This window comes from Anomaloglossus baeobatrachus, chromosome 9 (assembly GCF_048569485.1).
Source record: "Anomaloglossus baeobatrachus isolate aAnoBae1 chromosome 9, aAnoBae1.hap1, whole genome shotgun sequence".
NCBI classification, from domain to species: Eukaryota; Metazoa; Chordata; class Amphibia; order Anura; family Aromobatidae; genus Anomaloglossus; species Anomaloglossus baeobatrachus.
The window spans coordinates 7578356-7866713 of NC_134361.1; the positions used below are offsets into that span (position 1 = coordinate 7578356).

A 288358-nucleotide genomic window follows, 5' to 3' on the forward strand; every position below is an offset into this window, starting at 1 on the left:
ACGAGAATAAGGGCGGCGTCACACGCTACGATATGTGTAACACACGGAATCCTGATATCAGACGTCAGCCGCAGTCACTGGGAGACGAGAATAAGGGCGGTGGCACACGCTACGATATGTGTAACACACGGAATCCTGATATCAGACGTCAGCCGCAGTCTCTGGGAGACGAGAATAAGGGCGGAGTCACACGCTACGATATGTGTAACACACGGAATCCTGATATCAGACGTCAGCCGCAGTCTCTGGGAGACGAGAATAAGGGCGGCGTCACACGCTACAATATGTGTAACACACGGAATCCTGATATCAGACGTCAGCCGCAGTCACTGGGAGACGAGAATAAGGGCGGCGTCACACGCTACAATATGTGTAACACACGGAATCCTGATATCAGACGTCAGCCGCAGTCACTGGGAGACGAGAATAAGGGCGGCGTCACACGCTACGATATGTGTAACACACGGAATCCTGATATCAGACGTCAGCCGCAGTCACTGGGAGACGAGAATAAGGGCGGAGTCACACGCTACGATATGTGTAACACACGGAATCCTGATATCAGACGTCAGCCGCAGTCACTGGGAGACGAGAATAAGGGCGGCGTCACACGCTACAATATGTGTAACACACGGAATCCTGATATCAGACGTCAGCCGCAGTCACTGGGAGACGAGAATAAGGGCGGTGGCACACGCTACGATATGTGTAACACACGGAATCCTGATATCAGACGTCAGCCGCAGTCTCTGGGAGACGAGAATAAGGGCGGCGTCACACGCTACGATATGTGTAACACACGGAATCCTGATATCAGACGTCAGCCGCAGTCACTGGGAGACGAGAATAAGGGCGGCGTCACACGCTACGATATGTGTAACACACGGAATCCTGATATCAGACGTCAGCCGCAGTCACTGGGAGACGAGAATAAGGGCGGCGTCACACGCTACAATATGTGTAACACACGGAATCCTGATATCAGACGTCAGCCGCAGTCACTGGGAGACGAGAATAAGGGCGGAGTCACACGCTACGATATGTGTAACACACGGAATCCGTGACCCCGACGACATATCGCCCGATACATCGCAGCGTGTGATGCCCGCCTAATCTGGAGAAGGTTCAACAGCCGCAAAAAATCACAGACGCCATAAAAAAATACGGACAGAGCAAAAAAAGGGCCGTATCTTCCGGACTGGGATTTCTGGCCGCCCTGATCTCCGTCTGACACGGGGTTGTTACACACGAGCTCAGGGTCACCCTCGCACCTTCTCAGCTAATATACTAAAAATGGGGAAAAGTGGACTTCTGCAGCTGGTTCTTGACCTTGCTGACAAGTCCCGGATCTTCTGGGTCGGGCTCCTCGGGGGCTCCTCGGTGATGGCACCAGATTGGCACAAGACGCAGGCGAGGCGTCAGTTCCTTATTTCACAGTCTTATAACATGTGTTACTTAAACAGAATCTTCATTTTATCCCAAACACTCGGAGCGTCGCTGGTACCTGTCGTGTTCTGTTTACTCTCTCCACACGGATCAGACGCGACGCCAGATGTTCTTTTTAAGAGAAACCTGAGATATTTACAGACATTTTACGGTCCCTTCATGTCAGTGCACATTATAAGCTGGTAAATACCTGAGAACGTGCGATCCACAGATCCCGGCCCGAGATCAAACACGTCTCAGGCTTATACACTCATCCCTAATGGATCCAGCAAGTGTCAAACGTGTAAAAATGTGCAAAAGAGTCATCAAGACCGAGAGAAAATCAGCGAGAGCTCGGGAGAAGCTGAGCCGCCGCATTATCCTCCCGCCACACTACAGTCATCTCAATCTCTACTTCCTTCCTCCCTCACTCTCTTCCTCCCGTCCTTCCTTCCCCCTTCTTCACTCTCTCCCTTCCATCCTTCCTGACTTACTTCTCTCCTTCCTTCCTTCTTTCCTTCCTCCCTCACTCTCTTCCTCCCGTCCTTCCCCCTTCTTCACTCTCTCCCTTCCATCCTTCCTGACTTACTTCTCTCCTTCCTTCCTTCTTTCCTTCCTCCCTCACTCTCTTCCTCCCGTCCTTCCCCCTTCTTCACTCTCTCCCTTCCATCCTTCCTGACTTACTTCTCTCCTTCCTTCCTTCTTTCCTTCCTCCCTGACTCTCTTCCTCCCGTCCTTCCCCCTTCTTCACTCTCTCCCTTCCATCCTTCCTGACTTACTTCTCTCCTTCCTTCCTTCTTTCCTTCCTCCCTCACTCTCTTCCTCCCGTCCTTCCCCCTTCTTCACTCTCTCCCTTCCATCCTTCCTGACTTACTTCTCTCCTTCCTTCCATCCTCCCCCACTCTATTGCTTCCGTCTTTCCTTCCTCCCTTCCTTTCAACCTCCCTCCTCTTTTCCTTCCTTCCTCCTTCCTTCCTTTCTTCCTCCCTCCCTCCCCCTCGCCCTTCCATCCTTCCTCCCTTATTTCTCTCCTTCCTTACTTCCCCTTCCTTCTTTCCATCCTCCCCCCTCTCTTCCTTCCTTTCTTCCTTCCTTCCTTCCTTTCTTCCTTCCTTTCTTCCTTCCTTTCTTCCTTCCTTCCTTTCTTCCTTCCTTCTTTTCTTCCTTCCTTTCTTCCTTCCTTCCTCCTCTCTTCCTTCCTTTCTTCCTTCCTTTCTTCCTTCCTTCCTCCTCTCTTCCTTCCTTTCTTCCTTCCTTTCTTCCTTCCTTCCTCCTCTCTTCCTTCCTTTCTTCCTTCCTTTCTTCCTTCCTTTCTTCCTTCCTTTCTTTCTTCCTTTCTTCCTTCCTTCCTCCTCTCTTCCTTCCTTTCTTCCTTTCTTCCTTCCTTTCTTCCTTCCTTTCTTTCTTCCTTGCTTCCTTCCTCCCTCCTCTCTTCCTTCCTTCCTTCCTTTCTTCCTTCCTTCCTCCTCTCTTCCTTCCTTTCTTCCTTCCTTTCTTTCTTCCTTTCTTCCTCCTCTCTTCCTTCCTTTCTTCCTCTCTTCCTTCCTTGCTTCCTTCCTTTCTTCCTTCCTTTCTTCCTTCCTCCTCTCTTCCTTCTTTTCTTCCTTTCTTCCTTCCTTTCTTCCTTCCTTTCTTCCTTCCTTCCTTCCTTTCTTCCTTCCTTTCTTCCTTCCTTTCTTTCTTCCTTTCTTCCTTCCTTCCTCCTCTCTTCCTTCCTTTCTTCCTCTCTTCCTTCCTTGCTTCCTTTCTTCCTTCCTTTCTTCCTTCCTTCCTTCCTTTCTTCCTTCCTTCCTCCTCTCTTCCTTCCTTTCTTCCTTCCTTTCTTCCTTCCTTTCTTCCTTCTCTCTTCCTTCCTTTCTTCCTTCCTTTCTTCCTTTCTTCCTCCTCTCTTCCTTCCTTTCTTCCTCTCTTCCTTCCTTGCTTCCTTCCTTTCTTCCTTCCTTTCTTCCTTCCTCCTCTCTTCCTTCTTTTCTTCCTTTCTTCCTTCCTTTCTTCCTTCCTTTCTTCCTTCCTTCCTCCTCTCTTCCTTCCTTTCTTCCTTCCTTTCTTTCTTCCTTTCTTCCTTCCTTCCTCCTCTCTTCCTTCCTTTCTTCCTCTCTTCCTTCCTTGCTTCCTTTCTTCCTTCCTTTCTTCCTTTCTTCCTTCCTTTCTTCCTTCCTTCCTCCTCTCTTCCTTCCTTTCTTCCTTCCTTTCTTCCTTCCTTGCTTCCTTCCTTCCTTCTCTCTTCCTTCCTTTCTTCCTTCCCTGCTCCCACCCCTTCTCTTGGAATTCTCCTCGCATCATTCCTCTTTTATTTATTCTTATTATTACATTTCTTCTTACTCAGTGACCCCACACGTTATCACCTCCTCGCAGCGAGCAGAGATCTAGAATGTTCTTAATTGTAGCACTTAATGTACAGCAGTTATTGGCTACATCCTGATTAGATCCTGTCCACACTTTGCACAATCTCTTCTTGTTGAAAACACCCCAGGGCAAAAACCTCCTGCTGTGACCCAAGAGATCGGCTGTGATCTGTACAACCCGAGATTGGCTGTGATCTGTGAGGCCCCAGAGATCGGTTGTGATCTGTACAACCCCAGAGATCGGCTGTGATCTGTACAACCCCAGAGATCGGCTGTGATCTGTGCAGCCCCAGAGATCGGCTGTGATCTGTGCAGCCCCAGAGATCGGCTGTGATCTGTGCAGCCCCAGAGATCGGCTGTGATCTGTGCAGCCCCAGAGATCGCTGTGATCTGTGCAGCCCCAGAGATCGGCTGTGATCTGTGCAGCCCCAGAGATCGGCTGTGATCTGTGCAGCTGCCCAAGAGATCGGCTGTGATCTGTGCAGCTGCCCCAGAGATCGGCTGTGATCTGTGCAGCCCCAGAGATCGGCTGTGATCTGTGCAGCCCCAGAGATCGGCTGTGATCTGTGCAGCTGCCCCAGAGATCGGCTGTGATCTGTGCAGCTGCCCCAGAGATCGGCTGTGATCTGTGCAGCTGCCCCAGAGATCGGCGGTGATCTGTGCAGCTGCCCCAGAGATCGGCGGTGATCTGTGAGGCCCGAGATCGGCTGTGATCTGTGCAGCCCCAGAGATCGGCTGTGATCTATGCAGCTGCCCCAGAGATCGGCTGTGATCTGTGCAGCTGCCCCAGAGATCGGCGGTGATCTGTGCAGCTGCCCCAGAGATCGGCGGTGATCTGTGAGGCCCGAGATCGGCTGTGATCTGTGCAGCTGCCCCAGAGATCGGCTGTGATCTATGCAGCTGCCCCAGAGATCGGCTGTGATCTGTGCAGCTGCCCCAGAGCTGGAGGGCCGCACCCGGAGCTATGGCCCCTCAGGGCTGAACTGGAGCGATCCGCTGTACAGCGTTGCAGGGGCGGAGGAGAACTGACCAGCTCCTGCCCAGACGGAAGACAACACCCGGCTGCTATTGGTACGGGACCTGCGATGATGTCATGCACATGTGACCCAAATGGGAGGAGACACAGTTTTGCTGCTCAGTAAGTGCAGCAGATGGAGGAGGAGAAGCTAAAGGATGTATGAGATGTGACAGGTAATGAGAGGACAGGGGGACATGGGGGGCGCAGACTGTGACAGAGGGGTGTTTGGGAGAGGTGTAAGGGGGTGCAGGGTGTGTGAGATGGGGGAAGATCTATATAATCCCTCTCACCCCTCTCTATATCACCCCTCTCTATATCACCCCTTTCACCCCTCTCTATATCACCCCTCCCACCCCTCTCTATATCACCCCTCCCACCCCTCTCTATATCACCCCTCCCACCCCTCTCTATATCACCCCTCCCACCCCTCTCTATATCACCCCTCTCTATATCACCCCTCTCTATATAATCCCTCTCACCCCTCTCTATATCACCCCTCTCTATATAGCTCCTCTCACCCCTCTCTATATCACCCCTCTCTATATAGCTCCTCTCACCCCTCTCTATATCACCCCTCTCTATATAGCTCCTCTCACCCCTCTCTATATCACCCCTCTCACCCTTCTCTATATCACCCTTCTCTATATCACTCCTCTCTATATCACCCCTATCTATATCACCCCTCTCTATATAATCCCTCTCACCCCTCTCTATATCACCCCTCTCTATATAGCTCCTTTCACCCCTCTCTATATCACCCCTTTCACCCCTCTCTATATCACCCTTCTCACCCCTCTCTATATCACCCGTCTCACCCCTCTCTATATCACCCCTCTCACCCCTCTCTATATCACCCCTCTCACCCCTCTCTATATCGCCCTTCTCACCCCTCTCTATATCACCCCTCCCACCCCTCTCTATATCACCCTTCTCACCCCTCTCTATATCACCCCTCCCACCCCTCTCTATATCACCCTTCTCACCCCTCTCTATATCACCCTTCTCACCCCTCTCTATATCACCCCTCTCACCCCTCTCTATATCACCCCTCCCACCCCTCTCTATATCACCCCTCTCACCCCTCTCTATATCACCCTTCTCACCCCTCTCTATATCACCCCTCCCACCCCTCTCTATATCACCCTTCTCACCCCTATCTATATCACCCCTCCCACCCCTCTCTATATCACCCTTCTCACCCCTCTCTATATCACCCCTCCCACCCCTCTCTAAATCACCCCTCACACCTCTCTAAATCACCCCTCTCTATATCACCCTTCTCACCCCTATCTATAGCACCCTTCTCACCCCTCTCTATATCACCCCTCTCACCCTTCTCTATATCACCCCTCTCACCCTTCTCTATATCACCCCTCCCACCCCTCTCTATATCACCCTTCTCTATATCACCCTTCTCTATATCACCCCTCTCTATATCACCCCTCTATATATCACCCTTCTCTATATCACCCCTCTCTATATCACTCCTCTCTCTATATCACCCTTCTCTATATCACCCCTCCCACCCCTCTCTATATCACCCTTCTCTATATCACCCTTCTCTATATCACCCCTCTCTATATCACCCCTCTATATATCACCCTTCTCTATATCACCCCTCTCTATATCACTCCTCTCTCTATATCACCCTTCTCTATATCACCCCTCTCTATATCACTCCTCTCTCTATATCACCCTTCTCTATATTACCCCTCCCACCCCTCTCTATATCACCCCTCTCACCCTTTTCTATATCACCCCTCTCTATATCACCCCTCTCTCTATATCACCCTTCTCTATATCACCCCTCTCACCCTTCTCTATATCACTCCACTCACCTCTCTATATCATACCTCTCACCCCTCTCTATATCACCCTTCTCTATATCACCCCTCTCTATATTACCCCTCTCTATATCACCTCTCTCACCCCTCTCTATATCACCCTTCTCTATATCACCCCTCTCACCCTTCTCTATATCACCCCTCTCACCCTCACCCTCAAAGTTATACTTAGCAATTAGAATGGAAAGAAGAGGTGGTATAATGGGGGGGGTATAATGGGAGGGTATAATGGGAGGGTATAATGGGGGGGTATAATGGGGGGGTATAATGGGGTGGTATAATGGGGGGGTATAATGGGGGGGTATAATGGGGGGTATAATGGGGTGCGCCCCCTGAGTGGCTGCAGCCGGACCCCCCTGGACAGACGCTTCCCCTTGTGTCTCGCACTGACCTGAGATCCAGATGTTGTGTATTATCAGACACCTGAAGCAGCGTCTTCCATCCATTGTGCGAGGAGCGAAGCCTGGAATTTCCATCAGAGGACGTCACCCGCCGCAGCCGAGCGGTCCCCCAGGTTCCCAAGACTCCGGAGCTGGAAGAGGAATCACACTCATGTGTCTATAGAGGAAAGTCACCGGTCACCCGGGAGTGTGAGATCCTCTCATCACTGGGTGTGAATACTTCTGCACCTATTCATCATCAATGTATCACACCGGGGACTGCGAGATCCTCCCATCACTGGGTGTGAATACTTCTGCATCTATTCATCATCAATGTATCACACCCGGGAGTGTGAGATCCTCCCATCACTGGGTGTGAATACTTCTGCACCTATTCATCATCAATGTATCACACCCAGGACTGCGAGATCCTCCCATCACTGGGTGTGAATACTGCTGCACCTATTCATCATCAATGTATCACACCCGGGACTGTGAGATCCTCCCATCACTGGGTGTGAATACTTCTGCATCTATTCATCATCAATGTATCACACCCGGGACTGCGAGATCCTCCCATCACTGGGTGTGAATACTGCTGCACCTATTCATCATCAATGTATCACACCCGGGACCGTGAGATCCTCCCATCACTGGGTGTGAATACTTCTGCATCTATTCATCATCAATGTATCACACCCAGGACTGTGAGATCCTCCCATCACTGGGTGTGAATACTTCTGCACCTATTCATCATCAATGTATCACACCCAGGACTGCGAGATCCTCCCATCACTGGGTGTGAATACTGCTGCACCTATTCATCATCAATGTATCACACCCGGGACCGTGAGATCCTCCCATCACTGGGTGTGAATACTTCTGCATCTATTCATCATCAATGTATCACACCCAGGACTGCAAGATCCTCCCATCACTGGGTGTGAATACTTCTGCACCTATTCATCATCAATGTATCACACCCAGGACTGCAAGATCCTCCCATCACTGGGTGTGAATACTTCTGCACCTATTCATCATCAATGTATCACACCCGGGACTGTGAGATCCTCCCATCACTGGGTGTGAATACTTCTGCATCTATTCATCATCAATGTATCACACCCAGGACAGTGAGATCCTCCCATCACTGGGTGTGAATACTTCTACATCTATTCATCATCAATGTATCACACCCGGCACCATGAGATCCTCCCATCACTGGGTGTGAATACTTCTGCACCTATTCATCATGAATGTATCACACTCTGCCCCTCTCTTGTCACACTCTGCCCCCTCTCTCACACTCTGCCCCTCTCTTTTCACACTCGCCCCCCTCTGTCACACTATGCCCCTCTCTTGTCACACTCTGCCCCTCTCTTGTCACACTCTGCTCCCCTCTCTCACACTATGCCCCTCTCTTTTCACACTCTGCTCCCCTCTCTCGTCACACTCTGCTCCCCTCTCTCATCACACTCTGCTCCCCTCTCTTGTCACACTATGCCCCCTCTCTCACACTCTGCCCCTCTCTTGTCACACTCTGCCCCCTCTCTCACACTCTGCCCCCTCTCTCACACTCTGCCCCCACTGTCACACTCTGCCCCCACTGTCACACTCTGCCCCCTCCCTCATACTCTGCCCCTCTCTTGTCACACTCTGCCCCTCTCTTGTCACACTCTGCCCCCCTCTGTCACACTCTGTCCCTCTCTTGTCACACTCTGCCCCCTCTGCCCCCCTCTCTCACACTCTGCCCCTCTCTAGTCACACTCTGCCCCTCTCTCACACCCTGCTCCCCTCTCTCACACTCTGCTCCCCTCTCTTGTCACACTCTGCCCCCTCTGTCACACTCTGCCCCCTCTCTTACACTCTGCCCCCCTCTTGTCACACTCTGCCCCCCTCTGTCACACTCTGCCCCCCTCTGTCACACTCTGCCCCCCTCTGTCACACTCTGCCCCCCTCTGTCACACTCTGCCCCCCTCTGTCACACTCTGCCCCCCTCTGTCACACTCTGCCCCCCCTCTCTCACACTCTGCCCCCCCCTCTCTCAGACTCTGCCCCCTTCTGTCACAATCAGCCCCCCTCTGTCACACTCAACCCCCCCTATCACACTCCATTGTCACACTCTGCCTGCCTCTTTCACACTCTGCCCCTCTCTTGTCACACTCTGCTCCCCTCTCTCACACTCTGCCATTCTCTTTTCACACTCTGCCCCCCTCTGTCACACTATGCCCCTCTCTTGTCACACTCTGCCCCTCTCTTGTCACACTCTGCTCCCCTCTCTCGTCACACTCTGCTCCCCTCTCTCGTCACACTCTGCTCCCCTCTCTTGTCACACTCTGCTCCCCTCTCTTGTCACACTCTGCTCCCCTCTCTCACACTATGCCCCCTCTCTCACACTATGCCCCCTCTCTCACACTATGCCCCCTCTCTCACACTCTACCCCCACTGTCACACTCTGCCCCCACTGTCACACTCTGCCCCCACTGTCACACTCTGCCCCCTCTCTCATACTCTGCCCCTCTCTTGTCACACTCTGCCCCCCTCTGTCACACTATGTCCCTCTCTTGTCACACCCTGCCCCCCTCTGTCACACTCTGCCCCTCTCTTGTCACACTCTGCCCCCTCTGCCCCCCTCTCTCACACTCTGCCCCTCTCTCACACTCTGCTCCCCTCTCTCACACTCTGCCCCTCTCTTGTCACACTCTGCCCCCTCTGTCACACTCTGCCCCCTCTCTTACACTCTGCCCCCCTCTGTCACACTCTGCCCCCCTCTGTCACACTCTGCCCCCCTCTGTCACACTCTGCCCCCTCTCTCACACTCTGCCCCCCCTCTGTCACACTCTTCCCCCCCTCTCTCACACTCTGCCCCCCCCTCTCTCAGACTCTGCCCCCTTCTGTCACAATCAGCCCCCCTCTGTCACACTCAACCCCCCCATCACACTCCATTGTCACACTCTGCCTGCCTCTTTCACACTCTGCCCCCTCTGCACACCCTGCCCCCCTCTGTCACACTCTGCCCCCTCTGTCATACTCTGACCCCCTCTCTCACACTCTGCCCCTCTCTCACACTCTGCCCCCACTGTCACACTCTGCCCTCACTGTCACACTCTGCCCCCTCTCTCACACTCTGCCCCTCTCTTGTCACACTCTGCCCCCTCTGTCACACTCTGCCCCCTCTCTTACACTCTGCCCCCCTCTGTCACACTCTGCCCCTCTTTTGTCACACTCTGTCCCCCTCTGTCACACTCTGCCCCCCTCTGTCACACTCTGCCCATCCTCTCTCACACTCTGCCCCCCCCTCTCTCACACTCTGCCCCCCTCTGTCACACTCAACCCCCCCTATCACACTCCATTGTCACACTCTGCCTGCCTCTTTCACACTCTGCCCCCTCTGTCACACCCTGCCCCCCTCTGTCACACTCTGCCCCCCTCTGTCACACTCTGCCCCTCTCTTGTCACACTCTGCCCCCCTCTGTCACACTCTGCCCCTCTCTTGTCACACTCTGCCCCCCTCTGTCACACTCTGCCCCTCTCTTGTCACACTCTTCCCCCCTCTGTCACACTCTGCCCCTCTCGTCACACTCTGCTCCCCTCTCTCGTCACACTCTGCTCCCCTCTCTTACACTCTGCCCCCACTGTCACACTCTGCCCCTCTCTCACACTCTGCCCCTCTCTTGTCACACTCTGCCCCCCTCTGTCACACTCTGCCCCTCTCTTGTCACACTCTTCCCCTCTCTTGTCACACTCTGCCCCTCTCTTGTCACACTCTGCCCCCCTCTGCCACACTCTGCCCCTCTCTTGTCACACTCTGCCCCTCTCTTGTCACACTCTGCCCCTCTCTTGTCACACTCTGTCCCTCTCTTGTCACACTCTGTCCCTCTCTTGTCACACTCTGTCCCTCTCTTGTCACACTCTGCCCCCTCTCTTGTCACACTCTGCCCCCTCTCTCACACTATGCCCCCTCTCTCACACTCTGCCCCCTCTCTCACACTCTGCCCCTCTCTTGTCACACTCTGCCCCCCTCTGTCACACTCTGCCCCTCTCTTGTCACACTCTGCCCCCATCTGTCACACTCTTCCCCCCTCTGTCACACTCTGCCCCCCTCTGTCACACTCTGCCCCCCTCTGTCACACTCTGCCCCCCTCTGTCACACTCTGCCCCCCTCTCTGTCACACTCTGCCCCCCCTCTGTCACACTCTGCCCCCCCTCTGTCACACTCTGCCCCCCCTCTGTCACACTCTGCCCCCCTCTGTCACACTCTGCCCCCCTCTCTCACACTCTGCCCCTCTCTTGTCACACTCTGCCCCCCTCTCTCACACTCTGCGCTCCCTCTGTCACACTCTGCTCCCCTCTGTCACACTCTGCCCCCCCTCTGTCACACTCTGCCCCCCCCTGTCACATTCTGCCCCCCCTCTGTTACACTCTGCCCCCTCTCTCACACTCTGCCCCCTCTTTCACACTCTGCCCCCTCTGTCACACTCTGCCCCCTCTGTCACACTCTGCCCCCTCTGTCACACTCTGCCCCTCTCTCACACTCTGCCCCCTCTTTCACACTCTGCCCCCTCTGTCACACTCTGCCCCTCTCTCACACTCTGCCCCTCTCTCACACTCTGCCCCCTCTGTCAAACTCTGCCCCCTCTGTCACACTCTGCCCCCTCTGTCACACTCTGCCCCTCTCTCACACTCTGCCCCTCTCTCACACTCTGCTCCCTCTGTCACACTCTGCCCTCCCTCTGTCACACTCTGCCCCCTCTGTCACACTCTGCCCCCTCTGTCACACTCTGCCCCCTCTCTGTCACATTCTGCCCCTCTCTTGTCACACTCTGCCCCCTCTGTCACATTCTGCCCCCTCTCTGTCACACTCTTCCCCCTCTCTCACACCCTGCCCCCCTCTGTCACACTCTGCCCTCCCTCTGTCACACTCTGCCCCCTCTGTCACACTCTGCCCCCCCTCTGTCACACTCTGCCCTCCCTCTGTCACACTCTGCCCCCTCTGTCACACTCTGCCCCCTCTGTCACACTCTGCCCTCCCTCTGTCACACTCTGCCCCCCCCCTCTGTCACACTCTGCCCCCCCCTCTGTCACACTCTGCCCTCCCTCTGTCACACTCTGCCTTCCCTCTGTCACACTCTGCCCTCCCTCTGTCACACTCTGCCCTCCCTTTGTCACACTCTGCCCCCCTGTCTCACACTCTGCCTCCCTCTGTCACACCCTGCCCCCTCTGTCACACCCTGCCCCCTCTGTCACACTCTGCCCCCCCCTCTGTCACACTCTGCCCTCCCTCTGTCACACTCTGCCTTCCCTCTGTCACACTCTGCCTTCCCTCTGTCACACTCTGCCCTCCCTCTGTCACACTCTGCCCCCCTGTCTCACACTCTGCCTCCCTCTGTCACACCCTGCCCCCTCTGTCACACCCTGCCCCCTCTGTCACACTCTGCCCTCCCTCTGTCACACTCTGCCCTCCCTCTGTCACACTCTGCCCTCCCTCTGTCACACTCTGCCCCCTCTGTCACACTCTGCCCCCCTGTCTCCCACTCTGCCCCCCTCTGTCACACCCTGCCCTCCCTCTGTCACACTCTGCCTTCCCTCTGTCACACTCTGCCCTCCCTCTGTCACACTCTGCCCCCCTCTCTCACACTCTGCCCCCTCTGTCACACTCTGCCCCCTCTGTCACACTCTGCCCCCTCTGTCACACTCTGCCCCTCTCTCACACTCTGCCCCTCTCTCACACTCTGCCCCCTCTGTCACACTCTGCCCTCCCTCTGTCACACTCTGCCCCCTCTGTCACACTCTGCCCCCTCTGTCACACTCTGCCCCCTCTCTGTCACATTCTGCCCCTCTCTTGTCACACTCTGCCCCCTCTGTCACATTCTGCCCCCTCTCTGTCACACTCTTCCCCCTCTCTCACACCCTGCCCCCCTCTGTCACACTCTGCCCTCCCTCTGTCACACTCTGCCCCCTCTGTCACACTCTGCCCCCCCTCTGTCACACTCTGCCCTCCCTCTGTCACACTCTGCCCCCTCTGTCACACTCTGCCCCCTCTGTCACACTCTGCCCTCCCTCTGTCACACTCTGCCCCCCCCTCTGTCACACTCTGCCCCCCCCTCTGTCACACTCTGCCCTCCCTCTGTCACACTCTGCCTTCCCTCTGTCACACTCTGCCCTCCCTCTGTCACACTCTGCCCTCCCTCTGTCACACTCTGCCCCCCTGTCTCACACTCTGCCTCCCTCTGTCACACCCTGCCCCCTCTGTCACACCCTGCCCCCTCTGTCACACTCTGCCCCCCCCTCTGTCACACTCTGCCCTCCCTCTGTCACACTCTGCCTTCCCTCTGTCACACTCTGCCTTCCCTCTGTCACACTCTGCCCTCCCTCTGTCACACTCTGCCCCCCTGTCTCACACTCTGCCTCCCTCTGTCACACCCTGCCCCCTCTGTCACACCCTGCCCCCTCTGTCACACTCTGCCCTCCCTCTGTCACACTCTGCCCTCCCTCTGTCACACTCTGCCCTCCCTCTGTCACACTCTGCCCCCTCTGTCACACTCTGCCCCCCTGTCTCCCACTCTGCCCCCCTCTGTCACACCCTGCCCTCCCTCTGTCACACTCTGCCTTCCCTCTGTCACACTCTGCCCTCCCTCTGTCACACTCTGCCCCCCTCTCTCACACTCTGCCCCTCTCATGTCACACCCTGCCCCCCTCTGTCACACCCTGCCCCCTCTGTCACACTCTGCCCCCCCTCTGTCACACTCTGCCCCTCTCTTGTCACACCCTGCCCCCCTCTGTCACACCCTGCCCCCTCTGTCACACTCTGCCCCCCCTCTGTCACACTCTGCCCCTCTCTTGTCACACCCTGCCCCCCTCTGTCACACTCTGCCCCCTCTGTCACACTCTGCCCCCTCTCTCACACTCTGCCCCCCTCTGTCAAATTCTGCCCCTCTCTTGTCACACTCTGCCCCCTCTCTGTCACACTCTGCCCCCCCTCTGTCACACTCTGCCCCCTCTGTCACACTCTGCCCCCTCTCTCACACTCTGCCCCCCTCTGTCAAATTCTGCCCCTCTCTTGTCACACTCTGCCCCCTCTCTGTCACACTCTGCCCCCTCTGTCACACTCTGCCCCCTCTCTGTCACACCCTGCCCCCCTCTGTCACACTCTGCCCCCCTCTGTCACACCCTGCCCCCCTCTGTCACATTCTGCCCCTCTCTTGTCACACTCTGCCCCCTCTGTCACACCCTTCCCCCTCTGTCACACTCTTCCCCCTCTCTCACACTCTGCCCCTCTCTTGTCACACCCTGCCCCCACTGTCACACTCTGCCCCCTCTGTCACATTCTGCCCCCTCTGTCACACTCTGCCCCCCCCCATGTCCTCCTCTTCCCTCTTTACCTGTCATGTGCCATCTTCTACAGCTTCTCTTTTATCTCCTGGCTCCTCCCACACAGGTCACATGGGCATGACATCATCGCAGGTGCTGCACAGCTAGCAGGTATTTTCTTCCGTCTGGGCCGGGAGCAGAATAGAGCTTTCTGCCTATGCAGAGCTCATGTATTAATTCCCCTCTCCCCCCTTGAAAAAAATCGCTGGATTTGCTAGTTCGCCCTGCACTGGGGAAGGGGGTTTTGAAACAAAACAAAAAACTGGTGTCTTAACATGGCCCTGGGTGGCAGAAAATGAATGAAACCACAAAAACATTGGCAAAGTCCGTGGATCACTAATGTGATGCCATCTTGGAAGACGCTGTGTGTCACTGACGTTCTTAATTATTTTTTTTTAATTTTTTAATTTGTTTTGAAAGTTAAATATGAAATCCCAAAAAGAGCGAGATCCCGACACAAAGTAATAAGGGAAATGAGCAAAACCATGAAGAAAGTGACTGTTGCTGTGAGTTTGGAGTTCTCTGCAGGGGTCAGACAAATCGGGTTATTATTTTTGTGGAATTTGTTCTGGGACTTTTATCGCTGCAGTCGCTGGAAAACAATGAATGGAAAATCTGAAGAACCAAAAGTATCTGGAGAATTCTGGGGGGAGTGACGAGGTCTAATAATGAATGGCAGGTGCTGACACATTGCACCGTAACCCCCAGAACTCCCGCGAAGTCTTCTCTGGGGTCTGTCCTGGAAGAGGCTCGGATTCTGCAGAAACTTCATAACCGGCAGTTACCAGGCTCCTGATGAAGGATTGTTCACTAATAATATCGTGCATTGTGAATCCTGACCCCACAACAAAAGCCAAAAACACCAATTACTGCATCATATACTATATATCTCTAATATAAATACAGACCCCATTAGTAACACCAGTCAGATGACGCCCCAAAACAGCCCCGCTCTACTGACAGTGATTAGCAAATTAAGTCACACAGTTTCCACCTTATACAGCACCATTAGGTCCGTTTTGTACATCCGTGTTTCATCAGCGTTTTTCCAGTATGGTTACAGGGAAAATGAAATTGCAAAGCTTCTCCTATACTTTGCAATGTTAACACATAGTGCACACAGATGTCACTTTGATGTCACACGGATGTCACATTGATGTAAAACTGATGTCACACAGACACTGATGTCATACTGATTTCACACGGACGGCACACAGGTGGTACGCTGCTGTTAACAATGAAGATTAAAAAAACTAAACATGATGATGTGGGTTCCCCCCTATTTTTCTTAACCAGAACAGGTAAATCAGACAGCTGGGGGCTGGTATTTTCAGGCTGGGAAGTTCCATGGTTATTTGTCCTATCCCAGGCTAAAAATATCAGCCCGCAGCTTCCCCAAAAGTGGCACATCCACTAGATGATCCAATTCTCATGCTTTGCCTGGCTCTGACCAATTGCCCTGGTGCGGTGGCAATCAGGGAAATACGTTTGGAATTGATGTTAGCTGTGTAATGCTAGCTGGCATCAAGCCCAGAGATTAGTAATGGAGATGCGTCTATCAGACAATGCCATTATTAACCCAGCAAGTGTAGAGTTAAAAACACAGACACTGGAGCAAATAGTTTATTTGAATAAAGACCCCTCATTCACGACTTTACTACTTCAAGAGAAATCTTCGAAGTTCCAACATACTCCAATGTTGTAATGTCCCACGATTCCCATCAAATCCTATGGAGCTTTGTTCTGAGAACTTCCTCAGAGTGAAGCTCCATAGGAATCCATGGACGTTGTGAGACATTGCTCGTTAGATTACGTCGGAACTTTGAGGATTTCTTTTCAATTAATAAATAGTATCATACTGTGTATAGGAGGCTGTGTGAGGGCTTATATTCAAAAAAGACACAGGGAAAAATAGTTCATGTCTTCACATATGTCTTTGTTTAAGTTTAATAGTTTATGTCTTTGTAGAAAGAGCCACAAACAAGAAACAACTGAAGTCACCACAGGAATGGCGGCAAAGCCTCCCACCGGAGGAGACCAGCAACGGAGACGTCCATGGCCAGAAGCCTCCCACCGGAGGAGACCAGCGATGGAGTCGTCCATGGCCAGAAGCCTCCCACCGGAGGAGACCAGCGATGGAGACGTCCATGGCCAGAAGCCTCCCACCGGAGGAGACCAGCGATGGAGACGTCCATGGCCAGAAGCCTCCCACCGGAGGAGACCAGCGATGGAGACGTCCATGGCCAGAAGCCTCCCACCGGAGGAGACCAGCGATGGAGACGTCCATGGCCAGAAGCCTCCCACCGGAGGAGACCAGCAACGGAGACGTCCATGGCCAGAAGCCTCCCACCGGAGGAGACCAGCAACGGAGACTTCCATGGCCAGAAGCTTCCCACCGGAGGAGACCAGCGATGGAGACGTCCATGGCCAGAAGCCTCCCACCGGAGGAGACCAGCGATGGAGACGTCCATGGCCAGAAGCCTCCCACCGGAGGAGACCAGCAACGGAGACGTCCATGGCCAGAAGCCTCCCACCGGAGGAGACCAGCGATGGAGACGTCCATGGCCAGAAGCCTCCCACCGGAGGAGACCAGCAACGGAGACGTCCATGGCCAGAAGCCTCCCACCGGAGGAGACCAGCGATGGAGACGTCCATGGCCAGAAGCCTCCCACCGGAGGAGACCAGCAACGGAGACGTCCATGGCCAGAAGCCTCCCACCGGAGGAGACCAGCGATGGAGACGTCCATGGCCAGAAGCCTCCCACCGGAGGAGACCAGCAACGGAGACGTCCATGGCCAGAAGCCTCCCACCGGAGGAGACCAGCGTGTGGTTGTAAGAGTGGTGGCCAATGGTTATTGCTTCCCTGTCCCTGAAAACACTAATCAAATCAATGTTGTGTAATGCGTATAACGTCTTGTGTCTTTTGTAAATATTGTATCATGTACAGTGTATTGTGTTATACTGTGATGTAGACTGTGATCAGCATTAGTTATATGATAGGTAATGTTGAGTAATATATAATGCACTGTATCATGTGTAATGATATAAGGTGCAGAATGATTGCAGGGACTGAAACAGTTAAGTGTTGAGACTAGCCCTCGCTGGGAGGAGTCAAGTGACAGGGAAAGGACGGTTCATTCTAGAAAGAGTCAGTGAAGGCCTAGTGAACAAACATGAGAGGCGCATAGTCGGTCAGTCGTGAAGGTCGCATGCAGTGGGTGGTTTGTGGCAAAAGAGCAAAGGAGACAGAAGGCAAAATAGCGTGAATTGTGGAGACACAGGGTGAGAACAGTGGTGTAACTACAGACCGATCTTTGGACGGAACGGCCCCAGATGATAAGAGCCGGAGGATGCAGACCCCTTAACTGTCAAGGTACCGAGTGACTTCTACTAGTGCAGTACTGTATTGGCCAGGCCCCTTAACCGTCAATGTACTGGGCTAAGCTCTACTGGTGACGTAGTCAACCAACCTGGTGGTGTCCCGCTAGACGTTCGGCTGTGCTGAGCTTTACTATGGCCATTATAGGACCTATGAATAACCTGGATGATGGACTACAGAATATGAAGGCGACTGTCATGGTGTACTGTAACGCTGGACTGGGTTGCCCCGGGACTCGCTGGTCCAGTTACATCAGACACAACCCAGAGGGAAGCTGAACGGTGTCTGTTCATTCAAAGTGAAAATGTAACGTATTGGAAGATTCTTCTTCTTCTTCTGCGCCTCCGATCTGGAGTGTAAAGTGGTGAACGACAAAGAACCGTCCTGTAAAGAATTGTGGCTAAAAGTGATCAATTGGCCTCCTTGTGCGAGTGAGCCCTCATCCGGTCCTGGCCAGTATGTGGCCTACACGGGCTACGAGTCCACACAGCCGGAATGCACACACCCAGGCAGGACCGCGGTATGTGACAGGGCGTCCGGAGTCAGTCCGTCACCCTCAACCACAGCCTCGCACCACTCCGCATAGTGACGTCCATGACCTCCAGACTTCAGTCGTTGCTGCAATGGATTCATTTTATTTATGGGAAAGATACTTTGTCCAATTATCTTTGAGCCCCTGAAACGAGGAGACTTTGTAGAAAAATGGCTGCAATTCCAAAATGTTTCACAGCCCCTTTACAAACAAATGTGATTCAACCCCTTTCATTAACCCTGAAAGTCTCCACTTCATTTGCATCTCAGTTATTTCATTTTAAATAAATAAAAAATAGTGGCTGCAGAGCTGAAATCACAAAGATTCGGTCCGTCCAAAGATTTCTGCACCTAACGGTACATTACTTAATTACTTATCCTGCACTGATCGTAAGTTACATCTTGAATAATTTTGTATTATTTTGATTTTTTTTATCTTCGTACCTTTATTATAGAAGTAAAAAATGCACGTTTTACTCTACTAGAAAAATAGGTTAGAAGTAAATTATAAAATATTCCTAATGTCTGTAATGCTTCTTCCATGTCCCCTAAGGTTTTTTAAGTTCTTTATCTTTTTGTTGTTATTTCCTTCAGAGCCGGTTTACTTTTCTCTCATGAGCAGCCAACAATCTTGATGGTTGCAGATCTCATCTGGGGCGCTGGGCGCGGTGGTTGCAGTCCTCATCTGGGGCGCTGGGCGCGGTGGTTGCAGTCCTCATCTGGGGCGCTGGGTGCGGTGGTTGCTGCTATCATCTGGGGCGCTGGGTGCGGTGGTTGCTGCTATCATCTGGGGCGCTGGGTGCGATGGTTGCAGTCCTCATCTGGGGCGCTGACCGCGGTGGTTGCAGATCTCATCTGGGGCGCTGGGCGCAGTGGTTGCAGTTCTCATCTGGAGCACTGGGCGTGGTGGTTGCAACTCTCATCTGGGGCGCTGGGCGCGGTGGTTGCAGATCTCATCTGGGGCGCTGGGCGCGGTGGTTGCAGTTCTCATCTGGGGCGCTGGGCGCGGTGGTTGCAGTTCTAATCTGGGGCGCTGGGCGCGGTGGTTGCAGTCCTCATCTGGGGCGCTGGGTGCGGTGGTTGCAGATCTCATCTGGGGCGCTGGGCGTGGTGGTTGCAGTCCTCATCTGGGGCGCTGGGTGCAGTGGTTGCTGCTACCATCTGGGGCGCTGGGTGCGGTGGTTGCTGGTATCATCTGGGGCGCTGGGTGCGATGGTTGCAGTCCTCATCTGGGGCGCTGACCGCGGTGGTTGCAGATCTCATCTGGGGCGCTGGGCACGGTAGTTGCAGCTCTCATCTGGAGCGCTGGGCGCGGTGGTTGCAGTTCTAATCTGGGGCGCTGGGCGGTGGTTGCAGATCTCATCTCGGGCGCTGGGAGCGGTGGTTGCAGATCTCATCTGGAGCGCTGGGCGCGGTGGTTGCAGTTCTCATCTGGGGCGCTGGGCGGTGGTTGCAGATCTCATCTCGGGCGCTGGGAGCGGTGGTTGCAGATCTCATCTGGTGCGCTGGGCGCGGTGGTTGCAGATCTCATCTGGGGCGCTGGGCTCGGTGGTTGCAGATCTCATCTGGGGCGCTGGGTGCGGTGGTTGCAGATCTCATCTGGGGCGCTGGGCGCGGTGGTTGCAGATCTCATCTCGGGCGCTGGGAGCGGTGGTTGCAGATCTCATCTGGGGCGCTGGGCGCGGTGGTTTCAGATCTCATCTGGGGCGCTGGGCGCGGTGGTTGCAGATCTCATCTGGGGCGCTGGGTGCGGTGGTTGCAGATCTCATCTGGGGCGCTGGGCGCGGTGGTTGCAGATCTCATCTGGGGCGCTGGGCGCGGTGGTTGCAGATCTCATCTGGGGCGCTGGGCGCGGTGGTTGCAGATCTCATCTGGGGCACTGGGCGCGGTGGTTGCAGTCCTCATCTGGGGCACTGGGTGCGGTGGTTGCAGTCCTCATCTGGGGCACTGGGCGCGGTGGTTGCAGTCCTCATCTGGGGCGCTGGGCGCGGTGGTTGCAGATCTCATCTGGGGCGCTGGGCGCGGTGGTTGCAGATCTCATCTGGGGCGCTGGGCGCGGTGGTTGCAGTGCCCTCTGGAAAGCGCTCTTGTTTGAACATTTCAGAAAACAATCTAAACAGTTTTTTTATTAATAAACAAATAGCCCATTATACTGTCAGGGTCATAGGAACTTCAGACACAAAATTGATGAAATTTCTGATTTTCGATTTTACGAATTGTCTTCTTTTTCTTCTCGGCGTCTCCGTGCAGAAACCTCTGATGATGGATGTATTATTTTGACATTTCACAGATAAGCAGCTTGGAGACATCGTCTGTCTATAGACTCCCAAGAGGAGCCGCAGCGAGTAAACATTTCATTAAATCGTTAAACACTTGAAATCATTTCCCATTTTGGCGTCCAGAGAGCAGCGGAGGCCGGGCCCTGCCGCATTGTGCCGGATCCGGAACAGGTTTCACACGGATTCTCCTGTTAGTTTTGGGTCATCATCATCATTCCTGAAGTCCCAGCAGAAAGAAACAAAAAAATTCTGAAAATTGATATCAGCGACTTAATATTTTATTTTTTATTCTGGAATTTTTGATATTTCACAACTGATTTGTTGAATGTAATATCGTAGACGCCCCAGATCTGTTCTCATCTAGTGCTGGGATGTGATATGTAGTTTTAGGAAGTATTGAAGTAGGTTTTGTGCCCAGGACGGGGGGCACCACGTTCCCGCTCAGTGCCCTTTATTTGGGCAAATCCTCACCCACTTTAAAGTATAGAAAAGTGGAAAACACCAACCCCGGCCGGATGTGTAGCAGCTCGATGGTATTTGCACCTTTGATAACTCCTCCCAAATGTCCATGTAATACATATGAGTCTCGCCTTAAAGGGATTGTTCATGTTGGATTTTGTTTTGTTTTTTTTTAAAAATCTGGTTATAATAGAAGAAAAAATAGAAGTTAAACTTGTCTCACCGGCCAATTCTTTCTGGGTCTTCTATTAGTCCCTTCCTCCCGGTAATTCTCGGCACAGAGACCTCAGCAGTGACCGGATTCAGCCATTGATTGGCTGCCCATTGTCCCGTGCGTCTGTTTTCAGACGTCCCAGAAGGAGGTAGAGACTGGTGGCGGTGGGGAGCGGCGGAGGATCAGCGGGGGATTGTGCCATTTTGACCATTAATAATACATTGCAGCCTCCGATAACTAGGGTGAAATAACGTCGACCTGTGCTGCTTGTAACAAACAGTAGAAAAGCAACAATTGTTTACATGAATTCTGAAATCGAAAATTGTTTGCATGTGTTTTACGATTATGTCCAAAAATGTGAATTGTATATTTGGTGCGTATCTGCCCCCCAGTATTTACATGTGTTATAAATTCATGCATTTTCCTCTGCTGAAGAAAATTACACCCCTAGAAAAAAAACCGTCTGGAATGGCAGATCATTAAGTGACTGAAATAACTGAAATACTATTCCCCTCCCGAGGAAGCGGAGCAGCAGCTCAGTCTCCATTTCACAATCGCAGCTCGCGCTTCCTCATTTATTCTGCAAAATTTATAGCAAAATATGAAGAGGGATGAGAATCTGGGGGAGAGCGGTCTGCAAAACGTAAGGACCGGGAGGAATAGCAGTCCTTATCATTAAATGAATTGTGTTACTATTATTTATTATTTTATTTTAAATGTATATTGTTCGTTGATTTTATTTATGCAACAATATTGTTTCAATGTGTCAACATTACAGGAGGTGGAGAACGTTTATTCTTTACTTTTATTTCATCGTATTTTTATATTTTTAATTATTTTTTTAAAGGGAGAAATATCAAAACCGAAAAAAAGGCATTTCAAGAAATGTGCGATTGTGGCGATATCTGTGTGCGTCCTCATCATCGTGTCTCTGCTGGGGCTGCTCTGCTTTGTGAAGGATTTCTGGAAGGAGATGCCGGAAAAGGTAAGAAATCATCCGAGGTGGGAGATTGCGCGGTATAGACGCTGCGGATTATTATTATTATTATTTATTGCGCGGTATAGGCGCTGCGGATTATTATTATTATTATTTATTGCGCGGTATAGGCGCTGCGGATTATTATTATTATTTACTGCGCGATATAGGTGCTGCGGATTATTATTATTATTATTGTGCAGTATAGGCGCTGCGGATTATTATTATTATTATTTATTGCGCGGTATTGGCGCTGCGGATTATTATTATTATTATTTATTGCGCGGTATTGGCGCTGCGGATTATTATTATTATTATTTATTGCGCGGTATTGGCGCTGCGGATTATTATTATTATTATTTATTGCGCGGTATTGGCGCTGCGGATTATTATTATTTATTGCGCGGTATTGGCGCTGCGGATTATTATTATTATTGCGCGGTATAGGTGCTGCGGATTATTATTATTATTATTGCGCGGTATAGGTGCTGCGGATTATTATTATTTATTGCGCGGTATAGGCGCTGTGGATTAATATTATTATTATTTATTGCGCGGTATAGGTGCTGCAGATTATTATTATTATTGCGCGGTATAGGCGCTGCGGATTATTATTATTATTGCGCGGTATAGGCGCTGCGGATTATTATTATTATTGCGCGGTATAGGTGCTGCGGATTATTATTATTTATTGCGCGGTATAGGCGCTGCGGATTATTATTATTATTGCGCGGTATAGGCGCTGCGGATTATTATTATAATTATTTATTGCGCGGTATAGGCGCTGCGGATTATTATTATTATTGCGCGGTATAGGCGCTGCGGATTATTATTATAATTATTTATTGCGCGGTATAGGCGCTGCAAATTATTATTATTATTTATATTATTATTATTTATTGCAGCGTATAGGCGCTGCGGATTATTATTATTATTATTTATTGCGCGGTATAGGCGCTGCAGATTATTATTATTATTTATTGAGCGGTATAGGCGCTGCGGATTATTATTGTTATTATTTATTGACGGTATAGGAGCTGCGTATTATTAATTATTATTATTATTATTTATATTAAAAAACAATAATACTTGTCAATATTTGGCAAAATTGCATCACACAAGGCTCACTGTCACCTGCATGTATTATATGGGGTCACTTGAAGTCTATGTTGAAGTCTTCACAGTTTTTTTTCCTTCTGATCACATTTGCTTTAGTGAATAACTTTTCTGGTTCCATCGAGAAACACAATATGGTGGCACATAGAAAGCCTACAGCTCTGTAATATGAAGCAAAATAGCAATTACTAGTGATTCGATAGATTTTCCAATAATAGCGCCTCTCCTGGTCGTAGGCTGTGTCTGGTATTGCAGATCAGCTTCATTTCAGGGAATGGGACTAAGCTGCAATACCACATGCAGCCTGAGGACAGAGGTGGCGCTGTTTTTGGCAGAAAAAAGATATTTTTCTATTTCTGTAAATTTTGTTACAACAGACTCAGACGTGTATCAGTGGAAATTCAAAATGAATTGTGATATTTTTATTTTGCATTAATCATTAGTTACAGAAGTCGATAATTCTGTTTTCTTAGAAGGGTTTTCAGTTTAACAGAGATATAACGCTAACAAACCCAATGTATGAGGGCCCCTATGTATGGATACTGGGTGTTATGTGGAAGTATGGGCTGTGGCCCCTCCGCTGTAGTCCGGTGTGACCTCTACCACCTCCACACCCTATGTACGAGGGCCCCTATGTATGAATACTGGGTGTGATGTGGATGTATGGGCTGTGGCCCCTCCGCTATAGTCCGGTGTGACCTCTACCACCTCCACACCCTATGTACGAGGGCCCCTATGTATGAATAATGGGTGTTATGTGGATGTATGGGCTGTGGCCCCTCCGCTGTAGTCCGGTGTGACCTCTACCACCTCCACACCCTATGTACGAGGGCCCCTATGTATGGATACTGGGTGTTATGTGGATGTATAGGCTGTGGCCCCTCCGCTATAGTCCGGTGTTACCTCTGTCACCTCCACACCCTATGTACGAGGACCACTATGCATGGATACTGGGTGTAATGTGGATGTATGGGCTGTGGCCCCTCCGCTGTAGTCCGGTGTGACCTCTGTCACCTCCACACCCTATGTACGAGGGCTCCTATGTATGAATACTGGGTGTTATGTGGATGTATGGGCTGTGGCCCCTCCGCTATAGTCCGGTGTGACCTCTACCACCTCCACACCCTATGTACGAGGGCCCCTATGTATGGATACTGGGTGTTATGTGGATGTATGGGCTGTGGCCCCTCCGCTATAGTCTGGTGTGACCTCTACCACCTCCACACCCTATGTACGAGGGCCCCTATGTATGGATACTGGGTGTTATGTGGATGTATGGGCTGTGGCCCCTCCGCTATAGTCCGGTGTGACCTCTACCACCTCCACACCCTATGTACGAGGGCCCCTATGTATGGATACTGGGTGTTATGTGGATGTATGGGCTGTGGCCCCTCCGCTATAGTCCGGTGTGACCTCTACCACCTCCACACCCTATGTACGAGGGCCCCTATGTATGAATACTGGGTGTTATGTGGATGTATGGGCTGTGGCCCCTCTGCTATAGTCCGGTGTGACCTCTGTCACCTCCACACCCTATGTACGAGGGCCCCTATGTATCAATCCTGGGTGTTATGTGGATGTAGGGGCTGTGGCCTCTCCGCTATAGTCCGGTGTGACCTCTGTCACCTCCACACCCTATGTACGAGGGCCCCTATGTATGAATACTGGGTGTTATGTGGATGTATGGGCTGTGGCCCCTCTGCTATAGTCCGGTGTGACATCTGTCACCTCCACACCCTATGTACGAGGGCCCCTATGTATGGATACTGGGTGTTATGTGGATGTAGGGGCTGTGGCCCCTCCGCTATAGTCCGGTGTGACCTCTACCACCTCCACACCCTATGTACGAGGGCCCCTATGTATGGATACTGGGTGTTATGTGGATGTATGGGCTGTGGCCCCTCCGCTATAGTCCGGTGTGACCTCTGTCACCTCCACACCCTATGTACGAGGGCCACTATGTATGGATACTGGGTATTATGTGGATGTATGGGCTGTGGCCCCTCCGCTATAGTCCGGTGTGACCTCTGTCACCTCCACACCCTATGTACGAGGGCCCCTATGTATGGATACTGGGTGTTATGTGGATGTAGGGGCTGTGGCCCCTCCGCTATAGTCTGGTGTGACTTCTACCACCTCCACACCCTATGTACGAGGGCCCCTATGTATGGATACTTGGTGTTATGTGGATGTATGGGCTGTGACCCCTCCGCTATAGTCCGGTGTGACCTCTACCACCTCCACACCCTATGTACGAGGGCCCCTATGTATGGATACTGGGTGTTATGTGGATGTAGGGGCTGTGGCCCCTCCGCTATAGTCCGGTGTGACCTCTGTCACCTCCACACCCTATGTACGAGGGCCCCTATGTATGGATACTGGGTGTTATGTGGATGTAGGGGCTGTGGCCCCTCCGCTATAGTCCGGTGTGACCTCTGTCACCTCCACATGCTATGTACGAGGGCCCCTATGTATGAATACTGGGTGTTATGTGGAGGTATGGGCTGTGGCCCCTCCGCTATAGTCCGGTGTTACCTCTGTCACCTCCACATGCTATGTACGAGGGCCCCTATGTATGAATACTGGGTGTTATGTGGATGTATGGGCTGTGGCCCCTCCGCTATAGTCCGGTGTGACCTCTGTCACCTCCACACCCTATGTACAAGGGCCCCTATGTATGGATACTGGGTGTTATGTGGATGTAGGGGCTGTGGCCCCTCCGCTATAGTCCGGTGTGCCCTCTGTCACCTCCACATGCTATGTACGAGGGCCACTATGTATGGATACTGGGTGTTATGTGGATGTATGGGCTGTGGCCCCTCCGCTATAGTCCGGTGTGACCTCTGTCACCTCCACACCCTATGTACGAGGGCCCCTATGTATGAATACTGGGTGTTATGTGGATGTATGGGCTGTGGCCCCTCCGCTATAGTCCGGTGTGACCTCTACCACCTCCACACCCTATGTACGAGAGCCCCTATGTATGGATACTGGGTGTTATGTGGATGTAGGGGCTGTGGCCCCTCCGCTGTAGTCCGGTGTGACCTCTGTCACCTCCACACCCTATGTACGAGGGCCCCTATGTATGGATACTGGGTGTTATGTGGATGTATGGGCTGTGGCCCCTCCGCTATAGTCCGGTGTGACCTCTACCACCTCCACACCCTATGTACGAGGGCCCCTATGTATGGATACTGGGTGTTATGTGGAAGTATGGGCTGTGGCCCCTCCGCTGTAGTCCGGTGTGACCTCTCTCTAATGTTCCAGTAAAATGATTCTATAAAGTTTTATGGCTGAAATATCTGCTCTTCTCCTCTTGGCCCCAGAGGCACTTCTCAAGCTGCCTCCAGTGTCATCAATGTCTTTACCAGACGTCTCCACTCAGTGCCAAGAGCTTGTGGAAAAACAAATGTGCAGTGCCACGTAAGGCAGCATCGTCTACCGGTCTCCACTGCATGGTCTACCTGTCCACACTGCATCGTGTACCTGTCCACACTGCATCGTCTACCTGTCCACACTGCATCGTCTACCTGTCCACACTGCATCGTCTACCTGACCACACTGCATCATCTACCTGTCCACACTGCATCGTCTACCTGTCCACACTGCATCGTCTACCTGTCCACACTGCATCGTCTACCTGACCACACTGCATCATCTACCTGTCCACACTGCATCGTCTACCTGTCCACACTGCATCGTCTACCTGACCACACTGCATCGTCTACCTGTCCACACTGCATCGTCTACCTGTCCACACTGCATCAACCTCTAGATTCAGTCATGAGAAATTAGCAACATTGTATACGGTTTTGGTGAATGATTAATACAGGATCATGTTTGTGCAATCACCCCCAGTGGTGTTATGAATGGAGCTCACCACAAGAGGGCGCGCTATCACCTGTGGATAAATGTATGCACTTGGCTCCTGAGCTCCCTCTAGTGGTGGCTGGCAGTGGTATGGTGCAGAATTCTGCAGCCAGAAATACAGCCCTAGATTTCAATCACTGAGCAACAATTGGACAAAGCTTTAATTTCACAACGTCTCAGGTTGGGATTTTTGTTAGGAATAGCCCCATTCTGCTACAGGAATGATTAATGTCTCCTGCGTGGATCCTGGGAGCCCCCAAATGTGAAGTTCTCCAGACGTCTACAGTTTGCTGATGAAAGATGAGAATAGATTTGCTGATTTAAGAGTAAAAATACTGAATTTGCCGCCAGTGAATAGAAACAATGGAGCCGGTGAAGATGGATCTGCAGCGAGTAGACGGACTTCTCTGGAGGATGCGGCTCCGAGAACATTCTCCAAATCCCCAACTAAGCAAGTCTGATACAATATTTCACGTCATACACAGTTTACACAGTTTACACATTTTACACATTTTATACATTTTACACATTTTATACATTTTATACATTTTACACACTTTTATTTCAGTTTTGCCTTTTTTCAGATCTTCTATCGGTTGCTAGAGACGAGATGTAACAATTAGTGACGGGATTCACTATGTACGATGTTGTGTCCTCTGAGGTGTCTCCGTGTTCTTAGGTAGCACCGAGGTCTGCGGGGCACTGGTGTCCTTATGGAGCTGTAACTCGTCTTACCAGCAATGAGTCTTCAGGAAAGACTGCAAAGTAACTGTTCTCCAGGAGGAAGGAAGAAATCTCTGTAGTGCTACATATATGTAGATACCAGGAAAGCCAAAATATGACCCTGTACGGGGCAGTTCATATTATTAAATTGCTTTAGATAGTAAGACAGCGTAAAAATAAGCAAAGTTATAATTGCCTTGTGTTTTTCTATCTGCTGTTATTCTCCTGCAATGAGAGCTTTTATCGTACATAGTGTACAGATGGATTCCATGGAGCTTGGACACTAGACACTGGCGAAGTGTGCGCAGTAGTTACAGACCAGGAGAGAGGTTAACTCATAATATCCCAGTTAGCTCTCTCCTGCCTATTACTTTCTATACAGCGGATATTTGCTCACCTCCCCCACTCTTAATCCTGACAGACTGCTGTTATAATTCTTGCAAAATTACCAGCCACCAGCATCAGATGCTTCATGAGCACGTCTCCTACTCACCGCTGTCCCTGAGGCATGTGCTTATTCCAATGTCGCTATCTCTATATGTAAATCCAGTGACATCTCAGGAGACTCGGAATAAACCACCATCAGCAGAACTTGTGCTGAGCTTTATAGCTCTACTAATACCATAGCTCTGATATTACTCAAGGAGGGAGCCACATAAACCAGAAGTGAGGAGACTGCAGAGATGTGAGCGGCTCCAGAGACAACTTCATCATTTCCTTTTATCTTATGTCTTTTTGTTGGATATAAGTGAAAGTTTCTTGTAAGAAGTGGAACTTTACCATTAAATTGTTACTAAACATCTTCTCTCTTCTGAAGAACAGAATGTTTTTCTAATCTGTTTACTTCTCATTTCTTCAGTTACAGCCATTTCTGCAGTCTATCAGCGGTGATGGAACGTGTCCACTGCTTAAACCTCTTTCCTACAACCTCTTTCCTCTGAAGCTCGCTACGCTGCACGCTTCCAGTCTGGCCTGCATTAGTGTCATAGCTCTCCGTCGAGGGATGCCTTTGTTTTGCAGCATTGCAAAGTGCACATATACGTCTCTTAAGTAGGAGTATATTGCCCCTCGGCCGGCAGGAAGCTGAGAGGCAGAGGAGCCATGTGCTCCTGGGGGGACAGGATCAGAAAACCTCTATAAAGAGCCTTTGTAGCACTGGCGTCACTGGAGAAATACTGACTTACTCACCGCCCCGAGCGGCTCGCGTCCTCCCCCGTATTTATACGGTCATCCACTTCCTCGTGTACTGCTGCCTCCTTCCCCTACATGCTGTACAGGGTTACCGGGAGTGCACCTAAGATGCGCGCACACACACTGGCCCTCCTCTTAAAGGGTCGATGCGCTATTTCCAGGAAATACCTCTCAGCTTATGTCTGAGAGGCACTATGTATTTAAGGCACCCTCCCATTAGGGGAGGTGCCTGCACAACACATTCAGTTAGTCAGTATACCAGTCTGCTAGCTAGTTTTCAGCTCACATTAACCATCTGTCTGTCTCCAGTACCTGCCTTCCCAAACCTGTATGCCCCTGCCATGCCCATCATTCCTGTCCATACCCACATGTCCAGCCGCCTCAATCACCCCACCTGTACCCATCTATACCTGAGTAAGGTACGTGTCCTGGGGGTCAGCTGCCACAGTCCCGGTCACTGTCCTGGGAGTGGTACCTGGCATTCGGCTTGCGGTGGTCCCCCCTGTGGTCCAGTGGTGCACGAATCCCGCTCTCTGCCCTTACACCAGTCGCGAGCGTTACAGCCTTGATGCAACCAAACCAGAGGCCGTCATCTGTGGACAGCTGTTTCGGAGCTGTTGCTCTTCGTGAGTGGAGAGCAGAGTATTTGCTTTCTTGGTGAGAGGCTATTAATGCAGATTTTGGGATGCACACGTCCTCCTTATGAAAATGCAGACTGTGATGGGAAAAAGTATGTCATGAGGAGGAAAACTATCTCCAGCTCCATCTTCAATAGGCCTGATGGTGATTTACAGAGCGGCTACCTGCAAATGGCGCTAAAAAATGTTTTTCTTCCATCTGCAGCGAAGTATGTTCTCACGTATCGGCTCATCCAACATCCAGGGAGCTCCTGGGGAGCAGATAATCCGGTCTTCAGGCCAAATTACAACCTCAACTCATAATAAGATCCACAATCATGGACTGATTTTACACTGCAGCTCGTATCGCCGTTCCCTTGTATATGGGGGTCCACCATTCTGCAGAGCCGGTGCCAGGTGGGTGCAGACACAGATATCGCCGTTCCCTTGTATATGGGGGTCCACCATTCTGCAGAGCCGGTGCCAGGTGGGTGCAGACACAGACATCGCTATTCCCTTGCATATGGGGGTCCACCATTCTGCAGAGCCGGTGCCAGGTGGGTGCAGACACAGACATCGCCATTCCCTTGTATATGGGGGTCCACCATTCTGCAGAGACGGTGCCAGGTGGGTGCAGACACAGACATCGCCGTTCCCTTGTATATGGGGGTCCACCATTCTGCAGAGCCGGTGCCAGGTGGATGCAGACACAGACATCGCCGTTCCCTTGTATATGGGAGTCCACCATTCTGCAGAGCCGGTGCCAGGTGGATGCAGACACAGACATCGCCGTTCCCTTGTATATGGGGGTCCACCATTCTGCAGAGCCGGTGCCAGGTGGGTGCAGACACAGATATCGCCGTTCCCTTGTATATGGGGGTCCACCATTCTGCAGAGCCGGTGCCAGGTGGGTGCAGACACAGACATCGCTATTCCCTTGCATATGGGGGTCCACCATTCTGCAGAGCCGGTGCCAGGTGGGTGCAGACACAGACATCGCCATTCCCTTGTATATGGGGGTCCACCATTCTGCAGAGACGGTGCCAGGTGGGTGCAGACACAGACATCGCCGTTCCCTTGTATATGGGGGTCCACCATTCTGCAGAGCCGGTGCCAGGTGGATGCAGACACAGACATCGCCGTTCCCTTGTATATGGGAGTCCACCATTCTGCAGAGCCGGTGCCAGGTGGATGCAGACACAGACATCGCCGTTCCCTTGTATATGGGGGTCCACCATTCTGCAGAGCCGGTGCCAGGTGGGTGCAGACACAGACATCGCCATTCCCTTGTATATGGGGGTCCACCATTCTGCAGAGCCGGTGCTAGGTGGGTGCAGACACAGACATCGCCGTTCCCTTGTATATGGGGGTCCACCATTCTGCAGAGCCGGTGCCAGGTGGATGCAGACACAGACATCGCCGTTCCCTTGTATATGGGGGTCCACCATTCTGCAGAGCCGGTGCCAGGTGGATGCAGACACAGACATCGCCGTTCCCTTGTATATGGGGGTCCACCATTCTGCAGAGCCGGTGCTAGGTGGGTGCAGACACAGATATCGCCGTTCCCTTGTATATGGGGGTCCACCATTCTGCAGAGCCAGTGCCAGGTGGGTGCAGACACAGATATCGCCGTTCCCTTGCATATGGGGGTCCACCATTCTGCAGAGCCGGTGCCAGGTGGGTGCAGACACAGATATCGCCGTTCCCTTGTATATGGGGGTCCACCATTCTGCAGAGCCGGTGCCAGGTGGGTGCAGACACAGGCACTGGCAATATTAACTCCAGCATTTGCAGGAAGACTTTAGGGCCTGAGAACATTTGTGGGTTCTTCTCGGTGCCAAGTATTTCTCCAAATGTTCAGCTCGCTCGCTCTCAGTCTCCGAATTCTGCATTTAATCTAAATATTTGGGGATTACGTTCTGGGGTTGGCAGAAATTGTGCTACAAGGATACCAAAGTGTCTAGACGGCTAAGAGGATAATGGTCCGCGTGCTGCTGTGGTTGGAGGACGGGCATTCTCTGGGTATAGGGTGGGCATAAGTGAAGGAATTTACCCCATAAACAGCACCAGGCTAGAGCATGAGACATTATCTGATATTAAAGATAAGGGTTATACTTAATAAAGTTAATAATATATAATAATTATATGTCTATGGCACTAAAGAACCAAGACTGGAATGAGAGGTAAAGTCAGAAGTCACAGAGTGAGGACGGCAAGAGATGGCGGTAGAATAGGGTCCTGGGCAGAGAGGTAGAGGAGGGAGCAGAAGGTGGAGGGCACAGAGAGCGGAGGGCACAATGGGTGGAGGACATACAGAGGATTGAGGAGGGCACAGAAGGTAGAGGGCTTGTGGCTAATTATGAGTGCATTGGTGGATATTCAGGATCGCCGAATCAGAACGGGGAAAAATATAATATAAGGTTTGGCAATCGAACTTGACGCCAAACAACGAAACCCATACAAGTCATAAGGGACAAGACGTTTAGTGCTGTAAAATGGCCATAGTAAGTGGTAGGGGGCTGCAAATGGATTTTGGCCCCACCAGCCTAAAAATACCAGCCCGCAGCCTCCCAGAATTACGCATCACATTAGATGTGAGAATCCTACACATTACCTGGCTCATCCCAATTGCCCTGGTGCCATTAATCCCTGGATTAGTAATGGGAGGCATCTATTAGACACCCCCATTACTAATCCTGTAAGTAAAAAAATTAAAACATAAACACCGAAAAAATTGTTTAGTTGAAATCAAATACACACACCCTCTTTCACCCCTTTGTTAACCCCCAAAACACCCTTGCACATCTTATGTAATCCATACGAAGTCTCACAACAATGCCAGCTCCGCTACATCCGGAGCCTGCAGAAATCGAAAACATGGCCGCTCTCCGCAGGCTCCGGGAAACACTGACAGGATCAGGGGTAACCCAGCTGTGAAGTCACTCAGTTCAGCGGAGGTGACATCCGAGCTCCCCCGAGTTCTCAGTGAAAGTGTTGCCAGACTGTTGGATCTGCAAGGGTTTTGGGGGGATAATAAAGGGGTGAAAGAGGGTGTGTGTATTTTATTTCAAATAAAGGATTTTTTCAGTGTTTGTGTTTAATTTCTTTTCACTTATAGGATTAGTAATAGTTGAATCACAGCTGTCATTAACCCCTTATATTATCCCGCTTGCCACCACTCCAGGACAATTTGAATCAGCCGGGTAAAGTGCCAGGAATGGCACATCTAATGTGATGTGCCAATTCTAGGCAGCTGTGGGCTGGTATATTTAGGCTGGTGGGCCCAATAATTATGGCTTTTCCTATCCTGATATCATCCCCAACATGTCTTCTTTACTGTGGCTGGATATAAAAAATGGGGGGCCCTTACGCCCCCCCCCTCTATTTTGATATCCAACCACGTTGGGGCTACATCAAATTATGCAATTTTTACATTATTTCTTTCTACTCACACTAAAATACAGCAAACTGACTTCAAGCAATGACAGACGCAGACATTGGGTGAGGGCATGTATAGCAGTTTGCAACCAATCACAGACCCTGGCACAAAGGGTGGGCGGTGGAAACGTTAATTTGTGGACCCAGAAGAGAGTCTGACTGCAGCGTGAAACACCAAGAAATACGGTATGTATAACTGTCCTGCTCTTACTATCATTCAACTTTTATTTGTAGCCAGGATCATTTTTTTACAGTGATTTCCGTGGCCAATCATAGCCATGCTAATAAGTGGCATGGCTGCGATGGGCCCCGGAAGTGCCCGCAGCCTCAAAGCTTGCTGATTGGCTGCTCTTCAACCTTTCAACAAGCTTTATTCAGGTGAGAACCTGACCAGGACCCGGATGTACAGTCAATACTCTGTGTTCGGGATTCAGCACTGGACACAAGTTGTTTGGTATGGACCCCAATCCTTACATTTCGGGGTCACTCATCCCGACTTGTGGCGGCTCTGGGAGCTGTCAGTGCAGCAATGAGCGATTATCTACATATATCCACCTATATTCATCTGCAATAACGTCTACTGTAATGCGCAGCATTTACCAGAAAATAATGATATGTTTCAGATAATTGCAGTTATTTTATCAGAACATCCAGAAAAGCGGATTCTGACGTTTAATACTTTTTGTACTTTAAAATAATTCATAAAGAAACTTTTAAAACAAAGAGAAATGTCTGTACGTCCTCACCGCGTCCAAACTCAGATAGCCTGAGCTTCCAAAAAGGAAGAGCGGCCAATAGTATCAAGAAATAGCAAAATCTGCTACCCGACCCACTGATCCACGCTACACCCGAACCACTGATCCACACTACACCCGACACTCTGATCCACGCTACACCCGACCCACTGATCCCCGCTACACCCGACACACTGATCCACGCTACACCCGACACACTGATCCACGCTACACCCGACACACTGATCCACGCTACACCCGACACACTGATCCACGCTACACCCGACCCACTGATCCACGCTACACCCGACCCCACTGATCCACGCTACACCCGACACACTGATCCACGCTACACCCGACACACTGATCCACGCTACACCCGACACACTGATCCACGCTACACCCGACACACTGATCCACGCTACACCCGACACACTGATCCACGCTACACCCGACACACTGATCCACGCTACACCCGACACACTGATCCACGCTACACCCGACACACTGATCCACGCTACACCCGACACACTGATCCACGCTACACCCGACCCACTGATCCACGCTACACCCGACCCACTGATCCACACTACACCCGACCCACTGATCCAAACTACACCCGATCCACACTACACCCGACCCACTGATCCACACTACACCCGACCCACTGATCCACACTACACCCGACCCACTGATCCAAACTACACCCGACCCACTGATCCACACTACACCCGACACTCTGATCCAAACTACAGCCGACCCACTGATCTACACTACACCCGACCCACTGATCCAAACTACACCCGACCCACTGATCCACACTACACCCGACCCACTGATCCACACTACACCCGACCCACTGATCCACACTACACCCGACCCACTGATCCACACTACACCCGACCCACTGATCCACACTACACCCGACCCACTGATCAACACTACACCCGACACACTGATCCACACTACACCCGACACACTGATCCACACTACACCCGACACACTGATCCACACTACACCCGACACACTGATTCACACTACACCCGACACACTGATCCACACTACGCTCCACACACTGATTCACACTACGCCCGACACACTGATCCACACTACGCCCGACACACTGATCCACACTACGCCCCACACACTGATCCACACTACGCCCCACACACTGATCCACACTACGCCCCACACACTGATCCACACTACGCCCCACACACTGATCCACACTACGCCCCACACACTGATTCACACTACACCCGACACACTGATCCACACTACGCTCCACACACTGATTCACACTACGCCCGACACACTGATTCACACTACGCCCGACACACTGATCCACACTACGCCCGACACACTGATCCACACTACGCCCCACACACTGATCCACACTACGCCCCACACACTGATCCACACTACGCCCCACACACTGATCCACACTACGCCCCACACACTGATCCACACTACACCCGACACACTGATCCACACTACACCCGACACACTGATCCACACTACACCCGACACACTGATCCACACTACACCCGACACACTGATCCACACTACACCCGACACACTGATCCACACTACACCCGACACACTGATCCACACTACACCCGACACACTGATTCACACTACACCCGACACACTGATTCACACTACACCCGACACACTGATCCACACTACACCCGACCCACTGATCCACACTACACCCGACCCACTGATCCACACTACACCCGACACACTGATCCACACTACACCCGACACACTGATCCACACTACACCCGACCCACTGATCCACACTACACCCGACCCACTGATCCACACTACACCCGACCCACTGATCCACACTACACCCAAAACACTGATCCACACTACACCCAAAACACTGATCCACACTACACCCAAAACACTGATCCACACTACACCCGACACACTGATCCACACTACACCCGACACGACATATTGATATACACTGCACCTGACAATCACAATGACTGACAATACACAGAATATATATATATATATATATATATATATATATATATATATATATATATATACACACTATGTAACGCACTGTATTTCCACTAAACTCTGCTGTATTCATAATCCTATTTTCAGTTTCATAAACTGCAGAGTAAATTGTTTTGGAAACTTTTTGACTCTCTGGAGGTTGTGATACATTGTATCCTTTGTATCTAGGTTTTGGGCCGCATTGTGCCCGTTCTGCAGGTGGAATCTATTATCTTGGATTGTTTTGACGTTCTTCTTGGCGATCTCCTGTCGCAGTTTTGTCTTCCCCGACCTCGCTGGACGCTGCGCTGCTTTTTCCATTATGGTCTGGCAGGTGCACACGCTCCATGAAAACAGCAACGTACGAGGCACCGAGGCCTGAAAAGAGAAATTATACATGGAAATTGTGGCTACAGCTCAGATTTATGCAGAGATATAATGTGCTACAAATTGAGAAGGAATGTGAACTGTGTCCTGGAGGAATGCGACGCCGCGTTGAGCGCGGTTTGCGGTTCGCTAATCTCTAGCTGCCCCCTCCTCGGGGTGGTGGGGATCAGGGTCTGTACACGATTATCTGTATCTTCACTTTATATATTTTTATCAATTATCTTCATGAGTTATATTCCATTAGCGGATGAAGCTGCTGGTGTGTAAGGCTCGGCGCATGCTATAAAGGCCTCTCCATAGAGCTCTACGTCCGTCCGAATCCATGAAAACCAGTATTGCAATGGGACCCTGAACGCAGCCCCATCAGTCTCTGGGGATGACGTCTGGACTCGGTCCTGGCAGAACCCCTCTTTTTCGGACAAAGTCAGATGCAGAACAGCGTCCACAGAGATTCCATCAGGTGTAATACGGTGAATGCCTCTGCGGATCCTCTCGGGGTTGGAATACTTTTGCTCCTGTTCACGCTCGGCTCCTCTGTTGTTATTTCTTTGCAGTCTTGGTCCCAGTCACTCAGCTGCAGCCTTTTTTACCATGTTATCTTGTATTAATATGTGGTGCATTCCTGGTCCTTCTCATACAGTTACTTGGCTCTTTTTTGGGGGATAAGTGGACCCGTGGATGTTCGGGTAGAACCAGACTTTAGCTACAAGCTCGGTTTGGGACCCGGACTTGACTCAATCTTGACCCCAGACCCCGAACCCTATGTAAGTCAATGGGAACCCAAACATTGGTGCTGTAAAACTGTCGTAGTAAGGGCCAGGGGGCTGGAAAAGGAAGCAAAATGGGAGTAAGAGAAGGACAATTGCTCTACAAATAAATGTGGATAAGGAATAAATAAAAAAAATAACTTGGGGTCCCTGCTATTTTAACCAGCGCAGGTAAAGCAGACAACTGGGGGTGATATTATCAGGCTGGGAAGGCATGCAATTATTTGGTCCTTCCCTGCTTAAAAATAGCAGCCCGCAGCCGCCCCAGAAGTGGTGCATTTATTAGATGATCCAATTCTGGCGCTTTCCTTGACTCTTCTCGATTGCCCGGAGCGGTGACAATTGGGGTAATTCTTTTGGAGTTGATGTCAGCTGCTGGCATCAAACCCAAGGGTTAGCAAAACGGGTTTCGGACGCATGCTGCCGGTGCCATTGATTATAAGAGAGCAGACGGAGTCACCGTGTGCTCTGTCGTGCACCATTTTCGGGTATATACGCTTTCTGCAGGCGGACACCTAGACGTAGTCTGCTATGGCGGCACTACTTTGGCACTTTATGGCAGTAATTATTACATGAGGAATTGTGCGGTATGTTAGTGTTGCAGTGTTGGATGTATGGTGCTGTCTTTAGGCAAATGTATGAAAGTGTCTCTGGCTCAGCATACTGTATGGCGCTTATAATTGCGCACTGTATGGCGTGTTTAATTGTATACCGTATGACACACACAGGACCGTGGCCTTATTATAGATGCCGCTCCTGAATGTTGGCTATAACACAAGCTGATTTACATCATTCCTGACATGAGTGATAATACAGCGGAGCGTCACCTCCGCCGGCGGCGTCCTCGCACACGCCCCCGGCTCCTGCAATCTATTCAGATTTCTTGTTTCACCAGTTAAGAAAATTAAATTTGATTTTTTTTCCATTATTCTTAAATTTACCTTCCCCTGTGAAAAGAGAATAATAGTAACAAGCGACCACTGTCCGGTAATTATCCCATCATTCTCGCTCAAGGTGCCCAATTTTACCATTGAAAGCCTCTTGTGGCTCCTGGTCTTTGTCCGGTAATTGCGTCTCACCCGCGCTGCTCTGATTGTGAGGATATAATGGCTTTTCTGCCAAGTGGATATCAGCGATCTGCATGGCCCGGGAGGTCAGCGGCAAGGTCACACATATGCCGAGGCCGGCCTCCAAAAGGGAGAAGGTGCGAATGGAAAGAGCCGAGAAATGCAGAGCGATTACCGGATAATTTCACTACGAGTCCGAGAAGAGGAATTAAATCACACACAAGTCTCCTCCGAGCGCCAACACCCGCGATCGCCACACGTCGCCAATCAGTGACAAGAAGCCGCTCTGGACTCATCTGTATTTACCAAGCATTGCAACAAAACGTTTGTTTTTCAATCCTTTAGATTTTGTTTTTATCCATTTTTTTTGCTTTTTTTATAAAAGGATAGAAAAATACAAATAAATGCACAGAAAAAATATTTATTTTTAAATATGTTTCGTTAAACTTGGGATTTTCTTACATATTTAAGTTTAGTTTTCTATCTGCTGCGATAATCTATAAACTAGTTCCACTTATAATCTATGTTAGCGCAGCTTTACTAGGACCGTCACACACCGCTCTCATACTAATATGGGGGCGCAGTATATGGGGGCGCAGTATATGGGGGCGCAGTAATATGGAGCACAGTATATAGAAGCACAGTATATGGGGGCGCAGTATTAAGAAGCGCAGTATATGGGGGCGCAGTATATGGGGGCGCAGTATACGTGGGCACAGTAATATGGAGCACAGTATATGGGGGCGCAGTATAAGGGGGCACAGTAATATGGAGCACAGTATATGGAGCACAGTATATGGAGCACAGTATATGGAGCACAGTATATGGAGCACAGTATATGGAGCACAGTAATATGGAGCACAGTAATATGGTGCACAGTATATGGGGGCACAGTAATATGGAGCACAGTATATGGTGCACAGTATATGGGGGCACAGTATATGGAGCACAGTATATGGAGCACAGTAATATGGAGCACAGTAATATGGAGCACAGTAATATGGTGCACAGTATATGGGGGCACAGTAATATGGAGCACAGTATATGGTGCACAGTATATGGGGGCACAGTAATATGGAGCACAGTATATGGAGCACAGTATATGGGGGCACAGTAATATGGAGCACAGTATATGGTGCACAGTATATGGTGCACAGTATATGGGAGCACAGTATATGGGAGCACAGTATATGGGAGCACAGTATATGGGAGTACAGTATATGGAGCACAGTATATGGAGCACAGTATATGGTGCACAGTAATATGGTGCACAGTAATATGGTGCACAGTATATGGAGCACAGTATATGGGGGCGCAGTATAAGGGGGCACAGTAATATGGAGCACAGTATATGGAGCACAGTATATGGAGCACAGTATATGGGGCACAGTATATGGAGCACAGTAATATGGAGCACAGTAATATGGAGCACAGTAATATGGAGCACAGTAATATGGAGCACAGTAATATGGAGCACAGTATATGGAGCACAGTATATGGAGCACAGTATATGGGGACACAGTATATGGGGACACAGTATATGGAGCACAGTATATGGAGCACAGTAATATGGTGCACAGTATATGGAGCACAGTATATGGGGACACAGTATATGGGGACACAGTATATGGAGCACAGTATATGGAGCACAGTATATGGGGGCACAGTATATGGAGCATAGTATATGGGGACACAGTAATATGGGGCACAGTATATGGAGCACAGTATATGGGGACACAGTAATATGGAGCGCAGTATATGGAGCACAGTATATGGGGGCACAGTATATGGAGCACAGTATATGGTGCACAGTATATGGAGCACAGTATATGGAGCACAGTATATGGGGGCACACTAATATGGTGCACAGTATATGGGGGCACAGTAATATGGAGCACAGTATATGGAGCACAGTATATGGGGGCACAGTATATGGAGCACAGTATATGGAGCACAGTATATGGGGGCACAGTAATATGGTGCACAGTAACATGGTGCACAGTATATGGTGCACAGTATATGGTGCACAGTATATGGAGCACAGTATATGGGGCACAGTATATGGGGCACAGAATATGGGGACACAGTAATATGGAGGCACAGTATATAGAAGCACAGTATATAGAAGCACAGTATATGGGGGCACAGTATATGGAGCACAGTATATGGAGCACAGTATATGGAGCACAGTATATGGGGGCACAGTATATGGAGCACAGTATATGGAGCACAGTATATGGGGGCACAGTAATATGGTGCACAGTATATGGAGCACAGTATATGGGGGCACAGTAATATGGGGGCACAGTAATATGGAGCACAGTATATGGAGCACAGTATATGGGGACACAGTAATATGGTGCACAGTATATGGGGCACAGTAATATGGTGCACAGTATATGGAGCACAGTATATGGAGCACAGTATATGGAGCACAGTATATGGAGCACAGTATATGGGGGCACAGTAATATGGTGCACAGTATATGGAGCACAGTATATGGGGCACAGTATATGGGGGCACAGTAATATGGTGCACAGTATATGGAGCACAGTATATGGGGGCACACTAATATGGTGCACAGTAATATGGAGCACAGTATATGGGGGCACAGTAATATGGAGCACAGTATATGGGGGCACAGTAATATGGAGCACAGTATATGGAGCACAGTATATGGGGGCACAGTAATATGGAGCACAGTAATATGGAGCACAGTATATGGGGACACAGTAATATGGAGCACAGTATATGGAGCACAGTATATGGGGGCACACTAATATGGAGCACAGTATATGGGGACACAGTAATATGGTGCACAGTATATGGAGCACAGTATATGGGGGCACACTAATATGGTGCACAGTAATATGGAGCACAGTATATGGGGGCACAGTAATATGGAGCACAGTATATGGAGCACAGTATATGGGGGCACAGTAATATGGTGCACAGTATATGGAGCACAGTATATGGGGCACAGTATATGGAGCACAGTATATGGGGGCACAGTAATATGGTGCACAGTATATGGAGCACAGTATATGGGGCACAGTATATGGGGGCACACTAATATGGTGCACAGTAATATGGAGCACAGTAATATGGAGCACAGTAATATGGAGCACAGTATATGGGGGCACAGTAATATGGTGCACAGTATATGGAGCACAGTATATGGGGGCACAGTAATATGGAGCACAGTATATGGAGCACAGTATATGGGGGCACAGTAATATGGTGCACAGTATATGGAGCACAGTATATGGGGGCACAGTAATATGGAGCACAGTATATGGAGCACAGTAATATGGTGCACAGTATATGGGGGCACAGTAATATGGAGCACAGTAATATGGAGCACAGTAATATGGTGCACAGTATATGGAGCACAGTATATGGGGGCACAGTAATATGGAGCACAGTATATGGAGCACAGTATATGGGGGCACAGTAATATGGTGCACAGTATATGGAGCACAGTATATGGGGGCACAGTAATATGGAGCACAGTATATGGAGCACAGTAATATGGTGCACAGTATATGGAGCACAGTATATGGGGGCACAGTAATATGGAGCACAGTATATGGGGGCACAGTAATATGGTGCACAGTATATGGAGCACAGTATATGGAGCACAGTATATGGAGCACAGTATATGGGGGCACAGTAATATGGAGCACAGTATATGGAGCACAGTATATGGGGGCACAGTAATATGGAGCACAGTATATGGGGGCACAGTAATATGGTGCACAGTATATGGAGCACAGTATATGGGGGCACAGTAATATGGAGCACAGTATATGGGGGCACAGTAATATGGTGCACAGTATATGGGGGCACAGTAATATGGAGCACAGTATATGGGGGCACAGTAATATGGAGCACAGTATATGGGGGCACAGTATATGGGGCACAGTAATATTGTGCAAAGTATATGGAGCACAGTATATGGAGCACAGTATATGGGGGTACAGTAATATGGAGCACAGTATATGGGGGCACAGTATATGGGGGCACAGTGTATGGGGGCACAGTAATATGGGGGCACAGTATATGGGGCACAGTATATGGGGGCACAGTAATATGGGGCACAGTATATGGGGGCACAGTAATATGGAGCACAGTAATATGGGGACACAGTATATGGAGCACAGTATATGGGGACACAGTATATGGAGCACAGTATATGGGGGCACAGTAATATGGGGGCACAGTATATGGGGGCACAGTAATATGGTGCACAGTAATATGGTGCACAGTAATATGGTGCACAGTAATATGGAGCACAGTATATGGGGGCACAGTAATATGGAGCACAGTATATGGGGGCACAGTATATGGGGGCACAGTAATATGGAGCACAGTAATATGGAGCACAGTATATGGAGCACAGTATATGGAGCACAGTATATGGAGCACAGTATATGGAGCACAGTATATGGAGCACAGTATATGGGGACACAGTAATATGGTGCACAGTATATGGAGCACAGTATATGGAGAACAGTATATGGGGGCACAGTATATGGGGGCACAGTAATATGGAGCACAGTAATATGGAGCACAGTATATGGGGGCACAGTAATATGGTGCACAGTATATGGAGAACAGTATATGGGGGCACAGTAATATGGTGCACAGTATATGGGGACACAGTAATATGGAGCACAGTATATGGGGGCACAGTAATATGGTGCACAGTATATGGGGGCACAGTATATGGGGGCACAGTATATGGGGGCACAGTATATGGGGGCACAGTATATGGGGGCACAGTATATGGGAGCACAGTATATGGAGCACAGTATATGGGAGCACAGTATATGGGAGCACAGTATATGGGAGCACAGTATATGGGAGTACAGTATATGGGGGCACAGTATATGGGAGCACAGTATATGGAGCACAGTATATGGGGGCACAGTATATGGGGGCACAGTATATGGGGCACAGTATATGGGGCACAGTATATGGGGGCACAGTATATGGGGACACAGTATATGGAGCACAGTATATGGGGGCACAGTATATGGGGACACAGTATATGGAGCACAGTATATGGAGCACAGTATATGGGAGCACAGTATATGGTGCACAGTATATGGTGCACAGTATATGGGGGCACAGTATATGGGGGCACAGTATATGGGGGCACAGTATATGGTGCACAGTATATGGAACACAGTATATGGGGGCACAGTATATGGAGCACAGTATATGGGGGCACAGTATATGGAGCACAGTATATGGGGGCACAGTATATGGGGGCACAGTATATGGGGGCACAGTATATGGGGGCACAGTATATGGGGGCACAGTATATGGGGGCACAGTATATGGGGGCACAGTATATGGGGACACAGTATATGGAGCACAGTATATGGGGACACAGTAATATGGAGCACAGTATATGGAGCACAGTAATATGGTGCTGTCACGCTCCCGGTGTCCCAGCAGCGGTCCTTACCTACTGAGCCAGTTTCACCATCCAGGCACCGCTCTGTACCCACTGATCCGGTCGCACCTGCATTGCACCGCTCCGTGCTCACTGATCCAGTCCCTCCATTGCACCACCGCTCTGTACTCACTGATCCAGCCTCGCCATCGCACCACCGCTCCTTGATCACTGGTCCAGTCCATGCATCCACCGGTCACGCCTGCCGCTCCCGCTCTTGCTCCCCTGATTCTGACTAATGTTCTGTGTAGGACCGGGCCGCGCCCGCTCACCTGGTCTTATAGGCCCAGCACTGCTGCAACAGGAAATGACCTGGGGCTGTGCTGGGTATATAAGACCGGCCTCTCCATGTGGGCGGGGCCTGATCAGCGCTTGTATTTCCTTGCTTCGGTGCTCAGGCCCACTTGTTCCTGTTTCCTGTATTACTGCCTTAAAGTCCGCTGTGACCCTAGTGACCTGGGCCTGTCTTTGCTCCTGATACCTGCACCTGTTCCTGTACTGTCCTATGGGACTCCATGACCCTGGTGACCCGGTTCTTCCCGTTCCTGCCACGCTAGTGCTCCAGCGGGGCCATTGTGTGCGGCTCCTCGTCTCTCCGGAGCGGGGCCATTGTGTGCGGCTCCTCGTCTCTCCGGAGCGGGGCCATTGTGTGCGGCTCCTCGTCTCTCCGGAGCGGGGCCATTGTGTGCGGCTCCTCGTCTCTCCGGAGCGGGGCCATTGTGTGCGGCTCCTCGTCTCTCCGGAGCGGGGCCATTGTGTGCGGCTCCTCGTCTCTCCGGAGCGGGGCCATTGTGTGCGGCTCCTCGTCTCTCCGGAGCGGGGCCAGTGTGTGCGGCTCCTCGTCTCTCCGGAGCGGGGCCATTGTGTGCGGCTCCTCGTCTCTCCGGAGCGGGGCCATTGTGTGCGGCTCCTCGTCTCTCCGGAGCGGGGCTATTGTGTGCGGCTCCTCGTCTCTCCGGAGCGGGGCCATTGTGTGCGGCTCCTCGTCTCTCCGGAGCGGGGCCATTGTGTGCGGCTCCTCGTCTCTCCGGAGCGGGGCCATTGTGTGCGGCTCCTCGTCTCTCCGGAGCGGGGCCATTGTGTGCGGCTCCTCGTCTCTCCGGAGCGGGGCCATTGTGTGCGGCTCCTCGTCTCTCCGGAGCGGGGCCATTGTGTGCGGCTCCTCGTCTCTCCGGAGCGGGGCCATTGTGTGCGGCTCCTCGTCTCTCCGGAGCGGGGCCAGTGTGTGCGGCTCCTCGTCTCTCCGGAGCGGGGCCATTGTGTGCGGCTCCTCGTCTCTCCGGAGCGGGGCCATTGTGTGCGGCTCCTCGTCTCTCCGGAGCGGGGCCAGTGTGTGCGGCTCCTCGTCTCTCCGGAGCGGGGCCAGTGTGTGCGGCTCCTCGTCTCTCCGGAGCGGGGCCAGTGTGTGCGGCTCCTCGTCTCTCCGGAGCGGGGCCAGTGTGTGCGGCTCCTCGTCTCTCCGGAGCGGGGCCATTGTGTGCGGCTCCTCGTCTCTCCGGAGCGGGGCCATTGTGTGCGGCTCCTCGTCTCTCCGGAGCGGGGCCATTGTGTGCGGCTCCTCGTCTCTCCGGAGCGGGGCCAGTGTGTGCGGCTCCTCGTCTCTCCGGAGCGGGGCCAGTGTGTGCGGCTCCTCGTCTCTCCGGAGCGGGGCCATTGTGTGCGGATCCTCGTCTCTCCGGAGCGGGGCCAGTGTGTGCGGCTCCTCGTCTCTCCGGAGCGGGGCCAGTGTGTGCGGCTCCTCGTCTCTCCGGAGCGGGGCCAGTGTGTGCGGCTCCTCGTCTCTCCGGAGCGGGGCCAGTGTGTGCGGCTCCTCGTCTCTCCGGAGCGGGGCCAGTGTGTGCGGATCCTCGTCACTCCGGAGCGGGGCCATTGTGTGCGGCTCCTCGTCTCTCCGCAGCGGGGCCATTGTGTGCGGCTCCTCGTCTCTCCGGAGCGGGGCCATTGTGTGCGGCTCCTCGTCTCTCCGGAGCGGGGCCAGTGTGTGCGGCTCCTCGTCTCTCCGGAGCGGGGCCATTGTGTGCGGCTCCTCGTCTCTCCGGAGCGGGGCCATTGTGTGCGGCTCCTCGTCTCTCCGGAGCGGGGCCAGTGTGTGCGGCTCCTCGTCTCTCCGGAGCGGGGCCAGTGTGTGCGGCTCCTCGTCTCTCCGGAGCGGGGCCAGTGTGTGCGGCTCCTCGTCTCTCCGGAGCGGGGCCAGTGTGTGCGGCTCCTCGTCTCTCCGGAGCGGGGCCAGTGTGTGCGGATCCTCGTCACTCCGGAGCGGGGCCATTGTGTGCGGCTCCTCGTCTCTCCGGAGCGGGGCCATCGTGTGCGGCTCCTCGTCTCTCCGGAGCGGGGCCATCGTGTGCGGCTCCTCGTCTCTCCGGAGCGGGGCCATCGTGTGCGGCTCCTCGTCTCTCCGGAGCGGGGCCATTGTGTGCGGCTCCTCGTCTCTCCGCAGCGGGGCCATTGTGTGCGGCTCCTCGTCTCTCCGGAGCGGGGCCATTGTGTGCGGCTCCTCGTCTCTCCAGAGCGGGGCCATTGTGTGCGGCTCCTCGTCTCTCCGGAGCGGGGCCATTGTGTGCGGCTCCTCGTCTCTCCGGAGCGGGGCCATTGTGTGCGGCTCCTCGTCTCTCCGGAGCGGATCCTGATAAGGAGATTGTCAGACAAGGAGATGCCTCTGATTTCTCCCCTTCAGCCGTCGCCCGGGGCTCAGAACAAGCTGTTTTTATTTGTCGAATTAATTCCTAATCTACTTCTAATTAAGGCATATTGCAAAATCAAAACCTGTTTAGAGCCTGTAATTACATTGGGAGGCGCGGGCCGGGGGGGACTGCAGACCCCCCAATCATCCTGAGTACACTGTGTGATGGATGAGCAATCAGGGGACAGATGTGCGGAGTCTGACGACTGTCAATCATCTGCTTAGGAGAGGAAGGCACCTGCCGCCGGGGGTTACACTGACAACGGCCGAAAACCGGAGCAACTGCATCATCACCGGAGAATGGAAACCCGGGGGGGGGCAGATCGAGACTCGGCAGAAGACCCCCAAATAATGAGAGAGAGAGAACCGAGCCCCTGTGTATAAGGACAGAGCTGAACTAGAGCGGGTGCAGAGAAGAGCGACCACGGGTATTAAGGGAATGGGGGGCTGCAGAAGACGGGTTATTAAATTGGGGGTTATTCAGCAAGGTAAAAGGAAGGCTGAGCGGCGAAATATAGGCAGGGATAGTACAGAGACCTGTATAATCTGGTCACACCTAGGCCTGCAGCCGTGAAAAGGGGGCACCCTCTAAGTATAGAGGAAAGAAGATTTAATCATAATCAGACACGCAGATTCTTTACTGTGAAAGCAGTGACACTATGGATTCTTTACTGTAAGAGCAGTGAGACTGTGGATTCTTTACTGTATGAGCAGTGATACTATGGATTCTTTACTGTAAGAGCAGTGAGACTATGGATTCTTTACTGTATGAGCAGTGAGACTATGGATTCTTTACAGTAGTGCACTGAGACTGTGGATTCTTTACTGTAAGAGCAGTGATACTATGGATTCTTTACAGTAGTGCACTGAGACTGTGGATTCTTTACTGTACGAGCAGTGAGACTGTGGATCCTTTACTGTACGAGCAGTGAGACTATGGATTCTTTACTGTACGAGCAGTGAGACTATGGATTCTTTACTGTACGAGCAGTGAGACTATGGATTCTTTACTGTACGAGCAGTGAGACTGTGGATTCTTTACTGTACGAGCAGTGATAAGGTTTGTCCATTCTGTGAGTGTTAGGGTTTAGTCATAAGTAGTAAGATAATGGTCTGCACTCAGACTATGATAATAATGGTGCAAGTGAAAATTGGGTGAGGGACCCTAAAGTCCTATGCCACACGAATTCACTGCACTCAATATTTGTGATGCAAAAAGTGATACATTTTTATTCAATAAAGAAGTGCGACTATGCAATCATCCGACGTTTCGACCTGCCTGGGTCTTAGTCAAGAGTCGCTAGGTAAAAAAATACAAAATATACAGTAAATATGAAGTAAATATACAATAATTACAAAGTACACTTTATACAAATATATAGACATAATTTACAAAAGATCAAATCAGCGAGTCACAGACAATGATGGGTGTAACGTGTAAGCTGAATAAGCTATTGGAGCAATAACATCAGAAGGCCATAGATAATGTTACTATGTATTTATAAAAATGTGTACACAAAGGATACAGGCCACGGGCAATGTAAAGGCGCGGTGCAACAAGGGATCACTGCATCCACCAATGGGGAGAAATAATAATAGACAGAAAGAACAAAGCAAAGAGGAGTGTAAGCAATGGTGACGTGCTGCGGCACAGTGACCTGCATAGTGCGTGTCTGGAGGGAGAGAGGAGGACTGTAAGCAATGGTGACGTGCTGCGGCACAGTGACCTGCATAGTGCGTGTCTGGAGGGGAGAGAGGAGGACTGTAAGCAATGGTGACGTGCTGCGGCACAGTGACCTGCATAGTGCGTGTCCGGAGGGGAGAGAGGAGGACTGTAAGCAATGGTGACGTGCTGCGGCACAGTGACCTGCATAGTGCGTGTCTGGAGGGAGAGAGGAGGACTGTAAGCAATGGTGTAGTGCTGCGGCACAGTGACCTGCATAGTGCGTGTCTGGAGGGGAGAGAGGAGGACTGTAAGCAATGGTGTAGTGCTGCGGCACAGTGACCTGCATAGTGCGTGTCTGGAGGGGAGAGAGGACTGTAAGCAATGGTGTAGTGCTGCGGCACAGTGACCTGCATAGTGCGTGTCTGGAGGGGAGAGAGGAGGACTGTAAGCAATGGTGTAGTGCTGCGGCACAGTGACCTGCATAGTGCGTGTCCGGAGGGGAGAGAGGAGCTGTGGCACTAATACACAGGGGAGGCGCCTAATAAGATACAACATGGTAAATAATAACGCATATATAGATTAAAGGAGGCCAAAGTTAAATCTAGAAATATATGACGTGGAATACATAATTACCTGGAGGATATTGCACAGGGATTGCCGGCGCGGCTGCTATTGGTATATGGTATTGTTGCAGACGGGGGCCGCTGCAGGGGCTACTCGGATCCGAGCTCGTTACTGTGGCTCGAGTGGTGGCCGGACCCGGGCTCATGCGGCCGTCCGTCCTCATAACCGTAGGAAGGGGGTATTTACAGGGGAATAGTTTGTCGGTGACGCCCCCCCATGGGTTGCGGTGAGGGTTGGTAGCACCGCCGCTGCCTGGTGATGGGGCGTCTGGGGCTGATGGAGCGGGGCAGCATAATGGTATCCCCTCCACGGGTAGGGGAGGTGTAGTCCCGGGGCCCAGGTGAACGACTGCGGAGAATGACATGTAGGGTTGGACCGGGGATGGATGGTGTACTCACAGTTCCAAAGAATTGCACACAAAGTCCAGTGGTGAACCAAATTGCCAGTAACCGGTAACCTCCGGCGGGTGTACTCGGGTCCCACACCCGGGTGTAGCAAGCAGGGGTCCTCCTGCACTCAGTGTTTGTGTCTTCAATGGGACAACTCTGATTGGAACGGGGAAGTCCACTCCCAGTAACTTTTATATTGGGAGCTGTGGCCCGCGAAATCTGACCCTTGGGATCTCTGTGGGTTCTGGCGGACACCCTATCCCCCACGTTGGCCTTCCGTTTCGCTCTCTGGGCTTACTGTGGAACAAGGCCTGAAACCTTGTCCCCAGCTGGTCAATTGACAAGGGGCTTGAAACCTTTCTCACCCTAGGGTCCAGGCACCCCAACTGTGCACGGCCTCCAGACCGGATTCCCACTGTCGGCACCGGCGGGCTACAACCCTGCCCCGATCCACTTAAGGACTCCTGCGACCGGATCTCCATCGCCTGTGGTCCTGCTTGCCGTCTGCCACCTAGTCAGTAGTCCAGGGGCCCCAACCCCTGACTCCGCTGTCACTCCACACTCCTCTCTCCTCAACGGTCACTACTGCTCTCCCAACTTCAACTGTCTCATTCCCTCCCAGAACACCTCAGGACCCCTAGGTGGGCGCTCCCATCCGCCTGGTCCCACCCACTGGTGTGTCCCTATTGTCATGGGGGGTGACTAGGCTTTACTGGCTGGTGTTATGTACCTGGGTGTGGGTTTTGTGTTGGTGTGCCAAGAAGGGTGGAGTCTTGTACCTGAGAGATGTGTACAACCTCTGTGACTACCTGGTCTTGCCGGGGCGCCACAGTGTCCTAAGGTACTGCCAAAGAGGGGGAGGTATATATCAGTGACTGAATACAGCAGCAGCCAATCAGATGCTGCGTCCATGTGGGTGTAGCAGATGAACAGCATGTGGTCAGGACGTCAGAGTTGCCGACGTGGCACCTCGTGCGGTCAGGTCACAGCGCACGCGTGAAAGACACCGTAGTAAATGGAGTGCCCGGTGCTGGCATGTGAGAGATTAATGTGAGGCGCGGTAAATAGCGTAAACGGCTAAGAAAAGAATGTAAAGTTGCGTAGAGTAATGAGAGTGGCGCATGCGCGGTAAGAGGAAAGAAAAGACAGAAATGAAGGGAATAGGTTAAAGTATAGGCTGTAAGTGTGAGGTAGCGAATGGGATATTGTGTGGAAAAACGGCGGCTCGTGTAATGTATGGATAAGTATGGAGCGCTGGAAGGAAAAAAATGTAAAAATCAAAGAAAAATGATAAAAACAACTTATTCAATTTACACGTTACCCCATCATTGTCTGTGACTCGCTGATTTGATCTTTTGTAAATTATGTATATATTTTGTATATATTTGTATAAAGTGTGCTTTGTAATTTTGTATATTTACTTCATATTTACTTTAAATTTTGTATTTTTTTGCCTAGCGACTCTTGACTAAGACCCAGGCGGGTGGAAATGTCGCATGATTGCATAGTCGCACTTCTTTAATAAAATGTATCACTTTTTGCATCACAAATATTGAGTGCAGTGAATTCGTTTGGCAGAGGGTTTAGTCAAAACACATAGAGGTGAGGGACTCCTGCTCTAGTGTATCTATATAGCACATGTTAAAAAAGCAGCAGAAGCAGGGAGGACATTGTATAGCAGCACTGAGCAGTGTACTGTGAATCCAGCTCTGGGGTGGGATAAACACTTACTAGAAAGCATCAATATGGAGGACATTATACAGCACCACTGAGCAGTGTATCTGTGAATCCAGCTCTGGGGTGGGATAAACACTTACTAGAAAGCATCAATATGGAGGACATTGTACAGCAGCACTGAGCAGTGTACTGTGAATCCAGCTCTGGGGTGGGATAAACACTTACTAGAAAGCATCAATATGGAGGGCATTATACAGCAGCACTGAGCAGTGTACTGTGAATCCAGCTCTGGGGTGGGATAAACACTTACTAGAAAGCATCAATATGGAGGACATTACACAGCAGCACTGAGCAGTGTACTGTGAATCCAGCTCTGGGGTGGGATAAACACTTACTAGAAAGCATCAATATGGAGGACATTACACAGCAGCACTGAGCAGTGTATCTGTGAATCCAGCTCTGGCGTGGGATAAACACTTACTAGAAAGCATCAATATGGAGGACATTGTATAGCAGCACTGAGCAGTGTATCTGTGAATCCAGCACTGGGGTGGGATAAACACTTACTAGAAAGCATCAATATGGAGGACATTACACAGCACCACTGAGCAGTGTAGAGGTGAATCCAGCTCTGGCGTGGGATAAACACTTACTAGAAAGCATCAATAGGGAGGGCATTACACAGCAGCACTGAGCAGTGTATCTGTGAATCCAGCTCTGGGGTGGGATAAACACTTACTAGAAAGCATCAATATGGAGGGCATTATACAGCACCACTGAGCAGTGTATCTGTGAATCCAGCTCTGGGGTGGGATAAACGCTTACTAGAAAGCATCAATATGGAGGACATTACACAGCACCACTGAGCAGTGTATTGTGAATCCAGCTCTGGGGTGGGATAAACACTTACTAGAAAGCATCAATATGGAGAGCATTACACAGCAGCACTGAGCAGTGTATCTGTGAATCCAGCTCTGGGGTGGGATAAACACTTACTAGAAAGCATCAATATGGAGAGCATTATACAGCAGCACTGAGCAGTGTATCTGTGAATCCAGCACTGGGGTGGGATAAACACTTACTAGAAAGCATCAATAGGGAGGGCATTACACAGCAGCACTGAGCAGTGTATCTGTGAATCCAGCTCTGGGGTGGGATAAACACTTACTAGAAAGCATCAATATGGAGAGCATTACACAGCAGCACTGAGCAGTGTATCTGTGAATCCAGCACTGGGGTGGGATAAACACTTACTAGAAAGCATCAATATGGAGGACATTATACAGCAGCACTGAGCAGTGTACTGTGAATCCCGCTCTGGGTTGGGAGTGATACAATGTATTTGTAAAGATAAAGTGTAACTTTCGGAGGAGGAATGATTTGTGCTGCGGTGGTTTTAGCTCGTGCAGTTTTCAGCTCCTGGAATTTTGGGGTTTGTCCAAGTTTTCCATTTCTGGATGCAGCTAAGAATGTTCCATTCTATGACGGAAAGAATATCTTGCACACAGGGCTGAGGATGTGACCTACAAAGTAAACTGTAAAGTTGTAGAATTTAACTCGTCAAAACATGTCTCTGCCCCCTCAGGTTGGGGTTCATTTCCATCAGGAATGAGGAATAAGGGGAGCAGTGGTACCCCCCCCCCCTGACACCCCCTTCACTGCAGCTGCAGGTGCCACATCACTGCAGGGGGCGCTCTGGGTACGGCTTTGATTGTTCACCTGATGATCCACTTTGGGATTTCACCCGTAATCCTGAATTATTTTTTCGTGATCAGTGCTGCGCACAACCAGAACGTTTGTAGACGCTTCATACATTTAATAAACGGCGCCTGCAGCTTTCAGTTTTTGTTTAATTTCTATCATAAATCATATTGTCGGATCAGATTGTAAAATACGAGGAAGGCAGCACCCGAACGTACGCAGCTTACGGGCGATCGGAATAATAATGGCCCAACTCAACGCTCGCCTCCTGAAGTGATCTCAAAATCAATGCGGACATAGAATTACTTAGTTAACCCCTTCAATTATGATATATAACACTGTGTCCTCCCACAGGTCAACACAAGACTCCTGAAATACTCTGTTCTGCTGGGGTAACCTGCATTCTTTACTATGCAAGCCTGTGATCTTATGTCAGCATAGCCCTCCTTAAATACTCTGTGGTGCTGGAGCATCCCGATCCTCATACTATATATCTCAGCCCCATGACCTCTCATACATTAACACAACCCTGCTGAAATACTCTGTGCTGCTGGAGCATCCCAATCATCATACTTTATATCTCAGCCCCATGACCTCTCATACATTAACACAACCCTCCTGAAATACTCTGTGCAGCTGAACCATCCAAATCATCATACTTTATATCTCAGCCCAATGATCTCTCATACATTAACACAACCTTCCTGAAATACTCTGTGCTGCTGGAGCATCCCGATCATCATACTTTATATCTCAGCCCAATGATCTCTCATACATTAACACAACCCTCCTGAAATACTCTGTGCAGTTGCAGTATCTTGCTATATTTTTTAAGTTTTTAGAAAATCAGATATCATTTCCTTTACACTTCACAAATAGTGATGGGAAAACCTGAACTGTAAAGTTTGGGGTCCATACAAGATACCACCGTGCACGGACCCCAAACACGGAGTTCTCAGGGAAGTTCGTGTTACTGTTCGGATTCGGCCACCCAGGCAATTAAAAAAATATAAAGTGAAAAGAGAGAAAATAGGGAATAAAGCAGGAGCGCTATACTTACCGAGTCTCCCGCGCAGCTGTAACTCTATTTCCAGGGCCGCCCATTAACCCTCATACATATTCACTGCTTTTTCCGCCCACTGGCAGTCCCGATGTCTTTGGTTCCAGTCAGACGTGCTCCAATTCTGTGTGACCATGTCTGTGATTGGTTGAAATCATACATGCTGTCTGTGTGCCAATGGAGTAAAAATAAATAAATTGGTGTAGGGTCCCCCCATATTGCGATACACAGCACAGATAAAGCATACGGCTACAGGCTGCAGCCCCCAGCTGTGCGCTGCATCAAAATAAGAGGGACCCAATTAGGCTTTTTCATTTATTTAAATAAATAATTTAAAAAAAAAAACAGCATGCAGTCCTCATCAAATTATGATAACCAGCCATGATAAATCTGACAGCTAGGGGCTGCTATTCACAGGTTGGGGAGGCCCATGGTTATTGGGCCCCCTCCCAGCCTAAAAATAACAGCCACCCAGAATTGTTGCATCCATTAGATGCATCCATACCGGCATTTTACCCCACACATCTCGATTTCCCTGGTGCGGTGGCAATTGGGGTAATATAAGGGGTTAATGACAGTTCACAGCTGTAACTAAGCCCTAGATTAGTAATGGGAGGTGTCAATGAGACCCCCTCATTACTGGTCAGTAAGTGAAAAGAGATAAACACAAACACCGAAAAAATCCATTATTTTAAATAAAATACAAAAAACCCACCCTCATTCTCTAGTTTTACACCATTATGACGCAGACAGCGTGTGATATTCCAACCAATCACAGACGCTGTCAGACACAGGGTGGGGACTCAGTCTGACTACAACCAATCACAGACACTGGGACTGCTAGTGGGCGGAGGAAGCAGTGCCCATGCATAAGGTTAATGAGCGGCCCCGGAAGTAGTGTTACACGCCTGCCATAAGCCCCTTAAACTTTTCTACCACCATTTTACAGCACAATGTTTAGGTAACCATAGACTTATATGGGGTTCAGCATCCGAGCAGATGTTCAAATCCGGTCCCAAACTGTATTTTTTAAAAAAAAATCCAGACGGACGCACCAAACATCTGCAGGACCGCCCATCTCTATTCACAAATACTTGCTACTTAGTGTTGATATCACATAAAATCCCAATAAAATATATTTAAGTTTGTGGGTGTAACATGACTTTTTCAAGGCACTGTATATATCATCAGTGAATTATCTGCAACATAAATATGCAAAAGAAAATAAAATGCATACCTTTAATGTATATCAACAGTGAATAGATCACACACATAAATATATACCAACTGCAAGATGGTGAGGCCTCCTCATTTTGTGACATTTCTGCACTCCTACTGCCGGTCTCCTACTGCCGGTCTCCAACTGCCGGTCTCCAACTGCCGGACTCCAACTGCCGGACTCCTTGTAATGCCTGCCTGGATCCACAGATTCAGATGGGCTGTAACGGGGAGACTAGAGGGAAGCCACTCACCAAGTAGGACCCCCAGAACCCTGAAACCCTTTAACCCCTATACAGGGATTTGGAATTACACAGGGCCCTGGAGATCACTACCTGTGGAAGGCTGCAGTCCGATGAGAGTAGTCGTCAGGCAGGGTCAAACCAGGAATAGCAGAACAGAGACAGAATCGGCAGGTAAGGACGTAATCAGAAAACTGAGCAGAGGTCAAATCCGGGTCGGGCAGTGAGGTACAAAAACAGCAGCCAGAAGGGTAGTCAAAAACACGCAGAAGTCAGCACACAGGAATCACCAAACAGAATAGGACGTAACAGGAGCCAGGAAAATCAGAACTATCTCTGGCAGTGGTCATGTGACAGGAGGGGGAATAAGAAGGGTGTGGTGTCTTCCTATGGGCTGTAGCTGAACGCTGGCAACTTCAGCTGGAAGACACATGCCACCCACAGTCAGCCAGCGGTACTGCAGATTCCAAGCTAACCCAGCCCAGTGGATGATCGGAGACTGCGCCCACCGGAGCCGCTGCCATCGACTTCTCTCCCATCACCAGCACCATCCACGGCAGGAACACGGCGTCGCCTGCTGATTGGAGCAGAAGTCGCTGGAGCAGACTCCGGCGGTGACGTAACACTCCTACTGCCGGACTTCCACTGAAAGACTCCTACTGCTGGACTCCTACTGCTGGACTCCTACTGCTGGACTCCTACTGCTGGACTCCTACTGTGGGACTCCTACTGCCGGACTCCTACTGCCGAACTCCTACTGCCGGACTGCTACTGCCGGACTCCTACTGCCGGACTGCTACTGCCGGACTGCTACTGCCGGACTCCTACTGCTGGACTCCTACTGCCGGACTCTGACTGCTGTACTCCTATTGCTGAACTCCTACTGCCAGACTCCTACTGCCGGACTCCTACTGCCAGACTCTTCCTGCCGGACTCTTCCTGCCGGACTCTTCCTTCCGGACTCTTCCTGCCGGACTCTTCCTGCCGGACTCCTACTGCCGGACTCCTACTGCCGGACTCCTACTGCCGGACTCCTACTGCAGGACTCCTACTGCAGGACTCCTACTGCAGGACTCCTACTGCAGGACTCCTACTGCCGGACTCCTACTGCCGGACTCCTACTGCCGGACTCCTACTGCAGGACTCCTACTGCAGGACTCCTACTGCCGGACTCCTACTGCCGGACTCTTACTGCCGGACTCTTACTGCCGGACTCCTACTGCCGGACTCCTACTGCCGGACTCCTACTGCCGGACTCCTACTGCAGGACTCCTACTGCAGGACTCCTACTGCAGGACTCCTACTGCAGGACTCCTACTGCCGGACTCCTACTGCCGGACTCCTACTGCCGGACTCCTACTGCAGGACTCCTACTGCCGGACTCCTACTGCCGGACTCCTACTGCCGGACTCTTACTGCCGGACTCTTACTGCCGGACTCCTACTGCCGGACTCCTACTGCCGGACTCCTACTGCCGGACTCCTACTGCAGGACTCCTACTGCAGGACTCCTACTGCAGGACTCCTACTGCAGGACTCCTACTGCAGGACTCCTACTGCCGGACTCCTACTGCCGGACTCCTACTGCAGGACTCCTACTGCAGGACTCCTACTGCAGGACTCCTACTGCCGGACTCTTACTGCCGGACTCTTACTGCCGGACTCCTACTGCCGGACTCCTACTGCCGGACTCCTACTGCAGGACTCCTACTGCAGGACTCCTACTGCAGGACTCCTACTGCAGGACTCCTACTGCAGGACTCCTACTGCCGGACTCCTACTGCCGGACTCCTACTGCCGGACTCTTACTGCAGGACTCCTACTGCCGGACTCCTACTGCCGGACTCCTACTGCCGGACTCTTACTGCCGGACTCTTACTGCCGGACTCTTACTGCCGGACTCCTACTGCCGCACTCCCACTGCCGCACTCCTACTGCCGGATTCCTACTGCCAGACTCCTACTGCAGGACTCCTACTGCAGGACTCCTACTGCAGGACTCCTACTGCCGGACCCCTAATGCCAGACTCCTACTGCCGGACTCCTACTGCTGGACTCCTACTGCAGGACTCCTACTGCAGGACTCCTACTGCCGGACTCCTACTGCCGGACTCCTACTGCCGGACTCCTACTGCCGGACTCCTACTGCCGGACTCTTACTGCCGGACTCTTACTGCCGGACTCTTACTGCCGGACTCCTACTGCCGGACTCCTACTGCCGGATTCCTACTGCTGGACTCCTACTGCCGGACTCCTACTGCCGGACTCCTACTGCAGGACTCCTACTGCAGGACTCCTACTGCAGGACTCCTACTGCCGGACTCTTACTGCCGGACTCTTACTGCCGGACTCTTACTGCCGGACTCTTACTGCCGGACTCTTACTGCCGGACTCCTACTGCCGGACTCCTACTGCAGGACTCCTACTGCTGGACTCCTACTGCAGGACTCCTACTGCAGGACTCCTACTGCAGGACTCCTACTGCAGGACTCCTACTGCAGGACTCCTACTGCAGGACTCCTACTGCCGGACCCCTAATGCCGGACTCCTACTGCCGGACTCCTACTGCCGGACTCCTACTGCAGGACTCCTACTGCCGGACTCCTACTGCCGGACTCCTACTGCCGGACTCCTACTGCCGGACTCTTACTGCCGGACTCTTACTGCCGGACTCTTACTGCCGGACTCTTACTGCCGGACTCCTACTGCCGGACTCCTACTGCAGGACTCCTACTGCCGGACTCCTACTGCCGGACTCCTACTGCCAGACTCCTACTGCCGGACTCCTACTGCCGGACTCCTACTGCCAGACTCCTACTGCCGGACTCCTACTGCCGGACTCCTACTGCCGGACTCCTACTGCCAGACTCCTACTGCCAGACTCCTACTGCCGGACTCTTACTGCCGGACTCCTACTGCCGGACTCCTACTGCCGGACTCCTACTGCTGGACTCCTACTGCCGCACTCCTACTGCCAGACTCCTACTGCCAGACTCCTACTGCCGGACTCCTACTGCCGGACTCCTACTGCCAGACTCCTACTGCCAGACTCCTACTGCCAGACTCTTACTGCCGGACTCCTACTGCCGGACTCCTACTGCCGGACTCCTACTGCCGGACTCCTACTGCCGCACTCCTACTGCCAGACTCCTACTGCCAGACTCCTACTGCCGGACTCTTACTGCCGGACTCCTACTGCCGGACTCCTACTGCCAGACTCCTACTGCTGGACTCCTACTGCCGGACTCCTTCTCTGATGATGCTCCTGCTTGTAGTTGTCTGAGGAGTATTCCCATGACTTGCCCTCCCATGCACCAGGTGGATACTCTGCATTTCTACCCCGCCATACACTTCCACGTCTACGTATTACAGCCCTATAGGTCCAGGACTGACCGCTATAGATGCAGTCGGCAGAGCTGTCAGCGCCATCGTCCTTTGTTGCAGTGAATAACATCAAAGTTTTTTTTTTCCTTTTCTTCTTTTTTATATCTCAATTCTGACTTTTTAAAGCAAATCTAAACAGCTGCACAATGCGGTTATTTAGTAGCGTTAGTAGCGCGGCCCCTCACGGCGTCCTGTGATCACAGATGATGGAACGCGCTGAGGTTTCGCCTGTTTTCAGGATGAATCCTCTTCTGTCATTACAGTATGTTCCTGGCAGCAGCCGCTCGCTGAACATCTGCTCACACCAATATATCACCGCCATTCTCACGCTCACCCCGGCCGATGCCGCCATCACTGAGATACTGTCCTATATCAAGGATGTGATACATCCACAAGAGGAAGTCAACTGTGTGAACAGGGGCCGGGGTGAGAACCACAGCGCCAAGTCTAAAGGCCCTGTCACACACAGAGATAAATCTGCGGCAGATCTGTGGTTGCAGTGAAATTGTGGACAATCAGTGGCAGGTTTGTGGCTGTGTACAAATGGAACAATATGTCCATGATTTCACTGTAACCACAGATCTGCCAAAGATTTATCTCTGTGTGTGACAGGGCCTTAAGGGTCACACACCGCAGGTGACAGTCTGATAAATACCGCAATATAAATATTCCAGAAGCAGAATCACAGTGCCATACACTGAGCACAAAGTGCCATACAGTGAGCGGATAAAGCCATATAGTGAGTACATAGAGCCATACACTGAGCAGATCAGCCATATAGTGAGTACATAGTGCCATATAGCATAAATACATAGAGCCATACACTGAGCACATAGTGCCATATAGCATAAATACATAGAGCCATACACTGAGCACATAGTGCCATATAGTAAATACATAGTGCCATACACTGAACACATAGTGCCATATAGTAAATACATAGTGCCATACACTGAACACATAGTGCCATATAGTAAATGCATAGATGAGGTCTCCTCCAGGCAGGACCACGGATCTCGGCTTTCCAAACATTAACATGAAGTATTATATTGGAGTTTACCGCGGTCAGTATTGCATGGGTTCAGATTAGCAATGGTGACGGCTGCTGCTAATAAGGCTCAGGCCGAATCCTTATAGACAGTTGTATAATTACACTCTGATGGGCCAGAATGCAAAATTTTTGCCTGAGCCACCACCTGCATGTTGGTCAGATATATGTGCCTTTGTAGCATTGTAGACCCTATGAAGAAATATGTGTTCACCCGCCATGTAATAATGTCCTAGCTCTTTCTTGTAATTATCTCCCCCATTCTGGCCTCTTCCTGTAATAATGACCCCTCATCCTGGGCCCCTACCGGGTAAAATGGTACTATGCAGGTATGATATCCCCCATCTAGGTAAAATATCTCTCATCCAAATGTAATGTTCCCATCCAGGTATAATGTCCCCTATCCTGATATATATATCCCCCATCCTGGTATAATTTCCCCCATCCTGGTATAATGTCCCCATTGTGGTATATATGTCCCCCATCCTGGTACAATGTTCCACATCCTGGAATAATGTTCCCCAACCTGGTATATATGTACCACATTCGGGTATGTATGTCCCTCATCCTGGTATATATGTCCCCATCCTGGTATATATGCCCTCATCCTGGTATATATGTCCCCATCCTGGTATACAGTATATGCCCCCATCCTGATAAATATGTTCCCATGCTAGTATAATGTTCCCATCCTGGTATATATGTCCCCCACCCTGGTAAATATGTCCCCACCCTGGTAAATATGTCCCCACCCTGGCATACATGTTCCCATTCTGGTATATATCTACCACATCCTGGTATGATGTTCCCCATCCTGGTATATATATCCCCCATCCTGGTGTGTATTTCCCCATCCTGGTATAATGTTCCCCATCCTGGTATATATATCCCCCATCCTGGTGTGTATTTCCCCATCCTGGTATAATGTTCCCCATCCTGGAATAATATCCCCCATCTTGATAAATATGTCCCTATCCTGGTATAATGTTCCCATTCTGGTATATGTCCCCTTCCTGGTATGATGTTCCCTATCCTGGTGTATATATATATCCCCCATCCTGGTATAATGTCCCTACTCCCACAACGTGATGTGTCCTTCTCTATAGGCGGTGCAGAAGCTGGCATCTCATTTCTGCATCACGTCACAGCCATGCGCCATCCGTCACTGATTGGCCAATGTCTGCTGCTGGCCTCTGATTGGCCGATGATGGGTATTGCAGCATAGGGGGTCTGTGAGTAACTGCACTGCTATAAGTCCCCCATCCAGGGTAATTTGGCATTGGCTGGCCCCTTTACCCACAATCCCAATCGTTACGCTCCTGCTTATGGGCTATACTTTGCGCACAGCGCCTGCTTTCTTAGGTCATCTCCGGGCTGGCTATAAGCGCGCTCGCCGTGAATATCGCTTGTCTCTGATGAGCCGGTGGAGCAGCAGAAAACATTTGATTTGCAATATAAAAGTCCTCGCAGCTTTTATTACCGCGGCTGAAATTGCATTTCAAAATGGCTCCATAAAACAATATTGTCTTCCATTATTATTCCCGTCTTTCTCCCCTTTGTCTCCCCACAGGTCTATGATGTAGAATACAAATTCTTCATTGACGGGGAGAAGACGACGGTCCTGATGGAGATCGATCCACAGAAAAGGACGGAAACTTTCCGGACAGAGAACGGCACGGATAATGCGGTGGAGATTCACGACTTTAAACACGTGCGTTCTTCATTTTCTTACCATAGATTTTTTTTTACCTATAAAATACTAAAATAAATGCAGAAAAAAAAAGCAAAACTAGTGAAGCTCGAAAAATGTGCAGTCAATTCAACATGGCGTAAAAGCCGACTTCTGCGGACGCATGAATGATGCGCTCTGATTGAATGTCTCGTTCCAATTTCCTTGTTTTATTGATAATGAAGACATTTTACATTGATGAAGCGCAAAATCCCCAAACACCAAATATTTCACATCACCACGGACAGATCCGCAGAGACAGAGCCGCGGGTGAGAATCGACAGAGCCGCGGGTGAGAATCGACAGAGCCGCGGGTGAGAATGGACAGAGCCGCGGGTGAGAATGGACAGAGCCGCGGGCGAGAATCGACAGAGCCGCGGGTGAGAATGGACAGAGCCGCGGGTGAGAATGGACAGAGCCGCGGGTGAGAATGGACAGAGCCGCGGGTGAGAATGGACAGAGCCGCGGGTGAGAATGGACAGAGCCGCGGGTGAGAATGGACAGAGCCGCGGGTGAGAATGGACAGAGCCGCGGGCGAGAATGGACAGAGCCGCGGGTGAGAATCGCTGGGATGCGAGGTCTGATACTTTGTGGCAGGCGGATTGTAAACATCTAGAAAATAACTCTTTATTACTGCAAACTATTGCCAGAGGTTAACCCTTTGCATGTGGGCGTCCTTGCCATAGAGTAGATCCATTAGCTGAAGGGTCTGAGTTGTGAGGGGCACAGATAAAGGTTAAAGCGCTCCATACACAGGTAGCGCCCCCTACTGGCGGCACGAGACAGACTATAACCAGAAATCAGAGTCAGATAGAGGAAACACTGTCAACATCCATAGCACTGCAGGTTTGTTACAATGTGTCAGTGTTCCCAGCAGCTTAGATCTCTCTTCTGTCTTATTTATTTACCTAGAATGATACATTGTAACAAACTCAATATCTGTGCAACAAAGTTCCCGACTTTCCATTCCATTTAGTCCCGGCCTCCAGAATCTTCAGACATTTCAGGTCAGACCATATTTGTGCTCCATTCAGCGGCTCATTACCCTCTTCATTTTGTTTAATACCCAAATGTTACAGCCGGCGCTGACCCTCCGACGTAGTCTCCGCACCATCTGCTCACTACAAACATAGCCTGAAACCGGCTCCATAAACCCCGGCAGATCTTCATTTCCAAATTATAATAAGATCGTTAGACGTGTAAACCAGATAATAAGGGCATTACCTTTTATGATAGGACAGGAGGCACAATCACCTGTAACTGGCCAATTACAGAACAGTTTACATAAGATAGGAACATTCAATTTCTTCATCATATTCCTAACCTACTACTTCAGTGCCGTATTATAGCACTTATATTCTGATACATAGGGGCAGTATTATAGTAGTTATATTCTTGTACATAGGGGCAGTATTATAGTAGTTATATTCTTGTACATAGGGGGCAGTATTATAGTAGTTATATTCTTGTACATAGGGGGCAGTATTATAGTAGTTATATTCTTGTACATAGGAGCAGTATTATAGTAGTTATATTCTTGTATATAGGGGCCGTATTATAGTAGTTATATTCTTGTACATAGGGGGCAGTATTATAGTAGTTATATTCTTGTACATAGGGGCAGTATTATAGTAGTTATATTCTTGTACATAGGGGGCAGTATTATAGCAGTTATATTCTTGTACATAGGAGCAGTATTATAGCAGTTATATTCTTGTACATAGGGGCAGTATTAGTAGTTATATTCATGTACATAGGGGCAGTATTATAGCAGTTATATTCTGATACATAGGGGCAGTATTATAGTAGTTATATTCTTGTACATAGGAGCAGTATTATAGTAGTCATATTCTTGTATATAGGGGCCGTATTATAGTAGTTATATTCTTGTACATAGGGGGCAATATTATAGTAGTTATATTCTTGTACATAGGGGGCAGTATTATAGTAGTTATATTCTTGTACATAGGGGGCAGTATTATAGCAGTTATATTCTTGTACATAGGAGCAGTATTATAGTAGTTATATTCTTGTACATAGGGGCAGTATTATAGTAGTTATATTCTTGTACATAGGGGGCAGTATTATAGTAGTTATATTCTTGTATATAGGGGCCGTATTATAGTAGTTATTTTCTTGTACATAGGGGCCGTATTATAGTAGTTATATTCTTGTACATAGGGGCAGTATTATAGCAGTTATATTCTTGTATATAGGAGCAGTATTATAGTAGTTATTTTCTTGTACATAGGGGCAGTATTATAGTAGTAATATTCTTGTACATAGGAGCAGTATTATAGTAGTTATATTCTTGTACATAGAGGGCAGTATTATAGTAGTTATATTATTGTACATAGGGGCAGTATTATAGTAGTTATATTCTTGTACATAGGGGCAGTATTATAGTAGTTATATTCTTGTACATAGGGGCAGTATTATAGTAGTTATATTCTTGTACATAGGAGCAGTATTATAGTAGTTATATTCTTGTATATAGGGGCCGTATTATAGTAGTTATTTTCTTGTACATAGGGGCCGTATTATAGTAGTTATATTCTTGTACATAGGGGCAGTATTATAGCAGTTATATTCTTGTATATAGGAGCAGTATTATAGTAGTTATTTTCTTGTACATAGGGGCAGTATTATAGTAGTAATATTCTTGTACATAGGAGCAGTATTATAGTAGTTATATTCTTGTACATAGGGGCAGTATTATAGTAGTGATATTCTTGTACATAGGAGCAGTATTATAGTAATTATATTCTTGTATATAGGGGCAGTATTATAGTAGTTATATTCTTGTACATAGGAGCAGTATTATAGTAGTTATATTCTTGTACATAGAGGCAGTATTATAGTAGTTATATTCTTGTACATGGGGGCAGTATTATAGTAGTTATATTCTTGTACATAGGGGCAGTATTATAGTAGTTATATTCTTGTATATAGGGGCAGTATTATAGTAGTTATATTCTTGTGCATAGGGGGCAGTATTATAGTAGTTATATTCTTATACATAGGGGCAGTATTATAGTAGTTATATTCTTGTATATAGGGGGCAGTATTATAGTAGTTATATTCTTGTACATCGGGGCAGTATTATAGTAGTTATATTCTTGTGCATAGGGGGCAGTATTATAGTAGTTATATTCTTATACATAGGGGCAGTATTATAGTAGTTATATTCTTGTATATAGGGGCAGTATTATAGTAGTTATATTCTTGTGCATAGGGGCAGTATTATAGTAGTTATATTCTTGTATAAAGGGGCAGTATTATAGTAGTTATATTCTTGTACATAGGCACAGTATTATAGTAGTTACATTCTTGTACATAGGGGGCAGTATTATAGTAGTTATATTCTTGTACATAGGGGCAGTATTATAGTAGTTACATTCTTGTACATAGGGGCAGTATTATAGTAGTTATATTCTTGTACATAGGAGGCAGTATTATAGTAGTTATATTCTTGTACATAGGGGCAGTATTATAGTAGTTATATTCTTATACATAGGGGGCAGTATTATAGTAGTTATATTCTTGTACATAGGGGCAGTATTATAGTAGTTATATTCTTGTACATAGGGGCAGTATTATAGTATTTATATTCTTGTACATAGGGGCAGTATTATAGTAGTTATATTCTTGTACATAGGAGCAGTATTATAGTAGTTATATTCTTGTACATAGGGGCAGTATTATAGTAGTTATATTCTTGTACATAGGGGCAGTATTATAGTAGTTATATTCTTGTACATAGGGGCAGTATTATAGTAGTTATATTCTTGTACATAGGAGCAGTATTATAGTAGTTATATTCTTGTACATAGGAGCAGTATTATAGTAGTTATATTCTTGTACATAGGGGGCAGTATTATAGTAGTTATATTCTTGAACTTAGAGGGCAGTATTATAGTAGCTATATTCTTGTACATAGGGGGCAGTATTATAGTAGTTATATTCTTGTACATAGGAGCAGTATTATAGTAAATTTTATTGTACATAGGGGCAGTATTATAGTAAATTGTATTGTACATAGGGGCAGTATTATAGTAAATTTTATTGTTGTATATAGGGGCAGAATAGTAATTGTTATATTTTTTACATAGGACTTTTTTATAGAACATTTCATAATAGATTTTACATTACATTTAGTAATTTGTATTGAATTGCTGCATCACATTTTTATAAGATATGGTGCTTTGTACGAGACGTCTCACATTGTTCTGTCTTGGTCCTGACTCTCTCTCTCTCGTGTGGAGGAGACGTCTCACATTGTTCTGTCTTGGTCCTGACTCTCTCTCTCGTGTGGAGGAGACGTCATGCCTCGTCTAATTCATGATGGACTTTGGTGTTATTTATGCCAGAAATCCTACACCAATGCAGGACTGGAGTAAGATTTCTGGAGAGGTGCGCGCCGCTTGTCATACGCTCCCGATTCTCTTCACTAATCAGGAGCGTCTGACTCCATTATGCCCCATCACCTAGATGTGCAGGCAATGTGAGGGTCCGGCTGAGTCGGGGTCAGGGTCTCCTGATGTCCCCCCTGTGCTCAGGTGCACACACTGCCTTGCATTGCAGATATTAGTGATGGACCTGGATTTCCTCCTCGGTTGGTAAATTTCACTCCGTAACGTCTTGCTTTATTTCAGGGAATTACCGCCATATACTTTGCTGGACTTGAAAAATGTTTTATCAAAACTCAGAGCAAAGAAATCCCGGTGTTTGAAGAAGCGGAGCTGGAATTAGAGGTTTGTCTTCACGTTTCTTCCTTGTACTCGTTTCTTTTGTCCACAGGTGGATCCAGCGATGAGCGGCTCAGTATAAGTCTCGGCATTTGCTCGGTGGTGGGCTTCCTCGCCAATGAGGGGAGAACATGGACAACACCGAATATTCACGAGACCAGTGGGAACGTCACGCTGAGTGGGATCATTGGGAACTTTCTTGCTCCACATCCCATCATCTGTGTCCCAGCGTTTTATTTATTGGAGCAGACAGATGACATGAGAGGAATCTGCAGCGCCGGAGCCGCCTGTGCCTAGAAGTCATGGCCGGGCGGCGCTTTACCAACACTTTAGGCCCTTCCATTATGTTTTTTATACATTAGGGGCAGTTTCATAGGGAGACAATTTCCCTATGTGTAGGTGGTTTGAGTATGATGAGAATTCAGAGAACCTAGAGGCGTTCCACAAGAGAACAGAAGAACAAGTGATATAGTGCTGCCAGGCAACAGTATTAACCACTGAGCCATTGAGCAGGAATAGCCACTGAGCCACAATGCAGGAGTATTTACTGAGAATATGCTGACAGCTGCTAAGTCACCATGCTGGAATACTCACTGAGCCATTACAGCAGGGTAAGCACTGAGCCAATCTGCTGGTGGAAACAATGAGGCATTGTTTGGAAGTGAGCACTGTACTAAAGTAACCACATTGATATTGTGTACAGTAACCATTAAACCACAGTTCTGGGGAAACCTCCAAGTCACTGTGCTGGGGTAACTACAGCTACAGTCCTGTGACGACCACAGAGCCAAATTGCTATGACAACTAAGCCCATGTACGAGTGTAAACAGGTAGGAGTGTAAACAGGTAGGAGTGTAAACAGGTAGGAGTGTAAACAGGTAGGAGTGTAATCAGATAAAGTGTAAACAGGGACAAGGATGCACCAGCGCAGATAACGAGGAGACAGTGGTAATGGTAATGTAACAACAATACATTATTTGCTTCACACAAAGGAAAGATGCTTTCCGCACAGGATCAAGGAGTAATGAGAATAATGGCAAAGAAACAAAACATATAACAAGAAAATACAGTAATTTACACAAATAGCATATAAACGCAATGCAATATATACAGTATATCACAAAAGTGAGTACACCCCTTCCATTTTTCTTAATATTTTATGATATCTTTTCATATATATGCTGTAATAGTCCCTTTGTTGAGGTCATTAGTGAACCATTGTGCTGACCTGAACACTCCATTTTTCTGGAGTAGCCACTGGGCTCCTGTGCCGGGCCAGCCGCTCAGCCATTTTACACCAATATGCTGAGATCATCTTTGAGCCATTGTGAAAGGGAAAGCACTAAGCCTCTGTGCTGGGGTGTGAAGACTTGAGGTTTAGGTATATCCCTTAGTTCCCATTTCAGGGTATTGTTATAGAGTTATAGAATGATAGAGTTGGAAGGGACCTCAAGGGCCATTGGGTCCAACCCCCTGCAAGTGCAGGTTTTCCTAAATCATCCCAGCTATATGTTTCTCCAGCTTCCCCTTGAAGATGTTCATTGATGGAGAGCTCACTACCTCTCTTGGTCACCTGTCCCACTCTCTGACTGCCCTGACTGCCTCCCGTGGCTGCCTGTTCCACTCTCTGACTGCCCTCACTGCCTCCCATGGTAGCCTGTTCCACTCTCTGACTGCCCTCACTGCCTCACATGGCTTCCTGTTCCACTCTCTGACTGCCCTGACTGCCTCCCGTGGCTGCCTGTTCCACTCTCTGACTGCCCTCACTGCCTCCCATGGTAGCCTGTTCCACTCTCTGACTGCCCTCACTGCCTCACATGGCTTCCTGTTACACTCTCTGACTGCCCTCACTGCCTCCCGCGGTAACCTGCTTAACTCTATGGCTGCCCTCACTACCTCCTGTGGCCACCTGTTACACTCTCTTACTGTCGTCACTAAATCCCATGGCTGCCTGTTCCACTCTGTAACTGCCCTCACTGCCTCCTTTGGTAGCCTATTCCACTCTCTGACTGCCCTCACTGCCTTACGTGGCTGCCTGTTACACTCTCTGACTGCCCTCACTGCCTCCCGTGGCTTCCTGTTCCACTCTCTGACTGCCCTCACTGCCTCCCGTGGCTTCCTGTTCCACTCTCTGACTGCCCTGACTGCCTCCCGTGGTAGCCTGTTCCACTCTGACTGCCCTCACTGTCTCCCGTGGCTGCCTGCTACACTCTCTGACTGCCCTCACTGCCTCCCATGGTGGCCTGTTCCACTCTCTGACTGCCCTCACTGCCTCCCGCGGTAGCCTGCTTAACTCTTTGGCTGCCCTCACTGCCTCCTGTGGCCACCTGTTCCACTCTCTTACTGTCATCACTAAATCCCATGGCTGCCTGTTCCACTCTTTGGCTGCCCTCACTGCCTCCTGTGGCCGCCTGTGCCACTCTCTGATTGCCCTCACTGCCTCCCGCGGTAGCCTGCTTAACTCTTTGGCTGCCCTCACTGCCTCCTGTGGCCACCTGTTCCACTCTCTTACTGTCATCACTAAATCCCATGGCTGCCTGTTCCACTCTGTAACTGCCCTCACTGCCTCCTTTGGTAGCCTGTTCCACTCTCTGGCTGCCCTCACTGCCTCCTGTGGCCACCTGTTCCACTCTCTGACTGCCCTCACTGCCTCCTTTGGTAGCCTATTCCACTCTTTGGCTGCCCTCACTGCCTCCTGTGGCCGCCTGTTCCACTCTCTGATTGCCCTCACTAGTGTCTGATCTGAATCTCCTTCCTTTTAGTTTCTTCCCATTGCTTCTTGTACCTCCTTGGGCTAATGAGAATAGGGTGGTCCCTCTGCACTGTGACCTCTCAGATATTTGTAGACCGCTATTAAGTCTCCTCTCAGCCTTCTCTTTTGCAAACTAAACATCCCTAGTTCTTTTAGTCGGTCTTCATGTGACATGGTTTGCAGACCTTCTACCATCTTGGTTGCTCTTCTCTGGTCTTGCTTCAATATATCAATTTCTTTCTTTAAATGGGACCCAGAACTGTACCCAGTATTCCAGGTGGGGTGTGACCAGGGCAGAGTATAGGGGAATAATGACCTCTCTTGAGCTAGATTAAATGTTTGTCTTGATACATCTCTACATTTTATTACCCTTTTTAGCTGCACCTCGGCACTGTTGGGTCATGTTGAATCTGTGATCTACTATTATGCCCAAGTACTTTTCCCCTTGTGTCTTACAGGATTGGGGGGTGAGGGTGGGGCAATCCTGGCAGTCCTCTCATTGTTCACTAATTCAATTAGACTGTATTATTGTCATCCAAATGCAGAATAGGTAATGCAATCCATAATCAGCAGACATTCCACAAATTACCATACAAGAGGCACCAAACAGTCTGACATTAAACAATGGCTAAAATCTCATGATTTACTAAACAAAGGAACAATTCATATGGCATAATTAAAAATAATTCAACCCCACAAGTGACCAGATTGACAATGAGTCATCACATGGCGTACCCACCTAGCCGCTGTACTGGGGTACCAACTGAGCCACTGTGCTAGGGTACCTACTGAGCCACTGTGCTGGGGTACCTACTGAGCCATTGTGTTGGGGTACCTATTGAGCCACTGTGCTGGGGTACCTGCTGAGCCACTGTACTGGGGTACCTACTGAGCCACTGTGCTGGGGTGCCTGCTGAGCCACTGTGCTGGGGTGCCTACTGAGCCACTGTGCTGGGGTGCCTACTGAGCCACTGTGCTGGGGTACCTACTGAGCCACTGTGCTGGGGTGCCTACTGAGCCACTGTGCTGGGGTACCTACTGAGCCACTGTGCTGGTGTACCTGCTGAGCCACTGTGCTGGGGTGCCTACTGAGCCACTGTGCTGGGGTACCTGCTGAGCCACTGTGCTGGGGTACCTACTGAGCCACTGTGCTGGGGTACCTGCTGAGCCACTGTGCTGGTGTACCTGCTGAGCCACTGTGCTGGTGTACCTGCTGAGCCACTGTGCTGGTGTACCTGCTGAGCCACTGTGCTGGTGTACCTGCTGAGCCACTGTGCTGGTGTACCTGCTGAGCCACTGTGCTGGTGTACCTGCTGAGCCACTGTGCTGGGGCAACCACTGAGCCACTGTGCTGGGGTGCCCACTGAGCCACTGTGCTGGGGTGCCCACTGAGCCACTGTGCTGGGGTGCCCACTGAGCCACTGTGCTGGGGTACCTACTGAGCCACTGTGCTGGGGCAACCACTGAGCCACTGTTCTGGGGAAACCACTGAGCCACTGTTCTGGGGCAACCACTGAGCCACTGTTCTGGGGCAACCACTGAGCCACTGTTCTGGAGCAACCACTGAGCCACTGTGCTGAAATAAAAGTTTATTTAAAAACCAAAACTATTGCAGCAATTTCAATGCACTTTACACAGGGGTCTCCCGTTTACTGATGTGCCCCATCTCAATAATTAAAAGAAACTCCTTTGTTATACGGTGTTTTCCGTGAACAATAACAATAAATCAATTTCACAAACTTTCACCAACTAAAAATAAACAGAACTAAAGCCGGAGAACCATCCATCACTGGATGTCAGCGCGGTCCTCGCACATGTGGGGACAATTTCCTGCGCTGGATTTATGAGAAACTTTCCATTTCTTGATTATATTTTATTGTGAAACATTTTTGCTTCTGTACAAATTTCCCAGATGAATCCGTCCCAAAGTAAAGAGCTGCGTGGAGACGTCTGTGTTCTCTTCTCCGTAACAATGTAACACTTGAAGGACAAATCCAGTAAATGAGAAGACGCATTGTACAGAGACGCCGTCCGTGCGGTCACAATCCGTGCGGTCACAATCCGTGCGGTCACAATCCGTGCGGTCACAATCCGTGCGGTCACAATCCGTGCGGTCACAATCCGGACACTTCTTTCATTCTTGCCAAATTTTGGATTAATGAGCGCAAGGTTAAGCGACGCCCCCAATACAGGCCCCTCCTACTTCACAGACCACACCCCCTTTCTCTAATAGACTCAAGATTCTAGAGACCATAGATTTATATCATAAGGGTGGAGGGGCTTTGTCTCTGAGACCTATCAGCAAATGCTGTGATGTGGAGTGGGGTCCCCTGAGTGTGTGCGCAGGGGCTGAGCCTGATGAGGTAGGATCCCTCTGAAGAAACAGTCAGGTAACGCTTCAGAAAGAAAGAAAAAAAGGAAAGAAAGAGAAAAAGAAAGAGAAAACGAAAGAAAGAAAGAAATGAAAAAAGGAAGGAAAGAAAGAAATGAAAAAAGAAAAGAAGTGATGAAAGGAAAAATGGAGGGAAAAAGCAGGAAAGAAAGGGAGGAGGAATGGAAAAAAGAAAGGGAGGAAAATAGCACTGGAGGGAGGAATAAAGGAAAACAAAGGGAGAAAGGAAGGGAGGAAGGAAGAAAGGGAGGGAGGAAGCAAGGACTTATGGAAGGAAAAAGCGAAGGAGAAAAAGAAAGGAAATGAGGAAAGAAAGGGGAAGAAGGAAGAATGTGATGAAAGAAGGAAGGAAAAAACAAAGGGAGGAAGGAAGGGATGAAAGAAAGGAGGAAGAAAGAAAGGGAGGGAGGAAGGAAAGACGAAAGGGAGGGAGGAAGGGATAAAAGAAGGATGGATGGAAAAAAGGAAGGAAGGAAAAGGAATAAAAAATAAATTAGGATGGAATTAAATTCAGGAGAGAGGAGAGGAGGCGTGTACTGTACCTTGCTGTAAGATGGTTTTTAGCAGTTTCTTCTCGTTTTTAGCATTTCTCTCTCTGCTTAGGATGGGGACATCCCCACAATCTATGAACAGTCCCTGTTCTGGATCCCCTCTGAGAACCCTGTAGAGGACACAGATTTCCTGAAGAATTCCAGGATCCTGGAGCTTTGTCACAATAAGTCTGTGCACTGGATCTTTCCCGCTGCTCCAACAGGTAACAGAATGTGTCTTTTTTGGAACAATGTGATTGGTGGATTTACTAATGTGAGAAGACTTTCAAATTGGCAAAATATTGCTGAAAAGTGGCTTAATGGATGCCGGTGTGTGGCAAACTGAAATATGGAGTTTATCTGAAAAAAAGCTATTGACCGCAGACCGATCCGCGGTGTTATGGGATGTCTGGTGATTACCAATATGCTCCATTACGAGTCAATACCGCAGATCTGTCATTTACGGTTCTGACTCTTTTCGCCATCTCACTTTGCTCCCATATTTAGTTTGATCTCACACTTTGGAGTGAGGAGTGGGTGGTTTATTCCGCGATATTGGGGGCGGCCGCGCTGGACGCAATGGTTGTCACTCAGCTTTCTCATAGATAAATCTAGACCCAATTTCTAACAGATTTAAATTGTGTCGACAGGACGGGGTCAGGGCAGATTTTCAAGAACATCTCTATTTCCTGACATGAGATATATGGAAAGTGCGAGAAAGCTTTTCCCAACAAATACTATGAAGTCACAGAAGTTTCTATTATAATATCAATATAAAACATAAATGCCCAATTCATCAATTGCGTTTTATTCTTTAAACCCTTTTTAGTTTGTGATATTTGTTGACGTTTCTTGGGCTAAATTCGTCACAATGGTGAACGTGCTTCATGAATTTTGTGCAAAATGAGAAATGCTAGTGTTTGTCTTTTACCTTTTTGCTCCTTGTTATAGCAGAAAGCCGCATGTTCCAATAAAACATCGCACACAACAATAACATTATACTGTATAAAGAAATCGCTCCAGACACTAGACGACATTTGCTCCAAAATGTAGCAACTTTTTAAATGTCACAATTAATAAATTGGCTGCAAAAGTTTAGAAAATAAAAGCCATAACCACAATGGTAAATTGAGAAATAGATGAACAGATAAAATAGAATTAAAAAAAAAGACACAAATTAAAAGAGCAAATTGTATCAAATAAAAAAGAAGCTAAAACCATAAAAAAATAGACAAAAAACAGTCAGAAATATAATAATGAGTGGGGTCATTAAGTTATATAAAATCAGATGAATATTGAAAGTGTCTCCAGATTAAAGCTAAGCCCTGACCTGGAAGACGGAGATGGATTCTGGTCTCCATTGCTCTTGTTTTGACATAAACGCTGATTGTATCCATTACACGGACTGGATATAATGGCTGGAAACATTCATCAGAGCGGCGGCGTCACTTATTAATCGCAGACATGAAGCGACTCTCCACCGGATACTAATTGTAGATAATTATTACAATCCTCAAAGACGCCCGTTCTGCTGATGTAGGAAATCCACTTACATGTCCTTTATAGAACATACTATCTATTGTTTATTAGATCTGGTGACTAATTTCCTAATTATCACATCACAGGAGTCAGGGTGCGATGTAATTAGGCAAATGATTGGAGATGGAGGCCTCCATACAGGTGATGTTCATGGTGAGACACAGTGCAACCTACAGGTCAAATCCCCACAAATAGATGGGCCCCTTCCACACCGGGCCCCGCACAGCTGCCCGCTCCGGCATGTACAGCCTCCGCGGAGTCGTCACTTTGCCTGGCTGGTAGCTCGATGGTGCCGTAGTCTTAGGCGGGCTTTGCACACTACGACATTGCAGGTGCGATGTCGGTGGGGTCAAATTGAAAATGACGCACTTCCGGCATCGCATGCGACATCGCAGTGTGTAAAGCCTAGATGATACGATTAACGAGCGCAAAATCGTCGTTATCGTATCATCGGTGCAGCGTCGGCGTAATCCATGATTACGCTGACGCGACGGTCCGATGTTGTTCCTCGCTCCTGCGGCAGCACACATCGCTGTGTGTGAAGCCGCAGGAGAGAGGAACATCTCCTACCGGCCTCACTGCGGCTTCCGTAGGATATGCGGAAGGAAAGAGATGGGCAGGATGTTTACATACTGCTCATCTCCGCCCCTCCGCTCCGATTGGCCGCCTGCCGTGTGACGTCACAGTGACGCCGCACGACCCGCCCCCTTAACAAGGAGGCGGGCCGCCGGCCACAGGGACGTCGCACGGCAGGTGAGTGTGTGTGTGAAGCTGGCGTAGCGATAATTTTCGCTACGCCAGCTATCACCACATATCGCTGCTGCGACGGGGGCGGGCACTATCGCACTCGGCATCGCAGCATCGGGCTGCGATGTCGCAGTGTGCAAAGCCCGCCTTAGGCTACTTTCACACATCCGGTTTGAGCCGTGCGGCTCAATCCGGCTGTGAAACCTATGCAACGGATGCGGTGAAAACACCGCATCCTTTGCATAAGTTTTTACATGCGGCCAGTCCGTTTTTTTCCGGTTGCGGCACGCTACTGAGCATGCGCAGTGGAAAAAACCGCATGCGGCGGCCAGATGAGATTTTTTTTTCCGCATTGCGCCGCATCCGGCATCCATAGGCATGCATTGAAAATGCGCCGCAGAGGCCGGATGCGGCGCGATGCGTTTTTTTTTTGCCGGAGCAAAAAACGTTGCAGGGAACGTTCTATCCGGCCGCGGCATCGGCTAAATCTGCCGCATGCGGCAAAAACCGGACCGAACGCAAGCCCATGCGGCACAATACGGCACTAATGTAAGTCTATGCAAAAAAAAAACGCAACCGGCGGCAAAAAAAACGGTTGCGGTTCCTCTGCAGAGTGCCGTATTGTGCCGCATTGCAGAAACCGGAGGTGTGAAAGTAGCCTTGCCGGCTGTCACTGAGCTTTCACAGAGGCAGACGTGGGTGCAGAGCATTGTAGGAAATTGTGGGGATGATTTTTATCAATAATGTTTCATTCTCTGTAAATTGAGCTTTTATTTTACGTTAAAGCTCCTGAATTTGAAGATTTTGATGATGGAGAAGACGAGGATTCAGCAGCAGAACAAAGAGCACATCTACCTAAAGGGCAAAGAGAAGACAAGCAGAGCGGCAAGCGTCAGTCCAGATCTCTGACCGAAGAGGATCAACCCATCAATGACTATGTAAGTGCCATTACCGTAATGTGCGTAATCTACATAGTGATGTAACGGGGAGCAGAGGATGGATATACATCAGGTGTCCAACAAAGGCAGCTCCCAGGATCCCCACCAGATCCTCAAAGACAAAGCTTATATGGCCGGTCTCTTCCCGACCACTCCACACTCAAAATCTCATCACTTGGCTGAGCACTCCTGTGTTCTCTATAAATGATCCACTGCCAGACTCTTCTGTGCTCTCCTAACTCCTCTATCCTCCTCCTCCAGACTCCTCTGTCCTCCGCCCTCCAGACTCCTCTGTCCTCCTCCCCCCAGACTCCTCGGTCCTCCTCCCTCCAGACTCCTCTGTACTCCTCCTCCAGACTCCTCTTGTCCTCCGCCCTTCAGACTCCTCTGTCCTCCTCCCTCCAGACTCCTCGTGCTCTTCCTCCAGACTCCTCTGTCCTCCGCCCTCCAGACTCCTCTGTCCTCCTCCCTCCAGACTCCTCGGTCCTCCTCCCTCCAGACTCCTCTGTACTCCTCCTCCAGACTCCTCTGTCCTCCGCCCTTCAGACTCCTCTGCCCTCCGCCCTCCAGACTCCTCTGCCCTCCGCCCTCCAGACTCCTCTGCCCTCCTCCCTCCAGACTCCTCTGTCCTCCGCCCTCCAGACTCCTCGTGCTCCTCCCTCCAGACTCCTCTGTCCTCCTCCCTCCAGACTCCTCTGTCCTCCGCCCTTCAGACTCCTCTGTCCTCCTCCCTCCAGACTCCTCGTGCTCCTCCATCCAGACTCCTCTGTCCTCCTCCCTCCAGACTCCTCTGTCCTCCTCCCTCCAGACTCCTCGTGCTCCTCCTCCAGACTCCTCTGTCCTCCTCCCTCCAGACTCCTCGTGCTCCTCCTCCAGACTCCTCTGTCCTCCTCCCTCCAGACCCCTCTGTCCTCCTCCCTCCAGACCCCTCTGTCCTCCTCCCTCCAGACTCCTCTGTGCTCCTCCTCCAGACTCCTCTGTCCTCCGCCCTCCAGACTCCTCTGTCCTCCTCCCTCCAGACTCCTCTGTGCTCCTCATCCAGACTCCTCTGTCCTCCTTCCTCTGACTCCACTGCTCCCCTTATCCATACTCCTCTGTCCTCCTTCTTCCAGACTCCTCTGTCCTGATCCTCCTCCAGTCTCCTCTGTCGTCGTCCCTCTGACTCCACTGCTCCCCTTATCCAGACTCTTCTGTCCTCCTTCTTTGTCCCTCTTGTCGAGATTCCTCCTCTAGAACCCTCTGTCCTCCTCATCCAGACTCCCCTCTCATTCTCCTCCTCAACAGGCTTCTGTCCTCATCCAGATCCCTCTCTTATTCTCCTCCAGACTTCTCTGTCCACCACTCCAAATACCTCAATCCTCCCCCTTAAAGGGGTGGTTCACTACTTAGCTTTACTATCCACATCAATATAACATTCATAAACAAAGCTTCTCTCAAATACCTTGTGTAGGCAATTCAGTCTTTGAGCAGCGCTACTGCGGTCCGCTCATCCCCATCGAGTGTCCCCCGGGCTTTTTGACCTCTCATCAACTTCCAGTTGCACCGACATCACCGCAGCCGGCCCCAGTCTTTGTGAGTGATGGGGCTATGGGCGGAGTTTCCCCGCACACCACAGCCCAGCATTGCTCCTGCTTGCGATGCTCTGCCGCGAAGGAGAGAGAGCGCGAGACGCTGGGCTGTGACGAGTGGTGAAACTCCACCCACAGCCCATCACTCCCAAAGACTGGGGCCGGCCGCAGTGATGTCGGGTCAACTGGAAGTTGACGTGACATCACCGGATCTGAATGTTATATCGATGTGGCTAGTAAAGCTAAGTAGTGAACCAACCCTTTAAGACTCCTCTCTTCTAATACTGCAGACTCCTCTGTTCACTTTCTCCAGACTCTTCTGTCTTCCTCCTTCAGACTCCTCTATCCCTATTCTACTGTCAGCTCTGTCTCCTCCGGAGTCCTCTGTGTCCACCAGATTTCTGATTCCTCCTCCTTCAGACTCGTCTGTCCTTCTCCAGCAGATTCCCCTGTCCACTTCCTCAAGACTCCTCCATCCCCTTCAGAGTTTTCTGTGTCCACCAGATTCCTCTCTCCTCCAGCATTCAGACTCCTCTGTCCTCCTCCAGCAGATTCCTCTCTCCTCCAGCATTCAGACTCCTCTGTCCACCTCCAGCAGATTACTCTCTCCTCCAGCATTCAGACTCCTCTGTCCACCTCCAGCAGACTCCTCTCTCCTCCAGCATTCAGACTCCTCTGTCCACCTCCAGCAGATTCCTCTCTCCTCCAGCATTCAGACTCCTCTGTCCACCTCCAGCAGATTCCTCTCTCCTCCAGCATTCAGACTCCTCTGTCCACCTCTAGCAGATTCCTCTCTCCTCCAGCATTCAGACTCCTCTGTCCACCTCCAGCAGATTCCTCTCTCCTCCAGCATTCAGACTCCTCTGTCCACCTCCAGCAGATTCCTCTCTCCTCCAGCATTCAGACCCCTCTGTCCACCTCCAGCAGACTCCTCTCTCCTCCAGCATTCAGACTCCTCTGTCCTCCTCCAGCAGATTCCTCTCTCCTCCTTCTTCAGACTCCTCTGTCCTCCTCCAGCAGATTCCTCTCTCCTCCAGCATTCAGACTCCTCTGTCCACCTCCAGCAGATTCCTCTCTCCTCCAGCATTCAGACTCCTCTGTCCACCTCCAGCAGATTTCTCTCTCCTCCAGCATTCAGACTCCTCTGTCCACCTCCAGCAGATTCCTCTCTCCTCCTTCTTCAGACTCCTCTGTCCACCTCCAGCAGATTACTCTCTCCTCCAGCATTCAGACTCCTCTGTCCACCTCCAGCAGATTACTCTCTCCTCCAGCATTCAGACTCCTCTGTCCACCTCCAGCAGATTCCTCTCTCCTCCAGCATTCAGACTCCTCTGTCCACCTCCAGCAGATTCCTCTCTCCTCCAGCATTCAGACTCCTCTGTCATCCTCCAGCAGATTCCTCTCTCCTCCAGCATTCAGACTCCTCTGTCCACCTCCAGCAGATTCCTCTCTCCTCCAGCATTCAGACTCCTCTGTCATCCTCCAGCAGATTCCTCTCTCCTCCAGCATTCAGACTCCTCTGTCCACCTCCAGCAGATTCCTCTCTCCTCCAGCATTCAGACTCCTCTGTCCACCTCCAGCAGATTCCTCTCTCCTCCAGCATTCAGACTCCTCTGTCCACCTCCAGCAAATTCCTCTCTCCTCCAGCATTCAGACTCCTCTGTCCACCTCCAGCAAATTCCTCTCTCCTCCAGCATTCAGACTCCTCTGTCCACCTCCAGCAGATTCCTCTCTCCTCCAGCATTCAGACTCCTCTGTCCACCTCCATCAGATTCCTCTCTCCTCCAGCATTCAGACTCCTCTGTCCACCTCCAGCAAATTCCTCTCTCCTCCAGCATTCAGACTCCTCTGTCCACCTCCAGCAGATTCCTCTCTCCTCCTCCTTCAGACTCCTCTGTCCACCTCCAGCAGATTCCTCTCTCCTCCAGCATTCAGACTCCTCTGTCCTCCTCCAGCAGATTCCTCTCTCCTCCAGCATTTAGACTCCTCTGTCCTCCTCCAGCAGATTCCTCTCTCCTCCTACTTCAGACTCCTCTGTCCACCTCTAGCAGATTCCTCTCTCCTCCAGCATTCAGACTCCTCTGTCCTCCTCCAGCAGATTCCTCTCTCCTCCTCCTTCAGACTCCTCTGTCCACCTCCAGCAGATTCCTCTCTCCTCCAGCATTCAGACTCCTCTGTCCACCTCCAGCAGATTCCTCTCTCCTCCTTCTTCAGACTCCTCTGTCCACCTCCAGCAGATTCCTCTCTCCTCCAGCATTCAGACTCCTCTGTCCACCTCCAGCAGATTCCTCTCTCCTCCAGCATTCAGACTCCTCTGTCCACCTCCAGCAGATTCCTCTCTCCTCCAGCATTCAGACTCCTCTGTCCACCTCCAGCAGATTCCTCTCTCCTCCAGAATTCAGACTCCTCTGTCCACCTCCAGCAGATTCCTCTCTCCTCCAGCATTCAGACTCCTCTGTCCACCTCTAGCAGATTCCTCTCTCCTCCAGCATTCAGACTCCTCTATCCACCTCCAGCAGATTCCTCTCTCCTCCAGCATTCAGACTCCTCTATCCACCTCCAGCAGATTCCTCTCTCCTCCAGCATTCAGACTCCTCTGTCCACCTCCACCAGATTCCTCTCTCCTCCAGCATTCAGACTCCTCTGTCCACCTCCACCAGATTCCTCTCTCCTCCAGCATTCAGACTCCTCTGTCCACCTCCAGCACATTCCTCTCTCCTCCTCCTTCAGACTCCTCTGTCCACCTCCAGCAAATTCCTCTCTCCTCCAGCATTCAGACTCCTCCGTCCTCCTCCAGCAGATTCCTCTCTCCTCCAGCATTCAGACTCCTCTGTCCACCTCCAGCAGATTCCTCTCTCCTCCAGCATTCAGACTCCTCTGTCCACCTCCAGCAGATTCCTCTCTCCTCCAGCATTCAGACTCCTCTGTCCACCTCCAGCAGATTCCTCTCTCCTCCAGCATTCAGACTCCTCTGTCCTCCTCCAGCAGATTCCTCTCTCCTCCAGCATTCAGACTCCTCTGTCCACCTCCAGCAGATTCCTCTCTCCTCCAGCATTCAGACTCCTCTGTCCACCTCCAGCAGATTCCTCTCTCCTCCAGCATTCAGACTCCTCTGTCCACCTCCAGCAGATTCCTCTCTCCTCCAGCATTCAGACTCCTCTGTCCACCTCCAGCAGATTCCTCTCTCCTCCTTCTTCAGACTCCTCTGTCCACCTCCAGCAGATTCCTCTCTCCTCCAGCATTCAGACTCCTCTGTCCACCTCCAGCAGATTCCTCTCTCCTCCAGCATTCAGACTCCTCTGTCCACCTCCAGCAGATTCCTCTCTCCTCCAGCATTCAGACTCCTCTGTCCACCTCCAGCAGATTCCTCTCTCCTCCTTCTTCAGACTCCTCTGTCCACCTCCAGCAGATTCCTCTCTCCTCCAGCATTCAGACTCCTCTGTCCACCTCCAGCAGATTCCTCTCTCCTCCAGCATTCAGACCCCTCTGTCCACCTCCAGCAGATTGCTCTCTCCTCCAGCATTCAGACTCCTCTGTCCTCCTCCAGCAGATTCCTCTCTCCTCCTTCTTCAGACTCCTCTGTCCTCCTCCAGCAGATTCCTCTCTCCTCCAGCATTCAGACTCCTCTGTCCACCTCCAGCAGATTCCTCTCTCCTCCAGCATTCAGACTCCTCTGTCCACCTCCAGCAGATTCCTCTCTCCTCCAGCATTCAGACTCCTCTGTCCACCTCCAGCAGATTCCTCTCTCCTCCTTCTTCAGACTCCTCTGTCCACCTCCAGCAGATTACTCTCTCCTCCAGCATTCAGACTCCTCTGTCCACCTCCATCAGATTCCTCTCTCCTCCAGCATTCAGACTCCTCTGTCCACCTCCAGCAGATTCCTCTCTCCTCCAGCATTCAGACTCCTCTGTCCACCTCCAGCAGATTCCTCTCTCCTCCAGCATTCAGACTCCTCTGTCATCCTCCAGCAGATTCCTCTCTCCTCCAGCATTCAGACTCCTCTGTCCACCTCCAGCAAATTCCTCTCTCCTCCAGCATTCAGACTCCTCTGTCCACCTCCAGCAGATTCCTCTCTCCTCCAGCATTCAGACTCCTCTGTCATCCTCCAGCAGATTCCTCTCTCCTCCAGCATTCAGACTCCTCTGTCCACCTCCAGCAGATTCCTCTCTCCTCCAGCATTCAGACTCCTCTGTCCACCTCCAGCAGATTCCTCTCTCCTCCAGCATTCAGACTCCTCTGTCCACCTCCAGCAAATTCCTCTCTCCTCCAGCATTCAGACTCCTCTGTCCACCTCCAGCAAATTCCTCTCTCCTCCAGCATTCAGACTCCTCTGTCCACCTCCAGCAGATTCCTCTCTCCTCCAGCATTCAGACTCCTCTGTCCACCTCCATCAGATTCCTCTCTCCTCCAGCATTCAGACTCCTCTGTCCACCTCCAGCAGATTCCTCTCTCCTCCAGCATTCAGACTCCTCTGTCCACCTCCAGCAGATTCCTCTCTCCTCCTCCTTCAGACTCCTCTGTCCATCTCCAGCAGATTCCTCTCTCCTCCAGCATTCAGACTCCTCTGTCCTCCTCCAGCAGATTCCTCTCTCCTCCAGCATTTAGACTCCTCTGTCCTCCTCCAGCAGATTCCTCTCTCCTCCTACTTCAGACTCCTCTGTCCACCTCTAGCAGATTCCTCTCTCCTCCAGCATTCAGACTCCTCTGTCCTCCTCCAGCAGATTCCTCTCTCCTCCTCCTTCAGACTCCTCTGTCCACCTCCAGCAGATTCCTCTCTCCTCCAGCATTCAGACTCCTCTGTCCACCTCCAGCAGATTCCTCTCTCCTCCAGCATTCAGACTCCTCTGTCCACCTCCAGCAGATTCCTCTCTCCTCCAGCATTCAGACTCCTCTGTCCACCTCCAGCAGATTCCTCTCTCCTCCAGAATTCAGACTCCTCTGTCCACCTCCAGCAGATTCCTCTCTCCTCCAGCATTCAGACTCCTCTGTCCACCTCTAGCAGATTCCTCTCTCCTCCAGCATTCAGACTCCTCTATCCACCTCCAGCAGATTCCTCTCTCCTCCAGCATTCAGACTCCTCTGTCCACCTCCACCAGATTCCTCTCTCCTCCAGCATTCAGACCCCTCTGTCCACCTCCACCAGATTCCTCTCTCCTCCAGCATTCAGACTCCTCTGTCCACCTCCAGCACATTCCTCTCTCCTCCTCCTTCAGACTCCTCTGTCCACCTCCAGCAAATTCCTCTCTCCTCCAGCATTCAGACTCCTCTGTCCACCTCCACCAGATTCCTCTCTCCTCCAGCATTCAGACTCCTCTGTCCACCTCCAGCAGATTCCTCTCTCCTCCAGCATTCAGACCCCTCTGTCCACCTCCACCAGATTCCTCTCTCCTCCAGCATTCAGACTCCTCTGTCCACCTCCAGCACATTCCTCTCTCCTCCTCCTTCAGACTCCTCTGTCCACCTCCAGCAAATTCCTCTCTCCTCCAGCATTCAGACTCCTCCGTCCTCCTCCAGCAGATTCCTCTCTCCTCCAGCATTCAGACTCCTCTGTCCACCTCCAGCAGATTCCTCTCTCCTCCAGCATTCAGACTCCTCTGTCCACCTCCAGCAGATTCCTCTCTCCTCCAGCATTCAGACTCCTCTGTCCACCTCCAGCAGATTCCTCTCTCCTCCAGCATTCAGACTCCTCTGTCCTCCTCCAGCAGATTCCTCTCTCCTCCAGCATTCAGACTCCTCTGTCCACCTCCAGCAGATTCCTCTCTCCTCCAGCATTCAGACTCCTCTGTCCACCTCCAGTAGATTCCTCTCTCCTCCAGCATTCAGACTCCTCTGTCCTCCTCCAGCAGATTCCTCTCTCCTCCTCCTTCAGACTCCTCTGTCCTCCTCCAGCAGATTCCTCTCTCCTCTTTCTTCAGACTCCTCTGTCCTCCAGCAGATTCCTCTTTCGTCATTCTTCAGACTCCTCTGTCCACCTCCAGCAGATTCCTCTCTCCTCCAGCATTCAGACTCCTCTTTCTTCCTCTAGCAGATTCCTCTCTCCTCCTTCTTCAGACTCCTCTGTCCTCCATCAGACTCTTCTCTCCTTCTTCTTCAGACTTCTCTGGCCTTCCCCATCAGATTCCTCTTTCGTCCTTCTTCAGACTCCTCTGTCCTCCAGCAGATTCCTCTCTCGTTGTTCTTCAGACTCCTCTGTCCTCCTCCAGCAGATTCCTCTCTCCTCCAGCATTTAGACTCCTCTGTCCTCCTCCAGCAGATTCCTCTCTCCTCCTACTTCAGACTCCTCTGTCCTCCTCCAGCAGATTCCTCTCTCCTCTTTCTTCAGACTCCTCTGTCCTCCTCCAGCAGATTCTTCCCTCCTCCTTCTTCAGACTCCTCTGTCCTCCAGCAGATTCCTCTCTTCTCCTTCTTCAGACTCCTCTGTCCTCCTCCAGCAGATTCCTCTCTCCTCTTTCTTCAGACTCCTCTGTCCTCCAGCAGATTCCTCTTTCGTCATTCTTCAGACTCCTCTGTCCACCTCCAGCAGATTCCTCTCTCCTCCAGCATTCAGACTCCTCTGTCTTCCTCTAGCAGATTCCTCTCTCTTCCTTCTTCAGACTCCTCTGTCCTCCTCCAGCAGATTCCTCTCTCCTCTTTCTTCAGACTCCTCTGTCCTCCAGCAGATTCCTCTTTCGTTATTCTTCAGATTCCTCTGTCCTCCTCCAGCAGATTCCTCTCTCCTTTTTCTTCAGACTCCTTTGTCCTCCACCAGCAGATTCCTCTCTCCTCTTTCTTCAGACTCCTCTGTCCTCCACCAGCAGATTCCTCTCTCCTCTTTCTTCAGACTCCTCTGTCCTCCAGCAGATTCCTCTCTCCTCTTTCTTCAGACTCCTCTGTCCTCCACCAGCAGATTCCTCTCTCGTCGTTCTTCAGACTCCTCTGTCCTCCTCCAGCAGATTTCTTTCTCCTCTTTCTTCAGACTCCTCTGTCCTCCACCAGCAGATTCCTCTCTCCTCCACCAGCAGATTCCTCTCTCCTCCTTCTTCAGACTCCTCTGTCCTCCTCCAGCAGACTCCTCTGTCCTCCTCCAGCAGACTCCTCTGTCCTCCTCCAGCAGACTCCTCTGTCCTCCTTCTTTAGACTCCTCTGTCCTCCTTTAGCAGATTCCGCTCTCCTGTTTCTTTAGACTCCTCTGTCCTCCTCCAGCAGATTCCTCTCTCCTCCTTCTTCAGACTCCTCTGTCCACCTCCAGCAGATTCCTCTCTCCTCCAGCATTCAGACCCCTCTGTCCACCTCCAGCAGATTGCTCTCTCCTCCAGCATTCAGACTCCTCTGTCCTCCTCCAGCAGATTCCTCTCTCCTCCTTCTTCAGACTCCTCTGTCCTCCTCCAGCAGATTCCTCTCTCCTCCAGCATTCAGACTCCTCTGTCCACCTCCAGCAGATTCCTCTCTCCTCCAGCATTCAGACTCCTCTGTCCACCTCCAGCAGATTCCTCTCTCCTCCAGCATTCAGACTCCTCTGTCCACCTCCAGCAGATTCCTCTCTCCTCCTTCTTCAGACTCCTCTGTCCACCTCCAGCAGATTACTCTCTCCTCCAGCATTCAGACTCCTCTGTCCACCTCCATCAGATTCCTCTCTCCTCCAGCATTCAGACTCCTCTGTCCACCTCCAGCAGATTCCTCTCTCCTCCAGCATTCAGACTCCTCTGTCCACCTCCAGCAGATTCCTCTCTCCTCCAGCATTCAGACTCCTCTGTCATCCTCCAGCAGATTCCTCTCTCCTCCAGCATTCAGACTCCTCTGTCCACCTCCAGCAAATTCCTCTCTCCTCCAGCATTCAGACTCCTCTGTCCACCTCCAGCAGATTCCTCTCTCCTCCAGCATTCAGACTCCTCTGTCATCCTCCAGCAGATTCCTCTCTCCTCCAGCATTCAGACTCCTCTGTCCACCTCCAGCAGATTCCTCTCTCCTCCAGCATTCAGACTCCTCTGTCCACCTCCAGCAGATTCCTCTCTCCTCCAGCATTCAGACTCCTCTGTCCACCTCCAGCAAATTCCTCTCTCCTCCAGCATTCAGACTCCTCTGTCCACCTCCAGCAAATTCCTCTCTCCTCCAGCATTCAGACTCCTCTGTCCACCTCCAGCAGATTCCTCTCTCCTCCAGCATTCAGACTCCTCTGTCCACCTCCATCAGATTCCTCTCTCCTCCAGCATTCAGACTCCTCTGTCCACCTCCAGCAGATTCCTCTCTCCTCCAGCATTCAGACTCCTCTGTCCACCTCCAGCAGATTCCTCTCTCCTCCTCCTTCAGACTCCTCTGTCCATCTCCAGCAGATTCCTCTCTCCTCCAGCATTCAGACTCCTCTGTCCTCCTCCAGCAGATTCCTCTCTCCTCCAGCATTTAGACTCCTCTGTCCTCCTCCAGCAGATTCCTCTCTCCTCCTACTTCAGACTCCTCTGTCCACCTCTAGCAGATTCCTCTCTCCTCCAGCATTCAGACTCCTCTGTCCTCCTCCAGCAGATTCCTCTCTCCTCCTCCTTCAGACTCCTCTGTCCACCTCCAGCAGATTCCTCTCTCCTCCAGCATTCAGACTCCTCTGTCCACCTCCAGCAGATTCCTCTCTCCTCCAGCATTCAGACTCCTCTGTCCACCTCCAGCAGATTCCTCTCTCCTCCAGCATTCAGACTCCTCTGTCCACCTCCAGCAGATTCCTCTCTCCTCCAGAATTCAGACTCCTCTGTCCACCTCCAGCAGATTCCTCTCTCCTCCAGCATTCAGACTCCTCTGTCCACCTCTAGCAGATTCCTCTCTCCTCCAGCATTCAGACTCCTCTATCCACCTCCAGCAGATTCCTCTCTCCTCCAGCATTCAGACTCCTCTGTCCACCTCCACCAGATTCCTCTCTCCTCCAGCATTCAGACCCCTCTGTCCACCTCCACCAGATTCCTCTCTCCTCCAGCATTCAGACTCCTCTGTCCACCTCCAGCACATTCCTCTCTCCTCCTCCTTCAGACTCCTCTGTCCACCTCCAGCAAATTCCTCTCTCCTCCAGCATTCAGACTCCTCTGTCCACCTCCACCAGATTCCTCTCTCCTCCAGCATTCAGACTCCTCTGTCCACCTCCAGCAGATTCCTCTCTCCTCCAGCATTCAGACCCCTCTGTCCACCTCCACCAGATTCCTCTCTCCTCCAGCATTCAGACTCCTCTGTCCACCTCCAGCACATTCCTCTCTCCTCCTCCTTCAGACTCCTCTGTCCACCTCCAGCAAATTCCTCTCTCCTCCAGCATTCAGACTCCTCCGTCCTCCTCCAGCAGATTCCTCTCTCCTCCAGCATTCAGACTCCTCTGTCCACCTCCAGCAGATTCCTCTCTCCTCCAGCATTCAGACTCCTCTGTCCACCTCCAGCAGATTCCTCTCTCCTCCAGCATTCAGACTCCTCTGTCCACCTCCAGCAGATTCCTCTCTCCTCCAGCATTCAGACTCCTCTGTCCTCCTCCAGCAGATTCCTCTCTCCTCCAGCATTCAGACTCCTCTGTCCACCTCCAGCAGATTCCTCTCTCCTCCAGCATTCAGACTCCTCTGTCCACCTCCAGTAGATTCCTCTCTCCTCCAGCATTCAGACTCCTCTGTCCTCCTCCAGCAGATTCCTCTCTCCTCCTCCTTCAGACTCCTCTGTCCTCCTCCAGCAGATTCCTCTCTCCTCTTTCTTCAGACTCCTCTGTCCTCCAGCAGATTCCTCTTTCGTCATTCTTCAGACTCCTCTGTCCACCTCCAGCAGATTCCTCTCTCCTCCAGCATTCAGACTCCTCTTTCTTCCTCTAGCAGATTCCTCTCTCCTCCTTCTTCAGACTCCTCTGTCCTCCATCAGACTCTTCTCTCCTTCTTCTTCAGACTTCTCTGGCCTTCCCCATCAGATTCCTCTTTCGTCCTTCTTCAGACTCCTCTGTCCTCCAGCAGATTCCTCTCTCGTTGTTCTTCAGACTCCTCTGTCCTCCTCCAGCAGATTCCTCTCTCCTCCAGCATTTAGACTCCTCTGTCCTCCTCCAGCAGATTCCTCTCTCCTCCTACTTCAGACTCCTCTGTCCTCCTCCAGCAGATTCCTCTCTCCTCTTTCTTCAGACTCCTCTGTCCTCCTCCAGCAGATTCTTCCCTCCTCCTTCTTCAGACTCCTCTGTCCTCCAGCAGATTCCTCTCTTCTCCTTCTTCAGACTCCTCTGTCCTCCTCCAGCAGATTCCTCTCTCCTCTTTCTTCAGACTCCTCTGTCCTCCAGCAGATTCCTCTTTCGTCATTCTTCAGACTCCTCTGTCCACCTCCAGCAGATTCCTCTCTCCTCCAGCATTCAGACTCCTCTGTCTTCCTCTAGCAGATTCCTCTCTCTTCCTTCTTCAGACTCCTCTGTCCTCCTCCAGCAGATTCCTCTCTCCTCTTTCTTCAGACTCCTCTGTCCTCCAGCAGATTCCTCTTTCGTTATTCTTCAGATTCCTCTGTCCTCCTCCAGCAGATTCCTCTCTCCTTTTTCTTCAGACTCCTTTGTCCTCCACCAGCAGATTCCTCTCTCCTCTTTCTTCAGACTCCTCTGTCCTCCACCAGCAGATTCCTCTCTCCTCTTTCTTCAGACTCCTCTGTCCTCCAGCAGATTCCTCTCTCCTCTTTCTTCAGACTCCTCTGTCCTCCACCAGCAGATTCCTCTCTCGTCGTTCTTCAGACTCCTCTGTCCTCCTCCAGCAGATTTCTTTCTCCTCTTTCTTCAGACTCCTCTGTCCTCCACCAGCAGATTCCTCTCTCCTCCACCAGCAGATTCCTCTCTCCTCCTTCTTCAGACTCCTCTGTCCTCCTCCAGCAGACTCCTCTGTCCTCCTCCAGCAGACTCCTCTGTCCTCCTCCAGCAGACTCCTCTGTCCTCCTTCTTTAGACTCCTCTGTCCTCCTTTAGCAGATTCCGCTCTCCTGTTTCTTTAGACTCCTCTGTCCTCCTCCAGCAGATTCCTCTCTCCTCCTTCTTCAGACTCCTCTGTCCTCCTCTAGCAGATTCCTCTGTCCTCCTCCTCCAGTCGGCTGATTGTAATCTATTGTATATTGGGGCCTTTAGTAGATGTAACAGAATAGTGACCCTCCGATATCCAGGTAAAGAGTGAAGATTGCTTTATTAACCCCTGACTTCCATCCTCTCTTTTTCACGCTGGAAGCTCCCGGGTTAATAGAGAGATCTTCACTATTTTTCTTGGACACATGAATGTTGTGATTCTTACGGGGCAGAAAGCTCAACACAACTAAAATAGCAAATCCCTTCCACAAATTCCACACAAAATGTCAATTTTACTGACAACTGCAGAGGAAAGGAGAAGGAAAGGAAGTGAGATCACGGAGATCAGCGATTGGCTGCAGCGGTGAAGTATGTGATGTCACCGCTGCAGCCAAAACACCGAGACTTCAGCAATGGAGGGACGAGAGATGGATCCGGGGGGGCGAGTGCCTGTCGTGCTTGATATTTTAGGCATTTTGGAGCGTTTGGGGTCCACTTTCCTGAAAGTGGAAAATCCTTTTAACCCTGCACCTCCCTGCAGACAGTGTGATACATTACTGCGGTTCTGGGAATGTCAGGTATAGAATGTAAATGTCACTTATGTTGCGCTGCGTTTCGGGCCGGACCCTGCGCGGTTCTGTGCAGCTCCTCAGAGCCGCACACAGCTGTGAGCAGCAGACGTTCCTCTGAACATCAATGTAAATAATGAATGCCGTCTCCCCTAATAGTCTTATGGAGGAGATCTGACGCCTTTGGAGTCGGAACATCTAGGAAAAATGCTAACAGCACTGATTTACAACCTGGATAATTAGGGAACAGTAGCGGCCGGTAAATGGATTAAAAAGGGAGAATGTGAATAATGAACTGATGCATCCAGACTGTAACTGATCCGTGACAAAGGAAGCCGCCTTTAATGTGGCGATAAGTAACTGTCAGCGCCGCGCTTTCATCAGCCCTTCATGTCTTTACTTGATAAAACACAAGGTGTTAAAAGAGAAAGTTACAGATAAAAGAGAGCGCTGATAATAAAGTCCTGCGCTTCATTCTCCGCTCCGCGCCGCACATCAACAGCGCGACAGATGGGTCATCAATATTCATCTATATGTGACACCGCCGTCATATACCTCATCCTGGAAGACGTCTCAGATAGCGGAGTATACAAGTCATCCCACGTCTTAGGGACACGACCACCTCCATGTGGACTCGTAAGGTCACAGTGTAAAAATACGGATCATTAATGGCGCAAGGTAAAGGAAGCGGCTAAAATTCACCCAAAGACTTCATCACCAACATCACAATATTCACCGGCCCCAATATTCTATAATCTGCAAACCCATTCCCCCCGAATATGGCAGAAGACCACCAGGAATGGGACACGATGTATCCGTTTTTTTCTCCGAAATGCCCAGGTTATACCGGCTGTACATATATAATTATAGACAGGAAATACCCAGGTTATACCAGCTGTACATATATAATTATATACAGGAGATGTCCAGGTTATACCAGCTGTACATATATAATTATATACAGGAGATGTCCAGGTTATACCAGCTGTACATATATAATTATATACAGGAGATGTCCAGGTTATACCAGCTGTACATATATAATTATATACAGGAGATGTCCAGGTTATACCGGCTGTACATATATAATTATATACAGGAGATGCCCGGGTTATACCGGCTGTACATATATAATTATATACAGGAGATGCCCAGGTTATACCGGCTGTACATATATAATTATATACAGGAGATGCCCGGGTTATACCAGCTGTACATATATAATTATATACAGGAGATGTCCAGGTTATACCGGCTGTACATATATAATTATATACAGGAGATGCCCAGGTTATACCGGCTGTACATATATAATTATATACAGGAGATGTCCAGGTTATACCAGCTGTACATATATAATTATATACAGGAGATGCCCAGGTTATACTGGCTGTACATATATAATTATATACAGGAGATGCCCAGGTTATACCGGCTGTACATATATAATTATATACAGGAGATGCCCGGGTTATACCGGCTGTACATATATAATTATATACAGGAGATACCCAGGTTATACCAGCTGTACATATATAATTATATACAGGAGATGCCCGGGTTATACCGGCTGTACATATATAATTATATACAGGAGATACCCAGGTTATACCAGCTGTACATATATAATTATATACAGGAGATGTCCAGGTTCTACCAGCTGTACATATATAATTATATACAGGAGATGCCCAGGTTATACCAGCTGTACATATATAATTATATACAGGAGATGCCCAGGTTATACCAGCTGTACATATATAATTATATACAGGAGATGCCCGGGTTATACCGGCTGTACATATATAATTATATACAGGAGATGCCCAGGTTATACCGGCTGTACATATATAATTATATACAGGAGATGCCCAGGTTATACCGGCTGTACATATATAATTATATACAGGAGATGCCCGGGTTATACCGGCTGTACATATATAATTATATACAGGAGATGTCCAGGTTATACCGGCTGTACATATATAATTATATACAGGAGATGCCCAGGTTATACTGGCTGTACATATATAATTATATACAGGAGATGCCCAGGTTATACCGGCTGTACATATATAATTATATACAGGAGATGTCCAGGTTATACCGGCTGTACATATATAATTATATACAGGAGATGCCCAGGTTATATCGGTTGTACATATATAATTATATACAGGAGATGCCCAGGTTATATCGGTTGTACATATATAATTATATACAGGAGATGTCCAGGTTATACCAGCTGTACATATATAATTATATACAGGAGATGCCCGGGTTATACCAGCTGTACATATATAATTATATACAGGAGATGCCCAGGTTATACCGGCTGTACATATATAATTATATACAGGAGATGTCCAGGATATACCGGCTGTACATATATAATTATATACAGGAGATGCCCAGGTTATACCGGCTGTACATATATAATTATATACAGGAGATACCAGGGTTATACCAGCTGTACATATTTAATTATATACAGGAGATGCCCGGGTTATACCAGCTGTACATATATAATTATATACAGGAGATGCCCAGGTTATACCAGCTGTACATATTTAATTATATACAGGAGATGCCCAGGTTATACCAGCTGTACATATATAATTATATACAGGAGATGCCCAGGTTATACCAGCTGTACATATATAATTATATACAGGAAATACCCAGGTTATACCGGCTGTACATATATAATTATATACAGGAGATACCCGGGTTATACCGGCTGTACATATATAATTATATACAGGAGATGCCCGGGTTATACCGGCTGTACATATATAATTATATACAGGAGATGCCCGGGTTATACCGGCTGTACATATATAATTATATACAGGAGATGCCCGGGTTATACCGGCTGTACATATATAATTATATACAGGAGATGCCCGGGTTATACCGGCTGTACATATATAATTATATACAGGAGATGCCCAGGTTATACTAGCTGTACATATATAATTATATACAGGAAATACCCAGGTTATACCGGCTGTACATATATAATTATATACAGGAGATACCCGGGTTATACCGGCTGTACATATATAATTATATACAGGAGATACCCGGGTTATACCGGCTGTACATATATAATTATATACAGGAGATGCCCAGGTTATACCGGCTGTACATATAACCTGGGCACCTCCTGTATGTAATTATATATGTACAGCTGGTATAACCTGGGCATCTCCTGTATATAATTATATATGTACAGCCGATATAACCTGGGCACCTCCTGTATAGAATTATATATCGGCTGTACATATATAATTATGTACAGGAGATGCCCAGGTTATACCTGCTGTACATATATAATTATATACAGGAGATGCCCGGGTTATACCGGCTGTACATATATAATTATATACAGGAGATGCCCAGGTTATACCGGCTGTACATATATAATTATATACAGAAGATGCCCGGGTTATACCGGCTGTACATATACAATTATATACAGGAGATGCCCAGGTTATACCGGCTGTACATATATAATTATATACAGGAGATGCCCAGGTTATATGTACAGCCGGTATAACCTGGGCATCTCCTGTATATAATTATATATCGGCTGTACATATATAATTATATACAGGAGATGCCCAGGTTATTCCAGCTGTACATATATAATTATATACAGGAGATTCCCGGGTTATACCGGCTGTACATATATAATTATATACAGGAGATGCCCGGGTTATACCGGCTGTACATATATAATTATATACAGGAGATGCCCAGGTTATACCGGCTGTACATATATAATTATATACAGGAGATGCCCGGGTTATACCGGCTGTACATATATAATTATATACAGGAGATGCCCAGGTTATACCGGCTGTACATATATAATTATATACAGGAGATGCCCAGGTTATACCGGCTGTACATATATAATTATATACAGGAGATGCCCAGGTTATACTGGCTGTACATATATAATTATATACAGGAGATGCCCAGGTTATACCGGCTGTACATATATAATTATATACAGGAGATGCCCGGGTTATACCGGCTGTACATATATAATTATATACAGGAGATGCCCAGGTTATACCGGCTGTACATATATAATTATATACAGGAGATGCCCGGGTTATACCGGCTGTACATATATAATTATATACAGGAGATGCCCAGGTTATACCGGCTGTACATATATAATTATATACAGGAGATGCCCAGGTTATACCGGCTGTACATATATAAATTATATACAGGAGATGCCCCAGGTTATACTGGCTGTACATATATAATTATATACAGGAGATGCCCAGGTTATACCGGCTGTACGTATATAATTATATACAGGAGATGCCCAGGTTATAGCGGCTGTACATATATAATTATATACAGGAGATGCCCGGGTTACACCGGCTGTACATATATAATTATATACAGGAGATGCCCAGGTTATACCAGCTGCACATATATAATTATATACAGGAGATACCCAGGTTATACCGGCTGTACATATATAATTATATACAGGAGATGTCCAGGTTATACCGGCTGTACATATATACGGTAATTATATACAGGAGATGCCCGGGTTATATCATGCCCTTAGTATTTCCGCGTATTAGACACTTGTGTGATGATTACACGGCTTGCGGTGCTCTCGTTTTCCTCGGTGGCGGCTCAGTTGCTTTATGGATGTAACAGAGAGGACTTTGATGTTTTATTTTACATCTCAGCCTCCAGAAACACAACAAAGAGGATGAAACGCGCTTCGTTTGTTCATTTCACTTTGTCGTGTAAAGTGTTAATTTAATTAAAACACTGTTAGCTCACAACAAAGCCAACAAAGCCGTAGCCGCCACCACCGCCACCGCCGCAGCCACCGCCGCAGCCACCACCACCGCCGCAGCCATCGCCAACAAAGCCGCAGCCACCGCCAGCACCACAGCCACCGCCGCAGCCACCGCCAACAAAGCCGCAGCCACCGCCACCACCACAGCCACCGCCGCAGCCACCGCCACCACCGCAGCCACCGCCGCAGCCACTGCAGCCACCGCCACAGCCACCGCCACCACCACCACCGCAGCCACCGCCACCGCTAACAAAGCCGCAGCTACCGCCAGCACCACAGCCACCGCCACAGCCACCGCCAACAAAGCCGCAGCCACCGCCACCACCACAGCCACCGCCGCCACCACCGCAGCCACTGCAGCCACCGCCGCAGCCACCGCCACCACCGCCGCAGCCACCACCGCAGCCACCGCCGCAGCCACCGCAGCACTGAGGATGATTTCAGATAGTTTAGGGAGGAAAATAATACGATGTATGAGTGCAGTGAAGGCAGGTGAAGGACACGCCCACTGCACGGACGGGGGCACTTACTTTCTCACTCCTTGCTTTTCGGGGATAGTCAGATTTTATGTAAATGACCCTTAATGGTTGTTACAATTAGGCCGGGAGTTTCCATATATATTCAGTATTTGTAAGATCTTTGCTTGCTGTCGGTAAATAGAACAATTCATGTTCACATCCAGCCCTCTCCTAGTTCTGATTTGTTACAGTGTGTCAGTAGAGGACGGCCGTGCAGTGTACTCAGTATTGCGACACTAGAAAGCCTAGAACATCCTCTTTACAGGTCCTGCAGGGAAGAGTATTCGGGGGGGGGGGGGGGAGAGGGAGTTTTTTCTGCCAGGGGCCATTTGGTTATTTCTAACATATCATTCGGAGGCCCCTCAAAATTATCAACATGGAATTTATCCTGCGATATTTGGTCAAAAATGTAATGTACTCACTCCTAACCTGGCGGCTGGGGCGGCTTCTCTTTGGTGAGGGCTGATGTCAGGTGGCAATGGGGAAGTTGCTTTTCCACATTATGACTCTTCATAATTAAGTTTGGAAAGATTCTGCAGCAGAAGTCCTAAACCCAGATATAGATCACACTGCAGGTCCCCCCCCAGCGGGGAATTCAGCTCTGCTCACATCACATTTATACAACTCGAGCAGTGGAAGGTTTGCTGTATACATTACATGGGGCACACTGAGACTGCTGTACATACATCGCAAAGGATACACTAAGACTGCTGTATATACATCACAGAGGATACACTGAGACTGCTCTATACAAAACATAGGAAACACTGATACTGCTGTGTATACATGACCTAGGAGACACTGGGACTGCTGTATATATCACATAGGAGACACTGAGACTGCTGTGTATACATCACCTAGGATACACTAAGACTGCTGTATACATAACATAGGAGACATCAGGACTGCTGTATATACATCCCACATAAGACTCTGAGACTGCTCCGTACATCCCATAGGAGACACAGGCTGTTCCATACATCTCATAGAAGAGACTTAGACTGCTGTATATATATCCCATAGGAGACACTGAGACTGATGTATATACAGTATATAGAATATGCTGAGACTGATGTATACATCACATAGGAGACATAAACTGCTGTAAACATGACATAGGAGACACAAAGACTGTTGTATATGCAACACATAAGAGACACTGTCTGCTGTATACATCATATAGGAAAAACTGGGACTGCTGTATATACATCACATATGAGACACTCACAGTGCTGTATATACATCATATAAGAGACACGGACTGCTGTATATACATCACAGGAGATGCTTGAGGCATACACATTACAGGAAATGCTGAGGAATACACAGTAAATAACAGGAGACGCTGGAGCATATACAACGCTGGAGGGTCTGGGGGAATATACTGTACATCACAGGAGACGCTGGAGCATATACAATGCTGGAGGGTCTGGGGGGAATATACTGTACATCACAGGAAATGCTGGAGCATATACAACGCTGGAGCGGCTGGGGGAATATACATCACAGGAGACGCTGGAGCATATACAACGCTGGAGGGGCTGGGGGAATATACATCCCAGGAGACGCTGGAGCATATACAACGCTGGAGGGGCTGGGGGAATATACATCACAGGAGATGCTGGAGCATATACAACGCTGGAGAAGCTGGGGGAATATACATCACAGGAGACGCTGGAGCATATACAACGCTGGAGGGGCTGGGGGAATATACTGTACATCACAGGAGACGCTGGAGCATATACAACGCTGGAGGGGCTGGGGGAATATACTGTACATCACAGGAGACGCTGGAGCATATACAACGCTGGAGGGGCTGGGGGAATATACATCACAGGAGACGCTGGAGCATATACAACGCTGGAGGGGCTGGGGGAATATACTGTACATCACAGGAGACGCTGGAGCATATACAACGCTGGGGGGGGCTGGGGGAATATACTGTACATCACAGGAGATGCTGGAGCATATACAACGCTGGGGGGGCTGGGGGAATATACTGTACATCACAGGAGATGCTGGAGCATATACAACGCTGCAGGGGCTGGGGGAATATACATCACAGGAGACGCTGGAGCATATACAACGCTGGAGGGGCTGGGGGAATATACTGTACATCACAGGAGATGCTGGAGCATATACAACGCTGGAGGGGCTCGGGGAATATACTGTACATCACAGGAGATGCTGGAGCATATACAATGCTGGAGGGTCTGGGGGAATATACTGTACATCACAGGAGATGCTGGAGCATATACAACGCTGGAGGGGCTGGGGGAATATACTGTACATCACAGGAGACGCTGGAGCATATACAACGCTGGAGGGGCTGGGGGTAATATACTGTACATCACAGGAGACGCTGGAGCATATACAACGCTGGAGAGGCTGGGGGAATATACATCACAGGAGACGCTGGAGCATATACAACGCTGGAGGGGCTGGGGGAATATACATCACAGGAGACGCTGGAGCATATGATACAAATAATAATAATGGAGGAATGCAGACCTCCATATATACCGGCTCCAGTCACAATGCCGCTCTGGAGGGACACACAGTATTTCGGGTTTCTCTATTTTTCCTGACAGCTGATTTTAATCTAATAAACATCTACTGGGGCAGATCGGCCTGAAATTAACTTCTGAGCTCACAGCATCATTGCATTTTTCCAATAATTAATGTATTAACTCAGCCGCAGTGAGTTCATTCACTCCATCAGCGTCTTCAGCGGAGGAGCTTCTCTCCGGAAAGACGAGGCTTTAAAGGGGCAGAATCCGTCACATCAGCAGTTGTCACAATGTCACCAGCCGCGTCTGTAGCAGAGCTCAGTCCTATAGAGAAGGTCCAGATCCTTCATGGGTGTAAGATCTCTGCTGCTGGCAGTGAATGAACACAGTCAGGTTTAAATCCCGAATCTCAGAGCGTCCAGGCCTGAAGGTTCACAAGGCGGAGGGATCCTGGAATCCAGTGTAGACTGTGTGAAAGCCTCTCTCCTGCGTTACAGTGTGTCAGTGCAGATAAAGTGTCTGGAGTTCAAGCAGCTAATGGAACAGAAAACTATCTAGAAGTGATTCTCCAGGACTGACATATTAATGGCCTACACATAAAATATATCAGTGTGGGTCCGACTACAGGCAACCGCACAGATCAGCCGGTATCAGGTCCAGTACAATCAAATGTAAATGGTGCGAAGCTAGAAGAGCGCTGCTCCATACACCATGTAGTGGCCATGTTCAGTACTCCAGAGCTCACCTCCTATTCAAGTACATATAATCTGAGTTGCATTATTGCAAATTACCACTACACGTTGTATGGAGCTGTGAGGAGCTGCAGCACTGAGAACGGCCACTACACGGTGTATGGAGCAGTGAGGAGCTGCAGTACTGAGAACGGCCACTACACGGTGTATGGAGCTGTGAGGAGCTGCAGTACTGAGAATGGCCACTACACGGTGTATGGATCTGTGAGGAGCTGCAGTACTGAGAACGGCCACTACACGGTGTATGGAGCAGTGAGGAGCTGCAGTACTGAGAACGGCCACTACACGGTGTATGGAGCAGTGAGGAGCTGCAGTACTGAGAACGGCCACTACACGGTGTACAGAGCTGTGGGGAGCTGCAGTACTGAGAACGGCCACTACACGGTGTATGGAGCTGTGAGGAGCTGCAGTACTGAGAGCGGCCACTACACGGTGTATGGAGCTGTGAGGAGCTGCAGTACTGAGAACGGCCACTGCACGGTGTATGGAGCTGTGATGGGCTGCAGTACTGAGAATGGCCACTACATGGTGTATGGAGCTGTGAGGAGCTGCAGTACTGAGAGCGGCCACTACACGGTGTATGGAGCTGACTGCAGTACTGAGAATGGCCACTACATGGTGTATGGAGCTGTGATGGGCTGCAGTACTGAGAATGGCCACTACACGGTGTATGGAGCTGTGAGGAGCTGCAGTACTGAGAACGGCCACTACACGGTGTATGGAGCTGTGATGGGCTGCAGTACTGAGAATGGCCACTACATGGTGTATGGAGCTGTGAGGAGCTGCAGTACTGAGAGCGGCCACTACACGGTGTATGGAGCTGACTGCAGTACTGAGAATGGCCACTACATGGTGTATGGAGCTGTGAGGAGCTGCAGTACTGAGAGCGGCCACTACACGGTGTATGGAGCTGTGAGGAGCTGCAGTACTGAGAGCGGCCACTACACGGTGTATGGAGCTGTGAGGAGCTGCAGTACTGAGAGCGGCCACTACACGGTGTATGGAGCTGTGGGGAGCTGCAGTACTGAGAACGGCCACTACACGGTGTATGGAGCTGTGAGGAGCTGCAGTACTGAGAACTGCCACTACACGGTGTATGGAGCTGTGAGGAGCTGCAGTACTGAGAACGGCCACTACACGGTGTATGGAGCTGTGAGGAGCTGCAGTACTGAGAATGGCCACTACACGATGTACAGAGCTGTGAGGAGCTGCAGTACTGAGAATGGCCACTATATGGTGTATGGAGCTGTGAGGAGCTGCAGTACTGAGAACGGCCACTACACGGTGTATGGAGCTGTGAGGAGCTGCAGTACTGAGAACGGCCACTACACGGTGTATGGAGCTGTGAGAAGCTGCAGTACTGAGAGCGGCCACTACACGATGTACAGAGCTGTGAGGAGCTGCAGTACTGAGAACGGCCACTACACGGTGTATGGAGCTGTGAGGAGCTGCAGTACTGAGAACGGCCACTACACGGTGTATGGAGCTGTGAGGAGCTGCAGTACTGAGAACGGCCACTACACGGTGTATGGAGCTGTGAGGAGCTGCAGTACTGAGAATGGCCACTACACGGTGTATGGAGCTGTGAGGAGCTGCAGTACTGAGAACGGCCACTACACGGTGTATGGAGCTGTGAGGAGCTGCAGTACTGAGAACGGCCACTACACGGTGTATGGAGCTGTGAGGAGCTGCAGTACTGAGAATGGCCACTACACGGTGTATGGACCTGTGAGGAGCTGCAGTACTGAGAACGGCCACTACACGGTGTATGGAGCTGTGAGGAGCTGCAGTACTGAGAACAGCCACTACACGGTGTATGGAGCTGTGAGGAGCTGCAGTATGGAGAACGGCCACTACACGGTGTATGGAGCTGTGAGGAGCTGCTGTACTGAGAACGGCCACTACACGGTGTATAGAGCTGTGAGGAGCTGCAGTACTGAGAACGGCCACTACACGGTGTATGGAGCTGTGAGGAGCTGCAGTACTGAGAACGGCCACTACACGGTGTATGGAGCTGTGAGGAGCTGCAGTACTGAGAGCGGCCACTACACGGTGTATGGAGCTGTGAGGAGCTGCAGTACTGAGAACGGCCACTACACGGTGTATGGAGCTGTGAGGAGCTGCAGTACTGAGAACGGCCACTACACGGTGTATGGAGCTGTGAGGAGCTGCAGTACTGAGAACGGCCACTACACGGTGTATGGAGCTGTGAGGAGCTGCAGTACTGAGAACGGCCACTACACGGTGTATGGAGCTGTGAGGAGCTGCAGTACTGAGAACAGCCACTACACGGTGTATGGAGCTGTGAGGAGCTGCAGTACTGAGAACGGCCACTACACGGTGTATGGAGCTGTGAGGAGCTGCAGTACTGAGAACGGCCACTACACGGTGTATGGAGCTGTGAGGAGCTGCAGTACTGAGAACGGCCACTACACGGTGTATGGAGCTGTGAGGAGCTGCAGTACTGAGAACGGCCACTACATGGTGTATGGAGCTGTGAGGAGCTGCAGTACTGAGAACGGCCACTACACGGTGTATGGAGCTGTGAGGAGCTGCAGTACTGAGAACGGCCACTGCACGGTGTATGGAGCTGTGAGGAGCTGCAGTACTGAGAATGGCCACTACACGGTGTATGGAGCTGTGAGGAGCTGCAGTACTGAGAACGGCCACTACACGGTGTATGGAGCTGTGAGGAGCTGCAGTACTGAGAACGACCACTACATGGTGTATGGAGCTGTGAGGAGCTGCAGTACTGAGAATGGCCACTACACGGTGTATGGAGCTGTGAGGAGCTGCAGTACTGAGAACGGCCACTACACGGTGTATGGAGCTGTGAGGAGCTGCAGTACTGAGAATGGCCACTACACGGTGTATGGAGCTGTGAGGAGCTGCAGTACTGAGAACGGCCACTACACGGTGTATGAAGCTGTGAGGAGCTGCAGCACTGAGAATGGCCACTACACGGTGTATGGAGCTGTGAGGAGCTGCAGTACTGAGAACGGCCACTACACGGTGTATGGAGCTGTGAGGAACTGCAGTACTGAGAACGGCCACTACACGGTGTATGGAGCTGTGAGGAGCTGCATTACTGAGAACGGCCACTACACGGTGTATGGAGCTGTGAGGAGCTGCATTACTGAGAACGGCCACTTGTACACCCTCTGCTAATGCCCCTATATATTTGGAGTAGGAGACACAATCACACATAATAATTTTAGGTACAGCTCAGCAAACAGTATCACGTATGATAGGCTTAGATATATGGTTCAGCAGACAGTATCATATGTGATAGGCTTAGATACATGGTCCAGCAGACAGTATCACGTATAATAGGCTTAGATACACGGTCCAGCATACAGTATCACGTATAATAGGCTTAGATACACGGTCCAGCAGACAGTATCACGTATAATAGGCTTAGATACATGGTTCAGCAGACAGTATCATATGTGATAGGCTTAGATACATGGTCCAGCAGACAGTATCACGTATAATAGGCTTAGATACATGGTCCAGCAGACAGTATCACATATTATGAGCTTAGATACACGGTCCAGCATACAGTATCGGATACTTCTGTACAGATGGGGTGTTTGGGGAAGTTTATGGACACGTCTGGATGTAAGCGGAATGAGCCCCCGCGGTTGGCGGCACAGTGTGGGGCGCGCGGTGTTTTGGAGGAGACGTTGCAGTCGGGTTGTGTAAACCTCATTAAACATTGCAGGAGACACGTGTCATCGGCTGATTCTTATTTATGGGGCAGGAGCCGTGTGATACAGTTTCTGTTGCAGACTTTAGATGGCGGCACAAAGGCTGACGCTCCGGCGTGATCCGCTCGCGCGCCGCCGTCCCGCTGTCGAGTCTTCTGTTCTCGGCGCTCCCTCTCTGTGTTTCTAATGAGGCATTAATGGGCTGCCAATTACACATGCAAATGAGAAATTTTACTGAGACGATTGTAACTGTACCTGAAGGCATAAAACGCCACATTAACAACGTCCAATATCAATCATTTTTATTTAAATAATTGTCTTTCTGCCGTTCACAGCAATCACCGATCCACAAGAATTCAGCAAAAAACAATCCGATAAAGATGAAGCTTCGGATGGGAATGAATATTCCCAGACAATTCATTACGGGCTCGGATACATTACATATATTATCCTGGTTATGATAAATGGGCCGAGCCCCCGAGCAGCACAGATGGTATTTACTATATGGCCGGGAAGGTTAATGATCGCAGGACGAGCGAGAACCAAGACAATTCCCACAATGGCCCTGACCCACATTACAGTCCCATCCACACCAATAAGAAGCGCTGCTACCCCAGATCTCACTGCGGAGGCATCAACGGCATTAATTACCAACATTTCATAAGAAAAAAGACACTGCTACAAAAATATAAACCTGTATACAGAAATAAGTACTATAATACTGCCCCTATGTACAAGAATATAACTACTATAATACTGCCCCTATGTACAAGAATATAACTACTATAATACTGCCTCTATATACAAGAATATAACTACTATAATACTGCCCCTTATATCCAAGAATATAACTACTATAATACTGCCCCTATGTACAAGAATATAAATACTATAATACTGCCCCCTATATACAAGAATATAACTACTATAATACTGCCCCTATGTACAAGAATATAACTACTATAATACTGCCCCCTATGTACAAGAATATAACTACTATAATACTGCCCCTATGTACAAGATTATAACTACTATAATACTGCCCCTATGTACAAGAATATAACTACTATAATACTGCCCCCTATGTACAAGAAAATAACTACTATAATACTGCCCCTATGTACAAGAATATAACTACTATAATACTGCCCCCTATGTACAAGAATATAACTACTATAATACTGCCCCCTATATACAAGAATATAACTACTATAATACTGCCCCTATGTACAAGAATATAACTACTGTAATACTGCTCCTATGTACAAGAATATAACTACTATAATACTGCCCCTATGTACAAGAATATAACTACTATAATACTGCTCCTATATACAAGAATATAACTACTATAATACTGCCCCTATGTACAAGAATATAACTACTATAATACTGCCCCTATATACAAGAATATAACTACTATAATACTGCCCCCTATATACAAGAATATAACTACTATAATACTGCCCCCTATATACAAGAAAATAACTACTATAATACTGCCCCTATGTACAAGAATATAACTACTATAATACTGCCCCCTATGTACAAGAATATAACTACTATAATACTGCCCCCTATATACAAGAATATAACTACTATAATACTGCCCCTATGTACAAGAATATAACTACTGTAATACTGCTCCTATGTACAAGAATATAACTACTATAATACTGCCCCTATGTACAAGAATATAACTACTATAATACTGCTCCTATGTACAAGAATATAACTACTATAATACTGCCCCTATGTACAAGAATATAACTACTATAATACTGCCCCTATATACAAGAATATAAATACTATAATACTGCCCCTATGTACAAGAATATAACTACTATAATACTGTCCCTATGTACAAGAATATAACTACTATACTACTGCCCCTATGTACAAGACTATAACTACTATAATACTGCCCCTATGTACAAGAATATAACTACTATAATACTGTCCCCTATATACAAGAATATAACTACTATAATACTGCCCCTATGTACAAGAATATAACTACTGTAATACTGACCCCTATGTACAAGAATATAACTACTATAATACTGCTCCTATGTACAAGAATATAACTACTATAATACTGCCCCTATATACAAGAATATAAATACTATAATACTGCCCCTATGTACAAGAATATAACTACTATAATACTGCCCCTATATACAAGAATATAACTACTATAATACTGCCCCTATGTACAAGAATATAACTACTGTAATACTGACCCCTATGTACAAGAATATAACTACTATAATACTGCTCCTATGTACAAGAATATAACTACTATAATACTGCCCCTATATACAAGAATATAAATACTATAATACTGCCCCTATGTACAAGAATATAACTACTATAATACTGCCCCTATATACAAGAATATAACTACTATAATACTGCCCCTATGTACAAGAATATAACTACTGTAATACTGACCCCTATGTACAAGAATATAACTACTATAATACTGCTCCTATGTACAAGAATATAACTACTATAATACTGCCCCTATATACAAGAATATAAATACTATAATACTGCCCCTATGTACAAGAATATAACTACTATAATACTGCCCCTATATACAAGAATATAACTACTATAATACTGCCCCTATGTACAAGAATATAACTACTGTAATACTGACCCCTATGTACAAGAATATAACTACTATAATACTGCTCCTATGTACAAGAATATAACTACTATAATACTGCCCCTATATACAAGAATATAACTACTATAATTCTGCCCCCTATGTACAAGAATATAACTACTATAATACTGCCCCTATGTACAAGACTATAACTACTATAATACTGCCCCTATGTACAAGAATATAACTACTATAATACTGCCCCTATGTACAAGAATATAACTACTATAATACTGCCCCTATGTACAAGAATATAACTACTATAATACTGCCCCCAATGTACAAGAATATAACTACTATAATACTGCCCCTATGTACAAGAATATAACTACTATAATACTGCCCCCAATGTACAAGAATATAACTACTATAATACTGCCCGTATGTACAGGAATATAACTACTATAATACTGCTCCTATGTACAAGACTATAACTACTATAATACTGCCCCTATGTACAAGAATATAACTACTATAATACTGCCCCTATATACAAGAATGTAACTACTATAATACTGCCCCTATATACAAGAATATAACTACTATAATACTGCCCCCTATGTACAAGAATATAACTACTATAATACTGCCCGTATGTACAGGAATATAACTACTATAATACTGCCCCCTATGTACAAGAATATAACTACTATAATACTGCCCCTATGTACAAGAATATAACTACTATAATACTGCCCCCTATGTACAAGAATATAACTACTATAATACTGCCCCCTATGTACAGGAATATAACTACTATAATACTGCCCCCTATGTACAAGAATATAACTACTATAATACTGCCTCTATGTACAAGAATATAACTACTATAATACTGCCCCTATGTACAAGAATATAACTACTATAATACTGCTCCTATATACAAGAATATAACTACTATAATACTGCCCCTATATACAAGAATGTAACTACTATAATACTGCCCCTATATACAAGAATATAACTACTATAATACTGCCCCCTATGTACAAGAATATAACTACTATAATACTGCCCGTATGTACAGGAATATAACTACTATAATACTGCCCCCTATGTACAAGAATATAACTACTATAATACTGCCCCTATGTACAAGAATATAACTACTATAATACTGCCCCCTATGTACAAGAATATAACTACTATAATACTGCCCCCTATGTACAGGAATATAACTACTATAATACTGCCCCCTATGTACAAGAATATAACTACTATAATACTGCCTCTATGTACAAGAATATAACTACTATAATACTGCCCCTATGTACAAGAATATAACTACTATAATACTGCTCCTATATACAAGAATATAACTACTATAATACTGCCCCTATGTACAAGACTATAACTACTATAATACTGCTGCCAATGTCAGGGTCACATGAGCTGCTGATGTCGGGGGACACATGAGCTCCTGGTGTCCGGGGGGTACATGAGCTGCTGGTGTTGGGGGCACATGAGCTGCTGGTGTCGGGGGACACATGAGCTCCTGGTGTCCGGGGGGTACATGAGCTGCTGGTGTTGGGGGCACATGAGCTGCTGGTGTTGGGGGCACATGAGCTGCTGATGTCGGGGGCACATGAGCGGCTGATGTTGGGGGCACATGAGCTGCTGGTGTCGGGGGGCACATGAGCTGCTGGTGTCGAGGGCACATGAGCTGCCGGTGTCTGGGGGCACATGAGCTGCTGGTGTTGGGGGGCACATGAGCTGCTGGTGTCGAGGGCACATGAGCTGCTGGTGTCGGGGGCACATGAACTGCTGGTGTCGAGGGCACATGAGCTGCTGGTGTCGAGGGCACATGAGCTGCTGGTGTCGAGGGCACATGAGCTGCCGGTGTCTGGGGGCACATGAGCTGCTGGTGTCGGGGGCACATGAGCTGCTGGTGTCGGGGGCACATGAGCTGCTGGTGTCGGGGGCACATGAGCTGCTGGTGTTGGGGGGCCCATGAGCTGCTGGTGTTGGGGGCACATGAGCTGCTGGTGTCGGGGGCACATTTCACTGATGGGTTCATGAAGTCACAGATGTGCTGCTCTATAGTGACAGAGAAGATGCCGCCATCACTCCGGTCCTCAGTAGATGAGCTCTTTTACAGGACAATGATACAGAACTTACATCTGAGAAGAAGAACAGGTGACAGAGATTCAGGGGCCGAGCGTCTCCGGATCTGACAACCGAGCCCCTATGGCGAGTTCTGAGGAGACGAGTTGTCAGCGCTCTCCATCCAGCGTCCGGGCTCTACAAGAGCTCATTCTGGAGATGGAGGTTGTAATGTGTCACCGATTCGTCCATTCCAGGCCTAGAAGCCTCGGTGCCGTCCGCACACAGCATGGCGGATGCACACAGCATGGCGGTTGCACACAGCATGGCGGCTGCACGTCGCGGGCGGGGAGGACACCGCCGCTGCGCTCGCTAACGCTCGGGTCCGGCGCTGCTGCGGCTGCTGCTCGGTGGCTCGAGCGGTGGGCCGGATCCGGGGACTCGAGCGGCGCTCCTCGCCCGTGAGTGAAAGGGGTGGTTGGTTTGGGGGATTTAGTCCGTGACGCCACCCACGGGTTGTGGTGAAGCGGGGGCACCACCGCTGCTGGTGACGGGGATCCCGGGAGCGATGGTAGGGAGCAGCTTGTTTTCCCCCTCCATGGGTAGGGGTCGGTGGTCCCGGGGCCCGGTGGTATGACGGGGAGGCAGGGTTGGTGAGGTGCAGGGTTGCAGGGACAGCGCGGCGCGGTGCCGAATGGCACGGGTGTACTCACTCAGTAAGAGATGCACAAAGTCCTCGGTAAACCAAACGGCTGGATGGACGGGTCCCGCAGCCGGCTGCAGTGTCTCTCCCCGGACAGGTGATGGCGGCTGTCTTTCCCTGCACCTTTGTGTACTGTTTGACTACGATGGATCCCCAACGGTAGTCCGCTCCCCGGTGTATGGATGCCGGAGGAGCCCGTTTGCCCGCAGGCGCTGGTCCTTGGGTCTCTAGCCTTAGGCGGTAGCTGTATACCCTCACGGTGTGGGCGGTTGCCTTCTAACGGGTCTTTAGCTGTTAGGAAACCCCTGGGGTTCCGGTCACACTCGGATTTGACTGTTGACGGCGACTCCAAGCCTAGACGGGGTCCAATGGCCCTGCCTGTGTGTGCTGGCTTCACTTCGCTCCCTGGTCGGTACCGGTGGGCCAACGCCCGACCCCGGTCCTACGGTTCCTCGTTGATTCACCACTCCTGCAGACGGCCACTACCGTCTGCCAACCTTGTTGTCAGTGCCTGGGCCACACACCCAGACACTCTCCACTTCACTCCTCTCACTTCCACCTCCTGGACTAAAACTGCTCCTTTTCCCGCCTCCAGGCCTGTGAACTCCTCGGTGGGTGGGGCCAACCGCCTGGCTCCGCCCCCCTGGTGTGGCCATTAGACCCTGGAGGGAGGCAACAAGGGTTTTGTGTTTGGCTAATGTCACTGTCTAATGGGGGTGGGGGTGTGAGTGTTACCTGTGACGACCCGGCTAGTCCAGAGCGCCACACACACAATACGTATTTATTTTTCATCAACTAATTAGAGGAAAGCTGAAGATTTTAGCGGAAAGATCCTGAGATCAAGTTCAGTATAAAATGCGGCTTTATTCTTCAGGATAAGAAGTGACAAGACGACATGAACCTATCTCCTCTGGGGTCTCAGCTCCATCATTAGAGACCCTCAGACACTGGATACATTCAGTCATTGGAGACCCTCAGACGCTGGATACATTCAGTCATTAGAGACCCTCAGACGCTGGATACATTCAGTCATTAGAGACCCTCAGACGCTGGATACATTCAGTCATTAGAGACCCTCAGACGCTGGATACATTCAGCCATTAGAGACCCTCAGACGCTGGATACATTCAGTCATTAGAGACCCTCAGACGCTGGATACATTCAGTCATTAGAGACCCTCAGACGCTGGATACATTCAGTCATTAGAGACCCTCAGACGCTGGATACATTCAGTCATTAGAGACCCTCAGACGCTGGATACATTCAGTCATTAGAGACCCTCAGACGCTGGATACATTCAGTCATTAGAGACCCTCAGACGCTGGATATATTCAGTCATTAGAGACCCTCAGACGCTGGACACATTCAGTCATTAGAGACCCTCAGACGCTGGATACATTCAGTCATTAGAGACCCTCAGACGCTGGATACATTCAGCCATTAGAGACCCTCAGACGCTGGATACATTCAGTCATTAGAGACCCTCAGACGCTGGATATATTCAGTCATTAGAGACCCTCAGAGGCTGGATACATTCAGTCATTATGTCTCTATGACTGAATGTATCCAGCGTCTGAGGGTCTCTAATGACTGAATGTATAGAGAGGGGAGCCAGCACGATCTGAAAATGGCATGCATCATATAAAAAGTGCAAATTCACAGATTTATTCCAACTGTACTGTAATATAAATGAGATTTTTAGCAAATAATTGATCAATTCTTTGAGCCACCCCTGCCAACGTCACGGCAAATCTCAATAGGGGGGTCCTACTCTATATTCTGTATTTCATGTGCCATGCGGCCTCCTAGATAAAGTTAAAAGCAGAACCATAATGGAGCACACATACCTGTAACCTGTATATATAACCGCTTCTATGTTGCAAAAGAGGCAATTGTGGATAGAGGCCAGCCCAGGTCCCAGCATGTGGAGCAAGCTCTACACATACCAGGACTATATCAGAACTGACCCTCCCAGTGCCAGACAGCAACCATTGATAAAGGCGGACCAGATCCAAGAATGGTGCTTAATTAGCATTGCCTGTGGAAAGGGGTGAGGTAACTGAATCTGAACAGCTACCAACAGGAGGAATACATTGCAAACCAAAATCAGGCGTGCATGGTATGGTGATGGTCAGTCACCAGAAATTGGTTCTGCTTTTAACTTTATCTAGGAGGCCGCATGGCACATGAAATACAGAATATAGAGTAGGACCCCCCTATTGAGATTTGCCGTGACGTTGGCAGGGGTGGCTCAAAGAATTGATCAATTATTTGCTAAAAATCTCATTTATATTACAGTACAGTTGGAATAAATCTGTGAATTTGCACTTTTTATATGATGCATGCCATTTTCAGATCGTGCTGGCTCCCCTCTCTATACATTCAGTCATTACAGACCCCCAGACGCTGGATACATTCAGTCATTAGAGACCCTCAGACGCTGGACACATTCAGTCATTAGAGACCCTCAGACGCTGGATACATTCAGTCATTAGAGACCCTCAGACGCTGGATACATTCAGTCATTAGAGACCCTCAGACGCTGGATACATTCAGTCATAGAGACCCTCAGACGCTGGACACATTCGGCCATTAGAGACCCTCAGACGCTGGATACATTCAGTCATAGAGACCCTCAGACGCTGGACACATTCGGCCATTAGAGACCCTCAGACGCTGGATACATTCAGTCATTAGAGACCCTCAGACGCTGGATACATTCAGTCATTAGAGACCCTCAGACGCTGGATACATTCAGTCATTAGAGACCCTCAGACGCTGGATACATTCAGTCATTAGAGACGCTCAGACGCTGGATACATTCAGTCATTAGAGACCCTCAGACGCTGGATACATTCAGTCATTAGAGACCCTCAGACGCTGGATACATTCAGTCATTAGAGACCCTCAGACGCTGGACACATTCAGTCATTAGAGACCCTCAGACGCTGGATACATTCAGTCATTAGAGACCCTCAGACGCTGGATACATTCAGTCATTAGAGACCCTCAGACGCTGGATACATTCAGTCATAGAGACCCTCAGACGCTGGATACATTCAGTCATAGAGACCCTCAGACGCTGGATACATTCAGTCATTAGAGACCCTCAGACGCTGGATACATTCAGTCATTAGAGACCCTCAGACGCTGGATACATTCAGTCATTAGAGACCCTCAGACGCTGGACACATTCGGCCATTAGAGACCCTCAGACGCTGGATACATTCAGTCATAGAGACCCTCAGACGCTGGACACATTCGGCCATTAGAGACCCTCAGACGCTGGATACATTCAGTCATTAGAGACCCTCAGACGCTGGATACATTCAGTCATTAGAGACCCTCAGACGCTGGATACATTCAGCCATTAGAGACCCTCAGACGCTGGATACATTCAGTCATTAGAGACCCTCAGACGCTGGATACATTCAGTCATTAGAGACCCTCAGACGCTGGATACATTCAGTCATTAGAGACCCTCAGACGCTGGATACATTCAGTCATTAGAGACCCTCAGACGCTGGATACATTCAGTCATTAGAGACCCTCAGACGCTGGATACGTTCAGTCATTAGAGACCCTCAGACGCTGGATACATTCAGTCATTAGAGACCCTCAGACGCTGGATACATTCAGTCATTAGAGACCCTCAGACGCTGGATACATTCAGTCATTAGAGACCCTCAGACGCTGGACACATTCAGTCATTAGAGACCCTCAGACGCTGGATACATTCAGTCATTAGAGACCCTCAGATGCTGGATACATTCAGTCATTAGAGACCCTCAGATGCTGGATACATTCAGTCATTAGAGACCCTCAGACGCTGGATACATTCAGTCATTAGAGACCCTCAGACGCTGGATACATTCAGTCATTAGAGACCCTCAGACGCTGGATACATTCAGTCATAGAGACCCTCAGACGCTGGATACATTCAGTCATTAGAGACCCTCAGACGCTGGATACATTCAGTCATTAGAGACCCTCAGACACTGGATACATTCAGTCATAGAGACCCTCAGACGCTGGATACATTCAGTCATTAGAGACCCTCAGACACTGGATACATTCAGTCATAGAGACCCTCAGACGCTGGACACATTCAGTCATTAGAGACCCTCAGACGCTGGATACATTCAGTCATTAGAGACCCTCAGACGCTGGATACATTCAGTCATTAGAGACCCTCAGACGCTGGATACATTCAGTCATTAGAGACCCTCAGACGCTGGATACATTCAGTCATTAGAGACCCTCAGACGCTGGATACAATCAGTCATTAGAGACCCTCAGACGCTGGATACATTCAGTCATTAGAGACCCTCAGACGCTGGATACATTCAGTCATGAGAGACCCTCAGACGCTGGATACATTCAGTCATTAGAGACCCTCAGACGCTGGACACATTCGGCCATTACAGACCCTCAGACGCTGGATACATTCAGTCATTAGAGACCCTCAGACGCTGGATACATTCAGTCATTAGAGACCCTCAGACGCTGGATACATTCAGTCATTAGAGACCCTCAGACGCTGGATACATTCAGTCATTAGAGACCCTCAGACGCTGGATACATTCAGTCATGAGAGACCCTCAGACGCTGGATACAATCAGTCATTAGAGACCCTCAGACGCTGGATACATTCAGTCATTAGAGACCCTCAGACGCTGGATACATTCAGTCATGAGAGACCCTCAGACGCTGGATACATTCAGTCATTAGAGACCCTCAGACGCTGGACACATTCGGCCATTACAGACCCTCAGACGCTGGATACATTCAGTCATTAGAGACCCTCAGACGCTGGATACATTCAGTCATTAGAGACCCTCAGACGCTGGATACATTCAGTCATTAGAGACCCTCAGACGCTGGATACATTCAGCCATTAGAGACCCTCAGATGCTGGATACATTCAGTCATTAGAGACCCTCAGACGCTGGATACATTCAGTCATTAGAGACCCTCAGACGCTGGATACATTCAGTCATTAGAGACCCTCAGACGCTGGATACATTCAGTCATTAGAGACCTTCAGACGCTGGATACATTCAGTCATTAGAGACCCTCAGACGCTGGATACATTCAGCCATTAGAGACCCTCAGACGCTGGATACATTCAGTCATTAGAGACCCTCAGACGCTGGACACATTCAGTCATTAGAGACCCTCAGACGCTGGATACATTCAGTCATTAGAGACCCTCAGACGCTGGATACATTCAGTCATTAGGGACCCTCAGACGCTGGATACATTCAGTCATTAGAGACCCTCAGACGCTGGACACATTCAGTCATGAGAGACCCTCAGACGCTGGATACATTCAGTCATTAGAGACCCTCAGACGCTGGACACATTCGGCCATTAGAGACCCTCAGACGCTGGATACATTCAGTCATTAGAGACCCTCAGACGCTGGATACATTCAGTCATTAGAGACCCTCAGACGCTGGATACATTCAGTCATTAGAGACCCTCAGACGCTGGATACATTCAGTCATTAGAGACCCTCAGACGCTGGATACATTCAGTCATTAGAGACCTTCAGACGCTGGATACATTCAGTCATTAGAGACCCTCAGACGCTGGATACATTCAGCCATTAGAGACCCTCAGACGCTGGATACATTCAGTCATTAGAGACCCTCAGACGCTGGACACATTCAGTCATTAGAGACCCTCAGACGCTGGATACATTCAGTCATTAGAGACCCTCAGACGCTGGATACATTCAGTCATTAGGGACCCTCAGACGCTGGATACATTCAGTCATTAGAGACCCTCAGACGCTGGACACATTCAGTCATGAGAGACCCTCAGACGCTGGATACATTCAGTCATTAGAGACCCTCAGACGCTGGACACATTCGGCCATTAGAGACCCTCAGACGCTGGATACATTCAGTCATTAGAGACCCTCAGACGCTGGATACATTCAGTCATTAGAGACCCTCAGACGCTGGATACATTCAGTCATTAGAGACCCTCAGACGCTGGATACATTCAGCCATTAGAGACCCTCAGACGCTGGATACATTCAGCCATTAGAGACCCTCAGACGCTGGATACATTCAGTCATTAGAGACCCTCAGACGCTGGATACGTTCAGTCATAGAGACCCTCAGACGCTGGATACATTCAGTCATTAGAGACCCTCAGACGCTGGACACATTCAGTCATGAGAGACCCTCAGACGCTGGATACATTCAGTCATTAGAGACCCTCAGACGCTGGACACATTCGGCCATTAGAGACCCTCAGACGCTGGATACATTCAGTCATTAGAGACCCTCAGACGCTGGATACATTCAGTCATTAGAGACCCTCAGACGCTGGATACATTCAGTCATTAGAGACCCTCAGACGCTGGATACATTCAGCCATTAGAGACCCTCAGACGCTGGATACATTCAGTCATTAGAGACCCTCAGACGCTGGATACATTCAGCCATTAGAGACCCTCAGACGCTGGATACATTCAGTCATTAGAGACCCTCAGACGCTGGATACATTCAGTCATAGAGACCCTCAGACGCTTGATACATTCAGTCATTAGAGACCCTCAGACGCTGGATACATTCAGTCATTAGAGACCCTCAGACGCTGGATACATTCAGTCATTAGAGACCCTCAGACGCTGGATACATTCAGTCATAGAGACCCTCAGACGCTGGATACATTCAGTCATTAGAGACCCTCAGACACTGGATACATTCAGTCATAGAGACCCTCAGACGCTGGATACATTCAGTCATTAGAGACCCTCAGACGCTGGATACATTCAGTCATTAGAGACCCTCAGACGCTGGATACATTCAGTCATTAGAGACCCTCAGACGCTGGATACATTCAGTCATTAGAGACCCTCAGACGCTGGATACATTCAGTCATAGAGACCCTCAGACGCTGGATACATTCAGTCATTAGAGACCCTCAGACGCTGGATACATTCAGTCATTAGAGACCCTCAGACGCTGGATACATTCAGCCATTAGAGACCCTCAGACGCTGGATACATTCAGTCATTAGAGACCCTCAGACGCTGGATACATTCAATCATAGAGACCCTCAGAAGCTGGATACATTCAGTCATTAGAGACCCTCAGACGCTGGATACATTCAGTCATTAGAGACCCTCAGACGCTGGATACATTCAGTCATTAGAGACCCTCAGACGCTGGATACATTCAGTCATTAGAGACCCTCAGACGCTGGATACATTCAGTCATAGAGACCCTCAGAAGCTGGATACATTCAGTCATAGAGACCCTCAGACACTGGATACATTCAGTCATTAGAGACCCTCAGAAGCTGGATACATTCAGTCATTAGAGACCCTCAGACGCTGGATACATTCAGTCATTAGAGACCCTCAGACGCTGGATACATTCAGTCATTAGAGACCCTCAGACGCTGGATACATTCAGCCATTAGAGACCCTCAGACGCTGGATACATTCAGTCATTAGAGACCCTCAGACGCTGGATACATTCAGTCATTAGAGACCCTCAGACGCTGGATACATTCAGCCATTAGAGACCCTCAGACGCTGGATACATTCAGTCATTAGAGACCCTCAGACGCTGGATACATTCAATCATAGAGACCCTCAGAAGCTGGATACATTCAGTCATAGAGACCCTCAGACGCTGGATACATTCAGTCATTAGAGACCCCCAGAGGCTGGTTACATTCAGTCATTAGAGACCCTCAGACGCTGGATACATTCAGTCATTAGAGACCCTCAGACGCTGGATACATTCAGTCATTACAGACCCTCAGACGCTGGATACATTCAGTCATTAGAGACCCTCAGACGCTGGATACATTCAGTCATTAGAGACCCTCAGACGCTGGATACATTCAGTCATTAGAGACCCTCAGACGCTGGATACATTCAGTCATAGAGACCCTCAGACGCTGGATACATTCAGTCATTAGAGACCCTCAGACGCTGGATACATTCAGTCATTAGAGACCCTCAGACGCTGGATACATTCAGCCATTAGAGACCCTCAGACGCTGGATACATTCAGTCATTAGAGACCCTCAGATGCTGGATACATTCAATCATAGAGACCCTCAGAAGCTGGATACATTCAGTCATAGAGACCCTCAGACGCTGGATACATTCAGTCATTAGAGACCCTCAGAGGCTGGTTACATTCAGTCATTAGAGACCCTCAGACGCTGGATACATTCAGTCATTAGAGACCCTCAGACGCTGGATACATTCAGTCATTAGAGACCCTCAGAAGCTGGATACATTCAGTCATTAGAGACCCTCAGACGCTGGATACATTCAGTCATTAGAGACCCTCAGAGGCTGGATACATTCAGTCATTAGAGACCCTCAGACGCTGGATACATTCAGTCATTAGAGACCCTCAGACGCTGGATACATTCAGTCATTAGAGACCCTCAGACGCTGGATACATTCAGTCATTAGAGACCCTCAGACGCTGGATACGTTCAGTCATTAGAGACCCTCAGACGCTGGATACGTTCAGTCATTAGAGACCCTCAGACGCTGGATACATTCAGTCATTAGAGACCCTCAGACGCTGGATACGTTCAGTCATTAGAGACCCTCAGACGCTGGATACGTTCAGTCATTAGAGACCCTCAGACGCTGGATACATTCAGTCATTAGAGACCCTCAGACGCTGGATACATTCAGTCATTAGAGACCCTCAGACGCTGGATACATTCAGTCATTAGAGACCCTCAGACGCTGGATACATTCAGTCATTAGAGACCCTCAGACGCTGGATACATTCAGCCATTAGAGACCCTCAGACGCTGGATACATTCAGTCATTAGAGACCCTCAGACGCTGGATACATTCAGTCATTAGAGACCCTCAGACGCTGGATACATTCAGTCATTAGAGACCCTCAGACGCTGGATACATTCAGTCATTAGAGACCCTCAGACGCTGGATACATTCAGTCATTAGAGACCCTCAGACGCTGGATACATTCAATCATAGAGACCCTCAGAAGCTGGATACATTCAGTCATAGAGACCCTCAGACGCTGGATACATTCAGTCATTAGAGACCCTCAGAGGCTGGATACATTCAGTCATTAGAGACCCTCAGACGCTGGACACATTCAGTCATTAGAGACCCTCAGACGCTGGATACATTCAGTCATTAGAGACCCTCAGACGCTGGATACATTCAGTCATTAGAGACCCTCAGACGCTGGATACATTCAGTCATTAGAGACCCTCAGACGCTGGATACATTCAGTCATAGAGACCCTCAGACGCTGGATACATTCAGTCATAGAGACCCTCAGACGCTGGATACATTCAGTCATAGAGACCCTCAGACACTGGATACATTCAGTCATAGAGACCCTCAGACCCTGGATACATTCAGTCATAGAGACCCTCAGACCCTGGATACATTCAGTCATAGAGACCCTCAGACGCTGGATACATTCAGTCATAGAGACCCTCAGACGCTGGATACATTCAGTCATTAGAGACCCTCAGACGCTGGATACATTCAGTCATTAGAGACCCTCAGACGCTGGATACATTCAGTCATTAGAGACCCTCAGACGCTGGATACATTCAGTCATTAGAGACCCTCAGACACTGGATATATTCAGTCATTAGAGACCCTCAGACGCTGGATACATTCAGTCATTAGAGACCCTCAGACGCTGGATACATTCAGCCATTAGAGACCCTCAGACGCTGGATACATTCAGTCATTAGAGACCCTCAGACGCTGGATACATTCAGCCATTAGAGACCCTCAGACGCTGGATACATTCAGTCATTACAGACCCTCAGACGCTGGATATATTCAGTCATTAGAGACCCTCAGACGCTGGATACATTCAGTCATTAGAGACCCTCAGACGCTGGATACATTCAGTCATTAGAGACCCTCAGACGCTGGATACATTCAGTCATAGAGACCCTCAGACGCTGGATACATTCAGTCATTAGAGACCCTCAGACGCTGGATACATTCAGTCATTAGAGACCCTCAGACGCTGGACACATTCAGTCATTAGAGACCCTCAGACGCTGGATACATTCAGTCATTAGAGACCCTCAGACGCTGGACACATTCAGTCATTAGAGACCCTCAGACGCTGGATACATTCAGTCATTAGAGACCCTCAGACGCTGGATACATTCAGTCATTAGAGACCCTCAGACGCTGGATACATTCAGTCATTAGAGACCCTCAGACGCTGGATATATTCAGTCATTAGAGACCCTCAGACGCTGGATATATTCAGTCATTAGAGACCCTCAGACGCTGGATACATTCAGTCATTAGAGACCCTCAGACGCTGGATACATTCAGTCATTAGAGACCCTCAGACGCTGGATACATTCAGTCATTAGAGACCCTCAGACGCTGGATATATTCAGTCATTAGAGACCCTCAGACGCTGGATACATTCAGTCATTAGAGACCCTCAGACGCTGGATACATTCAGTCATTAGAGACCCTCAGACGCTGGATACATTCAGTCATTAGAGACCCTCAGACGCTGGATATATTCAGTCATTAGAGACCCTCAGACGCTGGATACATTCAGTCATTAGAGACCCTCAGACGCTGGATATATTCAGTCATAGAGACCCTCAGACGCTGGATACATTCAGTCATTAGAGACCCTCAGACGCTGGATACATTCAGTCATTAGAGACCCTCAGACGCTGGATACATTCAGTCATTAGAGACCCTCAGACGCTGGATACATTCAGTCATTAGAGACCCTCAGACGCTGGATATATTCAGTCATTAGAGACCCTCAGACGCTGGATACATTCAGTCATTAGAGACCCTCAGACGCTGGATACATTCAGTCATTAGAGACCCTCAGACGCTGGATACATTCAGTCATTAGAGACCCTCAGACGCTGGATACATTCAGTCATTAGAGACCCTCAGACGCTGGATACATTCAGTCATTAGAGACCCTCAGACGCTGGATACATTCAGTCATTAGAGACCCTCAGACGCTGGACACATTCAGTCATTAGAGACCCTCAGACGCTGGATACATTCAGTCATTAGAGACCCTCAGACGCTGGATACATTCAGTCATTATAGACCCTCAGACGCTGGATACATTCAGTCATTAGAGACCCTCAGACGCTGGATACATTCAGTCATTATAGACCCTCAGACGCTGGATACATTCAGTCATTAGAGACCCTCAGACGCTGGATACATTCAGTCATTATAGACCCTCAGACGCTGGATACATTCAGTCATTAGAGACCCTCAGACGCTGGATACATTCAGTCATTAGAGACCCTCAGACGCTGGATACATTCAGTCATTAGAGACCCTCAGACGCTGGATACATTCAGTCATTAGAGACCCTCAGACGCTGGATACATTCAGTCATTAGAGACCCTCAGACGCTGGATATATTGAGTCATTAGAGTCCCTCAGAGGCTGGATACATTCAGTCATTATGTCTCTATGACTGAATGTATCCAGCGTCTGAGGGTCTCTAATGACTGAATGTATAGAGAGGGGAGCCAGCACGATCTGAAAATGGCATGCATCATATAAAAAGTGTAAATTCACAGATTTATTCCAACTGTACTGTAATATAAATGAGATTTTTAGCAAATAATTGATCAATTCTTTGAGCCACCCCTGCCAACGTCACGGCAAATCTCAATAGGGGGGTCCTACTCTATATTCTGTATTTCATGTGCCATGCGGCCTCCTAGATAAAGTTAAAAGCAGAACCATAATGGAGCACACATACCTGTAACCTGTATATATAACCGCTTCTATGTTGCAAAAAAGGCAATTGTGGATAGAGGCCAGCCCAGGTCCCAGCATGTGGAGCAAGCTCTACACATACCAGGACTATATCAGAACTGACCCTCCCAGTGCCAGACAGCAACCATTGATAAAGGCGGACCAGATCCAAGAATGGTGCTTAATTAGCATTGCCTGTGGAAAGGGGTGAGGTAACTGAATCTGAACAGCTACCAACAGGAGGAATACATTGCAAACCAAAATCAGGCGTGCATGGTATGGTGATGGTCAGTCACCAGAAATTGGTTCTGCTTTTAACTTTATCTAGGAGGCCGCATGGCACATGAAATACAGAATATAGAGTAGGACCCCCCTATTGAGATTTGCCGTGACGTTGGCAGGGGTGGCTCAAAGAATTGATCAATTATTTGCTAAAAATCTCATTTATATTACAGTACAGTTGGAATAAATCTGTGAATTTGCACTTTTTATATGATGCATGCCATTTTCAGATCGTGCTGGCTCCCCTCTCTATACATTCAGTCATTACAGACCCCCAGACGCTGGATACATTCAGTCATTAGAGACCCTCAGACGCTGGACACATTCGGCCATTAGAGACCCTCAGACGCTGGATACATTCAGTCATTAGAGACCCTCAGACGCTGGATACATTCAGTCATTAGAGACCCTCAGACGCTGGATACATTCAGTCATTAGAGACCCTCAGACGCTGGATACATTCAGTCATTAGAGACCCTCAGACGCTGGATACATTCAGTCATAGAGACCCTCAGACGCTGGATACATTCAGTCATAGAGACCCTCAGACGCTGGATACATTCAGTCATAGAGACCCTCAGACGCTGGATACATTCAGTCATTAGAGACCCTCAGACGCTGGACACATTCGGCCATTAGAGACCCTCAGACGCTGGATACATTCAGTCATTAGAGACCCTCAGACGCTGGATACATTCAGTCATTAGAGACCCTCAGACGCTGGATACATTCAGTCATTAGAGACCCTCAGACGCTGGATACATTCAGTCATTAGAGACCCTCAGACGCTGGACACATTCAGTCATTAGAGACCCTCAGACGCTGGATATATTCAGTCATTAGAGACCCTCAGACGCTGGATACATTCAGTCATTAGAGACCCTCAGACGCTGGATATATTCAGTCATTAGAGACCCTCAGACGCTGGACACATTCAGTCATAGAGACCCTCAGACGCTGGATACATTCAGTCATTAGAGACCCTCAGACGCTGGATACATTCAGTCATTAGAGACCCTCAGACACTGGATACATTCAGTCATTAGAGACCCTCAGACGCTGGACACATTCAGTCATTAGAGACCCTCAGACGCTGGATACATTCAGTCATTAGAGACCCTCAGACGCTGGATACATTCAGTCATTAGAGACCCTCAGACGCTGGATACATTCAGTCATAGAGACCCTCAGACGCTGGATACATTCAGTCATTAGAGACCCTCAGACGCTGGATACATTCAGTCATAGAGACCCTCAGACGCTGGATACATTCAGTCATTAGAGACCCTCAGACGCTGGATACAGTCAGTCATTAGAGACCCTCAGACGCTGGATACATTCAGTCATTAGAGACCCTCAGACGCTGGATACATTGGGGGAATATTTGTTATATGGTGTTCATCGCATCGTTCTGCTCGTGGAGAAGCGACGTCTGCGTCTTCAGTATTTCACCACATTGTTACTCTGCTGAGTTCTGATACATTGATATGTTTTCCTCGCTCTGGAATCTCACGTTACTTTTTTATGCTCAGAAGCAGACAGGCCGCGTTTTCCGGCTCAGAGAAGGTTATTTCTCCTTTGCTTTGTATCCCACTCTGAGCTTCTTACTTGCAGAGTAAGGGGTACTTTGCACACTACGACATCGCTAGCCGATGCTTGCGATGCCGAGCGCGATAGTCCTCGCCCCCGTCGCAGCTGCGATATCTTGTGATAGCTGGCGTAGCAAACATTATCACTACGGCAGCTTCACACGCACTTACCTTCCCTGCGACGCCGCTCTGGCCGGCGACCCGCCTCCTTCCTAAGGGGGTGGGTCGTGCGACGTCACACGGCAGGCGGCCAATAGAAGCGGAGGGGCGGAGATGAGCGGGACGTAAACATCCCGCCCACCTCCGTCCTTCCACATAGCCGGTGTGAGCCGCGGTGACGCATGTAGGATATGTTCCTCGCTCCTGCGGCTTCATACATACGATGTGTGCTGCCGCAGGAATGAGGAACTACATCGTACCGTCAGTGCAGCGAAATTATGAAAATGTCGGACCCTACACCGATGATACGATTACGACGCTTTTGCACTTGTTAATCATATCAAAAAGGATTCACATACTCCGATGTCGACAGCGACGCCGGATGTGCGTCACTTTCGATTTGACCCCACCGACATCGCAGCTGCAATATCGTAGTGTGCAAAGTACCCCTAAGGCTATGTGCACACGTTGTGTATCTGCATGCATTTATTCTGCGTATTGCACTGCAGTGTAACTTCATGCGTCCTGCGTCCCCAGCACAATCTAAAAAAGTTTGTTTAAAAGAACTGAGAATCCTCAGTAGTTGATACCTTTTAATGGCTAACTGAAAAGATGGTGATAATAGCAGCTCCAGACTCCTCAGGTCTCTTCATCAGGCTCAATATAACACAAAATCTGAAGAGTCACATATTTATACACAACAGGACATAGAATAATGCAGTAACAAAAAACAAAAATCAAGTTATGTGAAGCAGAACTATCACTATGGCTGGGGGGCAAACTGTTGTGGCCATAAATATTGCAGCAGTTCATAGATAAGCAGTGTGAAAGTTTTATTGTCCTCTGATTGGGGTCTGGTCCGGGCTGTGACGCCCCCGGATGGTCAGAGGAGCACATTTCTTAATTGATGTAAAAAGACATGAATCCATGTGACACATTCATTCCTGCTCTGAATGTGTCACCGGTCATCATACGTTAGTACTCCCAGACTCTCCTGTCAATTTGGGTCTTGAAATTCCCTTTGAATACCAGCAATTTCATGTCCATGATGCTGGGGTCGGGGTTACAAAAATGTTTGGCCACAGGTAGATCCATCCTTTTTTCTCTAATTCTCATCCTTGTCCTGAGCTGTCGTCCGGTATTCTCTACATACAGACCCCCAGTTGGACATTTGGTACATATAATTAAGTACACCCCATTGGTTGTGGTGCAGCTGAAGGTGCCTGGGATCTTGTAGTCCTGATGTGATCTGGGGATCTATCTTGTCCATTGTCAGTATAAATGGACAGGTCTTACATGTTTTCTGGTTGTAGGGAATGTTCCTGTTGTTGGAGAGGACAGGGCGCTTCTGACAATGATGCTTCTTAGATTTGGGGGCTCCTAAAACACAGAAGTGGGGGGTCTGGAACAATAGATTTTAACCGGGCATCTTTTTGCAGTAATGGTTGTAGTTTCCGTGCAGCTCCTCTAAACACCTCCAGATGTGGATTGTAGGTGACTACAAGAGGGACCCGGGTGTTTTCTTCTTTAGTTTTATAATGTAGGAGATGGTTTCTTGATATTCTGGTGGCTCTTGTCATCTGGTTTTCAATTGTTCTTGGGCGGTAGCCTTGATTCAGAAAGGTCTTTCTGAGGCCCTCAAGGTGATTGTCTCTATCTGTAGTGTTGGAACATATCCGATTGCACCTGATGGCCTGGCTGTATACTGTAGAGTTTTTTATGTGTTTTGGATGGAAACTAATTAAATGCTTGCAAAGTTTTCCTGGAAAATACAGGAATTGATGCCGATTCTGTAGTGAAGCTTACAAAATTCATCCTCACCCATAATTACTTTGCATTTGACAGTAACATATATCTACAGGAGACTGGGACTGCAATGGGAAGCAAAATGGCACCACAATATGCAAATCTTTTCACAAGCTTGAGAGTGACTTTTTATCCTCTTGTCCTATCCGGCCTCTGGCTACTACCATTACATTGACGATATTTTAATCATCAGGACAGAGCCTGAGCAGCAGCTCAAGATCTTCCATGAACACCTTTAACCAGTTTCATCCCACCATCAGCCTAACACTCAACCACTCCTGCACGGAAATCAACTTCTTGGACACCATCATTAAACTACGGAACAATGAAATAGAGACATCCTTGTACAAGAAGCCAATTGACCGTCCAACATACCTGAAATGGGACAGTTTTCATCCAATACACATAAAAACACTATTGTATACAGTCCGGCCATCAGGTACAATCGGATATGTTCCAACACTACAGATAGACAATCACCTTGAGGGCCTCAGAAAGACCTTTCTGAATCAAGGCTACCACCCAAGAACAATTGAAAACCAGATCACAAGAGCCACCAGAATATCAAGAAACCATCTCCTACATTATAAAACCAAAGAAGAGAACACCCGGGTCCCTCTTGTAGTCACCTACAATCCACATCTGGAGGTGTTTAGAGGAGCTGCACGGAAACTACAACCATTACTGCAAAAAGATGCCCGGTTACAATCTATTTTTCCAGACCCCCCACTTCTGTGTTTTAGACAGCCCCCAAATCTAAGAAGCATCGTTGTCAGAAGCGCCCTGTCCTCTCCAACAACAGGAACATTTCCCTGCAACCAGAAAACATGTAAGACCTGTCCATTTATACTGACAACGGACAAGATAAAGATCCCCAGATCACATCAGGACTACAAGATCCCAGGTACCTTCAGCTGCACCACAACCAATGGATCTACCTGTGGCCAAACATTTTTGTAACCCTGATCACAGCATCATGGACATGAAATTGATGGTATTGAAAGGAAATTTCAAGTCACAGAGAGACAGGAGACTATGGGTGTACTAACTTATGATGACTGGTGACACATTCAGAGCAGGAATGAATGTGTCACATGGATTTATGTCTTTTTACATCAATTAAGAAATGTCTTCCTCAGAGCATCTGGGGGCGTCACAGCCCGGACCAGACCTCAATCAGAGGACAATAAAACTTTCACACTGCTTATCTATGAACTGCAGCAATATTTATGGCCACAAATGTTTGCCCCCCAGCCATAGTGATAGTTCTGCTTCACATAACTTGTCTTATTTACTGCACTATTCTACAGTGCCTACAAGTAGTATTCACCCCCCTGCAGATTTAGCAGGTTTACACATTCGGAATAACTTGGCATTGTGACATTTGGACTGTAGATCAGCCTGGAAGTGTGAAATGCAGCAAAAAAGAATGTTATTTCTTTTTTTATTTTTTTTTTTTTAAATTGTGAAAGGTTTATTCAGAGGGTCATTTATTATTCAACCCCTCAAACCACCAGAATTCTGTTTGGTTCCCCTAAAGTATTAAGAAGTATTTCAGGCACAAAGAACAATGAGCTTCACATGTTTGGATTAATTATCTCTTTTTCCAGCCTTTTCTGACTAATTAAGACCCTCCCCAAACTTGTGAACAGCACTCATACTTGGTCAACATGGGAAAGACAAAGGAGCATTCCAAGGCCATCAGAGACAAGATCGTGGAGGGTCACAAGGCTGGCAAGGGGTACAAAACCCTTTCCAAGGAGTTGGGCCTACCTGTCTCCACTGTTGGGAGCATCATCCGGAAGTGGAAGGCTTATGGAACTACTGTTAGCCTTCCACGGCCTGGACAGCCTTTGAAAGTTTCCACCCGTGCCGAGGCCAGGCCTGTCCGAAGAGTCAAGGCTAACCCAAGGACAACAAGGAAGGAGCTCCGGGAAGATCTCATGGCAGTGGGGACATTGGTTTCAGTCAATACCATGTCATGTACTCCACCACAATGGTCTCCGTTCCAGACGAGCCCGTAAGGTACCTTTACCTTCAAAGCGTCATGTCAAGGCTCGTCTACAGTTTGCTCATGATCACTTGGAGGACTCTGAGACAGACTGGTTCAAGGTTCTCTGGTCTGATGAGACCAAGATCGAGATCTTTGGTGCCAACCACACACGTGACGTTTGGAGACTGAATGGCACTGCATACGACCCCAAGAATACCATCCCAACAGTCAAGCATGGTAGTGGCAGCATCATGCTGTGGGGCTGTTTCTCCGCCAAGGGGCCTGGCCATCTGGTCCGCATCTATGGGAAGATGGATAGCACGGCCTACCTGGAGATTTTGGCCAAGAACCTCCGCTCCTCCATCAAGGATCTTAAGATGGGTCGTCATTTCATCTTCCAACAAGACAACGACCCAAACCACACAGCCAAGAAAACCAAGGCCTTGTTCAAGAGGGAAAAAATCAAGGTGTTGCAGTGGCCTAGTCAGTCTCCTGACCTTAACCCAATTGAAAACTTGTGGAAGGAGCTCAAGATTAAAGTCCACATCAGACACCCAAAGAACCTAGATAACTTGGAGAAGATCTGCATGGAGGAGTGGGCCAAGATAACTCCAGAGACCTGTGCCGGCCTGATCAGGTCTTATAAAAGACGATTATTAGCTGTAATTGCAAACAAGGGTTATTCCACAAAATATTAAACCTAGGGGTTGAATAATAATTGACCCACACTTTTATGTTGAAAATTTATTAAAATTTAACTGAGCAACATAACTTGTTGGTTTGTAAGATTTATGCATCTGTTAATAAATCCTGCTCTTGTTTGAAGTTTGCATCTTATCAAACCTGCTAAATATGCAGGGGGTTGAAGACTACTTGTAGGCACTGTATGTCCTGTTGTGTATAAATATGTGACTCTTCAGATTTTGTGTTATATTGAGCCTGAAGAAGAGACCTGAGTAGTCTTGGAAGCTTGCAATTAGTACCATCTTTTCAGTTAGCCATTAAAAGGTATCAACCACTGAGGACTTCAGTTCTTTTAAACAAACTTTTTTTATCTCACGGTACAAAGATATATTTTACCTGCAGCACAATCTATGAAGATTGTGCATAATCCATGCGCACGTTGCGTTCTAGAACGTAGCGATTTTCATGCTGCCAAATCGCTGTGTTCTAAAAAGCAACGTGTCACTTCTTTCGTGCGCTTTGGATGCAGCCCCCGCTCTGTCTATGGTGGGGGCTGCATCCAGAGCGCATGAAATCGGCTTCTCACTGCATTCATTACGCAGTGTTTCTGCAGCAATTTGAAGCGCACGTGTGCTGTTCAAATCGCTGCAGAAATTTCTGCAGGGACAGGACGCAATGTGGGCACAGAGCCTAATCCATCTCTTCTTCCTGCAGTTGGAGCCGGGATTTTCACCTTCTCTTATTGTAAGGCTATGTGCGCACGTTGCGTAATTCATGCAGTTACGCTGCGCTTTGTAGCGCAGCGTAACTGCATGCGTCCTGCGTCCCCTGCACAGTCTATGGAGATTGTGCAGGGGCCGTGCGCATGTGGCGTATTAGAGTGTAGCGATTCGGCTGCTGCCCGAAGCGCGCGTTCTAAGAAGTGACATGTCACTTCTTTCCTGCGCTTTGCCGGCAGCTCCTGCTCTGTCTATGGCAGGAGCTGCAGGCAGAGCGCATGGAATCGGCTTTTTTTTTTTTTTCTACGGACATTTCTGCAGCGATTTGAAGCGCACGTGTGCTCTTCAGATCGCTGCAGAAATTTCTGCAGGGCTAGTACGCAACGTGCGCACATAGCCTAACTCTATGTGCGAGACTTTGGTTACTTTGTGTAGATTTATTCTTTGCAGTAACAATTGTGATTTTCTCGTCTAGAGAGAAGCGGGTCTGGAGTTCCATCCGATGTGGGATCACCGCGGCTTCTGCTGCAATCACTGCCGGCGCGGCCAGAGATACTGCCGGCGAGTGTGCGAGCCCCTGCTGGGCTACTACCCCTACCCCTACTGCTACGGCTCAGGGCGCGTGATCTGCAGGGTGATCATGCCCTGTGATTGGTGGGTTGCCCGCATGCTGGGCAGGGTATAAATATACTGCGGACGTCCTATATTATATTATGCATTGGATGTGAAGTAAGAACTGTCCTCCAGAGGTCTTGTCATGTCCCAGAACTACAACTCCCATCAGCCACAGTGCTCAGCACTCTTTTTTTCAGTATATGTGCCTATTGTATTGTGCCCATTGTACAAAACGAATCCGTACAAAAATTATTTGATAGTGAGAAAAAAAGTTGTCATAGAGCCATGATGCAGAAGACACTATAGTGAACCGTCAGCAGTGGAGCACGCAGCCGTCCCTACGCGCAGCTTTACGTGCACGTCCCCTTTAAGGGTACCTATGGGGGCTGCGCTGAGGACACAAGACGCCGGGTTGATCTTTCTTATTCTTGTCCGTGTCACTTTGTAACTTGTCACCTAATATTCCTCTATTGTGTATTGCCAGTAACCACTTGATACATTTGATATTTTTCTTTTCTGATTTTTCCCGGGAGACATCACGCTGTTATTTTTGTATTGTCAATAAATCAATATTCCTCGTGGTGTTTTTCTAGAAGAGTCTCAGTGTCCGGAATCCTCGTCATGGTGCGGCCTGTAAATCACCGAGTCCTCACTGACATTAACTAGAAATGTGCTGCTGCCTCAATGTCACCGAGAAGAAACAGCAAGAACCCGAGAGAAATGCAGAGAAGGGATCACATCCAGCCGCTGATTACTGGAGGCTGAGGCTGAGGAGCTGCTGTAAGTCACAGCTTCCATAACTCTGCATAAATCACAGCTGCACCGAGACTCCTTATTGTAAGAGGCCGGGATCATCTACGTAAGAGGTTTCACCTCCCAACACAAGAGTGACGAGGAAAGAGTGCAGCTCTGGAGTATAATACAGGAGGTAACACAGGATCAGTAATGTATGTACACAGTGACTGCACCAGCAGAATAGTGAGTGCAGCTCTGGAGTATAATACAGGAGGTAACACAGGATCAGTAATGTATGTACACAGTGACTGCACCAGCAGAATAGTGAGTGCAGCTCTGGAGTATAATACAGGAGGTAACACAGGATCAGTAATGTATGTACACAGTGACTGCACCAGCAGAATAGTGAGTGCAGCTCTGGAGTATAATACAGGAGGTAACACAGGATCAGTAATGTATGTACACAGTGACTGCACCAGCAGAATAGTGAGTGCAGCTCTGGAGTATAATACAGGAGGTAACACAGGATCAGTAATGTATGTACACAGTGACTGCACCAGCAGAATAGTGAGTGCAGCTCTGGAGTATAATACAGGAGGTAACACAGGATCAGTAATGTATGTACACAGTGACTGCACCAGCAGAATAGTGAGTGCAGCTCTGGAGTATAATACAGGAGGTAACTCAGGATCAGTAATGTAATGTATGTACACAGTGACTGCACCAGCAGAATAGTGAGTGCAGCTCTGGAGTATAATACAGGAGGTAACTCAGGATCAGCAATGTATGTACACAGTGACTGCACCAGCAGAATAGTGAGTGCAGCTCTGCAGTATAATACAGGAGGTAACTCAGGATCAATAATGTATGTACACAGTGACTGCACCAGCAGAATAGTGAGTGCAGCTCTGGAGTATAATACAGGAGGTAACTCAGGATCAGCAATGTATGTACACAGTGACTGCACCAGCAGAATAGTGAGTGCAGCTCTGGAGTATAATACAGGAGGTAACTCAGGATCAATAATGTATGTACACAGTGACTGCACCAGCAGAATAGTGAGTGCAGCTCTGGAGTATAATACAGGAGGTAACTCAGGATCAATAATGTATGTACACAGTGACTGCACCAGCAGAATAGTGAGTGCAGCTCTGGAGTATAATACAGGAGGTAACTCAGGATCAGTAATGTATGTACACAGTCACTGCACCAGCAGAATAGTGAGTGCAGCTCTGGTGTATAATACAGGAGGTAACTCAGGATCAGTAATGTATGTACACAGTCACTGCACCAGCAGAATAGTGAGTGCAGCTCTGGAGAATAATTCAGGAGATAACTCAGGATCAGTAATGTATTTAAGCAGTGACTGCACCAGCAGAATAGTGAGTGCAGCTCTGGAGTATAATACAGGAGGTAACTCAGGATCAGTAATGTATGTACACAGTGACTGCACCAGCAGAATAGTGAGTGCAGCTCTGGAGTATAATACATGATGTAACTCAGGATTAGTGATGAGTGAACACTACCGTGCTCAGGTGCTCGGTACTCGTAATGTGCTGTTGGATGCTCGGATAGGGGCGACTCGAGTACCTGAGTATAATGGAAGTCAATGCATTTCTTTACCCCGATGCTGGATGGAGGGGCGTGCTGCTCCCGCTCGCTCATCACTAGTTAGGGCATCTGGTAATGCAATTGTCCTGTTGTAAAATAAAATTTTGAAGTGAAATAATTGCAGATTTTGCATTCAGGAATCTGAGAAAGTTGTGTGACAAGCGCACACATCCGAGACATCGCTGCTAGAACATGGACGATCCTGGAAGACAGAGGGAACCTGCTGGACTCCCAGATTGCACCCACAAACCTCCTGGACACCAGGGCTTCTGGAAGGTTTTCTTCGCCTGATGACAAGATGCCCCATAATGAGAATGAGCCCTGGCATCCAATTGTGCTTTCTATGCGGTGTGAAATGGAACTTTGTGGGTGTATGGCCTCAAAAAGGGGAATAGCTAACAGTGCACCCCAAACGTTGGTAATCACACCCCTATAAGAGCTGTCATGCTGCTCATAAGGGCTAGTGTCACCCAGCTTTTCCAGTCCCTCTTGCTGGATGAAGATGTGGCGCCCCTGAGGCTTCAGTCGCCACAGGGTACTGCACCTCACTTAAAGTGCGGTACTTATCCTGGATTCAGAGGAGTTCGGTACCGGTTCCACTACACACAAACTCATTCACACAAACAGGTTGCCCTCCCCACTGGGTACCAGGCTAGGGTCTGGTCTTAAGGTAGTCACCAAACATGGGGGGCGGCCACCCACTAGTGACAGGGAACCGGGGGAGGAGCAGCCACCAAGGGGAGTTAGGAACTGACACAAGAGTAAAGAGTTCTCCAGCACGAGAGGACAGGAGCAGACGGTTTTACCAGTGTCTCTGGTAAGATGCAGGAGTCTATACGGTCGCCGAGAGGAGAGCTTCATTGCTCCCTGGGGACCGGCGCAGCTCAGGGTGCAGAGCCCTAGGGTGTAACAGACTTCACGTTGTGTCACCAGAATCTACAGGACCGGGGGATTGTATGTCCCTCTGCCCAACACAGTTCCCAGAGCACAGTGCCACACAGGGTCCGGAGTCGTGATCAAAGTCAGGCCCCACAGCGGACCCGCAGCACCTGCTTATGGGACGGGAGCTAACACTACAAGAACCGGGGCCCCCCAGCAGCTTCAGGCCACGGGGATCAATCTTTAAAGGTGCAAATGTGACGCCCTGGGCAAGCCAGGGGTCACAGGTCACAACACCACCACACCCTACACCCCAGTTAGGAACATCTAAGCTAACCCAAAATCCTTGTTGCCTTCCTCCAGGGGCTGATGTTCACACCAGGGGGTGGGCCAGGCGGTTGGCTCCGCCCACCGAGGAGTACACAGCCCTGGAGGCGGGAGAACCAGGCAGAACAGTGAGGGAAGTGAAAGTAGAAGGAAGTGAAGTGCTAAAGGAGGACAGTAAGAGTGGCGACAGAAAGTGACAGTTAAGCAAGCCTGAAGTTGGTCTGGGTGTGTGCCACGGACAGTGACAGCAAGGTCAGCAGACGGCGGTGATAGTCTGCAGGGGGACTGCTCGGAGGTTGCTGGAAGGACCGCGGACGGGTGGTGACCCGGCGGTCTGGAGCAGTATACGAAGAACAGTCAGCACCAGGGCAGGGGCCTTTCGGATCCTGGCAAGGCTAGGAGTCGCCACAATTTGCCAAATCCGTCAGTGAAGGGGACGTCTGTCTCCAAACAACCAAGTCCCGATTAAAGGCAACAGTCCAACCGCAACGGAGAGACACCGCCACCGCCAGGGCACCAGTTTCTCAGGGCCAGCGCCTGCGGGCAAAGTAGGGCTCCTCCGGCCCATATCCAAGGCGGGGAGCGGGTTACCGGTGGGAACCCATCGCAACCATTATCATCATAGGTGCAGGACAGAGGGACCGTCACTGGGGAAAGCAAGTGCAGCCGTCTGTGGGAACCGTCCTTCCAGCCGTGTGTTTTACCGAGAACTGTGTCATCGTCTCAGGCTGAGTGAGTACCACAGTGCCGCAAGGCACAGCGCTGCCCCCACGTCCCTGCGCCCACCAAGCCCTGCACCACCCACCTCATCACTGGGCCCCGGGATCACCAACCCCTACCCACTGCGGGGCAACACAACAACTGGCTGCTCCATACCATCCTTCCCGGGACCCCCATACAGAGCAGCGGTGGTGTCAACAAATCACCACAACCGTGGGTGGCGTCACGAACAATAAACAATCCCCACACCCAAAAACCCCCTTTCACTCACGGGCGAGGAGCGCCGCTCGAGTCCCCGGGATCCGGCCCATCGCTCGAGCCACCGAGCAGCGGCAGCAGCAGGCCGCAGTGCCCGCCGGACCCGAGCAGTAGGGAGAGCGCGGCGTCCCCTCCTCCGCCCGTGACACAAGAAGGAAGGGCCCACTGACCACCGTACCGGTTCTGACTGCCAATGGATCCGGAATCGACTGGGTCTCTTCATGGCGGTGACCGGTACTCTGAGGGCAGCACTGGAACTGTGAGTAAAGAGAGACCTGGAAGCACAGCACCTGACTCAGCCTCTTATTGCCGGCGTCATCACACCGCGCTTCGGCGCCAACGTCCTCTACAGCTCCCATCTTCATCCTCCCCGGGGCCCGCTCCACCTGTGGAGAGCAGAACCATCCTTGCTGCGACACCATCCGCCCCGGAGGACAGCGACAGCAGCGGCGGCTAATCCCTGGCCGCGTACCGCAGGTGGCGTCACGAGACAATCATCCTCATCAACTACTACCCCCATTATCCCATCGATCAGCTTCCGTGAACACCACTGGTCACGAAACCGGGCAGGGCCACCCGTGACATCCCCCTTACCCCGGCGACGAGTATCCCCCAAGGCCCCGTGGGGTGCTTCACAGAGACTTCAGGAATATGGATTCTTCGGTTCCTGGACACCGGGGGCACAATATGGAGACTATTACAGCTGAATGGCCGCTTTACCGCGCTGAGACTCCTCCATTTCTCGGCTAGTGCAGCTTCTCCGTTCAGGAGTCAGGAAAAGCCATCTGACAACCTGTGCGGTCTGCTAGTAGGGGCACTGTGGTTGTCAGTGTCACTCGGGTTTCCGCAGACATCGTCTCCTACAGGGCCGAGCTGTGTAATAAGGAGGACGATCCCCGTGTCTCCACCAGACGCTGCCGCCTCCTCCCTCGCCTCTTACAGCCGGCGGTCACATCCAGGTAGGAAGAAGGATTTAATTATCGCAGAATGTGGCGTCTTCTTCGCTGCTCAAGTCATTAGCTTCTTTCCAGCCACATCGCAGCCGCCGGTCTCCATGTGATTGGACACGCTCAGCGGAGGCTCCTCGGGGCTTATCTTCACGAGCAGCGGCGCCTCCAGTAGCCTCGCACCGCTTTCCTCCTATGCACAGCGCCATCCGCTCCTAATCTAATGGTGTTTACCACATAAAAATTAATGGCATCTCTAAGCGCGTAGAGTAGTGGTCCATGATAATGGCGAAGGAGATGAAATGTTTTCTTGGCAGCGGCGCCCAATAAACGCCGCCACTTTATTTCAATTAGCTACTCGGGAATATAAAGACCTTCATGTGGAAGATGGAAATTTCATCCTCAGACGATTGACTTGTGTCTCCTCAGGCAGCGAGAGCAAATTCTGGTGAGACTACCACCCCCATCATGTACGTCCCATCCAAAACAAAGCCGCAATGGAAGAGGAAGGGTTAACAAGACGCAATGGAAGATGAAGAGTTAACAAGGCCGCGACAAAGAAGAGATGATTCCATTTACCATGATCCCGACGGTCTTCATTCCCTTCTTGGTAGTGGTCACATTCCGTCTACACATGTGACCGCTGCAGCCAATCTCTCACCGACCTCTTACGATCGCCCCAGCGTCAGTCACATACAGAGACTTTGTCACCTGCGGGAATGTAACCCATTCCTTTACAGCAGAGATCGGTTTTAATTTTATTTTTAGTCTCTACAGAAGATTTAAACATGCGACTGCTTAAAGGGGCTGTCCAGTATAAATCCCCCAGTCTGCAGTCGCTCTGTGCCAGTCCATGTGACTGCAGACTGGTGGATCCTCACATTGTGCGCGCTCAGCACAGCGAGGATTATCCGGTGTCACAGCCGGGAATGGCGGGTATGCAGTATGGACACTCCTGAGTATAAGCCCACTAGATGGGCGCTGCCTCACAGAATGCGAGTGTACTAAGCTACGCAGCGCCCATGTAGTCGGATGCTGCCTAGGTGTCTGCATACCACATTCCCACGGCCACGTGACACCATTCCCGGCTCTGGTACCGGAGAATCCTCACAGTGCTCAATGCACTCAATGTGAAGATCCACCAGTCTGCAGTCACATAGAGCAACACAGAGCGACTGCAGACTGGTGGGTTTATACTGGACATCCCCTTTAATCATTGGCCCTATATACTGCAATACACCAGTTGGGAAATTAACGCTCTCCTATTAAACCCAGCTGCATGGTGGAGTGACATTGGGGTACTGAGATATCAGCGACAGGGGTCTTCAGTATGCACCTGTGTAACACTCACCGCTGGTGAAGACAGTGAGAGGGAATGGACCTACTGGACCACAGGGGAGACCCAGACTTACACTTTACTGGGAGGGGCTTAACTAAGCGCCTGCTGCGAAGCGGAACGTCAGGTGCCACTCACAGGGCAGTAATCGGGGCTGTGACAGCTGATCGGTACAGGGAGACAGCAGGACAAGTGGACACAGACAGGACGGACACTGGCAGGGCAAACTGCAGAACACTAGGCACAGTCCGAATGGGGAACAGCTGGAAAGGCAGAGGAAGGCAAGGAACGTCCAGCACAGGACATCAGACACAGGACATCAGACACTGGACATCAGGCACAGGACATCAGACACTGGACATCAGACACAGGACATCAGACACAGGACATCAGACACTGGACATCAGGCACGGGAGCAGCCGGGACAGGACACCTGGAGGAACTCCGGTCATCAGGATCCAGGTCATCAGGCACAGGACATCGGACACAGAAGCAGCCGGGACAGGACACCTGGAGGAACTCCGGTCATCAGGATCCAGGTCATCAGACACAGGACATCGGACACAGGAGCAGCCGGGACAGGAAACCTGGAGGAATTCCAGTCATCAGGATCCAGGTCATCAGGCACAGAACATCGGACACAGAAGCAGCCGGGACAGGACACCTGGAGGAACTCCGGTCATCAGGATCCAGGACATCAGGCACAGAACATCGGACACCGGAGCAGCCGGGACAGGACACCTGGAGGAACTCCGGTCATCAGGATCCAGGACATCAGGCACAGAACATCGGACACAGGAGAAGCCGGGACAGGACACCTGGAGGAACTCCGGTCATCAGGATCCAGGACATCAGGCACAGAACATCGGACACAGGAGCAGCCGGGACAGGACACCTGGAGGAACTCCGGTCATCAGGATCCAGGTCATCAGACACAGGACATCGGACACAGAAGCAGCCGGGACAGGACACCTGGAGGAACTCCGGTCATCAGGATCCAGGTCATCAGGCACAGGACATCGGACACAGGAGCAGCCGGGACAGGACACCTGGAGGAACTCCGGTCATCAGGATCCAGGTCATCAAACACAGGACATCGGACACAGAAGCAGCCGGGACAGGACACCTGGAGGAACTCCGGTCATCAGGATCCAGGACATCAGGCACAGAACATCGGACACAGGAGCAGCCGGGACAGGACACCTGGAGGAACTCCGGTCATCAGGATCCAGGTCATCAGACACAGGACATCGTACACAGGAGCAGCCGGGACAGGACACCTGGAGGAACTCCGGTCATCAGGATCCAGGTCATCAGACACAGGATATTGGACACAGGAGAAGCTGGGACAGGACACCTGGAGGAACTCCGGTCATCAGGATCGAGGACATCAGGCACAGAACATCGGACACAGGTGCAGCAGAGACAGGACACCTGGAGGAACTGCGGTCATCAGGATCCAGGTCATCAGACACAGGACATCGGACACAGGAGCAGCCGGGACAGGACACCTGGAGGAACTCCGGTCATCAGGATCCAGGTCATCAGACACAGGACATCGGACACCGGAGCAGCCGGTAGAGGACACCTGGAGGAACTCCGGTCATCAGGATCCAGGACATCAGGCACAGAACATCGGACACAGGTGCAGCCGGGACAGGACACCTGGAGGAACTCCGGTCATCAGGATCCAGGTCATCAGGCACAGGACATCGGACACAGGAGTAGCCGGTAGAGGACACCTGGAGGAACTCCGGTCATCAGGATCGAGGACATCAGGCACAGGACATCGTACACAGGAGCAGCCGGGACAGGACGACACCTGGAGGAACTCCAGTCATCAGGATCCAGGTCATCAGGCACAGAACATCGGACACAGGAGCAGCCGGGACAGGACACCTGGAGGAACTCCGGTCATCAGGATCCAGGTCATCAGGCACAGAACATCGGACACAGGAGCAGCCGGGACAGGACGACACCTGGAGGAACTCCAGTCATCAGGATCCAGGTCATCAGGCACAGAACATCGGACACAGGAGCAGCCGGGACAGGACACCTGGAGGAACTCCGGTCATCAGGATCCAGGTCATCAGGCACAGGACATCGTACACAGGAGCAGCCGGGACAGGACGACACCTGGAGGAACTCCAGTCATCAGGATCCAGGTCATCAGGCACAGGACATCGGACACAGGAGCAGCCGGGACAGGACGACACCTGGAGGAACTCCAGTCATCAGGATCCAGGTCATCAGGCACAGAACATCGGACACAGGAGCAGCCGGGACAGGACACCTGGAGGAACTGCGGTCATCAGGATCCAGGACATCAGGCACAGGTGCAGCCGGGGCGGCTGTGGTAGACAGGACGACAAGTGCAGGCGTGTATGGACAGTGGTGCAAGATAAAGGCTGGTACCAGGGAACAGACAGGACAGGTACAAGAAAACCGACAGGACAAACACAACCGAGCAGGACTGGTGCTGGAGACTTGGAGACAAGGGCAGACAGGACCAACACACAGCTAGGATCTGAATCTAATGCATTGCTCTGACCCCTCTCCTAAGGGGGAGGAGCCTTAAATACCTGGCGCCTCCCAGAGGACTAGCGACACGTGGGTGACCAACACTAATTACTTGTTTTTGGTTTTCACAATCTGAAAAACAACAGTATAAATTAAGCCCATGGTCTTGCAGGGGCAATCACTCTGAAAAATCGCATCCTAAATCTAAAGGCTGCCTCGATAGTATAGAAGCTGAAGAATGATACATAATAGTTAGGGGCTCGGTGCACGCGGGGTCCGCCCACTGGCAGTGCCTGCTTCTCCTCCCCACTAGTGATTGACAGCACTGGCTTATCTGTAGTGAACATGTCGCGGGCGGAGGGGGTCGGGAACGCCGCTCGTCTGGACTCGCTGGCGCTCGGGTCCGGTGCTTCTGCTCCTCGGTGGCTCGAGCACGGGGTCGGACTCGGGGGCTCGAGCAGCGCCTCCTCGCCCACGAGTGAAAGGGGTTGGTTGGTGATGGGATGTTGGTTGTGACACCACCCATGGGGTTGTGGTGATGGTGGGCATCACCGCTGCTGGTGACGGGGAATCCCGGGAGCGATGGCGGAGCGCAGCGAAGGTGTTGACTCCTCCGTGGGTAGGGGATGTTGGTCCCGGGGCCCCGGTTGGGGAGCAGTGAGAAGGGGATAGGTGCAGGTGCCGATGCGGGGAGGCAGCGTGGACGCGGGAGTAGCGTTACGGTGCAGCGCGGCGCCGGATGGCACTGGTGTACTCACTCAGACAAGAACAGAGTCTCTGGTAAACCAAACGGCTGGATGGACGGGGCCCGCAGCCGGCTGCGGTGTCTTCACTCTCCCCGGACGGGTTGATGGCGGCTGGTTTTCCCTGCACCTATATGTAAGTGTTTGACCCCTATGGATTCCCATGGGTAGTCCGCTCCCCGGCTTGTACGTGTCGGGAGAGCCCATTTTGCCCGCAGGCGCTGGCCCTTGGATCTCTGGCCATTGGCGGTGGCTCTTATCCGGACGGGTTGGGCTGTTGCCTTCTGACGGGACTTGGTTGGGAATGAACCGCTGAGGTCCAGACCGCAATCAGAGAATTCGACCTTTACGGCGGCTTCCGAGCCTAGTCGGGGTCTGAGTACCCTGCCTTGGTGCTTGGCTTCAATCCGTTCCCCGGTTCGGTACCGGCGGGCCACCACCCGACCCCGGTCCTACGGTTCCGCAGACGTCCACCAACTCCTGCAGACGGCCACCACCGTCTGTCGACCGATAGTGCCTGGGGTCCGACCCAGACACACAGACTTTTCTCCTCTCACTTCCACCTCTCCACTTCAACTCCAAAACTAAACTGACTACTTTTCCCGCCTCCAGGACTGTGAACTCCTCGGTGGGTGGGGCCAACCGCCTGGCTCCGCCCCACCTGGTGTGGACATCAGACCCTGGAGGGAGGAAACAAGGGTTTTCTGTGATGGGTGTTCCTGACCAGGGGAGGGTGTGTGTATGTGGTGTTATTCTGTGACCCCTGGGGTCCAGGGCGTCACAAACACTGCAGAGAAATCGCAGGCAGACCAGTGCTGTCAATCACCTTGAAGGAGGCGGGGCAAGTAAAGATGAGGGCAGAGCACTGACCACTCTACGTAGTATTTCGAATTAAAATATAGGGGGCGATTCATTAAGACTGGTGCTCTCTGGACTGCACTGACCTGATTCACTAAGTGCAGTTTATTGGCTCCTAGCGTGCAGCATTGCTGGTAATGGGCGACGTACATTTGTGGAGTGAGTTGCGTTATTATTACGCCCGGCCTGCACACAACACAGCCATATTGCCCGGGACTGACAATGAAAGACAATTTTACACACACTACAGAATTGCAGAAATATATTACAACTTAAGTGTCTATAGCAGATCTGTGGCCCTCAGTCCTTGCATTAGAGATGGAGCAATTGTGGGCAGAGTCTCCTATTAACAATCACTGATCTCATAGCACTAATAATGTAATATCTGGCGGGTTCTTACTCTCTCTGGGTGGAGTCTCCCTTTAATTTCTGTATATTATCTGGCGGGTTCTTACTCTCTCTGGGTGGAGTCTCCCTTTAATTTCTGTATATTATCTGGCGGGTTCTTACTCTCTCTGGGTGGAGTCTCCCTTTAATTTTTGTATATTATCTGGCGGGTTCTTACTCTCTCTGGGTGGAGTCTCCCTTTAATTTCTGTATATTATCTGGCGGGTTCTTACTCTCTCTGGGTGGAGTCTCCCTTTAATTTCTGTATATTATCTGGCGGGTTCTTACTCTCTCTGGGTGGAGTCTCCCTTTAATTTCTGTATATTATCTGGCGGGTTCTTACTCTCTCTGGGTGGAGTCTCCCTTTAATTTTTGTATATTATCTGGCGGGTTCTTACTCTCTCTGGATGGAGTCTGCCTTTAATTTCTGTATATTATCTGGCGGGTTCTTACTCTGTCTGGGTGGAGTCTCCCTTTAATTTCTGTATATTATCTGGCGGGTTCTTACTCTCTCTGGGTGGAGTCTCCCTTTAATTTCTGTGTATTATCTGGCGGGTTCTTACTCTCTCTGGGTGGAGTCTCCCTTTAATTTTTGTATATTATCTGGCGGGTTCTTACTCTCTGGGTGGAGTCTCCTTTTAATTTCTGTATATTATCTGGCGGGTTCTTACTCTCTCTGGGTGGAGTCTCCCTTTAATTTTTGTATATTATCTGGCGGGTTCTTACTCTCTCTGGGTGGAGTCTCCCTTTAATTTCTGTATATTATCTGGCGGGTTCTTACTCTCTCTGGGTGGAGTCTCCCTTTAATTTTTGTATATTATCTGGCGGGTTCTTACTCTCTCTGGGTAGAGTCTCCCTTTAATTTCTGTATATTATCTGGCGGGTTCTTACTCTCTCTGGGTGGAGTCTCCCTTTAATTTCTGTGTATTATCTGGCGGGTTCTTACTCTCTCTGGGTGGAGTCTCCCTTTAATTTCTGTATATTATCTGGCGGGTTCTTACTCTCTCTGGGTGGAGTCTCCCTTTAATTTCTGTATATTATCTGGCGGGTTCTTACTCTCTCTGGGTGGAATCTCCCTTTAATTTCTGTATATTATCTGGCGGGTTCTTACTCTCTCTGGGTTGAATCTCCCTTTAATTTCTGTATATTATCTGGCGGGTTCTTACTCTCTCTGGGTGGAATCTCCCTTTAATTTTTGTATATTATCTGGCGGGTTCTTACTCTCTCTGGGTGGAGTCTCCCTTTAATTTCTGTATATTATCTGGCGGGTTCTTACTCTCTCTGGGTGGAGTCTCCCTTTAATTTCTGTATATTATCTGGCGGGTTCTTACTCTCTCTGGGTGGAGTCTCCCTTTAATTTCTGTATATTATCTGGCGGGTTCTTACTCTCTCTGGGTGGAGTCTCCCTTTAATTTCTGTATATTATCTGGCGGGATCTTACTCTCTCTGGGTGGAGTCTCCCTTTAATTTCTGTATATTATCTGGCGGGTTCTTACTCTCTCTGGGTGGAGTCTCCCTTTAATTTCTGCGTATTTCGGTCTCTGTGCCTGTAATAAGCTGAAGAAGCCAATCTCACAGTAAGTGCAGATATAGAGAATAAGAGCCGTGCTGCGGCGTGCGGGCTCTTATCTTGTACCTTGCAGCTTGCACCCCCCCAAAAGTCAATGGGAGACGTCCCAGGAATCAGCGCCTGTAAATCTACGTATGGGAACGATTGGCTGATTCAGCCATGAATAAACGGCGTCTTGTCAAAGTGCTGAAGTCACAGTTTACAGAGGAGCGTGGACACCGGGAAGGGAAGAGATCAGAACAATACGGTGAAATAACGGCGCACCTCGGCAATCACCGCGCCCAAATCTAGCCGCTGCCCCGGTGTCGTTCTGTGGATTAAAACATTAAAAAAGAACTAAGGTTTTTATTAAATTCCTTCATCGGTCACAGCGGGAGCCTAATTTTAACAACAGACGGGAAGAATAGACGCAATTCTGCAGATTCGCACCTCGCGTTCTGCAGACGTCACATTCTAACAGGGGGAGAAATCACAGAAGACACAGATCACAGCCCACCAAATGCTTCAGAATAAAAAGTATTCACACCCGGGGGGAAAATCTGTGATGACATTATGGCTAAAGTTACTATAAAAATGGAAGGTACTGGAAGGATTCACAAGTTCTTATGACTTAAAGGGCCAGTGCACCTTAAAATGAGTAAGAATTAAAGTGAAGAAATGACTGCACCCATGCGTCAGGCCTACAAAACGTTCACTTGTGTTTCTCTCACATATATTAAGCTCCAGCTCTTTCCAGCCCCTTCCATCTTCAGCGGGAGGCTCCTCAGGGGCGGAGCTTATCTTACAAGATCACATTGCTGACAGGACAGTGGACGAGCCTTAGCCCCACCCCCTTACAGTTAACTTCCTGCCTCTTCTGCTGTATTTCAAATGAAAATGGCGGCCTCAAGGGGTCATCATTTGGATTGTGATTCTCCTGATTAACTTTATTATAACGGCTTCAAAGCATTAGGAAAACATTTCTGCTGGGGGCGAATTAGCTTACGTGTGTTTCTGTTCATTTTTAAGGGGACTTACATTTATATTTGTTTAGAGGGTCTGGTTTGGGGTCTGTATTTATTTTCAGGGTCTGGTCTGCACTTTTCTGCTTGTTCAGTGGTGTTGGATCTGTAGGAATTGCCGTTAGAGTTGGTCTGTAGCTGCTTTAGAGCTTTGGTTTGGGCTCTGTAGGGGTCCGGTCTGGGGCCTGTATTTGTTTAGGAGCTCTTGCCTGATGTGTTGGGTTTGTTTGTGTCAGTAATAGTTTGAGGGTCTGTGCTTATTTTAGGGGATCTGGTATAGGCCTGTATTTGTTTAGGGGGTCTATACTAGTTCAGATGTTGTGGTGGGAGATCTGTATTCATTTACAGGATCTAGTCTGAATTAGTTTAGGGTCCGGTCTGGGGTCTATATCAGTTTAGGAGGAGTGGTCTGGGGTCTATATTAGTTTAGGAGGGGTGGTCTGGGGTCTATATCAGTTTAGGAGGAGTGGTCTGGGGTCTATATTAGTTTAGGAGGGGTGGTCTGGGGTCTATATCAGTTTAGGAGGAGTGGTCTGGGGTCTATATTAGTTTAGGAGGGGTGGTCTGGGGTCTATATCAGTTTAGGAGGAGTGGTCTGGGGTCTATATTAGTTTAGGAGGGGTGGTCTGGGGTCTATATCAGTTTAGGAGGAGTGGTCTGGGGTCTATATCAGTTTAGGAGGAGTGGTCTGGGGTCTATATTAGTTTAGAGGTCTGGTCTGGGGTCTGTATGTTTAGGGGTCCGGTCTGGGGTCTGTAGTTTAGGGGTCCGGTCTGGGGTCTGTTGTTTAGGGGTCCGGTCTGGGGTCTGTATTAGTTTAGGTGGTGTCTGCATTATTTTAAGCTGTTGGGACATGTTTAGTCATTGTAGTTTGAGGGTCTACTTTTTGCTTAGTGGATCTTGTATTAGTTAATGGAGGCTGGTCTGGGGTCTGTATATATTTAGGGGTCCGGTCTGGGGTCTATATTAGTTTAGAAGTCTGGTCTGGGGTCTGTATGTTTAGGGGTCCGGTCTGGGGTCTGTAGTTTAGGGGTCCGGTCTAGGGTCTGTTGTTTAGGGGTCCGGTCTGGGGTCTGTATTAGTTTAGGTGGTGTCAATTATTTTAAGCTGTTGGGACATGTTTAGTCATTGTAGTTTGAGGGTCTATTTTTTGGTTAGTGGATCTTGTCTTAGTTAATGGAGGCTGGTCTGGTCTGTATTTGTTTTGGAGTTCCCACCTGGGGTGTGTTTTTGTGTAGGGGGGGTCTCATCTGGGGTCTGCATTTATTCAAAGGTCTGTATTCACTTTGGGGTGCACTAGAGGGCTCATATCCGCTCCTTCTGATTTCAGGTTGGGGGGTCTGTGTGAGATCATTGGGGGGGTTCACGTTACACACAATCATGCACTTCATACATTGTCATACGAGATGTATCCAGCCATTCTCCAGACAAATATCACAGTGGAGCGTCCAGTTCCCGAACACGACTGCAGGGCAGGAAAGACAGTTTCCTAATACTTTCCCCATCGTCCCCGGGGCTCACCCCCCATAAGCGCTCATCAGTGAAGCTGCTCCTGGAATTGTAAAAGTTAAATATGAAGGCTGGTAATCATTTCTGGATATCTCATTATGTGGGATGTAATTAGAGAAGGTTCTACCGCTGTTCTATATGATTGGATCCAGCGGTGCATGTGGAACAAGACTCCGAGGAAGCATAAACAGGAGCGAGCGCATCACAACAGGGGGAGCATCACTAGCGGTGGTCCGCACGGCCCCTCTGATGTGGTGGAAGGAGAAAAAGGAAATGATCTGTCGTTTATGACCATAAAACACCTTCCACCGATCACATGGGCAGAGTGGCCTGGGAAAGCTGGGTGGCCAGTAACGTGGCCAGCGACACGGCTGCCACAGGTCACGTCACTCGGGTCTATGATGACGTCACAGTTGTGCAGTGATCATTACCCCACTTTATGACGAATCCAGGAAAGCAGAGTGACAACCAGTATACAGAAAGTTACAGCACAGAGGTTGTCAGCCAGTGTCACAATGTGAAATGATCCACTTATCTGTGCAGAGATACAATATATCCAGATCGGAGAGTCAGAAATAAGGAACGCCGAGTAATAAATGTAACAAATCAGGGGCAGACATAGGACTAGTGCAACCAGTGCAGCCGCCCAGGGGCCCAGCAGATAGGGCCCCATAACCACCTCCAGAGCAGGTGACATGGTGCAACATAATCAGCTCTTGGGCTGTAAAGGGCCAGTATTTCGTTCTTGCACAAGGGCCCTTTTCTGTCTGTGTCCGCCAGTGTAACAAATGTGACCATCATCTACCACAAGTGCAGGACTGCTAGTATCGGCAGCAGGAGCAGTGGAGGAGCTGCCTCCTCCCAGACATAAAGGTCCCTTATGACAAGGCGTTTGCACCAATTCTTTGTCATATGGCAGATAGGAAAAGTCAGCTCACAAAAAACACAGGTCAAAGTGCACGGAAACCTTGTAGAACCTCAAGTTCCAGAAGAGAAAAGACCATAAATCCAGCATCAGGGTCCACTTCATATAAAAGTACTCCCATTGTCATATACATATATCATCACGGCCATGGTTTCTAACTCTGACAATAAAGTCGTTTTATATGAAGAGCACCATCATGATGGATTTATATGCTTTTCTATTTCTATGTCAGGTTCATGTGGGCACAATGAAAAAACAGTACTCATATATGAAAATAATGTATCTGGTTTTGTAAGAATGTGAGCTCTTAGGTCAAGGAGTATAAAACGATACATAATAACATTTCCATATCAACGACAAGCTGCAATAAATTAATGTGCAAATACAAGGTCTTTACAAGCATTAAATATTCTCATAAATAAGATTAAAAAATGTTTATCTTATAATATCCCCCCACGCACACTGCCCCTATGTATAATATCCCCCCACGCACACTGCCCCTCTGTATAATATCCCCCCTGACACAGACAACCAAGTATAATATCCCCCACACACACTGCCTCTCTTTATATTCCCCCCACACACACTGCCCCTATGGATAATATCCCCCCCACGCACACTGCCCCTATGTATAATATCCCACACACACTGCCTCTCTGTATATTCCCCACACACACACACACACACACACACACACACACACACACACACTGCCCCTATGTATAATATCCCCCCCACGCACACTGCCCCTATGTATAATATCCCCCCACACACACACCCATGTATAATATCACACACACTGCCTCTCTGTATATTCCCCCCTACACACACACACTGCCCCTATGTATCATATCCCCCACACACCCTGTCTCTCTGTATAATATCCACACACACACACACACACACACACTACCTCTCTGTATATCTTCCACACACATTGCCCCTATGTATATTCCCACAAACACACTGCCTCTCTGTATAATATCACACACACACACACACACACACTGCCCCTCTGTATATCACACACACACACACACTGCCCCTCTGTATAATATCACACACACATACACTGCCCCATGTATAATATCGGCAACACACACACACTGCCTCTCTTTATAATATCTTAGAGAGCCTCACCTTAAAGGTAATGTAGCAAGGAGGACGTTCAGCATCTAATGGCACAGAGCTCGGCGGTCAATGAGGAGGAAGTTCAGCATCTAATGGTTACGGTTCACACCAGGCACAGAGCTCGGCGGTCAATGAGGAGGAAGTTCAGCATCTAATGGTTACGGCTCACACCAGGCACAGAGCTCGGCGGTCAATGAGGAGGAAGTTCAGCATCTAATGGTTACGGCTCATACCAGGCACAGAGCTCGGCGGTCAATGAGGAGGAAGTTCAGCATCTAATGGTTACGGCTCACACCAGGCACAGAGCTCGGCGGTCAATGAGGAGGAAGTTCAGCATCTAATGGTTACGGCTCACACCAGGCACAGAGCTCAGTGGTCAATGAGGAGGAAGTTCAGCATCTAATGGTTACGGCTCACACCAGGCACAGAGCTCGGTGGTCAATGAGGAGGAAGTTCAGCATCTAATCGTTACGGCTCACACCAGGCAGAGAGCTCGGTGGTCAATGAGGAGGAAGTTCGGCATCTAATGGCTACAGCTCACACCAGGCACAGGGCTCGGCGGTCAATGAGGAGGAAGTTCAGCATCTAATGGTTACGGCTCACACCAGGCACAGAGCTCAGAGGTCAATGAGGAGGAAGTTCGGCATCTAATGGCTACGGCTCACAACAGGCACAGAGCTCGGTGGTCAATGAGAAGGAAGTACGGCATATAATGACTACGGCTCACACCAGGCACAGAGCTCGGCGGTCAATGAGGAGGAAGTTCGGTATCTAATGGTTACGGCTCACAACAGGCACAGAGCTCAGAGGTCAATGAGGAGGAAGTTCGGCATCTAATGGCTACGGCTCACAACAGGCACAGAGCTCGGCGGTCAATGAGGAGGAAGTTCAGCATCTAATGGTTACGGCTCACACCAGGCACAGAGCTCGGCGGTCAATGAGGAGGAAGTATGGCATTTAATGGCTACAGCTCACACCAGGCACAGGGCTCGGCGGTCAATGAGGAGGAAGTTCAGCATCTAATGGTTACGGCTCACACCAGGCACAGAGCTCAGAGGTCAATGAGGAGGAAGTTCGGCATCTAATGGCTACGGCTCACAACAGGCACAGAGCTCGGTGGTCAATGAGAAGGAAGTACGGCATATAATGACTACGGCTCACACCAGGCACAGAGCTCGGCGGTCAATGAGGAGGAAGTTCGGCATCTAATGGTTACGGCTCACAACAGGCACAGAGCTCGGCGGTCAATGAGGAGGAAGTTCAGCATCTAATGGTTACGGCTCACACCAGGCACAGAGCTCGGCGGTCAATGAGAAGGAAGTTCGGTACCTAATGGCTACGGCTCACACCAGGCACAGAGCTCGGCGATCAATGAGGAGGAAGTTCGGCATCTAATGGCTACGGCTCACACCAGGCACAGAGCTCGGCGGTCAATGAGGAGGAAGTTCGGTACCTAATGGTTACGACTCACACCAGGCACAGAGCTCGGTGGTCAATGAGGAGGAAGTTCGGTACCTAATGGTTATGGCTCACACCAGGCACAGAGCTCGGCGGTCAATGAGGAGGAAGTTCAGCATCTAATGGTTATGGCTCACACCAGGCACAGAGCTCGGCGGTTAATGAGGAGGAAGATTAGCATCTAATGGTTACAGCTCACACCAGGCACAGAGCTCGGCGGTCAAAGAGGAGGAAGTTCAGCATCTAATGGTTACGGCTCACACCAGGCACAGAGCTCGGTGGTCAATGAGGAGGAAGTTCGGCATCTAATGGTTACGGCTCATACCAGGCACAGAGCTCGGCGGTCAATGAGGAGGAAGTTCAGCATCTAATGGTTACGGCTCACACCAGGCACAGAGCTCGGCGGTCAATGAGGAGGAAGTTCAGCATCTAATGGTTACGGCTCACACCAGGCACAGAGCTCGGCGGTCAATGAGGAGGAAGTATGGCATCTAATGGCTACAGCTCATACCAGGCACAGAGCTCGGCGGTCAATGAGGAGGAAGTTCAGCATCTAATGGTTACAGCTCACACCAGGCACAGAGCTCGGTGGTCAATGAGGAGGAAGTTCGGTACCTAATGGCTACGGTTCACACCAGGCACAGAGCTCAGCGGTCAATGAGGAGGAAGTTCGGCATCTAATGGCTACAGCTCACACCAGGCACAGGGCTCGGCAGTCAATGAGGAGGAAGTTCAGCATCTAATGGTTACGGCTCACACCAGGCACAGAGCTCGGCGGTCAATGAGGAGGAAGTTCGGCATCTAATGGTTACGGCTCACAACAGGCACAGAGCTCGGTGGTCAATGAGAAGGAAGTACGGCATCTAATGGTTACGGCTCACACCAGGCACAGGGCTCGGCGGTCAATGAGGAGGAAGTTCGGCATCTAATGGTTACGGCTCACACCAGGCACAGAGCTCAGAGGTCAATGAGGAGGAAGTTTGGCATCTAATGGCTACGGCTCACAACAGGCACAGAGCTCGGTGGTCAATGAGAAGGAAGTACGGCATATAATGACTACGGCTCACACCAGGCACAGAGCTCGGTGGTCAATGAGGAGGAAGTTCGGTATCTTATGGCTACGACTCACAACAGGCACAGAGCTCGGTGGTCAATGAGAAGGAAGTACGGCATATAATGACTACGGCTCACACCAGGCACAGAGCTCGGTGGTCAATGAGGAGGAAGTTCGGCATCTAATGGTTACGGCTTACACCAGGCACAGAGCTCGGCGGTCAATGAGAAGGAAGTTCGGTACCTAATGGCTACAGCTCACACCAGGCACAGAGCTCGGCGGTCAATGAGGAGGAAGTTCAGCATCTAATGGCTACGGCTCACACCAGGCACAGAGTTCGGCGGTCAATGAGGAGGAAGTTCGGTACCTAATGGTTACGACTCACACCAGACACAGAGCTCGGTGGTCAATGAGGAGGAAGTTCGGTACCTAATGGTTACGACTCACACCAGGCACACAGCTCGGCGGTCAATGAGGAGGAAGTTCAGCATCTAATGGTTATGGCTCACACCAGGCACAGAGCTCGGCGGTCAATGAGGAGGAAGTTCAGCATCTAATGGTTACGGCTCACACCAGGCACAGAGCTCGGCGGTCAATGAGGAGGAAGTTCAGCATCTAATGGTTACAGCTCACACCAGGCACAGAGCTCGGTGGTCAATGAGGAGGAAGTTCGGTACCTAATGGCTACGGTTCACACCAGGCACAGAGCTCGGCGGTCAATGAGGAGGAAGTTCAGCATCTAATGTTTACGGGTCACACCAGGCACAGAGCTCGGCGGTCAATGAGGAGGAAGTATGGCATCTAATGGCTACAGCTCACACCAGGCACAGAGCTCGGCGGTCAATGAGGAGGAAGTTCGGCATCTAATGGCTACAGCTCACACCAGGCAAGGAGCTCGGCGGTCAATGAGGAGGAAGTTCAGCATCTAATGGTTACGGCTCACACCAGGCACAGAGCTCGGCGGTCAATGAGGAGGAAGTTCAGCATCTAATGGTTACGGCTCACACCAGGGACAGAGCTCGGCGGTCAATGAGGAGGAAGTTCAGCATCTAATGGTTACGGCTCACACCAGGCACAGAGCTCGGCGGTCAATGAGGAGGAAGTTCAGCATCTAATGGTTACGGCTCACACCAGGCACAGAGCTCGGCGGTCAATGAGGAGGAAGTTCAGCATCTAATGGTTACGGCTCACACCAGGCACAGAGCTCGGCGCTCAATGAGAAGGAAGTTCAGCATCTAATGGTTACAGCTCACACCAGGCACAGAGCTCGGTAGTCAATCAGGAGGAAGTTCGGTACCTAATGGCTACGGTTCACACCAGGCACAGAGCTCGGCGGTCAATGAGGAGGAAGTTCAGCATCTAATGGTTACGGCTCACAACAGGCACAGAGCTCGGCGGTCAATGAGGGGGAAGTTCGGCATCTAATGGTTACGGCTCACACCAGGCACAGAGCTCGGCGGTCACACTCGGTAGTCACAGCAATCTAATTAGTCTGCTTTACAATAATCATCACTTGGCTGGAACGACAACTCCACTTCGTCCATCATCAACATTTCAGCATCGCCTCAATCTATAGAAAACCATTGGCCCCATTACCCTTACTTCTCTTATGTCGCTTTGCACTTTGCAGGGCAGTGCCCCCTCAGTCCTTATTCCTGGACCTTGGCTATTGTGGTAATCCTTGCTCTGCGAGTGCAGCAAATGACAGTCACCTAATTATCTTTTATCATATAGAATAACTTGACACTTATTGTTTCAAATTGATGTGATTTATGCACAGGTGGCATCCACGGTTTAATGCACAATGTTTGGGTCAGACCTCGGACCTTCATCAGATGCAGGGATTGCTGACGGACAGCAGTGAGCTCCATCCTCCAGCGGTGACGCCTTATTCTTAGAGTGAACGTTCTCATTTTTTTCACTTTTGTCCATCAGATACCCCGGCTTCTGATGAAGGTCAGGGGTCTGGCCCAAACGTTACTCATTAAACTGTGGATTGCGCTGGTAAATAGAACACATTATTTGCAACGTTCATCGAGTGCCAAGTTCTTCTATGTTTCTCCCACATGGGATGGGCCCCTGTGAGCACCGGTCAGTAAGAGGAGGGCCATGTTCTGTTACATTATTTATCTTTGCACCGGCTTCTCTTATAGACTTTCTGTTGGCGGCTCCAGCAATGGCTCCGGACCCCCATACTTCAGCCTCTCCCTCTAGGACACGTTCTTAAGGTCAGCGGCCGCCATGTTGCTGTAACTTCCAGCCTTCAGGTTGTCAGACATGAAGAAAGCTCTGAGTCTTCACCTATCTGCTGCCTATCCCTCCTCCACCCAGGGACGTCCCCACCAGCGGCAATTTCCACTAGTCTATAAGAAGACACAGAAAATTACCCTTTTGGTTTGTAACAATGTAGCAAAAATGCAGCGGGTGTTCGTCTTTGTAATCACTTGTAAAAAAATCTGCCATTTTACAGCCACGGAAAGAGTGAAATACAGTGCTGGCCAAAAGTATTGGCACCCCTGCAATTCTGTCAGATAATGCTCAGTTTCTTACTGAAAATGATTGCGATCACAAGTTCTTTGGTATTATCTTCATTTAATTTGTCTTCAATGAAAAAAAAATAAAAAACATTGTCATAAAGCCAAACTCGATATAATTCCACACCAAACATAAAAAAGGGGGTGGACAAAAGTATTGGCGCTGTTTGAATAATCCTGTGCTGCTTCTGTAATTTGTGTAATACCAGCGCCTGTAACTTACCTGTGGCACCTAACAGGTGCTGGCAATAATAAATCACACTTGAAGCAGGTGACATGGAGTAAAGTTGACTCAGCCTCTGTCCTGTGTCCTTGTGTGCACCACATTGAGCATGGAGAAAAGAAAGAAGACCAAAAAACTGTCTGAGGACTGAGAATCCAAACTGTGAGGAAGCATGAGCAATCTCAAGGCTACAAGTCCATCTCCAAAGACCTGAAAGTTCCTGTGTCTACGGTGCGCAGTGTCATCAAGAAGTGTAAAGCCCATGGCACTGTGGATAACCTCCCTAGATGTGGAAGGAAAATAAAAATTGACGAGATATTTCACCGCAAGATTGTGCAGATGGTGGATAAAGAACCTCGACTAACATCCAAACAAGTTCAAGCTGCCCTGCAGTCCGAGGGTACAACAGTGTCAACCCGTACTATCCACCGGTGTCTGAATGAAAAGGGACTGTATGGTAGGATACCCAGGAAGACCCCACTTCTTACCCCGAGACATAAAGCCAGGCTGGAGTTTGCCAAAACTTACCTGAGAAAGCCTAAGGTTATGTGCCCACAGTGCGTTTTTTCATGCTTTTCTGCAGCGTTTTCAACTGCACCTTTTTAGTGCCCAAATGGCTGCGTTTTGATTTCCCAGCAAAGTCTATGGGAAATAGGGTTTTCCTGTGCCCACCATGAATTTGAAAACGCTGCGTTTAATTTGCATATTTTGTGGCAAAAACCATGCATTTAAAAGAGCAGCATGTCAATTGTTTTTGCCATTTGAGGTGCGTTTAGATAACATTGAAGTCAATGAGAAACAGGGAGTAACCAAGAAAAATCAAAATTCCAGCGTTTTACCTGCTTTTTAGGTGCAGAAAACATGCGTTTTGGACTACTAAAACGCATGCTTTTTGCACATCAAAATAATGATTTCATATGTCCCTTTACACACACACATAGTCCGACAATTTATTTAAAGAAAATTAATCATTTTATTGCTATATTTCTGTTTATTAAATAACCGCTATAATTCTATTAAATCTTGCTATTTTCTTTTTTTTCATACAAATATTTATGTGCCCCTTTTTTTTCTCTTTTTTCATTTGGTTTGACTGTTGTAACTTTATTTATCAGTGTCTTGATGTTCAAAACGCATGTGTCAAAAAGCATTTGAAAAAGCATTCAAAAAGCGCTAAAAATGCATCAAATACGCGGCAAATACGCATGTGTTTTCAGCGCTAAAGTTCTGCAAAAGGCAACTTTGGCTAATTCAATTAAGGACAAAACGTGCATTTAGAACTGCAAGTAGGGAAAAGCAACGTGGACACATAGCCTAAAACGTTTTGGAAGAATGTTCTCTGGTCAGATAAGACAAAAGTAGAGCTTTTTGGGAAAAGCCACCAACATAGAGTTTACAGGAAAAAAAAGAGGCATTCAAAGAAAAGAACACGGTCCCTACAGTCAAACATGGCGGAGGTTCCCTGATGTTTTGGGATTGCTTTGCTGCCTCTGGCACTGGACTGCTTGACCGTGTGCATGGCATTATGAAGTCTGAAGACTACAAACAAAGTTTGCAGCATAATGTAGGGCCCAGTGTGAGAAAGCTGGGTCTCCCTCAGAGGTCATGGGTCTTCCAGCAGGATAATGACCCAAAACACACTTCAAAAAGCACTAGAAAATGGTTTGAGAGAAAGCACTGGAGACTACTAAAGTGGCCAGCAATGAGTCCAGACCTGAACCCCATAGAACACCTGTGGACAGATCTCAAAATGGCAGTTTGGAGAAGGCACCCTTCAAATCTCAGGGACCGGAGCAGTTTACAAAGAAGAATGGTCTAAAATTCCAGCACAGCATTGTAAGAAACTCATTGATGGTTACCGGAAGTGGTTGTGCGCAGTTATTTTGGCTAAAGGTTGTGCAACCATGTATTAGGCGGGCTTTACACGCTGCAACATCGCTAGGAATGGCTAGCGATGCCGAGCGCGTTAGCACCCGCACCCGTCGCACATGCGATATGTGGTCATTGCAGCCGTAGCGAACATTATTGCTACGGCAGCGTCACACGCACATACCTGGTCAGCGACGTCGCTGTGACTGCCGAACAATCCCTCCTTCAAGGGGGAGGTGCGTTCGGCATCACAGCGACGTCACTAATCGGCCGGCCAATAAAAGCGGAGGGGCGGAGATGAGTGGGACATAACACCCCGCCCACCTCCTTCCTTCCGCATTGCTGGCGGGACGCAGATAAGGAGATGTTTGTCGCTCCTGCGGGTTTACACACAGCGATGTGCACTGCCGCAGGAGTGACAAACAACATCGTACCTGCGGTCGACCCGACATTATGAAAATGAACGACGCTACACAGAGCAACGATTTTCGACGCTTTTGCGATCATTTATCAGCGCATCTAGGATTTACACGTTGCGATGTTGTTGCCGGCGCCGGATGTGCGTCACTTACGACGTGACCCCGACGATATTTCGGAAGCGATATTGCAATGTGTAAAGCCCCCCTTAGGCTAAGGGTGCCGATACTTTTGTCTGGCCCATTTTTGGAGTTTTGTGTGAAATGATCAATGATTTGATTTTTGTTTCATTCTCTTTTCTGTTTTTTCAATGCAAGCAAAATAAATGCAGATAATACCAAAGAATTTGTGATTGCAATCATTTTCAAGAAGAAACTGAGTATTATCTGACAGAATTGCAGGGGTGCCAATACTTTTGGCCAGCACTGTATGTGGCTCCTGGCAATGATTTCACCGCCGGGGTCTGTAGTAAATGTGTTCTGTGGGAGGAAACCCTTCCTCTGTCAGTGGGATAATTGCAGGGGAAGAATGGTCCACACACAGTGAACTGATGAAGGTTTGCAGACTACACTGATGTAGGCAATAAAACACTATGTTCCCACGTTGCAGATTTTCTGCACCAAAAACTGCACGCTTTTTTGCTGAGGTTTTGCATTTTTTGATGGATTTTTTGATGCATTGTGATAGGAAAAACGCAGAAACAATTCACACGTCACTTGTTTGGTGCAATTTTTTTCTCCAACACAATCTGCACCTCTTGGTCGGAAAAATTCTGGGGAAAAACACACGTTTTTTTGCTGTGGTTTTGCATTTTTGATGCTTTTTTATGCATTGTGATAGGAAAAATGCAGAATTTATTCTGCAACGAAATCTGCATGGAAAAAAACCCTGCAATGTGTGCACAGCACTTCAGGATTCTCCTAGACTTTGCTGGGAGGCGGTTTCCTTTGCAGATTAATTAAAAGCTGCAAGAAAAAAATGCAGAAAAAAACGCATGAAAAAACGCAGTGTGTGCACCCAGCCTTTAACTCCCAATATATAGAAACCAAAATAGTTCAAAACAAAAAGGGAAATGATTTATAAGAGAAAAACAATTTATTTAGCAGATCATCTGAAGATCTTCCATTGTCTGCGTTGCGGTGGAGGATCCCATACAATTGTGGGGAATCCGCTGTCCCCGGTGATCCGTCAGTGCTCACCATTTTTCTTGCTGGCTAGATTTAACCCATCTGATACAAAATGTTAGATCACATCTTCCCTCCTAATACAAGGTCATTTATTTCCTTATAACTTTGCATGGAAAAGACACTTTATTCTTTAAGGAGTTGCCTGGCACCACACATCTTGTCTGCAGAAACCTGCCGTGAATCCTGCCGCGGCGGCGGCGTCAGCGCCACTGACCTCTCGATGCGGAAGTGTGCTGCGCCACACAAATGTTCCCATTTAAGAGAAATCTGGCATTGATATTTTTAAGTCTTATGAAGTTTCTGCCTATACACAGTAACCAATTTCAACAAGCAGTGCTGAAGTGTAAAGCATGGGGAGGAAACATGAGAATGAGCCACTGGTAGGAAAGAATGCAGAGGATTTGTCGCCATCAGTTATATACAATGTGGCCTCATGTAGAAAGGCAGAGTAACAGGTAATAACTATGGCGGCTGTGATCCAGGGCCTTATAAACCATCAGACGTATCCTTCTCCTGTGTAGGAGTGCGTATAATGAACACATGCAAAACTCATTTGGCCCCTCAAAAATCATTAGTTCCCATAGCAATAAAAAAAAAGAAATAAGGAAGCGGATTCCAGGAAAGTTTGATGAAAAGTCAGGATAAGCAGAAATATAAATAACATAATAATTACTATAAAGATAATAAAGGTTCTAGAACCTCCAGAGAAATGATTTAATAGGAAGTTATGGACGATCGTTTCCCTCTCAATAAATGTACAGAAAGTCAAATACACACAAGTCGATCTGTGCAGAAAACGGCGCTCATTTACATACATTACTATCACCAGGTGTGGAGTTCTATCATTACAGGAGAAATAAAAGCCGTAAAGTGCAAGAGAATACTGCCCCCTGGTGGTTATACAAAGGGAGAACATGTAACGTCATGTAAGAATTCTGCGAATGATCCCAGAGTGAAACGCTCCCAAAAGAAGCAGGGCGAAACGCACGTCGGGGTGGAGGGACGCCAAGGACTACAAACACAACCAACAAATCACCGCAATAATACTTTTTATCATTATATATGACCAATTAAATAGGATGATAGAAAGAGTTATATGTTGGGTCTGCTACACTTCATGAGGCACTATATATATATATATATATATATATATATCTCTAGCCTAGCTCATATACACATTTTTTGTAATTTATTTCTACTTTAACTGTCACAAATCTATGTGGATTGGGCTTGTTCCCTTCCGTTGTGATAAGATTACAATAATAGTGGAGCACATAGACCTCTCTATATGGACACTCACTAGTCATGTTTATTTCTGCACGTGCACTTTATACTTCGGCACTTTATGTAGATGCAGGGCAATAAATCTCAGAATAAACAGGCTATCTCATTAGCATTGTGGTTGTTATTCCTCTTCAGCAGACTATACGGTGTATTACTGTAGCTCTGGCGTGGTGCGCTGCTTGTATACACCTCCATCCCCTGTAATCCCGATCATTGTCTATTATCCATCATCTTATATACAACAGATATCTGAGAAACCTTCCCGTGCAGTAACTGTGGAGGCTTTCGGTCCCTTCTGGAGATTCCGCCGCTATTTTATTTATTTATTTTGTTTTAATCATAATCAGTTAAAAATATCATTTTATTACAAATTTAATCTCCGCAGCTTTTTCCTAAGGTTAGAATCTTGGAATTGTTTGGTTAAAATAATGTTCTATCTCAAAAAAAACCCAAATATCTCTGGACATTATGTGTGTGTATTCATATATAAATTTACAGGAGATGCCCAGGTTATACTGGCTATACATATATAATTATATACAGGAGATGCCCAGGTTATACTGGCTATACATATATAATTATATACAGGAGATGCCCGGGTTATACTGGCTATACATATATAATTATATACAGGAGATGCCCAGGTTATACTGGCTGTACATATATAATTATATACAGGAGATGCCCGGGTTATACTGGCTATACATATATAATTATATACAGGAGATGCCCAGGTTATACCGGCTGTACATATATAATTATATACAGGAGATGCCCGGGTTATACTGGCTATACATATATAATTATATACAGGAGATGCCCAGGTTATACCGGCTGTACATATATAATTATATACAGGAGATGCCCGGGTTATACTGGCTATACATATATAATTATATACAGGAGATGCCCAGGTTATACCGGCTGTACATATATAATTATATACAGGAGATGCCCGGGTTATACTGGCTGTACATATATAATTATATACAGGAGATGCCCGGGTTATACTGGCTATACATATATAATTATATACAGGAGATGCCCAGGTTATACCGGCTGTACATATATAATTATATACAGGTGATACCCAGGTTATACCGGCTGTACATATATAATTATATACAGGAGATGCCCAGGTTATACCGGCTGTACATATATAATTATATACAGGAGATGCCCAGGTTATACTGGCTATACATATATAATTATATACAGGAGATGCCCGGGTTATACTGGCTATACATATATAATTATATACAGGAGATGCCCAGGTTATACTGGCTATACATATATAATTATATACAGGTGATACCCAGGTTATACCAGCTGTACATATATAATTATATACAGGAGATGCCCAGGTTATACCGGCTGTACATATATAATTATATACAGGAGATGCCCAGGTTATACCGGCTGTACATATATAATTATATACAGGAGATGCCCAGGTTATACCGGCTGTACATATATAATTATATACAGGAGATGCCCAGGTTATACCGGCTGTACATATATAATTATATACAGGAGATGCCCAGGTTATACCGGCTGTACATATATAATTATATATAGGAGATGCCCGGGTTATACCGGCTGTACATATATAATTATATACAGGAGATGCCCAGGTTATACCGGCTGTACATATATAATTATATACAGGAGATGCCCAGGTTATACCGGCTGTACATATATAATTGTATACAGGAGATGTCCAGGTTATACCAGCTGTACATATATAATTATATACAGGGGATACCCAGGTTATACCGGCTGTACACATATAATTATATACAGGAGATGCCCAGGTTATACCGGCTGTACATATATAATTATATACAGGAGATGCCCGGGTTATACCAGCTGTACATATATAATTATATACAGGAGATGTCCAGGTTATACCAGCTGTACATTATATAATTATATACTGGAGATGCCCAGGTTATACCAGCTGTACACATATAATTATATACAGGAGATGTCCAGGTTATACCGGCTGTACATATATAATTATATACAGGAGGTGCCCAGATTATACCGGCTGTACATATATAATTATATACTGGAGATGCTCGGGTTATACCAGCTGTACATATATAATTATATACAGGAGGTGCCCAGGTTATACCGGCTGTACATATATAATTATATACAGGAGATGCCCAGGTTATACCGGCTGTACATATATAATTATATACAGGAGATGTCCAAGTTATACCAGCTGTACATATATAATTATATACAGGAGGTGCCCAGATTATACCGGCTGTACATATATAATTATATACTGGAGATGCTCGGGTTATACCAGCTGTACATATATAATTATATACAGGAGATGCCCAGGTTATACCAGCTGTACATATATAATTATATACAGGAGATACCCAGGTTATACCAGCTGTACATATATAATTATATACAGGAGATACCCAGGTTATACCAGCTGTACATATATAATTATATACAGGAGATACCCAGGTTATACCAGCTGTACATATATAATTATATACAGGAGATGCCCAGGTTATACCAGCTGTACATATATAATTATATACAGGAGATGCCCAGGTTATACCGGCTGTACATATAGAATTATATACAGGAGATACCCAGGTTATACCAGCTGTACATATATAATTATATACAGGAGGTGCCCAGGTTATACCGGCTGTACATATATAATTATATACAGGAGATGTCCAGGTTATACCAGCTGTACATATATAATTATACATAGGGGATGCCCGGGTTATACCAGCTGTACATATATAATTATATACAGGAGATGTCCAGGTTATACCAGCTGTACATATATAATTATATACAGGAGATGCCCAGGTTATACCGGCTGTACGTATATAATTATATACAGGAGATGCCCAGGTTATACCGGCTGTACATATATAATTATATACAGGAGATGCCCGGGTTATACCAGCTGTACATATATAATTATATACAGGAGATGTCCAGGTTATACCAGCTGTACATATATAATTATATACAGGAGATGTCCAGGTTATACCAGCTGTACATATATAATTATATACAGGAGATGCCCAGGTTATACCGGCTGTACATATATAATTATATATAGGAGATGCCCAGGTTATACCGGCTATACATATATAATTATATACAGGAGATGTCCAGGTTATACCGGCTGTACATATATAATTATATACAGGAGATACCCAGGTTATACCAGCTGTACATATATAATTATATACAGGAGATACCCAGGTTATACCAGCTGTACATATAGTCATATGAAAAAGTTTGTGCACCCCTATTAACCCTTTTCTCTTTATAACAATTTGGGTTTTTGCTATTTCAGTTTCATATATCTAATAACTGATGGACTGAGGAATATTTCTGGATTGAAATGAGGTTTATTGTACTAACAGAAAATGTGCAATCCACATTATGGCCCCCTTCACACGTCCGTGAAAAACACGCACGTGTTTTTACGGGCCGTTTTTCGGGTCCGTGTCCCGATTTTGTGTCCGTTTTTATGGTCCGTGTAGCATCTGTGTGAATTGTGTATGCTAGCCGTGTTTGTGTGTAGAACGTCCGTGTGTGCGTGTGGAATTAACGTGTATGTGTACGTGGAATGTCCGTGTGGAATGTCCGTGTGGAATGTCCGTGTGGAATGTCCGTGTGTGTGATGCACAATGTCGTTTATAAATGTCGGCAGACAGAGTTGCGCGATGAGAATGAACTCGGGTGAACTTCACCCGACTTCATCCTTATACCGCGGCTCTGTCTGTGTCGCGCCCTGATTAGCGGTCACCTGTGAAGGACCACCGGTGACCGCTAATCCCCCGAGTGACTGAAGTTTCCCCCCCTCTCTCATACTCACCGATCCCCGATCCCCGTTGCGGCGCTGCACGGCATTCACACTGCTGCGGCGGCTTTTACTATTTTGAAAAAGCCGGCCGCTCATTAAACAATCTCCTATTCCCTGCTTTCCCCGCCCACCGGCGCCGATGATTGGTTGCAGTGAGACACGCCCCCACACTGAGTGACAGGTGCCTCACTGCACCCAATCACAGCAGCCGGTGGGCGTGTCTATACTGTGCAGTAAAATAAATAAATAAATAATTTAAAAAAAACGGCGTGCGGTCCCCCCCAATTTTAATGCCAGCCAGATAAAGCCATACGGCTGAAGGCTGGTATTCTCAGGATGGGGAGCTCCACGTTATGGGGAGCCCCCCAACCTAACAATATCAGCCAACAGCCGCCCAGAATTGCCGCATACATTATATGCGACAGTTCTGGAACTGTACCCGGCTCTTCCCGATTTACCCTGGTGCGTTGGCAAATCGGGGTAATAAGGAGTTAATGGCAGCCCATAGCTGCCAATAAGTCCTAGATTAATCATGTCAGGCGTCTCCCCGAGATACCTTCCATGATTAATCTGTAAATTACAGTAAATAAACACACACACCAGAAAAAAATCCTTTATTAGAAATAAAAAACACAAACATATACCCTGGTTCACCAATTTAATCAGCCCGAAAAAGCCCTCCATGTCCGGCGTCATCCAGGATGGTCCAGCGTCGCTTCCAGCTCAGCTGCATGCAGGTGACAGGAGCAGCAGAAGACACCGCCGCTCCGGTCACCTCCACGCAGCAACTGAGGTGAGTAGCGCGATCAGCTGAGCTGTCACTGAGGTTACCCGCTGTCACTGGATCCAGTAACAGCAGGTAACCTCAGTGACAGCTCAGCTGATCGCGCGGCTGTCTTCATTTGCCGCGTGGAGCTGTCGGGAGCGGCGGTGTCTTCTGCAGCTCCGGTCACCTCCATGCAGCAGCGCTGGAAGCGACGCTGGACCATCCTGGATGACGCCGGACATGGAGGGCTTTTTCGGGCTGATTAAATTGTTGAACCAGGGTATATGTGTGTGTTTTTTATTTCTAATAAAGGATTTTTTCTGGTGTGTGTGTTTATTTACTGTAATTTACAGATTAATCATGAAAGGAATCTCGGGGAGACGCCTGACATGATTAATCTAGGACTTATTGGCAGCTATGGGCTGCCATTAACTCCTTATTACCCCGATTTGCCAAAGCACCAGGGCAAATCGGGAAGAGCCGGGTACAGTTCCAGAACTGTCGCATATAATGTATGCGGCAATTCTGGGCGGCTGCTGACTGATATTGTTAGGCTGGGGGGCTCCCCATAACGTGGAGCTCCCCATCCTGAGAATACCAGCCTTCAGCCGTATGGCTTTATCTGGCTGGCATTAAAATTGGGGGGGACCGCACGCCGTTTTTTTTTAATTATTTATTTATTTATTTTACTGCACAGTATAGACACGCCCACCGGCTGCTGTGATTGGGTGCAGTGAGGCACCTGTCACTCAGTGTGGGGGCGTGTCTCACTGCAACCAATCATAGGCGCCGGTGGGCGGGGAAAGCAGGGAATAGGAGATTGTTTAATGAGCGGCCGGCTTTTTCAAAATAGTAAAAGCCGCCGCAGCAGTGTGAACGCCGTGCAGCGCCGCGCCGGTGATCGGGGAACGGTAAGTATGAGAGAGGGGGGGAAACAGACCGACAGACTGTGAGAGAGGGACAGACAGAGAGACCGACAGAGAGACCGACTGATGGACTCAGGGAGATTGACCAACATACACAGAAATAGAAAGAATGGCCGACATCACTAGAAATAAAAACACCAAACGGACACGGACTATAGGTAGATGCATACGTGTTTACTAACGTGTGTGCACATACCCATAGACTTTCATTGTGTCCACGTGTGCGTGCTCCGTGCAGAGAACGGACATGCATCCATGCAAAACGCAAACACATACGGATCACGGACACGCACACACGGACATAATGAAATAACGCACGTGTGACCACAATCATAGATTAACATTGGTGCACGTTTGGCCGTGTCTCCGGTATATACGGAAACGGACCAAACACGCACGTGTATCACGGACGTGTGAAGGGGGCCTTAAACAGAATTTGACCGGTGCAAAAATATGGGCACCTCAACATAAAAGTGACATTAATATTGTGTAGATCCTCCTTTTGCAGAAATCACAGCCTCTAGTCGCTTCCTGTAGCTTTTAATGAGTTCCTGGATCCTGGATGAAGGTAGATTTGACCATTCCTGTTAACAAAACAATTCCAGTTCAGATAAGTTTGATGGTCGCCGAGCATGGACCGCCGCTTCACATCATCCCACAGATGTTCAATGATATTCAGGTCTGGGGACTGGGATGGCCATTCCAGAACATTGTAATTGTTCCTCTGCATGAATGCCTGAGTAGATTTGGAGCGGTGTTTTGGATCATTGTCTTGCTGAAATATCCATCCCCTGCGTAACTTCAACTTCGTCACTGATTCTTGCACATTATTGTCAAGAATCTGCTGATACTGAGTTGAATCCATGCGATCCTCAACTTTAACAAGATTCCCGGTGCCGGCATTGGCCACACAGCCCCAAAGCATGATGGAACCGCCACCAAATGTTACTGTGGGTAGCAAGTGCTTTTCTTGGACTGCCGTGTTTTTTTGCCTCCATGCATAACGCCTTTTTGTATGACCAACAACTCAATCTTTGTTTCATCAGTCCACGGGACCTTCTTCCAAAATGTAACTGGCTTGTCCAAATGTGCTTTTGCATACCTCAGGCGACTCTGTTAGTGGCGTGCTTGCAGAAACGGCTTCTTTCGCATCACTCTCCCATACAGCTTCTCCTTGTGCAACGCGCGCTGTATTGTTGACCGATGCACATTGACACCATCTGCAGCAAGATGATGCTGCAGGTCTTTGGAGGTGGTCTGTGGATTGTCCTTGACTGTTCTCACCATTCTTCTTCTCTGCCTTTCTGATATTTTTCTTGGCCTGCCACTTCTGGGCTTAACAAGAACTGTACCTGTGTTCTTCCATTTCCTTACTATGTTCTTCACAGTGGAAACTGACAGTTTAAATCTCTGAGACAACTTTTTGTACCTTCCCCGGAACAACTATGTTGAATAATCTTTGTTTTCAGATCATTTGAGAGTTGTTTTGAGGAGTCCATGATGCCACTCTTCATAGGAGACTCAAATAGGAGAACAACTTGCAAGTGGCCACCTTAAATGCCTTTTCTCATGATTGGATACGCCTGCCTATGAAGGTCAAAGCTCAATGAGGTTACAAAACCAATTTAGTGCTTTAGTAAGTCAGTAACAAGTAGTTAGGAGTGTTCAAATCAAGAAATTGATAAGGGTGCCCATACTTTTGCACTGGTCAAATTTAGTTTAAATGCGGATTGCACATTTTCTGTTAGTACAATAAACCTCATTTCAATCCAGAAATATTACTCAGTCCATCAGTTATTAGATATATGACTGTCGCGGGCGGGGAGGAGGGTGTCAGCACACCGCGCTCACCCCTTCTGCTCGGGTCCGGCAGCTGCTCAGTGGTGGCTCGAGCTGTGGGCCGGATCCCAGGGTTTCTCGAGCGACACTCCTCGCCCGTGAGTGAAAGGGGATTGTTGGTTGGGTGTGGGGGATTGTTATAGTTCGTGACGCCACCCACGGTTGTGGTGATTGCACCACCGCTGCTCTGGATGGGGATCCCGGGGATGGTGATGGGGAGCAGCCAGGTGTTGTGTTGCCCCTCCGTGGGTAGGGGTTGGTGATCCCGGGGCCCGGTGGTGGTTTGTGAGGTGCGGGGCCTGGTGGGCGCAGGGACGCGGGGGCAGCGCTGTGCCTTGCGGCACTGTGGTACTCACTCAGCCTGAGACACGGACACAGTTTTTAGTAAAACACTCGGCTGGATGGACGGGTACCCCCAGACGGCTGCGGTTGTTGTTCTCCCCTGACCCAGTTTGATGGTGTAAGTCCTTTCTTCACCCTCCGTGCACCCCTCTCCTGCACTCCGGCTTCCAGCTGGCTCCCCGGCTCCGTACCGGTGGGCCACTGCCCAGCCCCGGCTACCTTCGGTTCCACCAGCTGTCTCCCCGGCTCCCTGCAGACGGCACTTAGCGTCTGCCGGACTTTCTCTACGAGGCCCTAGGCTCCAACCTAGGCCCCTGGCTCCGTCTGCCTCTCTGCAGACCTTCTCTCTTCCTCTCCTAGGACTAGACTCTGGGCTTGTTTCCTGTCTCAGGCCAGCTAACCCCTGGGTGGGCGTCCCATCTCCTCACTCCGCCCACCTGGTGTGTCAGTCTGAGCCTGAGGAAAGGAATCAAGTTTCACTGGGGATGTCTGCTGTGAAACTGCTGGGGGTGGGGGTGTGTGTGTGTGTTGTTATCTGTGTCCCCTGGCTTGTCCAGGGCGACACATGACACTGAAATAGGAAAAACCCAAATTGTTATAAAGAAAAAAGGCTACATTAATAGGGGTGCCCAAACTTTTTCATATGACTGTATATAATTATATACAGGAGATGCCCGGGTTACACCAGCATGCTCCACATTTCTGTATGTTAGCTGATAGTTTGGGAGCCAGTGACCACGCACTGTTGTCGCTGTTAGAGATCACATTTATATTCACAGTTCACCAGATCTGGAAATTACCGTCTCTAAGGCGTCCAGTGCTATAATGGGCTGCACAATCTCCATATATATCGATAACACATACACAGCGGCCACTGCAGACACTCATTACAAAGGGATTTTACATAAATTAGGCTGTTTGGAAGGAAAGATAGATAGCTGGATAATAGATAGATGGATGGATAATAGATAGATAGATAGATAGATAGATAGATAGATAGATAGATAGATAGATAGATAGATAGATAGATAGATAGATAGATAGATAGATAGATAGATAATAGATAGATAGACTCCACCAATCTGCCCAAGAAGGGGCTCTGGTCAGGTGAGACTAAAAGAGAACTGGGATAAATGCAGAATGCTCTGTGTGGTGGAGGCCGCATCCTGCTGTGAGGAGCCCTTTCTTCAGCAGGGGCAGTGAATATAGACAGAGGTGATGGGAAGATGGATGGAGCTAAATACAGGACAATCCTGGAGGAAAACCTCATAAAGGCTGCAGAAGACGTGACATCGGGGCGTAGCTTCACCTTCCAGCAGGACAACGACCCTCAACATCCCGCAGAGCTACAATGGAGGGGATCAGATCAGAGCATATTCCTGTGTGTGAGCGGCCGAGTCACAGTCCAGACCCAAATCCACCGAGATCACAGACGTCTCCATCCAATCTCACTGAGCGAGACACGAAGAAGGAGAATCTGTCACCTCTAGATGTGCAGAGCTGAAGAGACCCCAAAAGACAGGGAAAGATGGTCCTACAGTGTACTGACTCCAGGGGCTGAATACTAATGCAAGACAGAGAAAGGTGGTCCTACAGTGTACTGACTCTGGGGCCTGAATACTAATGCAAGATAGAGAAAGGTGGTCCTACAAAGTACTGATTCCGGGAGCTGAATATTAATGCAAGGCAGAGAAAGGTGGTCCTACAAAGCACTGACTCCGGGAGCTGAATATTAATGCAAGGCAGAGAAAGGTGGTCCTACAAAGTACTGACTCCAGGGGCTGAATAGTAATGCAAGACAGAGAAAGGTGGTCCTACAAAGTACTGACCCCGGGGGCTGAATACTAATGCAAGACAGAGAAAGGTGGTCCTACAAAGTACTGACTCCGGGGGCTGAATACTAATGAAAGACAGAGAAAGGTGGTCCTACAAAGTGCTGACTCCAGGGGCTGAATACTAATGCAAGACAGAGAAAGGTGGTCCTATAAAGTGCTGACTCCGGGGGCTGAATACTAATGCAAGACAGAGAAAGGTGGTCCTACAAAGTACTGACTCCGGGAGCTGAATATTAATGTAAGACAGAGAATGGTGGTCCTACAAAGTGCTGACTCCAGGGGCTGAATACTAATGCAAGACAGAGAAAGGTGGTCCTACAAAGTGCTGACTCCGGGGGCTGAATACTAATGCAAGACAGAGAAAGGTGGTCCTACAAAGTGCTGACTCTGGGAGCTGAATAGTAATGAAAGACAGAGAAAGGTGGTCCTACAAAGCACTGACTCCGGGGGCTGAATAGTAATGCAAGACAGAGAAAGGTGGTCCTACAAAGTACTGACTCCGGGGTCTGAATACTAATGCAAGACAGAGAAAGGTGGTCCTACAAAGTACTGACTCCAGGTGCTGAATACTAATTCAAGACAGAGAAAGGTGGTCCTACAGTGTACTGAATCCGGGGGCTGAAAAGTAATGCAAGACAGAGAAAGGTGGTCCTACAAAGTACTGACTCCGGGAGCTGAATATTAATGCAAGACAGAGAAAGGTGGTCCTACAAAGCACTGACTCCGGGGGCTGAATAGTAATGTAAGACAGAGAAAGGTGGTCCTACAAAGTACTGACCCCGGGGGCTGAATACTAATGCAAGTCAGAGAAAGGTGGTCCTACAAAGTACTGACTCCGGGGGCTGAATACTAATGAAAGACAGAAAAAGGTGGTCCTACAGTGTACTGACTCCGAGGGCTGAATAGTAATGTAAGACAGAGAAAGGTGGTCCTACAAAGTACTGACTCCGGGGTCTGAATACTAATGCAAGACAGAGAAAGGTGGTCCTACAAAGTACTGACTCTAGGGGCTGAATAGTAATGCAAGACAGAGAAAGGTGGTCCTACAAAATATTAAATCAGGGTGTCTGAATACAAATGCACATGACAATTTTCAGATTCATAATAAACACCCAGGAATCATTTCCTTTACACTCCACAAATTCTTGTACTTAGTGTTGGTATCACAGAAAATCCCAATAAAATACATTTACATTTTTGGGTGTAAAGTGAAAACAAATGTGGAAAAGTTCATAGGGCATGAATACTTTTGCAAGGCACGGTATCTACTGTCAGACACAGCCCTTCATACAGATAATACAAATCCTGCATTGCACAACTCCCAGCCATGTTCTGTGCTATGATGGAAGCAGCGGGAACCAACATCCGAAAATAGCAGAATTTAGTAAATGCAGCTTTGGATGTGAGTAGAGATACGTCACGAATCTCTACTCACATCCAAAGCTGCATTTACTAAATCCTATGACGAAGCAGCTTAAGATGAAATACTCTAGGAAACTATATCAAGATCTTCCCAGCAATGTTTGAGGGACGCGGATAGAGGAAGTTACAGTTTCGAGAGTAAGCGAGGCCTGAGAGGTGGTGACTGCGGCTGCAGGCGACATGCACCTGCTGAATCATCCGGAGAGCCATCAGAGGACCGAGCACCCCATTATTATGCCCGGCACGCAGGGAGAAGCTATTTTAGGAAGCACAATCATTTCTAATTTGGTTATAAAAAAAAGTTTCTTGATTAGATCTCAAGATACTTCACCAAAATTGCTGTCACTCCAGAGACAATTAATTTCTTCTCCATTTATGTAGTAATAAATGAAATTAATAGCCGCTGTGTAATGTTATTGCGCTAGCGTTAGGCCAAGTTACAATCCAGGCAGAGAAGCTGCAGGGGAAGTGTTCTGAGGAAAAGTAAGAACCGGAAACCATCTGAAGAAGCAAAGCAAGAAGGAAATCAGGGACCAAGATGAGAAGTACCATATGTAACAACATAGAATCAGGGCTAGGAGCAGCACAAGAACAAGACAAGGAGAAAAGCAAGAGGGAAATCAGGGACCAAGATGAGAAGTACCATACGTAACAGCATAGAATCAGGGCTAGGAGCAGCAGAAGAACAAGACAAGGAGAAAAGCAAGAGGGAAATCAGGGACCAAGATGAGAAGTATCATATGTAACAACATAGAATCAGGGCTAGGACCAGCAGAAGAACAAGACAAGGAGAAAAGCAAGAGGGAAATCAGGGACCAAGATAAGAAGTACCGTATGTAACAACATAGAATCAGGGCTAGGAGCAGCAGAAGAACAAGACAAGGAGAAAAGAAAGAGGGAAATCAGGGACCAAGATGAGAAGTACCATATGTAACAACATAGAATCAGGGCTAGGAGCAGCAGAAGAACAAGACAAGGAGAAAAGCAAGAGGGAAATCAGGGACCAAGATGAGAAGTACCATATGTAATAACAAAGAATCAGGGCTAGGAGCAGCAGAAGAACAAGACAAGGAGAAAAGCAAGAGGGAAATCAGGGACCAAGATGAGAAGTACCATATGTAACAACATAGAATCAGGGCTAGGAGCAGCAGAATAACCAAGACAAGGACAAAAGCAAGAGGGAAATCAGGGACCAAGATGAGAAGTACCATACGTAACAACATAGAATCAGGGCTAGGAGCAGCAGAAGAACAAGACAAGGAGAAAAGAAAGAGGGAAATCAGGGACCAAGATGAGAAGTACCATATGTAACAACATAGAATCAGGGCTAGGAGCAGCAGAAGAACAAGACAAGGAGAAAAGCAAGAGGGAAATCAGGGACCAAGATGAGAAGTACCATATGTAACAACATAGAATCAGGGCTAGGAGCAGCAGAAGAACAAGACAAGGAGAAAAGCAAGAGGGAAATCAGGGGCCAAGATGAGAAGCACCATATGTAATAACAAAGAATCAGGGCTAGGAGCAGCAGAATAACCAAGACAAGGACAAAAGCAAGAGGGAAATCAGGGACCAAGATGAGAAGTACCATACGTAACAACGTAGAATCAGGGCTAGGAGCAGCAGAATAACCAAGACAAGGACAAAAGCAAGAGGGAAATCAGGGACCAAGATGAGAAGTACCATATGTAACAACGTAGAATCAGGGCTAGGAGCAGCAGAAGAACAAGACAAGGAGAAAAGCAAGAGGGAAATCAGGGACCAAGATGAGAAGTACCATATGTAACAACGTAGAATCAGGGCTAGGAGCAGCAGAAGAACCAAGACAAGGACAAAAGCAAGAGGGAAATCAGGGACCAAGATGAGAAGTACCATATGTAACAACGTAGAATCAGGGCTAGGAGCAGCAGAAGAACAAGACAAGGAGAAAAGCAAGAGGGAAATCAGGGACCAAGATGAGAAGTACCATATGTAACAACGTAGAATCAGGGCTAGGAGCAGCAGAAAAACCAAGACAAGGACAAAAGCAAGAGGGAAATCAGGGACCAAGATGATAATTACCATACGTAACAACATAGAATCAGGGCTAGGAGCAGTACAAGAACCAAGACAAGGACCAAAGCAAGAGGGAAATCAGGGACCAAGATGAGAAGTACCATATGTAACAACATAGAATCAGGGCTAGGACCAGCACAAGAACAAGACAAGGAGAAAAGCAAGAGGGAAATCAGGGACCAAGATGAGAAGTACCATATGTAACAATGTAGAATCAGGGCTAGGACCAGTAGAAAAACCAAGACAAGAACCAAAGCAAGAGGGAAATCAGGGGCCAAGATGAGAAGCACCATATGTAACAACATAGAATCAGGGCTAGGACCAGCACAAGAACAAGACAAGGAGAAAAGCAAGAGGGAAATCAGGGAACAAGATGAGAAGCATCATATGTAATAACATAGAATCAGGGCTAGGACCAGCACAAGAACAAGACAAGGAGAAAAGCAAGAGGGAAATCAGGGACCAAGATGAGAAGTACCATATGTAACAACATAGAATCAGGGCTAGGACCAGCACAAGAACAAGACAAGGAGAAAAGCAAGAGGGAAATCAGGGGCCAAGATGAGAAGCACCATATGTAACAACATAGAATCAGGGCTAGGAGCAGTACAAGAACCAAGACAAGGACAAAGGCAAGAGGGAATTCAAGGAGCAAAATAAGCACCATATGTAACAGCATAGAATCAGGGCTAGGACCAGCAGAAAAACCAAGACAAGAACCAAAGCAAGAGGGAAATCAGGGGCCAAGATGAGAAGCACCATATGTAACAACATAGAATCAGGGCTAGGAGCAGTACAAGAACAAGACAAGGACCAAAGCAAGAGGGAAATCAGGGACCAAGATGAGAAGCACCATATGTAACAACATAGAATCAGGGCTAGGAGCAGTACAAGAACCAAGACAAGGACCAAAGCAAGAGGGAAATCAGGGACCAAGATGAGAAGCACCATATGTAACAACATAGAATCAGGGCTAGGAGCAGCAGAAAAACCAAGACAAGGAGAAAAGCAAGAGGGAAATCAGGGACCAAGATGAGAGGCACCATATGTAACAACGTAGAACTAAAGCTTGGACCAGCACAAGAACCATTATAAGAACGATTATAAGGACAAAGAGAGAAGGGAATTCAAGGACCGAGAGGAGAATCACCTTAGGTAACAACATAGAACCAGAGCTAGGACCAGCACAAGAACAAAGACAAAAAATCAAAGACCAATATGAGAAGCACCATATATAACATAGAACCAGAGCTAGGTATAACACAAGAACCAACACAGGGACCAAATCAAGGAATAATTCAAGGACCGAAATGAGAATCACCATAGGTAACAATGTAGAGCCAGAGTTAGGACCAGCACAAGAACCATTACAAGGACCAAAGAAAGAGGGAATTCAAGGACCTTGACGAGAAGCACCTAAAGGCCCCGTTACACGCTACGATTTAGCTGACTATCTCGTATCACCCACCCAGATCGTAGTTACGATTTGCCGAGATCGCTCATAGGTCGTTTTGTAGCGGTCACACGTAACAATCTCACAAGCGATGCAAAATTGTTCAGCGATATATTGTTTGACCAAGGCGGTCGTGTGGATGTTGTTCATCGTTGGCGGGTGTCACACGTAGCAATATGTCTGCTGCGTTCCAAACGACGAACAATATTTTGAAAGTGAACGACGCGTCAACGATCAACGATTTTCACCCTATTTGTGATCGTTCGTAGTCGCACGTAGGTGTCACATGCAACGACGTCGCTAACGATGATGGAAGTGCACGTCACGGAAACCATGACCCCGACGACATATCGTCAGATAAATCGTAGCGTGTAACTGGGCCTTTAGGTAAGTAGGATTAAGGGCGCTTCTTTGCAACGGAAACGCGACAGGCCTACTGTGTCTTGATTGACTTTTAACTTATGTGGAAATAACGAAAACATTTTTTTAACATATTTGTGGATGTGCTGATCCTCTTTTTCCTGTATTCCCGTCCACCTGGCGGACTTTTACAACGCAGCACTCCAGGGATGCACAGTGCCTCACATTGTTGGGCGTGTTCAGCTTTCCACTGTCACCTATTTCATAGATAACGTAGAACCAGAGCTAGGACCAGCACAAGAACTACCACAAGAAGCAAAATAAGAGGGACATCAAGGACCAATATGAGAACAATGTAGAACCAGACCTAGAAATAACACAAGAATAAACCCAAGGACCAAATCAAGGAAGAATTCAAGGACCGAAATGAGAAACACCATAGGTAACAATGTAGAACTAGAGCTAGGACCAGCACAAGAACCAACACAAGGACCAAAGCAAGAGGGAACTCAAGGACCATAATAATGAGAAGCACCATAAGCAAGAGGGAATTCAAGGACCATAATAATGAGAAGCACCATAAGCAAGAGGGAACTCAAGGACCATAATAATGAGAAGCACCATATGTAACAACATAGAATCAGAGCTTAAAGACAAGGACCAAAGAAAGAAGGATTTCAAAGACCAAAATATGAAGCACCATAGGTAACAACATACCAGCACAAGAATCAACACAAGGACAAAAGCAAAAGCAAATTCAGGGACCAAAATGAGAAGCAGCATATACAGTATACCAAAATAGAACCAAATGAAGAAAAAGACCGGCACTCCTTGTATTCTTTTCAAGTGAAATCCTTTATTTGCTCAGATCCATGCACGGGCAGGTATCACTGTGTTACGCATTTCGGCTTGAGCATAAGCTTTTCTCAAACAGAACATGGAACCAGAGATAGGATCAACACACACCACATACAAGGACCAAAGCAAGAAGGAATGCAATGACCAAAATATGAAGCACCATAGGTAACAACGTAACAATGTAGAATCAGAGCTGGGACCAGCACAAGAACCAACACAAGAAAAAAAGCAAGAAGGAATTCAGGGGCCAAAATGAGAAGCATCATAAGCAAGAACATACAACCAGAGATAGGACAAGAACCAACACAAGGAAGAAAGAAAGAAGGAAGGAATTCAGAGACCAAAATGAGAAGCATCATAAGCAAGAACATAGGACAAGAACCAACACAAGGAAGAAAGCAAGAGGGAAATCAGGGACCAAGATGAGAAGTACCATAAGCAAGAACATAGAACCAGAGATAGGGCAAGAACCAACACAATGACAAAAGCAAGAGGGAAATCAGGGACCAAGATGAGAAGTACCATATGTAACAACGTAGAACCAGAGCTAGAAGCAGCACAAGAACCAACACAACGACCAAAGCAAAAAGACATACAAGGAAAAACAGAGAAGCTCAATACACAACATAAGAATGAAAGCAAAAACCAGGACCAAAATCAATGCCACGACCAAGATAAGCAGCGCATATGTAATTATGTAGGAACCAAAGAGAGCCAATATGAAACCCAATGCTTGGAACAAGATGAGGAGTGTCATGTCCATGAACAAATGAACCAGTGCAAGAACCAGGACCAGAACCAGTGCTAGGACCAATATGAGGAACGGCCGATGTGCAGCAACTTAGGAACCAGTGCAAGCGCAGATACAGAAGTCACTGCTAGGATCACGTTAAGTGTTAAATTTAGCAGAGTCACAAATCATGGTAAAATAATGGAATACTTAAAATCAAGAAATGTCATATACAGCATTGTAAGAATCAGAGCAATAACCAATGCAAAAATCAATACAAATCCAGAAATATTTATTCAAGACCCAGAAATGAACGGTAAATACCAGCAAAAGAAGAAATGCAACAAGCAGTTCAGGACACAGTGCAAAAACCAACAAGGCCCCCAGAGCCAGCGCCGGACACTGCTCTGCCTGTACAATGGGGTGTGGCTGGAAGTCGTACAATGCGTCACACTAGGTAACGGTGTGCACCATCCTATGCAGAAAATATTACGGGTCGTGTGTAGCGCCCCTGAATACATCAGGGTGCTACAGGGAACTGCATCCTTTCCCCAGGGTGCAGGACCTACCCCCCATGGTTCCAAGTTCCCAGAAACCGGTGTCACCTCCATCAGCACCACGAATCCCAACCACACCTTACATCATGACCTGTCAGACACACCAGTGGGTTGGTCTAGCTGGAAAAGAGCCACCCACCTAGGGGTCAGGCAGACTGGTGGGAGGGAAGTGAGAGCCCTCAAAGTGAGAGGAGCTGGGGAATGCGAGCTCCCGGGGAGCTAGAAAGACCGAGGTTGGGTCGCAGATAGTGGTCCGGGACCAGAGGAGTCGGGGACCGTTAGCAGTGACATTGGATAAGGGTGCAACGGACATAGTGTAGGAGGACTGTTGGCACCAGAAAGCCCAAAAGAACTGACTGGTACCGAGCACGACGGGGTACAGGACCCTAGGCCAGGAGCTGATTCAACGTCCTGATAATTAACCTGCAGAGGAAGGGGACCTTCAGGGACCTTCCCAGAGAGCTCAGAGTTCGGGGGCATCAACACACCGCGGGGGACAGGGTTTTCCAGAGAAAGCAGCCCACTAAAGTCCCAAGTGCCAGCCCTTGGGAGCAAGACTTCAATTAAAAACTGAAGAACGGGACCCTACAGCTTCAAGCTTAAAAATTGGATGGGCTCCCCGCAGCGGCACACAGAGAATTTGGTTTATCTGCAGCGTGTGTGCCTCCTTTATAATCCTCATCCAGCACCACGACTACCCACAGTGAGTACCCTGGTCCCTGCACCCTGCGCTCCCAAACAACCACCAACACCCTGAGCCCGGGGCCATCCCTACCTGCGGAGGGACTAACATCAGGCTGCTTAACCCCATCTGCCCCGGTACTCCTTACAGCAGCGGCGGTACTCCCATTACCACAACCCACAGGTGGCGTCACAAACTTATCCCCTGTAAATACCCCCTTTTACGGATCAAAGTGTCCGCCAAGCCGAGTCCGGACCCCCTCGAGCCACGATCCTGGATCCGAGCAGCCCGACTAACACCGGGGCGGCACACGTGCACTATATGGCTCCGAAATAGCTCTGCAATACCAGTTTGCTGGGGGTCTGACCCCCGGCACCCCCACGATCAGCTGCTGATGACTAGACATGGATCTATACAATGTGTAGGGGCTACTGCGGGTCACCTCCTATACAGAGCGGGAGCGGCGCAGGTTCAGTCCATCCCCATCCATGAGCGTAAAGTGCAATATACAACAATGGCCGTGGCCTCCGCTGCAGCAGAAATGTGATTATGTCAGATGTGAGTGATCAGCGCAATATCCAGGTGTGATCCGCTCCGCCGCAGCTATGTGCAGGGGGCGCCGTCCGCGGACGCCGGATTCCCAGCGGTACATGACTTTTTTGCAGGGGTAAAGGTGAGAGCAGTAATGACAAGTAATAGATTCTGAATATGGCCTCGCTGTTTCCAAATCAATTTACATATGGTTGAATATATCAAAAAAATATTTGTAGTGCGCTGCATGATAAGTAAGAAAAACACCAGCGAGGCCGAATCCTGGAGCGACAGTGACATCTAGTGGACGGAAACAGTAAAATAAAACAGGAAAAAAGCAAAAGAGAGAAAGAAGCAAACGGCAGAAGGACTGCAGAAAGTGCGCGGCCTGAACTACAGCGACCAGCTGCACGCCGAGTGTGCACCGACACACAGCACCCCCGAAATCAGGGACATAGATGGGGGGCTGCAAAATAAGAGACACCGACTACATGCCCTCAGACGGCCACAGCGCCCCCAGAAGAGTGACAGCCACAGCGCCCCCAGAAGAGTGACAGCCACAGCGCCCCCAGAAGAGTGACAGCCACAGCACCCCCAGAAGAGTGACAGCCACAGCACCCCCAGAAGAGTGATAGCCACAGCGCCCCCAGAAGAGTGACATCCGCAGCGCCCCCAGAAGAGTGACAGCCACAGCACCCCCAGAAGAGTGACAGCCACAGCACCCCCAAAAGAGTGACATCCACAGCACCCCCAGAAGAGTGACAGCCACAGCACCCCCAGAAGAGTGACAGCCACAGCACCCCCAAAATAGTGACATCCACAGCGCCCCCAGAAGAGTGACATCCACAGCACCCCCAGAAGAGTGACATCCACAGCACCCCCAGAAGAGTGACAGCCACAGCACCCCCAGAAGAGTGACAGCCACAGCACCCCCAGAAGAGTGACAGCCACAGCGCCCCCAGAAGAGTGACAGCCACAGCGCCCCCAGAAGAGTGACATCCACAGCACCCCCAAAAGAGTGACAGCCACAGCGCCCCTAGAAGAGTGACAGCCACAGCACCCCCAGAAGAGTGACATCCACAGCGCCCCCAGAAGAGTGACAGCCACAGCACCCCCAGAAGAGTGACATCCACAGCGCCCCCAGAAGAGTGACAGCCACAGCACCCCCAGAAGAGTGACAGCCACAGCACCCCCAGAAGAGTGACATCCACAGCGCCCCCAAAAGAGTGACAGCCACAGCACCCCCAAAAGAGTGACAGCCACAGCACCCCCAGAAGAGTGACAGCCACAGCGCCCCCAGAAGAGTGACAGCCACAGCGCCCCCAGAAGAGTGACATCCACAGCACCCCCAAAAGAGTGACAGCCACAGCGCCCCTAGAAGAGTGACAGCCACAGCGCCCCCAGAAGAGTGACATCCACAGCACCCCCAGAAGAGTGACATCCACAGCGCCCCCAGAAGAGTGACAGCCACAGCACCCCCAGAAGAGTGACAGCCACAGCACCCCCAGAAGAGTGACAGCCACAGCACCCCCAAAAGAGTGACAGCCACAGCGCCCCTAGAAGAGTGACAGCCACAGCGCCCCCAGAAGAGTGACAGCCACAGCGCCCCCAGAAGAGTGACAGCCACAGCGCCCCCAGAAGAGTGACAGCCACAGCACCCCCAGAAGAGTGACAGCCACAGCACCCCCAGAAGAGTGACATCCACAGCACCCCCAGAAGAGTGACAGCCACAGCACCCCCAGAAGAGTGACAGCCACAGCACCCCCAAAAGAGTGACATCCACAGCACCCCCAGAAGAGTGACAGCCACAGCACCCCCAGAAGAGTGACATCCACAGCGCCCCCAAAAGAGTGACAGCCACAGCACCCCCAAAAGAGTGACAGCCACAGCACCCCCAGAAGAGTGACAGCCACAGCGCCCCCAGAAGAGTGACAGCCACAGCGCCCCCACAAGAGTGACATCCACAGCACCCCCAAAAGAGTGACAGCCACAGCGCCCCTAGAAGAGTGACATCCACAGCACCCCCAGAAGAGTGACATCCACAGCGCCCCCAGAAGAGTGACAGCCACAGCACCCCCAGAAGAGTGACAGCCACAGCACCCCCAGAAGAGTGACATCCACAGCACCCCCAGAAGAGTGACATCCACAGCGCCCCCAAAAGAGTGACAGCCACAGCACCCCCAAAAGAGTGACAGCTACAGCACCCCCAGAAGAGTGACAGCCACAGCGCCCCCAGAAGAGTGACAGCCACAGCGCCCCCAGAAGAGTGACAGCCACAGCGCCCCCAGAAGAGTGACATCCACAGCACCCCCAAAAGAGTGACAGCCACAGCGCCCCCAGAAGAGTGACATCCACAGCACCCCCAGAAGAGTGACATCCACAGCGCCCCCAGAAGAGTGACAGCCACAGCACCCCCAGAAGAGTGACAGCCACAGCACCCCCAGAAGAGTGACATCCACAGCACCCCCAGAAGAGTGACATCCACAGCGCCCCCAGAAGAGTGACAGCTACAGTACCCCCAGAAGAATAACATCCACAGCACCCCCAGAAGAGTGACATCCACAGCACCCCCAGAAGAGTGACATCCACAGCGCCCCCAGAAGAGTGACAGCCACAGCACCCCCAGAAGAGTGACAGCCACAGCGCCCCCAGAAGAGTGACATCCACAGCACCCCCAAAAGAGTGACAGCCACAGCGCCCCTAGAAGAGTGACAGCCACAGCGCCCCCAGAAGAGTGACATCCACAGCACCCCCAGAAGAGTGACATCCACAGCGCCCCCAGAAGAGTGACAGCCACAGCACCCCCAGAAGAGTGACAGCCACAGCACCCCCAGAGGAGTGACAGCAACAGCACCCCCAAAAGAATGACATCCACAGCGCCCCCAGAAGAGTGACAGCCACAGCACCCCCAGAAGAGTGACATCCACAGCGCCCCCAGAAGAGTGACATCCACAGCGCCCCCAAAGAGTGACAGCCACAGCACCCCCAAAAGAGTGACATCCACAGCGCCCCCAGAAGAGTGACATCCACAGCGCCCCCAGAAGAGTGACATCCACAGCGCCCCCAAAGAGTGACAGCCACAGCACCCCCAAAAGAGTGACATCCACAGCACCCCCAGAAGAGTGACAGCCACAGCACCCCCAGAAGAGTGACATCCACAGCGCCCCCAGAAGAGTGACAGCCACAGCACCCCCAGAAGAGTGACAGCCACAGCGCCCCCAGAAGAGTGACAGCCACAGCACCCCCAGAAGAGTGACAGCCACAGCGCCCCCAGAAGAGTGACATCCACAGCACCCCCAAAAGAGTGACAGCCACAGCGCCCCTAGAAGAGTGACAGCCACAGCGCCCCCAGAAGAGTGACATCCACAGCACCCCCAGAAGAGTGACATCCACAGCGCCCCCAGAAGAGTGACAGCCACAGCACCCCCAGAAGAGTGACAGCCACAGCACCCCCAGAGGAGTGACAGCAACAGCACCCCCAAAAGAATGACATCCACAGCGCCCCCAGAAGAGTGACAGCCACAGCACCCCCAGAAGAGTGACATCCACAGCGCCCCCAGAAGAGTGACATCCACAGCGCCCCCAAAGAGTGACAGCCACAGCACCCCCAAAAGAGTGACATCCACAGCGCCCCCAGAAGAGTGACATCCACAGCGCCCCCAGAAGAGTGACATCCACAGCGCCCCCAAAGAGTGACAGCCACAGCACCCCCAAAAGAGTGACATCCACAGCACCCCCAGAAGAGTGACAGCCACAGCACCCCCAGAAGAGTGACATCCACAGCGCCCCCAGAAGAGTGACAGCCACAGCACCCCCAGAAGAGTGACAGCCACAGCGCCCCCAGAAGAGTGACATCCACAGCGCCCCCAAAGAGTGACAGCCACAGCACCCCCAAAAGAGTGACAGCCACAGCACCCCCAGAAGAGTGACAGCCACAGCACCCCCAGAAGAGTGACATCCACAGCGCCCCCAGAAGAGTGACAGCCACAGCACCCCCAGAAGAGTGACAGCCACAGCGCCCCCAGAAGAGTGACAGCCACAGCGCCCCCAGAAGAGTGACATCCACAGCACCCCCAGAAGAGTGACATCCACAGTGCCCCCAGAAGAGTGACATCCACAGCGCCCCCAAAGAGTGACAGCCACAGCACCCCCAGAAGAGTGACAGCCACAGCACCCCCAGAAGAGTGACATCCACAGCGCCCCCAAAAGAGTGACAGCCACAGCACCCCCAAAAGAGTGACAGCCACAGCACCCCCAGAAGAGTGACAGCCACAGCGCCCCCAGAAGAGTGACAGCCACAGCGCCCCCAGAAGAGTGACATCCACAGCGCCCCCAGAAGAGTGACATCCACAGCGCCCCCAGAAGAGTGACATCCACAGCGCCCCCAGAAGAGTGACATCCACAGCGCCCCCAGAAGAGTGACATCCACAGCACCCCCAGAAGTGTGACATCCGCAGCGCCCCCAGAAGAGTGACAGCCACAGCGCCCCCAGAAGTGTGACATCCACAGCGCCCCCAGAAGAGTGACAGCCACAGCGCCCCCAGAAGAGTGACATCCACAGCGCCCCCAGAAGAGTGACATCCACAGCACCCCCAGAAGAGTGACATCCACAGCACCCCCAAAAGAGTGACATCCACAGCACCCCCAAAAGAGTGACATCCACAGCACCCCCAAAAGAGTGACATCCACAGCACCCCCAAAAGAGTGACATCCACAGCGCCCCCAGAAGAGTGACAGCCACAGCACCCCCAGAAGAGTGACATCCACAGCACCCCCAGAAGAGTGACATCCACAGCACCCCCATTAGAGTGACATCCACAGCCCCCCATTAGAGTGACATCCCAGTGCCCCCATAATAATAGCCATATCCACAGTAAATGATGTAACTTTTTTGCCCTGTCCATAAGAATAATGGAGGTGTCTGATTTTTGCGGCTGTAGAAGCCTCCATAGATTCTTCTCATCTGGTTCCAGAGACTGCGGCGGACGCCTGATATCAGGATTACAATGTAAGCAAAACCCAAGCACTCAACTGACAAAAAGAGGGATCGTTTATGCGTTTCTTATTGACAAACTGCAAAAACCCTGTGAACCCAACAGAAGCCACAGCGAGGTCTTGGCGTGTCCCCCCTTGTCCTGCGCTCGGTCGCAGCCTCTCGCCTTTGCTATGTAATCCTCTCTCCAGTGCTGTGCATTAGAATTGCAATCTTCTCCAGCTTATACTGTATTGATGCTCAGCTTATGTATGTACCTTGTAACGCAGGCAGGTGGCTTTCATCTTTATGATGCGATCTCTCACTGATGGGATATCTTTATAATGTGATTTCCTTTTTCTTATGCCTATTGGTACTTGCATTTCTAATATGGATATTCTTTATACACCAGACATTTACTACATGTGATAGCCTCTATCTAAGCGTCAGTGACGGCGGTGCCCGGGATTCCTAGCATCTTTCCACTAAGTACGGGTCACTTTACTTTGTAATATTGTATATATGTATATATGTATTATATATTTTTTCACTTGTAAATATTCACTCTGTATTTTTTGACCTTTGCAGGCAACAACCTTGATAAAGGAGTCACAACCGAAACGTCGCTGTGGCTTCTGTTGGGTTCACAGGTTTTTTGCAGTTTGTCAATAAGAAACACTTGCATAAACTATCCCTCTTTTTGTCATTTGAGTGCTTGGGTTTTGCTTACATTTTATACTACTATTTACCCAGAGCACAGTCTATAGCGGTTGAGCCAGACTTTATCCCTGGTACTGATATCAGGATTCCGGCTGCAGACACCGATCACTTATTATCTTAATTTATTATGGTTTTACAATGTGTCCGTAAAAAATATTATCTGTCCGTGATTTTTTCAGAAACTGTCCAGAAAAAAATAAACAGTGAAGTTGGCAATGCTCTACACAGTGATGGTGGAGGCCGGCGGCGGCAGTGTGCACAGTGATGGTGGAGGCCGGCGGTAGCAGTGTGCACAGTGATGGTGGAGACCGGCGGTAGCAGTGTGCACAGTGATGGTGGAGGCCGGCGGTAGCAGTGTGCACAGTGATGGTGGAGGACAGCAGCGGTTGCAGTGTGCACAGTGATGGTGGAGGCCGGCGGCGGCAGTGTGCACAGTGATGGTGGAGGCCGGCGGCAGCAGTGTGCACAGTGATGGTGGAGGCCGGCGGTAGCAGTGTGCACAGTGATGGTGGAGGCCGGCAGTAGCAGTGTGCACAGTGATGGTGGAGGCCGGCGGTAGCAGTGTGCACAGTGATGGTGGAGGCCGGCGGTAGCAGTGTGCACAGTGATGGTGGAGGCTGGCGGCAGCAGTGTGCACAGTGATGGTGGAGGCTGGCGGCAGCAGTGTGCATAGTGATGGTGGAGGCGTTGGCTGTGCGCACAGTGATGGTGGAGGACAGCAGCGGTAGCAGTGTGCACAGTGATGGTGGAGGTCAGAGGCGGTGGCAGTGTGCACAGTGATGTTGAAGGCAGTGGCAGTGTGCATAGTGATGGTGGAGGTCAGAGGCGGTGGCAGTGTGCACAGTGATGGTGGAGGCGGTGGCAGTGTGCATAGTGATGGTGGAGGTCGGAGGCGGTGGCAGTGTGCACAGTGATGGTGGAGGTCGGAGGCGGTGGCAGTGTGCACAGTGATGGTGGAGGTCGGAGGCGGTGGCAGTGTGCACAGTGATGGTGGAGGCTTTGGCAGTGTGCACAGTGATGGTGGAGGTCGGAAGAGGTGGCAGTGTGCACAGTGATGGTGGAGGTGGCGGCAGTGTGCATAGTGATGGTGGAGGTCGGAGGCGGTGGCAGTGTGCACAGTGATGGTGGAGGTTGGAGGCGGTGGCAGTGTGCACAGTGATGGTGGAGGTCGGAGGCTGTGGCAGTGTGCACAGTGATGGTGGAGGTCGGAGGCGGTGGCAGTGTGCACAGTGATGGTGGAGGAGGTGGCAGTGTGCACAGTGATGGTGGAGGAGGTGGCAGTGTGCACAGTGATGGTGGAGGAGGTGGCAGTGTGCACAGTGATGGTGGAGGAGGTGGCAGTGTGCACAGTGATGGTGGAGGAGGTGGCAGTGTGCACAGTGATGGTGGAGGAGGTGGCAGTGTGCACAGTGATGGTGGAGGTGGTGGCAGTGTGCACAGTGATGGTGGAGGAGGTGGCAGTGTGCACAGTGATGGTGGAGGCGGTGGCAGTGTGCACAGTGATGGTGGAGGAGGTGGCAGTGTGCACAGTGATGGTGGAGGCGGTGGCAGTGTGCACAGTGATGGTGGAGGAGGTGGCAGTGTGCACAGTGATGGTGGAGGAGGTGGCAGTGTGCACAGTGATGGTGGAGGCGGTGGCAGTGTGCACAGTGATGGTGGAGGAGGTGGCAGTGTGCACAGTGATGGTGGAGGTCGGAGGCGGTGGCAGTGTGCACAGTGATGGTGGAGGTCGGAGGCGGTGGCAGTGTGCACAGTAATGGTGGAGGAGGTGGCAGTGTGCACAGTGATGGTGGAGACCGGCGGCGGCAGTGAGCGCCTGCTCTGGATTATGTACGGTAAAGGTTTGCAGTTGGAAATGTTAAGCGTCGTCTCCGTTTCTTATGGGAGCTGCCGTCCCTGTCTCGTCTTTTGAAAACAAAAAGCTGCATTATTTTATGGCCCCCGAGTGCCGCCCGCCGCCCGCAGCACATTCAGCACTTTTACAGTTACAGCCGCTCTGATGACTATAGGAAAAAGAATGAAGTTCTGATCACACGAACATTACTCTGCACTGGCCCCGAGCCCGAAACCTGCTGAGACGGAAACTGCATCACAACACAGGGATCGTGGGAAGCGGAATGCTCTGCAGGAAGGACGCATGGGGCAGCGGAATGCTCTGCAGGAAGGACGCATGGGGAAGCTGAATGCTCTGCAGGAAGGACGCATGGGGCAGCAGAATGCTCTGCAGGAGGAACGCATGGAGCAGTGGAATGCTCTGCAGGAAGGACGCGTGGGGCAGCGGAATGCGCTGCAGGAAGGACGTGTGGGGCAGTGGAATGCGCTGCAGGAAGGACGCATGGGACAGTGGAATGCTCTGCAGGAAGGACGCGTGGGGCAGCGGAATGCTCTGCCGTAAGGACGCGTGGGGCAGCGGAATGCTCTGCAGGAAGGACGCGTGGGGCAGCAGAATGCTCTGCAGGAAGGACGCGTGGGGCAGCGGAATGCGCTGCAGGAAGGATGCGTGGGGCAGCGGAATGCGCTTCAGGAAGGACGCATGCGGCAGCGGAATGCTCTGCAGAAAGGACGCATGGGGCAGCGGAATGCTCTGCAGGAAGGACGCATGCGGCAGCGGAATGCTCTGCAGGAAGGACGCGTGGGGCAGCGGAATGCTCTGCAGGAAGGACGCATGGGGCAGCAGAATGCTCTGCAGGAAGGACGCGTGGGGCAGCGGAATGCGCTGCAGGAAAGATGCGTGGGGCAGCAGAATGCGCTGCAGGATGGACGCGTGCGGCAGCGGCTCAGTAAGACAGACGCGTTATACATACAATGCGCTCGCACACTGCATCTACATACATACACTGCGCCTGTTCACTGCATATACAGTTGAAACCAGAAGTTCCCTCCACTCTCTATACAGACACATCTGCAGGTTTTTCCGTCCGCTCTCTATACAGACACATCTGCAGGTCTTTCCCTCCGCTCTCTATACAGACACATCTGCAGGTATTTCCCTCCGCTCTCTATACAGACACATCTGCAGGTTTTTCCCTCCCCTCTCTATAAAGACACATCTGCAGGTTTTCCCCTCAGCTCTCTATACAGACACATCTACAGGTTTTTCCCTCCGCTCTCTATAAAGGCACATCTGCAGGTATTTCCCTCCCTCTCTATACAGACACATCTGCAGGTTTTTCCCTCCACTCTCTATAAAGACACATCTGCAGGTTTTTCCCTCTGTTCTCTATATAGACACATCTGCAGGTTTTTCCCTCCCCTCTCTATAAAGACACATCTGCAGGTTTTTCCCTCAGCTCTCTATACAGACACATCTGCAGGTCTTTCCCTCCGCTCTCTATACAGACACATCTGCAGGTATTTCCCTCCGCTCTCTATACAGACACATCTGCAGGTTTTTCCCTCCCCTCTCTATAAAGACACATCTGCAGGTTTTCCCCTCAGCTCTCTATACAGACACATCTACAGGTTTTTCCCTCCGCTCTCTATAAAGGCACATCTGCAGGTATTTCCCTCCCTCTCTATACAGACACATCTGCAGGTTTTTCCCTCCACTCTCTATAAAGACACATCTGCAGGTTTTTCCCTCTGCTCTCTATATAGACACATCTGCAGGTTTTTCCCTCCCCTCTCTATAAAGACACATCTGCAGGTTTTTCCTCCACTCTCTATAAAGACACATCTGCAGGTTTTTCTCACTATCTGACATGAAATCAGAATAAACCTTTCCTGTTTTAGGTCAATTAAGAACCAAAATTATTTCTATTTGCCAAATACAGAATAATGAGAGAGAGAATGTTTTCAGGCATTTCTATTACTTTCTGCACAGTGAGAAGTCTCCATCCACTAAGAGTACTGCGCCTTTACACAATATGGGACCGCCCATATGATGATGTCATGTCTTTGGAAGCTTCTGATAGGTTTATTGGCAACATCTGAGTTAATTAGACGCACCTGTGGATGTATTTAATGCTCACCTGAAACACACGGCTTCTTTGTGTAACATCATGGGACAGTCAGAAGAAATCAGCCAAGATCTCAGGAAGAGAATTGTGGAGTTGCACAAGTCCGGTTCATCCTTGGGTGTAATCTCCAGATTCCTGAAGGTGCCTCTTTCATCTGTACAAACAATTATATGCAAGTACATACAAGATGGGAATGTGCAGCCATCATCCCGCTCAGTAAGGAGATGGGTTCTGTGCACCAGAGATGAACATGCTTTGGTCAGACATGTGCAGATCAACTCAAGAACAAAAGCAAAAGACCTTGTGAAGATGCTGGCGGAAGCTGGTAAGATTGTGTCATTATCCACAGTGATACGAGTACTGTATCAACATGGGCTGAAAGGCCACTCTGCTAGGAAGAAGCCATTACTCCAAAAGAAACAGAAAAAAACATTTTTAATGTTTGCAAATGTGCACAGGAACAAAGACCTTCATTTCTGGAGCCATGTCCTGTGGTGTGACGAAACCAAAACTGAACTGTTTGGCCATATTGACCATCGTTACGTTTGGAGGAAAAAGGGAAAAGCTTTGAAGCCTAAGAACACCATCCCAACTGTGACACACGAGGGCGGAAGCATCATGTTGTGGGGTTGTTTTGCTGCAGGAGGGACTGGTGACTTCACAAAATAGATGGCATCATGAGGAGAGAAGATTATGTGGCAATACTGGAGAACATCTCAAGACATCAGCCCGGAACTTAAAGCTTGGGTGGAAATGGATCTTCCAGATGGACAATGACCCGAAGCTACTGCAAAACTGGTTACAAAGTGGCTTAAGGAGAACAGAGTAAATGTTTTGGAGTGGCCATCATAATACCCTGATCTCAATCGTGTGTGTGTGTGTGTGTGTGTGTGTGTGTGCGCGTGTGTGCGTGTGTATGTCCGCTAAAGGAATCCGCACCGTCGCATTTACAATCACGAAATTTTGCACAGGCGCCTCATGTGACTCAGGGAGCGTCGTAGACTATGTTTTGACAGAAAAATGTAACCCCGTGTTTTACAGTTAGTCTCCAAAATCCTGCCACCATTAAACTGAATGGACATGGGAGCTATAGGTTATTAATAGCAACTGTCAGTGGTTGCTATAGGAACAAAATAAACTGTTAATTGAAGCTTATGTGTGAGGTAATATGATGTCGGTGGAGAGATAGATAGAGAGACAGAAAGAGACAGACAAAGACACAGACAGAGACAGATGGGGAAAGAGACAGACAGACAGCCTGGAAAGAGACAGCCCTGGCAAAGAGACAGCCCGGGCAAAGAGACAGCCCGGGCAAAGAGACAGCCCAAGACAGACGGAAAAGAGACAGCCCTGGACAGAGACAGCCCAAGACAGACGGAAAAGAGACAGACGGGGAAAGAGACAGCCCGAGACAGACGGGGAAAGAAACAGTCCAAGACAGACGGGGAAAGAGACAGACGAGGAAAGAGGCAGCCCAAGACAGACGGAAAAGAGACAGACGGGGAAAAAGACAGCCCAAGACAGACGGAAAAGAGACAGATGGGGAAAGAGACAGCCCAAGACAGACGGGGAAAGAGACAGATGGGGAAAGAGACAAACGGGGAAAAAGACAAACAGAAAAGAGTCAGACGAGGAAAGAGACAGATGGGGAAAGAGACAGACGGGGAAAGAGACAGATGGGGAAAGAGACAGATGGGGAAAGAGACAGACGGGGAAAGAGACAGACGGAAAAGAGACAGACGGAAAAGAGACAGACGGAAAAGAGACAGACGGGGAAAGAGACAAACGGACACACACATAGAGACAGACACAGAGATAGAGAGAGACAGACAGACACACACATAGAGACAGACACAGAGATGGAGACACAGACAGACAAGGAAAGAGACAGAGACTGGGAGAGAGACAGAGACACAGTTACTATCCCGGGCAACGTCGGGTACTACAGCTAGTATATATATATAACACTGTAACCACATACTGCATATACATACAATCTATACACATGCACTGCAACCGCACACAGCATATCCATACACTGCATATAAATACACTGTATATTCATAGACTGCATATACATACACTGTACCTGCACACTGTATATCCATACACTGCATATACATACATTGCACCCGCACACTACATATACATACACTGCATATCCATACACTATGCCCGCACACTGTATATATCCACACACTGCATATACAGTACATACAATCTATACACATGCACTGCACCTGCACACTGCATCTACATGCAGTGCAACCGCACAATGCATATCCATGCACTGCATATAAATACACTATGCCCGCACACTGTATATATCCATACACTGCATATCCATACCCTATGCCCGCACACTGGATATATCCATACACTGCATATATGTACACTATGCCTGCACACTGTATATATCCATACACTGCATATACGTACACTATGCCCGCACACTGTATATATCCATACACTGCATATACGTACACTGCATATATCCGTACACTGCATATCCATACAATATGCCGGCACACTGTATATCCATACACTGCATATCCATACACTATGCCCACACACTGTATATATCCATACACTGCATATCTATACACTGTACCTGTACATTGCATATATCCATACACTGCATATCCATACACTATACCTGCACACTGTATATATCCATACACTGCATATCCATACACTATACCGGCACACTGTATATCCATACACTGCATATCCATACACTGTACCTGTACATTGCATATATCCATACACTGCATATCCATACACTATACCTGCACACTGTATATATCCATACACTGCATATCCATACACTATACCTACACACAGTATATCCATATACTGCATATACATACACTGTACCTGCACACTGTATATATCCATACACTGCATATACATACACTGTACCTGCACACTGTATATGTCCATACACTGCATATACATACACTGTATCTGCACACTGTATATATCCATACACTGTATATATCCATACATTATGCCCGCACACTGTATATATCCATACACTGCATATACATTCACTGTACCTGCACACTGTATATCCATATACTGCATATACATACACTGTACCTGCACACTGTATATATCCATACACTGCATATACATACACTGTACCTGCACACTGTATATATCCATACACTGCATATACATACACTATGCCCGCACACTGTATATATCCATACACTGCATATACGTATACTGCATATATCCGTACACTGCATATCCATACAATATGGTGGCACACTGTATATCCATACACTGCATATCCATACACTATGCCCACACACTGTATATATCCATACACTGCATATCCATACACTGTACCTGTACATTGCATATATCCATACACTGCATATCCATACACTATACCTGCACACTGTATATATCCATACACTGCATATCCATACACTATACCTGCACACTGTATATCCATACACTGCATATACATACACTGTACCTGCACACTGTATATGTCCATACACTGCATATACATACACTGTATCTGCACACTGTATATATCCATACACTATGCCCGCACACTGAATATCCATACACTGCATATACATACACTGTACCTGCACACTGTATATATCCATACACTGCATATACATACACTATGCCCGCACACTGTATATATCCATACACTGCATATACATACACTGTACCTGCACATTGTATATATCCATACACTTCATATCCATACACTATACCCGCACACTGTATATATCCATACACTGCATATACATACACTGTACCTGCACACTGTATATATCCATACACTGCATATACATACACTGTACCTGCACACTGTATATATCCATACACTGCATATACATACACTGTACCTGCACACTGTATATATCCATACACTGCATATCCATACACACTGTACCTGCACACTGTATATATCCATACACTGCACCTGCACACTGTATATATCCATACACTGCATATACATACACTGTACCTGCACACTGTATATATCCATACACTTCATATCCATACCCTGTACCTGCACACTGTATATATCCATACACTGCATATCCATACACTATACCTGCACACTGTATATATCCATACACTGCATATACATACACTGTGTGAAGATGTAATTTACCCTCTCACTGTATATGCTGTGATACTATGTCATGATATGTATATTTCCCTGTCATTTATTTTGTATAATATGTCATGTAACTTTTCCCTGGTTGTATTAGTTGTAATTCATGTATTTCCTTGGGGGAGCTACTGGTCTCAATGTGTCTCTCTCATACAATTGCAGTCTTGGTATCTAATGTGATTATGTAAATAGCCTGTCCTCTTCTATCCAGAGTTGTGTATCTAGTCTGTAATTGCATTGGCCAGTGAAGGAATAGTCATTGTTCTGCACAGCAGGGGATCCCTTCATCTACTGTAGCTGGCAGACATATTGGAGCCCTGTGATGGACCAAACCATTGATGATAGGATGTGTGACCCCTACCCCCTGAACATGGTGGGCTGGTCAAGGAGCACAGACAATGCATTTCCCTTTTTGTAACTTCAGAGTGAGCTGAACCTAAAGAGGAGAAGGAGCCCCAGCCTGGGTGGCTGTGGACACGGACGAAGCTAGGCCTGTGTGGCGGCCCGTGGGATTGTGTGGAACTCTTTGGACTACTGTAAGGACGATTGCTTTGTTATCCGGTCCGAGGATTGTCGGGAAGGGCCCCGAATCTGTTTTACGTGGACTTATCGTGTGCTGTTCCAGTGTTCTTGTGAATAAACCTGTTGGATCGTTCCTCGGCCTGTTGTCTCTCTTTGCTCTGATGTACACCCCGTCACAAACTGGTTGGCAGCGCTGGGATCAGAGCAGAAGAAATGGAGGACAATGGCTCAACATCAGGAACCAGCACTGCAGAGTACAAGACCTGGACTTTGGGGAGCCTGCAATCAAAGGCCCGTGAAGTAGGAGTTCGTTTCAAAGGACTCTCCAAGGAGCAGCTGATTGAGGCGCTAGAAGGAGTCTGCTCGCAAAATGACATGGAGGAAGGATCCTCACAGCAAACGGAAGAAAGACGGCAGCCGGAGGTAAATACCCAAAAAAGTCAGTGGGTTGTGTGGTACGAGGAGGAGATGGCCTTGCTGGGAGAGGAGACCACCATAGAATATAAGATGGAGGTCATGCGTGGAGCTAAAGAGAAGGAGCGCAGGATGGAGGAGATGGCACTGCTGGATAAGCAGCTCGCTGTGGAAGCCGCGAGAGGTTCCAGACAGACTGTAACCCCAGCACCCACCATGAGGGAACTTCCCAGGGTGTCCCGCAAAGACTTCAAGCCGTTTAATGAGGCTGCAGGCGACATTGAGGGCTTCTTCCAGGACTTTGAGCATCAGTGTAGATTAATGGAAGTCCCGGACAGGGAGCGCGTCCGGCATCTGGTTGGGCTCCTAGAGGGGGGAGCTACTGAAGCCTATAGAGCTATGGACCCTCGGTGGAACTGTGAGTATGCGGATATTAAACAGACTATTCTAGAACATTATGCTGTGACCCCAGACACTTACAGGACTCATGACTGATGGACTAGTGAATTGCGCTCCTGGAAACCTAATAAATAAGACACCACACACTGCGTGACATGGATTAAAATTTTGGCCACAGCAGCCCTTTATTTTTAATAAGAAAAAACATCAACAAGAAAAAACAAGATTATCGGCCCAGAGATGTGGTTGTTATAAATCCCAGCCCCATATCCCCCTCCGCCGTGTACACCTAGCTCAAGGGGGAATCTGGGTATACCCCTTGATCATTTTCCTTGTGTCCGCTGAGCTCCTCCCCAGGGACCCATCTATTCCACTGTCCACTGAGCTCCTCCCCAGGGACCCATATTCCACTGTCCGCTGAGCTCTGGCCCAGGGACCCCATTAAAAACATAATTCTCCAACCAACAAAGAGGGGGTTTAAACAACCACATCCCGCCGCCGCCAAATGCTGCTGTAACATACAATATTAAAATGTTAATACAATATTAATATGTTGATATGACATTGTCAATTTGGATACATTACTGATAACAATTGATACAATACGATACAATACTAATAATGTTGATAAAATACCGATGATGTTGAATACCAATAACATTGTTAGAATATTGACAGTGTTGCAAAGTCCTGATATTGATACATTTCCCTTTATTATAGGGAGGGTGGGTGGGACAACTGCTTGTTCAGTCTTTGAGTCCAGGACAAAGGAATGACACCTTAACATGGGACCTATTTCTTATATGGCCCCTGCCCCCATCTCTCCTCCTGCTCGCTCACCCCCACCACCACATTCCTTAGGTAAAACCCCCATCCCTTACTCCTTAACCCTTTCCTGGATCTATCACTGCCTCAGTCATGTACGTTACGGCTATCTGCCTTCACTCTGCTTGACTGATGGACTAGTGAATTGCGCTCCTGGAAACCTAATAAATAAGACACCACACACTGCGTGACATGGATTAAAATTTTGGCCACAGCAGCCCTTTATTTTTAATAAGAAAAAACATCAACAAGAAAAAACAAGATTATCGGCCCAGAGATGTGGTTGTTATAAATCCCAGCCCCATATCCCCCTCCGCCGTGTACACCTAGCTCAAGGGGGAATCTGGGTATACCCCTTGATCATTTTCCTTGTGTCCGCTGAGCTCCTCCCCAGGGACCCATCTATTCCACTGTCCACTGAGCTCCTCCCCAGGGACCCATATTCCACTGTCCGCTGAGCTCTGGCCCAGGGACCCCATTAAAAACATAATTCTCCAACCAACAAAGAGGGGGTTTAAACAACCACATCCCGCCAAGACTCGCTCTTGTGACACCTTACAAGAGTGAGTTCCTCCACAACTTAATGGCTCGTTCTACTCCTTCTTGTATTCCCAACATCCATATATCAATGCCAATGTCATTAAGATGTACCTTATCATCTCTCCAAAAATGTTCCTTTGTATTTTCCAGCATCTGGTGACGTATGGCCACCCCTCCGTTTTCCAACACAAATTTTGTTATTTTTTATTAACTTTTATCCTTGTATTATTGATGCGAGCCACTGATCGCGCTGTTCTCCACATTTGTCTAGCTACTATATCCGACCAGACCACCACTGTTTCTGGGTAAGACCTCCATAAATTCAACATATCAAGCTTTATGTTCCTAACTAAATGTCTTGATGTTCTTATTGCTAAATCATTACCACCTAAATGGATAAGTAAGACGCCCGGGGGGCGGTAGAACTCCACATGATACTGGATTTCTCTCAACAGCTGATGCCACTGCATTCCCCTCTTTCCTATCCATGTCACCCGTGCCAAGGAACTGGGCAACCCCAACTGTTTGCCATTAGGCCTGACTGCTGCACGTAAGGCCCCCCAAAAAACAATTGAATGTCCCATGATCCAAACTAGGCATTGCTGTTCAGCTAAAACAAAAACAAAAACACAATTATCACACAATTGTCTAAATGAAGACACAACTACTATAAGATTACCACAATGTACACATATATATACATGTACGCCATTTATAATAAATGTAATCGAATGTAACTCTTAAATCTGCTCGATTCCCATCTCCCGATTTTTTTAACTATGTCAGGCTCTAAGCCCCATCTAGCAGCTTCTGTGGCTGCTCCTATCCTAAATGAGTGTGACGTGAATGCATTTGGAGACTCTCCCAATATTGTCAGGCATTTTTTAAGAACTGCTGTGAATTGAAATTGTGACAATGACTTACAATCCTCATGAATTGCTTAAAGGAAACAATGTGATCCATTTTCCTCTACCCTGTTGATCAGTTTTTGACTTTGCCAGAAAACATTCTAATCTGTCTGTGTACTGATGCACGTCCTCGTCTTGTAGACCCCATCTGTCTGTGTACTGATGCACGTCCTCGTCTTGTAGACCCCCACTTCTGGTGGAGCTACTCGACACCAACTCGCTGATTCTCAAAAGCGCCAAAAAAAAAAAAAAAAAAAAAAAAAAAAAAAAGGCCAGTGTGAATGCACAACTAAAGAGAAACACTTCAAACGGACTGCTCCAGACTCAGCCTAGTACACTCAGTATCTGCTGCAATAACTGGAAAGAAATCGGACGCTGTTTATCTCTGGTCTTCTTACAACTTTTTCTGTAACCCTTTAGGGCCTGCTTAACTAAAAAATGCTTTGTGTAATCAGTGAAGTCGTGCAACTTAAACCAAAAAGCTAATCCAGACATTTTACTATCAATAGTGGACAATGAAGTACCATCCACAAAGGCCCTGCTAATGTAAAATAACAACAAGGAAACATTGTCATGTAACCTGGCATCATGTCCCACTAGAGCACACAAGTCTTCCCATTCCCTCCATGCTGACTGGTACCTCTGCCATGTGCTTACACCCACAGACCGTTCTATCAGAGCGTATGCGGTGTCACTGGCAGTGACCATAGAAAATCCGGACACTTCTTGCCTTGTACCTCTGCCATCGGGGCTAACGAACGGAATCTGTCCCACTGAAAACGAGACAGAGCATCAGCCACAGAATTGCAAACACCGGGGACATGCACAGCTGTAATCTGACAATTTGATTCTCACTTTTCGGTTTTGGAAAATGTTGCACCAAATTTCACAAGCAACCACTATGGGGAACAATTCAAGGAGTACTAAGTTTCGTGTTAACCCATTGTTTCTCCAACTCTCTGGCCACCTATCTGCACACCACTGTCCAGAACAATATGCACCAAAACCAGTTGACCCCGCTGCATCAGTGTGGATGTCTAGATCAAAATTTGAAACCGGTGGTCTGATCCACAATGACCTCCCATTAAACTCCATTAAGAACTGTTCCCATACCGCCAGATCGTCCTTTAATGTTCTAGCCAGCCGCACAAAGTGATGTGGAAAGGTTATGCCTGAGGTAGCTGCAGCTAGGCGCCTACAAAAAACTCTACCCATTGGAATAATGCGACACGCAAAGTTCATTTTTCCTAACAGCGATTGTAGATCCTTTAATCTGATCTTACGGTGGGATCTAGCTTCTCTGACTGCCTCCAGCAGATCACTGACCTTGTCATCCGGTAATCTGCACTCCATTGCTTCACTGTCAATCAAAATTCCTAAAAACTTGATAAGTGTAGACGGGCCTTCTGTTTTATCTGATGCTAACGGTACTCCAAAACACTTAAAAACCGACTGAATCGCTGCCAATAATGAAGTACAAACAAATGACTTTGGTGGACCAATACATAGGAAATCATCTAGATAATGCAGGACAGAACGCACGCCGGCTTCCTTCTTTACTACCCACTCCAAAAATGTGCTAAATGATTCAAACAAGGAGCATGAGATGGAGCAGCCCATCGGTAAACACAAGTCTACATAAAACCTTCCCTGCCACTGACAACCCAAGAGATGGAAGCTTTCTGGATGGACTGGTAAGAGTCTAAAGGCAGCTTCAATGTCTGTTTTTGCCATTAAAGCTCCTCTGCCGTACTTCTGAACCCATGCAATCGCTGTATCAAATGAAGTATACGAGACTGTGCAAAGTTCCTGATCGATTCCATCATTAACTGAGCTTCCATGAGGGAAGGACAGATGATGGATCAGCCTAAACTTATTGGGTTCCTTCTTTGGGACCACCCCCAATGGAGAGACCCTTAAGTCTTCTATTGGCATTTTGGGGAATGGGCCTGCCATGCGGCCCAGGTCAATTTCTTTGTTTAGTTTTGTGGAGACAATGTGAGAATATGTATAAGCTGAAGCAAGGTTACGAGAACAGGTTAATGGGCCTGAAGTAGATGGGATCTTAAAACCTTCTGAGAAACCCTCCCCCAGCAATTGTGCTGCTTTTCTATCAGGGTACCTGCTTAGATAGCCCGCCATCTCCCCGAGTCTAATTGGGGTTTCCCCCTTTTTGGTTAATCTCTGCTGTTGGGGTTTTATTTCGTTTAAAGCATTTTGATAGGCTATGGTTTCCACTACAGAAGCTGCATTCATGTTTGTACCTGCATGTGTTTCCGAATCTGCACTGGCTATCATTGAACTGCCAGCAGCAACCTTTTCTGTTTGCTGCCGACAATCCGATTGCTGATGATCTGCCGACATAGCCCTGAAAGGGCTGATTAACCCCACGTGGCGCTGTCATGAGACGCATCCATAAACTAATATCTTTGTGATCCCAACGAATCCCTTGGCGACCAGCCTTTCGTTGGCGAAACTGTTCATCATAGCGCAGCCATGCTAAACCTCCATACACACGGTGCGCCTCCCCGATAGAATTCATGTAACAAAATAAGGCAGAGCAATGTTCAGGAGTTTTTTGGCCTATTACACTTGCTAATATGGCAAAGGCATGGAACCAATTGCTAAATGTTTGGGGGATGAGACAATACCGTCTTTCTTGTTCCTCTCTTTTCCTCTCATCAAACCTTACTCTATCCAAGTTATATTTTTCTAAGGGCAATAATGAAAATATTTCCACATATTCGTCGGCCCAAATCTTCTCCCTAACCTCCTGTTTCAAATGAATTCCTAGAGGACCCTCAAAACATACATATAATTCTCCTTTTGCTGCATCAGATAATGGAACCCCTTGTGAAATTACTGCGTCCTCCTGTGTGTCTGGATCAGCACACGACTGACTTACCACCTCCGATGTCCGGCGACCATTCCCGCACCATGCAGCAATAGGAGAAGAAGTTATGGGTAAGCTAGACTGACTCAAAGCCTCCTTAACCCCTGACACTAATTGCTGTACTACTGAATTAAGATCCCATCCTACATTGCCGGGAACTGTACCCCTAACTGCGCCCACTGGATTCATTACAGGTGTTGTTACACTAGATATACGACAAGAAAAAGTGTTCTCACCAATACCTGGCTGCGTCCTAGGTTGACCAGCCGTCCGTGACGTATTAGTTATAGTCTCTACAGCCCCTCCATTATTGAAGTGCTGCGTGCTGCTGCCCTCTAGTGGGGAGTCGTTATCTGTGTCATAGTCATTGTCTGGAATCTCTTCTGAGTCTTTTAGCTGTAGATTTATTGCCTGACTCCAATCCTGAGCCGGCTGAAGAAGTCTTTGTCTGGTTAAAGTACTTTTGCGCAGTTGTCTTTTTGGATTCCTACCACTCCTCGTGTAATGAGAACCCGGATCCGGAAATGTTGTGTGTCCTAAGCCCATCCCCCCGTGTTGGTTTATTTCCTGGGGTGAGGCCGTATGATGTCCTCTAGAATGATGCAATGTTTGTTGAGGAAGTTCTAAGGATTCATGGTGGGCTGTGGTCACGTCAGTTGTAGCTTGTGTGGCTGCTTCTCTGGCTGGCACATCAGTAGAGCCGGACTTTCTCCTTGCACTTCTTGGTGTCTCTCTGGTTAGATGGTCGGGCTCTTTTCTCTGTCCCTTGTTATTCTGGTTCTGTAGTTTCCTTCCTGGTTTGTAAGCAGGATCAGAGGCCGTGCTGCGCTTTGCTCTTTTCCTAGAAGTAACGGAAGGACTTATGATCCTATTGTGAGTCCTATTGGCCATTTCAGAAGTTAGTCTCTCAGGAGGTCTGGATCTTCTTAGAGTTTGATGTTCAGAAAGTTCAGAAGGGACAGATGCTGTATCCCGGGCATTCTTCAGCAATTCGTCTAGCTGGGCCTGAATCCATTCGGGCCTACATGTCAAAGCCGCGGCCTGAACGCTCTTCAGCAAGGCATCCAAACTGCTTGTTCAGTCTTTGAGTCCAGGACAAAGGAATGACACCTTAACATGGGACCTATTTCTTATATGGCCCCTGCCCCCATCTCTCCTCCTGCTCGCTCACCCCCACCACCACATTCCTTAGGTAAAACCCCCATCCCTTACTCCTTAACCCTTTCCTGGATCTATCACTGCCTCAGTCATGTACGTTACGGCTATCTGCCTTCACTCTGCTGTTCCGTACATTAGCCTGTGATGGGGAAGTGTCTTTTAAGATATATGCTCATAGACTCAAACAAATATGTAATCGCTGGCTGGAGGCAGAGGAGGCCTTATCTTGGGAGACCTTCCTCCAGGTCATCCTGAAAGAGCAGTTCTATGCCAGGTGCCCTGCGGAAATCAGAGAATGGGTGCGTGAGAGAAAGCCGTCAACTGTGGAACAAGCTGCTGCTCTAGCTGATGAGGTGCTCACTATCAAGCCTCAGTGGAGGGTTCTGTTGGAGGATGGAGAGACGCCTAACAGCTCCACAACACCGGATGCCCCCAGTTATGCTGTCCCCATTGTTCCCCGTTCCTCTAAGCCACCACATGTTGATACCCGTGTTAATGTGCCTCCAGTTGCTTCTACTGCACTTTCTGGAATACGCCGGGGAGAGGAAGTAACATAGCGCAGGTGTTATGTTTGTAGGCATCCCGGGCATTTGCAGGCCTCATGCCCAGCCAGGCCATGGAGGAATCATCCTCAAACCCCTACAGCACCTTCAGGTGGGAGCCGGCCTCCAAGTTCCCCTACCCCTTACCCAAGAGGACGCCTTGGATGGAGGGAGACCCAGCTCAGATGCTATCAATGTGGACAGCCAGGGCATCGGCAAGTCTCCTGCCCAGCTGTTCAAATGAGGACTGATCCTGCACCCAATCGGATTGTTAATTATTTACAGCCCAGTGCCATGGAGGAAGATGTGGCACCGCTATGTGAGGAGTGGCCTAGTGACTCAGCCCCCCATGTTGTGCCACCAGGAGTTTACGGGGTGCGACCCGCAGTTATGACGACTTCTGCTCATCGAGGTAAGCACTTGCAGGAGGTTGTGCTGGATGGACAGAGACTTGTTGGATTTTGTGACTCGGGTGCTTTCCTCACACTGGCTGATCCCCGAGTGGTTCGGCCTGAGGCAATCCATAGAGGACCTGGGATTGTCATTGAACTGGCTGGTGGACAATGGAGGACTATTCCCACAGCCACTGTGGATCTGAACTTTGGTTTTGGGGTCAGGCGATGTGTGGTTGGGGTGATGGGTGGTCTGCCTGCAGCTGTTCTCCTGGGCAATGATGTGGGAGAGCTACGATGCCAATTCGTGGCTGCATGAGCCACATGTAAGTAACGCTCTGCCTGTGTGTACTTAACCAGTGACCTGTAGAGGTCCCTAGTACGTACACAAGTTGGGAGGGGGAGGGATTGTGAAGATGTAATTTACCCTCTCACTGTATATGCTGTGATACTATGTCATGATATGTATATTTCCCTGTCATTTATTTTGTATAATATGTCATGTAACTTTTCCCTGGTTGTATTAGTTGTAATTCATGTATTTCCTTGGGGGAGCTACTGGTCTCAATGTGTCTCTCTCATACAATTGCAGTCTTGGCATCTAATGTGATTATGTAAATAGCCTGTCCTCTTCTATCCAGAGTTGTGTATCTAGTCTGTAATTGCATTGGCCAGTGAAGGAATAGTCATTGTTCTGCACAGCAGGGGATCCCTTCATCTACTGTAGCTGGCAGACATATCAGAGCCCTGTGATGGACCAAACCATTGATGATAGGATGTGTGACCCCTACCCCCTGAACATGGTGGGCTGGTCAAGGAGCACAGACAATGCATTTCCCTTTTTGTAACTTCAGAGTGAGCTGAACCTAAAGAGGAGAAGGAGCCCCAGCCTGGGTGGCTGTGGACACGGACGGAGCTAGGCCTGTGTGGCGGCCCGTGGGATTGTGTGGAACTCTTTGGACTACTGTAAGGACGATTGCTTTGTTATCCGGTCCGAGGATTGTCGGGAAGGGCCCCCGAATCTGTTTTACGTGGACTTATCGTGTGCTGTTCCAGTGTTCTTGTGAATAAACCTGTTGGATCATCCTCGGCCTGTTGTCTCTCTTTGCTCTGATGTACACCCCGTCACACACTGTACCTGCACACTGTATATATCCATACACTGCATATCCATACACTGTACCTGCACACTGTATATATCCATACACTGCATATCCATACACTGTACCTGCACACTGTATATATCCATACACTGCATATACATACACTATACCTGCACACTGTATATATCCATACACTGCATATCCATACACTGTACCTGCACACTGTATATATCCATACACTGCATATCCATACACTGTACCTGCACACTGTATATATCCATACACTGCATATACATACACTATACCTGCACACTGTATATATCCATACACTGCATATACATACACTATACCTGCACACTGTATATATCCATACACTGCATATCCATACACTGTACCTGCACACTGTATATATCCATACACTGCATATCCATACACTGTACCTGCACACTGTATATATCCATACACTGCATATACATACACTATACCTGCACACTGTATATATCCATACACTGCATATCCATACACTGTACCTGCACACTGTATATATCCATACACTGCATATCCATACACTGTACCTGCACACTGTATATATCCATACACTGCACCTGCACTTTGTATATATCCATACACTGTACCTGCACACTGTATATATCCATACACTGCATATCCATACACTGTACCTGCACACTGTATATATCCATACACTGCATATCCATACACTGTACCTGCACACTGTATATATCCATACACTGCACCTGCACACTGTATATATCCATACACTGTACCTGCACACTGTATATATCCATACACTGCATATACATACACTGTACCTGCACACTGTATATATCCATACACTGCATATACATACACTGTACCTGCACACTGTATATATCCATACACTGCACCTGCACACTGTATATATCCATACACTGTACCTGCACACTGTATATATCCATACACTGCATATACATACACTGTACCTGCACACTGTATATATCCATACACTGCATATACATACACTGTACCTGCACACTGTATATATCTATACACTGCATATCCATACACTATACCTGCACACTGTATATATCCATACACTGCATATACATACACTATACCTGCACACTGTATATATCCATACACTGCATATACATACACTGTACCTGCACACTGTATATATCCATACACTGCATATACATACACTGTACCTGCACACTGTATATATCCATACACTGCATATACATACACTGTACCTGCACACTGTATATATCCATACACTGCATATACATACACTATACCTGCACACTGTATATAGCCATACACTTCATATACATACACTGTACCTGCACACTGTATATATCCATACACTTCATATACATACACTGTACTTGCACACTGTATATATCCATACACTGCATATACATACACTGTACCTGCACACTGTATATATCCATACACTTCATATACATACACTGTACCTGCACACTGTATATATCCATACACTGCTTATACATACACTGTACCTGCACACTGTATATATCCATACACTGCATATACATACACTGTACCTGCACACTGTATATATCCATACACTGCATATCCATACACTATACCTGCACACTGTATATATCCATACACTGCATATACATACACTATACCTGCACACTGTATATATCCATACACTTCATATACATACACTGTACCTGCACACTGTATATATCCATACACTGCATATACATACACTGTACCTGCACACTGTATATATCCATACACTTCATATACATACACTGTACCTGCACACTGTATATATCCATACACTGCATATACATACACTGTACCTGCACACTGTATATATCCATACACTTCATATACATACACTGTACCTGCACACTGTATATATCCATACACTTCATATACATACACTATACCTGCACACTGTATATATCCATACACTGCATATACATACACTGTACCTGCATACTGTATATATCCATACACTTCATATACATACACTGTACCTGCACACTGTATATATCCATACACTTCATATACATACACTATACCTGCACACTGTATATATCCATACACTGCATATACATACACTGTACCTGCACACTGTATATATCCATACACTTCATATACATACACTGTACCTGCACACTGTATATATCCATACACTTCATATCCATACACTGTACCTGCACACTGTATATATCCATACACTGCATATACATACACTGTACCTGCACACTGTATATATCCATACACTGCATATCCATACACTGTACCTGCACACTGTATATATCCATAACTGCATATACATACACTGTACCTGCACACTGTATATATCCATACACTGCATATCCATACACTATACCTGCACACTGTATATATCCATACACTGCATATACATACACTATACCTGCACACTGTATATATCCATACACTGCATATACATACACTGTACCTGCACACTGTATATATCCATACACTGCATATACATACACTGTACCTGCACACTGTATATATCCATACACTGCATATACATACACTATACCTGCACACTGTATATATCCATACACCTGCATATACATACACTATACCTGCACACTGTATATATCCATACACTGCATATCCATACACTGTACCTGCACACTGTATATATCCATACACTGCATTATCCATACACTGTACCTGCACACTGTATATATCCATACACTGCATATACATACACTATACCTGCACACTGTATATATCCATACACTGCATATCCATACACTGTACCTGCACACTGTATATATCCATACACTGCATATCCCATACACTGTACCTGCACACTGTATATATCCATACACTGCACCTGCACTTTGTATATATCCATACACTGTACCTGCACACTGTATATATCCATACACTGCATATCCATACACTGTACCTGCACACTGTATATTTCATACACTGCATATCCATACACTGTACCTGCACACTGTATATATCCATACACTGCACCTGCACACTGTATATATCCATACACTGTACCTGCACACTGTATATATCCATACACTGCATATACATACACTGTACCTGCACACTGTATATATCCATACACTGCATATACATACACTGTACCTGCACACTATATATATCCATACACTGCACCTGCACACTGTATATATCCATACACTGTACCTGCACACTGTATATATCCATACACTGCATATACATACACTGTACCTGCACACTGTATATATCCATACACTGCATATACATACACTGTACCTGCACACTGTATATATCTATACACTGCATATCCATACACTATACCTGCACACTGTATATATCCATACACTGCATATACATACACTATACCTGCACACTGTATATATCCATACACTGCATATACATACACTGTACCTGCACACTGTATATATCCATACACTGCATATACATACACTGTACCCTGCACACTGTATATATCCATACACTTCATATACATACACTGTACCTGCACACTGTATAATATCCATACACTGCATATACATACACTATACCTGCACACTGTATATAGCCATACACTTCATATACATACACTGTACCTGCACACTGTATATATCCATACACTTCATATACATACACTGTACTTGCACACTGTATATATCCATACACTGCATATACATACACTGTACCTGCACACTGTATATATCCATACACTTCATATACATACACTGTACCTGCACACTGTATATATCCATACACTGCTTATACATACACTGTACCTGCACACTGTATATATCCATACACTGCATATACATACACTGTACCTGCACACTGTATATATCCATACACTGTATATATCCATACACTATGCCCGCACACTGTATATATCCATACACTTCATATACATACACTGTACCTGCACACTGTATATATCCATACACTTCATATACATACACTGCACCTGCACACTGTATATATCCATACACTTCATATCCATACACTGTACCTGCACACTGTATATATCCATACACTGCATATACATACACTGTACCTGCACACTGTATATATCCATACACTGCATATCCATACACTATACCTGCACACTGTATATATCCATACACTTCATATACATACACTATACCTGCACACTGTATATATCCATACACTGCATATACATACACTGTACCTGCACACTGTATATATCCATACACTTCATATACATACATTGTACCTGCACACTGTATATATCCATACACTGCATATACATACACTGTACCTGCACACTGTATATATCCATACACTGCATATCCATACACTATACCTGCACACTGTATATATCCATACACTGCATATACATACACTATACCTGCACACTGTATATATCCATACACTTCATATACATACACTGTACCTGCACACTGTATATATCCATACACTGCATATACATACACTGTACCTGCACACTGTATATATCCATACACTTCATATACATACACTATACCTGCACACTGTATATATCCATACACTGCATATACATACACTGTACCTGCACACTGTATATATCCATACACTTCATATACATACACTGTACCTGCACACTGTATATATCCATACACTTCATATACATACACTATACCTGCACACTGTATATATCCATACACTGCATATACATACACTGTACCTGCATACTGTATATATCCATACACTTCATATACATACACTGTACCTGCACACTGTATATATCCATACACTTCATATACATACACTATACCTGCACACTGTATATATCCATACACTGCATATACATACACTGTACCTGCACACTGTATATATCCATACACTTCATATACATACACTGTACCTGCACACTGTATATATCCATACACTTCATATCCATACACTGTACCTGCACACTGTATATATCCATACACTGCATATACATACACTGTACCTGCACACTGTATATATCCATACACTGCATATCCATACACTGTACCTGCACACTGTATATATCCATACACTGCATATACATACACTGTACCTGCACACTGTATATATCCATACACTGCATATCCATACACTATACCTGCACACTGTATATATCCATACACTGCATATACATACACTATACCTGCACACTGTATATATCCATACACTGCATATACATACACTGTACCTGCACACTGTATATATCCATACACTGCATATACATACACTGTACCTGCACACTGTATATATCCATACACTTCATATACATACACTGTACCTGCACACTGTATATATCCATACACTTCATATACATACACTGTACTTGCACACTGTATATATCCATACACTGCATATACATACACTGTACCTGCACACTGTATATATCCATACACTGCATATACATACACTGTACCTGCACACTGTATATATCCATACACTGCCTATACATACACTGTACCTGCACACTGTATATATCCATACACTGCATATACATACACTGTACCTGCACACTGTATATATCCATACCCTGCATATACATACACTATACCTGCACACTGTATATATCCATACACTGCATATACATACACTGTACCTGCACACTGCATATATCCATACACTGCATATCCATACACTGTACCTGCACACTGTATATATCCATACACTTCATATACATACACTGTACTTGCACACTGTATATATCCATACACTGCATATACATACACTGTACCTGCACACTGTATATATCCATACACTGCATATACATACACTGTACCTGCACACTGTATATATCCATACACTGCATATCCATACACTGTACCTGCACACTGTATATATCCATACACTTCATATACATACACTGTACCTGCACACTGTATATATCCATACACTGCATATCCATACACTATACCTGCACACTGTATATATCCATACACTGCATATACATACACTATACCTGCACACTGTATATATCCATACACTGCATATACATACACTGTACCTGCACACTGTATATATCCATACACTGCATATACATACACTGTACCTGCACACTGTATATATCCATACACTTCATATACATACACTGTACCTGCACACTGTATATATCCATACACTGCATATCCATACACACTGTACCTGCACACTGTATATATCCATACACTTCATATACATACACTGTACCTGCACACTGTATATATCCATACACTGCATATACATACACTGTACCTGCACACTGTATATATCCATACACTGCATATACATACACTGTACCTGCACACTGTATATATCCATACACTTCATATACATACACTGTACCTGCACACTGTATATATCCATACACTGCATATACATACACTGTACCTGCACACTGTATATATCCATACACTTCATATACATACACTGTACTTGCACACTGTATATATCCATACACTGCATATACATACACTGTACCTGCACACTGTATATATCCATACACTGCATATACATACACTGTACCTGCACACTGTATATATCCATACACTGCCTATACATACACTGTACCTGCACACTGTATATATCCATACACTGCCTATACATACACTGTACCTGCACACTGTATATATCCATACACTGCCTATACATACACTGTACCTGCACACTGTATATATCCATACACTGCCTATACATACACTGTACCTGCACACTGTATATATCCATACACTGCATATACATACACTGTACCTGCACACTGTATATATCCATACACTGCATATACATACACTGTACCTGCACACTGTATATATCCATACACTGCATATACATACACTGTACCTGCACACTGTATATATCCATACACTGCATATACATACACTGTACCTGCACACTGTATATATCCATACACTGCATATACATACACTGTACCTGCACACTCCCATCGATGATCCATGAACTCCACTATTGCTATTCTCTAATGACTGGCGTCTCAATGTGCTCAGACAGACTCAGGTGAACCGAGCAGAGGTGGGATCTGGGTTTAGCGCTTAATTAAACTTTTTCTAGGGAAATGAAGGCTGCCTTCTCGTGGTTGGAGGCATTTTCATTTCTTGATAAAAATGTTAAAGTTCCTGATATTTTTGTGTTCTTTAGCAATAGCGGATCCATATACTATTAGTTGCAGTGTGCGGACACGCCGTGTATGTATGTGTTTTATATTGGCCACAGTGTGTGTGTGTGTGTGTGTAGGAGGTGGTCGCGCCACGTCACCCCTAACGAGTAGAGCAACTCCCATAGAAGTGTACAGAGTATTATACTGAATGTAAATTGTTGGGAAGTGCATTGCGGAGCCAGCGATGTAGCAGAGCTGGATGGGTGCATTAGCCGGCACCCTCTAGCGGCCGTGTATTTATGTGTTATGTGTTTTATTAGGCTGCTTTCACACCTCCAGTTTTAGCAGAGTCGGCCAATCTGGCTCTAAAACCTCTGCAACGGATGCGGCGACAATACCGCATCCTTTGCATAAAATTTTTACATGCGGCCCGTCCGGTTTTTGCCGCTTGCGGCAGGCTACTGAGCATGCGCAGTGTAAAAACGCATGCGGCGGCCGGATGCGTTTTTTGCTGCAGGAGGCAGCATGCGGCATCCATAGGGATGCATTGCAAATCGCGCCGCATCGACCGGATGCGGCGCGATGCGTTTTTTTTTGCCGGACAGAAAAACGTGCCAGGCAACGTTCCATATGGCCGCCACATCGGCTAAATCTGCTGCATGCGGCAAAAAAACGGACGGAACGCAAGCCCATGCAGCACAATACGGCACTAATGTAAATCTATGCAAAAAAACCGCAACCGGCGGCAAAAAAAAACGGTTGCGGTTTTTCTAAAAAGCGCCGGATTGTGCCGCACAGGAAAAACCGGATGTGTGAAAGCAGCGTCACAGAGAACAGACACATCCAAAATGTAGGTGTATTCCCCATGTGTATACTATAAAGCAAACAATGTGTAATGTAAAGAGGAACTAGGGATTGGCCCCTTGTGCAGTGTCAGCCAGGAGCATTAGAGATCATCTAATAGGTAAGATAGAGCATTCATATGATAGATCTGCAAATAGTAATCATTAGGTCAGGATTGTAGATAGGATGCTTATTGTTAGGGAACAAGCGTGCTGAGTGGATGATAGGAGTAGTTACGGTAGCAGCTTGCTTAGGCTACTTTCACACATCCAGCTGTAGCAGTGCGGCACAATCCGGCGCTCTGCTGAAAAAACAAAACCGTTTTTTTTGCCGCCGGTTTCGTTTTTTCCAGCATTGACTTGCATTGGCGCCGGATTGTGCCGCATGGGCTTGCGTTCCGTCCGGTTTTTGCTGCATGCGGCAGATTTAGCCGATGCGGCGGCCAGATGGAGCGTTCCCTGTCATGTTTTTTGCTTCGGTAAAAAAACCGCATCACGCCGTAACCGCAACTGCAGTGGAAGAAACCGCATGAGGCGGCCAGATGCGGTTTTTGCCGCATCGTACCGCATCCGGCGTCCATAGGCATGCATTGAAAAATGCGCCGCAGCAGCCGGATGCGGCAAAAAACGCAGGGGCTTAGAGAAGTGATGCACTGCAAGATGAAGCTGTGTATACAGGGACTTAGAGGAGTGATGCACTGCAAGATGGAGCTGTGTATACAGTGGCTTAGAGGAGTGATGCACTGCAGGATGGAGCTGGATATACAGGGGCTTAGAGGAGTGATGCACTGCAGGATGGAGCTGGGTATACAGGGGCTTAGAGGAGTGATGCACTGCAAGATGGAGCTGTGTATACAGTGGCTTAGAGGAGTGATGCACTGCAGGATGGAGCTGGGTATACAGGGGCTTAGAGGAGTGATGCACTGCAGGATGGAGCTGTGTATACAGGGGCTTAGAGGAGTGATGCACTGCAGGATGGAGCTGTGTATACAGGGGCTTAGAGGAGTGATGCACTGCAGGATGGAGCTGTGTATACAGGGGCTTAGAGGAGTAATGCACCGCAGGATGGAGCTGTGTATACAGGGGCTTAGAGGAGTGATGCACCGCAGGATGGAGCTGTGTATACAGGGGCTTAGAGGAGTGATGCACTGCAGGATGGAGCTGTGTATACAGGGGCTTAGAGGAGTGATGCACTGCAGGATGGAGCTGTGTATACAGGGGCTTAGAGGAGTGATGCACTGCAGGATGGAGCTGTGTATACAGGGGCTTAGAGGAGTAATGCACCGCAGGATGGAGCTGTGTATACAGGGGCTTAGAGGAGTGATGCACTGCAGGATGGAGCTGTGTATACCGGGGCTTAGAGGAGTGATGCACTGCAGGATGGAGCTGTGTATACCGGGGCTTAGAGGAGTAATGCACCGCAGGATGGAGCTGTGTATACAGGGGCTTAGAGGAGTGATGCACTGCAGGATGGAGCTGTGTATACAGGGGCTTAGAGGAGTGATGCACTGCAGGATGGAGCTGTGTATACAGGGGCTTAGAGGAGTAATGCACCGCAGGATGGAGCTGTTTACACAGGGGCTTAGAGGAGTGATGCACTGCAGGATGGAGCTGTGTATACCGGGGCTTAGAGGAGTGATGCACTGCAGGATGGAGCTGTGTATACAGGGGCTTAGAGGAGTGATGCACTGCAGGATGGAGCTGTGTATACAGGGGCTTAGAGGAGTGATGCACTGCAGGATGGAGCTGTGTATACAGGGGCTTAGAGGATTGATGCACTGCAGGATGGAGCTGTGTATACAGGGGCTTAGAGGAGTGATGCACTGCAGGATGGAGCTGTGTATACAGGGGCTTAGAGGAGTGATGCACTGCAGGATGGAGCTGTGTATACAGGGGCTTAGAGGAGTGATGCACTGCAGGATGGAGCTGTGTATACAGGGGCTTAGAGGAGTGATGCACTGCAGGATGGAGCTGGGTATACAGGGGCTTAGAGGAGTGATGCACTGCAGGATGGAGCTGTGTATACAGGGGCTTAGAGGAGTGATGCACTGCAGGATGGAGCTGTGTATACAGGGGCTTAGAGGAGTGATGCACTGCAGGATAGAGCTGTGTATACAGGGGCTTAGAGGAGTGATGCACTGCAGGATGGAGCTGTGTATACCGGGGCTTAGAGGAGTAATGCACCGCAGGATGGAGCTGTGTATACAGGGGCTTAGAGGAGTGATGCACTGCAGGATGGAGCTGTGTATACAGGGGCTTAGAGGAGTGATGCACTGCAGGATGGAGCTGTGTATACAGGGGCTTAGAGGAGTAATGCACCGCAGGATGGAGCTGTTTACACAGGGGCTTAGAGGAGTGATGCACTGCAGGATGGAGCTGTGTATACCGGGGCTTAGAGGAGTGATGCACTGCAGGATGGAGCTGTGTATACAGGGGCTTAGAGGAGTGATGCACTGCAGGATGGAGCTGTGTATACAGGGGCTTAGAGGAGTGATGCACTGCAGGATGGAGCTGTGTATACAGGGGCTTAGAGGATTGATGCACTGCAGGATGGAGCTGTGTATACAGGGGCTTAGAGGAGTGATGCACTGCAGGATGGAGCTGTGTATACAGGGGCTTAGAGGAGTGATGCACTGCAGGATGGAGCTGTGTATACAGGGGCTTAGAGGAGTGATGCACTGCAGGATGGAGCTGTGTATACAGGGGCTTAGAGGAGTGATGCACTGCAGGATGGAGCTGGGTATACAGGGGCTTAGAGGAGTGATGCACTGCAGGATGGAGCTGTGTATACAGGGGCTTAGAGGAGTGATGCACTGCAGGATGGAGCTGTGTATACAGGGGCTTAGAGGAGTGATGCACTGCAGGATAGAGCTGTGTATACAGGGGCTTAGAGGAGTGATGCACTGCAGGATGGAGCTGTGTATACAGGGGCTTAGAGGAGTGATGCACTGCAGGATGGAGCTGTGTATACAGGGGCTTAGAGGAGTAATGCACCGCAGGATGGAGCTGTGTATACAGGGGCTTAGAGGAGTGATGCACCGCAGGATGGAGCTGTGTATACAGGGGCTTAGAGGAGTGATGCACTGCAGGATGGAGCTGTGTATACAGGGGCTTAGAGGAGTGATGCACTGCAGGATGGAGCTGTGTATACAGGGGCTTAGAGGAGTGATGCACTGCAGGATGGAGCTGTGTATACAGGGGCTTAGAGGAGTAATGCACCGCAGGATGGAGCTGTGTATACAGGGGCTTAGAGGAGTGATGCACTGCAGGATGGAGCTGTGTATACCGGGGCTTAGAGGAGTGATGCACTGCAGGATGGAGCTGTGTATACCGGGGCTTAGAGGAGTAATGCACCGCAGGATGGAGCTGTGTATACAGGGGCTTAGAGGAGTGATGCACTGCAGGATGGAGCTGTGTATACAGGGGCTTAGAGGAGTAATGCACTGCAGGATGGAGCTGTGTATACAGGGGCTTAGAGGAGTAATGCACCGCAGGATGGAGCTGTTTACACAGGGGCTTAGAGGAGTGATGCACTGCAGGATGGAGCTGTGTATACCGGGGCTTAGAGGAGTGATGCACTGCAGGATGGAGCTGTGTATACAGGGGCTTAGAGGAGTGATGCACTGCAGGATGGAGCTGTGTATACAGGGGCTTAGAGGAGTGATGCACTGCAGGATGGAGCTGTGTATACAGGGGCTTAGAGGATTGATGCACTGCAGGATGGAGCTGTGTATACAGGGGCTTAGAGGAGTGATGCACTGCAGGATGGAGCTGTGTATACAGGGGCTTAGAGGAGTGATGCACTGCAGGATGGAGCTGTGTATACAGGGGCTTAGAGGAGTGATGCACTGCAGGATGGAGCTGTGTATACAGGGGCTTAGAGGAGTGATGCACTGCAGGATGGAGCTGTGTATACAGGGGCTTAGAGGAGTGATGCACTGCAGGATGGAGCTGTGTATACAGGGGCTTAGAGGAGTGATGCACTGCAGGATGGAGCTGTGTATACAGGGGCTTAGAGGAGTGATGCACTGCAGGATGGAGCTGTGTATACAGGGGCTTAGAGGAGTGATGCACTGCAGGATGGAGCTGTGTATACAGGGGCTTAGAGGAGTAATGCACCGCAGGATGGAGCTGTGTATACAGGGGCTTAGAGGAGTGATGCACTGCAGGATGGAGCTGTGTATACCGGGGCTTAGAGGAGTGATGCACTGCAGGATGGAGCTGTGTATACCGGGGCTTAGAGGAGTAATGCACCGCAGGATGGAGCTGTGTATACAGGGGCTTAGAGGAGTGATGCACTGCAGGATGGAGCTGTGTATACAGGGGCTTAGAGGAGTAATGCACTGCAGGATGGAGCTGTGTATACAGGGGCTTAGAGGAGTAATGCACCGCAGGATGGAGCTGTTTACACAGGGGCTTAGAGGAGTGATGCACTGCAGGATGGAGCTGTGTATACCGGGGCTTAGAGGAGTGATGCACTGCAGGATGGAGCTGTGTATACAGGGGCTTAGAGGAGTGATGCACCGCAGGATGGAGCTGTGTATACAGGGGCTTAGAGGAGTGATGCACTGCAGGATGGAGCTGTGTATACAGGGGCTTAGAGGAGTGATGCACTGCAGGATGGAGCTGTGTATACAGGGGCTTAGAGGAGTGATGCACTGCAGGATGGAGCTGTGTATACAGGGGCTTAGAGGAGTAATGCACCGCAGGATGGAGCTGTGTATACAGGGGCTTAGAGGAGTGATGCACTGCAGGATGGAGCTGTGTATACCGGGGCTTAGAGGAGTGATGCACTGCAGGATGGAGCTGTGTATACCGGGGCTTAGAGGAGTAATGCACCGCAGGATGGAGCTGTGTATACAGGGGCTTAGAGGAGTGATGCACTGCAGGATGGAGCTGTGTATACAGGGGCTTAGAGGAGTAATGCACTGCAGGATGGAGCTGTGTATACAGGGGCTTAGAGGAGTAATGCACCGCAGGATGGAGCTGTTTACACAGGGGCTTAGAGGAGTGATGCACTGCAGGATGGAGCTGTGTATACCGGGGCTTAGAGGAGTGATGCACTGCAGGATGGAGCTGTGTATACAGGGGCTTAGAGGAGTGATGCACTGCAGGATGGAGCTGTGTATACAGGGGCTTAGAGGAGTGATGCACTGCAGGATGGAGCTGTGTATACAGGGGCTTAGAGGATTGATGCACTGCAGGATGGAGCTGTGTATACAGGGGCTTAGAGGAGTGATGCACTGCAGGATGGAGCTGTGTATACAGGGGCTTAGAGGAGTGATGCACTGCAGGATGGAGCTGTGTATACAGGGGCTTAGAGGAGTGATGCACTGCAGGATGGAGCTGTGTATACAGGGGCTTAGAGGAGTGATGCACTGCAGGATGGAGCTGGGTATACAGGGGCTTAGAGGAGTGATGCACTGCAGGATGGAGCTGTGTATACAGGGGCTTAGAGGAGTGATGCACTGCAGGATGGAGCTGTGTATACAGGGGCTTAGAGGAGTGATGCACTGCAGGATAGAGCTGTGTATACAGGGGCTTAGAGGAGTGATGCACTGCAGGATGGAGCTGTGTATACCGGGGCTTAGAGGAGTAATGCACCGCAGGATGGAGCTGTGTATACAGGAGCTTAGAGGAGTGATGCACTGCAGGATGGAGCTGTGTATACAGGGGCTTAGAGGAGTGATGCACTGCAGGATGGAGCTGTGTATACAGGGGCTTAGAGGAGTAATGCACCGCAGGATGGAGCTGTTTACACAGGGGCTTAGAGGAGTGATGCACTGCAGGATGGAGCTGTGTATACCGGGGCTTAGAGGAGTGATGCACTGCAGGATGGAGCTGTGTATACAGGGGCTTAGAGGAGTGATGCACTGCAGGATGGAGCTGTGTATACAGGGGCTTAGAGGAGTGATGCACTGCAGGATGGAGCTGTGTATACAGGGGCTTAGAGGATTGATGCACTGCAGGATGGAGCTGTGTATACAGGGGCTTAGAGGAGTGATGCACTGCAGGATGGAGCTGTGTATACAGGGGCTTAGAGGAGTGATGCACTGCAGGATGGAGCTGTGTATACAGGGGCTTAGAGGAGTGATGCACTGCAGGATGGAGCTGTGTATACAGGGGCTTAGAGGAGTGATGCACTGCAGGATGGAGCTGGGTATACAGGGGCTTAGAGGAGTGATGCACTGCAGGATGGAGCTGTGTATACAGGGGCTTAGAGGAGTGATGCACTGCAGGATGGAGCTGTGTATACAGGGGCTTAGAGGAGTGATGCACTGCAGGATAGAGCTGTGTATACAGGGGCTTAGAGGAGTGATGCACTGCAGGATGGAGCTGTGTATACAGGGGCTTAGAGGAGTGATGCACTGCAGGATGGAGCTGTGTATACAGGGGCTTAGAGGAGTGATGCACTACAGGATGAAGCTGTGTATACAGGGGCTTAGAAGAGGGATACACTGCAAGAGTGGGCTGTGTATACAGGGGCTTAGAGGAGTGATGCACTGCAGGATGGAGCTGTGTATACAGGGGCTTAGAAGAGGGATACACTGCAAGAGTGGGCTGTGTATACAGGGGCTTAGAGGAGTGATGCACTGCAGGATGGAGCTGTGTATACAGGGGCTTAGAGGAGTGATGTGTGACGACATGGACACCCAATGCCTCTCATGGGTTAAAGTTTCCTAACATTCAGCCAGACGTATTGTTCTACTGTGTGGTAACTCATGTTTGCTTAACTATTGTTTGGGACCAGACCCTTTGGAGCATTCATTGTAATGTAGTTGTGTATTGCTAATCTAATGTAAATGACCTTAGTAGCCATTGTCGAGTCTGTGACTTGCAGACTTCATGTAGATAAGTTCAGTCTTTCTATGCACATCATTTGGATGAACATTGTCCATGCAGCTTGAGATTCATCCAATGGGAGTGCCGATCTTGTCCAACCAATCGATGAGGACGCAGTGTATCCAAGTGGAAGGCTGTGGCTATAAAAGGGATTTCTTTAAGCCACCAGGGTGTTGTTGATGGATGCTGATGGATCCAGTCTAAGCTCTTAGGAGCTGACTAGAGGATCAGGATATCTTATGGCTTCAATCTAGGGACTCCGGTTCCGATTGGAGACCATAGCCACAGCCTAGGGATTTCGACTCCGGCTGCCAGGATTGTATCATCATACCAGGACTACCTAAGGAGGACACTCAGGTTGGGACAGTTCAGTCACCTAGTACAGACTTTGCAGCCCTCGCACAGCTTCCTAAATATGGCGTTATTCCAGTCTCGGTGGGTGCCCGACGAAAGCGGGGTGCTGCTGTATTGGAGTAAGTAGCCCTGGAAGCTCTGAGGCACGGACATTCTAATCCCTGGTGAGCCAGCGGAAGGGTGAGACTCTGTTGCCTGTTACATTTGTGTTTTGCTGGTTATGTGCTATGTGCTGTTAATTGTTTGGGGATCCAATAAAGTCTAATTATTGTGATTCCCTCACCCTGTATTGTCTGAGTAGTGTTACGCCCACGGTTAAGGAGGCCGGCGTTCAGTTGGGATGAGCCCTGAGCCACGCTGTCTTTCTAAAGGCGGCCAGTTTAGTGGACGAGAGCACCCATTGAGCCCCGTGTCTCCACATGATGCACTGCAAGATGGAGCTGTGTATACAGGGGCTTAGAGGAGTGATGCACTGCAGGATGGAGCTGTGTGTACAGGGCTGTAATACTATTGTATGAACTGAGGATTTCGATTGCGCTAGGGCAATGACAACCAGAGACGGGTTCTTGGTGCAAAGACGTTTATAATATGCAACCAACAATATGTACACAGGAAAGAACATAAACACAGTAAATACCTGCCAGGTTCAGAGCAAAGGGGAATTCCCAGGGCCGTGCACCGGACTCCCCCAGGGAGACCACCAGGAGCGAACCCCTATACAGGGACTGTCTGGCGATCACCCCAGGAGGCCTAAATGTGCAGCAGCCGGGACACGAAAGGGCAACAGGTATAGTCCAAAAATGTCCGTACGTAATGTGAGTCCTAGGGTGGATATGAAATGGAAGGAACCGGGCAGAAGTGCCGACCAGAGACGGCAGACGGAGTCCGGGCACAGCTTGATGAGACAGGTGAAGTCCAGAGCTGGTGTCGAGTGTTTCAACAGGATCCAAATAGCAATCAGGAACCAAGAGCAGCAGGGCAGGAGTAGACAGGAAGCAGTATACTCAGGCAACTAGACTAAGCTTAGGGGCGGGCTTTTAAACAGATGAACAGGAAGTAGGGCAACAGAACAGAAAACTCCATGTTAACAAAGGGCAAGATCCTTCAGAAGCAAACTGGAAATCCCGGAACTCTGACAAGGGGCTTAGAAGAGGGATACACTGCAAGAGTGGGCTGTGTATACAGGGGCTTAGAGGAGTGATGCACTGCAGGATGGAGCTGTGTATACAGGGGCTTAGAGGAGTGATGCACTGCAGGATGGAGCTGTGTATACAGGGGCTTAGAGGAGTAATGTACCGCAGGATGGAGCTGTGTATACAGGGGCTTAGAGGAGTGATGCAATGCAGGATGGATCTGTGTATACAGGAGCTTAGAGGAGTGATGCACTGCAGGATGGAGCTGTGTATACAGGGGCTTAGAGGAGTGATGCAATGCAGGATAGAGCTGTGTATACAGGGGCTTAGAGGAGTAATGTACCGCAGGATGGAGCTGTGTATACAGGGGCTTAGAGGAGTGATGCAATGCAGGATAGAGCTGTGTATACAGGGGCTTAGAGGAGTGATGCACTGCAGGATGGAGCTGGGTATACAGGGGCTTAGAGGAGTGATGCAATGCAGGATAGAGCTGTGTATACAGGGGCTTAGAGGAGTGATGCACTGCAGGATGGAGCTGGGTATACAGGGGCTTAGAGGAGTAATGTACCGCAGGATGGAGCTGTGTATACAGGGGCTTAGAGGAGTGATGCACTGCAGGATAGAGCTGTGTATACAGGGGCTTAGAGGAGTGATGCACTGCAGGATGGAGCTGTGTATACAGGGGCTTAGAGGAGTGATGCACTGTAGGATGGAGCTGTGTATACAGGGGCTTAGAGGAGTGATGCACTGTAGGATGGAGCTGTGTATACAGGGGCTTAGAGGAGTGATGCACTGTAGGATGGAGCTGTGTATACAGGGGCTTAGAGGAGTGATGCACTGTAGGATGGAGCTGTGTATACAGGGGCTTAGAGGAGTGATGCACTGTAGGATGGAGCTGTGTATACAGGGGCTTAGAGGAGTGATGCAATGCAGGATAGAGCTGTGTATACAGGGGCTTAGAGGAGTGATGCACTGCATGGAACCCAAGCCTAAAGATGAGCCATGCCACTCATGGGCCCCTGTGTTATGCTTGCACCCCAAATTAAAACTTGCCAATCGTCAGCCCCTGGGTATGTCTGTCTGTACTGTGCTGACAGATTCCAAGTGGCAATCAAAATGATTCTGAATGCAGCTCTCGGGCGAGAGAAGATGCACAAAAGTGATGAGATGTGAGGTTATGGTACCTGGAAGTTACCAGCACTGCAAGGATATTGTAAATGCAGCTGTGGGTGTGACTAGAGAAGATCCACCACTGCAGAGCCACCTATTAGTCAGCAGAGGGCAGAGATGAGACGTGGCCATGATAACAGTGATATTATAAATGCAGCTTTGGATGTGACTAGAGAAGATACACCACAGCAGATCCAGCTATACGTCAGCAGAAGGCAGTGGTGCGCAGTGTAGCCATTATCATAGTGATATAAATGCAGCTCTGGGTGTGATTAGAGAAGATACAACACAGCAAATCCAGCTAGAAGTCAGCAGAGGGCAGTGGTGAGACATGGACATGATAATAGTGATATAAATGCAGATTTGGGTGTGACTGGAGTATAGCATGAGCTAACTCAAAATCAGGACAAGATAAGAAGAATGGGGAGGGGGGCTGGGCATTTTGGATTGTGCAGGATCCACGGAACATATTTGCAAAATTCTGCACATATTGAACTAAACTTTATCGCTTTACATGCCAGGAAACATCAGAAGCTTCCCGGTTGTTTGTCAGACCTTTAATCTGTGCTGTGATCCCCTCCACTATCAGGCGGCAGATTCCCTCTTTGCATAAACCTCAAATGCTGCAATAATTTTGCATAAATTGACAGTAACCAAATCTGTCTTCCCCAGCTGGCCCTCGAAATGTTCCCGCCAAAGACACGTTCATCAGATCATCTACTATCAAGTACCTTGTCTGCCCTTTACAATGAGCTGGTGCGCAGCCCGCTCCTATCATGTAATTATTAGCTTGTGCGCGAGGCGAACCATCTGCGCGATTTCACTCACTGATCAGCGATTCTATGCCGTGACGTCCTGCACCTTTAATTACAAGCTTCACTAGATCTACAGTATTAATTACAATGTGCGCCGCATTTCTGGAAATATTAGATGAGAAGTGGAAGGATTCCGGCACCTCGGCTGCCTGAGCCCCGGAGGCAGAAATAGGAGGCAGTGAGGGGTTTCCTGCCGCATCTACTTACTCTGTGCAACTCATCTTATTCAGGCCTTTACTGTTTTGTATCTTGCACCAGCACAAAGCAAGGCAGAGAGTGTGTAACCTGGAGGTCTGGAGAAGACCCCTAACGGGGTACTCCAGGGAGATGACAAGTGTTTGTACTGTCCCTGCACTAATACATATAAAGCTGAAACGTCCGGTACACGTCTAGTATCTTTACATCACTTGTACTTCAGTCACACAGTAGCTGCTCCTCGCTCCTCCAGTATGAGACATCACGTCACACATCATTGTACATCTCTGTGCTGTACCAATCTCCTATAATAGCTTATTCCGCAGTCTGAGAACAGGGGGTGTGACGTCCCAGAAGCTACGTGCTGTATAAATCTCCTATAATAGCTTATTCCGCAGTCTGAGAACAGGGGGTGTGATGTCCCAGAAGCTCCATGCTGTATAAATCTCCTATAATAGCTTATTCCGCAGTCTGAGAACAGGGGGTGTGTGTGACGTCCCAGAAGCTCCATGCTGTACCAATCTCCTATAATAGCTTATTCCGCAGTCTGAGAATAGGCAGCATGATGTCCCAGAAGCTCCATGCTGTACCAATCTCCTATAATAGCCTATTCTGCAGTCTGAGAACAGGGGGTGTGTGTGACGTCCCAGAAGCTACATGCTGTACCAATCTCCTATAATAGCTTATTCCGAAGTCTGAGAACAGGGGGTGTGACGTCCCAGAAGCTCCATGCTGTACCAATCTCCTATAATAGCTTATTCCGCAGTCTGAGAACAGAAAGCATGATGTCCCAGAAGCTACGTGCTGTATCAATCTCCTATAATAGCTGCTTCCGCAGTCTAAGAACAAGGGGTGTGACGTCCCAGAAGCTACGTGCTGTATAAATCTCCTATAATAGCTTATTCCGCAGTCTGAGAACAGGGGGTATGACGTCCCAGAAGCTACGTGCTGTATAAATCTCCTATAATAGCTTATTCCGAAGTCTGAGAACAGGGGGTGTGACGTCCCAGAAGCTACGTGCTGTATAAATCTCCTATAATAGCTTATTCCGCAGTCTGAGAACAGGGGGTGTGATGTCCCAGAAGCTCCATGCTGTACCAATCTCCTATAATAGCGTATTCCGCAGTCTGAGAATAGGCAGCATGATGTCCCAGAAGCTCCATGCTGTACCAATCTCCTATAATAGCCTATTCTGCAGTCTGAGAACAGGGGGTGTGTGTGACGTCCCAGAAGCTACATGCTGTACCAATCTCCTATAATAGCTTATTCCGAAGTCTGAGAACAGGGGGTGTGACGTCCCAGAAGCTCCATGCTGTACCAATCTCCTATAATAGCTTATTCCGCAGTCTGAGAACAGAAAGCATGATGTCCCAGAAGCTACGTGCTGTATCAATCTCCTATAATAGCTGCTTCCGCAGTCTAAGAACAAGGGGTGTGACGTCCCAGAAGCTACGTGCTGTATAAATCTCCTATAATAGCTTATTCCGAAGTCTGAGAACAGGGGGTGTGACGTCCCAGAAGCTACGTGCTGTATAAATCTCCTATAATAGCTTATTCCGCAGTCTGAGAACAGGGGGTGTGACGTCCCAGAAGCTACGTGCTGTATAAATCTCCTATAATAGCTTATTCCGAAGTCTGAGAACAGGGGGTGTGACGTCCCAGAAGCTACGTGCTGTATAAATCTCCTATAATAGCTTATTCCGCAGTCTGAGAACAAGGGGTGTGATGTCCCAGAAGCTACGTGCTATATCAATCTAATATAATAGCTTATTCCGCAGTCTGAGAACAAGGGGTGTGATGTCCCAGAAGCTACGTGCTGTATAAATCTCCTATAATAGCTTATTCTGAAGTCTGAGAACAGGGGGTGTGACGTCCCAGAAGCTACGTGCTGTATAAATCTCCTATAATAGCTTATTCCGAAGTCTGAGAACAGGGGGTGTGACGTCCCAGAAGCTCCATGCTGTACCAATCTCCTATAATAGCTTATTCCGCAGTCTGAGAACAGGCAGCATGATGTCCCAGAAGCTACGTGCTGTATCAATCTCCTATAATAACTTATTCTGCAGTCTGAGAACAAGGGGTGTGATGTCCCAGGAGCTCTGTGATGTACCAATCTCCTATAATAGCTTATTCAGCAGTCTGAGAACAAGGGGTGCGATGTCCCAGGAGCTCTGTGATGTACCAATCTCCTATAATAGCTTATTCCGCAGTCGTAGAATAGGAAGCATAATGTCCCAGAAGCTACGTGCTGTACCAATCTCCTATAATAGCTTATTCTGCAGTCATAGAATAGGAAGCATGATGTCCCAGAAGCTCTGTACTGTACCAATCTCATATAATAGCTTATTCTGCAGTCTGAGAACAAGGGGTGTGATGTCCCAGGAGCTCTGTGCTGTACCAATCTCCTATAATAGCTTATTCCGCAGTCTGAGAACAAGGGGTGTGATGTCCTAGGAGCTCTGTGCTGTATCAATCTCCTATAATAACTTATTCCGCAGTCTGAGAACAGGGGGTGTGACGTCCCAGAAGCTACGTGCTGTATCAATCTCCTATAATAGCTTATTGCGCAGACTGAGAACAGGCAGCATGATGTCCCAGGAGCTCTGTGCTGTATCAATCTCCTATAATAACTTATTCCGCAGTCTGAGAACAAGGGGTGTGTGTGACGTCCCAGAAGCTCTGTGCTGTATCAGTCTCCTATAATAGCTTATTCTGCAGTCTGAGAACAAGGGGCGTGACGTCCCAGAAGCTCTGTGCTGTATCTGTCTCCTTTAATAGCTGCTTCCGCAGTCTTAGAACCGGGGGCATGATGTCCCAGAAGCTCTGTGTTGTATCAATCTCCTAAAATAGCTGTTTTAACAGTCTTAGAACCGGAGGCGTGATGTCCCAGAAGCTCCATGCTGTACCAGTCTCCAATAATAGCTTATTCCACAGTCTGAGAACAGGGGGTGTGACGTCCCAGAAGCTATGGGTTGTCAGTCTCCTATAAGAGCTGCTTCCGTGATCTGAGAACAGGGGTCGTGATGTCCCAGAACCTCCGGGCTGTATCGGACTCCTGTTGCTTCCACAGTATGAGAAGAGGGTGCATGGCCACACCTGCTGTTCTCTGCATAGAGGCAAGTACAAGGTGTTCAGTGCTCAGAGACATGGCCAAGGTGAATAGGCTGAACCCAATCATCACTGAGAAAAAGACAGAAGTACAAGGTGTTCAGTGCTGAGAGACAGGGCTGAGTTGAGGAGGCTGAGCCCGACCACCACTGAGCAAGACAAAGTGCTGGTGGTTAGTGCTAAGAGACATAAATGAGGTGACGAGGCTGAACCCGACCACCACTAAGCAAGACACAGAAGTACAAGGTGTTCAATCAGGGCCGGATTATAGGCGGGGCAGGCGGGGCTTCAGCCCCGGGGCCCCCACCAAAAGAGCTTCCAAGGGGGCCCCCACCACCAGGGCCATACTTGCCACCCGTCAGCAATTTTTTTTTTTCTTTTCCTCACACCCGCTCCCCCTCCGTAAAGACAGTCTAAATCAGCTGTGTTTTCGGGGGGGTGGGGGGGGGGCACCTACATTTATTTGTATCTGCGTCTCTAAGACGCAAAAACAAGCTGCGGGCACAGGACGCTGATTGACCTCGGAAGTACCATCGCCTGTACTTCCGGGGTCAGAGGTGTGCCTGCTCCCTGCTCTGCTGCGGCGTCCAATGCTGCGGACGTCACAGCAGGACGCCGCGGACGTCACAGCAGGACGCCGCGGACATCACAGCAGGACGCCGCGGACGTCACAGCAGGACGCCGCCGCGGAGAAGACCTACCGGAGGCCGGCCGCGGAGGAGAGGACCCACGCGCGCGGCCGGCCGGCCGCGGAGGAGAAGACCCACGCGCGCGGCCGGCCGGCCGCGGAGAAGACCCACGCCGCGGCCAGGAGAGGAGACTAACCGGAGCAGGAGAATGGCCGCGGCACCGGAACAGCAGAATGAGGATGGCGGCCTATACCGGAGCAGCAGGAGGATGGCATCAGAGCAGGTAGGGACAGAGCTGAAGAAAGATGTGTGGTGTGATGCAGAGCTGTGTGGTGTGATGCAGAGCTGTGTGGTGTGATGCAGAGCTGTGTGGTGTGATGCAGAGCTGTGTGGTGTGATGCAGAGCTGTGTGGTGTGATGCAGAGCTGTGTGTGTGATGCAGAGCTGTGTGTGTGATGCAGAGCTGTGTGTGTGAAGCAGAGCTGTGTGTGTGAGTGTGTGTGTGAAAGAGAGCTGTGTGTGTGTGAAGCAGAGCTGTGTGTGAAGCAGAGCTGAAGAAATATGTGTGGTGTGAAGCAGAGCTGTGTGTGTGTGTGTCTGTGTGTGAAGCAGAGCTGTGTGTGAGTGTGTGTGAAAGAGAGCTGTGTGTGTGAAGCAGAGCTGTGTGTGTGTGTGAAGCAGAGCTGAAGAAATATGTGTGGTGTGAAGCAGAGCTGTGTGTGTGTCTGTGTGTGAAGCAGAGCTGTGTGTGTGTGTGTGTGTGTGTGTGTGAGAGAAGCAGAGCTGAAGAAAGATGTGGGGTGTGAAGCAGAGCTGTGTGTGTGTGTGTGTGTGTGAAGCAGAGCTGTGTGTGTGTGTGTGTGAGAGAAGCAGAGCTGAAGAAAGATGTGTGGTGTGAAGCAGAGCTGTGTGTGTGTCTGTGTGTGAAGCAGAGCTGTGTGTGTGTGTGTGTGTGTGAAGCAGAGCTGAAGAAAGATGTGTGGTGTGAAGCAGAGCTGTGTGTGTGTGTGAAGCAGAGCTGAAGAAAGATGTGTGGTGTGAAGCAGAGCTGTGTGTGTGTGTGTGTGTGTGTGTGAAGCAGAGCTGAAGAAAGATGTGTGGTGTGAAGCAGAGCTGTGTGTGAAGCAGAGCTGAAGAAAGATGTGTGGTGTGAAGCAGAGCTGTGTGTGTGTGTGAAGCAGAGCTGAAGAAAGATGTATGGTGTGAAGCAGAGCTGTGTGTGTGTGTGTGAAGCAGAGCTGAAGAAAGATGTGTGGTGTGAAGCAGAGCTGTGTGTGAAGCAGAGCTGAAGAAAGATGTGTGGTGTGAAGCAGAGCTGTGTGTGTGTGTGAAGCAGAGCTGTGTGTGTGTGAGAAGCAGAGCTGTGTGTGTGTGTGAAGCAGAACTGAAGAAAGATGTGTGGTGTGAAGCAGAGCTGTGTGTGTGAAGCAGAGCTGTGTGTGTGTATATATGAATCAGAGCAGTCTATGCGGCACCCCAGAACTATATGGGTCCCCCAGAGCGCTAAGCCACCCATCCCAGTAATGTGTACGCCACCAGAGCGGTTTGCCACTCCAGTAACGTCTATGCCCCCCCCAGTAATGTCTATGCCCCCTGCCCCTCCTGTAATGTATTTATTGTAGGCCCCAGCCCCTCCTGTGATGTATATACATCAGTGCTGTGTCAGTGTGCATGGTGTGCAGTCATATCTGTTATTGATGGCCATCATGCAACACAGCCATATGTCCTGGAGGAGCTGAAAACAAGCGGGAGAGGTGAGTGAGGCTGCTTGTGACTTCTCCATATTAACACCTGTAATGCGTCTGTGTCTGCATGTAAGTCAGTGTATATGACTGTGCATATATTTGTCTGTTTAAATGTATTTTTGTGAATTTGTCTTCAAATATGTATATGTACGTATATGCCTGTATGTGTATGTGTGTGTCTGTGTGTGGATGGGGCCCACTGAGACTCAACCGGGGACCACAAAAACCTGGAGCCGTCCCTGGCTGCCTGAACATTGGGATCAATTAAAAATATGTAAGTAAAGGCCGCTTTACACGCTGCGATATCGGTCCCGATATCGCTAGCGTGCGTACCCGCCCCCATCTGTTGCGCGACACGGGCAAATCGCTGCCCGTGCCGCACAACATCGCCCAGAGCCGTCACACATACTTACCTGTCCGGCGACGTCGCTGTGACCGGCGAACCGCCTCCTTTGTAAGGGGGCGGTCCAAGCGGCGTCACAGCGACGTCACTGAAGCGTCACTTAACCGCCGCCCAATAGCAGCGGAGGGGTGGAGATGAGCGGGACGTAACATCCCGCCCACCTCCTTCCTTCTGCATAGCAGCCGGGAGGCAGGTAAGGGGAGCTTCCTCGTTCCTGCAGTGTCACACGCAGCGATGTGTGCTGCCACAGGAACGAGGAACAACTTCGTTACTACTGCAGCAACGATATTAGAGAATGGACCCCCATGTCGCCGATTAGCGATTTTGCACGTTTTTGCAACGATGCAAAATCGCTTATCGGTGTCACACGCAACGGCATCGCTAATGCGGCCGAATGTGCGTCACGAATTCCGTGACCCCAACGACTCCGCATTAGCGATGTCGCAGCGTGTAAAGCCCCCTTTACTCTACTTTCTTTGTATAAGTGACGGCTGTGAGTGATCCTGGACTGTATCTGTATTGTACTGTGTGTATAAGTGACAGCTGTGAGTGATCCTGGACTGTATCTGTATTGTACTGTGTATAAGTGACGGCTGTGAGTGATCCTGGACTGTGTCTGTATTGTACTGTGTGTATAAGTGACGGCTGTGAGTTATCCTGGACTGTATCTGTATTGTACTGTGTGTATAAGTGACTGCTGTGAGTGATCCTGGACTGTATCTGTATTGTACTGTGTATAAGTGACGGCTGTGAGTGATCCTGGACTGTGTCTGTATTGTACTGTGTGTATAAGTGACGGCTGTGAGTTATCCTGGACTGTATCTGTATTGTACTGTGTGTATAAGTGACTGCTGTGAGTGATCCTGGACTGTGTCTGTATTGTACTGTGTGTATAAGTGACGGCTGTGAGTGATCCTGGACTGTATCTGTATTGTACTGTGTGTATAAGTGACGGCTGTGAGTGATCCTGGACTGTATCTGTATTGTACTGTGTGTATAAGTGACGGCTGTGAGTGATCCTGGACTGTATCTGTATTGTACTGTGTGTATAAGTGACGGCTGTGAGTTATCCTGGACTGTATCTGTATTGTACTGTGTGTATAAGTGACGGCTGTGAGTGATCCTGGACTGTATCTGTATTGTACTGTGTGTATAAGTGACGGCTGTGAGTGATCCTGGACTGTATCTGTATTGTACTGTGTGTATAAGTGACAGCTGTGAGTGATCCTGGACTGTATCTGTATTGTACTGTGTGTATAAGTGACAGCTGTGAGTGATCCTGGGCTGTATCTGTATTGTACTGTGTGTATAAGTGACGGCTGTGAGTGATCCTGGACTGTGTCTGTATTGTACTGTGTGTATAAGTGACAGCTGTGAGTGATCCTGGACTGTATCTGTATTGTACTGTGTGTATAAGTGACAGCTGTGAGTGATCCTGGACTGTGTCTGTATTGTACTGTGTGTATAAGTGACTGCTGTGAGTTATCCGGGACTGTATCTGTATTGTACTGTGTGTATAAGTGACTGCTGTGAGTGATCCTGGACTGTGTCTGTATTGTACTGTGTGTATAAGTGACGGCTGTGAGTGATACTGGACTGTGTCTGTATTGTACTGTGTGTATAAGTGACGGCTGTGAGTGATCCTGGACTGTATCTGTATTGTACTGTGTGTATAAGTGACTGCTGTGAGTGATCCTGGACTGTGTCTGTATTGTACTGTGTGTATAAGTGACTGCTGTGAGTGATCCTGGACTGTATCTGTATTGTACTGTGTGTATAAGTGATGGCTGTGAGTGATACTGGACTGTGTCTGTATTGTACTGTGTGTATAAGTGACGGCTGTGAGTTATCCTGGACTGTGTCTGTATTGTACTGTGTGTATAAGTGACGGCTGTGAGTGATCCTGGACTGTATCTGTATTGTACTCTGTGTATAAGTGACGGCTGTGAGTGATCCTGGACTGTATCTGTATTGTACTGTGTGTATAAGTGATGGCTGTGAGTGATACTGGACTGTGTCTGTATTGTACTGTGTGTATAAGTGACGGCTGTGAGTGATCCTGGACTGTGTCTGTATTGTACTGTGTGTATAAGTGACTGCTGTGAGTTATCCTGGACTGTATCTGTATTTTACTGTGTATAAGTGACGGCTGTGAGTGATCCTGGACTGTGTCTGTATTGTACTGTGTGTATAAGTGATGGCTGTGAGTGATACTGGACTGTGTCTGTATTGTACTGTGTGTATAAGTGATGGCTGTGAGTGATCCTGGACTGTATCTGTATTGTACTGTGTGTATAAGTGACGGCTGTGAGTGATCCTGGACTGTGTCTGTATTGTACTGTGTGTATAAGTGATGGCTGTGAGTGATACTGGACTGTGTCTGTATTGTACTGTGTGTATAAGTGATGGCTGTGAGTGATCCTGGACTGTATCTGTATTGTACTGTGTGTATAAGTGACGGCTGTGAGTGATCCTGGACTGTGTCTGTATTGTACTGTGTGTATAAGTGATGGCTGTGAGTGATCCTGGACTGTATCTGTATTGTACTGTGTGTATAAGTGATGGCTGTGAGTGATACTGGACTGTGTCTGTATTGTACTGTGTGTATAAGTGATGGCTGTGAGTGATCCTGGACTGTATCTGTATTGTACTGTGTGTATAAGTGACTGCTGTGAGTTATCCTGGACTGTGTCTGTATTGTACTGTGTGTATAAGTGATGGCTGTGAGTGATCCTGGACTGTATCTGTATTGTACTGTGTGTATAAGTGACTGCTGTGAGTTATCCTGGACTGTATCTGTATTGTACTGTGTGTATAAGTGACGGCTGTGAGTTATCCTGGACTGTGTCTGTATTGTACTGTGTGTATAAGTGACGGCTGTGAGTGATCCTGGACTGTATCTGTATTGTACTCTGTGTATAAGTGACGGCTGTGAGTGATCCTGGACTGTATCTGTATTGTACTGTGTGTATAAGTGATGGCTGTGAGTGATACTGGACTGTGTCTGTATTGTACTGTGTGTATAAGTGACGGCTGTGAGTGATCCTGGACTGTGTCTGTATTGTACTGTGTGTATAAGTGACTGCTGTGAGTTATCCTGGACTGTATCTGTATTTTACTGTGTATAAGTGACGGCTGTGAGTGATCCTGGACTGTGTCTGTATTGTACTGTGTGTATAAGTGATGGCTGTGAGTGATACTGGACTGTGTCTGTATTGTACTGTGTGTATAAGTGATGGCTGTGAGTGATCCTGGACTGTATCTGTATTGTACTGTGTGTATAAGTGACGGCTGTGAGTGATCCTGGACTGTGTCTGTATTGTACTGTGTGTATAAGTGATGGCTGTGAGTGATACTGGACTGTGTCTGTATTGTACTGTGTGTATAAGTGATGGCTGTGAGTGATCCTGGACTGTATCTGTATTGTACTGTGTGTATAAGTGACGGCTGTGAGTGATCCTGGACTGTGTCTGTATTGTACTGTGTGTATAAGTGATGGCTGTGAGTGATCCTGGACTGTATCTGTATTGTACTGTGTGTATAAGTGATGGCTGTGAGTGATACTGGACTGTGTCTGTATTGTACTGTGTGTATAAGTGATGGCTGTGAGTGATCCTGGACTGTATCTGTATTGTACTGTGTGTATAAGTGACTGCTGTGAGTTATCCTGGACTGTGTCTGTATTGTACTGTGTGTATAAGTGATGGCTGTGAGTGATCCTGGACTGTATCTGTATTGTACTGTGTGTATAAGTGACTGCTGTGAGTTATCCTGGACTGTATCTGTATTGTACTGTGTGTATAAGTGACGGCTGTGAGTTATCCTGGACTGTGTCTGTATTGTACTGTGTGTATAAGTGACAGCTGTGAGTGATCCTGGACTGTATCTGTATTGTACTGTGTGTATAAGTGACTGCTGTGAGTGATCCTGGGCTGTATCTGTATTGTACTGTGTGTATAAGTGACGGCTGTGAGTGATCCTGGACTGTATCTGTATTGTACTGTGTGTATAAGTGACGGCTGTGAGTGATCCTGGACTGTATCTGTATTGTACTGTGTGTATAAGTGACGGCTGTGAGTGATCCTGGACTGTATCTGTATTGTACTGTGTGTATAAGTGACGGCTGTGAGTGATCCTGGACTGTATCTGTATTGTACTGTGTGTATAAGTGACGGCTGTGAGTGATCCTGGACTGTGTCTGTATTGTACTCTGTGTATAAGTGACGGCTGTGAGTGATACTGGACTGTGTCTGTATTGTACTGTGTGTATAAGTGACTGCTGTGAGTGATCCTGGGCTGTATCTGTATTGTACTGTGTGTATAAGTGACGGCTGTGAGTGATCCTGGACTGTATCTGTATTGTACTGTGTGTATAAGTGACGGCTGTGAGTGATACTGGACTGTGTCTGTATTGTACTGTGTGTATAAGTGATGGCTGTGAGTGATCCTGGACTGTGTCTGTATTGTACTGTGTGTATAAGTGACTGCTGTGAGTGATCCTGGGCTGTATCTGTATTGTACTGTGTGTATAAGTGACGGCTGTGAGTGATCCTGGACTGTGTCTGTATTGTACTCTGTGTATAAGTGACGGCTGTGAGTGATCCTGGACTGTATCTGTATTGTACTGTGTGTATAAGTGATGGCTGTGAGTGATACTGGACTGTGTCTGTATTGTACTGTGTGTATAAGTGATGGCTGTGAGTGATCCTGGACTGTATCTGTATTGTACTGTGTGTATAAGTGACTGCTGTGAGTTATCCTGGACTGTGTCTGTATTGTACTGTGTGTATAAGTGATGGCTGTGAGTGATCCTGGACTGTATCTGTATTGTACTGTGTGTATAAGTGACTGCTGTGAGTTATCCTGGACTGTATCTGTATTGTACTGTGTGTATAAGTGACGGCTGTGAGTTATCCTGGACTGTGTCTGTATTGTACTGTGTGTATAAGTGACAGCTGTGAGTGATCCTGGACTGTATCTGTATTGTACTGTGTGTATAAGTGACTGCTGTGAGTGATCCTGGGCTGTATCTGTATTGTACTGTGTGTATAAGTGACGGCTGTGAGTGATCCTGGACTGTATCTGTATTGTACTGTGTGTATAAGTGACGGCTGTGAGTGATCCTGGACTGTATCTGTATTGTACTGTGTGTATAAGTGACGGCTGTGAGTGATCCTGGACTGTATCTGTATTGTACTGTGTGTATAAGTGACGGCTGTGAGTGATCCTGGACTGTATCTGTATTGTACTGTGTGTATAAGTGACGGCTGTGAGTGATCCTGGACTGTGTCTGTATTGTACTCTGTGTATAAGTGACGGCTGTGAGTGATACTGGACTGTGTCTGTATTGTACTGTGTGTATAAGTGACTGCTGTGAGTGATCCTGGGCTGTATCTGTATTGTACTGTGTGTATAAGTGACGGCTGTGAGTGATCCTGGACTGTATCTGTATTGTACTGTGTGTATAAGTGACGGCTGTGAGTGATACTGGACTGTGTCTGTATTGTACTGTGTGTATAAGTGATGGCTGTGAGTGATCCTGGACTGTGTCTGTATTGTACTGTGTGTATAAGTGACTGCTGTGAGTGATCCTGGGCTGTATCTGTATTGTACTGTGTGTATAAGTGATGGCTGTGAGTGATCCTGGACTGTGTCTGTATTGTACTGTGTGTATAAGTGACGGCTGTGAGTGATACTGGACTGTGTCTGTATTGTACTGTGTGTATAAGTGACGGCTGTGAGTGATCCTGGGCTGTATCTGTATTGTACTGTGTGTATAAGTGACGGCTGTGAGTGATCCTGGGCTGTATCTGTATTGTACTGTGTGTATAAGTGACGGCTGTGAGTGATACTGGACTGGGTCTGTATTGTACTGTGTGTATAAGTGACGGCTGTGAGTGATTCTGGACTGTATCTGTATTGTACTGTGTGTATAAGTGACTGCTGTGAGTGATACTGGACTGTATCTGTATTGTACTGTGTATAAGTGACGGCTGTGAGCAGGGCCGTATTTGCCACTAGGCACCCGTGGTCCCGTGCCTAGGGCGGCACGTTGCGGGGGGCGGCACTTTCTGGCAGCAAAAAAAAAAAAAAAAAAAAAAATATATAAATTTTTTTTTTTTTTTTTTTTTTTTTTTTTACATCCCCGCCCCCCGTCCCTCCCTCCGTTACACTCGGCTGTGTTCCGGGGGGGGGTGGGGGTTGGGAGGGAGGACAGGCGCACTTCTGCTGTCTATTTAAATACATGGCGGGCGCCAGGCATAGTGAGCTGACTAACCCCGGAAGTTCCATGGCCTGCACTTCCGGGGACAGTCAGCTCACTGCCCCATGCTGCAGCGTCCAATCCTGCAGATGACACACGCCGCGGAGGAGGACGCGTCTGCAGCTGGAGCAAGCCAGAAGAGGAGACAGCCAGAGCAGGGCGGCGAGCACAGGAGCAGGTAAGGCAGAGGCAGAGCCTAGAATGTATGGGCTCCTTGCAGGTTAGTTGATGATCGTTGCAAATTGCGATGCCTCTTTTTGTCCACTGTAATCATGCAAGGGGAGGCTGGGGGGAGAGAGGCTGAGGCTGGGGGAGGCTGGGAAGAGAGAGAGGCTGGGGGGAGGCTGGGAAGAGAGGGAGGCTGGGAAGAGAGAGAGGCTGGGGGGAGGCTGGGAAGAGAGAGAGAGGCTGAGGCTGGGAAAAGAGAGGCTGGGAAGAGAGAGGCTGAGGGGAGGCTGGGAAGAGAGAGAGGCTGAGGCTGGGAAGAGAGAGAGACTGAGACTGGGGGGAGGCTGGGAAGAGAGGCTGGGGGGAGGCTGGGGGAGGCTGGGAAGAGAGAGAGGCTGGGAAGAGAGAGGCTGAGGCTGGGGAGAGTCTGGGAAGAGAGAGAGGCTGAGGCTGGGGGGAGAGAGGCTGAGGCTGGGGGGAGAGAGAGGCTAAGGCTGGGGGGAGAGAGAGGCTGAGGCTGGGGGGAGAGAGAGGCTGAAGCTGGGGGGGAGGCTGGGAGAAGAGAGGCTGATTCTGGGGGAGGCTGGGAGGGGGAGGCTGATGCTGAGGGAGGCTGATGCTGGGGGAGGCTGGGAGGGGGAGGGGGAGGCTTGGAGGAGGGAAGCTGATGCTGAGGGAGACTTGGAGGAGGGAGGCTGAGGGAGGAGGGAGGCTGAGGCTGGGGGAGGAGGGAGGCTGAGGCTGGGGGAGGAGGGAGGCTGAGGCTGGGGGAGGCTGATGCTGGGGGAGGCTGGGAGGAGAGAGGCTGATGCTGGGGGAGGCTGGGAGGGTGAGGCTTGGAGGAGGGAAGCTGATGCTGAGGGAGGCTTGGAGGAGGGAGGCTGATGCTGAGGGAGGAGGGAGGCTGATGCTGGGGGAGGCTGGGAGGAGAGAGGCTGATGCTGGGAGGGTGAGGCTTGGAGGAGGGAAGCTGATGCTGAGGGAGGCTTGGAGGAGGGAGGCTGATGCTGAGGGAGGCTGATGCTGGGGGAGGCTGGGAGGAGGAAGGCTGATGCTGGGGGAGGCTGGGAGGAGGGAGGCTGATGCTGGGGGAGGAGGGAGGCTGAGGGAGTCTGGGAGGAGGGAGGCTGAGGCTGGGGGAGGCTGGGAGGAGAGAGGCTGATGCTTGGGGAGGCTGGGAGGGGGAGGGGGAGGCTTGGAGGAGGGAGGCTGATGAGGAGGGAGGCTGATGAGGAGGGAGGCTGATGAGAAGGGAGGCTGATGAGAAGGGAGGCTGATGCTGAGGGAGGCTGATGCTGGGGGAGGCTGGGAGAAGGGACGCTGATGCTGGGGGAGGCTGATGCTGGGTGAGGCTGGGAAAAGGGAGGCTGATGCTGGGGGAGGCTGGGAGAAGGGAGGCTGATGCTGGGGGAGGCTGGGAGGAGGGAGGCTGATGCTGGGGGAGGCTGGGAGGGTGAGGCTTGGAGGAGGGAAGCTGATGCTGAGGGAGGCTTGGAGGAGGGAGGCTGATGCTGAGGGAGGAGGGAGGCTGATGCTGGGGGAGGCTGGGAGGAGAGAGGCTGATGCTGGGGGAAGCTGGGAGGGTGAGGCTTGGAGGAGGGAAGCTGATGCTGAGGGAGGCTTGGAGGAGGGAGGCTGATGCTGAGGGAGGAGGGAGGCTGATGCTGGGGGAGGCTGGGAGGAGGAAGGCTGATGCTGGGGGAGGCTAGGAGGAGGGAGGCTGATGCTGGGGGAGGAGGGAGGCTGAGGGAGGCTGGGAGGAGGGAGGCTGAGGCTGGGGGAGGCTGGGAGGAGAGAGGCTGATGCTGGGGGAGGCTGGGAGGGGGAAGGTGAGGCTTGGAGGAGGGAGGCTGATGCTGAGGGAGGCTGGGAGGAGGGAGGCTGATGCTTGGGGAGGCTGGGAGGGGGAGGGGGAGGCTTGGAGGAGGGAGGCTTGGAGGAGGGAGGCTGATGAGGAGGGAGGCTGATGAGGAGGGAGGCTGATGAGGAGGGAGGCTGATGAGGAGGGAGGCTGATCAGGAGGGAGGCTGATCAGGAGGGAGGCTGATGAGAAGGGAGGCTGATGCTGAGGGAGGCTGATGCTGGGGGAGGCTGGGAGAAGGGAGGCTGATGCTGGGGGAGGCTGGGAGAAGGGAGGCTGATGCTGGGGGAGGCTGGGAGGAGGGAGGCTGATGCTGGGGGAGGCTGGGAGGAGGGAGGCTGATGCTGGGGGAGGCTGGGAGGAGGGAGGCTGATGCTGTGGGAGGCTGGGAGGAGGGAGGCTGATGCTGTGGGAGGCTGGGAGGAGAGAGGCTGATGCTGGGGGAGGCTGGGAGGAGGGAGGCTGATGCTGTGGGAGGCTGGGAGGAGAGAGGCTGATGCTGGGGGAGGCTGGGAGGAGAGAGGCTGATGCTGGGGGAGGCGAGAGGCTGATGCTGTGGGAGGCTGGGAGGAGAGAGGCTGATGCTGGGGGAGGCGGGAGGCTGATGCTGGGGGAGGCTGGGAGGAGAGAGGCTGATGCTGGGGGAGGCTGGGAGGCGGGAGGCTGATGCTGGGGGAGGCTGGGAGGCTGATGCTGGGGGAGGCTGATGCTGAGGGAGGCTGATGCTGGGTGAGGCTGGGAAAAGGGAGGCTGATGCTGGGGGAGGCTGGGAGAAGGGAGGCTGATGCTGGGGGAGGCTGGGAGGAGGGAGGCTGATGCTGGGGGAGGCTGGGAGGAGGGAGGCTGATGCTGTGGGAGGCTGGGGGAGAGAGGCTGATGCTGGGGGAGGCTGGGAGGGGGAGGCTTGGAGGGGGGAGGCTGATGCTCAGGGAGGCTGGGAGGCTGATGCTGGGGGAGGCTTAGAGGAGGGGGGCTGGGAGGAGGGAGGCTGATGCTGGGGGAGGCTGGGAGGAGGGAGGCTGATGCTGGGAGGAGAGAGGCTGATGCTGGAGGAGGCTCATGCTGGGGGAGGCTGGGAGGAGAGAGGCTGATGCTGGAGGAGGCTCATGCTGGGGGAGGCTGGGAGGAGAGAGGCTGATGCTGGAGGAGGCTCATGCTGGGGGAGGCTGGGAGGAGAGAGGCTGATGCTGGGGTAAGCTGGGAGCAGGGAGGCTGATGCTGAGGGAGGCTGGGGGGAGAGAGGCTGATGCTGGGGGAGGCTGGGGGGAGAGAGGCTGATGCTGGGGGAGAGGCTGCTGCTGGAGGCGGGGGGAGAGAGGCTGCTGCTGGGGGAATGGGAGAGAGGGGCCAATGCTAGAGACAGAGGACAAGGGTTGAGGGATAGAGCAATGACAATATCAATGGGGGGGGAGTGTAAGGACTCAGAATAAGAGGGGGGCAGCATTGGGAGCTCATTATGGAGAAGGGGCAGCATGTGTGGGCTCAGTATGGAGTGGAACAATGTAGGGGGAGTCAATATCAAGAGTGGGGTAGTGTGTGTGTGTGTGTGGGTCTCAGCATAAGCGCTAGTGTGGTGGTCTTAGTATGATGAGTGGGGCAGCATGGAGGTGTCATTATGGAAAAGAGGAAGGCACCATTAGGAGCTCATGGAGAGGGGCAGCATGCACGGGACACTGTGAGGAGGGGGCAGCATGCATGGGACACTGTGAGGAGGGGGCAGCATGCACGGGACACTGTGAGGAGGGGGCAGCGTGCATGGGACACTGTGAGGAGGGGGCAGCATGCATGGGACATTGTGAGGAGGGGGCAGCATGCATGGGACATTGTGAGGAGTGGGCAGCATGCATGGGACACTATGAGGAGGGAGCAGCATGCATGGGACACTGTGAGGAGGGGGCAGCATGCATGGGACATTGTGAGGAGGGGGCAGCATGCATGGGACATTGTTAGGAGGGAGCAGCATGCATGGGACATTGTGAGGAGGGGCAGCATGCATGGGACATTGTGAGCAGGGGGCAGCATGCATGGGACACTGTGAGGAGGGGGCAGCATGCATGGGACATTGTGAGGAGGGGGCAGCATGCATGGGACACTGTGAGGAGGGGGCAGCATGCATGGGACACTGTGAGGAGGGGGCAGCATGCATGGGACATTGTGAGGAGGGGGCAGCATGCATGGGACACTGTGAGGAGGGGGCAGAATGCATGGGACACTGTGAGGAGGGGGCAGGATGCATGGGACACTGTGAGGAGGGGGCAGCATGCATGGGACATTGTGAGGAGGGGGCAGCATGCATGGGACACTGTGAGGAGGGGGCAGCATGCATGGGACATTGTGAGGAGGGGGCAGCATGCATGGGACACTGTGAGGAGGGGGCAGCATGCATGGGACATTGTGAGGAGGGGGCAGCATGCATGGGACATTGTGAGGAGGGGGCAGCATGCATGAGACATTGTGAGGAGGGGGCAGCATGCATGGGACATTGTGAGGAGGGGGCAGCATGCATGGGACACTGTGAGGAGGGGGTAGCATGCATGGGACATTATGAGGAGGGGGCAGCATGCATGGGACATTGTGAGGAGGGGGAAGCATGCATGGGACACTGTGAGGAGGGGGAAGCATGCATGGGACACTGTGAGGAGGGGGAAGCATGCATGGGACACTGTGAGGAGGGGCAGCATGCATGGGACACTGTGAGGAGGGGGCAGCATGCATGGGACATTGTGAGGAGGGGGCAGCATGCATGGGACACTGTGAGGAGGGGGCAGCATGCATGGGACACTGTGAGGAGGGGGCAGCATGCATGGGACATTGTGAGGAGGGGGCAGCATGCATGGGACACTGTGAGGAGGGGGCAGCATGCATGGGACACTGAGGAGGGGGCAGCATGCATGGGACATTGTGAGGAGGGGGCAGCATGCATGGGACACTGTGAGGAGGGGGCAGCATGCATGGGACACTGTGAGGAGGGGGCAGCATGCATGGGACACTGTGAGGAGGGGGCAGCATGCATGGGACACTGTGAGGAGGGGGCAGCATGCATGGGACACTGTGAGGAGGGGGCAGCATGCATGGGACATTGTGAGGAGGGGGCAGCATGCATGGGACATTGTGAGGAGGGAGCAGCATGCATGGGACACTGTGAGGAGGGGGCAGCATGCATGGGACACTGTGAGGAGGGGGCAGCATGCATGGGACACTGTGAGGAGGGGGCAGCATGCATGGGACACTGTGAGGAGGGAGCAGCATGCATGGGACACTGTGAGGAGGGGGCAGCATGCATGGGACACTGTGAGGAGGGGGCAGCATGCATGGGACACTGTGAGGAGGGGGCAGCATGCATGGGACACTGTGAGGAGGGGGCAGCATGCATGGGACACTGTGAGGAGGGAGCAGCATGCATGGGACACTGTGAGGAGGGGGCAGCATGCATGGGACACTGAGGAGGGGGCAGCATGCATGGGACATTGTGAGGAGGGGGCAGCATGATGTGAGGACAATGTGCAGATCATATTTCATAATTGAGGTAGGTGTGGTGGGTATAATTTATAAGGGAGGGCAGTGTGTAGTTTATTAGGGGCAGTGTCACAGTCACAGTATATAAGTGGGGATGGTGTGGTGGGAATATTTTATACCCATGCTATGTTTTGATGTGCCCGTGGTGATCCCCATTGGGGGGGGGGGGGTTAGTGCCCTTCGTTTCTCATTGATACTTTTTAGGCTATGTGCGCACGTTGCGCAAATACATGCAGTTGCGCTGCGCTTTGTAGCGCAGCGTAACTGCATGCGTCCTGCGTCCCCTGCACAGTCTATGGAGATTGTGCAGGGGCCGTGCGCACATGGCGCTTTAGAGCGCAGCGCTTCGGCTACTGCCGAAGCGCTGCGTAAAAAGAAGTGACATGTCACTTCTTTCCTGCGCTTTGCCGGCAGCTCCTGCTCTGTCTATGGCAGGAGCTGCAGGCAGAGCGCATGGAATCGGCGCTCACTACGGACATTTTCTGCAGCGATTAGAAGCGCACATGTGCTCTTCAGATCGCTGCAGAAATTTCTGCAGTGAACTGTACGCAACGTGCGCACATAGCCTTAAAGTGTTTTACAGAGTAGATCTGCCTTAAACAGATGTCGTGTGCGAAAACTCAGTTTTACGTTGTCAATAAGGGGCGCGACCACTTAAAGTGCCTAGGGCAGCACGAAGGCAAAATACAGCCCTGGCTGTGAGTGATACTGGACTGTATCTGTATTGTACTGTGTATAAGTGACGGCTGTGAGTGATACTGGACTGTATCTGTATTGTACTGTGTATAAGTGACGGCTGTGAGTGATACTGGACTGTATCTGTATTGTACTGTGTATAAGTGACGGCTGTGAGTGATACTGGACTGTATCTGTATTGTACTGTGTATAAGTGACGGCTGTGAGTGATACTGGACTGTATCTGTATTGTACTGTGTGTATAAGTGACTGCTGTGAGTGATACTGGACTGTATCTGTATTGTACTGTGTGTATAAGTGACGGCTGTGAGTGATACTGGACTGTATCTGTATTGTACTGTGTGTATAAGTGACGGCTGTGAGTGATACTGGACTGTATCTGTATTGTACTGTGTATAAGTGATGGCTGTGAGTGATACTGGACTGTGTCTGTATTGTACTGTGTGTATAAGTGACGGCTGTGAGTGATACTGGACTGTATCTGTATTGCACTGTGCGTATAAGTGATGGCTGTGAGTGATCCTGACTGTATCTGTATTGTACTGTGTGTATAAGTGACGGCTGTGAGTGATCCTGGGCTGTATCTGTATTGTACTGTGTGTATAAGTGACGGCTGTGAGTGATACTGGACTGTATCTGTATTGCACTGTGTGTATAAGTGACGGCTGTGAGTGATCCTGGACTGTATCTGTATTGTAGTGCTATAAATCTGAATGTGGCAGAACAGGATAAGATACATGTTCATTGGATTTATATCTAAATGCTACAGTTCGTGCTCTACTGTTATGGCTAAAAATGTTAACGTTTATGGGGCCCCCACCAGATTTTCTGCCCAGGGGCCCCCACCAACCTTAATCCGGTCCTGTGTTCAATACTCAGAGACATGGCCGAGGTGAAGAGGCTGTACCTGACCACCACTGAGCAAGACACATAAGTACGAGGTGTTCAGTGCTCTGAGACACGGCCAAGGTGAGGAGACTGAGCCTGACCACCACTGAGCAAGACACAGAAGTATGAGGTGTTCAGTGCTCAGACACGGCCGAGGTGAGGAGGCTGAAATCGACCACCACTGAGCAAGACAAAGAAGTACAAGGTGCTCAGTGCTCAGTGACACGGCTGAAGTGAGAAGGCGGAACTTTACTACCACTGAGTAAGACGATACAGAAGTTGAAACATGAAGACTGGTCCAAGAAATATCCGAGGATAGATATTATTTTTTTCTTTTTAAAGGAGAACCTGTCAAGTTGGATATCGATATTAACCGTCAGGTCTGGTCAGATCAGGTCTAGAATTCTTTGGATAGTGACAAAAATTTTGGCATTTTACCAAAACATATTCAAGATCTAGTTCTGTAATTAATCTGTGATTAATTTGAATATATTCACATCCTATTTGTAAGAAGGGTTTAGAAATTACAGCTCTTTAATATGTAGCTCTTTCCTTTTCAAGGGACCAAAGCAATTTGGACAATTATCTCAGAAGCTCTTTAATGGGCAATTCCCTTGTTAATCTATCATCAATTAAGCAGCTAAAAGGTCTGGAGCTGATTCCAGGTGCGGCATTTGCAATCATATTACTATATATATATTACTATATCACACTGAGGAGAAGAGCGGCCATATTACTATATATATATTACTATATCACACTGAGGAGAAGAGCGGCCATATTACTATATATATATATATATATATATATATATATATATATATTACTATATCACACTGAGGAGAAGAGCGGCCATATTACATGTGACGACATGGACTCTCATGGGTTAAAGTTTCTTAACATTCAGCCAGACAGGATGATAGATTGTTTATAGATGGGGGATAAGTCCCTCATTGTTTTTACAAGACTCTTGTTGACTCATGTAATTGTGTTGGCCACTGAAAGCCAGACGTATTGTTTCTCCAGACTCTTCCAGTAATCATTGTATTGTAGTTGTTTATTGCTAATGTAATTACCTTAGTAGCCATTGTCTAGTCGGTGACTTCCAGACTACATGTATACCCTCAGTCTTTCTGTAGACATCATTTGGATGAACATTGTCCATGCAACTTGAGATTCATCCAATGGGAGAGGCGATCTTGTCCAACCAATCGATGAGGACACAGTGTATCCAAGTGGAAGGCTGTGGCTATAAAAGGGATTTCTTTAAGCCACCAGGTTGTTGTTGATGGATGCTGATGGATCCAGTCTAAGCTCTTAGGAGCTGTATAAACCTATAAGAATACAGCCAATACACAAATAGTTATAATAAAATTCAGGTTTTATTAATGAATAAAAATATTAAAAGTGCAAAAGCACAAAAGTGGCACGACAGAGGACAAAGAATTAGACACATAGGCATATATGAGTATAAAAATATATTAGTCTCTCCACAAAAATATATATAGATGGTAAAAAAAATTTTGAAAAATATATATATATATATATATATATATATATATATGAAGGAGCCTGGGATCAAAATTTATGTATAAACCAAGTGGCAAAAAATAGCACAATTTATTGTACAACAGATGATATTAATGATATGGAAAATATATATTATAAAATATTATATAAAGTGTATAAAGGTATAAATATATAGAAAAAAGAAGCTATTGCACAATAAATAAAGTGCAAAGCTCGTGCAAAAACATGTGAAAAAAGAAGGGAATTTTGTTTACTTACCGTAAATTCCTTTTCTTCTAGCTCTAATTGGGAGACCCAGACAATTGGGTGTATAGCTACTGCCTCCGGAGGCCACACAAAGTATTACACTTAAAAGTGTAAGGCCCCTCCCCTACTGCCTATACACCCCCCGTGGGATCACGGGTCCTCAGTTTTAGTGCAAAAGCAAGAAGGAGGAAAGCCAATAAACTGGTTTAAGCAAATTCAATCCGAAGGAATATCGGAGAACTGAAACCATTCAACCTGAACAACATGTGTATACAAAAAAACAGGGGCGGGAGCTGGGTCTCCCAATTAGAGCTAGAAGAAAAGGAATTTACGGTAAGTAAACAAAATTCCCTTCTTCTTTGTCGCTCTATTGGGAGACCCAGACAATTGGGATGTCCAAAAGCAATCCCTGGGTGGGTAAAATAATACCTCATGATAGGGCCGTAAAAACGACCCTTTTCTACAGGTGGGCAATCGCCGCCTGAAGGACTTGTCTACCTAGGCTGGCGTCTGCCGAAGCATAGGTATGTACCTGATAATGCTTGGTAAAAGTGTGCAGACTCGACCAGGTAGCCGCCTGGCACACCTGCTGAGCCGTAGCCTGGTGCCGTAATGCCCAGGACACACCCACGGCTCTGGTAGAATGGGCTCTCAGCCCTGAGGGAACCGGAAGCCCCGCAGAACGGTAGGCTTCAAGAATTGGTTCCTTGATCCACCGAGCCAAGGTTGATTTGGAAGCCTGCGACCCTTTACGCTGGCCAGCGACAAGGACAAAGAGTGCATCCGAGCGGCGCAGAGGTGCCGTGCGGGAAATGTAGATTCTGAGTGCTCTCACTAGATCCAACAAATGCAAATCCTTTTCACATTGATGAACTGGACGAGGACACAAAGAAGGTAAGGAGATATCCTGATTGAGATGAAAGGAGGATACCACCTTAGGGAGAAACTCCGGAATCGGGCGCAGAACCACCTTGTCCTGGTGAAACACCAGGAAGGGAGATTTGCATGACAGCGCTGCTAGCTCGGACACTCTCCGAAGAGACGTGACCGCTACTAGAAAGGCCACTTTCTGTGAAAGGCGCGAAAGGGAAACATCCCTCATAGGCTCGAAAGGCGGCTTCTGGAGAGCAATTAGAACCCTGTTCAGATCCCAGGGCTCTAACGGCCGCTTGTAAGGAGGGACGATATGACAAACCCCTTGCAGTAACGTGCGTACCTGAGGAAGTCGTGCTAGGCGCTTCTGAAAAAATACAGATAGCGCTGAGACTTGTCCCTTGAGGGAGCTGAGCGACAAACCTTTTTCCAACCCGGATTGCAGGAAGGAAAGAAAAGTCGGCAATGCAAATGGCCAGGGAGAAACTTCCTGAGTAGAGCACCAAGATAAGAATATCTTCCACGTCCTGTGGTAGATCTTGGCAGAGGATAGTTTCCTAGCCTGTCTCATGGTGGCAATGACCCCTTGAGATAATCCTGAAGACGCTAGGATCCAGGACTCAATGGCCACACAGTCAGGTTGAGGGCCGCAGAATTCTGATGGAAAAACGGCCCTTGAGACAGCAAGTCTGGCCGGTCCGGTAGCGCCCACGGTTGTCCTACCGTGAGATGCCACAGATCCGGGTACCACGACCTCCTTGGCCAGTCTGGAGCGACGAGGATGGCGCGGTGGCAGTCGGACCTGATCTTGCGTAGCACTCTGGGCAACAGTGCCAGAGGAGGAAACACATAAGGGAGTTGAAACTGCGACCAATCCTGAACTAAGGCGTCCGCCGCCAGAGCTCTGAGATCGTGAGACCGTGCCATGAAGGCCGGAACCTTGTTGTTGTGCCGAGACGCCATTAGGTCGACGTCCGGCATCCCCCAGCGGCGACAAATTTCCTGAAACACGTCCGGGTGAAGAGACCATTCTCCTGCGTCCATACCCTGGCGACTGAGGAAGTCTGCTTCCCAGTTTTCTACGCCCGGGATGTGAACTGCGGAAATGGTGGATGCCGTGCCTTCCACCCATGTCAGAATCCGCCGGACTTCCTGGAAGGCTTGCCGACTGCGTGTCCCTCCTTGGTGGTTGATGTATGCCACCGTTGTGGAGTTGTCCGACTGAATTCGGATCTGCTTGCCTTCCAGCCACTGCTGGAAGGCTTGTAGGGCAAGATACACTGCTCTGATTTCCAGAACATTGATCTGAAGAGTGGACTCTTGCTGAGTCCACGTACCTTGAGCCCTGTGGTGGAGAAACACTGCTCCCCACCCTGATAGACTCACGTCCGTTGTGACCACCGCCCAGGATGGGGGTAGGAAAGACTTTCCTATTGACAGTGAGGTGGGAAGAAGCCACCACTGAAGAGAATCCTTGGCCGCCTGAGAAAGGGAGACGTTCCTGTCTAGGGACGTCGACTTCCCGTCCCATTGGCGGAGAATGTCCCATTGTAGTGGACGCAGATGAAACTGCGCGAAAGGGACTGCCTCCATTGCTGCTACCATCTTCCCTAGGAAGTGCATGAGGCGTCTCAAGGGGTGTGACTGGCCTTGAAGGAGAGATTGCACCCCTGTCTGTAGTGAACGCTGTTTGTCCAGCGGAAGCATCACTATCGCTGAGAGAGTATGAAACTCCATGCCAAGGTATGTTAACGATTGGGTCGGGGTGAGATTTGACTTTGAAAAGTTGATGATCCACCCGAAACTCTGGAGAGTCTCCAGCGCAACGTTCAGGCTGTGTTGGCATGCCTCTTGAGAGGGTGCCTTGACAAGTAGATCGTCCAGGTAAGGGATCACGGAGTGACCCTGAGAGTGCAGGACAGCTACTACTGCTGCCATGACCTTGGTGAAGACCCTTGGGGCTGTCGCCAGACCGAAAGGCAGGGCTACGAACTGAAGGTGTTCGTCTCCTATAACGAAGCGTAGAAAACGCTGGTGCTCTGGAGCAATCGGCACGTGGAGATAAGCATCCTTGATGTCTATTGATGCTAAGAAATCCCCTTGAGACATTGAGGCGATGACGGAGCGGAGGGATTCCATCCGGAACCGCCTGGTTTTCACATGCTTGTTGAGCAGTTTTAGGTCCAGAACAGGACGGAAAGATCCGTCCTTTTTTGGCACCACAAACAAATTGGAGTAAAAACCGTGACCTTGCTCCTGGAGAGGAACAGGGATCACCACTTCTTCTGCCTTTAGAGAGCACACCGCCTGCCGAAGAGCATCGGCTCGGTCGGGAGGTGGAGAAGTTCTGAAGAATCGAGTTGGAGGACGAGAACTGAACTCTATCCTGTACCCGTGAGACAAAATGTCTCTCACCCAACGGTCTTTGACCTGTGGCAGCCAAATGTCGCAAAAGCGGGAGAGCCTGCCACCGACCGAGGATGCGGAGAGAGGAGGCCGAAAGTCATGAGGAAGCCGCCTTGGTAGCGGTTCCTCCGGCTGCTTTCTTTGGGCGTGACTGAGCTCGCCAAGAATCTGAACTCCTCTGATCCTTTTGAGTCCTTTTGGACGAGGAGAATTGGGACCTGCCCGAGCCTCGAAAGGACCGAAACCTCGACTGTCCCCTCCTCTGTTGGGGTTTATTTGGTCTGGGCTGAGGTAAGGATGAATCCTTACCCTTGGATTGTTTAATGATTTCATCCAATCTCTCACCAAACAGTCTGTCACCAGCAAATGGCAAACTGGTTAAGCACTTTTTGGAAGCAGAATCTGCCTTCCATTCCCTTAACCACAATGCTCTGCGTAAAACCACGGAGTTGGCGGACGCCACTGCCGTACGGCTCGTAGAGTCCAGGACAGCATTGATAGCGTAAGACGCAAATGCAGTCATTTGAGAGGTTAAGGACGCTACTTGCGGAACAGATGTACGCGTGACAGTGTCAATTTGCGCAAGACCCGCTGAAATAGCTTGGAGTGCCCATACAGCTGCGAATGCAGGAGCATAGGACGCGCCGATAGCTTCATAGATGGATTTCAGCCAGAGCTCCATCTGTCTATCAGTGGCATCTTTAAGTGAAGCCCCATCTTCCACTGCAACTATGGATCTAGCCGCAAGCCTGGAGATTGGAGGATCCACCTTTGGACACTGGGTCCAGCTCTTGACCACGTCAGGGGGAAAGGGATAGCGTGTATCCTTAAGCCGCTTGGAAAAACGCTTATCTGGATAAGCGTAGTGTTTCTGAACTGCTTCTCTGAAGTCAGAGTGGTCCAGAAAGGCACTCAATTTACGTTTGGGATACCTGAAATGGAATTTCTCCTGCTGTGAAGCTGACTCCTCCGCTGGAGGAGCTTGGGGAGAAATATCCAACATTTTATTGATGGACGCTATGAGATCATTCACTATGGCGTCACTATCCGGTGTATCCAGATTGAGAGCGGTCTCAGGATCAGAATCCTGATCAGCTACCTCTGCCTCGTCGTACAGAGAGTCCTCCTGTTGGGACCCTGACCAGTGTGATGAAGCCGAGGGCCGCTCATAGCGAGCTCGCTTAGGCTGTCTGGGACTGTCGTCCGTGTCAGAGCCGTCACCCTGGAATGCATGGGACACCTCCGGAGCCCGGAGCTGTTCCAACTGAGGGGGACCAGGGGACAGTGATTCAACCGTGCCCATGGTCTGAGTTACTGGTCTAGACTGCAAAGTTTCTAGGATTTTAGTCATAGTCACAGACAATCTATCAGCAAAAGCTGCAAACTCTGTCCCCGTCACCTGGACAGTGTTCACAGGTGGTTCTCCCTGGGTCACCTCCAGCAGAGGCTCCGGCCGAGCAGGGGGCACAGGGGCCGAGCACTGCACACAATGGGGGTCAGTGGAACCTGCCGGTAGAGTAGCCCCACATGCGGTACAGGCAGCATAGAAAGCCTGTGCCTTGGCACCCTTGCTTTTTGCGGACGACATGCTGTTGTCTCAGAGCAATCTAGGAGGGAATATAGTGAGGAATTACCAGCGCCCGTACAGTGCAATTGCAAGCATAAAAATACAATTGTACACTTCGGCACTAGTGGGGTAAGCACCAGAGGTGCCGCTTACCGCCCGCTGAAAGCGGGTGTGTGGTCGCTAGAATCCCGTGCCTGGGTCTCCCATAACTTGTCTCCCCTTCTCCAGCTCAAACTGCCCGCAGGAATGGCTGCCGGCGTTCTGTGAAGAGGGGCGGACCGTGGGCGTGCCTCAGGCGAAGAGCGGGAAACCAGCGTCCCACTGTGCTCAGTGTGAGGGCTGGAGTATGTAAAGTAGACTCCAGCCCTCTGCGCTGACATTCTGCACAGCGTTCCGCCCCCACCCTGACTGGCAGGTCTGGGGGCGGGAACGAAACGAACTAGGCCGCAAAAAGCCGGGGACTGTAGTAGTAAGCGCGGCCGTCAAATATGCACGGCCAGCGCGGAAGTCCCCGGCGCACCACAAGTCCCAGCCGCGCCGCAGTTAAAACTGACCGCAGCGGCCGGCGCGACCGTTTCCAACCATGAACTCCTTCAGCAAGCTGAAGATAGTGTGGCACAAGCGCGCAGCGCTGTTGTCCCGGGCGCACTAACACACCCAGCAATGCTGGTGTGTGTGTGCGCGATTTGCACGGGGACACAGAGTACCTTAATGTAGCAGGGCCCTGTCCCTGACGATACTCAGCTCCATGTCCAGCAGATCCCAGGGGCTGTGGATGGAGCACGGCCTCCTGTGCCTGGAGACCGGTAAGATCCCACTTCACCCAGAGCCCTAAGGGGGATGGGGAAGGAAAACAGCATGTGGGCTCCAGCCTCCGTACCCGCAATGGGTACCTCAACCTTAACAACACCGCCGACAAAGAGTGGGGTGAGAAGGGAGCATGCTGGGGGCCCTATATGGGCCCTCTTTTCTTCCATCCGACATAGTCAGCAGCTGCTGCTGACTAAACAGTGGAGCTATGTATGTATGTGTGCCTCCTTCGCACAAAGCTTGAAAACTGAGGAACCCGTGATCCCACGGGGGGTGTATAGGCAGTAGGGGAGGGGTCTTACACTTTTAAGTGTAATACTTTGTGTGGCCTCCGGAGGCAGTAGCTATACACCCAATTGTCTGGGTCTCCCAATAGAGCGACAAAGAAATACACTTATCAGAGAGATGTGTAGATAGTGAATCCAAGTGGAATTTCCATAAACTCTTGCACAAGTGCTAGGAGGTAGGGCTGCCATAGACATAATATCCAATCATGAATATATACCAAATATAGTGGAGGTAGAAAGCCGTAAATATCGGCACATAAAGTCAAATGACAAAAGGAGATGGTTAGAAGGGGTTACCTGCGGTCATGTCCTGCTGCCGTGCCGATGCCAAACCAACACGTGTTTCGGCACTTGGCCTTCGTCAGGGAGGTGTGGTGTCGGACGGCAGGAGGGGGGCCCATATATACTAGCATCCACCAATCGGTGTTTGAGTGCGGGATATGATTATCGGGCGCATGAAAACAGGCCGGGCGTCTAGCGCGCAATCATGAAGGACGTCACCCGGAAGGCGGAGCCGATGACGCAAGTGGCCGAGAACCACGTGAAAAAACACATGGTCTCGGGCGATCACGGGAGTAAAGACGCCCCCACGATGACGCGCGCCGAACAGGCCAGCGCATGCGCACATCCCAGTGGACATCCATATAATAGGTGAGAATAGGAAAAGGGGGCAAGAAATGTAGATGACTAAGAAGTAGAACATGAAAGAAGGTGAATACGTGAGTTGTATATGTGAATGTGCAATTATAAGAGTGTGTGCAAAAAATATATATAAAATGTATAAATGTAAAAGATAATAAGGTGATCAATGAGACGTTAATAGAATGTTTCTACAAACATACACCTATCAAGTGCATAAACTGTGTATGTATACCTTGCATATTTACAGAAAGATATATATATATATATATATATATATATATATATATATATATATATATAAATATAAAAAACTATAAAATATAAAATTTAAATGTGAATAATGTGAATCCTCTTCATATTTTCCCATATTCTTCATTTTTCCTATTATCATCTCATCCATAGGATTGCATCACATCAGATAGAAAAGGCCAACATAGAGTCAATATCAGATAAACAAACCATCAAAGGTAAGACTAGAAGATATAATAAAATAGAATTAATATATCATATATAAACACATCAGACACCACAAAAGAATATATAATATAAAATATAAACAATGTGACCAATATAAAATTCAATGAGGATATCAATAAATATAAAGATAAAAACACTGATGCACAGAATGGATCAACCCATAAAATATATACTACAACATTATGTTAAGAATTAAGGAAGGGGGCAAAGCTCAAAACATCATTCAACCCTTTGGGGTGTACGGTAGCTCTTAGGAGCTGACTAGCGGATCAGGATACCCTGTGGCTTCAATCTAGGGACTCCGGTTCCGATTGGAGACCATATCCACAGCCTAGGGATTTCGACCCCGGCTGCCAGGATTGTATCATCATACCAGGACTACCTAAGGAAGACACTCAGGTTGGGACAGTTCAGTCACCTGGTACAGACTTTGCAGACCTCACACAGCTTCCTAAATCTGGCGTTATTCCAGTCACGGTGGGTGCCCGCCGAAAGCGGGGTGCTGCTGGATTGGAGTAAGTAGCCATGGAACCTGTGATGCATGGACATTCTAATCCCTGGTGAGCAGCGGAAGGGTGAGACTCTGTTGCCTGTTACATTTGTGTGTTTTGCTGGTTATGTGCCGTTAATTGTTTGGGGATCCAATAAAGTCTTAATATTGTGATTCCCTCACCCTGTGTTGTCTGAGTAGTGTTACGCCCACGGTTAAGGAGGCCGGCGTTCAGTTGGGATGAGCCCTGAGCCACGCTGTCTTTCTAAAGGCGTCCGGGCCAGCGGACGAGAGCCCCTAGTGACCCCCGTGTCTCCACAGGAGAGCACCCACTGAGCCCCGTGTCTCCACATTACTATATATATATTACTATATCACACTGAGGAGAAGAGCGGCCATATTACTATATATATATTACTATATCACACTGAGGAGAAGAGCGGCCATATTACTATATATATATTACTATATCACACTGAGAAGAAGAGCGGCCATATTACTATATATATATTACTATATCACACTGAGGAGAAGAGCGGCCATATTACTATATATATATTACTATATCACACTGAGAAGAGCGGCCATATTACTATATATATATTACTATATCACACTGAGGAGAAGAGCGGCCATATTACTATATATATATTACTATATCACACTGAGGAGAAGAGCGGCCATATTACTATATATATATTACTATATCACACTGAGGAGAAGAGCGGCCATATTACTATATATATATTACTATATCACACTGAGGAGAAGAGCGGCCATATTACTATATATATATTACTATATCACACTGAGGAGAAGAGCGGCCATATTACTATATATATATTACTATATCACACTGAGGAGAAGAGCGGCCATATTACTATATATATTACTATATCACACTGAGGAGAAGAGCGGCCATATTACTATATATATATATTACTATATCACACTGAGGAGAAGAGCAGCCATATTACTATATATATATATTACTATATCACACTGAGGAGAAGAGCGGCCATATTACTATATATATATTACTATATCACACTGAGGAGAAGAGCGGCCATATTACTATATATATATATTACTATATCACACTGAGGAGAAGAGCGGCCATATTACTATATATATATATTACTATATCACACTGAGGAGAAGAGCGGCCATATTACTATATATATATATTACTATATCACACTGAGGAGAAGAGCAGCCATATTACTATATATATATATTACTATATCACACTGAGGAGAAGAGCGGCCATATTACTATATATATATTACTATATCACACTGAGGAGAAGAGCGGCCATATTACTATATATATTACTATATCACACTGAGGAGAAGAGCGGCCATATTACTATATATATTACTATATCACACTGAGGAGAAGAGCGGCCATATTACTATATATATATTATTATATCACACTGAGGAGAAGAGCAGCCATATTACTATATATATATATTACTATATCACACTGAGGAGAAGAGCGGCCATATTACTATATATATTACTATATCACACTGAGGAGAAGAGCGGCCATTTTACTATATATATTACTATATCACACTGAGGAGAAGAGCGGCCATATTACTATATATATTACTATATCACACTGAGGAGAAGAGCGGCCATATTACTATATATATTACTATATCACACTGAGGAGAAGAGCGGCCATATTACTACCGTGTTTCCCCGAAAGTAAGGCCCTGTCTTACATTAATTTTACCCCCAAAAGTCCCACCCTGCCTTACTTTCGGGGGAGGCCTTACATTGGAAAAAAAAATGACAATCCTCCCCCCTGCAGCCTCCCCATTGTTTGAGATCCGGCATCCACCCCATCCTCCCCCCTGCAGCCTCCCCATACAGTGGTTCTGCCCCCCACTCTGCCACCACACACACTGACACATACGGTACCGGTACAGCCCCACACGGCACCCACACACATATCGTACCGGTACCGTACACACACACACACACACACACACACACACACACACACACTGACACATACAGCCCCATACGGCACCCATACACATAACACACACACACACACACACACACACACAGCCCCATACGGCACCCATACACATAACACACACACACACACACAGAGTTTCGGAACTTACCGAAATCGGAGCGAGCCTGCAGGCGGTGAGTCGCGGCTGATTTCGGCCAATCAGCTGCAGGCGGTGACGTCGCGGCTGATTTCGGCCAATCAGCTGCGAGCCGGCTGACTGGCCAATCGCAGCTCGAGCTGAGGGCCAATCAGCTGCGAGCCGGCTGACTGGCCAATCGCAGCTCGAGCTGAGGGCCAATCAGCTGCGAGCCGGCTGACTGGCCAATCGCAGCTCGAGCTGAGGGCCAATCAGCTGCGAGCCGGCTGACTGGCCAATCGCAGCTCGAGCTGATGGCCAGCAGGGAGCCTTGCGGGGGCCATTCACCGGAGGCGGACCACGGGTGGCACGAGACTGGAGAAGGCCTGGATGGAGCGAGGGAACAGCGGCAGCGGTAAGTTCCTGTACTTTCCCCAGGGACCCCCACCCATAGGCGGCCTTACATTCCCCGGCCCCCCCGCTACCCTGCCTTACAATCGGGGGGTGCCCTACATTGGCGGACCCCCCCGAAACCCCCACCCTGCCTTACTTTCGGGGGGGTCCTACTTTCGGGGAAACACGGTATATATATATATTACTATATCACACTGAGGAGAAGAGCGGCCATATTACTATATATATATATTACTATATCACACTGAGGAGAAGAGCGGCCATATTACTATATATATATATTACTATATCACACTGAGGAGAAGAGCGGCCATATTACTATATATATATACAGTTAGGTCCAGAAATATTTGGACAGTGACACAAGTTTTGTTATTTTAGCTGTTTACAAAAACATGTTCAGAAATACAATTATATATATAATATGGGCTGAAAGTGCACACTCCCAGCTGCAATATGAGAGTTTTAACATCCAAATTGGAGAAAGGGTTTAGGAATCATAGCTCTGTAATGCATAGCCTCCTCTTTTTCAAGGGACCAAAAGTAATTGGACAAGGGACTCTTAAGGGCTGCAATTAACTCTGAAGGCGTCTCCCTCGTTAACCTGTAATCAATGAAGTAGTTAAAAGGTCTGGGGTTGATTACAGGTGTGTGGTTTTGCATTTGGAAGCTGTTGCTGTGTGACCAGACAACATGCGGTCTAAGGAACTCTCAATTGAGGTGAAGCAGAAATCCTGAGGCTGAAAAAAAAGAAAAAATCCATCAGAGAGATAGCAGACATGCTTGGAGTAGCAAAATCAACAGTCGGGTACATTCTGAGAAAAAAGGAATTGACTGGTGAGCTTGGGAACTCAAAAAGGCCTGGGCGTCCACGGATGACAACAGTGGTGGATGATCGCCGCATACTTTCTTTGGTGAAGAAGAACCCGTTCACAACATCAACTGAAGTCCAGAACACTCTCAGTGAAGTAGGTGTATCTGTCTCTAAGTCACCAGTAAAGAGAAGACTCCATGAAAGTAAATACAAAGGGTTCACATCTAGATGCAAACCATTCATCAATTCCAAAAATAGACAGGCCAGAGTTACATTTGCTGAAAAACACCTCATGAAGCCAGCTCAGTTCTGGAAAAGTATTCTATGGACAGATGAGACAAAGATCAACCTGTACCAGAATGATGGGAAGAAAAAAGTTTGGAGAAGAAAGGGAATGGCACATGATCCAAGGCACACCACATCCTCTGTAAAACATGGTGGAGGCAACGTGATGGCATGGGCATGCATGGCTTTCAATGGCACTGGGTCACTTTTGTTTATTGATGACATAACGGTAGACAAGAGTAGCCGGATGAATTCTGAAGTGTACCGGGATATACTTTCAGCCCAGATTCAGCCAAATGCCGCAAAGTTGATCGGACGGCGCTTCATAGTACAGATGGACAATGACCCCAAGCATACAGCCAAAGCTACCCAGGAGTTCATGAGTGCAAAAAAGTGGAACATTCTGCAATGGCCAAGTCAATCACCAGATCTTAACCCAATTGAGCATGCATTTCACTTGCTCAAATCCAGACTTAAGACGGAAAGACCCACAAACAAGCAAGACCTGAAGGCTGCGGCTGTAAAGGCCTGGCAAAGCATTAAGAAGGAGGAAACCCAGCGTTTGGTGATGTCCATGGGTTCCAGACTTAAGGCAGTGATTGCCTCCAAAGGATTCGCAACAAAATATTGAAAATAAAAATATTTTGTTTGGGTTTGGTTTATTTGTCCAATTACTTTTGACCTCCTAAAATGTGGAGTGTTTGTAAAGAAATGTGTACAATTCCTACAATTTCTATCAGATATTTTTGTTCAAACCTTCAAATTAAACGTTACAATCTGCACTTGAATTCTGTGGTAGAGGTTTCATTTCAAATCCAATGTGGTGGCATGCAGAGCCCAACTCGCCAAAATTGTGTCACTGTCCAAATATTTCTGGACCTAACTGTATTACTATATCACACTGAGGAGAAGAGCGGCCATATTACTATATATATTACTATATCACACTGAGGAGAAGAGCGGCCATATTACTATATATATTACTATATCACACTGAGGAGAAGAGCGGCCATATTACTATATATATTACTATATCACACTGAGGAGAAGAGCGGCCATATTACTATATATATATTACTATATCACACTGAGGAGAAGAGCGGCCATATTACTATATATATATTACTATACCACACTGAGGAGAAGAGCGGCCATATTACTATATATATTACTATATCACACTGAGGAGAAGAGCGGCCATATTACTATATATATATTACTATATCACACTGAGGAGAAGAGCGGCCATATTACTATATATATATTACTATACCACACTGAGGAGAAGAGCGGCCATATTACTATATATATATTACTATATCACACTGAGGAGAAGAGCGGCCATATTACTATATATATTACTATATCACACTGAGGAGAAGGGTGGCCATATTACTATATATATATTACTATATCACACTGAGGAGAAGAGCGGCCATATTACTATATATATATCACTATATCACACTGAGGAGAAGAGCGGCCATATTACTATATATATATTACTATATCACACTGAGGAGGGGGGCGGCCATATTACTATATATATATCACTATATCACACTGAGGAGAAGAGCGGCCATATTACTATATATATATTACTATATCACACTGAGGAGAAGAGCGGCCATATTACTATATATATATATTACTATATCACGCTGAGGAGGGGGGCGGCCATATTACTATATATATATTACTATATCACACTGAGAAGAAGAGCGGCCATATTACTATATATATATCACTATATCACACTGAGAAGAAGAGCGGCCATATTACTATATATATATTACTATATCACACTGAGGAGAAGAGCGGCCATATTACTATATATATATATTACTATATCACGCTGAGGAGGGGGGCGGCCATATTACTATATATATATTACTATATCACACTGAGAAGAAGAGCGGCCATATTACTATATATATATTACTATATCACACTGAGGAGAAGAGTGGCCATATTACTATATATATATTACTATATCACACTGAGAAGAAGAGCGGCCATATTACTATATATATATCACTATATCACACTGAGGAGAAGAGCGGCCATATTACTATATATATATATATATATATATATATATATATATATATATATATATATATTACTATATCACACTGAGGAGAAGAGCGGCCATATTACTATATATATATTACTATATCACACTGAGGAGAAGAGCGGCCATATTACTATATATATATATTACTATATCACACTGAGGAGAAGAGCGGCCATATTACTATATATATATATTACTATATCACACTGAGGAGAAGAGCGGCCATATTACTATATATATATTACTATATCACACTGAGGAGAAGAGCGGCCATATTACTATATATATTACTATATCACACTGAGGAGAAGAGCAGCCATATTACTATATATATATATTACTATATCACACTGAGGAGAAGCGCGGCCATATTACTATATATATATTACTATATCACACTGAGGAGAAGAGCGGCCATATTACTATATATATTACTATATCACACTGAGGAGAAGAGCGGCCATATTACTATATATATATATTACTATATCACACTGAGGAGAAGAGCAGCCATATTACTATATATATATTACTATATCACACTGAGGAGAAGAGCGGCCATATTACTATATATATATTACTATATCACACTGAGGAGAAGAGCGGCCATATTACTATATATATTACTATATCACACTGAGGAGAAGAGCAGCCATATTACTATATATATTACTATATCACACTGAGGAGAAGAGCGGCCATATTACTATATATATATATTACTATATCACAGTGAGGAGAAGAGCAGCCATATTACTATATATATTACTATATCACACTGAGGAGAAGAGCGGCCATATTACTATATATATATTACTATATCACACTGAGGAGAAGAGCAGCCATATTACTATATATATATTACTATATCACACTGAGGAGAAGAGCGGCCATATTACTATATATATATTACTATATCACACTGAGGAGAAGAGCGGCCATATTACTATATATATATTACTATATCACACTGAGGAGAAGAGCAGCCATATTACTATATATATTACTATATCACACTGAGGAGAAGAGCGGCCATATTACTATATATATATTACTATATCACACTGAGGAGAAGAGCAGCCATATTACTATATATATATTACTATATCACACTGAGGAGAAGAGCAGCCATATTACTATATATATATTACTATATCACACTGAGGAGAAGAGCGGCCATATTACTATATATATTACTATATCACACTGAGGAGAAGGGCGGCCATATTACTATATATATTACTATATCACACTGAGGAGAAGATCAGCCATATTACTATATATATTACTATATCACACTGAGGAGAAGGGCGGCCATATTACTATATATATTACTATATCACACTGAGGAGAAGAGCAGCCATATTACTATATATATATTACTATATCACACTGAGGAGAAGAGCGGCCATATTACTATATATATATTACTATATCACACTGAGGAGAAGGGCGGCCATATTACTATATATATTACTATATCACACTGAGGAGAAGAGCAGCCATATTACTATATATATTACTATATCACACTGAGGAGAAGAGCGGCCATATTACTATATATATATATTACTATATCACACTGAGGAGAAGAGCGGCCATATTACTATATATATTACTATACCACACTGAGGAGAAGAGCGGCCATATTACTATATATATATATTACTATATCACACTGAGGAGAAGAGCGGCCATATTACTAAATATATTACTATATCACACTGAGGAGAGGAGCGGCCATATTACTATATATATTACTATATCACACTGAGGAGGGGGGCGGCCATATTACTATATATATATTACTATATCACACTGAGGAGAAGAGCAGCCATATTACTATATATATTACTATATCACACTGAGGAGAAGAGCGGCCATATTACTATATATATATTACTATATCACACTGAGGAGAAGAGCAGCCATATTACTATATATATATTACTATATCACACTGAGGAGAAGAGCAGCCATATTACTATATATATTACTATATCACACTGAGGAGAAGAGCAGCCATATTACTATATATATTACTATATCACACTAAGGAGAAGAGCGGCCATATTACTATATATATTACTATATCACACTGAGGAGAAGAGCGGACATATTACTATATATATATATATTACTATATCACACTGAGGAGAAGGGCAGCCATATTACTATATATATATATATATATTACTATATCACACTGAGGAGAAGAGCGGCCATATTACTATATATATATACAGTTAGGTCCAGAAATATTTGGACAGTGACACAAGTTTTGTTATTTTAGCTGTTTACAAAAACATGTTCAGAAATACAATTATATATATAATATGGGCTGAAAGTGCACACTCCCAGCTGCAATATGAGAGTTTTAACATCCAAATTGGAGAAAGGGTTTAGGAATCATAGCTCTGTAATGCATAGCCTCCTCTTTTTCAAGGGACCAAAAGTAATTGGACAAGGGACTCTTAAGGGCTGCAATTAACTCTGAATGCGTCTCCCTCGTTAACCTGTAATCAATGAAGTAGTTAAAAGGTCTGGGGTTGATTACAGGTGTGTGGTTTTGCATTTGGAAGCTGTTGCTGTGTGACCAGACAACATGCGGTCTAAGGAACTCTCAATTGAGGTGAAGCAGAAATCCTGAGGCTAAAAAAAAAGAAAAAATCCATCAGAGAGATAGCAGACATGCTTGGAGTAGCAAAATCAACAGTCGGGTACATTCTGAGAAAAAAGGAATTGACTGGTGAGCTTGGGAACTCAAAAAGGCCTGGGCGTCCACGGATGACAACAGTGGTGGATGATCGCCGCATACTTTCTTTGGTGAAGAAGAACCCGTTCACAACATCAACTGAAGTCCAGAACACTCTCAGTGAAGTAGGTGTATCTGTCTCTAAGTCACCAGTAAAGAGAAGACTCCATGAAAGTAAATACAAAGGGTTCACATCTAGATGCAAACCATTCATCAATTCCAAAAATAGACAGGCCAGAGTTAAATTTGCTGAAAAACACCTCATGAAGCCAGCTCAGTTCTGGAAAAGTATTCTATGGACAGATGAGACAAAGATCAACCTGTACCAGAATGATGGGAAGAAAAAAGTTTGGAGAAGAAAGGGAATGGCACATGATCCAAGGCACACCACATCCTCTGTAAAACATGGTGGAGGCAACGTGATGGCATGGGCATGCATGGCTTTCAATGGCACTGGGTCACTTTTGTTTATTGATGACATAACGGTAGACAAGAGTAGCCGGATGAATTCTGAAGTGTACCGGGATATACTTTCAGCCCAGATTCAGCCAAATGCCGCAAAGTTGATCGGACGGCGCTTCATAGTACAGATGGACAATGACCCCAAGCATACAGCCAAAGCTACCCAGGAGTTCATGAGTGCAAAAAAGTGGAACATTCTGCAATGGCCAAGTCAATCACCAGATCTTAACCCAATTGAGCATGCATTTCACTTGCTCAAATCCAGACTTAAGACGGAAAGACCCACAAACAAGCAAGACCTGAAGGCTGCGGCTGTAAAGGCCTGGCAAAGCATTAAGAAGGAGGAAACCCAGCGTTTGGTGATGTCCATGGGTTCCAGACTTAAGGCAGGGATTGCCTCCAAAGGATTCGCAACAAAATATTGAAAATAAAAATATTTTGTTTGGGTTTGGTTTATTTGTCCAATTACTTTTGACCTCCTAAAATGTGGAGTGTTTGTAAAGAAATGTGTACAATTCCTACAATTTCTATCAGATATTTTTGTTCAAACCTTCAAATTAAACGTTACAATCTGCACTTGAATTCTGTTGTAGAGGTTTCATTTCAAATCCAATGTGGCGGCATGCAGAGCCCAACTCGCGAAAACTGTGTCACTGTCCAAAGATTTCTGGACCTAACTGTATTACTATATCACACTGAGGAGAAGAGCGGCCATATTACTATATATATTACTATATCACACTAAGGAGAAGAGCGGCCATATTACTATATATATTACTATATCACACTGAGGAGAAGAGCGGCCATATTACTATATATATATTACTATATCACACTGAGGAGAAGAGCGGCCATATTACTATATATATATTACTATATCACACTGAGGAGAAGAGCGGCCATATTACTATATATATTACTATATCACACTGAGGAGAAGGGTGGCCATATTACTATATATATATTACTATATCACACTGAGGAGAAGAGCAGCCATATTACTATATATATATTACTATATCACACTGAGGAGAAGAGCGGCCATATTACTATATATATATTACTATATCACACTGAGGAGAAGAGCGGCCATATTACTATATATATATCACTATATCACACTGAGGAGAAGAGCGGCCATATTACTATATATATATTACTATATCACACTGAGGAGAAGAGCGGCCATATTACTATATATATATATTACTATATCACGCTGAGGAGGGGGGCGGCCATATTACTATATATATATTACTATATCACACTGAGAAGAAGAGCGGCCATATTACTATATATATATTACTATATCACACTGAGGAGAAGAGTGGCCATATTACTATATATATATTACTATATCACACTGAGAAGAAGAGCGGCCATATTACTATATATATATCACTATATCACACTGAGGAGAAGAGCGGCCATATTACTATATATATATATATATATATATATATATATATATATATATATATATATATATATATATTACTATATCACACTGAGGAGAAGAGCGGCCATATTACTATATATATATTACTATATCACACTGAGGAGAAGAGCGGCCATATTACTATATATATATATTACTATATCACACTGAGGAGAAGAGCGGCCATATTACTATATATATATTACTATATCACACTGAGGAGAAGAGCGGCCATATTACTATATATATTACTATATCACACTGAGGAGAAGAGCAGCCATATTACTATATATATATATTACTATATCACACTGAGGAGAAGAGCGGCCATATTACTATATATATATTACTATATCACACTGAGGAGAAGAGCGGCCATATTACTATATATATTACTATATCACACTGAGGAGAAGGGCGGCCATATTACTATATATATTACTATATCACACTGAGGAGAAGAGCAGCCATATTACTATATATATATTACTATATCACAGTGAGGAGAAGAGCGGCCATATTACTATATATATATTACTATATCACACTGAGGAGAAGAGCAGCCATATTACTATATATATTACTATATCACACTGAGGAGAAGAGCGGCCATATTACTATATATATTACTATATCACACTGAGGAGAAGGGTGGCCATATTACTATATATATATTACTATATCACACTGAGGAGAAGAGCAGCCATATTACTATATATATATTACTATATCACACTGAGGAGAAGAGCAGCCATATTACTATATATATATTACTATATCACACTGAGGAGAAGAGCGGCCATATTACTATATATATATTACTATATCACACTGAGGAGAAGAGCAGCCATATTACTATATATATATTACTATATCACACTGAGGAGAAGAGCAGCCATATTACTATATATATTACTATATCACACTGAGGAGAAGAGCAGCCATATTACTATATATATTACTATATCACACTGAGGAGAAGAGCGGCCATATTACTATATATATTACTATATCACACTGAGGAGAAGAGCAGCCATATTACTATATATATATTACTATATCACACTGAGGAGAAGAGCAGCCATATTACTATATATATTACTATATCACACTGAGGAGAAGAGCAGCCATATTACTATATATATTACTATATCACACTGAGGAGAAGAGCGGCCATATTACTATATATATTACTATATCACACTAAGGAGAAGAGCGGCCATATTACTATATATATTACTATATCACACTGAGGAGAAGAGCGGACATATTACTATATATATATATATTACTATATCACACTGAGGAGAAGGGCAGCCATATTACTATATATATATATATATTACTATATCACACTGAGGAGAAGAGCGGCCATATTACTATATATATTACTATATCACACTGAGGAGAAGAGCGGCCATATTACTATATATATATTACTATATCACACTGAGGAGAAGAGCGGCCATATTACTATATATATTACTATATCACACTGAGGAGAAGAGCAGCCATATTACTATATATATATATATATATTACTATATCACACTGAGGAGGGGGGGCGGCCATATTACTATATATATTACTATATCACACTGAGGAGAAGAGCGGCCATATTACTATATATATATATTACTATATCACACTGAGGAGAAGAGCGGCCATATTACTATATATATATTACCATATCACACTGAGGAGAAGAGCGGCCATATTACTATATATATATATATATATATATATATATATATATATTACTATATCACACTGAGGAGAAGAGCGGCCATATTACTATATATATATTACTATATCACACTGAGGAGAAGAGCGGCCATATTACTATATATATTACTATATCACACTGAGGAGGGGGGCGGCCATATTACTATATATATATTACTATATCACACTGAGGAGAAGAGCAGCCATATTACTATATATATATATTACTATATCACACTGAGGAGGGGGGCGGCCATATTACTATATATATATTACTATATCACACTGAGGAGAAGAGCGGCCATATTACTATATATATTACTATATCACACTGAGGAGGGGGGCGGCCATATTACTATATATATATATTACTATATCACACTGAGGAGAAGAGCGGCCATATTACTATATATATTACTATATCACACTGAGGAGAAGAGCGGCCATATTACTATATATATTACTATATCACACTGAGGAGGGGGGCGGCCATATTACTATATATATATTACTATATCACACTGAGGAGAAGAGCGGCCATATTACTATATATATTACTATATCACACTGAGGAGAGGGGCGGCCATATTACTATATATATATATTACTATATCACACTGAGGAGAAGAGCGGCCATATTACTATATATATTACTATATCACACTGAGGAGAAGAGCGGCCATATTACTATATATATTACTATATCACACTGAGGAGAGGGGCGGCCATATTACTATATATATATATTACTATATCACACTGAGGAGAAGAGCGGCCATATTACTATATATATTACTATATCACACTGAGGAGAAGAGCGGCCATATTACTATATATATTACTATATCACACTGAGGAGGGGGGCGGCCATATTACTATATATATATTACTATATCACACTGAGGAGAAGAGCGGCCATATTACTATATATATTACTATATCACACTGAGGAGAAGAGCGGCCATATTACTATATATATTACTATATCACACTGAGGTGAAGAGCGGCCATATTACTATTTATATTACTATATCACACTGAGGAGAAGAGCGGCCATATTACTATATATATATTACTATATCACACTGAGGTGAAGAGCGGCCATATTACTATATATATATTACTATATCACACTGAGGAGGGGGGCGGCCATATTACTATATATATATTACTATATCACACTGAGGAGAAGAGCGGCCATATTACTATATATATTACTATATCACACTGAGGAGGGGGGCGGCCATATTACTATATATTTATTACTATATCACACTGAGGTGAAGAGCGGCCATATTACTATATATATTACTATATCACACTGAGGAGGGGGGGCGGCCATATTACTATATATATATTATTATATCACACTGAGGAGAAGAGCGGCCATATTACTATATATATTACTATATCACACTGAGGAGGGGGGCGGCCATATTACTATATATATATTACTATATCACACTGAGGTGAAGAGCGGCCATATTACTATATATATTACTATATCACACTGAGGAGGGGGCGGCCATATTACTATATATATATTACTATATCACACTGAGGAGAAGAGCGGCCATATTACTATATATATTACTATATCACACTGAGGAGGGGGGCGGCCATATTACTATATATATATATTACTATATTACACTGAGGAGAAGAGCGGCCATATTACTATATATATTACTATATCACACTGAGGAGGGGGGCGGCCATATTACTATATATATATTACTATATCACACTGAGGAGAAGAGCGGCCATATTACTATATATATTACTATATCACACTGAGGAGGGGGGCGGCCATATTACTATATATATATTACTATATCACACTGAGGAGAAGAGAGGCCATATTACTATATATATTACTATATCACACTGAGGAGGGGGGCGGCCATATTACTATATATATATTACTATATCACACTGAGGTGAAGAGCGGCCATATTACTATATATATTACTATATCACACTGAGGAGAAGAGCGGCCATATTACTATATATATATATTACTATATCACACTGAGGAGAAGAGCGGCCATATTACTATATATATTACTATATCACACTGAGGAGAAGAGTGGCCATATTACTATATATATTACTATATCACACTGAGGAGAAGAGCGGCCATATTACTATATATATATATTACTATATCACACTGAGGAGAAGAGCGGCCATATTACTATATATATATTACCATATCACACTGAGGAGAAGAGCGGCCATATTACTATATATATATATATATATTACTATATCACACTGAGGAGAAGAGCGGCCATATTACTATATATATTACTATATCACACTGAGGAGGGGGGCGGCCATACTACTACATATATATTACTGTATTGGGATTTGTAGTAAATGTCAGAAATGGCTGTTGTACATTTTGAGCCGTTTTGTTTCCACGTTTCGCCTGTCGTTCCACTTCTGCACACAGCGCTATTCCCGGTTCTTTATAGCTTTGTGGACTGAGGACAGCAGTGACGAGGATCAATAATAAAAGTATCTTCCAAAATACTAAATGACCAGTAATTGTGCACAGAGTATGGAGCGGTAGTGAAAGGGCGTCCCATGGTCCCCTATTGTCCTGTGCATACACGGAGGCCTATAAAGACCACTATACTCCAGGACACGGTTTTTGAGGCGGCTCGGAGGCGGATATATACGGCCATTCCTCGCTGTTTCTCTATGGCTCCTCCAGACTGCGGGACACAAGGCGGCACATGTTCGCCATTCCCGGGGCCTGTGGCTGTTTTTATAGTCCCTGTGCGGCCCCTCTGCGCAGGGTTTCTGTAGTTTCCTGCAGACAGAGCTTAAACATGAATGCCGCCGTACAGAGTAAATATACTGATTCCCTAAAACGCTCCCTGAAGACACCGTCACGCGTCTTCTGCGGAGCCGCGTCTGGCAGCTAGTTCTGCCAATTTTTTTTTAAATGCCCCAGAGACTGAGAAATAAGTCTTCTGATGCATCAGCGTGCGAGGCCCAGGAATCCATCCAGGAGGTGTTTACAGCACGGATTTCCATCACAGCACAGGCTGGCGGAGATAAGGAATGAACTAATCCCAGCCAAGATGTTTACTTGTCTCAGACCTGTTGGCTAATGATATCAGCAGCTGTGACAAGTGCCGGGCAAGATGCTCCACATGTAGCAATGCCTCACCGCCGCACTTCATCTCCTCTGATCTGATAATCTATAGAGAAATATGCTCACACTGTATACAATATAGAAAGAAATGTGCACAGGATGATATATCAGGCCCAACATCAGAACCTCCACTACTCGCTGCCTCATAGATGACTCTAGCTGTAAGGCAACTGGCATCAGCAGGAGCCCTCCCCACTACAGTATAACACCCGTGCTCTGTGTGCTCCTGTCTACTGAGTGGTGTACGGCCACAGTATAACACCCGTGCTCTGTGTGCTCCTGTCTACTGAGGGGTGTACGGCCACAGTATAACACCAGTGCTCTGTGTGCTCCTGTCTACTGAGGGGTGTACGGCCACAGTATAACACCAGTGCTCTGTGTGCTCCTGTCTACTGAGGGGTGTACGGCCACAGTATAACACCAGTGCTCTGTGTGCTCCTGTCTACTGAGGGGTGTACGGCCACAGTATAACACCCGTGCTCTGTGTGCTCCTGTCTACTGAGGGGTGTACGGCCACAGTATAACACCCGTGCTCTGTGTGCTCCTGTCTACTGAGGGGTGTACGGCCACAGTATAACACCTGCACTCTGTGTGCTCCTGTCTACTGAGGGGTGTACGGCCACAGTATAACACCAGTGCTCTGTGTGCTCCTGTCTACTGAGGGGTGTACAGCCAAAGTATAACACCCGTGCTCTGTGTGCTCCTGTCTACTGAGGGGTGTACGGCCACAGTATAACACCCGTGCTCTGTGTGCTCCTGTCTACTGAGGGGTGTACAACCACAGTATAACATCCGTGCTCTGTGCTCCTGTCTACTGAGGGGTGTACGGCTACAGTATAACACCCGTGCTCTGTGTGCTCCTGTCTACTGAGGGGTGTACGGCCACAGTATAACAACCGTGCTCTGTGTGCTCCTGTCTACTGAGGGGTGTACGGCCACAGTATAACACCCGTGCTCTGTGTGCTCCTGTCTACTGAGGGGTGTACGGCCACAGTATAACGCCCGTGCTCTGTGTGCTCCTGTCTACTGAGGGGTGTACGGCCACAGTATAACAACCGTGCTCTGTGTGCTCCTGTCTACTGAGGGGTGTATGGCCACAGTATAACACCCGTGCTCTGTGCTCCTGTCTACTGAGGGGTGTGCAGCCGCAGTATAACACCCGTACTCTGTGTGCTCCTGTCTACTGAGGGGTGTACGGCCACAGTATAACACCCGTGCTCTGTGTGCTCCTGTCTACTGAGGGGTGTACGGCCACAGTATAACAACCGTGCTCTGTGTGCTCCTGTCTACTGAGGGGTGTACGGCCACAGTATAACAACCGTGCTCTGTGTGCTCCTGTCTACTGAGGGGTGTACGGCCACAGTATAACGCCCGTGCTCTGTGTGCTCCTGTCTACTGAGGGGTGTACGGCCGCAGTATAACACCCGTGCTCTGTGTGCTCCTGTCTACTGAGGGGTGTACGGCCACAGTATAACACCCGTGCTCTGTGCTCCTGTCTACTGAGGGGTGTACGGCCACAGTATAACACCCGTGCTCTGTGCTCCTGTCTACTGAGGGGTGTACGGCCACAGTATAACACCCGTGCTCTGTGTGCTCCTGTCTACTGAGGGGTGTACGGCCACAGTATAACACGCCTACTCTGTGTGCTCCTGTCTACTGAGGGGTGTACGGCCACAGTATAACACCCGTGCTCTGTATGCTCCTGTCTACTGAGGGGTGTACGGCCACAGTATAACACCCGTGCTCTGTGCTCCTGTCTACTGAGGGGTGTACGGCCACAGTATAACACCCGTGCTCTGTGCTCCTGTCTACTGAGGGGTGTACGGCCACAGTATAACACCCGTGCTCTGTGTGCTCCTGTCTACTGAGGGGTGTACGGCCACAGTATAACACCCGTACTCTGTGTGCTCCTGTCTACTGAGGGGTGTACGGCCACAGTATAACACCCGTGCTCTGTGTGCTCCTGTCTACTGAGGGGTGTACGGCCACAGTATAACACCCGTGCTCTGTGTGCTCCTGTCTACTGAGGGGTGTACAGCTACAGTATAACACCCGTGCTCTGTGTGCTCCTGTCTACTGAGGGGTGTACGGCCACAGTATAACACCCGTGCTCTGTGTGCTCCTGTCTACTGAGGGGTGTACGGCCACAGTATAACACCCGTGCTCTGTGTGCTCCTGTCTACTGAGGGGTGTACGGCCACAGTATAACACCCGCGCTCTGCGCTCCTGTCTACTGAGGGGTGTACAGTCACAGTATAACACCCGTGCTCTGTGTGCTCCTGTCTACTGAGGGGTGTACAGTCACAGTATAACACCCGTACTCAGTGTTCCTGTCTACTGAGGGGTGTACGGCCACAGTATAACGCCCGTACTCTGTGTGCTCCTGTCTACTGAGGGGTGTACGGCCACAGTATAACACCCGCGCTCTGCGCTCCTGTCTACTGAGGGGTGTACAGTCACAGTATAACACCCGTACTCTGTGTGCTCCTGTCTACTGAGGGGTGTACGGCCACAGTATAACACCCGTGCTCTGTGTGCTCCTGTCTACTGAGGGGTGTACAGCCACAGTATAACACCCGTGCTCTGTGGTCCTGTCTACTGAGGGGTGTACGGCCACAGTATAACACCCGTGCTCTGTGTGCTCCTGTCTACTGAGGGGTGTACGGCCACAGTATAACACCCGTGCTCTGTGTGCTCCTGTCTACTGAGGGGTGTACGGCCACAGTATAACACCCGTGCTCTGTGGTCCTGTCTACTGAAGGGTGTAGGGCCACAGTATAACACCCGTACTCTGTGTGCTCCTGTCTACTGAGTGGTGTACGGCCACAGTATAACACCCGTGCTCTGTGTGCTCCTGTCTACTGAGGGGTGTACGGCCACAGTATAACACCCGTGCTCTGTGTGCTCCTGTCTACTGAGGGGTGTACGGCCACAGTATAACACCCGTGCTCTGTGTGCTCCTGTCTACTGAGGGGTGTACGGCCACAGTATAACACCCGTACTCTGTGCTCCTGTCTACTGAGGGGTGTACGGCCACAGTATAACACCCGTGCTCTGTGGTCCTGTCTACTGAGGGGTGTACGGCCACAGTATAACACCCGTACTCTGCGCTCCTGTCTACTGAGGGGTGTACGGCCACAGTATAACACCCGTACTCTGCGCTCCTGTCTACTGAGGGGTGTACGGCCACAGTATAACGCCCAAACTCTGTGTGCTCCTGTCTACTGAGGGGTGTACAGTCACAGTATAACACCCGTGCTCTGTGTGCTCCTGTCTACTGAGGGGTGTACAGCCACAGTATAACACCCGTACTCTGTGTGCTCCTGTCTACTGAGGGGTGTACAGCCACAGTATAACACCCGTGCTCTGTGCTCCTGTCTACTGAGGGGTGTACAGTCACAGTATAACACCCGTGCTCTCTGCTCCTGTCTACTGAGGGGTGTATGGCCGCAGTATAACACCCGTGCTCTGTGCTCCTGTCTACTGAGGGGTGTACAGCCACAGTATAACACCCGTGCTCTGTGCACCTGTCTACTGAGGGGTGTACAGTCACAGTATAACACCCGTGCTCTGTGTGCTCCTGTCTACTGAGGGGTGTACAGTCACAGTATAACACCCGTGCTCTGTGCTCCTGTCTACTGAGGGGTGTACAGTCACAGTATAACACCCGTGCTCTGTGCTCCTGTCTACTGAGGGGTGTACAGTCACAGTATAACACCCGTTCTCTGTGTGCTCCTGTCTACTGAGGGGTGTACAGCCACAGTATAACACCCGTGCTCTGTGCTCCTGTCTACTGAGGGGTGTACAGTCACAGTATAACACCCGTGCTCTCTGCTCCTGTCTACTGAGGGGTGTATGGCCGCAGTATAACACCCGTGCTCTGTGCTCCTGTCTACTGAGGGGTGTACAGCCACAGTATAACACCCGTGCTCTGTGCACCTGTCTACTGATGGGTGTACAGTCACAGTATAACACCCGTGCTCTGTGTGCTCCTGTCTACTGAGGGGTGTACAGTCACAGTATAACACCCGTGCTCTGTGCTCCTGTCTACTGAGGGGTGTACAGTCACAGTATAACACCCGTGCTCTGTGTGCTCCTGTCTACTGGGGGGTGTACGGCCACAGTATAACACCCGTGCTCTGTGTGCTCCTGTCTACTGAGGGGTGTACGGCCACAGTATAACACCCGTGCTCTGTGTGCTCCTGTCTACTGAGGGGTGTATGGCCACAGTATAACACCCGTGCTCTGTGTGCTCCTGTCTACTGAGGGGTGTACGGCCACAGTATAACACCCGTGCTCTGTGTGCTCCTGTCTACTGAGGGGTGTACAGCCACAGTATAACACCCGTGCTCTGTGTGCTCCTGTCTACTGAGGGGTGTACAGCCACAGTATAACACCCGTGCTCTGTGTGCTCCTGTCTACTGAGGGGTGTACGGCCACAGTATAACGCCCGTACTCTGTGTGCTCATGTCTACTGAGGGGTGTACGGCCGCAGTATAACACCCGTGCTCTGTGTGCTCCTGTCTACTGAGGGGTGTACAGCCACAGTATAACACCCGTGCTCTGTGTGCTCCTGTCTAATGAGGGGTGTATGGCCGCAGTATAACTCCCGTGCTCTGTGTGCTCCTGTCTACTGAGGGGTGTACGGCCACAGTATAACGCCCGTACTCTGTGTGCTCCTGTCTACTGAGGGGTGTACGGCCACAGTATAACGCCCGTGCTCTGTGTGCTCCTGTCTACTGAGGGGTGTACGGCCGCAGTATAACACCCGTGCTCTGTGTGCTCCTGTCTACTGAGGGGTGTACGGCCACAGTATAACACCTGTACTCTGTGCTCCTGTCTACTGAGGGGTGTACGGCCACAGTATAACACCCGTGCTCTGTGTGCTCCTGTCTACTGAGGGGTGTATGGCCGCAGTATAACGCCCGTGCTCTGTGTGCTCCTGTCTACTGAGGGGTGTACGGCCACAGTATAACGCCCGTACTCTGTGTGCTCCTGTCTACTGAGGGGTGTACGGCCACAGTATAACGCCCGTGCTCTGTGTGCTCCTGTCTACTGAGGGGTGTACGGCCGCAGTATAACACCCGTGCTCTGTGTGCTCCTGTCTACTGAGGGGTGTACGGCCACAGTATAACACCTGTACTCTGTGCTCCTGTCTACTGAGGGGTGTACGGCCACAGTATAACGCCCGTGCTCTGTGTGCTCCTGTCTACTGAGGGGTGTACGGCCACAGTATAACGCCCGTGCTCTGTGTGCTCCTGTCTACTGAGGGGTGTACGGCCACAGTATAACGCCCGTGCTCTGTGTGCTCCTGTCTACTGAGTGGTGTACGGCCACAGTATAACGGCCGTGCTCTGTGTGCTCCTGTCTACTGAGGGGTGTACGGCCACAGTATAACGCCCGCACTCTGTGTGCTCCTGTCTACTGAGGGGTGTACGGCCACAGTAAAACACCCGTACTCTGTGCGCTCCTGTCTACTGAGGGGTGTACGGCCACAGTATAACGCCCGTACTCTGTGTGCTCCTGTCTACTGAGTGGTGTACGGCCACAGTATAACGCCCGTACTCTGTGTGCTCCTGTCTACTGAGGGGTGTACGGCCACAGTATAACGCCCGTACTCTGTGTGCTCCTGTCTACTGAGGGTTGTACGGCCGCAGTATAACACCCGTGCTCTGTGTGCTCCTGTCTACTGAGGGGTGTATGGCCGCAGTATAACACCCGTGCTCTGTGTGCTCCTGTCTACTAAGGGGTGTACAGCCACAGTATAACACCCGTGCTCTGTGTGCTCCTGTCTACTGAGGGGTGTAGGGCCACAGTATAACACCCGTGCTCTGTGTGCTCCTGTCTACTGAGCGGTGTACGGCTACAGTATAACACCCGTACTCTGTGTGCTCCTGTCTAATGAGGGGTGTATGGCCACAGTATAACACCCGTGCTCTGTGTGCTCCTGTCTACTGAGGGGTGTACGGCCACAGTATAACACCCGTGCTCTGTGTGCTCCTGTCTACTGAGGGGTGTACGGCCACAGTAAAACACCCGTGCTCTGTGTGCTCCTGTCTACTGAGGGGTGTACAGCCACAGTATAACACCCGTACTCTGTGTGCTCCTGTCTACTGAGGGGTGTACGGCCACAGTATAACGCCCGTGCTCTGTGTGCTCCTGTCTACTGAGGGGTGTACGGCCACAGTATAATGCCCGTGCTCTGTGTGCTCCTGTCTACTGAGGGGTGTACGGCCGCAGTATAACACCCGTGCTCTGTGTGCTCCTGTCTACTGAGGGGTGTATGGCCGCAGTATAACGCCCGTGCTCTGTGTGCTCCTGTCTACTGAGGGGTGTACGGCCACAGTATAACGCCCGTACTCTGTGTGCTCCTGTCTACTGAGGGGTGTACGGCCACAGTATAACGCCTGTGCTCTGTGTGCTCCTGTCTACTGAGGGGTGTACGGCCGCAGTATAACACCCGTGCTCTGTGTGCTCCTGTCTACTGAGGGGTGTACGGCCACAGTATAACGCCCGTACTCTGTGTGCTCCTGTCTACTGAGGGTTGTACGGCCGCAGTATAACACCCGTGCTCTGTGTGCTCCTGTCTACTGAGGGGTGTATGGCCGCAGTATAACACCCGTGCTCTGTGTGCTCCTGTCTACTAAGGGGTGTACAGCCACAGTATAACACCCGTGCTCTGTGTGCTCCTGTCTACTGAGGGGTGTAGGGCCACAGTATAACACCCGTGCTCTGTGTGCTCCTGTCTACTGAGCGGTGTACGGCTACAGTATAACACCCGTACTCTGTGTGCTCCTGTCTAATGAGGGGTGTATGGCCACAGTATAACACCCGTGCTCTGTGTGCTCCTGTCTACTGAGGGGTGTACGGCCACAGTATAACACCCGTGCTCTGTGTGCTCCTGTCTACTGAGGGGTGTACGGCCACAGTAAAACACCCGTGCTCTGTGTGCTCCTGTCTACTGAGGGGTGTACAGCCACAGTATAACACCCGTACTCTGTGTGCTCCTGTCTACTGAGGGGTGTACGGCCACAGTATAACGCCCGTGCTCTGTGTGCTCCTGTCTACTGAGGGGTGTACGGCCACAGTATAATGCCCGTGCTCTGTGTGCTCCTGTCTACTGAGGGGTGTACGGCCGCAGTATAACACCCGTGCTCTGTGTGCTCCTGTCTACTGAGGGGTGTATGGCCGCAGTATAACGCCCGTGCTCTGTGTGCTCCTGTCTACTGAGGGGTGTACGGCCACAGTATAACGCCCGTACTCTGTGTGCTCCTGTCTACTGAGGGGTGTACGGCCACAGTATAACGCCTGTGCTCTGTGTGCTCCTGTCTACTGAGGGGTGTACGGCCGCAGTATAACACCCGTGCTCTGTGTGCTCCTGTCTACTGAGGGGTGTACGGCCACAGTATAACACCTTTACTCTGTGTTCCTGTCTACTGAGGGGTGTACGGCCACAGTATAACGCCCGTGCTCTGTGTGCTCCTGTCTACTGAGGGGTGTACGGCCACAGTATAACGCCCGTGCTCTGTGTGCTCCTGTCTACTGAGGGGTGTACGGCCACAGTATAACGCCCGTGCTCTGTGTGCTCCTGTCTACTGAGGGGTGTACGGCCGCAGTATAACACCCGTGCTCTGTGTGCTCCTGTCTACTGAGGGGTGTATGGCCACAGTATAACACCCGCGCTCTGTGTGCTCCTGTCTACTGAGGGGTGTACGGCCACAGTATAACGCCCGTGCTCTGTGTGCTCCTGTCTACTGAGGGGTGTACGGCCACAGTATAACGCCCGTGCTCTGTGTGCTCCTGTCTACTGAGGGGTGTACGGCCACAGTATAACGCCCGTGCTCTGTGTGCTCCTGTCTACTGAGGGGTGTACGGCCACAGTATAAAGCCCGTGCTCTGTGTGCTCCTGTCTACTGAGGGGTGTACGGCCACAGTATAACGCCCGTGCTCTGTGTGCTCCTGTCTACTGAGTGGTGTACGGCCACAGTATAACGGCCGTGCTCTGTGTGCTCCTGTCTACTGAGGGGTGTATGGCCACAGTATAACACCCGCGCTCTGTGTGCTCCTGTCTACTGAGGGGTGTACGGCCACAGTATAATCCCCGCACTCTGTGTGCTCCTGTCTACTGAGGGGTGTACGGCCACAGTATAACACCCGTACTCTGTGCGCTCCTGTCTACTGAGGGGTGTACGGCCACAGTATAACGCCCGTACTCTGTGTGCTCCTAACTACTGAGTGGTGTACGGCCTCAGTATAACGCCCGTACTCTGTGTGCTCCTGTCTACTGAGGGGTGTACGGCCACAGTATAACGCCCGTACTCTGTGTGCTCCTGTCTACTGAGGGGTGTACGGCCGCAGTATAACACCCGTGCTCTGTGTGCTCCTGTCTACTGAGGGGTGTATGGCCGCAGTATAACACCCGTGCTCTGTGTGCTCCTGTCTACTGAGGGGTGTACAGCCACAGTATAACACCCGTGCTCTGTGTGCTCCTGTCTACTGAGGGGTGTACGGCCACAGTATAACACCCGTGCTCTGTGTGCTCCTGTCTACTGAGCGGTGTACGGCCACAGTATTACACCCGTACTCTGTGTGCTCCTGTCTAATGAGGGGTGTACGGCCACAGTATAACACCCGTGCTCTGTGTGCTCCTGTCTACTGAGGGGTGTACGGCCACAGTATAACACCCGTACTCTGTGTGCTCCTGTCTACTGAGGGGTGTACAGCCACAGTATAACACCCGTACTCTGTGTGCTCCTGTCTACTGAGCGGTGTACGGCCACAGTATAACACCCGTGCTCTGTGTGCTCCTGTCTACTGAGGGGTGTACAGTCACAGTATAACACCCGTGCTCTGTGTGCTCCTGTGTACTGAGTGGTGTACAGCCACAGTATAACACCCAAACTCTGTGTGCTCCTGTCTACTGAGTGGTGTACGGCCACAGTATAACACCCGTACTCTGTGCTCCTGTCCACTGAGGGGTGTACAGCCACAGTATAACGCCCGTGCTCTGTGCGCTCCTGTCTACTGAGGGGTGTACGGCCACAGTATAACACCCGTGCTCTGTGCTCCTGTCTACTGAGGGGTGTACGGCCACAGTATAACGCCCGTACTCTGTGTGCTCCTGTCTACTGAAGGGTGTACGGCCACAGTATAACACCCGTACTCTGTGTGCTCCTGTCTACTGAGCGGTGTACGGCCACAGTATAACACCCGTACTCTGTGTGCTCCTGTCTAATGAGGGGTGTACGGCCACAGTATAACACCCGTGCTCTGTGTGCTCCTGTCTACTGAGGGGTGTACGGCCACAGTATAACACCCGTACTCTGTGTGCTCCTGTCTACTGAGGGGTGTATGGCCACAGTATAACACCCGTGCTCTGTGTGCTCCTGTCTACTGAGGGGTGTACAGCCACAGTATAACACCCGTACTCTGTGTGCTCCTGTCTACTGAGCGGTGTACGGCCACAGTATAACACCCGTGCTCTGTGTGCTCCTGTCTACTGAGGGGTGTACAGTCACAGTATAACACCCGTGCTCTGTGTGCTCCTGTCTACTGAGTGGTGTACGGCCACAGTATAACACCCGTACTCTGTGCTCCTGTCCACTGAGGGGTGTACAGCCACAGTATAACACCCGTACTCTGTGTGCTCCTGTCTACTGAGGGGTGTACGGCCACAGTATAACGCCCGTACTCTGTGTGCTCCTGTCTACTGAGGGGTGTACGGCCGCAGTATAACACCCGTACTCTGTGTGCTCCTGTCTACTGAGGGGTGTACGGCCGCAGTATAACACCTGTACTCTGTGCTCCTGTCTACTGAGGGGTGTACGGCCACAGTATAACACCCGTACTCTGTGTGCTCCTGTCTACTGAGTGGTGTACGGCCACAGTATAACACCCGTGCTCTGTGCTCCTGTCTACTGAGGGGTGTACGGCCGCAGTATAACACCTGTACTCTGTGCTCCTGTCTACTGAGGGGTGTACGGCCACAGTATAACACCCGTGCTCTGTGTGCTCCTGTCTACTTAGTGGTGTACGGCCACAGTATAACACCCGTGCTCTGTGTGCTCCTGTCTACTGAGGGGTGTATGGCCGCAGTATAACACCTGTACTCTGTGTGCTCCTGTCTACTGAGGGGTGTACGGCCGCAGTATAACACCTGTACTCTGTGCTCCTGTCTACTGAGGGGTGTACGGCCACAGTATAACACCCGTGCTCTGTGTGCTCCTGTCTACTGAGTGGTGTACGGCCACAGTATAACACCCGTGCTCTGTGTGCTCCTGTCTACTGAGGGGTGTATGGCCACAGTATAACACCTGTACTCTGTGCTCCTGTCTACTGAGTGGTGTACAGCCACAGTATAACACCCAAACTCTGTGTGCTCCTGTCTACTGAGGGGTGTACGGCCACAGTATAACACCCGTGCTCTGTGTGCTCCTGTCTACTGAGTGGTGTACGGCCACAGTATAACACCCGTACTCTGTGCTCCTGTCCACTGAGGGGTGTACAGCCACAGTATAACACCCGTACTCTGTGTGCTCCTGTCTACTGAGGGGTGTACGGCCACAGTATAACACCCGTACTCTGTGTGCTCCTGTCTACTGAGGGGTGTACGGCCGCAGTATAACACCTGTACTCTGTGCTCCTGTCTACTGAGGGGTGTACGGCCACAGTATAACACCCGTACTCTGTGTGCTCCTGTCTACTGAGTGGTGTACGGCCACAGTATAACACCCGTGCTCTGTGTGCTCCTGTCTACTGAGGGGTGTATGGCCGCAGTATAACACCTGTACTCTGTGCTCCTGTCTACTGAGTGGTGTACAGCCACAGTATAACACCCAAACTCTGTGTGCTCCTGTCTACTGAGGGGTGTACGGCCACAGTATAACACCCGTGCTCTGTGTGCTCCTGTCTACTGAGTGGTGTACGGCCACAGTATAACACCCGTACTCTGTGCTCCTGTCCACTGAGGGGTGTACAGCCACAGTATAACACCCGTACTCTGTGTGCTACTGTCTACTGAGGGGTGTACGGCCACAGTATAACACCCGTACTCTGTGTGCTCCTGTCTACTGAGGGGTGTACGGCCGCAGTATAACACCTGTACTCTGTGCTCCTGTCTACTGAGGGGTGTACGGCCACAGTATAACACCCTTACTCTGTGTGCTCCTGTCTACTGAGGGGTGTACGGCCACAGTATAACACCCGTACTCTGTGTGCTCCTGTCTACTGAGTGGTGTACGGCCACAGTATAACACCCGTACTCTGTGTTCCTGTCTACTGAGGGGTGTACGGCCACAGTATAACACCCGTGCTCTGTGTGCTCCTGTCTACTGAGGGGTGTACGGCCACAGTATAACACCCGTACTCTGTGTGCTCCTGTCTACTGAGTGGTGTACGGCCACAGTATAACACCCGTACTCTGTGTGCTCCTGTCTACTGAGGGGTGTACGGCCACAGTATAACACCCGTACTCTGTGTGCTCCTGTCTACTGAGCGGTGTATGGCCACAGTATAACGCCCGTGCTCTGTGTGCTCCTGTCTACTGAGGGGTGTACGGCCACAGTATAACACCCGCGCTCTGTGTGCTCCTGTCTACTGAGGGGTGTACGGCCACAGTATAACGCCCGCACTCTGTGTGCTCCTGTCTACTGAAGGGTGTAGGGCCACAGTATAACACCCGTACTCTGTGCGCTCCTGTCTACTGAGGGGTGTACGGCCACAGTATAACGCCCTTACTCTGTGTGCTCCTGTCTACTGAGTGGTGTACGGCCGCAGTATAACACCTGTACTCTGTGCTCCTGTCTACTGAGGGGTGTACGGCCACAGTATAACACCCGTACTCTGTGTGCTCCTGTCTACTGAGTGGTGTACGGCCACAGTATAACACCCGTACTCTGTGTTCCTGTCTACTGAGGGGTGTACTGCCACAGTATAACACCCGTGCTCTGTGTGCTCCTGTCTACTGAGGGGTGTACGGCCACAGTATAACACCCGTATTCTGTGTGCTCCTGTCTACTGAGTGGTGTACGGCCACAGTATAACACCCGTACTCTGTGTGCTCCTGTCTACTGAGGGGTGTACGGCCACAGTATAACACCCGTACTCTGTGTGCTCCTGTCTACTGAGCGGTGTATGGCCACAGTATAACGCCCGTGCTCTGTGTGCTCCTGTCTACTGAGGGGTGTACGGCCACAGTATAACACCCGCGCTCTGTGTGCTCCTGTCTACTGAGGGGTGTACGGCCACAGTATAACGCCCGCACTCTGTGTGCTCCTGTCTACTGAAGGGTGTAGGGCCACAGTATAACACCCGTACTCTGTGCGCTCCTGTCTACTGAGGGGTGTACGGCCACAGTATAACGCCCTTACTCTGTGTGCTCCTGTCTACTGAGTGGTGTACGGCCACAGTATAACGCCCGTACTCTGTGTGCTCCTGTCTACTGAGGGGTGTACGGCCACAGTATAATGCTCGTACTCTGTGTGCTCCTGTCTACTGAGGGGTGTAGGGCCACAGTATAACACCCGTACTCTGTGCGCTCCTGTCTACTGAGGGGTGTACGGCCACAGTATAACGCCCTTACTCTGTGTGCTCCTGTCTACTGAGTGGTGTACGGCCGCAGTATAACACCTGTACTCTGTGCTCCTGTCTACTGAGGGGTGTACGGCCACAGTATAACACCCGTACTCTGTGTGCTCCTGTCTACTGAGTGGTGTACGGCCACAGTATAACACCCGTACTCTGTGTTCCTGTCTACTGAGGGGTGTACTGCCACAGTATAACACCCGTGCTCTGTGTGCTCCTGTCTACTGAGGGGTGTACGGCCACAGTATAACACCCGTATTCTGTGTGCTCCTGTCTACTGAGTGGTGTACGGCCACAGTATAACACCCGTACTCTGTGTGCTCCTGTCTACTGAGGGGTGTACGGCCACAGTATAACACCCGTACTCTGTGTGCTCCTGTCTACTGAGCGGTGTATGGCCACAGTATAACGCCCGTGCTCTGTGTGCTCCTGTCTACTGAGGGGTGTACGGCCACAGTATAACACCCGCGCTCTGTGTGCTCCTGTCTACTGAGGGGTGTACGGCCACAGTATAACGCCCGCACTCTGTGTGCTCCTGTCTACTGAAGGGTGTAGGGCCACAGTATAACACCCGTACTCTGTGCGCTCCTGTCTACTGAGGGGTGTACGGCCACAGTATAACGCCCTTACTCTGTGTGCTCCTGTCTACTGAGTGGTGTACGGCCACAGTATAACGCCCGTACTCTGTGTGCTCCTGTCTACTGAGGGGTGTACGGCCACAGTATAATGCTCGTACTCTGTGTGCTCCTGTCTACTGAGGGGTGTACGGCCACAGTATAACACCCGTACTCTGTGCGCTCCTGTCTACTGAGGGGTGTACGGCCACAGTATAACGCCCTTACTCTGTGTGCTCCTGTCTACTGAGTGGTGTACGGCCACAGTATAACGCCCGTACTCTGTGTGCTCCTGTCTACTGAGGGGTGTACGGCCACAGTATAATGCTCGTACTCTGTGTGCTCCTGTCTACTGAGGGGTGTACGGCCACAGTATAACACCCGTGCTCTGTGTGCTCCTGTCTACTGAGGGGTGTACGGCCACAGTATAACACCCGTGCTCTGTGTGCTCCTGTCTACTGAGGGGTGTATGGCCGCAGTATAACACCCGTGCTCTGTGTGCTCCTGTCTACTGAGGGGTGTACAGCCACAGTATAACACCCGTGCTCTGTGTGCTCCTGTCTACTGAGGGGTGTACGGCCACAGTATAACACCCGTACTCTGTGTGCTCCTGTCTACTGAGCGGTGTACGGCCACAGTATAACACCCGTGCTCTGTGTGCTCCTGTCTACTGAGGGGTGTACGGCCACAGTATAACACCCTTGCTCTGTGTGCTCCTGTCTACTGAGGGGTGTACGGCCACAGTATAACACCCGTGCTCTGTGTGGTCCTGTCTACTGAGCGGTGTACGGCCACAGTATAACACCCGTGCTCTATGCTCCTGTCTACTGAGGGGTGTACGGCCACAGTATAACACCCGTACTCTGTGTGCTCCTGTCTACTGAGGGGTGTACAGCCACAGTATAACACCCGTACTCTGCGCTCCTGTCTACTGAGTGGTGTACGGCCACAGTATAACACCCGTACTCTGTGTGCTCCTGTCTACTGAGGGGTGTACAGCCACAGTATAACACCCGTACTCTGTGTGCTCCTGTCTACTGAGCGGTGTACGGCCACAGTATAACACCCGTGCTCTGTGTGCTCCTGTCTACTGAGGGGTGTACAGTCACAGTATAACACCCGTGCTCTGTGTGCTCCTGTGTACTGAGTGGTGTACAGCCACAGTATAACGCCCGTGCTCTGTGTGCTCATGTCTACTGAGGGGTGTACGGCCGCAGTATAACACCCGTACTCTGTGTGCTTCTGTCTACTGAGGGGTGTACGGCCACAGTATAACACCCAAACTCTGTGTGCTCCTGTCTACTGAGTGGTGTACGGCCACAGTATAACACCCGCGCTCTGTGTGCTCCTGTCTACTGAGGGGTGTCCGGCCACAGTATAACACCTGTACTCTGTGCTCCTGTCTACTGAGGGGTGTACAGCCACAGTATAACACCCGTACTCTGTGCTCCTGTCTACTGAGGGGTGTACGGCCACAGTATAACACCCGTGCTCTGCGCTCCTGTCTACTGAGGGGTGTACGGCCACAGTATAACACCCGTACTCTGTGTGCTCCTGTCTACTGAGGGGTGTGCAGCCGCAGTATAACACCCGTGCTCTGTGCTCCTGTCTACTGAGGGGTGTACGGCCACAGTATAACACCCGTGCTCTGTGTGCTCCTGTCTACTGAGGGGTGTACGGCCACAGTATAACACCCGTGCTCTGTGTGCTCCTGTCTACTGAGGGGTGTACGGCCACAGTATAACACCCGTACTCTGTGTGCTCCTGTCTACTGAGGGGTGTACGGCCACAGTATAACACCCGTGCTCTGTGTGCTCCTGTCTACTGAGGGGTGTACGGCCACAGTATAACACCCGTACTCTGTGTGCTCCTGTCTACTGTGTGGTGCGCAGCCACAGTATAACACCCGTGCTCTGTGTGCTCCTGTCTACTGAGGGGTGTACGGCCACAGTATAACACCCGTACTCTGTGTGCTCCTGTCTACTGAGTGGTGCGCAGCCACAGTATAACACCCGTGCTCTGTGTGCTCCTGTCTACTGAGTGGTGCGCAGTCACAGTATAAAACCCGTGCTCTGTGTGCTCCTGTCTACTGAGGGGTGTGCAGCCGCAGTATAACACCCGTGCTCTGCGCTCCTGTCTACTGAGGGGTGTACGGCCACAGTATAACACCTGTACTCTGTGTGCTCCTGTCTACTGAGGGGTGTACGGCCACAGTATAACACCCGTGCTCTGTGTGCTCCTGTCTACTGAGGGGTGTGCAGCCGCAGTATAACACCCATGCTCTGTGCTCCTGTCTACTGAGGGGTGTGCAGCCGCAGTATAACACCCGTGCTCTGTGCTCCTGTCTACTGAGGGGTGTACGGCCACAGTATAACACCCGTGCTCTGTGTGCTCCTGTCTACTGAGGGGTGTACGGCCACAGTATAACGCCCGTGCTCTGTGTGCTCCTGTCTACTGAGGGGTGTACGGCCACAGTATAACGCCCGTACTCTGTGCTCCTGTCTACTGAGGGGTGTACGGCCACAGTATAACACCCGTACTCTGTGTGCTCCTGTCTACTGAGCGGTGTATGGCCACAGTATAACACCCGTGCTCTGTGTGCTCCTGTCTACTGAGGGGTGTACGGCCACAGTATAACACCCGTGCTCTGTGCTCCTGTCTACTGAGGGGTGTACGGCCACAGTATAACGCCCGTGCTCTGTGCTCCTGTCTACTGAGGGGTGTACGGCCACAGTATAACACCCGTGCTCTGTGTGCTCCTGTCTACTGAGTGGTGTACGGCCACAGTATAACACCCGTGCTCTGTGCTCCTGTCTACTGAGGGATGTACGGCCACAGTATAACGCCCGTACTCTGTGTGCTCCTGTCTACTGAGGGGTGTACGGCCACAGTATAACACCCGTACTCTGTGTGCTCCTGTCTACTGAGGGGTGTACGGCCACAGTATAACACCCGTGCTCTGTGTGCTCCTGTCTACTGAGGGGTGTACGGCCGCAGTATAACACCCGTACTCTGTGTGCTCCTGTCTACTGAGGGGTGTACGGCCACAGTATAACACCCGTGCTCTGTGTGCTCCTGTCTACTGAGGGGTGTACGGTGTGAGACTGTGACCGGGGTTATCTATGACGGCCGGTATGTCTCGCCCCGGTTGTGCTCACTCCATGATAGAAAGCAACTCCACTCCGGGGTTAATGCTGTTTCCCTACAGGCTTCAGGAAGGGTTAAAAGGAAACAGGAACGAGGGCAGGTGTGCCGGGTGTGAGGGAGTGATCACAACTCCCTGAGTCTCTGCTGGAGGTACATGTATATGGCTGTGGATTTTTGTTTGGACATTAAACACCGTGTGCTGTGAACCTTGATGCCTGGATCTCGTGTCTTCTGCTGCGCAGCCGACCGCGCTACCTCACATATGGTGGAGAATGCGGGCATGCCAGCCCGGTGAGGTGTAACTTCCTTTTCTGGTGATCCGGTAGCACATGTCCTGGATTCAAGCAGCTATACTACGGCCCAAACCCAGCGACGCCATGGAGGACATACTAAGGCATTTGGCTCAGGCTAATGCACAACAACAAGAGGCTAATGCACAGCAACAACAGGTGAATACCCACCTGCTCCAGACGTTGGAGCAACAGCAGCAACAGCACCAGCAATCCTTGAAATTGCAGGAAAAAAGGCACCAAGAACAGATGGTTCTCCTGGCCAAGTCAATCCGTGCCGGACCGGCAGCAACAACCCCGGGACCGGGTGACGACAGCAGCGTCCGGAAAGCGGTGAGACAAGCGTTGCAAAAGATGACCCCGGGGGATGATGTGGAAGCGTTCCTGGCAGTGTTTGAGCGGGTGGCCGAGCGGGAAAAGCTGCCGACCCCCCAGTGGGCTGAGGTATTGTCGCCCTATCTGACAGGGGAACCCCAAAAAGCGTACCTGGACCTCGGTACCGAGGACGCCATTGACTATGTGACCCTGAAAGCCGAAATACTGGCTCGGTTGGGGGTGAATACCTATGTACGGGCTCAGCGGGTTAATCAGTGGTTCTATGAGGAAGCCAAACCCGTACGCTCCCAGGCCTATGACTTATTACATCTTGTAAAAAAGTGGTTGCAGCCTGACACTCTGAGCCCGGCGCAAATGGTGGAAAGGGTAGTAGTGGATCGTTTTGTGCGCACTTTACCCGTCACCGTTCAACGGTGGGTAGGACAGGGTGACCCGAGTACCCTGGACCAATTAGTGTCCCTGGTAGAGCGGCATGTGGCTACGCAGGACTTGATACGGGACACTGAGACTTTGCGTACCGCCCGTCGGTCCGGCCCCTCCAAGCCTAGGGCCAAGGACCCACCACCGACACCGGTACAGGAGTCCGCTACCATCCCGGCTGAGGCCGCGCCCGCCGTTCCTGAGGTCCGGAAGGCCATGTACCCTAAACGACAACTTGTCAAGGGGGTTTCCTTCCCTATTAGATGTTGGCGGTGCCAGCGGGTGGGACATATGGAAGCCCAGTGTCCCCTGACCACGGAGCCCATGGATTGTGGAGTTACCCGGCGGGGTTCAATGTATGCTCAGGTGGTGTGTACCGCTGACCTGGTTCCCCCAGAGACTGAGCCCCACTTGTGCCAAATACAGGTGAATGGATGTCCGGTTACAGGATTGTTGGATTCCGGAAGCTTAGTGACCCTTGTGCGATCCACCTTGAGGGCTAAAGTAAAGGCCACAGGACGTACCGTGGGGGTGGTTTGCATACATGGGGACCGCCGAGACTATCCCACGGGGATTGTCACCATCACAGCACCTTGCGGTCAGGTGCAACATGAGGTGGGACTGCTTAACACTCTTCCTTATGACGTGATCCTAGGACGGGATCTGCCCTATTTTTGGACTTTATGGAAGGGAACCCCTAGGTCCCCTCCGATATTGGTCAGTCCGGGGCCTGAGCCCTACAATCCTGAATCCGGGACACCTGCCGTAGGGGTCCCCATGATAGGGACAGAATGTGAACCCGATAGGTCGCCCCTAGAGGTATTGGCAGGAGAGGCTGAGACGGTCGAGCCCATCCCGGACTTGGAGGCATCCCCGGATGCGTTTGGGACAGCCCAACTCCAGGACCCTACGTTAATACATGCCCGGAATAGGGTGTTAGTAATTGACGGGGTGGCCCAGCTGCCCGGTGCCCAGGTAAGGTACCCCCATTTCGCTCTTAAACAGGATTTACTCTACCGGGTAGATGAAATACGGGGCGTGGGGGTGGAGCAGTTGGTGGTGCCCCAGCCGTATCGCCGGCGGGTCCTCGACTTGGCTCATAAACATCTGATGAGTGGCCACCTAGGGGTCAAGAAAACGCAGGAGCGAATATTGCAAAGGTTCTATTGGCCCGGGGTCTTTGGGGAGGTAAAACGGTTCTGCGAAACCTGCCCGGAGTGTCAGCTTACCGCACCACTGGCCCACTTTCGCAGTCCGTTGGTGCCGTTACCCATTATAGAAGTCCCTTTTGAACGGATAGGGATGGATCTGGTGGGGCCCCTCGTAAAGTCTGCTCGAGGGCACCAACACATCCTAGTGATCGTTGACTATGCCACCCGGTATCCAGAGGCGATACCTCTCAGACATACTGCGGCGAAGCTTATAGCTCGGGAGTTGTTTTCTGTGTTCTGCCGGGTGGGGTTGCCCAAGGAGATCCTTACGGATCAGGGGACCCCATTCATGTCTAAAGTGACCAAAGAACTATGCCGGCTACTCCAGATCAAGCAGTTGCGTACGTCTGTGTATCATCCTCAGACGGATGGGTTAGTAGAACGATTCAATAAAACCCTGAAAACCATGCTAAAAAGGGTGATCTCCAAAGACGGGAAAGACTGGGATATGATGCTTCCCTATTTGATGTTTGCCATCCGAGAGGTGCCACAGGCATCCACGGGGTTTTCGCCTTTTGAATTGTTATACGGGCGACATCCCCGGGGATTGTTGGACCTGGCAAAGGAAACATGGGAGCAAGAGCCCACCCCCCATAAAAGTGTGATTGAACACATTTTAGGAATGCAGAACCGCATAAGCGCGGTCATGCCAATTGTGAAGGAGCATTTACAGGAGGCTCAGGCCGCGCAAAGCGGCCGCTACAATAGACAAGCCACCGTGCGGACCTTTAAACCCGGGGATCGGGTGTTGGTATTAATCCCCACGGCGGAGAGTAAATTCCTGGCTCAGTGGCAAGGCCCCTACGAGATAAAGGAAAAAGTCGGGGTGGTCAACTATAAAGTATTGCAGCCCGGTAGGCGGAAACCTGAACAAATATACCATGTCAACCTATTAAAACCGTGGCAGGAACGGGAAAGCCTGATGGTTGAGTTTCCCCCATCTCCCTCCTCTTCGGGTCGTCCACTCCCGGCTTCAGCGACCTCCGGAGAGGACGAACCGGAAGTAAGGATCGGAGAAGCCCTCACCAAGCAACAGAGGCGAGAGGCCAGACGGCTGGTTCAGCAGAACCCCGATGTCTTCTCCGAGTTGCCGGGTAGGACCAGTCTAATACGACATGACATTGTCACCGAGCCCCACCTGAAGGTACGCCTGAAGTCATACCGCGTGCCGGAGGCTCGAAGACAAGCCATATCAGAAGAAGTGAAGACAATGCTACGCCTGGGGGTCATCGAAAAATCCCGGAGTGAATGGGCTAGTCCGATTGTCCTAATACCAAAACCCGATGGCTCCTTAAGGTTCTGCAATGACTTCCGGAGATTGAACGAAATATCCAAGTTCGATCTCTACCCCATGCCCCGGGTGGATGAGCTGATTGATAGGCTGGGACAGGCGCGATATTTTACCACGCTCGACCTGACCAAGGGGTACTGGCAGGTGCCACTGACGGAGTCCGCCAAGGAGAAAACCGCTTTTGTTACGCCGGAGGGTCTCTTCCACTATGTTGTCTTGCCTTTTGGGTTACATGGCGCTCCGGCCACGTTCCAGATGTTGATGGACTTGGTGCTGGAACCCCACCAGGCGTATGCATCAGCGTACCTTGATGACATCATTATTTACAGCTCCGATTGGCAGACCCACTTGGAACAGGTACAAGCGGTGGTGGACGCGCTTCGAACAGCCGGATTGACAGCCAATCCCAAGAAATGTGCGTTGGGACTCACGGAAGCCCGCTACTTGGGCTACGTGATAGGCCAAGGAGTGATTAAGCCCCAAATTAACAAGGTTGAGGCGATCCAGAAGTGGCCTAGACCCCTGACCACGAAGCAGGTTAGGGCCTTCCTGGGTATCGTGGGGTACTACAGGAGGTTTGTAAGGGATTTTGCGGGACTATCAGCCCCCTTGACGGACCTTCTCAAAGGCAAGAAGTCCGTCATGGTGCGCTGGACTCCGCAGGCCGAGGACTCCTTCCGGGCCCTGAAGGGGGTCTTGTGCGGACAGCCCGTTCTTGTACACCCTGATTTCCGGAAGGAGTTCATAGTACAGACTGACGCCTCTGAGGTCGGCCTGGGGGCAGTGTTGTCTCAGGTGGTTCAGGGGGAGGAACGCCCCGTCACCTTCTTAAGTAGGAAGCTCACCCCTCCCGAGCGGAATTATAGCGTAGTGGAGAAGGAGTGCCTGGCGATCAAGTGGGCCTTGGAGTCCCTACGCTATTACCTGCTGGGACGGCAGTTTCGCTTGGTGACGGATCACTCTCCACTGGTCTGGATGAGGTCCGCCAAGGAACGGAATGCCCGGGTTACCCGGTGGTTCCTTTCTCTGCAGAACTTCCGGTTTACGGTTGAACACCGGGCCGGTAGGTTGCAGGGCAACGCCGATGCCTTGTCCCGCGGCCCGTGTTTGATGGCAGGAGTTCAACCCCGCACGCTTGAACTGAGGGGGGGGGTATGTGAGACTGTGACCGGGGTTATCTATGACGGCCGGTATGTCTCGCCCCGGTTGTGCTCACTCCATGATAGAAAGCAACTCCACTCCGGGGTTAATGCTGTTTCCCTACAGGCTTCAGGAAGGGTTAAAAGGAAACAGGAACGAGGGCAGGTGTGCCGGGTGTGAGGGAGTGATCACAACTCCCTGAGTCTCTGCTGGAGAGACATGTATATTGCTGTGGATTTTTGTTTGGACATTAAACACCGTGTGCTGTGAACCTTGATGCCTGGATCTCGTGTCTTCTGCTGCGCAGCCGACCGCGCTACCTCACAACGGCCACAGTATAACACCCGTGCTCTGTGCTCCTGTCTACTGAGGGGTGTACGGCCACAGTATAACACCCGTGCTCTGTGCTCCTGTCTACTGAGGGGTGTACGGCCACAGTATAACACCCGTGCTCTGTGCTCCTGTCTACTGAGGGGTGTGCAGCCGCAGTATAACACCCGTACTCTGTGCTCCTGTCTACTGAGGGATGTACGGCCACAGTATAACGCCCGTACTCTGTGTGCTCCTGTCTACTGAGGGGTGTACGGCCACAGTATAACGCCCGTGCTCTGTGCTCCTGTCTACTGAGGGGTGTACGGCCACAGTATAACGCCCGTGCTCTGTGCTCCTGTCTACTGAGGGGTGTACGGCCACAGTATAACACCCGTGCTCTGTGCTCCTGTCTACTGAGGGATGTACGGCCACAGTATAACGCCCGTACTCTGTGTGCTCCTGTCTACTGAGGGGTGTACGGCCACAGTATAACACCCGTACTCTGTGTGCTCCTGTCTACTGAGGGGTGTACGGCCACAGTATAACACCCGTGCTCTGTGTGCTCCTGTCTACTGAGGGGTGTACGGCCGCAGTATAACACCCGTACTCTGTGTGCTCCTGTCTACTGAGGGGTGTACGGCCACAGTATAACACCCGTGCTCTGTGCTCCTGTCTACTGAGAGGTGTACGGCCACAGTATAACACCCGTGCTCTGTGTGCTCCTGTCTACTGAGGGGTGTACAGTCACAGTATAACACCCGTGCTCTGTGCTCCTGTCTACTGAGGGGTGTACGGCCACAGTATAACACCCGTACTCTGTGTGCTCCTGTCTACTGAGGGGTGTACGGCCACAGTATAACACCCGTGCTCTGTGTGCTCCTGTCTACTGAGGGGTGTACGGCCGCAGTATAACACCCGTACTCTGTGTGCTCCTGTCTACTGAGGGGTGTACGGCCACAGTATAACACCCGTGCTCTGTGTGCTCCTGTCTACTGAGGGGTGTACGGACACAGTATAACACCCGTACTCTGTGCTCCTGTCTACTGAGGGGTGTACGGCCACAGTATAACACCCGTGCTCTGTGCTCCTGTCTACTGAGGGGTGTACGGCCACAGTATAACACCCGTGCTCTGTGCTCCTGTCTACTGAGGGGTGTGCAGCCGCAGTATAACACCCGTACTCTGTGCTCCTGTCTACTGAGGGATGTACGGCCACAGTATAACGCCCGTACTCTGTGTGCTCCTGTCTACTGAGGGGTGTACGGCCACAGTATAACGCCCGTGCTCTGTGCTCCTGTCTACTGAGGGGTGTACGGCCACAGTATAACGCCCGTGCTCTGTGCTCCTGTCTACTGAGGGGTGTACGGCCACAGTATAACACCCGTGCTCTGTGTGCTCCTGTCTACTGAGGGGTGTACAGTCACAGTATAACACCCGTGCTCTGTGCTCCTGTCTACTGAGGGGTGTACGGCCACAGTATAACACCCGTACTCTGTGTGCTCCTGTCTACTGAGGGGTGTACGGCCACAGTATAACACCCGTGCTCTGTGTGCTCCTGTCTACTGAGGGGTGTACGGCCGCAGTATAACACCCGTACTCTGTGTGCTCCTGTCTACTGAGGGGTGTACGGCCACAGTATAACACCCGTGCTCTGTGTGCTCCTGTCTACTGAGGGGTGTACGGCCACAGTATAACACCCGTGCTCTGTGCTCCTGTCTACTGAGGGGTGTACGGCCACAGTATAACACCCGTGCTCTGTGCTCCTGTCTACTGAGGGGTGTACGGCCACAGTATAACACCCGTGCTCTGTGCTCCTGTCTACTGAGGGGTGTGCAGCCGCAGTATAACACCCGTACTCTGTGCTCCTGTCTACTGAGGGATGTACGGCCACAGTATAACGCCCGTACTCTGTGTGCTCCTGTCTACTGAGGGGTGTACGGCCACAGTATAACGCCCGTGCTCTGTGCTCCTGTCTACTGAGGGGTGTACGGCCACAGTATAACGCCCGTGCTCTGTGCTCCTGTCTACTGAGGGGTGTACGGCCACAGTATAACACCCGTGCTCTGTGCTCCTGTCTACTGAGGGATGTACGGCCACAGTATAACGCCCGTACTCTGTGTGCTCCTGTCTACTGAGGGGTGTACGGCCACAGTATAACACCCGTACTCTGTGTGCTCCTGTCTACTGAGGGGTGTACGGCCACAGTATAACACCCGTGCTCTGTGTGCTCCTGTCTACTGAGGGGTGTACGGCCGCAGTATAACACCCGTACTCTGTGTGCTCCTGTCTACTGAGGGGTGTACGGCCACAGTATAACACCCGTGCTCTGTGTGCTCCTGTCTACTGAGGGGTGTACGGCCACAGTATAACACCCGTACTCTGTGTGCTCCTGTCTACTGAGGGGTGTACGGCCACAGTATAACGCCCGTGCTCTGTGCTCCTGTCTACTGAGGGGTGTACGGCCACAGTATAACGCCCGTGCTCTGTGCTCCTGTCTACTGAGGGGTGTACGGCCACAGTATAACGCCCGTGCTCTGTGCTCCTGTCTACTGAGGGGTGTACGGCCACAGTATAACGCCCGTGCTCTGTGCTCCTGTCTACTGAGGGGTGTACGGCCACAGTATAACACCCGTGCTCTGTGCTCCTGTCTACTGAGGGATGTACGGCCACAGTATAACGCCCGTACTCTGTGTGCTCCTGTCTACTGAGGGGTGTACGGCCGCAGTATAACACCCGTACTCTGTGTGCTCCTGTCTACTGAGAGGTGTACGGCCACAGTATAACACCCGTGCTCTGTGCTCCTGTCTACTGAGGGGTGTACGGCCACAGTATAACACCCGTGCTCTGTGTGCTCCTGTCTACTGAGGGGTGTACGGCCACAGTATAACACCCGTGCTCTGTGTGCTCCTGTCTACTGAGGGGTGTACGGCCACAGTATAACACCCGTGCTCTGTGCTCCTGTCTACTGAGGGGTGTACGGCCACAGTATAACACCCGTGCTCTGTGTGCTCCTGTCTACTGAGGGGTGTACGGCCACAGTATAACACCCGTGCTCTGTGCTCCTGTCTACTGAGGGGTGTACGGCCACAGTATAACACCCGTGCTCTGTGCTCCTGTCTACTGAGGGGTGTGCAGCCGCAGTATACAGTGAGTACAGAAAGTATTCAGACCCCTTTATATTTTTCACTCTTTGTTCAATTGCAGCCATTTGGTAAATTCTCATTAATGCACACTCTGCCCCCATCCCCCATCTTGACAGAAAAAAAACAGAAATGTAGAAATTTTTGCAAATTTATTAAACAAGAAAAACTGAAATATCACATGGTGATAAGTATTCAGCCCCTTTGCTCAGTATAACACATGGTGATAAGTATTCAGCCCCTTTGCTCAGTATAACACATGGTGATAAGTATTCAGCCCCTTTGCTCAGACACTCATATGTCAGTCACATGCTGTCCATTTCCTTGTGATCCTCCTTGAGATGGTTCTCCTCCTTCATTGGAGTCCAGCTGTGTGTAATTACACTGATAGGACGTGATTTGGAAAGGCGCACACCTGTCTATATAAGACCTCACAGCTCACACTGCATGTCACACCAAATGAGAACCATGAGGTCAAAGGAACTGCCCAAGGAGCTCAGAGACAGAATTGTGGCAAGGCACAGATCTGGCCAAGGTTACAAAAGAATTTCTGCAGTACTCAAGGTTCCTAAGAGTACAGTGGCCTCCATAATCCTTAAATGGGAGAAGTTTGGGACCACCAGAACTCGTCCTAGACCCGGCCGTCCAGCCAAACTGAGCAATCGTGGGAGAAGAGCCTCGGTGACAGAGGTAAAGAAGAACCCCAAGATCACTGCGGCTGAGCTCCAGAGATTATATGCAAGCCAATTTATATAATTCAATTATCAACATCTTTATTATACATAAAAAAATACATAAAAATACATAACATTGAATGGATCTGCCCAATGGATGGGGTTGATGATTTTAATTGTCTTTTTTCAGGGCCTCTGGAAAATTCATTTTGGCTTCCTTATCAGTTTTCTAAATCATGTTTTTGTAACTTTTGTAATTTTTATATAAAAAAATATTTTCATGATTGTAAATTTTGTTGTCTGATTGGAGTTTTATTGGATGTAGCATTATTATTGTTATTGTAATTGTTGATTGGGATCAATCATGTGTCTATATATGAGATTGATTATTAAGGAGATTTATATGGAGACCATCTGGCACTTGTTATTATATAAAATAATTGATATTTATTTATATTTCATTTTATTTATTTATCAGATTTATATTTATATCCATACACGTATTTTTCTCTTTGTATGTGAAGAGACTTATAATGCACTTTATATTTATCACTATTTTATATTTATACTTGTACACGTAGTTTTTCAATTTATACATGAAGAGACTTTTGCTGTAAATTATGTTTCACAAAAAAATATTTATTTAGTAATAATTAATTAATCATTAATAATCACTTAATTATTCATTTTTATTTTTTAGTATTATAGATAATTACCCATTAATTGAATCCATCTATGAGAATGATTATAATATCACATACTAATCATATATGTTTATGTTTTCAGATTTTTTTATTTATTTTTCATTTTTATTTTTTATTTTTCACTTCACTATTCACTTTATTTTACACATGTGTCACGGTGTTTTCTACTTATTAGTGGGTTTCTAGTGTTTATAAGTCTTTATAAAATATAAAGATAAAACGTAAATACAAATAATAATAAAAAATAATATATGTTGCTATAAATCAGTACATTGTATCACATGGTGCGCATAAACAAAATTAAAAAATTTAATATTTTTTGTACTATCTCCGTCATCCACCTGAGATGACGTTCGGATGGATGTTGGTGATATTTATTTACTATTATTACTGCTTCATATATTCACATTTTTTCTGTATATTTTGTCTATTTATTTATTTTATATTTTTGTTATATGGATAGTATATAAATCATTAGTAGAATATGGAATATAATATAGAATGTTTTGGCTTGATAATATCAATAGGGGTGCCTGATGAAAAATATACATATATTCCCTTCATTACATTATGTGAACATGATTGCTCTTTTTAATAATTGGACAAAATATTTTCATGTAAAATTATCATTTATGAAATTTGGCCATTAACGGAGATTGAGATGATTTCTTTGATATTACACGGTGGTTGTTTTAATTGCTTTAAATAGTTCGGGGATAGTATTACTTGTTTACACGTCAGCATGGAAACCGGGAGCATCATGTGACCGCAATCTGGTATAAACGTCACGGACTTCCGATCATGTATTCATGGAGATGTTTACATCACTCCATGGAAATCGGGACTGTCATGTGATTTGTTCCCGGAAGTGACGTCTCGGGTCTTCTCCGGATTACTATGGTTGTTTCCATGCGTTGTTATGGAGATTGGGATGAGTCACGTGTTCAGTCCCGGATATTACGTTGTTGCCATCTCCCGACTCTACACACCGGCTCCGTATTAATGGTGGCCTGAGAACTAACAACTGATCACTCCTGGACGAAGCACGTTAAGGTGCGAAACGCGCGTCAGTGTGTCTGTGGGAGGCCGTGGCACCATCACATACTTGGATTATTGGTAATATTGTTTATACATGATGACATTGTAGATACAATCCCTTTATAATTACGTGTATACAACTCTTATTTATTACAGATAGGGATTGCTGATGCATTTGACCTGAGATTTTTTTTTTCAGACAAGAATAATATAACTTATTACCGATATATATGTTTAGTTATACTAATAACAAGTGCCAGGTTTTTCCCATTTATTCCATCCGTCAATTGGGCTGATCCATTCAATGTTATGTATTTTTATGTATTTTTTATGTATAATAAAGATGTTGATAATTGAATTATATAAATTGGCTTGCATATAATTTTTGGTGTGTATACAGATCTTTGTGCAATAGAGCCATCCATACCTATATTGTGGTTTTGGTGTTATATGAGCTCCATAGATGCAGTAGGGAGATGGGAGAAAGTTTCACAAAGTCACCGCAGCCTGCACCAGTCGGGCCTTTATGGCAGAGTGGCCCGACGGAAGCCTCTCCTCAGTGCAAGACATATGAAATCCGCATAGAGATTGCAAAAAACACATGAAGGACCCCCAGACTATGAGAACTAAGATTCTCTGGTCTGATGAGACGAAGATAGAACTTTTTGCTGATAATTTAAAGCAGCATGTGTGGAGAAACCAGGCACTGCTCATCACCTGCCCAATACAATCCCCACAGTGAAACATGGTGGTGGCAGCATCATGCTATGGGGGCAGGGACAGGACGACTGGTTGCAATTGAAGGAAAGATGAATGTGGCCAAGTACAGAGAGATCCTGGAAGAAAACCTCTTCCAGATGCTCTGGACGTCAGACTTGGTCGAAGGTTCACCTTCCAACAAGACAATGACCCTAAGCACACAGCTAAAATAACAAAGGAGCGGCTTCAGAACAACTCTGTGACCATTCTTGACCGGCCCAGCTAGAGCCCTGACCTAAACCCAATTGAGCATCTCTGGAGAGACCTGAAAATGGTGGCCACCAACGATCACCATCCAACCTGACGGAACTGGAGAGGATCTGCAAGGAAGAACGGCCGAGGATCCCCCAAATCCAGGATCCCAAGAAGACTCATGGCTGTACTAGCTCAAAAGAGAGGGCGCCTCTACTCAATATTGAGCAAAGGGGCTGAATACTTATGACCATGGGATATTTCAGTTTGTCTTGTTTAATAAATTTGCAAAAATTTTGACATTTCTGTTTTTTTATTCTCAAAATGCGGTTAAGAGTGTAGATTAATGAGGAAAAAATACCAAATGGCTGCAATGAAACAAAGAGGGAAAAAAGTAAAGGGGTGTGAATACTTTCCGTACCCACTGTATATAACGGCTTGTGAGGAGGTTCTAGCAGACAATAGTCCACTTCTCCACTCAATCAGCAGAAGTTTAGTATCTTCCTCATCCAGCTTTGCTTGGATCCTGAATGGATCACGTCATAGTGTGACATGCCGCAGCCTCAGACAGCGTTTCTTCAGTGACGACCCTCCAGTAAGTGTGGCCCCCTGAGTGCCATGTGATGGGGTATGTCAGGAATTTATATATTTACTTCCACCTGTTTCTTGTCCATCTTAGGAAGTTCTGTCTTTCCAACATAGAATCACCAGAAATAACACAATATCAGCAAATATATATCTGTACAGTGAATTGTTAAAATTGGACTTTTTACTTTCTTACACAGAGATGGGGTCGGGGCCTCATTAGCGTATGTAGGGCCGGGGGCGACGGAGGTGGGGTCGGAGGCCGTGGAGGTGGGGTCGGAGGCCGTGGAGGTGGGGTCAGGGCCTCATTAGTGTATGTAGGGCCGGGGGCGACAGAGGTGGGGGCAGAGCCTCATTGCCAAAGATGGAGGTGGGGCGGGGGCCGTGGAGGTGGGTCTCATTAGTGGAGGTGGAGCGGGGGCCGTGGAGGTGGGTCTCATTAGTGGAGGTGGGGCGAGGGCCGTGGAGATGGAGTTGGGGGCCGTGGAGGTGGGGTCGGAGGCCATGGAGGTGGGGTCGGGTCTGCGGAGGTGGGGTTGGGGGCCGTAGAGGTGGGTCTCATTAGTGGAGGTGGGGTCGGGGGCCGTGGAGGTGGGGGTCGGGGGCTGTGGAGGTGGGGTCGGGTCCGTGGAGGTGGGGTCGGGGTCCGTGGAGGTGGGTCTCATTAGTGGAGGTGGGGTCGGGGGCCGTGGAGGTGGGGTTGGGAGCTCGTTAGAGGGGGTGGGGTCGGGGGCCGTGGAGGTGGGGTCGGAGGCCATGGAGGTGGGGTCGGGTCCGCGGAGGTGGGGTCGGGGGCCGTGGAGGTGGGTCTCATTAGTGGAGGTGGTGTCGGGGGCCGTGGAGGTGGGGTTGGGGGCTCATTAGAGGGGGTGGGGTCGGGGGCCATGGAGGTGGGGTCGGGTCCGCGGAGGCGGGGGCCGTGGAGGTGGGGTCGGGCCGTGGAGGTGGGGTTGGGGGCTCAGAGGGGGTGGGGTCGGGGGCCGTGGAGGTGGGGTTGGGGGTCGTGGAGGTGGGGTCGGGTCCGCGGAGGTGGGGGCCGTGGAGGTGGGGTCGGGCCGTGGAGGTGGGGTTGGGGGCTCAGAGGGGGTGGGGTCAGGGGCCGCAGAGGTGGGGTTGGGGGCCGTGGAGGTGGGGTCGGGGTCTGCGGAGGTGGGGTTGGGGGCCGTGGAGGTGGGGTCGGGTCCGCGGAGGTGAGGGCCGTGGAGGTGGGGTCGGGTCCGCGGAGGTGGGGGCCGTGGAGGTGGGGTCGGGTCCGCGGAGGTGGGGTCGGGTCCGCGGAGGTGGGGGCCGTGGAGGTGGGGTCGGGTCCGCGGAGGTGGGGGCCGTGGAGGTGGGGTCGGGTCCGCGGAGGTGGGGGCCGTGGAGGTGGGGTCCGTGGAGGTGGGGTCGGGGGCTGTGGAGGTGGGGTCGGGGGCCGTGGAGGTGGGGTCGGGGGGCCGTGGAGGTGGGGTCGGGGGCCGTGGAGGTGGGGTCGTGGAGGTGGGGTCGGGTCCGCGGAGGTGGGGTCGGGGGCCGTGGAGGTGGGGTCGTGGAGGTGGGGTCGGGTCTGCGGAGGTGGGGGCCGTGGAGGTGGGGTCGGGTCCGTGGAGGTGGGGGCCATGGAGGTGGGGTCGGGGGCCGTGGAGGTGGGGGCCGTGGAGGTGGGGTCGGGTCCGCGGAGGTGGGGGCCGTGGAGGCGGGGTCCGTGGAGGTGGGGTCGGGGGCTGTGGAGGTGGGGTCGGGGGCCGTGGAGGTGGGGTCGGGGGGCCGTGGAGGTGGGGTCGGGTCCGCGGAGGTGGGGGCCGTGGAGGTGGGGTCGGGTCCGCGGAGGTGGGGTTGGGGGCCGTGGAGGTGGGGTCGGGTCCGCGGAGGTGAGGGCCGTGGAGGTGGGGTCGGGTCCGCGGAGGTGGGGGCCGTGGAGGTGGGGTCGGGTCCGCGGAGGTGGGGTCGGGTCCGCGGAGGTGGGGGCCGTGGAGGTAGGGTCGGGTCCGCGGAGGTGGGGGCCGTGGAGGTGGGGTCGGGCCGTGGAGGTGGGGTTGGGGGCTCAGAGGGGGTGGGGTCGGGGGCCGCAGAGGTGGGGTTGGGGGCCGTGGAGGTGGGGTCGGGGTCTGCGGAGGTGGGGTTGAGGGGCCGTGGAGGTGGGGTCGGGGTCTGCGGAGGTGGGGTTGGGGGCCGTGGAGGTGGGGTCGGGTCCGCGGAGGTGAGGGCCGTGGAGGTGGGGTCGGGGTCCGCGGAGGTGGGGGCCGTGGAGGTGGGGTCGGGTCCGCGGAGGTGGGGTCGGGTCCGCGGAGGTGAAGGCCGTGGAGGTGGGGTCGGGTCCGCGGAGGTGGGGGCCGTGGAGGTGGGGTCGGGTCCGCGGAGGTGGGGGCCGTGGAGGTGGGGTCCGTGGAGGTGGGGTGGGGGCTGTGGAGGTGGGGTCGGGGGCCGTGGAGGTGGGGTCGGGGGGCCGTGGAGGTGGGGTCGGGGGCCGTGGAGGTGGGGTCGTGGAGGTGGGGTCGGGTCCGCGGAGGTGGGGTCGGGGGCCGTGGAGGTGGGGTCGTGGAGGTGGGGTCGGGTCTGCGGAGGTGGGGGCCGTGGAGGTGGGGTCGGGTCCGCGGAGGTGGGGGCCGTGGAGGTGGGGTCGGGGGCCGTGGAGGTGGGGTCGGGTCCGCGGAGGTGGGGTCCAGGGAGGTGGGTTCAGGGGCTGTGGAGGTGGGGTCGGGGGCCGTGGAGGTGGGGTCGGGGGGCCGTGGAGGTGGGGTCGGGTCCGCGGAGGTGGGGGCCGTGGAGGTGGGGTCGGGTCCGCGGAGGTGGGGTTGGGGGCCGTGGAGGTGGGGTCGGGTCCGCGGAGGTGAGGGCCGTGGAGGTGGGGTCGGGTCCGTGGAGGTGGGGGCCGTGGAGGTGGGGTCGGGTCCGCGGAGGTGGGGTCGGGTCCGCGGAGGTGGGGGCCGTGGAGGTAGGGTCGGGTCCGCGGAGGTGGGGGCCGTGGAGGTGGGGTCGGGCCGTGGAGGTGGGGTTGGGGGCTCAGTGGGGGTGGGGTCGGGGGCCGCAGAGGTGGGGTTGGGGGCCGTGGAGGTGGGGTCGGGGTCTGCGGAGGTGGGGTTGAGGGGCCGTGGAGGTGGGGTCGGGTCCGCGGAGGTGAGGGCCGTGGAGGTGGGGTCGGGTCCGCGGAGGTGGGGGCCGTGGAGGTGGGGTCGGGTACGTGGAGGTGGGGTCGGGTCCGCGGAGGTGGGGGCCGTGGAGGTGGGGTCAGGAGCCGTGGAGGTGGGAGCCGTGGAGGTGGGGTCGGGTCCGCGGAGGTGGGGGCCGTGGA

At 49.0% G+C, this 288358-nt stretch overlaps 1 protein-coding gene across 2 annotated transcripts; it reads left to right on the forward strand.

Annotated features, from left to right (window-relative positions):
• The first annotated feature begins 4929 nt into the window (after positions 1–4929).
• On the forward strand, positions 4930–125758 carry TNMD (tenomodulin). Of its 2 annotated transcripts, none has more exons than XM_075322369.1 (7): positions 4930–4961; positions 22093–22230; positions 60872–61012; positions 65686–65784; positions 71526–71676; positions 74525–74676; positions 125045–125758. In XM_075322369.1, exons 2-7 carry the CDS (start codon positions 22219–22221, stop codon positions 125252–125254), a joined length of 765 nt encoding a protein of 254 aa, XP_075178484.1. In that variant the 5' UTR covers positions 4930–4961; positions 22093–22218; the 3' UTR covers positions 125255–125758. The 2 variants fall into 2 exon arrangements, with proteins under 2 accessions (XP_075178484.1, XP_075178483.1); XM_075322368.1 differs by lacking the exon at positions 4930–4961 and adding an exon at positions 21771–21888.
• Positions 125759–288358: the final 162600 nt, after the last annotated feature.

Bases quoted from the DNA above. Each gene is read 5' to 3' on its own strand.
- TNMD (XM_075322368.1), top strand. From the start codon at position 21,847: ATGAAGAGGGATGAGAATCTGGGGGAGAGCGGTCTGCAAAAC. The intron at 65,785-71,525 runs GTTTGTCTTCAC...CTCTCTGCTTAG, and splicing joins AAGCGGAGCTGGAATTAGAG to GATGGGGACATCCCCACAAT. The intron at 74,677-125,044 runs GTAAGTGCCATT...TTTCTCGTCTAG, and splicing joins ATCAACCCATCAATGACTAT to AGAGAAGCGGGTCTGGAGTT.